General features: G+C 38.0%; 3 protein-coding genes across 5 annotated transcripts; 2 read left to right on the forward strand and 1 right to left on the reverse strand.

Annotated features, from left to right (window-relative positions):
• Positions 1 to 2,014: 2,014 nt before the first annotated feature.
• VPS50 (VPS50 subunit of EARP/GARPII complex) lies at positions 2,015 to 106,088 on the reverse strand. Of its 2 annotated transcripts, XM_067291685.1 has the most exons (29): positions 105,970 to 106,088; positions 102,908 to 102,976; positions 92,248 to 92,370; positions 91,569 to 91,640; positions 87,539 to 87,592; positions 81,072 to 81,142; positions 80,526 to 80,643; positions 80,412 to 80,447; positions 77,569 to 77,651; positions 71,635 to 71,677; positions 68,508 to 68,606; positions 65,765 to 65,905; positions 60,218 to 60,353; positions 52,776 to 52,873; positions 51,647 to 51,741; positions 50,796 to 50,894; positions 47,461 to 47,551; positions 45,741 to 45,917; positions 41,189 to 41,307; positions 39,673 to 39,779; positions 30,613 to 30,734; positions 29,589 to 29,645; positions 26,812 to 26,892; positions 12,233 to 12,381; positions 11,033 to 11,129; positions 10,727 to 10,885; positions 8,217 to 8,338; positions 4,737 to 4,926; positions 2,015 to 2,765 (listed from the first exon to the last, which is right to left on the reverse strand). In XM_067291685.1, exons 1-29 carry the CDS (start codon positions 106,000 to 106,002, stop codon positions 2,646 to 2,648), a joined length of 2,961 nt encoding a protein of 986 aa, XP_067147786.1. In that variant the 5' UTR covers positions 106,003 to 106,088; the 3' UTR covers positions 2,015 to 2,645. The 2 variants fall into 2 exon arrangements, with proteins under 2 accessions (XP_067147786.1, XP_067147787.1); XM_067291686.1 differs by lacking the exon at positions 29,589 to 29,645.
• Positions 106,089 to 108,891: 2,803 nt separating this feature from the next.
• On the forward strand, positions 108,892 to 132,173 carry HEPACAM2 (HEPACAM family member 2). Its single transcript, XM_013941528.2, is given in 10 exon segments — positions 108,892 to 108,922; positions 108,925 to 108,960; positions 114,421 to 114,771; positions 116,165 to 116,449; positions 123,316 to 123,612; positions 128,188 to 128,313; positions 128,398 to 128,422; positions 128,546 to 128,583; positions 129,991 to 130,064; positions 132,057 to 132,173. Coding segments are annotated over 10 exon segments (1,380 nt in total).
• A 17,387-nt stretch (positions 132,174 to 149,560) lies between these two features.
• On the forward strand, positions 149,561 to 160,022 carry SAMD9L (sterile alpha motif domain containing 9 like). 2 transcript variants are annotated; one of them, XM_067291687.1, is made up of 3 exons: positions 149,561 to 149,717; positions 150,786 to 150,859; positions 153,252 to 160,022. In XM_067291687.1, the coding sequence occupies exon 3, from the start codon at positions 153,253 to 153,255 to the stop codon at positions 158,038 to 158,040; it is 4,788 nt and encodes a 1,595-aa protein (XP_067147788.1). In that variant the 5' UTR covers positions 149,561 to 149,717; positions 150,786 to 150,859; position 153,252; the 3' UTR covers positions 158,041 to 160,022. The 2 variants fall into 2 exon arrangements, with proteins under 2 accessions (XP_067147788.1, XP_013796981.1); XM_013941527.2 differs by lacking the exon at positions 150,786 to 150,859.
• Positions 160,023 to 243,035: the final 83,013 nt, after the last annotated feature.

Consider the following 243,035-nt stretch of genomic DNA (forward strand, 5'->3'; position numbering starts at 1 on the left):
TTTTCAAATTCTTTATTAGGCTAAAGGACAGACGGAGAGATGAATTGTCCATCTCTGCAGTGCTGGTCAACCTCCTCAGAGACCGAAGGAGGTACCCTCCCTTATTAGAGTATTTCAGAATACTCCTCTAAAACATAAGGGATGTTTTAGGCCATATTCTCTTCATATTTTGCTAAAAGTAGTGTAGCGGAGACCTCTTACTCCACAGAGGAATGAGGAGGTAGAGAGATGGCCGAATCAATGGCTTGTGAAGAATTCTCATACCAGAGGATGGAAGCTATCAAATAGACCTTTAGACAATTCATAATTCTACATTCAGTCCAAACTTGGTTTTAGTAGTCAGTAAGAACCAAGTAATACGCAGGCCATTTAGCTACACGCTTGGCAGGCACCAGCAATTCTGGGCAGGGTAGGTTCTTTTGGACAAAAATAGTAACTGCCGAGGAATACAAGAAAGGAGTTCAAACAACTGTTGCACAGGTTCAGCACTGCATCTTACATGTTCTTTTATTTGGTGGATAGCTTAAAAATATAAAAAGTAAAATTACAAATATACTGTAAAAAAAATTCTCCTGGCTATGATTCATGCAAATGCTCATCTCCTTCTTTGACCCTACATTCCAATCGATGCTTATACTCCTACCTTTAGGTAAGCAATTGAATTACAGCAACCTAAATAGTTAAGGACAGATTAACCATGTACTCATTCACCAGAACTGCAGTAAAGACGTTTAAATTTGTTACTTAATCCATGAGAATGAAATTGAAACAGATTTTACAGTGATCGTCTCTGACACATTTCTATTTCTTCCAAGAGTTCTTGTTCAAGATCTGACTTTAGGGCAGATGCACTGACGTAAGTGTCCACACTTTCAAGATGAACTACATTTTTTTATTTTGAACCACCTTTTTAACTAGGGTAAAGTGATTCAGCTTCACCATACACATTAGAAGTATGCTAAACAAGTTTTAAATGGAACTCTGAATGACAATATGGTCAGTACAGAACGGACTCAAATTTTGTTTTATATCTTATTTCCTTTCAGATATGGATGAGCAAGAAAACTGAACACTACCCAGGCAATATTTAAAATGTAAATTTTGTCACTCTTCCAAAAATTGTACATAGGCTTTCACTGAACTCACACATTGACGCTCAGTCCTCTTTACTTCAGAAGAAGAAATTAAACTATAGAAAAGAGCAATAATCATGATTCCATGAGGCATTTTTCTGTCACTGGGTACTGCTGTTCTTCAGTAAGCACTGATGCTCTTGTATTCAAATAAAGGTTTACTGATAAGTACAAACCCAAAACTGAAGATTTTGTGTATATATACATGAAACTGAAAATTTCATGTTGTATATATTAACGCATTGTAGGTTATGTAAATTTTACCTATAGCTCATTGCTAGCATGTTCCCTTTTAAATGTTTAAGGACTGCAAAAATTCTATTATGTAACAGGAAAACTGAAACATTACATGACTGAAAAAAATAGAGAGAGACCAAACAGATCCTGAGAGAATTAAAAAAGTCTTAACAAATATTAAGGTCTTTGCTCTAGTTAGTTCAGACTGTTTGGGGAGTTTTTCTGTTTCTGCCATCACAGTATCTGAGCAGTCTCCGAGTATCTTTTGCAAACCAGCTCTGCAAAAAAAAGTAAAAAGGCACTTGAAAGGCAGATTCCTCAGCTGAAGTCAGACCTGAGAACTTCAGTGGAGTCAGTGATGCTCTGACAAAACAATCTTCAGGACAAATCCCCAGCCGAGCAATTTTGATTCACTGAGGATCACTCAGGAAGTCTACAGCAGAGCAGAAAATAGATTATCTTGGTACCAGTCCAAAATATCAGCCAAAAGTCTTCATTCGTATTCATTGGCATTATTGCTTGGGAATAAGGAAGACTGGCTGGGGGACAAAAAGAAAGTGATATGAAAGAACAGTACTCATTTTCATTGTAAATGACATTTTGCATTGTTGAATTAGGCAAATAAAGTCTCACAAATCAAATCATATTAGTGTACAGTATTTATTACCTTCTTATAATCTGAAGTCAATTATTTTGATTTGACTAAATTAATTCTGAAATAAACATACATTTTAAAATACATACGAAGATGAGAGGCTTTAACATTAGAGTATTTAGTTGAAGTGCACTCTTAATCCACATGCAAGATTCATCATTCAAAGATATTGTACATTTTCTTTTACTTTACATCGGTCCATAATAAAGCACAAATTCTAAGGATAAAAGCAGGGAAGAAAAAGAAGAATCACATTTTCAAATAGCCCTTTTATTAAAAAGAGCATCAACTATATATTAAGTCAATGTGTTTCTCTGATTTTCATTTACTTACAGTATACAGTTTTGCAAAATATACAGCTCACCAATGATACATGAAGAACAGCCCTTTACTAAGGGCAAGTAACAAAAGAAACAAGAAATACAACAGAAAAAAAAATTCTACAGGTAAAAAGTCATATTTTAGAACATTATGCCAATTTAGAGCATCTCCAGTGCTGGTAAGAAAGGTCATGCACAATGTCTTTTAAGAGAAAGTTGTCATTAGTCCATGAGAGATGTGTTTGCATGCTCACATTAACAGAAAAGGGTTCAAGTCACAAGGAAAGCAACTTTCTCCAGTTATCTTTTAGGTCTGTCTATGTCATCAATAGCAGCTAGCAGCTTCTGTCTTGCCTTTTTGTTGATGTGGGATCCCAGACAAACATTCACCAGATTGGTCAACTGCTTAGTGGAATATTCCTGGCCAAATAAAAGCAGATCGTATTATGGCAAACAGAATAAAAATACCAGACAAAAGTACAAATTTAAAAAACACAGGCATACACACTGTGGACTTCTCAACTGATAGAAGTAGTCAGTACACAGAGAGATTTAAAATGGTAGTTAAGCCAGGCCTGGATAGTTTTCATAGTTGAGTCAGGCAGGGACAAAACAGTATTTTGCTACATGGCAGGTTATAATGGAAAATGTTTACAACTTCAGTAGTGTTGGACTATGTTCACAGAAAGTAATTCTGAGAATACTGGCATATCTAAAACCATTTTTAATATATTTTCCATTCTTTGGGAGGTGTGGTGGGAAATATATATGCAAATGAGGTAAGTGTTCAACACAATCATTTTTCTAAACAAGCTGTGACAAAAGTTGATGATCTTGTTTTTCGACTTCTCATTTCCAATAAGCTTCTAAATACTTCTGTCTACAGGATCTTTAAACATTAATTTCACTACATGATAAAGGAGGAAAAAATGGTAAAAATGTTAACAGAAGAACTCTTAACACCTGTAAAAACACCACATTTGCCAGTACTACCTCTATACTTAACACTATCCAAAATGTTGCTTCCACCAGTAGGTTTAAACAAGAGCTTTCAATGTAGGTCACCAAACAACAGCTCAATCTCTTTCATGGCTCCAGGTATAACAAGAAAAATGGTATGAAGGAAGCATTTCTTCCATCCATTTCTAGCTATGTTTCAAGTAATCCCAAAATACAGATTTCAAAATGCTCCATTTTAACGGACTTGTCATTTTAACAATGTGCCAGCTCCAACAGCATGTGACTATTACTGACAAAGTCTTGTAATTACTGTAAGATTACAGTACGTGAAAGCATGCTAAATGCTTTCAAAATGCTTTACTGTCTTTTACAAGCTAAAGGGATATGGCCTGAACCCAGTAATGGTAAATAAATTTAAATTCTCCTTTTTTGTCAAAAGGATGACAACTTTTCTTAAGGAACCAGCTGTGAAGTCTATTCTTAATCCTGACAAACCTGCTAACTACAGATCCATTTTTAAACCTTTAGGTCTTTATTTTAAAAAGTGAGAAACCATTAGCTTGCTAAATGCTCAGAATTCCCTGATACCTGTCAGTTAGGTTACAGATCTGGGTGTATGGTAGAAACCACACTGGTAGTATCAGGTTGCAGACAAAGAAACAAAGGTAAAGCTCAAAGCACAAACAGGTGCCAACTGCACTGTCTGCAGCTATGTACAAACAAAAGGCCATGGACTTAAGGCAGACATATGAAAGAATGATAAATTTAGCTCTCATTTGAAGATCAGAAGCATTTGAATTGTAACAGATCAGTTCATTCACATAACCTTGGCTTGAGCTGGCTCAAATTGCATTTTTGTCTGCCATTTCCCTAATCCATACTGCTACTGCTGAAAGCTTGAAACAGTATTTTACTGGTAAGCAACGGGTTTCCATTCCTGCTTGTATTTATATATGCGTATTAACAAACAGGACAAGCAGTTTAAAGATGTACAGTAAAAAGTTCCCAGGTGTAAAGACTATAGGGAGAAACTTGTTTATTTATATTAAATTATGAGTTTACTGGGGGAAAACAAAGTGACATAGCACACTGCATCTCAATCTCACAGATGACACACAGCTCTAGTTCTCCACATTTTTTGATACAGGAAGTTGATTTGACTTGGCTTGCTCATCCTCGCCATTATCAGATTTTGAATCAGTACATACACATACTTAGCTTCAACTGATAATAAATACAACAAACATACAAATATACACAAATATATATATTCATATTGCACCCCCTACAGATTTTATTATAGCATATGAATATACACATATATATGAATATATTAATTCTTAACACATGTAAGCACTGATCATATAGCGTTATTAGCATGACGGTGAATCTCCCTGATAGAGAGTAAAAGAATGAAACTTCAGCTCTTACCCTATGTTCTTTGATCCAGCGTTCCATGTCATTTTCTGTTAGGTAGTATGCTTTAATGTAGGTCTCCACAAATTCTTTATCTGGAATAGGTCTAATGTCTGTTAGCTTTTCTAGTTTCATTAAGAATTGCTGAAAGTCCAATTGCATCAAGGCACGTCCTTCATTGCTGCATTTCTTAACATTGGCATAACTGAAAAGAGGAATGAATTGGAAAGTAACAACCAGAAGGACATGAAAATGAATCTCACTCTTCAAAGTTGTTTAACTTAGCCCTTCAAACATTCAGGAGGAACATAATTATTGTTTTAAATTAAAAGCGAAAAGAACTCCTCTTAGGGTGTCCACTGCAAAGTTATTAATTACATCAGTATAACACCTTTTAGCCCCACTCATAGAACACGACCCCCCTGTACCCAGTAGGGTACTTAAAAAAAAAAAAAAAAAAAAGCCACAAAAACCTACACTGAAGAACTTATAAACAGAAGTGGGTTAAAGGAAACAAAGCCAGTACTGATCAGTACATTAGGCAATGGCATTAGTGAACTGATCATCATAACAAACTGAAAGGTAAAATGGCAGCTTTAGGAATGGTCACCAAGAGCTTGCTGAAACAACAGTGGAAGCATAAGAGAAAGACACAAAGCTATCTGTTCAAAAACGCACAACCACCAGAGGATAAATGATGACAGCACTAGCTAATCACTGACAAAGGATAATATTTTAATACCAGCTGAGGGTAGACTGACAGACAGGTGGGTGATAGGTTTGAGTTCAGACAAGAGGAGACAGTAGCTGAGCTTAGAGTAGGGTGATAGGCAACAAATGAGGAAAACAATCTTTGCAGCTTTTGAAATGGGAAAGAGATTGCATTTGTCAAGATCAACAGGCAAAGACCCTGCAATAACTCAAACAGTACCAATCTCAGCTGTGTACAGAGAATAAAAAATCTTGGGTTTGGGCCACAGTGTCTTGATAGATTCAACCCAGTAACCCACTGGCTGCTGCCAGAAGTGATAATCCTGTCCCAGAATTTCCACTCTTACCATGCATCAAGTCAAGAACAGGATTAGTCTTCCATTTGTTTATGAAGTTGATCCTAATTATTGTACAGTCCCACAGTTATTAGGCCTGATGCAAAGGAGGCAGCAGGAACATGCAGCTGGGGACTGGTACACAGCAAGATCAGGTTCAGAATACTACAAAATTGCATCCTTACAATTGGTAAGCAGAAAGAATTTGTAGATACATGCAAAGAACCAGGTGATCTGAAACACTGATTACACTAAGAGAGAAAAGTAGGAGGCAGAAGAACTATATGTTGATATATTACTGCACTAAGAGAGGCTAAGCAGAGGTTTCAAAACTTTTAACCATATTGATCTGGATATGATAGCTAGAAATCCATTAAGACGCTGATCAGACAGAAAGGTTAGTTATGCAAGGTAGTCACAGTGAGATGGATGCTGATTTTGCATTTGTAGAAAGCAAAACTTGTAGAATACAGAAATAAGACAGGCAAAAAGAGAGGGGGACCAAGGAATGAGCCTTCTGAAGCTCTATAGAAGATTGGATGAGAATCCTCAATAGGACATACTGAAGAAGCACTTCAAGAAGCCAAATTGAAAATGGGAGAACACAGAACAAGGAGAAAAGAGAAGAAAAAAATTTAAGAAGGATACAGCTGACTGAAGATGAGTCTTCACTCAGTGAAGAGCTTAATGAGACCAATTTCAGTTGACTGACTGGAGGAGAAATTCCATATTGATAGCTTTTAATTCCATGGCTTCACGGAATTTGGAGATGGAAAGAAGATAGGTAGGTATTTCCTATCAAGTCAAGTGTTCAGAATCCCTTCCCTCCCTTCCCCCATGGTAAACACACTTCACCATGTGTGAGAACAACAAACTGCAAGAATGAGTAATTACAGGCAGACATTTGGGAGGAGATGATGAGTGCTCTTTATACTTTGAGAAAGCGTATAGGACAACATGTCAGCAAGCTAATCCCAGTCCGTTCTTATCAGTCAGTGAAATGCTTAGGTGAAGGTAAAACCACATGTTTCATGGTAAATGGTAAGTGTGAATCAAAACTTCAGGGCAAAAGAAGAGGAACCTCACAGCTAAAAAATTAAGTGGTTTGTGAACACTGAAGTCCCAAAAGATGAGAAGATGAGTAAGATTGTTAAATAAGGGAAAGAGAAAGAAGCCCAAAACAGACACATGGGCTGAGGTAGAGGAGGTTAGCTGCCACTGATTATGCTAGTCCCTCAGAAGAAAATGGCAGGGGAGAACTAGAAACAAAAAAAACAGATGCCTTACTATTCAAAAGAGGGGAAAAAAGTTGAAAGGGAGACAGAAAGCAGAAACAGATGTGGCCAATTTCTTTTGTTCTAATTCATTTGATTCAGGGCATGATGGAAAAACGGAAAAGATTTCAAAAAGGCAGGATATTTGTATAGGGCATCTGTCATACTAAGGAATTCAAAAGCTAGCAGGATGTCATGGTTGGGTCTGATCTCCCCAAAGATGAAACCGGTATCTCAAGAGACTGCAAGAGGAGGGCAGGAAGAGAAATAGGCCTGAAGTTAAAAATGATGGCTTGACAGAAGCAGTGGAAGCTGGGGGTCCCTAACAGACAGCTGACAGTTGGAGAAGAAGGATGTTGCTGGGGTCCTGGACTTGAACTGGCAGCAGAAGAATGGGACAGAAAGAAGTGAAATAAGAAGTAGGAAGTACATTGGGTAAAAGTAACTAGAAAAGAAATACGGAAAGATGAGTGGAGAGTGGAAGACAGCACATATTCTATGATGCAAAAGAAGGTGAGATGAGAGCCAGGACAGGTAGCAAAGGGACAAGAACAGAAGAATAAATGCGGTTTTAAAAGGCAAGCTTCAGGCTACAATGTTGACTCTGAAAAGACTGGAACATGGATGAAGGAGTGGTGAGCTAGATGTAGCAGTTCCTAAGGTGCTCAAGTCCCTGTTTTACCAAACCAACTAGAACACCTCTCTGCTCCTAACCAGATTGGAGAACTCCTGTTCCACAGCTACTCTAATGTAACTGTTAGATTTAGCCACTCCATCTTTCTTCCTGGCAAAGACAAAAGGCATGACTGTAGAGATGTCAACAATTACACTTCATCTTTCTTAGTTGCTCTGTTGGAAAATGATAATTTAAAGGCAGAAGTTTCTTTGAAAGAGAACTGTATTGTTTTGAATGCTTCAATAAAATACTGAGACAATGTCAGTCTTCAGCAGTATCTAGGTACAAGACTATTGACTTCAAGCTTCACACTGTACCATACTCAGCAAAATAAACTTCTGATGACTATGTTAAGCCTTGGTATCATTTGGACTCCCTGAAAGCTCAAGAGCTTACCAGTATATAGCACACTGCAAAATTAGAACCTTTAATTCCATGAAATTAACGTTGTCATTAGAGACATATTTACCCAAGATTGAGGCTTTCATGAACAACTTACCCTTCTACGAGAGTTCTGTTGGCCAAGCGTATACAGTGCTCCCACAGAATATTTGAGACTGGCAGTGGAATACGGACTCTCTTAGACACCTCATTCAACCTTCTGTTATATTCTTCAAATTCCTGATGAAATATAAAAGATTATTCCATTAGCATAAAAGGGATCATACTGTGTATGTCCCTAGGGAAAAAAAAGGGGGGCGGGGGGAACAAACCAGAAAATGCACATGAGAAAGAGCACCGAAAAATAAGAGCAAAGCAGAGGAGCTTAACAAGTACAGGCTACAGAAACAAGCTTAATGTGTAAGTAGAAAGCAAACCACTTTCTGGTACACCATTCATATTACCTCAGTAATTTTATTTTAAAATACCACTCTATTCTACAGTGATGTAACTCCCAATGAAATTGATGCCTCTGAAAATTAACCAAGTATTTAATCCTTCAAATATAGTTTTCATTACCTTGCTCCCTAAACTCATCTTTAACTTTTAGAAAGGCAATATATAGCCACTGAAGAAAATCTAGCAACAGTGTCTTTATTCCTCTACATTCCTGCTCCATCAGCTTTTAACGAGAAACTCAGAAATATTGTAGCCACTTTTTATTCTTCAACCTTTCACACTAGACAGTTCCCAGGTGCTTTAAAAGGAGCTAAGAGCACCCCCTGAAAATAAACCAAATTTAACAGTTTAGCAGCATACTGCAATGCTAGATAACAATTCAGTTTGAGGGAGGGCAACCTGAAAACATCAGTAGACTGGATGAATTTGAACCTTAGCCACGAGTGACAACCTAGTCGTAACTGAATGTAATTACCATTGCATCGCTACAATGATTTTGTGACTTACACAAAGTGAAATAGAAGCTCCTGCCAGCTTCCAGTGAATAATGCATCTATCATTAAAAAAAAGTATCAAATGAATTGAAAAACATAAAACAGACCTTGATAATGTGCTGCTCTACGTAACCAGCAAAAGCAGCTTGTACTGCAGCTGATTAAGACCATACTTGTTCAATAAAGTGCTTTCATTCCAAGGCTGTTAATACATTTATTTTTTCAAAAATTCAGTAAGTGAACAAGAAGAAAACCACTCAGAATGGAATGTCAGTAGCCAATTTAAACTGGTATCTGACCAAAATAATTGGTGCCTAACACACAAATTTTCTGAAAGAGGAATTTGGCAAGAGAAATCTGGGTACCAAAATGCCATGCTTTAACTGGCATACAACTCATTCTTATGAGGATGAAATTCTTGAACAATCTCCTTTCCCCAATTTACCCACTTCTATACATACTAGGACTAAGTGAGGAATTTTGTACGTGTGTGTATATGGCTAAAATCCATAGATTATTACATAAAATATTTTGCTTACATCTGACACACTTGGAGTCCCAGGGCACTCAGCAAATCACTAATTAAGTAATAATCAAAAATTTCTACATAGCAAATATTATTAGTTGTATTATACAGAGGCCAAAAATGGTTTTAAATTGCATTCACTCCTATTGTCCTGAAGCAAATTCATCAGCAGTTGCACATTCACAGAAGGGAAAAAGTTCCATCACAGAGACCAAATGTCATGAGTACAAACTGCTTTTTAAAGAAGGCTAATCACAAAGATGCAATGATATATCCTCTATCAGATTTTCCCTTCTTTCCGTTTACTTTCTCAAAGCAAACAGCAGCTATAAAGTACAAAAGCATAATCGAATCTGTTATGCAACACACAGATGCTTAACTTTGTGATGTATATTTCAAAGTTCTTTAGATTAGAATTTTCAGTTTCTCTGTAAGTAGTATAATTCTAACGCTGCCACAGTTTCCTTCTAAAGACGGTTATAAGCATCACTTGTCATATACGAAATTATATAAGAGAGATTCTCCCAAGAATTGGTTCCCTATGCAATAAGACACTGCAATTGTATAATCACTTCTCACTTGCATTCAGCAGAAGTTGGGTGCCTAACTATTTTAGCTTCCCTTTAAAATGCCAGCTTCTAAATATACCAACTTCTTGTGTTCTTCTCCCATCTCTAGGATCCTATGTAGAGCATGATCATTAACAGTGCTGATATGTCTGACAGCCCCTACGATACACCTCACAGGCATCCCATATAATTATGCAGAACAGCAAAAAGCCTTTGTTAAAAAACCTCAGACCACTTTATTTTCTTCAATGCTACTTCCATTTTCCTGGCATCTTCATGCCATTCAAGACTGAGACATGAAACTCAAACTCATGTGGTCACTTTCACCCAAGCAGTTAAAAAAAAAATCAGCATTGAAAACAAGCATGAAATTCTCAACAACATATATATCCTGAGGCTTACTGTATTCTCGTAGTAGCAAGAATAAAAGAAAATTCTGAACAGACCTCCTTCTAATAGCTTACTATTTGTTAGGATACTGTATTGCTCTAACCACTAAAACTGTTAAAGCAGCATGAAGTATTACAGCAATTTACTATTTATTTAAGATGTAGCGCACCATTTCCCGGGAAGTATTCACCTTTAAAAGAGCATCTACATATATATTGTGCTGTGACATGATTTCCTTCACATCCCATTTCACAGTAGCCATGAGAAGTAGCATCTGTTCATAATCAATGGCTTTAGCAGCAACAATCCAATAAACTGGTTTGCGTAGTTCACTGGCGGTTGATACAGTCTGAAACAGAATATAAATAAAATTCAATTCAGTAAATTTCTGGCTAATAAAAGCAATGCGTAACAATAGTATACAAACATTCACACCATACTGTACAAGTTTCAAATCTTCTGTTTAAAAATCAGCTGTGAATTGCACAATTCTGACCTGAGAATAGAACTGCTGAAGAAAAGGTTTCTTGGCAGCTGGCATCACTGCATCAAGATGAGGCTGAAGAAACTCAAACTGCTCAGCCAAAAATACCCTTTGAAAGCAAAGAAAATTCACTGAGCTAAATGCAACATTTGGAATGTCTCTGTATTTCTTTTCCTCTATGGTTAATGTTTTTGATAGCAATAATGATACATAACCCTGGAAAGTTTTATCTTGAAAAGAACTGTACCAGTTTTATGCCAGCATAATAACATGTATTCTTAATTCTGACAAATTTAAAATGTTTTCAAACAAAAAAATGCTTGAATAAAGAGACTATGGCTTGAATAAAAACAATTAACATTCCTGTGCAACTCAGGACACACTGGAGAAGTCTGATCCAAAGTCTAAGAAAGCCAGTGGGAAAGTGTTCCATAACTTCCATACTGCAGGATAGTCAACACTAACACTAAAAAAAAATCCATGTCAGGATTCCAAAATAACATTACTTAATTAGATATTTACTAGTCAATCTTTTAAAGTTAGGCTACCAGATCAATTTCTACCTTGGGGTACAGGATTTGTTAATAACAAAGTAATATATTTCTAATCAAGCTGAAACAAATGCCAAAGAAAATAAGCTCCTTAGAAATGTTTTTCCACACAAGACAATGCTGTTAAAGACTAGAAGATCTTTTTTAAAATGTATTTTCAATCTGGCTCTTATTGTTATTCTGATCAAATAAAAATCACTTTTTGTAAGAATTTTGCACTTCTTTCAGTATAATATCTTCTTCACAGGTAAACTTCCACACACTGCAAAGTACATCCCAAACCAATATGAACTAAGCAGTATTGAGTCTCAGCTGTCAGTATTTGAGTACTTACTAAAAGGTTTAAGTGAACCATGCAGATTAAATACTCCCATTAGCTTCTTTAGTCATCCCCCCCCCCCCCCCCCGAGAGATTTAGCCTTGTACTGCCACTAATTACTGGCCCAGCCACTGTAAAATTTTATTGCACTTGCAGGTGGTCAGACCAGATGGTCAGGTCCTACAACCTATCAATTAAAAACTACCTCCCACACTCATTTTTAAAATAACAGAGGTAGGAATTTTTGACTTCTCAAGAAGGTTTCAGTTTGTAACCACAATCTCTTAAACAATCCATAGCTTCAAGTGACCACAAAAATATGGCGTACAGTAAATAACCTACAAGGATTCTGTGGCTACCACTCTCTCCGCCAAACCATATAGCGAATTGCCAGATGTCAAAACTACAAGATGACTGAGATGCGGGCTTGGCACCTTCTCCTTTCTCTCTTCAGCAGCTGTAAGAGTTCCAGTGGGATCAGTGGAGACCTCCTAAAACAAAGAATTGAACAAATGAATTGAAAAAGCAATAATGGCTACAGCTGAGCAGTTCCAGATGACAGATAAGGTGAAGGAACATTTCCAATTCTAAGATGTGATTTAAACCAAACCTGTATTAATGGAGACCACAGCGGTTCCTATTTGAACACTCTGGTGTTCAAACAGGTGAAAAGTCAGTTCAACTAGAACAGTATCTATCTCAGAAAAAAGAGACACAGAATAAACTTCTACATCTTAATGCCCATACAGGCTTTAGCCCAACTGCTGACTGGCAGAGTAACTTCTCGCCTTTGGTGACAGTCTATTCAGTCAGACAGCAATCACATATAGCAAGACAAATCAAAGGAATATTACTCATGCATGGGCTTTACTGCTTCTGTGAGCTGTGGCTAACTTGGACTAAATATAGCTTATGTTTTTAAACAACCTTAAGTTGTTATTCTATCCTGCAGACACCTCAGCTGCAGAAAGTAAGAAAACATTAATTACTCATACTGTGTTTACTGCTTACACACACATATATACGCATGTATATATGTATACATTAAACATATTTATATATAGATATAATATATAAAATCTGTGGTCTGAACAAGGAGAAATTATTACATCTTCCAGATCAGTGCCTTAGAAAAAAACTAGACAAGAACATTGTTATTTAGACAGAAGCTACTAAGCTCATGAAAGATAAAATATATAATGCTATGTGAGCATATAGAGAGCTCCCACTGGCCATTCAACACAAATCCATCTGTACTAGTAAGTACGAAAAAGTCATCAGCCTCCAGGACAGAATGGAGAAAGGTCCCAGCACAGACTTTTTGTGCCAGGACAAGATTTTTTGCTGCAATGCAGCATGGAGCTCATCAGCACTTCCTGCCCACTGTGCTCCATGGCCTTCTTTCATACCATGCAAGCATTCAGTCTGCTTGCGAGGCAGACAACTATCTACTGTTGTACATAAAATCCAATTAAGTGACTGAGGACTCTAGGTCTGAGGTGTACCAACCTGCAAAAACTTAACACAGGCTATAAAATAAGACAAATGCTACAAAAATGAAACTGATATAAAACCTGAAACAAATAAAGAAGGTAGGCATGGTATGTCACTGATTTCTTAAATAAGAACCTTCCATTCCCTGGAACAGAAATTTTGTGGCCAGTCAGCTGCTAAAACAAGTCATCAGCCTGTTTGTATGGAATGGAAATAAATTTGGACAACAACATAGTGACAAAACAGTAGTAAAAATCATTTCTTCAAAAGCAAGATCAGGTGCACAGTATGCGTGTTGGAAAGCAAGGAAAGAACACGTAAACAGTATGACAACAATAACATTTAAACCATTGCATTTATGGTCGGACTCTAAAACCAAATTAGCAGAATTCTCAGATCCCTGTAAAACTGGACAAAGATGAAGCCAAAAACTTGATAATATATAGGGCAGCTTTGTTGGGTTTTGGGTTTTTTTCCCCCCTCAATTAGAGATGGAAATAAATTGAGAGGAAGTTGCAGAGATGTAGTTAGAGTAAAGCAGCAGGAGGAACAGGAAGAAAAACAAACTCAAACTGACCATAATGGTCACCAAATGTTTCCTCTAGGCATCACAACAGAGAAAGACTGTAAGGAGTAACATGAAAGATAACAGAATAATTGCAATGCACATTTTTTCCAGACACTTTTGCCTCAGAAAGGGAGTGTTAGGATTGAGATCACTTTAACCATCTTAGATTTTAATTGACAGCTGCCTCCTATGATGAGATTGCTCAAGGCAACAGGGACCTGGATTTGCTAACTCAGAAAGGCTGTTTCAGTTCTATGTCTCCAGAAGATGTCAAACAAATATGAACATAAGCTGCGGAAGATGGAACAAAGTGTGGACTGGGAAAGCAGAGCTCTGACTTCTGACTGGTAAGCATGAAGAAAGTACCTCCAGACTTCCAAATAATTCTGTAGTAAGTTACAGAAGCAGAAAGCAGATAAAGCGGGGAGCCACAAAGGACCCCCTCTCTGAAATTTTGAGATTAAAACAAAGCTTGCTGACTGAGCATCACCATGTGGGATAATGGTCTGATTAACTGTAATCCTCCCTGCCGGGGGGTAAACAGTGGATACAAGGGGTGATTTGCAGTCTGATGCCATGCTGGTGAGGGGTGAGACAATGCCCAGGGCGAGGCAGAGGTCTCACCACTTGACATTGCTCTACCCAAAATGACACCTGGGGCAAGGCGGGAGTCTTGCAGCCTGGTGTTGTTGATAGGGGCAAAAGAAAAAAAAAAGGCCAGCAGCCATTGACACCCTCTGCTGAGCTCGACAAGGACCAAACATCCCACAGTATTTGACTCAGCCCCACCTCACCAAGAGTATAAATTCAGTGCATAAACGATCCTCCATTTCGAGGACGAGAACACCAATCTACGGACGGGTCGACGGGCCTGGACCTCTCTCCTCCCCAAAACAGGGATGCCTTTTTGGTAAGGTTTGCGCCTCTGACAACGTCGGATGTTACCCCGGGAAAAATACCATTGTTGAAAGCGCTTAATTATCAGTTTGAGCTCAGAAAAAGTAGAACTGGTTACAGTAAGTGCATTTATCACCAGCAATCCTGAACCCGCTGATCTGTCGCTTTAATAAATTGTCTATTTTGATCAACTTTGCAAACCTGACTCAGTGAAAGTCCTTTTGAGGAGGGCTCTGGCAGGCAAACGTTGATTACCAAAGGGGAGGGCCTTTCTCATTTTGTTCAACTTTGTGAACCTGATCCAGTGAAAGCCCTTTTAGGAGGGCTCTGGCAGGCAAAGCTGATTACCCCTTTCCCTCCCTTCACACGACAGTAACACACCATCAACCCATAATTTGTAGAGTTAAAAGAACTAGCAGAAATAGATAAATGAGGAGAAGATAAAACTTCTAAAAGATGATCGTGGCTAGTGCTATCAGATATAGTTGCACTGAGCATGGGAATGATTATAAAGGCTTTCCATATCTCTATATGTTATTTGACAAATGAGTTTTCTTTGCTCTGAGCTGTGTTGACATTCAGTTGGATAACTTTGCAATTAACCTGGACAAACACTCAATTCAGTGAAGTTTGCATTCTGCAAAGTCTACAAGGAAGGCTAAACAATTACATCAAAAGGTCTGGACATTTGCCAAAACAGATGTAATCTTTGAGGCAGAAATTTCTTGCCCAGTCAGCTCTGGAGATACCTAGCACATTCACAAGTACAGTGAAAACAAGCAAAAATATCTAGTCATCTAGGCACAACAATCAATTCTTTAAAAATACTCACTGAGCCAAAGTCATCATTAACGTATGCAAAGTTCACTCCTTATCTGCCTCTTCTTTTTTCCCATTTCATGTCATTATCAAAAAAAAAAAAAAAAAAAAAAAACTAGAAGCCTTGAAATTTTTACAGAAGATAAAAAAAATCCCAACCCACCAACCAACTCTCTATTCTTAGGAGTAACAGTGAGCCACAGGGACGGGGAAAGAAAATCAATGGTAAAGATTTGAAGAACTACATTTCTCTGACAGATTGTCCAGTAGCATTACGAATTTCAATACACAACAACTACTATTCAGTATTTACATACAAAGTCATTTTGACAACACAGGTCTGTAAATTACATAACAAGTATCTCTGTTTCCTTCCAAGTCCAGATTACAAAACATGTAAAAGCAAATATATTAAGGACTTAATTTTATATTTATCTTGAGTCAATGTTATCTGACACTTCAGTATCAAAATACATTTTGAACAAATTTGCTCTATCTGGCTGTTTCCACGGATGTAAATATCTTGTGAACCTTTTAAATGCAGAAAGCATGCATGTGTTGTACCTGAAGACACAAGACACTTATCGGACAACTGGCTGTGACAGAGGTGCTTGGGTTCAACTAGAGAGTCAAACTCTGGTTCAAGTATACTGGCCAAACAGCATGACCTGACTTTTATTCTCCTTACCAGTTCTAACAAGCAGCATTCAAAAACATGTTAATAGTAAAAAGTAAAAATAGTAAAGACAGTGTGCCAATCCCCAAGGAAAAAAAAGCACAAGATCATACTGAAAAAGTGAAACACGATGCATGCATGTTTTACTCCAGTCTTCACTAACAAAGGTGATCAGATGACTGACAACTGACCACAATAAAGGAGCAAATATTCAGGCTGGAGTAGGAAAAAGGTTAGAAGCTATTAAAAAAAAAAAAAGTTTTCCAATGGACTGGACTTGTTAAAGTCCAGTAATTTAAGAAGATCTTCAAGACAATCTCAGGATGTCAGCAGCTACCTTTGAATACCTAAAGAGAACATGCAAAATCCTAGAAAACCACAAGTGGGCAAAACAGTGCCAAACTCTAGAGTAGAAGGAGGAGATAGTATACATCAGGAAGTTAAACAGCAGTCAGCCCAACTTCAATTTCAAGAAAGTAAAGTCAAATCATGCTAAGAACATATAGTAGTACCTAAGAGCAGATATGCAAGGAGCAATACCAAAGCAGAACAAACTCGCTTTGTTTCTCTCTGCACCAGTGTAGTAGAGGTCTTCCTCAGAGACCAGAATTGGGATACATCTCAATTGTATGGCCTGCACAACATCCTCATAAACAAACTAGGCCAAATACAGATTTGATAAAAACGCTATAAGGTATGTGTGGAACTGTTACAAGTTACAAGATACTTTTCTTCTTCCTGGCCATACAGGAAAAGACCACAGTGATGATGCAATTTCTAGTTTAAACAGTAGATTTCATCAAAAGCACTAAACTTATCTGAACTATAAACAGATCAGCTGTGCCAGGTACAACAGTACAGGTTAAACAACATTCCTTGCAGACACCTTACAGCAGGCTTTATCTCTTCAGTTTTCTCTAGTCTTACTCTAACGCCTGCATATTGTAATACAAAAAAAATTGAGCTTTCTAATGCTACATGACTGGCATACACAATCTGCAATTATTCATATAAATTGTTTTGCTATAGAAACCTGAAAATAGCAGAATACAGAAAACTATGAAAGCAAGCACACGACTGCTGTACCTGTTTATGGGTTGCTAACAATAGTACGAGCTACAGTAGGTGATTTAGGAGATGTATTTATCTTATGTAACATCTACCTTTGGATTAAATTTCATCTAGAATTGGTTTTTAGCACAGAAGAACATGTATTAGTAAACAGCAGTGTCAGTGTGATACTGTATGAAATAATTGTTGAAATAATTGCATGGTTTATTTTAATTCAAAGTCAGTCAAGCGGTGTCTTCTTAGCAGCTACCAGTATACCCATCAAAATAATAAATACAGACAACTTTCATATTGAAAAACCCTGCTTCATAACTGGAAACAAACACATGTATATATATACTTTTTTTTTTTTTTTTTTTAGGAAAACAGAGTCTCTTAACTCATGTGCATTGATTTCAAGAACGTGCCCTTCGGTAAAAAACAGCAATATATTAATATGAAAGTCACCATAGGGTCATAAGTTACTATACAGAAGGCAGTTGTTCAAGTAGGACTGTATCTAGGGCTGAAAGTAGATATATATGGATGCAGCTCTCAGATCTGTCTCTAGTATTTCCTGTACTAGAGTTTACATGCTTCAAACTAAGATCCATGTTGGTCTGTCCAGCTTTGTGCAAAGTGGCTCATTTAATCCATGCTAAAGCTGCTGTCATAAGGCTGCAGTATTGGGGCAAAGCAGTGTTACAGCTCCACAGTTTACAGGGGGGTTGGGAAAGAAGCATTTCAGGTTCTTCCCCAAATTTATTTAGTTCACTTCTTCAAGCCAAAGTTAATTTCAGAGCCTTCTGGAATCAATAATAAATCAAGTCGTCCTTCTGCCATGGTATCATTGCAATTTATTGAGGAAATGCTTGAGGATAAAGAAAAAAAATCTAATAGTAATAATAGTAGCACCTAAAAGAGTTACCTCAGTCTGAAATGTCAACGAACAGAGAGCAGAATGGACATATATAATGAAAATAGACTGAAATTAAACTGTAGTACTTACTCTCAAATTGTTATACCAGAAGACTCAAGTAATCTCCACAGAGCCCATTATAAATCTAAATTCTGAACATGGAACAACATCACCTGGCCTGCATGTCCTTTTGCTGTCCCAATCTAATAGTGAGTTATGAACACACACACACACAGAATCTACCACTTGAAATGGCCAACTTACATAAATGTTATTTTAGTGAGCATGCTCAGGGAAACTATTGATTTCAAGCTAGTGAATAAACTAGTACTGTTCGGCAGTATGCAGTCTCTGAATCTCTCATTACATAATGGTCTGAAGTACAAAGCGGGGATGATAATAAAATAACATTTTCCAAGCATAATGAAGGGAGTCAAGGCAAATATTTATTAGCTTGTATCCTTTGAAAACATATAGCAAATTATCAGCAAGGGTCTCATATCCAAGTGATGTGGCTTCACTGTATATTCACTGTATAGTATATACTAACAATTTGGTCATTTTACTTCAGCATTTAATTGCTTACTCCCAAGAAGAACTTCTGTAATGAATAGGGGGGAAAAAAAAAAAAAAATCTGTGCAAGGAACAGCCCTCTCTTTCAACCTCCACTCCCCAAAAAAGCATTTTTGAGGGAAGAAAGTTAGGTGGAACCTAGTGGCAAACCTATGTTAAACCTTTCATCTGAATGGGAAGAAGAGACTATGAGCTAATTACCTAAATTAGAAGTAGAAACTACCTAAGCTAATTATCTAAGTTACAAGTTTGATGTGCAACTTGCAAGAGATTTTGTTTTTAAGGGGTCTGATCTCATAATGAACTCAGAATTATGTATTTCAGTGTTATCCCACAAAAGTTTTAACAATAGATAAGCATCACCAAAATATCTCCTATCTGTTTATTCACAAATAAGAATCTTTCAAACCGGGCTTCACCTCATGTACTACTTATTGCACAAGACTTCAGCATTAGAATTACATTTTGATTTAATATGCATACAAAAGAGGAAAAATCATTCTGATTTTGCCCTGAGCAAATGGCAATAGCTCTAAATCCTACTGAGGAAATTCTGAACTTAAAGGAATAAATGGAGTTTCAAAATCAGACTATCCTGCAAATGCTCTGGTAATTGTCAGTCTACAGCCGCACTGGGTAGCTCTGAAGTACCAGCACCTTTAATAAGAACTTGATGTGCACTGATGGAGGAGAAAAAGCAGACTGACCCCAGATGTTTCCCTAAGACAGTTTAGCCTTATGGGATAACTCCATCAGCTCTGTTTATGAAACTGTAATTGATAGTTTCTGTAACATCATGACTGCAGAGAACAACAAGAAAATAAACACTGATCAAACCATAACCCCTTACTGCACTCAAAAGCAGTCTGAAAACAGCTGAACTAACTCCAAGTAACTGCTAAAGATAAAATAAAAGGATCCCTGATAATAACAAATGTACTAAAAATGTCTTTTTTTTTTTCCTTAAACTTACATACAAGCAATAGCTCTTGAAACGATGCTGAAAATGACAGGTAAAGCCAATTGTAAGAGCACACTGCATTCAAGGATAACATTACTTTTGAATATAATGTAAATGTGCTAAGGTTTTAAAATTGTACTTCTCAGAAATCCTATTACTTTTTAAATTAAAAATTTAGAATTTTCTTGCTGGCACAAAGCTTACAGAACAGGTAGTCTTGACTTGGCCCCTAAGGAACCTAAATCAAACACTAAACAGCAAATTTTTGCATAAAAAAAATTACCAATAACTAGCAAGTTTATCTACTACCTTGTCTAACCTAATGGCCTTGTCCAACCTAAAAGGCCTGTATCAGCAATCACTGTGTACTGTTAGATAAATGAGAAAATGAACGATTAAATACGTATTTTAAAATAAATACAAAGTGATCCTCTGCAAAAAGCATGCCCATTGCTACATCCAGAAGAATCCAAACCACCGTTTTACAAAAACGTAAGCCAATCTACTCTGGATGCATGTCTTTTACTGCAGCACTTTTCTTATCTAAAGATGGATTTTCAGTAAGGGCTGCTGCTAGTTCTCATTTGACCATCAGCAACTCTGAAAATTTCAGACACCTGTATTCTTCTAGTATTAGAAATCAGCTCAGGTTTTGGGTGCCCAGCAAAAAAAGCCTAAAATTAGATGGCTCAGTGACTGCCCGAAGGGAGACAAGCAACCACCAAGAACCAGAAAACATTCAAAGAAATAAGCTGCAAGAGTTCAGGAAATCAGTCCACTTGGGCAATACAGTCAAACAAAACATTTTGTATGAAAAGCTCTAAATGAATAACATGAGCAAGCAATACGGCTGCAGACATTCTATCACATTTTCAAAGTATATGTCACGTCAGAACTTTCCTTTGTATATACAGAGTTCTGGTCCCTTGACAAGCAATTCACACAACACCTTAAATATTGTCATTATGTATGCAAAGCTTTTCAAAGATAAAAATATAGGACACACCATGCCTTTCCTTGTTTTCTTTAGTTTTTTTTTTTTTTTTTTTTTTTTGAAGGAGCAGGAGACCAAGCAAAGATTGTAGAGTTGAAGAAATTATATTTAGCCAGGCAAAATCTGATAAAAAAAATAAAATAAAATCAGAGCTAACAGCTACCATTTCAATGAGGAGCTTAACTGGAGTTTTTTGTTGTTTGTTTGTTTTTAGTTGATTTCTCAGAATGGAAGTTTTAACTGTACAACTGAAGACTAGATACATAAATGCAGAAAATACCTGAAGAGAGATTTACCGTACTATCAAATCTTCTTAGCCTAGTCACTACCTGTGGACAACAGATCATATTTGACTGTGCAGTAAAAGATGCTGGTCTTCACTAGTGCTTTTTAGGAGCAACATTCTGTGCTAGGCACTACTAAGGAACAAATTCAACAACCTTGACTCTCAAGAGCTTACCATTGGTACGTCAACGAGACATAGCAGGGTGCATGTCCACACTAAGTAATGCAGTACTGTGCAGGCACCTTTCGACTAAATCTGTCTGTTTCTGGAACTGGACCGAGTGTAACTGAACCTTCCCATTCCATAGCATAGACATGTCTAGCTGGGTCGAAGGCAGGATGGGTTGGAAAGTCAGGCATTACGAAGAAAAATTACATTCCTTGTATTATTCCTTATTCTATTTGTACAGCTGAAAATCTCCTTCATTTTTCATCTCTGCATCATCAATTTCTAATCTACTGTTATTGCTAAAAGTATATACTTTATGGGAAAAGAGCCCAAAAGCAAAGACAGAATCTAAAATGCATTAAACAATACTACTTTATGCCAATGATATCTTCCATCTGCTCTTCTATATATTGCATTGCGATGTACATATACTTTCCTGCAGATAATTATTTTCTGCTGCTCTAAGATACAGTAACTCTGGCAAACTTCACTTTAAATCTCAGTTTTATACGAGCAAGCAGTAGTATGAGCATACAATGAAGTATTTCTGAGTATTTCATGTTTATTCGCCTCAAATATTTCACTTTGAAAGCAGAACAATCACTTAAGGCAGGTATTTGCATATACAGGATATTCATGAACAATATTTAGTTAATAGTACTACTGTGACTAAGTCACACTTTGTGAAGAGAAGTTGTTTAGAGATGAATAAAGCAGGGAATTAGAAGTTTCCCTTCCAAATCACCAATTATCTTTGACCATAGTCTGATTTATGTCATGTACCTACTCTGGGGTAACTTATTTATCTCAGTGGATTCATATGAACATCATTACTATTGCAAAAACACACTCCTGTTAGAAGTGACTAACACAAGAACTGAACGTGCATAGCTCTCTCTACACATCCCACTCAGGAGAACTGTCAGTGAGAAGACATAAGCAGCTCAGAAACAGACACTTGTTTCGATGTATTTGGACTAAATCAAAACAGTACCTTAGAGTGAGGTTGAAACAATAGGAGTTTTTCCTCCCCATTTCACTGTTCACTTTTGCTGTGTTTTCCTTTTAATACTTCCTGCTAGTATGAATGAAACAGTCTATACAGTCCTATTTCTGGACAATCCAAATTAGCAGCTCTATCGCTGTTGCATGGCAGAAATCTGTACTGAAGCTATCCAGTCCTAGCTGCTGAAAGCCTGGATTTAAAGTTCAGATATGCACATAAAGGTCAGTACAACACATGCAACATACAAATAAATTTGAAAGTCGCGTTTTCTTACCCCTCAGAAAATGAAACTACAGCCCAAGCTACTTTAAAACATATACTCAAAGTGCCTGTGTTTTCTATTCTTCTGAGCTTGCCTACAGATATTTCCCTAAAACAAAGACAACTAGGTTAGACACACAAAATTTGTTATTCAATCACTGTGAGATTCCAGCACACTTTCACATTATTTACTATAAGGCAAAGTTTTGCTAAAAATAAAAAGGGCCTTCATATTAACTAAACCTATTTCATTTAAATATCAAAAGAAATTTCATATTTCAAATCACACTTATACAAGTATCAATATTAGCAGTGCAAGGATTAACAAAAGCCTAAGCTGGACAGAAACTCGTTATAGGTATAACACAGTTTGGAATAGCTAGTGTATTTAAAGCAGTAGCACCCAAAGAACATGCTTGTTCAACCCTCTAAAGACCTAAGCAGCAACAACTCTCCAAGTGCTTGATACAAGCATCACATCACAGTCCACCAGATACAATCCCTTTATTATACAAATTAGGACGGAAATATATTTGAATGAATCTCTAAGCAAAAACCTCAAATATAAACCCATTACAGAATGGACTTTTGCAATCCCAAATCCCTTGGGCTATGCCTGTATAAATGAGTAGGGACTATATCTGCTCTACCTGTAGTCCAAGCCATCTAGATGCAAGCCAATGCGACCAAAAGTTCTGCAGCTGTATCACTACCACAGTGGCATTTTTTGCTCGAGTTCATATATCCAACTGAAAGAAGTGAGTTTATCAATGTGACAGTTTGTACAGGCTCAGTTCTGTCATCAGGGCTTATTAATTCAAGTGCAGTGCCACATTAACACAGCTGTATAGCTTCTGAACTGGAGCTGGCTTACAACTGGCTGGCTCCAAGCACAGACAGAAATCTGAAAACATCGCCGAAAATATCGATGCATTTTTTTTTTTTCCAAACTTTAAATGCAAACTCTTCTCATTTTCCAAGTCACACAACACTTTACATCCCCAAGAGAAAGACCACAGGAGAAACATAAGGCAGTGACCAGTTACTGCATTAAGAATTGCACAGATTGCTTCACACACACACGTGTGTGCGCATGCACACAGTTTTCTGCAGCTGCAACAGTGATGTGCTGAGATCTTTGTTTCAGCATACACACAAAGGCTTTTCAATTTACATCCAATTTCAAAACGCAGTATATAAACTCAAGCTTGTGAAGACTAATTCAATTTCAAACCTGTAAGTACTTTGGGGGAACTTTTCAGAAATAACTTTAGTTAAGAGGAAGTAAACTTCCTTTCTCCTTTGCTGTAAAGGAGGTTGCAGGTTGGATGCACCAGACTGGAGGAGGAATTTCAAGTGCAACTGGTTTGAAAAAATTCTGACAACTCAAAATATAGAAAGTGTAATTTTGATTACATTACATAACATCTCCAAATTAAAAACATGCTTCTGTATCAAATGAGGGGTGAGGGCACATTTATTTCCAAATTAGGTGAGGGTGTTTAGGTTTTCTGTTTTTTGAGTTGTTTTTTACTTTAATGTTTGTTTTATATCAGTGTAGGAGCAGCATATAGACACTGAATATTATACGTCACAATTGAGTTGTCACGTTATCGCCTTGTGGTGAAGTTAGCAGAACTGAACACATGTTCATGTCTCCGCTATTTCTTGTTCTCAGTCTAGAACATCAATCTAAACTACAGGTGGGCTGGCTGTAGTTTGCAGGGTAAAGCTGGCTTTGCTGTAAGGCATTACACTGTGATATAGAGCAGAAGCAATTCAGATACATTTGAGCACTGCTACAGGGGACAGTAACTTCCAGCAGAAGGCAGGGAGTATGTGATGTGTGTGGAGAGATGCAGGGAAGAGGACAGGAAGCGTGTTAAATTGCTACAGCCTTCCTGCTCTGTGACCATGAGTCAGAAACCCAACTCTGTTTCTCAGTGCTCAAAATGAAAACTGAGATAGTTTTCTCCAATTTCACTTTGCTTTTTCCTTCACAAAGGAGGCTTAAAATTTAGCTAGTATCATAAAGAGGCATCTGGTATAAACTAGATAGCATTAATTCAACCCCAAACAGGAATGACAAAGTTTACAGAACGCTATCCAGGCAATTTTATTTATTTATTTAGGGAGATGCAATCTAAACTCTCCAGCTATTTCTCTTTCACCTGACAATAAACATGTAATAAATAAGCCTTCATCCTCTTGGCATCTCAAGATACAAAATTCCAAGAGGAAGGCCAGGATCATAGGCACTCCAGCCTAAATTACCAAAGACTCTTGACGTAGACAGTAGAGGTCAGCCTTCACAGGTGCTGAGAAATTTGAGGAAATAGTTTGATCCACATGAAATTCTGCCAGGGCCTAAATCACACATTCAGAATAAAAATTCATTAGGACTATCCATGTGAAAATAAAGTAGTGAAAGAAGCTGCCATCAGGAACTGAAATACGGCAGAATGGATAGCCAGTTACCACGCACAAAAGGCAACGTCAAAACCAAAATTCCCAACATGCCATGAGACTGAAGCCACCAACGCAAACATGAAGAATATTGTCAGAAAGCAATTTACAATAAGCTAAGAGGAGAATTGAGAGGAGTCAAGAACAGTCCATACAATCATGAGATGCCCATTTTGAGACACAGTATTAATCTTAACCTTCACAAATTATTAAAAATTAGCAATCAAAAGAATTATCCAGGAGTCTTTCTTCCTGATAAATCAAAGAGAAAAAATATTGACCTCATAAGTTCATAAAATATTAACAGGCCTCATGTAATGCCTTTAAGCTAATAGAAGTTATCTAAGATTTCTTCCTCTTTTCAAGTCTTACTTGACTTACTTACATAACTATTAATTTCAAATGACACTATCTGTAATAGCACTGTTAAGCAACTGAGGAAGAAAAAGGAATCCTGCTATTTTCCCCAATTTACTCCTACAAACAATTTTAAAAAATTATTTCATCTGATAAAAAAATCAGAACATTGTAAAAAACTGTCAGGACTACAGAATAAGTTTTTAAAAATTCATTCGATAACTTGCCATTTTTCAATGATCTTAAGCTGATTCATTGCAAGATCTTCCTAGAACTTTTTTTTCCTGAATATACTGCCTCTGAGATGAATAGCAAGATGACTTTAGATTTTTTTTTTTTGTACCATAGAGGACCAGGATTAGTTATCTTATGCTCCCTCTACTGACTCTACAAGAAATGGCCCAAAAATCCTTTAAAAGGCTTCTCTACAGCAGCCACGTAGAGTTTAACTGTTCTGAATACTTCAAGGAGTTAAAAAGGCATAAAATACAATTCTGAGGAGCGCCAGCTCCTGGTGGAAGTCAGTAGAGTAATTGTCTCTCACTTTTGCCTTAGAAAATAAATCCTTCCTGCAGAACCCATGGTATTAATCATTTTAATCACTGAATGTATCACCATACAAGCCATTTATGATACTCCTAGGAAATTTCTTCATAATGTCTCCAAGTTTTATATTTAGGTTGAAAAAGAAAGAACTACTAAATTCAATTTTTGTACTTCTTAACAAGATTTCTTCATAAGCTTTCCTCCTCAGTTGAATCCATAAAAACCTACCTGAAGTTTTCTGTTTACCCTTTGTAACATGATTTGAGGGAACAGTAATCTATCAGTGTGACACAACCACTGTATTTCCTTCTCCCTTTTCGAAAATAACTCGTAAAGAGATCAATGAGATATAATTTGTAAAATATGGCAGGAAAAATTCCACTCAATTCAGAAACTACTTAACAAAGAGTTTAACATACTATTACTATAATCTTACAAAGCGGATAAGCTTCATGACAACTTACTGTTTTGCTACTCTTTCACCAGAATTTATAGCAAAAAAGTTCTCTATTGTAGTTTTCATAAAATGTCTCATTTAATAAGGATAATGTTGGAACATCTCCCTTCTTTTATTACATAAAACATTATACCTTATAAGATTAAATACAGTGTTTCATTGTTACATGTAGTAAAAGCTATTACTGGAGCATAATTAAATTGAGGGAGAAAGCGAGTCTTCTATTAGCATTACTGTATATTAGGAACCAGTGATTTCATAAAATAACAATGCCCAAAACACACAATGAAATTAAGTCTTTGTTCCTGCAGACACTGAGAATGAGGAGAGATAAAAATCAGTAAGCCATGATGATATAAAATTCCTATACTTCCAACATGGATGTTTATTCCTCTGAGCATTAGCAAAATCCAGGTACTTACCAGATCAATCAGGCTCTCCTGGATTCTGTTCAGTGTGGTGCGTAATCTGCTGCTACTGAGGCCCAGTCCTGTTGATTCAAACTGGAAGAAATATATCCTATTTAAGTTTGGAAAGGAAAAAACGTTGGTTCAAGCTGTACAGTGATATAGCAAAACTTCAGTTTGTAAACACTGGTTACAATTTACTTACAGTGAAGTTTCAGCACATAACTGCAACCATACAAAACGAAAAGAAAGTCAACAGAGGTCACTGCACTTAACATGGCACTAACGTAAAGAATGACCTGAGTGCATTTCATGAAGATGACAATTTACCATTCATACCAATAAGCAAGCAGTATCCTTTATGGTTATAATTCTGTATTTGGGTGCAGAATTCTTAATTTTCCCATTTTGAAGACCAGCCTAAAAGAGTGCAGTCTCCCACTGGGTCAAACAGCACCCAAGTCAAATGTTCTTGGCTTCTCTCTCTCTTAAGCTATACAATTATTTGTAAACTCTCATTAAATATCTAAATTGCACATGCAAAATTATATGTTTATCTTCATATAACAATCATTACCTAATAATTAAATATATAAAGATCTACCTAAGAAATGTGCCATCTTCATGTTCATGGCTCAGAAGTATTATGGGGCAGATGATCAGCTATGATAAATCAATATAGCTACAGTGATTTCCATGTAAATGCAATGACTTATACCAGCTGAGGGCCTGATCCAACATATTTAATTAACATAGCTACTTATTTTCTACTTCAAATTACAAAAAACAAAGAACAACCTAACAAAACAAAGGAAGTGGAAATGGGACAACTAAGAAACACACATTTATGTCCCAGACTCTTGAAGTATTGGAATACAGTTCTGGTATGTGATTCACACCAAAAAAGTAATTTGCTGAACAATATTTAGAGCGCTGTTGTCCACTGAATTAGACTTCCTTTCAAAATACTGAATTATGGAGGCGAGTGTTCAAGCTTCTTCTCCCCCTCACTCCTTTATAGAAGCAAAGTGGAATAATTTATGTTCCTATTTACTGTATCTAACTTCACTGACCTAAGGTTGACATCTGCCCTATTTTTCCTCCATATTCAATGAAAATTTATGTCTCAGCTAAATTCCCCTTGGAAGTGCCAGGCTTCCTCCACCGATTATGCAGAGGTCTAAAACCTGATCTAGAAGACATGAATCCCTACCACAGGGTCCATGGTTGACAAAGTGTTAGCACTTTTGGTTTTTTTCTGGTGAATTAAAATATTTTACAAAAATAATTTGTATTTTTATTCACATTTTTAACATAGAAATATCAGTTCTGAGCTGCCTTTTATTTTGCAGGAGAATGGGTGAAAAAGAAAATCACTTTTTTCTTCAAAAATCACACCCTTAACTTCCCAAATTATTTTTTTTCTCCTTATGGTAATGCATCAGTTTTTCAAGATCATAAGATCTGTGAATTCAAGATTGGCTATTCCCCTTGTTAAGGCATGAACAAGAAGAAAGAAAACCTTAAGAAAAAATATATATACAGCATTAAAAATATATTTGCAAATTTCAGCCCCTAAATTTCATTTTTAAAAGATTCACTTCTGTACCATCAAAACTACATAGCTTACATAATCTGCCAGTAATCCTTTCTCATCACAACTTTCAATTCCTAACTTATAATAGCTATCAATAACTTTCAATTACTTGATAGATTAAAAAAAGGCAATTTCACATTCGAAACATAGAAAAAAGAATGTAAAAGCAAATTTAATTTCCATAAAACATGACATCTCAAGAACTCCCGACTGATCACATGACCAGTCATAGCCTGAAGTCTGAATTGCGCATCCATGCATACAAGAAATAAAAGGTTGATTGCTCAGTAATTTTTTCCTTAAGGATTGAATCTCATGACTTCATGCAGAATACATCAATCAGTATTAAATTGTCTTGCTTCGTGGAAGTTTTTGTTGCTCCTATAGGCAAAATGATGGATATTTTAATTCCACAAATTGATGACCTAACAAGCCGTGCATAATGGGAAAAGCAAAATATCAAAGAATTGACAGAATAATTTCACTAAACAGTAATTCCACATGACTCCTTAACTAAAAAAAAAAAGTGTTTTCTGTAAGAGTATGGCCCATTAATTTTACAATTATTATGTCTTGTCAAAAAAAAAATTAACTCATATTTATTCTGCTAAGGAAAGACTATTCTGTGGCATGTTCATAAATGTCTTGCACTTTAGTAAGCAGTTAAGTGTATTATGTTTTCCTATTAAGTTGTTACATAATTTGAAATGAGGAGGAAAAAATAGCCTTAATTTGCATGCCAGAAATGAAAATGGTATTAAACAAGCAATTTTGGTGACAAGGATGTGTAGATGTTACCAGTGAAGAATGCCAAATACTAAATGCATAGGATAATCATCCTAAAATGTTCTGGAAAGAGAATGACTTGTCAACATGTAAGTTTTGAATCCTTGCTTTTCACTGAATTGGCATTGAACTATGTACAATTAATCACTTTCCTTGTGTGCGTTAACACAAGATGCATATTTTAAAAAAGAACACTCAGTGGTCTAAATCACATACCATCAACCATCTCTAATTTTAAAAAGTTTATAAACACTATGGGAGGTGAGGACATTAAAGCAACATTACAAGAGGGTTTATTACATTCATAGACCCTTTGTAAGCATTATGTTTCCCATGGAAAATCATCTGTCAAAACAAAAATTAGGTACACTACAAAAACATCACAATTTTACCCATCTGCTATGTTTACCTGCCTAGCACTGTGTTGTTCTCTGTTAGAAGTAGAAAGTGAGGAACTCTGTATGGGCTTTAACAAACACAAAACAGGAGGTTAAAAAAAAAAAAAAAAAAAGTAATACAAAGTGAATACCAGAACAGCTGATTAAGCCAAAGAAAATCAATTATCTTAAAAAATAAATAAAAATTACCACCTGGCTTCTAAACACAAACAAATTGCAAATATATTTGTCCTGCCAAAGAGAACAGCTCAAAACCATTTCGAACCATATGCTGAGAGTCTGAAAAACCATTCCAGTTTGCCAACAGATGATGATGAATTTGGAACACCATGACACTATTGCTTATGGAGTAATTTAGGGGCCAAGGGAGGATAAAGTTTTTCCATGAAGCTTCTCATAAGTACTTTAAGACATTTCTGTTGACAGTTCATCTATGTTATGTAGAGACATTGTCAACCAGCATTTATTTCAACTACAAGATCACTCTCCCTCCCCCCCCCCCCAAAAAAAAAAGAAAATGTTTCATTAATGTAGTTAGACAGAAGAATACTAGATCTGGAACAGTATTTCAAACCTCTTAAACCTGAGTTGCTACTTAACACACATGCCCCCTCTGCTCCTCCATCTTCTGCTACTTTCATCTAAGTTAAAGAAATACATATAGAAAATTTAAAGAACTCTTTAGGCACCAAGCCACCACCCTTTTTCTGCCCACTCTCTTGCTCCCCAGTTTTTGCCACTACTTTTGAGTAGTGCATGTTGTCTTCCCTCCTTTCAAGTACTGCTGGAAGAAAATTACAGAATGTATTCAAAACATAATAGGATTCACATCCCAGTGATAATGATGTTTCCAATACTTCTTCCCCTCATTGCTGATCTAATCAGCCTTTTCCTACTCTTGCGTTCAAATCCAGGCTGATGCCACAGTTTTTCCTGTGGGAGCATATATTCACTAGTATTTTAAGTAAAGGGATTCTCCATATTATCATTCTGTGCATACAGTGATAATCTGGAACGAATAATGTTTCTACCTACCATGTCATTTCGGCCAAAAAATGTATAGACTGCATACAGATAGTAATCAAAGAGCTGGGACATGAAGTGGATCACGTCAAATGCAATCGGTTTCAGAATATCCATCATCTGCATGTATTTCCCTTTAAAAAGATATATATATACACAGAAGATCAGTTTTCTCAGCAGAAGTGCTACAAAAACAGCAGTGAGCTTGACAAATTCAAAACAAGCTTTAGAGTTTAATATTTAGCCTTGAATATTGACTATAGAGACTTAGCAATATTTTAGAAAATAAGAGGTTTAAAAACAAAGCCAGATATGACAACCGAGACATCATAAATGACTTCTCCAAAATGTGGATGTTAATACATATCTAAGTGACTTAAATCATCCAAATCAAAAATACATGACTGTCTGGTTCCTTCAAAAGTTTCAGTTTCATTTAGCCCCCCCTTCAAAAAAAAAAAAAAAAAACTTTACTTTGATCTGAGTGAGTAAAGCTCATGCCTACATCAACAAGCTCTTTTCACCTTATACTTCTTAGAAGCCAGCCTTCTGCACCAGTTGCAAATGTTTTCTTTGCACCTGTGGATTTATTCTCAAGTATCTTTTTTTGCCACTAAAGATCACAAGTGATGAATTTATAGGCTGTATTACTGTTTAGGAAGAATCAGACACTGTGGCTGATGGGAGTCAAAGAAGCAGGCTGAAACGTAATAGTGAAAAGTTCCCTACTACAAATTCATGCTCTTAGGGATAAACAATAACTTTTGCTATAAATTGAGACCTTATCAGAGATGACTGCGGAGTAAAGAGATTGGGTGAAACTGGAGGATGTCAGTGTCATGGAGCCATGAAGAGGGCTGATGAGAATTAAGGATGTAGCAGACAAGTTATTTTAGTAGAGAAGAAGGTTCTATTGTACATAGTATTATTGATCAGGAAAATGGAAGAATTCTCAAAGGAGAATCAAAGAGCTTAGCTTATTTTGCCTAGCAAAAGTGAGATAGCAAACATCTCTATAAATTTACTTGAGGTTAACTGTTCTTCTCCCTAATATTTAAGTTAAAGGATGCTACCACAAGACAGAATGAGTACAAAATCATCAAGAACAAACCAAGACTGAAAGTTTGGAAGACAGATGTTCTATAGTAGTTTTACAAAAAAAAAGGCAGTCAGGGTAAGAAACCCAAATAGTTTTAAATGCACACCTGATGTTTCTAGAGGAACAGACTGACAGAACAGGAGACTTACTGACAAAAAAGTTTGTAATAACAGTCTAACCAGTTTTGAAGGGAACTGAATCACTCTTTATTACTTTTCACCATATTATTTTCTATTTTAGTATTTGTTACTAAATGCCCTAGAGTAGGAATTGGCACATCCAGGCAGAAGAATAATTCCTTCTCTTCCTTTCTGCTCTCTGTTGTTACCCATTTGACTGCTGGAGTGTTCTTCTCCCACATCTCTCTGAATCACGTCATCTATTATTCCTAGCTGAACCTCCTACTGGTAGTTAAAAAAAAAAAAAAAAAAAAACCCACACACCAAAAGCCACCACCTACCACCCCCTACACCACCACCCACCACCCTCAGGGCCTTCATTCATAAGCTAAGTTACACACTAAAAGTCAAACTGATCACAGGATTTGGACTCAGAAAGGATTTTTTTCCCTTACAAGTCTAATTTGCAGGGCCCTATTTATTTTCATTATTTTGTTTTCTAGCATACAGCATGGCTTCTTTCATGGGGTCACATGAGAAGTTAACTTAATGAAAACTCTCGTATTGCCGAGACCCAAGATTTCCTTCAGGCTTCCTGCTTTCTGTCCCTGTATTACATACTTATCTACTGCAAAACATAACAAGATTACTAAGTGGAGGAGCTCCTCTACACGCTGTTCTGACCTGTCTACCATGCAGCTGCTTGCAATTTCAGAGCCCTGAAGTCAACAACCTAAAAGGTCCCTTCCGGTCTTAATAGTTTCCTATGTTCAGCAGGAAGGAACGTGCTCTGCTGGCTAGCCGAAAACTGGCATACCATTTGCCCTATTAGAGTCTAAAAATCAGAAATAATATATAACAATCTTTGGATTATTATAGTAACAGATGGCAGTTTCTGGATCAAACTGCAAATGCAGTTCATCTAGTATGTCAGATATAACAGATCGTTTACCAAAACGTAACGTTCCAGATGCATTTCAAAGTGACAGGTTTGAAAAAAAATTGCATGAGGGTGCCAAAATCATTTCTTTTTCCTGTAGTCAGCAATTCTGTTTTTCAAAGATACTGTGTTCAGCAAATTAGTTCACTAATCGATACAGATGATGTTGTTTCATGCAAAGAAACTGAGTAACAGAGCAACAAAATTAGCCGTTGGTATCAGGTTATCTGAACTTTTTTAAACAATTACTTGTCCAGCTCAGTAAAGGTCACATTAATTTGACAAATACATGATAACAGCTATCACTATGGGAAGAATCAAGCAATAACTTGATATTACTACTTTCCAGGTGTCTATATAGCTTAGACCGCCTGCTTGAGTATTATGCATCTGTTTGCTAACAGTTTGCTAACATGCACAAGAATGCTTTTTTTTTTTAGCATATGTTTTGGGGGTTTTTTTTGGAGATTTGACACTGTTACAACATTTAATATTTGGCAATTTAGCCCAGTTACTAATTGCATGCTTATTAACTATCCTGTAGATCAAAACTTTAATTACATGTATATCAGCATTATGAACAAACTGAAAAGCAGATTCAAAAAGTTCTGCTTGTCTTCCAAAAGGGAAAAATTAATGAAGCAAATTCCAGCACAGTTCACTGTGGAAATTCAGAGATGTTTGGAAAAGGATGACACCCTACGAAACCAGCTGTCATCTTCATGTGTGCTGTCTCAATATTCTGTATTACTACATGCTGATTTTTTCCACTTGCTCTTTGTGCTAAACATGTTTTTCAAACTTGCATGCAACCCATACACATAAGGGCGATGTGTCGTATTCTGGACAGTTAGGTTTCCAAATATCTGTGCAGCTGGCATAAATACTCAAGGTAGTCTCTTGGGCAGAATCCTATGCTTTTCCGAAGGGCTACATACTGTACATCGCCCAAGTATTGTCCCCGTAAAATCTTTTGATGCCAAGAACATTTCTCTATTACTACATCACTCAGCATCCTGACACAAGTGTTCCAAGAACATTTCCTCCTAGCTTCTTCCTCTAGTAGCACACCAACTTTTAACTTCTATACTTTGTTCCTTAGTTGCACTAAAGTTCATATTTGGGGTGCAAAAGGGTGTATGAGAACATTTCCAAATAGGACTAATAGCCTAAACCCATGCTATGCTAGAAGTTTCCAGAAATATTTGAAAATACCATTCAGAGTTTCAGCAACTCAAAGTAGCTAAGTTTTCTAGAGGCTCTTCCTAACAGTTTTTTTTTTTTTCCCTAAAGTAGTCAGTATTCCCTGCACTTCTTTTGCTCTCAAAGACAGTAAGTAGAGTACTCTATCAGACTAATCTATATAAACTGATCACTAAAAACAGAAAGGTACCACTACCTCCTGAAAAATAGGTATTTGAATTTTAGCATATCTATGGTCATTAGTAAAATCATTTCATAAGGAGCCTCAGAATTCCACACATGCCACTTCCTATGATAAACACTCGGAGCTAAAATGCCATTTTGAAGGAGAAAGTGAAAAACCCATAGTAATGATATCATTTTGAGAGACTGCAGGATTTTTTAGAAGTCCCATCAAGTTCTATATTCTGTGACCTCTCACTTTCTTCAGCTACATGTTTTCTGCTGTGAGATCTTTCACAATCATTACTATTTTTCTAAAAGACAACGGGCTCTAAAGCAAGCAAAATGTAAGAGTTCCTTCCCAAATAACCTTTACAGCAAAAGGAAAAACTAAAGCAAAGGGAAAAAAAAAAGGCATTAAAATGTCTTTCTCAAGTCAGAATAGCATTAACTAAAATAAGAAGTCTCTCCACATATACAATGGCGTAGTCCTTACTTATTCTTGCTGACATACAAAACCTGGGTCAAAAATATTCCACAGAAATGTAACAGAAGTTCATTCTTCCTTTGTATTTTGAGTCAACATACTAGGGTCAGACAGAAAAATTTAACCATATAAATTAATCTAATGGTTACTTTCTACTGAAAGCAGACATACAGAAATACTTACCTGGTTTATAAACTTGAGGGAAAACCAAATAAACTGAACTGTTCACTCAAAATTGAAATTAAATGAATAGTTGTAGCAGCTTCCAATTCAGATATACACAGTAACTCATTTATATAGCTTACATATACTAAAATGCACTTTGTTTTATTAATCTAACCTCCATACAAAGTATACAGCACACAGAGAAATAGTTCAAAACAGGTTATCAGCACTCTCATTCACCCAATACTACTGTTTGCATAAGATCCCACCCTAAAAGGTGAGACAACATCTTCTTTTATTTGACTGGGCAATTTAAATCCTAAAGTTCATCTCACTCCAGACTTTTAAACCTCCTTTCATTTATGGTTTATTTTTAACTAAGTTCAGTGAGCTGATCCAGCTCAACCAAAAGTCATGTTGATGCAACATAGGGAAGGCAGGAATATCAGTGACAACAGGTAGTAGGGACGAAAACTGCTTCAGTATGGACATTACTGCCACCAAAACAATCTCTGTTAAATCACAGCCTTATTTTCAAGAAATAGAACTTTTAAGAGAGTACAGGCTTCCTGCTGCATAGGACATATCTATAAAATCCCCTGCAGTTTGGTACAGCCCTGCTAATTTTTTTGAGACTACACATGCTGGTACTGCACATGCAATTCACTTTGTCCAATTTTACCTAAAAACTAGACACTTAGCCCAAGCTGGTTGTCTAGATTTCCTGTGTGGAAGGAAACAGCTCCAGAGGACAAGTGTTAAAATATCTATGCTAAGATATGCATACAAAGATATCTCGGGCAGATAACAAACTCCATTCTCCTCTAGAGTTGCCTAGCTTTCTCCACTGATAATGAAGGGATCCTCGGCAATCAGTTTAGATTATCCTCCTTTAGATGAGTGAAATTAGGCAGTGCAAGTACCATGCTATTTTCCTAGCCAAAATCCTAAGACAGTTCGAGACAAACTGAACCCTTTGTGGCATTCGCAGAAGAGACTGCTGTTAAAAGACGTGGTGCGCATCCCACTGCATTCTTACTTGCAAGGTGAGAATCCAGGGCACTGGAGCAAACCTGGATCTCCTACAAACTAGTATCACACCTAGGCAAATCTGCCAAGCAGACAATATACTTCAAAAATTCATTCAGAAAGTTACATTAAGAACTAGAACTACCAAAGTCTTGCTGAAGCTAGATTTTGCAAAGGCAGTAAAATATGCAGTTTTCCAATTACATAAGACTAATGAGCAAAACAGAACCGGGGGCAGAGGTGCAGAAATTGCAGATAAACAAGATAGAGTTCAAAAGCAAGAAGAAATACTTTGCCCTGGTTTTCACTGAGGACTATGATACCAATATTGGAAAAAGGGATGAGAAGGGGAACAGAGTGGTAATGGAATTGAACTGGCCACATTCAGTGAAGCTGAATGCGAACTGGAAGAGACCTTAACACAGTCAAGCTAAAGGAGTGAAGGAATCAGGACATAATGAAAAATGACCATGAAATGGTCATGGAGGGTCAGGTAACCAGTGTAATAACCTGTATGTGTAATAACCAGTCAAGCCACGGGTTGTACCACTGTGACTGAAAGACAGCAAGCAAACACATATTTAAGAGGGAAAATAGTCATCCAGACAACTACTGATCCATTAGTCTAATTTGTAGAATGTAGACCATTAAATCAAAATTTGAAGATAATATGGAAGTGACAAAAAGAAATATGGAGGCAAAATTAGGATAAAACAAATCATGAATCCACCAAAGGTGACCTGTACTGGACTAAGACATATTCTTGTTAGAGAAGCTATTCAATTATCTAGACAAAGGCAATACAGTACATTTCATCTACCTAGGCTTTAGTCAAAGTATTCGTTTTATAATGTTGCACAGTAATAAGTGAAGCTGGAGATGTTTTGGAAATGAGCAAGGGATTAGAGAGGAGAGAATGGAGTGCGCTGAAAAGGGAAATATCTGGAAAAGCTACTATTGGAGATCCCAACAATTGGCCACCTCTAACACTTTCATGAATATCTCTGGCACAAAAATAAGTCTGTGATAATGGAAAAAATAAGGAGACACCATCAAAACAGAAAAGGACTGGTATTATGTACAGGAAGAACTGGAGGACCTTGATGACTGCTGCAATGAAAATTGGAGGAAATTCAGTACCACAAAATTTGAAGCCATGCATTTGGGGACCAATTAATAGAAAACACATTTTTCTGCTATAAACTAGAAGCTCATCACTTGAAATAAAATGGGAAAGTGAAGGACCAGCTGGCTGTACAAGCTCATTACAGAATGACTGAACTGCCTGTACAAAGAAGCTGCGAGAAATCCAAAGAGGTGCAAAAGGGAAGCAATTGTACTTGAGACCAGGAAGCTGTGACACAACTGTGACACAGTGCAGTGAGATCTCATCCAAAGTATCACACACGATTTTGATAAGCTTATAACAAGAGGAGAAAAAGAACTAACGAGAAAGTAGGGGACCTTAACCTTTGAAGGATAAATACAATGGATACTAAAAAGCTTGGCACATCTAGATAGGAAAACAAAGGCTGAGAAGAAATAGGATTACTTTATATAAAAACAGCAGGATAGTACACATCAAAGAACAAGGAGGTCTGTTAAACCTAAGAGATTATTTTGGTGTAAGAACAAGTGTGTAGAAAATCGGCACTTTTTTTTTCCCCCCCAAGAAATTAAGTTGATAAGGCTTCTGGAGTAGGATTCCTATTAGATAAAAGTGGTGGGAGCAAAACACAACTATTTTTAGGGTGGAGCTCTAAACAAGCATATTTACGGACAGTATTACGTGACATATCTCCTTATAGCAGAGGCTGCAGAAGGTCCCTTTCCAATTCCATGTTCCAACTACGGCCATCATCAATCATTACAGAAGTAATATAAAACACCTTCAACAGTAGAAAACTTGAAAATTAAATGCATTTTCAGGAGGGACAAAAAGTATATATATGAGTTTTGAAAATTAATCCATAATAAAACATAACAAAGATAAAGAATCTTCATGTAAAACTGAAAACCAGAACTACAGCTCCATCTATTCTCACATTGTGCTGGGGTGGGGGGCAGGAGTTGTGGGAAAGAGCAGTATATATGAAAGTAGAAGTGCCATCTGCAATCTCTAGGTTCAATTCTAAATTTTCTTAGAACAAAATATTATCCTAGGAGACTACAAACAATCTGCCCAACCTAACTCACAAATCAATACCAGAAAAGAGGCAACAGAATACTCAATTCATATTTCAGGTCTGCATGGCAGAATCTCCAAGAGGAAAAAAAAAATGACAAAGAGGTTTGAAAATTAATTTCTGCATAAGATAATTTATGTGCTAGCCCCTAAGACAGCAAAAGGAACCATCCAGGTGGCAGAGTATTCTCTTTTAAACCGGCTTATTCTGAAGTACCATAATCATTTCCAAGCACAAACACTGCAGACAGACTTCACTAACACAACATATACAGAATTCTTCTCTCTCTTCTCCTGCCCAACCTGATACATTTGGGTAATAACTTCTAATTCTCTATAAGTAAAATGCTAGTCAGCAGCAGGAAAAGACTATGTTAGAGCAAGAATTATCTGGATAATCAAACAGAAGTCATGATCACAAAAATCAACCCCATTATACTCAACAGTGGGGGGAAGAGTGTTTTCACAAAAGAATTTCAGTTAGAAGAGACCTCCAGAAGTCATCTAGTCCAACCTCCTGCTCAGAGCAGGTTTAATTAGATGAACAGGTTGCTCAGGGAATTGTCCAGCTGAGCCTTGTCCACAAGCTCCCTGGGCAACCTGTTTCCATATGTGACCACTGTTATGGTAAAAAAAAAATAAAAAATAAATAATAATAAAATAAATAAAATCCAGATTATCTCTAATCCGAATTTCCCATGCTCCAAATTGTGCTTGTTGCCTCTCACTGCGCACCTCTGAGGAGTCTTCCCTCTGCTCCCTCCTCAGAGCAATATCAGTACTTGTGAATTAACTAACCAACAGTTCTGGGAGTATGTATTTAGCCATGGAATAAACAGGAAGCCAGCAAACTTCCCAAAATTGCTGTTAAAAAGTGCCCCAACTCATTTGAGATGTTCTCTCAATGAGAAGGTAATTCACTCTATGGCCCGTACTAAGGCTGCCCACAAAAATATGCCAGACGCTTGCACCAACCAGAGATGAGGACCACAGACGGCACTGTATTACGAACTAGATTGGGACCACAAACTCATTTGACCAATGGTCAACAAAACAGCACATAACAGCACGCATTATCAAAAAGTTATTGCATGAATTATAACAGCAGCAATAATGAAACATAGGCTATGTTTGCTCTAGGCAAGTACTGGCTAAGAAGTAGGATGCATTTAAATGGCTGAAATTAGCAATCTAGAAGGGCACATCTCTTGGTCTACCATGAAATAATAAAAAAGTTATTCCCTGTGCATGCATTTGAGTAACAAAAGCAAAAAGAAAATCATTAAGTTCCTACTTTTGTAACTAGCTTGCTTTAAAATAAATTGTTTAATCCACCAGAATACATTAGCAACATAAAACACCAACCTATTCCCTTTCTATGTCCACCAATTTTATGCATTCGGTATTTTAGATAAATAAACCAACATTATAGAATAAAATCAGTATATACAAGCAGATGAATATTCAAAACAAAAATAATTCACAAGATTTATCCCAATCAGACTATCTAATAAAAAATATTTTGTTATAGTATTTTATTTAGTATGCTATTTTATTAATATTTTCAAAGAGTGGAGATAAGAGTTCAGCTAGAGGGTTTTTTAAAAAATATTTTGAAATTCAGTGAATATATAGGTTTGCATTAAAATAAAAACCACATATTCCTACAATTGTTCTACTTACCAACAAGTCTTACTACATTCAGCGTAGTATTTGTTAGGATAGGTGCATTCACTTTATTGAGATTATAATCTGATCTCTTTCTGCTCCTCAGGGTTTCTCGAGAAACACTTTAAACAAAACAAAATATACTAAATGTGACTGCCTGTTATATTCAATTATATACCAATGAAAATTAAGTAACTTAAGAAAAAAATACATCCTACTTTTCCCCTTTCACAAGATGGTACATCCTTCAGACATTAAATGTTCGAATCCTAACCCAGTTATGCTTTGGCATCAATAAAGAAATCAAAAAATAAAGAGAGAAGACTAGCTTAGTTTACTGAAAATAGTGCTAGAAAAAGGAATTTGAGCTTTAGTCCAAAGCCTGAAGTTCTGCAGGTCTCTGTCTGGCCTCAACAACCATTTTAATCACTCTGCCTCAGGTTCATTGTTTATGAAGTAAATAAAATGAAAACAGTGCAAGTCATCCAGTAAAAGCGGCAGATTAGTGAGCTAGAGCTGAAAAGTACTATCTGTAAATACAAACAACTGAGAAATATGAAGCTAGGAAGACATTAATATTTTCATCAGAAAAACACTCTACCATACCTCAAAATTGTATTCTCCCAAAAATTCAGAATATATAACAGTTTCACAGAAAATAGCTATGGACAGTGACTGCAGTTTGTCTGCTTAAGTAATTTATAGCAACAACTCCTCAGCTTCTTTGAAATGAGGTAGTTTGTGATATATCTTATAAAACCATGCTAACGATATTTTACCCTAAACAGTGATTTTACAAAAAATATATATATATATATGTATGTATGTATATATGCATATGTATGTATGTATAGTCCTCCTCTGAGTTAAGTGATGTTTTTCCAGTTCTCCTACAGTCCTCTACATATAAATAATGTTTGCCTACTTCAGAAAGTCTGAATGAATATTTAACTGGTACAGTACCCTAAAAAGAAATTTGTGGTCCAGATCCTTTCAAATGCCAGAGTTGGCTTTTTTCTTTTTTTTTTTTGAGAATGAAACAGAGAACTTAGAAATTCCAAATGACTGCCTTCAGTTTATAGCAGAATTTAAGTTTTTACCTGTAAAAGATTGTTTTCTACAAAAGCAGAAGCCCAAGCCCCAGTCATTCCTCTGCAAACACTTCCCTTTGAAACAACAGAAATTACACATATGCATGACAGAGACCTTCACTTAACATCTAATGCTTACTAATCAATTTTCCACTACCTCCTTCAGCGAGTCCTTATCATCCTTCAAAATCTTGCCTTCCAAAGTTTGTTTTTGTTTTTTTTTTTCCCCCTGCAATAATGATGAACAGTTTAAAGCTGCCTTCCATCCTGGATATCTAACTGCTGGGACTTCTTAACTATGCAGGTAGTATAACAATTATTCGATTATTATTCCATTATCATAGAATACAGATTAGACAGAAAATGAACTAATTAGAGAACAGATTAGAAGCATGTAAATAAGTAGTACAAAAGATGAAGTACTCACACAGCCTACTTACCTTTTCACAGGGGCATCTCCTGTCTGCTCATCCACATAATCTCTTTTCAACTCTTCAGGAACATCACTGTCACTATCATACTCCTGATATGCACTTTTTTCTTGTTCATCCGATTCATACTGTAAAAATTAATACACTGACTGTCATTACTTTCCTTATAATACTGTCACCCCTTTAAAGCAGAATTTTGGTCACTGCTTGGCTTTTACCCCCATCAGAATAGAAATAGCTTTACTGGTTGAAAAGTTGCTTACAGTGTTCATTAAAAATATATCAGGCAAATTATACAAAGCCATATGTAAGTGTATTTCTAAACAAACTTCTATTCTCAGATGGCATGTAAGAGTAAATATGTGCATCATCCTGCTTCTCCCAGCTATTGATACTTTTTTTTTTTGCCTTCTTGTCTCAGTATCAAATACTCTTCAAATATCTGAACTTTTATTATTTGTTTTACAACCTGAAATAAATAAATAAATAAAAACTCAAATTTGGTCCATATGGTGGCAATAAAACAAACAAAATGTGGCACCACACAATCCTTAATTTTTAATGCAAGGAAGGACTACATTATTGTTTTACAAAAATACTTCTTGACACTGTATTCATTTATTTTTAAAAACTTGCAGTTCTTTTTAAAATTGATCTTAGGACACTCCAAAAGACATCTCTGCCTGAGAGTCTTTCACTCATTTAACCTGTTAGAGATCAATGCTATTCTGCTTTTGTGTAGAGCACAAACACTACAAGAAAATAACTGGTCAAGTGCTACTACAAAAACATGAGTATTTCTCATAGCTACTATATAGTAACCACATACAGAAAAATTAGTGGGGGAAAAAAAAGCATGTATTTTCTTCAACTGTATGCTGTTCTATTTAAATCAACAGCAAGAGGAACACTGTATATGTCTGTACGTTCTATGTACATATATAAACCTTGCACTGTACATGAATCAAACAAAAGTGGTACAGCAAGCAAGGAATAGGTTTCTACAACCCATTTGATGTACCTTTCCTAGCTGTACAAAAAGAAATAATGCATTATATTATTCTAAGAAGTTAATGCTGTAACTAAGCTGTATCAGTGGAATAAATGAGTGGGGGCTAGTTTGATTTTCTTTCTTAAGAGTAATTAAATTTTAATTGCTTACATATAAAGCCTGATTGGTGGGGTTTTTTTGGGGGGTGGGGGGCAGGTTAAACACATGTTTGAGTTTGTTGTGTTGTGCTGGTTTTTGGTTTGGGGATTTTTTTTGTTGGTTGTGGGGGATTTTTTTGTTTGTTTTTAAAAGCACAGAGCATCCTTTACCTAGTTAAAAGCACATGATCCTGATATCTGAAATACTTATGTAATTACCAATGAAACAACTATTTCCTCTTACAGAAGAAGACCTCATGCATCATTTGCTTCATTTGTCACAGATTCCACAGAACTTACTTCCAGAATAAATCAGCTGCAAATACCCTGATGGAAACTATGCAAGTGCCTTCTTAGCATAATTAAACACACTGATCTGCACTCTAAGTATAATTCTTTAGCTTTACTTAACATCTGTCAATCTTAGAAGCAGTTAGCTACCCACTATCCAATGCATTAAACTCAAGTTATCACATGGAATAAGCCTCTTCATATGTAGGGTTGCTAGAAACATATGAAATAAAGGAAACATTCACCTCAATTTCCACAAGGAGGGAAGAAAAATCAGAAGTATTGTTCTCAATAATCAGTTATAAATCACATTATGCACATTGAATGTTATCTCTACAGTTTCATTTGAAAAGCATGTTAATTATATATACTGTTCTGAAGTTCTCCAAATAATACTTCATTTAAGGTTAATGAAACTGCTTATAACAGGAATGACTACAAATCTAACCTATGCTTAACACGACAAATACATATAAATCCTATCATTGGTATTTTATTCTTTCCACAGCAAACATTCTGTCCTTCTGGTGCCAAAGGAAAACCAGAATTCATTACAGTTCATCCCCAAGCACAAATTTAGTTTTTATCAATTTATGAAATATTAAGGTTTCAGTAATAGAGAACACTAAATTGGCATGCAGCTTTGAAAGAGGATAGTGTAGCCAGCCTTGAAAGTTGCTGAAAGTGTGCAATACTACTCAATGGGACACTGTTCAAAATTAAAGGCAGGGAAACCACAATACAGACTTTGCTACATGTGTAACACATGAGTCTACTGCTAATTCAGGTGATCATGACCTCCCTCTAGCCTATTTCACCAAAAACACTGCACACTACTGCTGAACTGCTAGGGTAGAAGCCCTTGGCTCTGCAAGGGAAGGCATACGACTTCCTGAGACTGAATTATCAGAGTTCAGTCTCTACCATGGTGTTTGCAGTAACTGCAGCACCTATGTACAAAGCACAAGAAACCCCTTTAATAATGAGTGAACAATTATTGTCTTAGCATCAGCTTTTGGCTAGAACTGAGTGTTGTACATCCTCAAAAAATAGACAGCAGTGAATGATAAGTGTGAGAACAGTAGCCTTTCAATGTTTTAATACAGAGATTTTTTTTAAATGGTTTATAAAAGACGAAGTTTGATGCCCTTTAAATTTTCCTTAAGTCAGGAGAAACAATAAATAGATTCTGAAGGGTAAAATGTTGCAATTGAAAAGAATGAAGCAGTTTTGCTTTGAGTGCAAAGTTTTCAGATTTCTCATACAAGCCTAAAGACAATAGAAAAAAAAAATCCCTTAATACAGCCATAGTCAAACGGTGAAGATAATTACAGCATTCCCAAGTATTCCACTTGGGAGTTAGTGGAAAAAATATGGAGATTGTATGCACACAGTGCACACATTCATTTGCTAGTGGTGAATTGCATGAAATCACACAAAACAGAGTTACAGCCCTTGGTCAAAATTTTGTTCAAACTTGTTCTTGAGATTTTATCCAGTCTAAGTAGCTACAATTAATATCATCCTTAGAAAACAATTTCACATCTTCCTAAATATTCTAAGTACAAACAGGAAAAAAAAAAAAGTCCCCCTGCAGTATTTGAGACCTATTTACAGTTTTACACTTTCTTCAGTGGCACTCATAGTGCAGGTCATGGTGGTTCCATACATTTGTTGTAGAGTTGAATCTTCACAAGAAATTGAACTTCAAAATATCTTCTTTCCCTTTAAAAAAGTTATTTTCTAGTTCTTTTTATTTTGAAAACCCTTTTAAAAAGCAAAGCTATTCACAAACCTATGCGAAAGTCAGAAATGAGCTCTTCAACAGGAGGAATTTTAACTTAGAAACTTCAAAAGAGCCATCGGTATCATCATTATTAAATATTTCACCAATGGTCATTTTAGCAATTATCTACCAAATGACTATCCAGATTCCAGAAAAGCTTTGTTTCAGAGTTGGTTTCTACAAAGCACTGGGGAATTCTGCTGTTTTTGGCATGTTTTGCAGTGCATTCATCTTTGCTTAACTTGCTCATTTGGAGTTATTCTACACAAGTCTGCTAATAGCGGTAACCATGCAACTCTTACCACTTTACTCACATAAGGCAGGACATATGTTCTTCAAAATTACATGACAGGGGAAGAACTACCACCATGGAACTGGTCCTCTAGCAGGCTCATTAAGCACAAACCGGCAGTATTTCATGCCAAGGAACTGCACCTCCTCTGCAAGTGATGCAGTAGGGAAGAGGCTACAGCCCTGCCCTCAAGGGTGCAAGATATAGATCAAACCGCTTTGCAACTGAAGCCCCCCAGGGAAAAGGAGAAAGACAGCTGAAAACGCTTAGTGCAACAAGCTGAATAAGTTCCACACAAGCCTTATCACAGAAAAGCCTGAGAAAACATTATTTTTTCAAAGGGGTAAACAGGAACAAAAAGTTTAGTAAAAACATGTTAGCACAGAGCTTAAGAGAATGGCACAAAGTTTTAACTTAAAACCTATTTGACTACGGCTACATTTTGAGCAGAATTATGAAAAACAGACCGAAAGTTAATGTTCAGTTTTACAGTGGTGGATCCCCCTGTAAAATGTCCTGAGCATTTAAATTATAAATAAAAACTGTTTTAACAAAGATCAGCTAATCCTTGAGAAATCATGTAAGTGTGAATAAATACAACAGGAGTAATTCATGAAGATTCTTTCCTAAGGAGCCAGAGCTCCAATCCTACCAAAATGACAAAATTACTTCCACAAAGCAAGCTAAATCATTGCATCTTGCTTTGTAAAAGAACTCCTGAAAAAACAAAACAAAAACAAACAAAAACCCCCACCAATTTAAGTGGAACACAGTTTGCTAGCCTTCAGGAACATTTGACTTCAGTGGAAAAAATATTGTTTCACTGCAAAACAAACTAAGTTTTTAACAGGAAACCTGGCTTTATGGCACTGTTTTTAAAAGCAAAGCAACCTAACCTAATTAAAGGAGTAAAGTGACTTGAGATCTTACATAGCATTGCAGTTAACTGATCCTCATATTAAGATATTTTGCCATCGCTGATGCACAAAATAAACCATTATTTAACGAGAGCTAGATTTGCTTCCTTCTGAAGCATTCCATACCCCGTTGGAAGCAAGCACATCTTCCGTCTCATCATCTTTGCTGTTGGCCTGAATTTCAAACGGGTTTCCTCCGCTACAGTACTGCTCAAATAAAGTTGCTGCTGTTGAAATTGCTGAAGCAGGCTGCTTACTAGGTGACACAGATGGGGAACGTGACTGCTCCATGAACTTAAACTCCTATTAATATAAATAAAGTACAATTTTAATCACCAACAGTTTCAATATCGTTATGGCTACAACTCTATAAATTCACAGCTTAAACTTCTGTACAACTACCCTGATATGAAATCTTTTCGCTAGCAAAGCTTGCTTCTTAAGCATACTTTTTGTACATGCGCCAGTTAACCTTGAATTTGGCAATTTTACACAAATCACCTTTCAATTTTTAGTAGTTACCAGCTACAATATGCAATACATCACCTGCATCCTGAAGGTATTCACTTCTGAAAACTTAGTGTTTTTTGTTTGCTTTTACAGAAATATAGCATAGTATTTTCATAAGGAATAAACCAAGACCTGAAAATCTATCAAAGAATGTAAGTTTCTTTACACAATTTACCTTGTAGTTTACTAAAGAAGAATTTTTTTAATACTTTATTTTTTTTAAAAGTTCTTTCAGAAATTTTATATTCTTCAAAATATATTACACATTAAGTTTCTGAGAATTAGGTGAGTGCACAAACTCTTTGAAAGTATGGGTACTAAGTAGGGCGCACAAGGTAGGGCATTTGTTTCTAAAAACCTGAACTTACATTACTCAATTGACAAAGCATTTTTTAGCTATTAAACTCTAGCTATTTATCCTCACAAATGGCAAAAATGTGAATTATCACTTACCTAAAGATCTGATGATCAAAATATATGGAGCTAAATGGACTGCAATTTTAGATTTCAGTTTGTTTAAATGAGTCATGTACTTTCTGCAATTTACTGCTGCTTAAGTCCCATTTCTCCATTAAAAGTGTTCTTTCTTTTCCTACTGGGTGACAGGTCCTCCTTCCCTCCTTACTATCACTGCCCCAATAGCTTTTTGCTTGCTTTTACAGTTAACTATACAGAAGCTGCAAAATTATCTTTTGCTTGACATTGCTCAGCTATATCCATTTTGGACTTCAGTGATGGCTCTAAGTATCCATGTTTCAGGAGGCAAAACAGCTGAAATTCACCCAGCATATGTTATACTTCACACCTATTACTTATCCCTTTCAGTGGAACTTTGTCACAGAAATCACGACTTCCAACACTTTTCGCAATTCAGCCCATATGACCTTCATTTCCAGAAACAGGTGCCAAAACTGGTACAAGCTAGTGAGCATTCATTTAGCTACTTTTAGGAGCTCATTTTTCAGCATCTTACTCTCAGATAAATAATATAAAATCTGAAAACTCACATTTTCTGCTATAATACCACTTAAATTTTTTCCTTGACATATCTGACATATTAACAGTGCATTAAAACAAGAAAGGTAATAAAGGCTAATATTATTCTTACAACTCTAGCATCTTATGTAAACTTCCATCTGCCTAAAACAAGGACGTCACTTTTTTAAAAGCATTTGAATCTTAGGTTCCCAATATCTGAAAATGAAATATAATACTTTTAAATCAACCATTTAAAACATTCATTTAATAGTTCATCCATCTTACTACTTCTCAAAACACCTGCACTCTTAGCTATTAAAACACTAATATATTTGTATGTGTTATGTGTAGAACGTACATGAAGCTGCAAAATACTAAAGCTTGATTTAACAGGGCAAAGTTCCCAGGTCTCGTTCTCCAAAAACATTCTTAATTCTTCAAGACGGGTTCTGAAATACAACAGATGAATACTCGTAATGAGCAGCAAGAGCAAATCAGAAAGTAGACTGACTTATTTAACTTATGTAGCAAAAAATGCCTTCAAGAACCACACAAGTCACACTTGAAAATGGATATTTAAACTCATTCTTTCAACTGGCAAACCATCCGAAAACTGTGGCTACTAATGCAGTGTTATTTTATGACACCTCTGGAAAAATTCTCAAAGAACACCAACCTCAAAATTGGAAACAATTTTTTTTTCCTCAAAATCTTCCATAAGTACAGAGGAATGTTTATGATTGTGCAGTACTGTGCAACAACAATGGCTCTTAATCCCCTAAACTATATTTTTCTTCATATCTTAACTTTACATTGATATTAATACAGAAAAAGTATTGGGAAATATAATCAAGCGATTGTTTCTCTGCATTGTCTCTGGTATGTTTTTAATCATCAGTAAGTACAAATACTTTTATTAACGAAAATCTTTTTGCCACATAAGCAGGAATTCATAGAAAAAGACAGCAAAGAGGGCTTACTGCTGTTATCTTTTCTTCTTAATATACATTATACTGTTTTGCTTAATGTGTAGCAGTTGATAAATTATTCACTGGGTTTCTAATCAGGCAGTGAAATATTCCAAAAATACCACTATTTCAAAAACAAAATGTAATCACCAAAACAATTAAAGATTTTTGCCTCAACAAGGTGCGCAATGTGTTGAATTATGACTACCCTTTGCTATATGTATTTAAATTTACCAACTAAATGCATATAAAGTCTGATTTTCAGAGGCACTGAATACTCATAGCCCATAGATCTTCTCCCAGTAAAGCCAACAGGAACAATAAATAAAGTAGCTCTGAAAAAAAATCAGAGCTACAGGTTAAATTCTTTGAGAGGAAGATTAAAGAGAAAAATTCACAGAAAAGCAAACAAATATTTAAATCTACATAGTACCATATTTCATATCATTTCAAAGCTGAAATTTAGCCACTGACATAACATATTTGAACAGACGCTTTTCATTTTCACCAGCATACAAGTCTAGAAAGGGGCACAAGTGGGAGGTCTGATATATTCATTCTCTGGCAAGCTTTACTGCTCAGACACACCTTTTCACAAAGGTACCAGCAAATGAAAGTGAATTATGTTCTAAAATCGGCTGGCCAATGTCTTCTGCCAAAAGCCCATTCTAATTTTTCAAAATAACCAACTTTTACCCAAAAGTACATTAGCGTTTGCTCTTGCATTACGCTGCTCTTCTATGCTTTTTGAACGATGGGACCAGTCCATTTGAATGCCTTCTCTACGCTGCCAGCTCTCTACATCACCACACCACCCAGGAAGCCACGTATGTCAAGCTACATAATCAAAGAACTGATCACTCCTGGACTCTAAGCATTTCAACTCTATGAAGCTTTCATGCAGTAATGAATTCTTAAAAGGGCTAGCTTTTTTTTCCAATTAAATACACAGAGGGAGTGAAAGCCACATTAGCTTGATCTGAAAAGGCAAAATGCTTACAGCTTTATATAAATCAACCGGATAGATATAGCTGAGACACAGCTGGTTTTGATATTTTTCTTTTTGGGGACGAAAAGATCAGCTAATCAATCTTCAGAATACCCACGCAGCATAAAACAGCTGAAATATTAAAAAGTTAACATATTTGAGTCCATATCAATAATATTTCCTTTTATTTTCACAAGAATGACAAGAAACACTACCTACGAAGAAACACAAATCATAAAATGATTGTTTTATACAGATTCCATTGATGTTCTTATTCTATTCAAAAGAAAAATCAGAAAATTATAGTTTCTGATTCCCTACACTGTTAAATAGGTTCTTTAAACATAAGCAGGATCTCATTGGTCAAAACAGTATTTACTTAACCAAGTATTAGATCATAAAACAGAGGAGTAAAATAGGATTAAGCAGATCAAAATAGCTTTTCCAAGTAGATGAAAGCTGCTAGAAAAGAAGCATGCAGCAGGCTAAGTGGGGAAGTTGAGAGAGCTTCATTCAGAGGTGTCATGAACTCTCAAACAGTTTTTGCCATAAGAATGCACAGCTGCAAGCTCAGCTTCCAGAGCAGTAGAGGTAATTCAGTTCAGATTTCTGAAATGCTTTTCAAGAAATAAAGGTAAACGGCATCTCATCTTAATTAACTCATCTCCTGACAAGACACAATATGCATCTGATTAAGCCTCAACCTTTTCAGGCAACTGAAATTGAGGTCTTCATCAAATTTCCGAAAAGAAATCCTAGATGTAAACTGACAGAAGAAAATACAAACCACATCCTTAGCGCCTGAATTTAGAAACTTTCTAATGTACTCCTGTCATAATTTTCATACTTTACAAATTTTAGATAGAAAGTTTCAGACAAAATGGGTTAGGATGTATTATTTTGCCTTGCCTTGGTATGACAGTTCCCATACAATGGAGGAAAACAGCTCGAGACTGGGGATGTAAAAGCTTCTCAGAGCAAGGAACAATGCTGTATTTCTTCCTATATCTTCCTAGTTATTTACACACAGAAAGAAGATAAATGCCAGACAACTAGAATGGAAGACTTGTCAACCATCCAAACCAAAACATTTGGGAAATGAAGACACTTAAAAAAAAATAATAAAAGTTTTGAAACTGTCAGCTGTGCCGTCACAACCATGTATCATATCTGAGGCCAGAGACCAGTCCAAAGTAAACTTGACTGAAACATAATCAGACACTGCCAATGAAAGGAATTATGAAAATGTGACTCAAAAGCATGGACACAGTTCTACATAACTTGATATGAGACACAAAACTGCATACTTAAAGTATTTCACAACCACACACAATCAGCTCTTTTTATGTAACGGCATAGAAAAAGAAATTTATAACAATTTTGCCAAAAAATACAGACTTCAGAGGCATTCATCTTCATTAGGAAAGAAATGTATTAGGAATTCCAGAAGACAGCTAAGCAGTCTGAAAAACTACTGAAATCCCACACAGAGGTTTTCATCTTTATCCAGCTTGCTTGCTCCAGAACTGTAGTCTTCCATAAATACACAAAAGCAAGGCTTCTCCACAGAAATAAAGAGTTCAGAGTCCTATTCTCATCATGAAACATATCCCACTATATGAACCTAATCTGCAAACCTCAGTGCAGGCATGTTATTCAGTGCCTCTGGAAACCACTTAAAACTAAAAGCAACAGAGAGTCATTAAACTCGTCCAACTTCACATACAGTAGTCTCACCTGTGGTACGTTTTGAAATAGTTAACGCTTTGTTTTCTGATAGATTCTTGCAAAACTTCAGACTTACTGCCACAAAATTCTTCTCCAACTTGCATCAGCCTATAATGATAAAACATAGTTTAGAATTTATCTATTCAAAATTACCTGAATAATATTGGAGAAAAACCTAACTCAGTAATACTGTTGTTCCGAGTAGAATCACAAACCTCACTTATTACCAGGAGAGTACACTCATCTGCATAAAAGCAGAAGACCAAAGTTAAGTTACAAAAACTTACACTCATTCCACAAAAGTCCATGTCTCATTTCCTCTCCAAATCCTATCATGATATCCCATACACGTAGGAACAAAGAGCCATAAGCAAAGCAAATGTCTGTTTGGGATCCTATTACACAAAGTAAGCCATACAGGTCACAGCTTGAATCCATCATTTTATTATCAAAATTATCAAAAAGGATATAATAATCTATGGGTTAGCGATACCATAATCTTTTGCTGCTATTGACTGAGGAATCCTTCAAAGCTTTTTGAAACATTAAAAATGTCAGATCTGCACTGATGAAATTTTAAAGCTGGCCAATACTGAAATCATATTAGAGCCTAACTCGACCAGCAAAGCAGTTTGTTCATATCTACTGATACAGTGTGAGGAACATTTCCTCTTTGTGTGGGAGTCTGTGCATGAGTGTCAACCTCTATTTTTGCTACCTGCTCCAAGGATGTATTTGAAAGGGAGAGGAAACAAAGTTGGCATCAGGGTGCAAACATCAGCCTTAGTTAACCATGCTGCCTTATCAGAGTCCAAGTTTGTCCACATGTAGTAACTGGCCTTATGACCACATCAGTATACCTGCTGATAATATCAAGTACAAATATGAAGTCATCATATTTGAAGTTAGACAGGTCTGTTCCCAGAAGATACGTTTTCACTTTCAGTTGAACATCCTACAAAACAAACATTTCAAAAATCAGCATTGAGTCCTTGTTAAAAGTCTATGCAAAAAAAGTTTTTGTATACTTAATATTCTCAAGACAGAAATTACGGCAAAAGGCTCAGATGCCTGGTTCATTAGTACTTTTTGGTTTGTCTGCACTGCTAACTTCTTTTTGAGATTTAGGGCAGAACTCTGCAGTGTGAATAATTTCCTGTTGACTTCCTTAACTAGTAATGTAATGCTTCTTTAACGCTCTAAAATGCGATGTCAGTCCTAGACTCTTTACGGCCACTGGAAAAAAACAGACCTTTTGAATACAGTTCTGCTATGTAAAAGGATTACAGCTTTATCATTTGAAATTTGGGGTCTTGCAACAAATCAAACTGATCTAGCAGTCGAACTATGACTATTACAAAACCAGGCAGGTTCACAAGACTTCAGGTTCTCCCTAGTTCTGGCTATACCAGAATGGCTACAGATCATTCTTTAGCTCTGAATTTCAATACTTCCATTTTCAGTTTTCTATTTATTCAGATCCTCCCCCCGCATTTTTCCCTTTCCACACCTCCCACAAGCCATCCCAAACTGAGCAGTTCAGAGATGTTATAGCACATATAGGAGGAGGGACCTATAAGCTCCTTATACTCATGTTCATTACAGTTTGCAAGGAGCGATAGGGAACTAAAGGGTCTGGAGCTCTCTCCATCTTTATCAGCAAAGCCCAATTCAGATATCAGGCAGATACAATCTCATTTCAAGAGGCCTTAACCAAGCAGGAAAACACAAGCAGCACGACTGTGCTGAGAGAAGCATACGGAAAGAAAGTAGATTGTTGAGAGCCATATTACTACGTTTTGTTATCTTGACTGGGTTTGTAAGCACAGTGACCAAATAGTAATTGAGTCATGGAAATGAGGTTTCCATGGTTTTCACTTACTGAGCTCAAAACAAACCACTTGAGAGATCTCCTTAAAAAGATCAGCATGAAAATAACTGTATTCTATATTGGGGGAAAATAAGTATGTAAGACAGTCAAAAACAAACCTGCCATATTCGTGAAAGCCCATGTTCCAATTTCTTTTTTACATAGCTGCGGTCAAAACTGTTCTCCTCAGTTGCAGTCACATTGCTTCCATCTGAAACTGAGTTGGAAGGTATTACAGATATTTCCAAAGGCCTTGAAATGTATTCTAGTTTTTTTTAGCCATAATGAAACTTCTGCCTTAGCCATTATCATAACATCCATTATGCAGTCTCCAGGAGAACTCCACTGCTCTGAACTTTTGAAAGGAATAAAGCACCTATAACATATAATAATGCAAACCAAGAAAACTGATTGCTAGTATGTAAGCAAGATATCCCATTCAATAAGATCAAAATAAGATGAGAGAGTAATTGATATTTATATCTCAAATAAAAAAGATAAAGTTAAATGCTAAAGTGAGCACCAGTTATCCTCTACAAGATTCTCCAAGATACTCTAGCTCTGTAGACAAGAACCATGAAATGAAAAACTGCAGAAGATATATATATATTTTTTAAGACTTTGTCCAACAGTAAATTCTGGCGGCAACTCTGAAGACAGACACTGGAACTTTTTTTCCCCCCACAAACTGTGCACATAATATAGCATGCTCCCAGTTTTTTCCCCCCTTCTCATACTATGCCTATGTATGAAATAATCTCATAACCATGTACGTCTTCACTTTCCAAAAAAGCATTAAAATGTACAATAAGCTTCGCTCTCCCCATTGAGGAAGTGTGTTATTTCTATTAAAAAAAAGGTAATATTTTATGTAATTTGTGACCATACAGTTGTGGTTATGCTTGCAGTCTGCAATGGCACTTAGTGTCCTGCAGTTTGCTTCAGTCTACAACGGACCACAGGAGAGCTCTGTCTTAGCAGACTATACACACAATCTTTCCCAATGATATGAAAACTCCACTGTTCCTGACGAGTGGAAAAATTATGTATTATGGTCTTTACCTACAGTTTAAATCTCATCAGTATCAAACACCCAAACCATTCAGTGATTTGATATGAAAGAGAAAACTTTTAATCCATTTAGAATATTATACTGGAATATTACTAAGAGTACAGCCCTTCTCCCACCCCATCATTCAAAAGGCTGAAAACATAGAAGAATTAAGATTGTTTGCAAAATCACAGCACCGCCATGCAGATCAGACCCGTCTCCATCTCTTCTGCAACCCTCCAGCTGGTTTTCAGTGCTTGAAGACTATTCGCTCCCTTATTCCTAGACAAACTGATCTCATCTCTTCTACCTCCATGCACTGGCTCCCAACTCAAAGCCTTTTCTTTGCCCAACTCCTGATCCCAGCATGTACTCTCAAAAAACCTCCTCACAGTCCCAGTCTATCACTCTGCATTCGAACCAGGCTGTCTCCTCCCTGTTGCATAGCCGACACACTCAGATGTAGTGGAAATTTACAGAGTTTTTCCCTTCAAAATTTCAGTGTCTTTCTCTCGCTGTTGAAAAATTATGGTTTGCACATGCTCAAAGATAAAGTAAATGAAAACAGATCCTTATGATATCAAGGGAAAGACAGTTTTGATGATAATCTGGATAGCAAGGCTCTGTCTATAACTTGATCCTATCTGGAGAGCAACAGGACATGTCTAACAGACTAAGACACGTCTAATCTCTTTGCCTTAGACTACGTTCTTGAGAGGTGGAATTTTTTTTAACCTATGGGATTTCACAACCAGGTAGACATGTCACTGCTATAATGTAGATAGGAAAGTAAGGGTGGGGGGAAAAAAAAATAAAACGTTTAACAGCTCCTCAGCTACTGGAAGTAGTGTCTTGGCCAGTCCTAACTTGTGGAATACATTATTTGCAAAAAGATATTATTCCTAGTATCAACAAGGAATTCAGAAGCAATCCAAGACTGAACAGCCTTGATAGGACTACATGCATCTTCCACCTAGGGAGACAGCACTGAAGTCGTGAAGCACACTCAACTGTTAAACTGTACCATACTGCCAGAATGCTCAGGTACAGCTTCAGCCAGCAGCTTCTCATTCATAAGTTGATCTTATCAGCACAGAGACAGGTCTTTAAGCAGTCATCCAAAATGAGTAAGGACAAGAATGTCCTCTGCATACTGAATCCCTGTCACAGTAGAGTTCCCTGCATGGTAACATGCTACCAGGACCACAGTGGGAGTTAATCCTGACCGAACTTCAGTTTTCCACTGCTATCCTTCATACAGTTTTGTACAGAAACCCTCCCGGCAAAGCAGCAATTTTTCGTGTTTAACTGTGCTGACTACTGAAGAAGAGCCCAGAACCATCAAGAACCCAGGCCTGCCCTCCATCTGCCAGGCCTAAAAGATCATTTATCAACAACTAAGTGCTCTTCCCCTTTCAAGCCTTGCCCTGAATCTAGATCTTGCAGTCTAGTCATAGATGAGTGTCATCTGAATAACTTGATAATGAGCCCAGTAAGGAATGGGAGGCCCAACACAAGACTTTAATCAACCTTCTCAGATGTGTGCAGAACAGACCCCTGCAGCATTGTCTGGACCCCTGCAATTAAAAGGGGGAAGGAAAGAGTCATTCACTGAACAAGGCTGTCTATTTTTGTTAAGACTGGTATCAGACACCGATAATTCTCTTACACCAAAAAAGTAGGAGCACAGTGCACGGTTTTATGTTTTGACCATACCTTCTTCAGATCATCCAGTGTCAAGTGAACACAGTTTCCCTCTGCAACAATTGTTCATCCTAATTAGCACTTATCAGTGACCTGCCTCATTCTACTGGTCCTAGGCTAATGTCTCTGCAAGCAGAAGAGTGTCCCCATCAAGTATGTTTTCTGCTTTGGACTTTTTCAAAGTAGGTTCCTCAGAACAAGAACTATTTGCAGTCTCATATAAATATATAAATAAAATATATTACAAAAATAAATTTAGAAAAAGGATAATATGTAAGCATATAATATATGAGAAATATAAAAATGAAACCTTCAGCACTTTTATAACTGCACTTAAAATAAGCACATGTAGGGAATATGGTTATTGAGAAGGATGCTGGCATTACTTAATTTTAAGTGGAGCTATTCAGTGTGTTTAGAAATGGTGTTAAATTATGATACTTAAATGCTTAAGGAATTTCATCTCTGAGCTAGTGATCATGATGGAGAACATCCAAATGCTACCAGGAAAAATCTTCAAGCCAGCCAAATTAAAATTAGTCTGTCCATGGGGCTAGACATCATGAATATAGAAACAGTGCAATACTACATATATAACCAGAAGGTTAAAAGCTCTGGTATTTTCAACTGAAAGATTCCTCCACACAGTTAACATTTAAAAAATACATTGGGGAATTTCGGCTTATATTAGGGATACATATTAAATTTCTTCCAAGCAGCTAAACTGAATACAACTCCTTCCTGCTTAAAGTCATTGGGATTACTTCTGCAGGTATACTCTGAGATTTTTTTTTTTTATCCTAGTTATTCAAAATGAGAAAATAAAAAGGTACTTGATGCAAAAACAAAACTCAAATATAATTCTACACTGTATCTATTGTTGCAAGGCACTGGAAAATTTTCCCTATGAAACAAAAGGCATAAAACACATATTAGCCACTGCATACATATATTATAATTTAATATCTGTACCTAAATATGCTCTTCTCCTGAAGGTAATAATCCTGACAAATGTATTTTTCCAAGACTGATTTATCATATAACATTAAACAAAATACAAACAGAGAGAATAACTCAGAGACACTAATCAGAATTATCCTTTCTCTGGCTATTCGACGAAACAGAAATAGCTATTTTAGTCACAACATACTCTTTAGGAGCTTCTGGGACCTCCTCTCCTGTATACTTCTGCAGACCTAAGCCAAGTCTAATATCTTGGACCTATTCTCAAGACTCAGACCAGTTGCCTCAACTGAAGTGTCATTTATTCCCTCACTACCATTTGCATGAGAATGGTTGGAGATACAGATTCTTATGGATACTACTGTTCAACAATAATCCCAGAAATATTTTCTCTAGTAACCTTCTCTTGCTTTGGTATTATTGACAATTTTGTTAAGAGGTCTTGTTTTCATTCTTTTAAACTGTGCTGCAGCTAATTCACACATAACAAATGTATGAATTTAAGATAACTTCCTTGAATATCAAGGATTGGACAAAGGTCCACAAGCATTTCAATTTTTTGCTTTGAGGAATTTGGAACAGATGGCAGAATATAAAAATATTCATGACTTCATGCAAATATAACAATCAGAAGCATCCAGGAGTTATTCTTCTAGATGTCTGTTTTGAATACAATAATTTTTCAGGTTTCCCAGTATTTCTTTAAAATTGGTAAAAACAGCCGTCAGTCATAACAAAAGTTTTTTGTTTAATCTTTGCTAGGCAGGAAAAAAAAAAGAAAGAAAAACTAAAAACACACACACTGTCATTAAATTCATTCTTTGAATCCCAAGCAGGACTTGCACAGACTACTGTACTATGCAATATTATAAATGGAATGTTTTGAAATGACTGGAATTAAAACTGCGTCTTACATCATTTTCTTTTTGCTTTTTAGGTAATCTATTACAGCTATTAATATTGTTACTAACTTTTATCATCAGGATTATACTTGTAAAGTCAGGAGTTTTAAATGCTATAGTAATCATGCTGTTGCATTCACTTTCAACTCTTCTGTTAAATCAGCCTCAGGAACACATGCCTATTGCACCAGTTTCACAGAAATGTTTATGAAACGTGAAAACCCAACTCAACTGGACATGGCCCTGTGCAACCCAATGCAACTTTGAAGTTTGCCCTGTTTTGAGTAGGGAGGACAAACTGACCTACAGAGGTCTCTTTCAGACTAAATTTTCTTTGATTCTGTACTACAAAAATAAAAATATGCTTTGACCATGACCAACTCTGCAAGGAAAAATTTCCAGTAAGCAAGTCTTATTTTCAGAGATGCAGATAAAGTTCATTTTAACATCTGTAACAGGCATTAGTGATCACAAATATATGATACATGATCTAGACGAAGTGCAATATCCTTTCCATAATCCATGCAGGACTTCTTTTGGATAAGCTACACTATTAAAATAGACAGAGCTATGTAATTAATGTCTTCTAAGTCCAGTTTCTCACCTCTACAGTTGGTTTTGTGCTCCAGGGTCAAGATTTGCCTGATCTACTTAAAATGCTTTGCAAGACTGCTGATATTAAATGGCACAATGAGAGAAAAATACTGTGATAGCTTTGTGTTTTCAAAACGGTAAGAGCCAGATACACATACAATGGTTAGAATCGTTCTTCTACTGCTCCTATCGCAATAGTTTTCAACAGCGACAGGGTTTCATTAAGGAAAGAATTTTAGCAAAGTCTTCTGAACTGCCTTGTTCCTTTGATGTGTCCTCCTTTCCTTAGTTATTTTCCTCTTCGGCTTTAGCATATTATCCAGAAGTTAAATCAATCAATACGGAATGATACTTCCACATACAGGTTTGATAGTCACTGCACCATAAGCATTGACTTTTTAAAAAATGTACACTTTATAGATATTTATATTCCCTCTGAACTAAATTATGTTTGCAAAATTCCCTTGTGTGCTTTATCATTGTTGAGGTTTCTTTTAATCATTTTTAAAGTGATACACTAGCTCAAATACGTTCTAGTTGTACAGTACATTACAGCAAAGCCACAAAATCTCCAGCAATTTAGAAGCTGAGTCACAGATCTAGTGAATTAGTAGTAAACATACCAAAACACTCCAGCATGCATTTAAAAAGGAAAGCACAGAACACATTTTAAATGACTCGTGATTGAATATACCACTTCATTTGGCTTAATGGTTCTTTTAAAGTGTTTTACAGTGAGAATGATATTTCTTTCTTGAAGTGTATGAAAAGTAATCACACTAATGGGAACCATTATTAAAATTACATATGGAACTGCACAAGTGGTCTAGTGCCATAACGTCTTTACATAATAAACTTTTTTGATACAAAGATGACAACAAAAATAAAACAAGAAAAGGAAATACAGTTACATTTAAAATAACTTCAGACAAAAGTAAATATTACTGAGATTGGGCAAGTGACTCAAAACTTATGAACCTGTCTTAACAGGGTGAATCTCAAAAAAAGAAATATTTCAACTCTGAATTTTAATTCTGTAATACTGAGAAAACTTTAATCTGAATTAACACTCTGAATAAACGCACATACAAAAATCTTGTTAAACATCCATGCAATACAGGAAGGACACTGAAGAAAACATTTTCATTATTTTTTCAGGCTTAAAGTAGGAAGACAACCTGAATTATTGTAAATTTCATATGTTTTAAGACTTTAAATTTGTGATAAGTCTGACTTCTGAAAGAAATGATGGGTTTCAACTATAATTTAGGAATTTTAGTGTTCCAAGATCTGTTCTTTACTCCTATTTCCAATTTTTTTTTCTTTTTCCTCATAGTCTAATACAAAGAATAAAAGTTTTACACAAATCAGGAAAGGACAAATTGTAGGAACATTCCTACACTCCATGTCTTTTGACAGAGAAGCACCCTTTTGTATCTACAGATAAATAAAAGTAAAGCACAATACTAATGATTAAATAAATAGGAGTTTTGTATAAATTTTAATACCATAAATTTCACTGTACTCCTCCTGCCAAATGCAAGTACCTTGGGTTAATGGGGAAATAAACAAAGTCTGTCTCCAGACATTTTGTTTTTATATAAAACATATCCCATAAAACGTACTTGAGAGGATTGAGACAGATTAATGTTTTGTGCCCAAGTCATAAAGAACAAACTAGAACAATATAAAACAAAAACAGAATTACATCTAAAGCAAAGTGGTCATGTTGTTTCACAGAAAAGATTTCTTAAGATAAAGATTTTGCTTTTTTCTGGAAGGGAAATTGTGGCTATGTCTTATTACAGGTTCAGCAGCACATAAGACAGACAACATTCAGGAGAACAGTTTTCCTCAAAATCATGACTATTATTTACGACAGAATCATACCCCACTGTTTCAGTCACCTCTCTTAATATGCAGTCCAGTATCCCAATCTACTATGCATAACATGCAGTGAAAGATTCAACATCACCCAAAAAATCTGGTATTTCACATGGGGTCTTATGTTAAGAGAAAAACTCCTAAGACTTCGTAGTAGCCTACCATAGCTGACTTCAAAGCATTTTAAACAATGAATACTGTTTAAAATAAAACTGCTTATACCTGAGGCAATGGCACATATACAATGGCACACAATATTCATTAAAAGAACATTATACTGAAGACAACAAACTTTCAGTGAGTATTTAAGTCATTACTGCACACTATAAACAATAATGCTGAAGGCACTCAAGAGTAAAGATCACAAAGCCATCTACATAATAAATTAATGACTTGAGCACAAAAAATATATATATATATATTTTCAAATACCAGAGGTTTTATTTCCAAAATAGTTTCTTACCAGAAGATACAGTTTCTGCCTCATCTTGGTCACGCGTCTCATGCCACTGCATCGTTTGGTAATAGCTGAGCATGACTTCCCAGAGTGCTTTGCAGAGATCAGCAAGGCAAGGAATGTAGCTGTCTGATGTAATATGCTACAGAAGAACAAAATATCACTGTGAAACTATTATCAATTGCATTCATTTTTTGCAGAGGCAAAATAAACCATACAAAAACTGCCATATCCATACAACTGAGGTGCTTGATATACAAGTTTTCTTTTAAAAAGCATTTGAGAGCTGCCCAATCCCTGATGTTAGCCAGCTAATCAAATACAGTCTACAAGGGCAAAGTCTGCCTCTTGGCATCTCATTTTGGATTGACTCACATAATTATCCCTATAATCTCCATGCTACAGCAAAGCAAAAACAGAAACAAAACTGTACATTCTAACAGTCAGCATCTCTCACCAGCAAAGAAGGGTGCAGCCACCCCCGGGACATACAGGTACTGCTTCAATTCAAAGATACAAATATTTGTACTTCAGCAGTACATAAAAGTCATCATTGCTTGATGCCCCATTTTACTGAGTGTCGGATAAAAGAAATAGTTTAAATAATAGTTTTAAATAGTTAAAAAAAAAATTTTAGATGACACCTTTCCTACCTCCCCGATCCATCCACTGCTCCAAAGAGCCAATTACAAATTAAGATATTCACTGGGCAAAGAGAATCAATGTTACCAAAAAGATAAATACGCAGTGGAAGTTTCTAATATGAGATTGTCAGGTAAAGGGATGCATTTGCGGAGGGGTCTGGCCGAGTAAAGAAAAATGCATGAAATACATTGCTCAGCTTGAGTGGGAACGATAACAGAGTCACCACTGTCCCACTTGCTGTCAAGAAGCACAGCCTCACAGCTTATAAACAAGGGCAGACAAAGTCCACTTGTGTCAATGTGGCTTCAGTTACATTATTCTTTAAATTATATCAGAGCAGTCTGGAAGTCAACACTTCAAATTAACACTGTTGCAGAAAACAGGTGTCTTCTGCAAGATTAAGAGAGTCAGCTTTTACCATGTAGACATCTCTGAAAGAAAAGCAAGAACCATTCAACAAATATTGCCAAATCGCTTTTTCCTTCCTTGATGTTTTCCTGACGTTTAAGATCTAATGGTTAATACCCAGGATGCCTGAGCAGCGGGGCTGGACTAGATGATCTCCAGAGGTCCCTTCCAACCTCAACCGTTCTGTGATTCGGTGAAGTCTGCCCACCAAAGAACAGTTCTATGAATTCAAAATAGTGGCACTGCTTGCTAACCCAAGTGTACATTTAAGAAGATATGAAAGCATTAGTTACAACACAATACTTCACAAAACAACAGCTTCCTTAACTGTGGTGCTGTGAACACAACCACTACAGTAACCAAACAAAGCAATCCGTACAGAGGGCAAAACCTTAATCAAAGCTATCACCACTCTGAATTGTTTGGTCATTCACTGATGTAACCGTGGCTTTCTAAACACTAAGTGTCCTTCCTTACCAAGGAAGTGCAACAAAACCTTGATAACTGACTGAATATTAAGTTTAATTGATAATAAACATTAAATTGGACAGATTTCCTAGTAAATGCAGATGCACCACAAGTCCCTCACATTTTTCAGCTTTTGGGTAAAAAAATTATAAATTGCACATCTGTATTTTCTATTTAGTCATACTCTCTAGTTTCCTAAGCCTAAATAATACTCCTGGCAGTAGGATATATTGCTTGAGCCATTCATATTCTCCTACACTCTGCTTATGATTAAGCACTCATGAAAACTGTTCTTTAGCATTAATAGATGTTACTAGCAAAAGTATCTGAAGGGCTCATATTAATCATTATGCCTTTTCCAATTCTTTTAAAAGAACTGTTATTCTGGTTCTCTCCCCTATGAAACCAGAGCTGCCTCAAGTATATAAATTAGGCATCCTGGATGTACCAAAAGAAAAACAAACAAAAAACACCCCCAAAACCCTCTGGGCTTAAACAAAAAAAACCCAAACAAACAAACCACACACACACACAAAACACCACCACCACACACCCACCAATTAAGAGTGCCACTTTTTCCTAAAATGAAAACACCGCCTTTTATTGGAGAGTTGATCTACATTAATGCATCTCAATAATGCAGTAAATCTCAGACACTATATACCTTTGCTAAATATACAAAATAGGGTAGTAAGTTAATCATTTAAGCAATAATTCATCCTGCCATTTCAACAGCTGTTTCAATAATTTCCTCTGCCAGCTGCTTAGGTAATGTTACTGTTACCGTTTTTCACCATAGAAGCACCTGGTTTTCAATTGTACAGAAAAACAAAAACAGTTTGGACCATCAACTATAGGAATATTGTAACAGCCCTTTCAAAACATGGGATGTTCCTTTACAGCAAGGAAACATTTCCTAGTTCTTTAAATATGTTAATACTACCCCCGAAATACAGAATTAGTATTCATGACCAAAAAGATACATAGTTTACTTTTCTAGGAGCTGGTAGATATAAGTTAAATTCATGTAAATAGATCTACCAGATACATCAGTGCTTTTAGTAGGTATAAAATATAAACTCAGGTTCTCCAGATCGTTATACTTCAAGATATATTGACTTCAAGGTGGTTAACAAGTGCACACAAGAAAGGATCACTTACTAGATCCCAAGATAATTCCATTTAGATTAAGGAAATAAATTTAAGGAAATCCAACTGTTTATGCTAGAATAAAGAAAAATCAAAGTTTAAAGATGAAACAGCAGAATTCTCCCCTGCTCCAGTATTATTCAAAAGTAGAAAGTATGTAGGAGTTAGGGCATGGTATATCTCTAGGAAAAGAGATGCTTAACAAGGAAACAATGACTCAAACGACATAGGTGTATAAATTACATAAATGGCTAGGAACTGCTGAAAAATTGTTCTTTAAAAAACATTAAAAAATCCAGGATCTTAATTTGAGGGAGATGGAGGGGAGAGGGAGGAAAAACCAAAAAAACCCAAAACAAAAACCAGCCCCCTCCCCCCAAAACACAATCACACACACATAAAACAGACATAAGCTAAATGAGTTCATTTGGAAAGATTTTTAGAAAAACGCAAGAGGAAGTCTAACCAAAAAGGAAGACTAATTTTATATGACTTCTGTTGTTTAATGAGACTAAGCACTCCATAGCCACTTAAATGTTAAGAGCATCCTGGTTTGACAGTGGGTTGATTGTAGAGGGTCCTAATTCAAAGTGGATACAGAGAAATAAGGCTGATATTTTAGTCTTAGACATTTTATTCTCTCACAATCAAATATAAGAAATGAAAGGCTAAGTTTTTTTCCTACAGAAAGTTAGAAATGGAACTGCTATGATATTCAGCTTATTCAGTGTTTTGATTTTCACAGATGCACTACAACTGCATTTAAGCCCAGTTGGGCTTGGTTACTGTACTAGTCCCACTTATCTTAAATGAGAAAAATACCATATGAGCTATTTCAGAGCAACAACAGCATTTCAGAAGCACCAGACTCAGGAATGTATAAATCAAGGGTGTGAAAAAGAAGAAAAAGTTGCTTCAGGAAATTAGATCTGAAAATCTAAGAATCCTGAGTCCATTAGGGGAACAGGAAGCCTGAACAAGCATCTTACAATCTTGCATCAAGTCTTTTGTTCTCCGTAAGATTGCAATTACTGCAGTACAGAGTAATCAGTCAAGATCTGTGCCAATTTCTGCACCCTGGTGCAGAAGTGAAGAGAAGAATGTAGTTTCCTAGAAGTCCTGGATAACTATAAGGTAGGAACAGAGACCAATGTTAGCTTAAGTTTTCCCTTTGCTGCCAGCCCCTAAATACATAATTGTTACCAACACACTAAAGAAATTTCACTAAGTTTAAAGGAAACTACTGCAGCATTCATCTCATGCATCTCATGAGGATTTTGCAGAAGTAAAAACAAGCAGCAAAAATAATGAGGTAGCAATGTTACTGTGTGTAAACACACAGTTAAAGCCACCCTCTTTCTGTGAATTACAAAATGTAATATTTCCAGTAACCTGAAAAATCCTTCAACACTGAAGAGTAGGCATCACACAATCCATACTTTACAAAATGCAAGAAGGAGCTCAGTAGCACTGTTCCCAAATCTAAATAAATGGGCTTAGCATCATAAATATTAGCAAACAATGATAAATACCAAAGGGTTTTTAGAAGTGTAAAGCAAAAAACTCGTAAGAACTGTGCATTAAAAACTGTAAGAAAAGAAAATAAAAAAATCCCCTGAAGATTTAAAGCAGACCATACGAAAGGACTGCAGAATGGTGAACAGACATCAGGGTTTGCTGCCTTTTTTCAACTAATACTTGTCTCAGTGAAGTGCAATACCTGGAATCTTACTAATTCTGTTCATTAACAATTATGTCAACTACTCCCAATAAATCAATTTTTCATAACACACTTTCTCTCATATGAAGACTCCTGGATTTCATAAGCCTTTGAAGTAAAAAGGGACAGCGCCCTTTAAAATAAAATGATTTTCAATGCAGAGGTGTCATTTACTAGCTGAAGCTATGCAATCCCAGGAGATTTAAGAAATGAAAGAACAGAAGCTGGATCAGAATATGAACTTCAATCTCCGTGTGATTGTACTTTGAATTAATAAGTTGTAACTGATGGAGACAAGAAGTGGAGTTGATAAAGTATGATAGTATTTGACAGCTTAGTCTGTGACTGAAATATACTTCATAAAGAACTTAAGACTGATTTAAAACTTGAAATATTCTTTCTATGTTATGACTGCCTAAAATATCTCATACTCTTCCCCTTCACCCCCTCAAAGTTTAAGAAAATCTCTCAGGGTGTAGCAGTAAGACCACAAGTGAAGGAAATTAAAGAATTAACAAAAAATACTAGTCAAAATAGAGTAATTTTTTCTAAGAACAAAACTTTAAAAAAAAAAAAAGCAAGCTAAATACACAGATGCAAGAAGCAACATTTAAAATCTACATTAAAGTCATGGTTATGCCCAGTCCATAATCGGCCCATCATCAAACTTTTGCATCTTAGTATGGTAACTGTCCCTTACTTTGATACCAAGAGTGCAATGAATCTAATACAAACTTAGAAGTAATGGGAAGTCTCTAAGTAAATATCATTACACGAAACCTTACTGAAAAGTTTTATAAAATATTACAGAAATTGGGAATCTGAGTCTAAATCTACAACAATAAAATTCAGGGCTTATACTGGTCCCAGTAACTTCCTTCAACATAGGAGTTGAAGTAATGGTCTCCTATTCACATCCTATGATTTACTTTATATTTATTTAGAAGGTGTGTGCACTAACAAAGTGCTAAGAATCAGCTTAATCAAAACTAACATTATGTTGTAAATAACCATTCTCTCAATTAGCCTACGAATTGTATTAAGAAACTATAGTAACCGCACTGCTATTTTAATAACTGAGTACTTAGTGGTATAAAGGATGCTTGCATCACAGTGGAAAAATTCAGATTCAAAAATATACACATATGCAAAAAATCACATACTGTACAGAGATCTTTGTACTGTAGCTTCTGAAACTTGGTATCTGTGTTTCCTGCACAAAGCTCCACATATCCAAGGACTACTTGAAACACAGTGTTGTGAATGGCTTGAGTGAAGTGCATATGTAGCTGGTCCATCGCTGTCTGAAAGAAAAGGAGGAAAATAAAATCAAATAGTCGGACTCAATTTGTCATATGCCACAGCCTTCTGGTTTAAGTTTTTTCCCCATACTGAAAATGGGAGAGAGTAAGTATGGCCTCCAATCTTCATTTCAAAAATATCTAACATAGGACTTTGCAACATTAAAATACAGCAATGTAAAAAGCTCAGGTATTACTAGAAAAATCAGTTTCCCCTGCCCTCCTTCCACTACAATTGACCAGTTTTCTGACTTTATCACTAGTAAAAAGTCATTCGTTCATCCTCCCAATCACTAAGGAATGCATCAAAAAGCAATCAATTGAGATCAATGCTATTTCCCCCCCCCCCCCCCAGGAAACACTTCCAATTAGAAGAAAAATATTCCCTTTTGACTTAATAAAGCTAAAACCACAATTAAGTCTTTAATACATTCATCTGGCATACTGATTTTTTCCTTGAAGGACATAATGATTAAGTGTTACAGAAAGGCATGTATATCACACCAATAAATTTCTCCTTACTAAGCCCATATTCACAATAAAAACTAAATATAACGTTTGTTTAGCAAAACTTATTTAACTTACTTTCTTTCAGAAAAACAAAGAATATTGTTACATGTACTAAAAAGCAATATTATAATCATATAAGCTTTTCCACAATCAAGCCTGAGTTTCAGGTCAGGCTGTTTCCTGAATTTACCCTTTTTAAGAAATTGTACATAACATTAGTCCATTTCAGATACCCTGAATCCTCTATTTCAAAATTTGCTAATAATCAGTATATAAGGTACAAAAGAATTGATGAAAAATGTTTGATATTCTGGAATGTAAGTTATCAGGTCCTGCAGATTTGAAAATGTTCAGTTTCACTACTTGCTATTTGATATTCTTCTCAGCTACTGACAAGAAAACTTCATTTCTGCCATAAGAAATGAACAAGCAATTCTGCTTCTATCCAAGTCAAAACAGAATTGCAAATAATCATTCTTTTACCCACTAGTCCGAACTTGAATTAGTCAAACAAAGAAAACAGAATGACAAATGAAAAGAAGAGATTGATGTGTGAAGAGATTCTTGTGAATTTGTTTAATGAGAAGGGGTCAAAATGGGAGAGACTTCAATAATGATGCAATTAAATTTTTTTGCAGAACAAGTTCAAAATGCATCCTTTAGTAACAAGGAGAGAAAAGTCAAAAGCAAGTCACACTACCACAAAGAGAGAGCGCAGCTAAAACTATGCAGTAAAAAAATAATACTGATCTTATGTTTTGTTTGGAAACTCAGTTTCTCTCCAACAACAATCTGCCTTTCTCAACATATACATTAGAGTTCAGAGCAGTGCATGCATTACATCTGCTTTAAAGTGCATGCATTACATCTCTCATTCAATAAATAAAGAGATTGCATACAAAGCACTAGTAAAGGAAAAGTCTAATTAATCTTCTTCTTGATGTTAGGTTGCAATCTTCAGGCATTCCAATAATTCTACACATTTTCAAAGCAGGGAAAGAGAAATCAATTTATCTTCTATTGCAAAGCTACACTTATCACAGTCAAGTCACAGAAAATGAGCGCAACTTTGCTAAAAAGGTTCTAATTAGGAAGAAACAGACAAACAAAAAACAAAAATTAAAAACCAAAACCAAAAAAAATGCATCCTAGCATCAGCCACACTTCTGAATATTGACAAACAACATTAAAAAAACAGAATAAAGAACAAGTGTAGTTCTTTTCCTGTCTTCATCAGAGGAAAAGCACCTGGATATGATCTTCAGCACCTAAAACATTCTGGAGGAATCTGCTCTCTAAGCCAGAACATCATGGCTACACTGGCACCACCATGCTTAGCCTCTCCTTGTGAGAAATGGTCACTGGCAAGAACTGCCTCCAGGACTTCCTCCTCTTCCAGCCCCCTTTGTCTTCACAGCATCTAGGTGGTAGCTCCCCCACCTAGTATCTGCTTCAGAATGCAAAGGCTTCCCATGTCCCCAGAGAAACCACTCGAAGCCTCGAGACAGGCATCAACGAAAGAGAACTGCATCCCATAGGAGAGTTCAGACCTACTGCTATTTACATAAAAGGCTATAAGCTCACAGAGGTGCAACTTCTAGGACATGCCTACACTATATCCCTGACGTGCTGTGTTACATCTTATTGCCAAAAAAACCCACAAACAAAAAAAACAACACTCCTTTCATCTTCAAAACTCTTGATTCCTGTCGTATTAAAGTACAATATAAAATGTGACTGCATACTTCACAAGTTGCAGGCTGTACACAACTCAGTAATGAGGACCTAGCTAAAAGAGAAAGAAAAAGCATTCACATGCCCAAATACACTACATGTAACATTATAAACACAGCCCAAATACAGATTTGTTACAGATAAACCATGTCTAACAAGCTATATGTTGTAGTATTAAACGGTTTACCTTTAGCAATTATTGTTAAAATAACTGAGAATTATAAAAGTCTTTGTAAATACACTCAGCAAGATTCATCAGCATTAGGAAAACAAATTTCCATCACAGTACTTAAAGCTTCGCATTGTTACAGCATGACTTGTGTTCTGTAAAAGTCATGTAATGTCATGTATGAGTACTAACCTGTGTTTTTCCAAGCAATCTATAAGCCTGCTGAACTTTGGTATAATGACTGATATCAAAGTTCTTGCATATTTTAGAGAGTGCTACATCCAATTGTTCCTATATAAACAAAGACAAAAGTACGTCAAACATTTAATAAAAACAAGCCAAATAATAAGTTAAACACTAGCAACTTAGTAAAGGATATTTAAGCAATGCTGACAATAATGCTTGTAAAGTAGCCAAGACTGTACACTATAGTACTATTTTTAGGTGCTCAAATGTTGCTTGTTTCAGACTGAAGTACTGCAGGCTGCAATTCTATTTTTCTGTCAGCCAAATGGCTCCTCTATTCCAAAGAACAAGGATAGTAAAAAGTCTACTGCTTTGCTGAAGTCAAATCCAAAGCAGCATTTACTTTGAGAAGGTCAAGCACCACGATATGAGAGAGCCTGGACTTGTAACAGGGTGGGAAAAGTTCATTCCTACTCCTAAGGAAAACCCCCACTGGACCAAGTTACAAAGCTCTGGGGGGAAAAAATGAAAATGCTCCACAGGTGTTCCAGCTTAAGCTATTCATTCATAGACTTCTGAAGCCTCACACTGCTGTCTACAAAATGGGAATAACATTACCTGGCTTACAAGTTCATCGTGAAAAAAAATAAATCACTTATGGAGTACTGTACCAGCACAATGATCAGAGTCATAGGAGGAAAAAAAAAAGCACACACATAAGATTACTAGTTTTGTCATCAGAGCAGTGTCTGAACAAAAATACCTAACAGTTTTGCAATAAATGAAGACCATCCACTGTGCACTGAATGAAAAAATAAAATAGGACCAGGTACTTAATAACTAGCTAATAAGGCTTCTGAGAATTTGCCTGTACAACTTCATAACATAATTTTCACTTTGTCCCTGTAAAATATTCAGAGATAAACAGACTAACTCTAGTTATTTTCAGCCAACAATACAAGAAAAGAAACCATGAATCAATAATATATGTAGCTAGCAGATATTTTCTCTCCCTGCTAGTCACTAAAGCCACTTCAATTATTATTAACTAAGGATCTTGCAATGCAATCTTGCTCCTGCAAGCATAATCCACACACAAGAAGCTTGTTTAGGCACTATCTACTTTTAATTTATTCTGCTGAAAATTTGTCATGAAGTACTTGATTAGCCACAAAACATCTATGGATTTTAACCCTAAAGATTTGGTTCTCCAAGTAGTCAGTATTTTCTTTAAGCACAAAAAAAGGAGACTAGAGTACAATCAGAAACTATGCATTTATTTTTCTAAGCAAAATGGTAAAAGGACAAGCAACCTGAAGAGTCAGAACTTCTTTAAAGGATTACCATATACTGATTTCAAAAAATATTTTTTCTTCCCTTATTTCACGCAGAACAGCTGTACAAAGACAGAAACAAGGATATCACACTGACCACAGAGTTCTTAATCAGAGTATACTAATCTTTTCAGTTAGATTTTTCTATGGTCTTTTCCACTATAACCACCTTGAAAATTATTTGTAACACAGTGTAAGAGTAATGTCAATTTAAAAAAAGTAAAGTACCTGGAGAGAAGAAAAAAAAAATTGATCTAAGCAGAGTCATTCAACTATTGAGAAGAGTAATTAAAATACTAATTAGTGGAATATGAGTCTATATGAATTAGAGTATATATTTGCACAGGAACACTCTATGAATGTCAAGATGACCTGACATTAACTTCTCCTGTATGTATGGACATAATCAATTCCAGCAGAAAAATCATACTTTCGGGGAAGGAAAAAAATCATTCTATAAATTCTCAAGTAATAAACAACTCAAATACAATTATTGAGCTAGCTCTGACTCACTTACATCTTTAGTTCCTCTCAGTAACATCTTTGCAGAGCAAATTCTGCCTATACAAAATCTAGTAAAATGTGCCATGTTGGTTGGTGCATGTCTCCTTTTAAGCAACATCAATGTTTGCTCCTAAGGAATAAATGGCAAGTAAATGAAAGTAATGGGAATGAAATACGAGTAATAAAATAATCTTGGAAAAGATGAGTTTAATGCCTGGCATGGGTGAGATGAGGAAATGAAAGCAGTCATATCATTAACTCTTTTGAACCAGCCATATACTGAATAGAGGCACTTATCAGTGGTACAATAAAAGAAGAAAGAAAAGCTTTGCAAGAAAGCGAAAGGTCAAAAGAAGAAATGAAGGAAATTTAACAAAATTCTAATTGTACAGGGAATTAAATGATGAGGTGCAATAATACCTACACTAATCTGACTTTCCAAAGAGCACCCGATTAGAGGAGTAGAGATTTGCTGGAATAGTTGATCCAGTTTCCTGCTTTATGTTACATTATACACATATACGCATTACATGCACTACATATACATTATACACTCTTACTAGATTTCTTAGAAAAGCCTTCCAAGTTCAAAATCATTTAGTAATGGAATTAAAAGAATTTCTTCTTGAGAAGGCTGTTCCCAGATGCTATTGTTCAAGAAAAAATTTTTTTTTAAACCACCTATTTCCAGCCAGAAACTTACCATTTTATATTCATTTGTTTTGTGATGATACTATCTACCGACTTAAACTAATCCTATGCCTTTATGGTATTTTCCTAGCTATTCAAGTCTCACTTGCTATGCCTTAGCACTGGCCCTACCCAGCAGTTTGCTGACTTCTAAAATTTCCAATGAAACTCATCTCCTGCGTAGCTTATCCAAATCTATTGGCAGTAGGTTTGCTATTCACGGTTACTTTTCACAGCTATTCAGAAGCGGTATACAGAATTCACAGCAGTTCATGGACTGAAACCACCATACACCTTCATTATGCAAATAGCATTTGAAATACTGGAGCAAAGATACACTATGAGCCTATTGTATTTGATTGCTTTACCATTAAGCATTGGCACCATATGTGAACTGGCCTCACAAGTTTGATACCATATTATAAAGCATTTAAGTAGATTTCAGCACAAAATGTTGTGTGAATGGCAATGATTACAATATCCCAAAGACAATATTTGAAAGAAATATGTATCTACTGTACCTGCTAATAACAGTGCATTAAAAAGTTTTAATACTAAAGGCTAAAATACTAACATATGCTAAACATCAAATTATTAATTCTTACCTCTATTTGTTCCAAAGTGTCAAGCAGTTTTGAATTCAACTCACTATTAATTAAAAAAAAGAGAGTGTTCAAAAAATCAAACTGCCAATCATATTAAAACTTCACATCAAGTTTCTTGTTTATAAAAAGCACATTTTCCTCCTACCAAGTCATAACATAGTAATTTATCATATATCACTAACCTGCCATTATTGTCTCAGACTAGTACCACCGCACTACTGTTACTACCGAAGGGCACTTATCTGCATTTGCAGTACTCTTCACACTTGAAATTAAAATATCTGTGTTACAGCAGCACATTATTCCAGGTTTATATTGCAACAGTGTGAAAAAGCCCCAGGCAGCACCCCATCCTGCTACGATTTACCCAACTGTTCAAAGACATTCACAACCCCCAAGAAACTTGTGCTCTAAATGTTTTGATTCTGCACTCTGGTCTAAAGGAAAGCATACCCCAAAAGGTCAGGGCTGTCAGGTCTTTGTAAACTATGGTACAGTAATTTTTATCCATTGCTCCGGAACCTTTATAGAAGTTACAGGAAAAATGATTATTCAATTTGCAAAGAAAAACAAGTCAGAACTTAAACTTACACAACTCTCAGAAAATCTTTTTAAGACCATCAGTTCACTTGTCTGAGATGTATTTGGTACAGAAAGACTAACAAGAATAGCTACCATCGGAGAAGCTATTTTGGACAAAGAAGCGCACAACTGTTCCCTTCCAACAATCAGCTTTTAAATTTTGGAACACCAGCTGGAAAAGGCACAAAATACTGTTTGGAAGGGTAGAAATAACACAGAAACAGGATATTCTCTTCAACATGGAAAGGATAAAGGTTTGATGGGATAATCACATCACCTAATTTTAGACAACTTCTGTGCTCTGAACCTTCTCCTAAGGGGCCTACAGTAACAAGGGATTCTAGCTTCCTAACTTAGCTCTCTCCATTTAAGTGATACACCCATCATCCTTCCTTTTTTGTTGTTCTCTTAGATATCCTGGACAGAAAACCATTCAAAGAAAGGTTTAAATAGAAAAAAAACTTTAAAAGAGCAGCTGCTATTAAACCCTAAATCTAGTACCCAAGAATTCTTTGTTGTTTATCCATATGCAACAGACTTTCAAACAGATTATCTCCCATAACAACTTCACATCACTACAACTCCAACTAGATTTCAGGAGTACTTCTGGTTAATCTAGTTCTTTTATCTGGCAGGAAGAGGCTAGAACAAGTGTAAGAATACTGCTCCACACACAGAAACACCCCTTCTTTCCACTTTTAGAATTAGGCAGAGCATGGACTATCACCGCCAGTGTATAAAAATCTAGCCAATTTATATACTGACATTAACTAGTCTAAAATACAGAAGCTATTGACATTAGGGAAAAAACATGTAATTCATAGATAAACTACGCATAGACTGAACAAGTTAAGCAACTGTGCTAGCAGAAATCCTATGAAAATTTATGGAGCCCCAAACAGCAGCAGGTATCATAAGAATACAAGACTAACTGTATAATTGTATAATTGTTTTCAAATAAATGTCATGAACGTGCTGCTGCTAATCTAGCATTTCTTTACCTTTTCTAATTCTTATAGTGCTTTTCTAATTAAATTAAAAATACACGTGGATTTTTCACCTCCGCTGCTCACACACATGAAGAACTTGCTCAACTACTGCAATGGAGGGCTGAAAAAACTTTCTGGGCTCCTGAAACCAAGTCTTCATTACTGCAGGTGATCCCATTTGACTGATTTAATTTGTACACTAGCATAGGTCCTCATGAAAACTAGTTCCTTATTTCCACTACTCTTAGAGGCAAGCTGAGGCTTGCAATTATTACAGTAGTATGTCACACTTTCCCTTGGTGCAGTACACCCATTTAAGTCCTTTTTTTTAAATTTTGAAGTGTAATTTCAATGTGTGCTGAACATGTTACATGTCATTATTACGGTTTTCCATTTGGAAGATCTTAAACATACTTATACAATCAATTGGTGTCTTCTTCAGTAAGAAGATTCCAGCAAGGCTTAGTTTTACTCCTAGATATCTTATGAAAGAAGCAAACCTGGATAAAACAGGGAAGATATCATTTCTGTTTACAGTGTCTCAGAAAAACAAAAAATCACCCTGATTCAGACTGAGCACTGAAACAATCCAACCTGACTCAATGTTTAATTGCATGCAAGTGATATGCTAAGCACCTCATTGCAAGTTATTTTCATCCCCTGAAGAAAATAAGTCATTAATCAATGCAGCATTAAGATCTATGAATAAAAAGATCCTTTTATTAGTAAATTTATTTATTGTAGAGTCTTCTTTCAGGCCTCAATAATTTAGCATTTTATTTTTCTTCTTTTTCCCAATCTATCAAAAATAGATGTGAACTTCGGGATAGGAAGGAAGATTCAACTACAAACTGACTTAGGACAAAGCACAAGAAGATTAAGTAAATTTAAAAAAGGGGGGAGGGGGAGAGAGAGAGAAAGAAACTAATTTTTCAATAGCTTATGTGCCACTTTGCCAGTGTCAGACACTACAACTGATTTACTTAAGAACATATTTCACTTTCATTGTTAGTATAATACATGCCCAGTACAAATGTTTGCTTGATGATAAACAGAATAAACCAGAATTACAACATAACAGAGTCCCAAAGATATGAACCCCCACAGCTAAGATAGAGACCACAAAAATCATATTGAACTCAACAGAGGAACCTGAAAAAAATATTGCTTCCTCTCACTCCTAGCTCTTTGAAGCTATAAAAGAAATGGCTTGCTGGCAAGACAGATCACCTGGGAACACGGGAGATCTGGGCAGACTAGGGCCCTGAGCCTGCATTGCCCAATTCCTAGCAAATGTCCCTCTCCCCAAGATCTTAGCTGTTCTGGAACAGCGCATGTTTCTTCTCTTTTGGGAGAGGAGGAGAAATTCAAATATCTTGTTCCACATGAAACACAAAACCAAAGTAAAACTGCCACAAGTTTCTTGGCCATACCTATTACACCAACCGTGACAGTGCTGTCATCCCATTCAAGCAGGGGCTCAGGCACCAGTTTTAAACACACATCCCTAGTTTATTTATTCAAGTAAGCAATGATATATGCAAGTGTTTGCAAGATCAGGGCCTAAGTGTATGTAGACCAAACTGGGAGATGGAGGTGGGATCACAATTTCCTAAGAAATATTGCTTTGATCAAGTACATGTAGAAATGTAGTGTCCAGCTCAAACGGAATGCATTTTCTAAGCCGCAATTATTCAACTACTGCTCGGACATAATGGCCACATGATTATTATGAAAGTCCATTTACCATAATTGAGCCTTTAATTCAAGGCATTCATTTCATTCATAAAAAACATATTAGAAGTAATTTTTTTGCATCCCCATCCATACAAATCTAAATTAGCACATTTTTAGAAGGTACATCCACTGCAATACAACAGAAGGAACATTTAGACCCAAATGCAATAGACAAAGTGGTCCTATTATCTGACATTACATTTTCCTAAGGGTTTTTCAAGGGAGTCTACTCCCATCAGAACTAATCAACAAGTAGAACAGAAAAGACTTTTTTTTCCTAAACCAAAATGGACCACATAATGCTAGCAAGAAATGCAGCACCAGTACTGAGCTGCCCTAGGAGAAAGATAGTGGAAAACAAAGGTAAATAGGAGAAGTCCAGTCTATTATTTTAAAGGAGGATGAGCAGCCACTCTTAAAACTAAAAAGGTCTTAGCAGGGAAGCTGAAGTACTTGTCTCTTCAAATTATGTTTATACAGAACTAATGAAATCTACACACTTGATAGAAAGATTTAAATCCCATGCTGCTGTTTAGTAACAGCTACTCACAACCCACAACTCCTACCACCATCTAATAAGAAAAATCTGAAGAACAACTCTCTGAAGGAATACGCTGATTCTCGTCACGTGGACAGTGGACAATCCAAGTGATATTATGAAAATTTCATGATAAGATACAGAGGTGATGGCTCCTAATAACACAGAACCACATGGAAATTGCATTTTTAAAATGTCAGCACTTGTACAACTTCTTGAATAACTGTTTTTACTATGAAACCAAACACAAATGCAAAAGGCATTTATTCTTTTAGCCCAATACCCTACTAGCAAGACATTATGCCATACAATACATCATCTCACAGACTTCTGGAAGTAAAACAGTACACAGGGACTGAAATGTATGTAATGAGGCTCGTATTTACAGCTGAAATGTCTTTTTGCTCTCTCAGTGCAAACAAAAATAAGCTCAGTAACCTATCCCAAAGTAAAGAAGCAGCATAAGGAGACCTGGAGCTATCACTAGAACAAACATTGAACAATAACTTATTCTTTACGACTTCAACCATGAAAGTTGGAGCTCTCAGAGCAAATCAGTTTAGTCAACATACTTCTGTTTCTGTAAGATGATTAAACCTCTACATGGCTATGAAAGCCAAAGGACACTTTTACCAGGTATAGTGTGTGCACCGATTTTTCTATCATCCTTTCTTTCAAGAAACTGTTTTCTTTGGATACAAGTATATCCTTTTGCGTGCAACAATAAAGTAAATCCTCACAGCTATTTTCTGTGAATCCTGTCGGTATGCTATGTGATTTAAAATAGTACAACTTTAAAATACTTTAAAATAATACAAATAGTACAATAGTGCTTTAAAATAGTACTAACTTTCATATCATTTATATAAAACAAAGTTTAAGTCAAAGAAACTATCTAATTAACCTAAATCTCAAGAGAGTAAGTTTTTCCAAACAAGCATTGTAAAACAGTCTAAGAATTCAAGCTGCCTTTTCAAGGTGAATTAATGTTACTAATTTCTCCAAAAGAAAAAATGCAAGAGATTTGCAGAATAAATTAGATTTATGTTTGCATCCACAGAACAACTGAAACAATAAACGCCAAGGAGAGCTTACGAATGAATGAAGACACTACTGATGAGACCCAGGTATGGAAGACCATAAGGCTCATCTCTCTACAGAAGGTAGAGTCAGAGCAGAAAATTGTTCAGGAGTCATCCTGCTTCTCCACAATTGAATTGTGAAGGACAGAGACACCACCAAGCCATTTTTCCTCTTTTGAATGAATAAAAAATAGTTTTCATTCACCACTGTACAGGAAAGGGATTCAAATTTTTAATAGAGTGGGAGCTGTTTCAAGTAATTTAGGCAAATGTTCACTGTATATTCAATCTACATCCACACACAAGTTTTATAGAATTAAAAAGAAAACAAGAAGCAATTTTTAAATCTGATACTTCAAAGTAGGTAAAACTCATTTTCAAGTTCAATGTTCTAATTTTATACAGTCCTTTTGCTGCACCTTCAGATCCTGAGACAACCATACCTCAAAAGCAAAACTGAAATCAAAGGTTATGTGTAATTACTTTGAAGTTGCAACAAACCATACATCGCCATAGATTTTAGCCCTTCGAAGTCAGAGAACATTTTGACAGGAGTTCAAATGATGCCAAAATTCACACATTTATTATTTTTAGTTAGAATTTTAAATTAAACAAGAAAATCTAATGATCATCATAATCTATGAAACATCAAAATTCCCTTCATTTTACTCCTTTATTGTTGTATCTATTACGACTTTGAACTTAATGTTTATCCCAACCTCTTTTTTCTTTGTAAAAAGCAAGTCTTTCTAGGCTAGAAGCTGCAGATATGTGAATTAGTTCCAGTTCTGAAAGCAAATTCTCCATTGCAGCATGAAACTCTGCATAAGCTGATTTCCTTGCCAAGAAGCAGGGTAAATCACCCTCCCCAAACCACCTAGCTACGGTTAGATTAATTCCAGAATGTAAACTTCTGCTTCAGAAACTGAGAATTAATCATCACTGGTTTATAACATTTGCAAATAAATACCATCCAGAAGCTGAAACCAGCACAATGTCACCTTACCTTATACAACTGTAGTGTTTGAAAGTGCTGGCTGCTTTCTGACATTCCAGGCACAGCTGAATTGCTCCTGGATAGTCCTCTTCCTTAGGATAAAATACAGTGGAAGGCTAATGTAGCTTTTGAAGCAAAAACTGAAACATTCATTTTTGTTAAGCGTGTATAAATACTAAAAACAAAATAATTCTCCTCTTATACCTAGGCAGTATGAAGTTAAAAGGACGCTACTGAGGTTTTATTGCAGAACTTAACTCTGTGCTCAAGCAATTTAAAATTAGAAACAGGCAGCACATTAACAACCCTACATGTATTATGTTATCTTACACAACTGGCTCCATTTTGTTTAATTATGCATTTGTACAAAACATATCAGAAAGCTCTTACTACAAAAGAACTAATATTTTCTCAGTTAACTCTCAAACCTTTTTTAATACAATACGACCTATTCACGAGTAAGCAAAGAGGCAAGTTCAGGCACAAGCAGTCTGTAGGCATACTTTGCAAAACCAAAAAAAAAGAAAAGGGAGAAACTCCTCTATTAAACACATTCTATTTAGTTTGACACATTCTAAAGCTAATTAGAAATGAATTTAAGGCAACTGGCTCACAGAAGACCCCAGGAAAAAAGGAACATACCTAAAAAGAATGGAAAAATTGTGCCAATTTATAAGGAGAATATCCTATATTGCAGACAAATACATCAGGAAGTATATGAAGATGCCAGGACAAAACAAAACAAAACCAAAATGAACAAAAAAACAAAACAGCCCCCCTCATCCAAATATAAAACCACAGCATCTTTCCAACAGAACACAGGCAATCTCTTGGGTATAATTACTATTTTAGTCTTCTGTTTGGCCAGAAAGGCTCTGGGAAGAAGGAAAACTCTCTTTAACAGCTAAGAGCACCCCCCCCTTTTTTTTTTCCTCCTAATTACATCCATTATATTATGTGCTTCAGAGAGCTCAAATGCAAAGCTGTTACGGGAATTTCAAAGTCATTGACTGAAGAGCAAAAATGCAAAGGCAATTTATTTTCAGCTACTATCATAAGGGAGTTTCTGAAATGAAGTTGTTAACAGAAACATTCTAATGCAGATCAAGTTTAGCTAGAAAAAACATTAGCCATTAGATGAAAACAGAACAGTAAATTGGTCTAAAATGATTGGTGCATTTACAACTCTTTGCATTTCTCGCCATTGGAGACCTGGCACTTCATCCATTAAGTCTAGTAAAATGGTAAAGTAGCAAGCTTCACAGGCCAGCTCACCACAACGCAGACACGTTCGCTTTCCTTTGCAAGTCAGCTCTATTTAGATTATATCCTCTGAGCATATGGTCTCTTAGTTGAGACAAATAAGAACTTAACCCACTCACTTTACACCAACTTACTCATCACATATGAATGTGACCTTTAGGATCATACTCACATATCTCCATCTTGCATCAGAAAGCCCACTTGCATAACACACATTACTAATATATTCCAGATGCAGCTGATCCCTGTAAGTTATTATAGCTTCCTGTCTGGTCTTTTTTAATTAGGAACTCTATCTAAACGTTCTTCTCTGAATGGCTACTAGTAGCCTTCATGCATATTCCAAGCTACTACCTTCCTCTTGGCGTAAAGACAATAAATTGGCCAACATTGGGATACCTTATTTGGGAGCAAACATTTAGCTTAGCTCTAAAACTCCACTTCACTGGAAAGCATAGTTCTAGCCCTTAATGTTTGTCAGTGGTTTTTAAATTATAGTAACCTGACCTTAGGGTATGCGAGGATGTAACGCCCACACCTCTGTCTAAAGACAACTCCTACGAGTAGACAGTGAAGAGCTGATTTCCTGTGCAATACAATAAAGCACAGAAATGGCAAGCTCATCACTCCACAGGGCTTCCTAAGCAAAAGACAACATTTATGCTGCCTTGGCTGAATTAGTACGTTCTTTGTTGGTAAAGAGTAACTAAGTGTACTGAGATAAGATATATTACCCAAGATAGAATTAGATTCAAAGAATATTAAGAGTTAAAACTTGCAAAACTCAGTCCTCAAAATGAATAACTAGTGATTACCATAATGATGTTCTATCCAATAACAACTGTAAATATTTGCAAATTAGTAAGTCAGAATTGTTACACTACATGATTAAAATCTAACTGCCAATAAATTCATAAAATTGACTTTTGCACAATCTAATCACCTTAAGACAAGGTCTTATTTTTGTTCTATGCACTCTACTACATTCTTGGGCAGTATGTATACTGCAGAAGTAGAATTTTCAGTGGCATGGCCTGAATGCTACGATGTCTCCTGCAACTGAATATTAAAAAGTCAATCCTCCGAATAAGAAAAGAAGCTCCTACACTTAAAAATAAAATACTAAGTAGGGAGCCTGTATATAAATTTGTACAGTGATATACTAGGAGTATTTTATCCAAATCAAACATATCAACAGTCAGCTAAATCTCAACCTCCTTTTTCTTCCAAATATCAAGTCAACATCAGAAAAGGAGTATGTGGGTGTGGGGGCAGGGGGAAGAGGAGGAAAGGAGACTTCACAACACTCTTATTGAACTAATGCCAGCCTCAGTACTCAGATCTAAAGGGAGGCTTGAGTCTTTGACAGAAAATACTATTTTTCCTATACGGCAGTATTTAGCTTGACACGAAGTATTTCTCACATTTAAAACCTGAACAGCAGAAAAAAAAAGTTTTTTTCTCCTCACACATACACACACAACATAACCTGTTTGAAACAGGAAGGCAGGCAGGGACAGAATTAAAAGCACTGACAAAAGTAGACTTAGAGTAACTTCGAAATATGGCATGAACTGGCAGGAACTTACCTCCAACATTTCACTCAAACGCACATCAGTTCTTTGCTAAAAAATAAAAAGAAAACAGTGATAACTACATAGAAATTAAGTATTTTACCATTAAACCAAAACAATTGTACATACCAGTGTTTTTATTGTTCTCAGAGATTTCAGTAGTCCAACAAGTAACTGTCGTTTCCTTTGATTTGCAAGAAGCCCCAAACTAGCCTGTGTAAAGCCTTCCTTTGCAATATTTAAATGCCTGTAGAAGTTAACAATGAACACGACACTTTCAGCAATATGTAAAATAAAGCTTATTTCAATAAATTCTATCAGGTACCTCAAAATTACATGCTAGAAAAAAATGCTGTCGGCATTGCTAGGGAAATCCAGAAACTGAAATGATATCAGCAGACAATTAAGAAGGTACGTTTCCCTTTCTGCAGAATCTATCTGGGGATCAATGGCCTATCCCAAGAGGTTTCTGTTTAAACAGAACTTTCAATTCAGCTCTTCACTGAGAACTGCAAGAAAAGCAGCAACTGATTTTAATATCTTTAGCTACTATTATTAATTCCTTTCAGCACATAATCAAGAAATAGTATCAGCAAACAAATTTCCTGGGTTTATGGACACCTTCTTAAATCCCTTCATCCCCTTTCAATTTCTGCCATTAATCAAGCAAGATACCTTCTTCCATCTGTGCAAATGACAGCCGCTAACTGAAGGCCAGTCTGCAATGATGTGACACGTTCAAGTTCCTACAGAGAGGCAACAGGTTAAAAATACAAGTTAAAGTTTACAATATATTAGCAAAGACCAGTGATTAGCAGGATTTATCACAAGATGTTTTAGTGACTTTGTCTGGTTACTTTATATATAATTTGTTTTGTCATTTTATAGATACTAAACACTAGAATGTAACATTAAAATAAACTATCTTTTGAAATATAATTCTCTTTTGAAGAAAGAGACTTGAAATCTATTTCAGTGGGACCCTCAATATCTATTTCCTCTACATTGATACACAGCACATTTGGCATAAGAATCTCTATACCATTAATAGAATGGACCATAATGGAACGATCAAAGCTTCAGGGACAGAAGCACGAGGCTTAATTTGCATTAATATGCCAGAGAATAGTGTTTAAAAAAAAAAAAAAAAATTCACACAGCAATTTCTTGTTTAGAAGCACTTGTGTTCTAGCAATTTAATAGATGTCACTTCATAATGAACCTTAATTGTATCCTGTTGAATTTCAGCTGAAAACTCTTCAGCGCAGGCGATATGAATTTAGCTTGATTTTGACTTTGTGAAGAACCTAGTATAATTTGAATGACTTAAAATAATCAAGCTTTTAATATACATACTAGGATTTCTTTTGTTAGGAACAGCATTGCAGAAAAGTGAGCACTCACCTCATGTTAAAGAAAAAAAAAAAACTTTAATACAGCTAGTCATTCTAAAATATATCAAGCACCTTCCACAGGGACAGGGGAAACTCACTTTAAAAACTAAACTGAATATTTAAAGATATGAAAAACTAAAACCAGTTTAAAGTTTAATTCAGCTTAATATCATCTCCTGGTCAAAGTTTCCAAAGATATAAGCAATTCTGATAAATCACTGAGCTGGACCTTTCAAAAAAATAGTTCTTCCTTGATGTTACTAACTTTGCTTTTGGAAAAAACAGAGCTTAGGTACTTATTTGCATAATACCTTAAGAAACCAAATTCAAACATTACTGTCCTCAGCATGTACAATATACTTTTCACTAAAAACATACTTTGAATAGCTGTGACATTTGCAAAAGACTATTGTTTCCTCTTTCACAAGGAAACATTCCACTTAAGGCATCATTCCATTTAAATCTCACCTCTCGCGCAGATTCTGCAACACTTGTCCCTTAAACATAACCAGATGGAGAGGCACCAGGAGACAGGGCAGCCTCAGGGTCCCTAGAGAAGGAACCTTCAGTCCAGCATTTACGGCTGAATAGCTTTTTTTCTTTTCTGACAGCCAGCCTATTTTCCACTCATTGGCTGTTCCCTTTCTCCCTTCAAAGGAGAGGAGAAAGCTATAAACCAAACTGCCTTGCGTTTGTGACCTACCTTTCATAGGCCATATAGGTGCCCGCTAGATCAGCACTTCATATTAAAAGTGGGGTGCAAACCATGACTTCCACACACATTTCTTTGCACAGTGCTAACAACATGTCCAGGAGACAGAGAATCAAGTGCATCTTTTCTTCTTCTAATAACCTGTTACTGTAATTTGATATTGAATTTGAGTTGCCATGATGAATTACCCACAGCACATCGTTAAATTCATATGAGTTTGTGGGAAGGCCAGTCCTAAGTTGCCTGCCAGAAGTCTCTGCTACTTAAGTCCACTGAAAAGAAGAGCTCTGTATAAGCCTGTGTCCATACATAACACACTTAGTTGTATACAGGATTATTGACTTCATCAGGCAAATATACATCTGAGATCTTTCTCTTAAAGATTCTCATTGGCATGATGGATTTTTAACTGTCCCTTTGGAAACTCCAGAAAGAGCTTTTTAGTATAAACCACACATAGAAACGTGCCTCACTAAGATACTGCTCAGATAAGAAATTAATGCGTCTTGAACACTCTACCATAGCCCATTTGTTAAGCTTGGCATTTTAAAATTACACTGCAAAAATGCGAGAAGCATGTTCTCCACAAAACTATTATGGATTGAGAGGGGACTTTCAAAGTGAAGCTGCTAGGTTCAGAAAAAGCAGCGCTTGTCCAATAAACGCTACTAATCCTGAACATGCACAACACCAAACTACATCAATGAGATCTGATGTCATACAAATACCCTAGTACTTCCACCCTGCTCTGCACTCTCTTATAAAGACTGGAGCACCACAGCACTATCCCAGCTGCCTCCTGCAATAGGCTCCCACCCAATCCCTTTACCTAAAACTGAAATACTACTCTCCCAGCTTTTTCCCCCCTCCAGCTGTCACAGGAGATGAGGCAAACAATGCTCACCCCTCCATTCTTCCCTTGACACCAGCTTCCTTCTACCCAGCAAAATGACACAGCACAGATGCTGCACATGGAAGATCAGTTAGGCAGGACATGCGGGCCATGGGAGGCAAGCGAGCAGAAGAGGAAGTTATGCCATCAAGACTAAAGAGGAAAAGAGCTCCAGCTCCATGACATCCAGAGGTTAACACCCAGGAGGCACCAGCCCCAGCCTGCAGCAAGAACATATCAGCTGAGAAGCAGGAGGCAACAGAAGGAAGGATGTAACAGGAAGAAAGTTAACAAAGGAGGAAAAAGACCTCCATCACCAAAGACAACCATCATTGCCCTCCCAAGCCCTCTCCAGCTTCTAGACCAAAATGAGAAATGCAACAAATCAGTGCTGTCAGAATACTTTCTTCAGTATCATTGCAGTGAAGGATTCAGAAAGCGTGATCCATCACAACTGGGGAGATGCAGAACCAGCTTCAAATGTTTCCTTGGAAAGGCTGACAATTCTCATGGCTCTTGGTCTTGAATCATTCGCCTAACACTGCACAATGCTATGACCTACAGAGAAGGCCCATGGTAGTCACTCTCCTCACACTATGTCCAAATGTACAGGTCCCCCAAATCTCAAGACGAGACCAAAGGGAATAGCTGAAGTGTGAGCAGCCACAGCACAAGACACAAATGTTGTAAGCAGAGGGAATAATTAATTCTAAAAAGCAGCAAAGCAAATTTTTTTTCTATCCTCTTCAGCAAGGGTCCTAGCATTGTCATTAATTGCTGAAGTCATTTCACATATCACTGCAATGGCAGACTTATTAGGTTCTGCCAGTATTAGAGACAGTAAAAAGAACTAGTCCAGCATTTTGCCTTTGAGATCAAACTCAAGTACTGCTGGACTATCACAGGGAGCACATTAAAAAGGCACCATTATGTGAGGTGCTGCAGACACCCCAAACTATCCATCACAGGATAATTCTCAGACTACTTTGATGACAATCTAGAGTTCTTCCTCTGCAGAATTCTTACTGTCATTTCCTGCGAAGATTAGATAAAACCGGGCTGAGATGACCAAATGTACAGGGGCATTATCAAAAATAGATGGGTAGAAAAAAAACACCTTCTTCTCTTTAGAGAATCATTATGATAGCTGTTCGCCCTATTATATTTAGGGAGTGAAGAGAGAGAAGCCATACTCATGTTTTATTGCAAGTTTCTAAAGCAGTTACACTTTGTTTTGCTCTCAGACTTCCTGGACACACTGAGGCTCCATATCCAGCTCAGTCATCTCTTTGACGCTTCCCTCCCACAACTGCCTGAAATTAGTGGCAGATTTCTGGTTAAGTGTTAAGGAAGATCATTACCGTTTTCTTTTATGGAAAAAGATCAGAAACCACTCAACACAGGTACTAGAGATGCTCCTGTTCAAGTCCATTACAAGTACCAGTCAAGCCTGTGAATTCATGTTTTCAGAAAGCTTTCTTAAAAATGGTTATATAGGCATACCTCCTTTTATTGCGCTTCACAGATACTGCGTTTTTTTACAAATTGAAGGTTTGTGGCAACCCTACGTTGAGCAAGTCTATCGGCGCCATTTTTCCCAACAGCATGTGCTCACTTTGTGTCTCTGTGTCACATTTTGGCAATTCTCGCAATATTTCAAAATTTCATTTGAAAGTTTCATTTCAAACTTTCAAACAGTTAGTCAAGTTGTGAATGCAAAGAAAAAGTTCTTGAAGGAAATTCAAAGTGCTATTCCAGTGAACACACAAATAAGAAAGCCAAACAGCCTTATCGCTGATATGTAGAAAGTTTTAGCGGTCTGGATAGAAGATCAAACCAGCCACAACATTCCCTTAAGCCAAAGCCTCATCCAGATCAAGGCCCTAACTCTCTTCAATTCCATGAAGGCTGAGAGAGGTGAGGAAGCTGCAGAAGAAAAGTTTGACGCCACCAGAGGTTGGCTCATGAGACTTAAGGAAAGAAGCTGTCTCCATAACATAAAAGTGCAAGGTGAGGCAGCAAGTGCTGATGCAGAAGCTGCAACAAGTTATCCAGAAGATCTAGCTAAGATACTTGAGGAAGGCGGCTACACTATACAACAGATTTTCAACGTAGATGAAACAGCCTTCTATTGGAAGAAGATGCCACCTAGGACTTTCATAGCTAGAGAGGAGAAGTCAATGCCTGGCTTCAAAGGACAGGCTGACTCTCTTGTTAGGGGCTAATGCAGCCGGTGACTTTAAGTTGAAGCCAACACTCACCTACCATTCAGAAAAGCCTAGGGCCCTTAAGGATTATGCTAAATCTACTCTGCCTGTGCTCTATAAATGGAACAAAGAAGCCTGGATAACAGCACATTTGGTTACAACATGGTTTACTGAATATTTTAAGCCCGCTGTTGAGACCTACTGCTCAGAAAAAAAGGTTCCTTTCAAAATATTACTGCTCATTGACAATGCATCTGGTGACCCAAGAGTTCTGATGGAGATGTACAATGAGATTAATGTTGTTTGCATGCCTGCTGACACAACATCCATTCTGCAGCCCATGGATCAAGGAGTAATTTCGACTTTCAAGTCTTATTATTTAAGAAATACATTTTGTAAGGCTGTGGCTGGGATATGCAGTGATTCCTCTGATGGATCTGGGCAAAGTAAATTGAAAACCTTCTGGAAAGGATTCACCACTCTAGATGACATTAAGAACATTCATGATTCATGGGAGGAGGTCAAAATATCAACGTTAACAGGAGTTTGGAAGAAGCTGATTCCAACCCTCATGGATGACTTTGAGGGGTTCAAGACTTCAGTGGAGGAAGTAACTGCAGATGTGGTTGAAATAGCAAGAGAACTAGAATTAGAAGCGGAACCTGAAGATGCAACTGAATCGCTGCAATCTCATGATAAAACTTGAACGGATGAGGAGTTGCTTCTTATGGATGAGCAAAGAAAGTGGTTTCGTGAGATGAAATCTACTCCTGGTGAAGATGCTATAAACATTGTTGAAATGACAACAAAGGACTTAGAATATTACATAAACTTAGTTGATAAAGCAGCAGCAGGGTTTGAGAGGACTGACTCCAATTTTGAAAGAAGTTCTATTGTGGGTAAAATGCTATCAAACAGCATCACATGCTAAAGAGAAATCCTTCATGAAAGGAAGGGTCAGTCAATGCAGCAAACTTCATTGCTGTCTTGTTTTAAGAACTTGCCACAGCCACCCCAACCTTCAGCAACCACAACCCTGATCAGTCAGCAGCCATCAACATCGAGGCAAGACCCTCCATCAGCAAAAAGATTACGACTCGCTGAAGGCTCAGATGACAGTTAGCATTTTTTAGCAATAAAGTATTTTTTAATTATGTACATTTTTTTTAGACCTAATGCTATTGCACACTTAATAGACTACAGTATAATGTAAACATAACTTTTATATGCACTGGGAAACCAAAAAGATTCATGTGACTTGCTTCATTGCGATATTTGCTTTATTGCAGTGGTCTGGAACCAAACCCGCAATGTCTCCAAGGTATGTCTGTACTGAAAAGCCTTTATCATCTTAAAGAACCTCCAGCTCAAAATGCGCTTGGTTCTTTTCATTTTTGCAGATAGAGGCTTAGCATACACACACAACTGGTTACAGCCCGGCTGCTAGCATCTCCACTAATCAGTTACTAGATTTAATGCTGTCCATCCCCATCCAAACAAGACCAGCATTAGTACAGCACAAAATGGACTCCAGTCAGAATTTAGAACTTTCTGCGCCAAGCTCTAAAAGCCAGTAATTCCTCGTACCATGTATGCATTGCACCTGATGTAAAGCAGCCCTTCGAAATCTATTCTCTTTGCTAGTTCAACAGAACTTGAGTTAAAGTTGTTCACACAATGTGAAATCAAGTCAGATCATTCTAGACACTTGAGCTGTGTTTAATTTAGGCAGGAATGTATCTAGAACCACTGATGTTGACAGCCAGTCTGAATTTTAAATAAAACAATCACTAAATACCTATAGATTAAGAACTACAGCATCTTATTAGTTACCAGAAGAACCAAAACATAAGAAAACCCCCTATAACACATTAGCTAGAGTTATTTTAATTCATGGAAGACATTTACTGTTAAAAAGTGACTATTGGTTGTCTTACCTTAACATATGCAGGCTGCTTTTCAAGAATCAAGTCTGCAACTTTCTTAGATACCTTCAAAAGGAGAATATTAAATGTAATACACAGCAATCTCAAAGTAGGCAGTCCCTATACTGAAGTTCTAAATGAAGTTTGTGATTCCATATCATTTATTTCTGTAATCTTCACATTTATTAATAAATATGCCACAAAAAAGTAAAAATCCTAAAAATGGCATTCAGCTTTCCTTGGCAGCAAGAAAGAAATACATGTTTACAGTTCCATCCGGGAATTAGTGGGCATTTTTAAACTAATCCCTTACCTCACTGCTTCTAGAATATGCTGGAAACAAAAATAGAAATAATATGGAACTCTAGAACTGCTTACATTCTGCTTAGTCTACGGCTAGAGTACAAATTTAAGTTAACCACCTACCCTGGAGATCTAAATTAGCTGTGAGGACACTTACCTTTCAAACAGATACTGTATTAATTAAAATCCACGTCCAAACAAATATTCTCTGCGCACATTATACCCTTTCTTTACCACACAGAGAATCCGTATTTTAGAATTTTATCCACTGTTCTGAACTACCAGTAAATGGAATGCTACTGAGAACTGCTGTCTGTACTGAATTTAAAAATGGGTATTTTTACTTTGGTCAGTGTCTTGTGCGTAAATGCACAAAATAAAAAAATCCAACAGTAACAGCTATGTAAAGTCAAGGTTGAAAACAGTTTTCTTCCAGCAGGGACTACAAGCATTTAAGAAAGAGTTCCAAACATGACAAAGAAACTATTTGTATTGCTCTATATTCTTGTCTCAAGGACCAATATTCCTGGGAATGAAAATCAAATAAAACTGGCAGTGGCACTCAGCCAGCTCACACTGCAATAGTGGAAAAGAGAGATGAGGAGGTTTTTATATTCAGCAGGTTTGCATCCTGCTTAGTCAACTCCAGCATGAAGTTGGCATCTTCAGTCAGCATTCCTATAGCAAACTTACAGTGGCTTGATCAGGTTAGCTCCTAGCCTTGCTCCCACCTGTAAACAACTGGTCTTCAAAGTACTAATATCATCAACTGGCAATCTGGACAAGGGGCACATATCTAGCTATGCTTTCCTTCTTCCACATTTAAAAAAAAAGAAAAAAAAAAAGCCGGAATCACCAAATAATTTTAAACTTTCTTAGTTGTTCTATAGATAAAGTAGCTTTCTTCTGCAGGACAGCAAAAGAACCAGCCACTGTGCAGAGAAAAAAGAGGCAAGAAAGGACATTATTAGCCCAAAAGCTACACAGGCCTGTATCATCTTGGGGTTTTGAAGAAATTTTCTTCTGTGCACAGTCTATATCTTGTGAAAATTATCATCTTCCCTACCAACATCTCCTCCCACATAGCCTCATACATGCAAGTATATCCTTCTCCTAAAGTTTTTACAAATCATGTGTCCCCCTAGTTCAAATCTAACAGTTTGATTCTTCACTGTAAAAGGGATTCATCAAGCAGTACACAGGAATAAAAGGAGCGGCATTTTGTTCTCAGTTTTTGTACACTGCTTTATTTTGCAGATTCTCAAATGCCCATAAAAAACATCTTCAACTCTATCAAGCATCTGCCACAGACAATTTTTGTTGTTTTGCCAGTCTTACTGATAGCGCCTTTCTGCGCTTCCAAGCTATTGTCTCTCTCTCTTTTGGATAAGCCATCTTATCCCAGATTACTTCCTTTCACTTGCAAATTGTACCACCCCTTTTGGCAGACTCCATACAATTGTATGGATTTATTTTTTAATTCTTAACATTCATTAACAATTGTAGTTCTGGATTCCAATGAAACTGGCTTCAATTTTCAATCTGTGGAAGATGCAATGTTGCATGAGGGGATCTTGAAAACAAGTTCCTCTTCCTTAATCAGATCAGAAAAAATGATTTTGTTTCATCTCCTGATGAAAAAAATGCAGCTATGGATATCAGCCTATTAATTAAAATGGAGCCAAACGGATGTACAACTAAAAAAAAACCCGATTCAAATTATCTGTATCAAGATGATTACTCAGATTAAAATCAGGATGATACACACAGCAAAGAAGTCTTGAGTGGGTCTGAACGCATTCAGTCAAATGGAAATTTGCAATGGGAAAAACTACAAGTAAATACTGAGTCTATAGTGACCCCTAGGACAAAGACATGACCAAGATCAATTGTATAAAAGCATATGGTAAAAGGCAGCGAGAAGTGAAAGATCAATCAGAGCTCTTTTACAAATAACTTAGTCATTTGAGTACTGTATATTACAGAAATTTTAAAGCTGGAATTATCTCTAAATCACTACTGTAAATTCATGTCAGCTACAAATACATGCACTGAAACTGCACACCTAATGAAAAAGGCAGTATTTATTCTTTTTCAAAAGCATAGATTTCAAAAGTACTGTGTGATCTGCAGATGGACTTCTTGAGTCCTCCATCTACTAATCTATTCACAATCAGGGTCAAGACATTTTTAGGGATAAATTAACAATGTACCAAATTGTGCAATATGGTCTTGCATGAAGAACACGAATGTTCTCCAGACAGATAGTAATCTAAATGATTTATCACAAGATAAAGAGACAACAATTGAGAGTGAGAGACTGATGCATGTTTTCTCCTCCTTTCTGCCCTGGAAATACTACACAAGGAGTTAATACACAGTATATAAAAAATGTTAGTAATTCAGCACATTCCCAAGGAGGAAAATAAACCCAAATGGCAATCCCTTCCTACAGCAGAATCATATTTACACTAGGTTAAGGAAAGCACAGAAGAGGCCCAACCAGAGAAAGGATGCGGGAAGGGGGGGGGGGGGGAAGGAATTGCACACATGTTTCTTGTCAGAATTTTTGGCTTTGAGGAAAGAAAAAACAATTTAAAGAAAAACAAGCCTGGGCCATATTTCCCAGAGACCTAACCATCACTGCTCTCCCCTATTACTCATTAGCTGCATGCACCTTCCAGTTCACATGATTCAGTAGTAGCCACACATTGAAACCACTCCACTAGCTGCAGTTGTTTCCAGCTGTGTACGTAGAACAGCCAAGACAACAGGTACAAGAACTATTCAGCATGGCTCTACGAAGTAGTTTGAGCCTTGAGTGCATTTCCCAGCAAAACTAGGTCACCACCAGATGTCCTCTTAAGACTTTTCTCTGAAAAAAAAATTAGCTCTTTCAATCTTCTCTTTTTTCTTTCCTTCTACCTTTTGAAGAAGAATATCCATTTGCTCAGCTTTTCACTGATACTTTAAAAAACTTCACAGGCATAGGTTTATTCCAGGAAAAGCTGTCTTAGAAGGAACTTGTTCTCCATGTAAAAGGTTCAGTATTTTCCTTCTGTACATTTCCCTCATTTAAAGACATGAACTATGCTTATTACTTGCAGCTGTTCTCCAAATGCTACTATATTAATTTCCCATACCATATTATTCACATTTAAAAGTGCAATGAATCAGTAATTAATGTATGAAAAGAAAAAAAGCCTGAAATGTAATGATTACCTTTCAGAAACTGCAACTGATTATCCCCCATACATTATAGTTATTCACTGTTATGTTTCATTAATTTTACTATTATATACCATTATTCAATAGAAACTCTTGAAGAGAGTTAACAAATTGGCAAATGAAAAATAACACAAAATATTAACTCAAAAGAGGTTTAAAAATATTATGTTTTATGTTGCCAAAAATCCTTCAAAACAAGAGATGCTACAGCACTGTTCAGTACTGTGATGAACATTTACTACTTGTCTTCCAATATATTGGAAAAGCTGAACACAGAAAGTCAGTTTTTTAAAGAAATGGTCAGCACGTGATTCTTCAAAACATACTTATCACCACAACTTATTTAATGATTTTCTATTAAAAAAGCACATAATTTAAAATTAACGTGACGATTGTTCAACATCTCATGTGTTTTAAGAAATGAAATGAACTTTTTCAGTTGCGCTTCTTAATACACTTATTGTCAATATAACAAATTACCCGAGGGGACAGAGGAAACAATTTTACTTACAGCAGCTTGCTGTTGCTTTAATTTGTCTCTGTACTCTTCCAGTTCTTGAAGACTAAGTACTGGAGGAAGCTTCTGCATGTAAACAATAAATTAAATTCCATGAGAAATAAGTATACATAAAATATACATGCATCATTAACCAACCAATCTATTTCATTAAAGAAACATTCTTTTTGGCTCTGCAATCTAATTTGCATTCAAATGATGGATACTGAATAAATCAGTGTTAAGTTAACAAGATAATATAATTATCTCAAAGTCCCCTTATTTTAAGCAATATATACATGCACACACACACACCTCTAGTCATTAAATTATTATGTCTCAATCTATTAATTCTGGCTGCTAAAAAAAAAAAAAATACTCAAAATACAGAACAGTGTTTTTCCCCAACTATTCTGGCCTTTTCACAGTGGATAGTTCATATAACAAAGTGTATGTTAGCACAACTGGCCTGATGTTCTACCATGTTTAAAGACTCCATAACGTACAAAAGAAAACCCACACAATCGCAAGAAGGTCCTAGGGAAAAAAAAAGAAAAAAGAAAAAGAAAAAAAGCAGCTTTGTATCAAGGCAGAATATAGGAAACAAAATGAAAAAAGGATCATTAAATGAAGCTGACTTTTGGCTCTCATTTGTGGTTAAATTACTGCCTATTCTTTTAAGAAGACAACTTACCTCTAATTCGTATTTCACAATATCAAAGGAATCATTGGAAAAATATACTTCTTCAATGCTGTTAATTATTTCCTGCTGAACTTGAGGATCAGTTGGTTCTTCCCGTAACTCTCGGAGCTCCTCCTTCACAAAACAAAAAAGGATTCCCACAATGTCATATCACATCCTAGCAGGAACAACGCTTTACCAAATCAAGCGGTTTTTAAAAGCCATTTATAATTTCAGTACAAGAAGTAATGGAAGAAAAAGATCTGTCAGCTGCAGCTTGTTCTTCCTGTTACAAATAGGAAGATATTCAAAACTTTCAAAGGAACAAAGTGCAGACTTCACCATCACAGATTATCTAAATACTTCTTAAGCAATATATTTCATCTGTAACACACAACACAAATGCAGAGTCCATAGTTTTTCTCCTGAAGTTCACAATGCTGTACTAATTCTTGTAATGAACTAGAAATGGTTTGGCAAGCTGTTTCTACAATGTCACCAGAGAGTATGCGAGGAAGGGACAGGGGAATGCTGCACCAGAAGAAGTTAAAACACTCCGGTTTCACAACAAAGTTACTAAGCACAATCACGCATGTATAAATAACATCATTTTTGTTTAAAACGCATTAAACATAGGATATACATGATGAGGGGTAAGGTACATTACAGCAAGCTATTTGTCATATTTTAATTGGTTTAGAGTGATCCATTATACTTAATTTATTTGGAAAAACTCAAACATCACTCTCAGCAAATTAGTTTTCTTCATTTAAATATCCAAGAAAAAAAATCCTACAAAAATACAATGATAGTTTCTTAAAAGCCAGAGTCTGTTAATTTTTTGTACAGAAAAATGTTGTTTGTGATTTCAGAACAAGTTATAATACTCAGAATATAATCAGTATGCTAAAGACATAAATTGGTCATTAACTCTATAGGGAATGGGTAAAGTCTAAAATGATAAATGAGCGATGAGCAAACGATAAGTGAGCTCCATAAACGAGCAAGGCCCAGAAGCTGCAACATCCTTTGCTACACAGCATAGGCCCAGACTCCATGGACATTACAGATAATGGATATTTAAAAAAAAAAAAAAAGAAAGAAAGAAAAAAAAAACACCACACACACAGACTGACACATTTCTAACATTTCTGAGATGTCCTGTCAACAGCTAAACTTTGTCATGCAAAACACTATTCCACAGGCCAAATAGTGTGATCCCTTTACAGTATAATGCAAATTCTGCCAAATTAGTGTCTATCAGAAAACGCAAGGAATACACTGGACACCCCAAAAATGGCCAAAACAAGCCATCAGCTTCAGCCTATAAGTGATATTTATGAAAGCAATATCACTAAAAAAAGACATCCAGGTACACACAGCATATAGCTTAATGCACCTTATCCAAAAATCCCTTTCAAATGATTATCAGAACGAATAAAAGGTATCTTTACAAAAATATACCTTCTTGAGATTCTCTTCACAGAGAAGGGTCACTGCTGTGGAAGCAAATAACTGCTCAGTCCTTCATGAATAGGCATCATTCACCCACTATTTCTAAACAAAGGCTCAAGCTTAACAAGCACAATGACAAAACTTGCCTTAGAAACCTTTAAGTTGCATTTTCAACTTGCAGCTCCCATGCTAAAACAAAACAGGTGACTCAGGGAAAAAAAGTGTGTTGAAGTTCCACCTTAAACAGCATAAAAGCCATTATTTGATTCAAGATATAGGAGAAATATCTTTCCATCTGCTGCTTTTGAGAAAAAGCAACTCCAGCCCAAGCTTTTTCATATATAACCAACACAATAAATGTAATATTAAGTCAGATCAAACGTGTTTATCATCGCTGGTATAAATCTACTTAAATGTCATCAAAAAGGATTAATTTGGCACATTATTTCCAATGTATTTTAATGAGACAACCCTCCTGTCCCCAAAATCTTAAGAAACTGGGCTAATTCTTCAGCCATTAACTGTGGCCTATCTCACTGAAACAAGAGCCAGAGACTGACTCGTTACTTGCAAGACGAGATAAAGCAGTAAGTTAACAAATCCAGAGAAGATTTGGCTTCATTGATCCACCAAGCCCTCTGTATTTTTAGGAAAGAAAGATTCGTTTGCAGAAGAAAAAAACAACAAATAAACCTTGAATTTTTAAATCAGAAGAACCACCTCTGTAAACCCAGGCTAGACAGCATCACTACAAATGCATAACCTTTCAACTCACCCCTCGTAATTCACATCGATAAAAGCCATGCCATTAAACACTAGAATTTTTATGAAGGGAAACAGAACGGGTCTACCTTCTTTGCACAAAATTAACTGATTTCAGATTTTTCTTGAACCAGTTGGGAGGTCTAAACAGAGATGGAGATACGACTTCTAGAAAATTAAAGATGTGTACAAACCTCCCATGGAAGGTTTCTCTCAATAACCCAGCACTTTCCACTTGTCACAGCAGACCAAGAACCTCCCTTGCACTTCCTATATTGGACTCTTCAACCAACATTGGCCCTCCCTCCTTTCCCAGAGGCTGCTCCAATAAAAAGGAAGGCAAAACTTTTATCAGAGGCCTTAAGTGAAAAATGCCAGGTTAGTCTTTCACAAAAAGACAAGAAAAACTCTGATCAAATTCCTCAGCATTGGAACGTAACCCTGATAAACTGAACCAGCAAACTCCAGTGTCCCACAACGATTCCAGGACTTCTGACAAAACAGAGGTGTTACAGAGGGGCATGACATCAGCATTTTCATCACCAAGGGTCCAGGGTTTATTTCACTAGCTAAAAGCATCAGACTTTAGATTAATTTACTAAACATTCACTAACATCCTTACTTCATATATCAATTGAAACAAGATAAATGCATCCATGTTACGAGCAAGAGCGAGATGCCACGAAGCACAGCAGTGTTTTTCTATACAGCCCAGGCAGCAGGAGAAGTGAACAGTCTTTTAAAACATCCGAAGGAGCCACTGCCACAGACAGACGGGGATCTGGCGCCGCTAAAGCACCTCGCACTGGATGGAGGAAGGAGGAAAAAAGAAGAAGCGAAGCGCACTTGCTTGCTCTGACGCAGAGCGGACGGGATTTCAAGCTGGAAGAGGCTCAGCGCCGCGCAGCGCGAAGCCGCGAGCGGTGCGAGCTCAAGCGAAGCCGCGGGCGCTGCGGGCGGCCGCCGCGCTTGGGCGCCACCTGGCGGCGGCGGCCGCCGGAGAGAGGCCCCAGCCGGCCGGGAGGCAGCCAGCGGCGCCGGCGTGACGCGGGCAAAAGTCGCCGCGCTCCTGGCTGGATCGTCTCCTTCCTCACTCCCACCCCACCGAGCGCCTCGGGTTTCCAAAGGCGGCCAGTCCGGGAACGGTCTTGGTCCGGCCACGATGCTGGCAGCCGCCAGCCGGCGGGCACGCACCTGCCGCGGGGCCCGCACCCCAGCAAGGCCCGCACGGGCGCACCGGCCACCCGCCAGCTACGCAGGGCTCCGGGGGAGGCTGGCGGAAAGGAGCACAGCGACAGCAGAGAGGGAAGTGGGGAAGTGCGTGACACACTGTGCAGTTAACAGCGTGCCGAGCACGGGACAACCAGGTCATTAGTCTGTATCCAATTAATAAACAAAGTAAATGAATAAAGATGTTTAGAGCAAGAAGATGCTTTTCTTCAAGCTCCTAAGAAATGAGTTTTGAGCACAGCCCAGCTCCTAGCGAGCACATCCTTGTAGCACCACAAGCCACAACCCCGTTAAGCATCGCTTCGCTCGGATACAGGCAAAGACTAGTTCAGTTGCTCATTACAGATAGTGGATGATGCCAAGGAGAAGAGTTTGCAGTAAACTGGTGTGGAAGAGCCTGTTCCATCACACTTGCACTGAAGAGACGCACAGCTCCATGCAGCCACACTGCTCCTCTGGGCGCCTCATTTACAGCCAGGTACAAAATTCAAATCATGACACTTGGCCAGTCCTTTTCACATCACAGGTCAGCTTTATCAATAAGCACATGAAAAAGAGGCCAGGTTATGAGAATGAAAAAATTCTTGAAAAATAGCCCCTTTGGAGTCTGTTTTTGTTTTGTTTTGTTTTTTTAAATCTACCACTTTGAAGCTTCCATTACATGAGGGTACGTGTATTGGCAGATGAAGCACACGCTCAGATTCAACAGCATATTGCTCTCAGAACAATTTTGTTTACAAAGGAATGAATCTATAGTATAACCATATGCATTTGTATCCTTTATCTTTTTTATATATAAATATTTTTTTTTTTTATCCTTCTGGGCTCCCTAACAACTGGCAGCTGTACACAAAGCCTCCCTCTGTAAATTAGCTTAATATTTGACAGTACATTGAGTTTTATCTGCAAGAACCTAAATTAAAACTTATCCAAGACACGCAATAGGGTCAGCTTAATCTGTTCACTGAAGTACTGCAAATGGAATAATCTAATTTATCATCTGGATGTTTGGCTCTAAGTTCATGGGTGGTTGTTCATTAAAACAAACAAAAAAATGAAAGCTAGTATGAAATCTTTAGAACCATTTGAATTTTTAGGGTATTAATACCTGTCATAGGGACAAAATGATATGTCAATGTCATAGGTCAATGGTGATTGACATCCCCTGAACATATACTAAGAAAGCTAGCATAGGTACGCATTATTACGTGGCTCTACATCCAGAAAAACAAATTGGGGGGTGTTTTATTAATATTAGCATTTGCATGAAACCTAATCAATGAGCTTTTTACCTTTGTAAAAAAACATAGTTCTCTGCACAAACATAAAGGTGACAATGACAGTTAGAAAAATTGCTAAGAAACTCTTGTATCCGGCCTCAAAGACATCGATCATCTCAGTGATTCTTCCAAAAATACTACCTAGGATAATATTTATTAAATCCATCAGGCTTTATCATGTTCATTCCTTCCAGAAAAGCAGCCCATAGAGAACAATTCTCCAGGATAAATTCAAGCTGCCACATAAATTACATTATTTTCCACCTGACTTCACGCCACAGTAAGTTACAGCTTCCAGTTCATCACACTCCACTAGTTTCAAATAACTAATATGCTCAAGGCCAGTCTATTCACTCACTACTGAAGGAAGTGAGTGTCCTTGGCTAAAGTTTATTTACTGAAATTTAACTTCCTCATCCCTTTAATTAGAGATATAGAAAAATTCAGAATGTACATATGGAGACCACAGTTTCAGGGGGCCTCAGGAATGGCCAGATTTAGCACTATGAAGTTAGTGCTCACACACCTTGCAGAGGCAGAGAGAGGAGCTCTATTAAGACCAGTAAAATATTTTTCTACCTCAAAACTTTTCTAACTATTGCTACTTAAAAAACACTTAACAGTAACTTTTATGTAAATTCAACAATTCCAAGAGGTATTCAGAATAGAAGTACCTGTAGAAAATTGGGATGGAGTGAATCATACAATGATAATCATGCAGAGAATTTCAACGCTGCTAAAACAAATCAATTAGATACATAAGAGAAAAGAAAGCATAATTAGCACATCTGTAAGGTGGAACACACTGTTCTAATTCAATTCATCTGCCCAGGTCAAAATACATGTTCAACAGTAAGAACTCTTCAAGGAAAAGTGGACCAACACAATCATCTAAGATGTCAGTTCATGGGCTAGACATTTTTTGCAAGTTTTGTTCAGCAAGACACTTCTACATAACACTTGCATCACTTCTGGTGCCAAATGTGCAATTTTTCTTGTGAGCAGCTTGTATCATACTTTCACGGAAAACCAATTTACCCTGTCAAATTTAGCAACACACACTTTCCTCCAGGGCAAAATTAGTGCCACCCAAAGAAGCAGGTCTCTGTCACATAATGCCACCTAAACATATTTGTGAAGGTCAGTTGGGGGGGGGGGGAAGCTAAGTTTGACAGCTTTGCATCTTTGAAGGAGCCATTGCTAAGTAAAGCAGTGTTTGCATCCACACACTTCTTACATCTTTTTGCCTTCCTGTTATATGCAACTATAAGCTTACAGGTACAGCAACCTACAGCAGTTGCTTGAACGGCATTTCAGAAGAGTCATTTCATTGCAGACTCTTTCAAAAGGCAGTTCAGGAAGTTTTGGATGACCTGCCCAGCTATTTTCACAAGCATCTCACTCCCACTCTCCTTTCTGTTCTACATCACCTACAACACCAAAAACAAAATTGCTAATGAAGCAATACTTACACAGAGTTGAAACAAACATCTTCTGCATTCCAGTCACAATCAGCCAAAAGACATTTAAAAGACATTTAAAAAGCTCATGATCAAGACGGCCTTCAGTTCCTAATTAGAAGTGGAAGGTCAGTGTTAGCCTACGCACCTCTGCATAGAGAGAGCCAGTGGCAAATTCTGCTGAAGGCAAACATGCTCAGTCCTCATTTGGACACAACTTCCCTATCTTTGTCATCAGCAGAAAGAACACAGACAAACATGGTGTCAATTCATAACCCTCCCTCCTGCACTCTGCTAACATTTGCGTTCTAAGAAAAGCTCATCTTAAACTCCAAGAGGAGGAATCCTGCTTGACAGTTCCACTCAGCAGGTGTATTGTAATATCCTACTATAATCAAACAAATAATATGTGAAATTAATTTATATATATATACATGCTATGTCTCATGACATCATTTATATACATATGTATATTTACTTATACATATATGTGTAAATTTATATATGCACATATAAAATAAAAACTCACTCAAGACAATTTTTTTTTTCTTTTTGCTGCTGATCCATAGCTACAGAATGAAGGGCCACAGGAAGGTTTGTGACAGTCCCTTATCTTTCACATAAAATGCCCAGAACATTCCTTTGATCTTTTCTTCTCCAATGCGATTACAGAGTACCTATTAAAAAACCTTCACTCTACCAAAATAAACACTACACTATGAAAGCAATTCCCCTCATGAAAAGAGAATAACAAAGGCTGATCCATGCAACAGGTATTAATCACACCACCTAATGCACTCCTGAAAAAGCATTCAACTACTGTTGTGGAAACAGAAACCCACAAAATGAGAAATTTACACTTTTATATAGTTTGAAATGCATACTGTCCACAGGAAAAGCATTAAAAAAAAATCAGCATTGTTTACCACCATAAGCCACAAAGAGTCAACTAGTATTTGCATACTGAGGATGAGCTGGTTAACATCAAGACGGAGAGAACCTCATTCAAAGTCATCTCATTATTAACCCCACGACATTGCTTTCAAGAATACAAATTGTCCATCTTACCCTTATGTGACAGTATCTACTAAGCAAAACCTACTGGTTTGGGAAAGAACAAAGCTGACAATAGCAGAGTGTCTTAAAAATCAATACTGTGGTATAATTCTTAATATCCACCATTTTCAACAAACAAAGAACACGCCAAGAATTAGGACTCCCCAGGACTACGAAGGCACAGATGAAGCAAGGTATCTCAGTCAAAAAGATACAAAAACACCCCTGCAGATAACATCCCTGCAGGTAACTCTCTCTTCTAGAAAGTTTGCCTTTAACTTCAGATTTGCCTTCTCTATAGACTGCATCACAGACCTAAACTATTATACACTTATATCTCTGTGTGACTTGAGTTGGCAGCATGATTCGGCATTACAACATGAAGTAGAACAAGTTAGCAGGTGAATTATTTGTCTTCATGTGATTGAGGCAGATTGGAATTTTTCAAGGTAGTTGCAGAACCTGTTAGTGCGCTGGCTAATACAAGTGCGTACATTCAGAGGTATTCAGTAACATATCCAGGTAACAAATCATCTACTTGTTAAAAGCAAACAAACAGAACAGAACTGAACTCACACAGAGAGGGAGCACAGCCATCACTTCCACATGCTTTCCAGCAAGCAACTGGTCAGCAGACCAACAACTTTCAGACATCAAGGCCCAACAGAATTTTGCTCTTATTTTCCTCAGGGGATGCAACTTCAATATATTCCTTCCCCTGCTCTCCAGCTTCTCTATCTGACCTTCTAACTAGTTTGTCATTCCCCATTTCAAAAATATATTTTTGTCCCTAGAGTTAGCATTATCTATCAATGGCCTGTGCTCTTTCCAATATTTTATGCAGACACTGCAGTCTTTCATTCTGTATATCTTTCTACAGCATTAATTCAGCTTTCGAAACTTTAGGTAACACTTGTCCTAAATCAATTTGGAGATACCACTTCAAATGTGGAAGTGTGATGAAAAAAGCACAGCAACATAACCATTCCGTAGTCAGAGTATTATTTGACTGGCAAGCTTGAGACTTTTATTGTTCAAGATACAAACAAAAACTGCTATTAAAGTGTGCCAGCAGGGTACAACAGCTTCATGCATTTGCTTTGGAAGAGTTGCCTGCGATATTGTGAAGCTAAGCTTTTACTCATTCCCTTTAAAAATGTACAGCTTTTCTTAATTCTCTTTACCTTTGTATTCAAAAGACAATTCTCTTTACCAATCTTGTCCGTTATTACAAAATAATTATTGAGAGACTTTAGCTTATATCCAGCAAAGCTGCTTGATGCTGTAATTATAACATAATTCTGATTTGCGACATCAGTATGTTGCTATGGCATTGAATAGTTTCAGTTCAAAACAAATATCTAAATCTAAGGGCTCAAGGACTTTCAACTTCTGTATAATACTGAAACCTAATCTCTGTGACAGTTACTCATACCACAAACACAACCAACAACTCCCCCCTCAAAAAAGAAATCCCTGTTTTCAAGACGGGATGTCAGAATTTATGCTCACAGTGACAGAAGACATTACAGCATCTCATCTGGTCTGCTGTAATTTGAAAAGTAAAATCCTAAAATAAAGGGTTTAGCAGGCTTAAAGAGGCATTCCTTCCTTTAATGGAAAAGGGCTGGAAGTAAAGTTACTGTGCTAAATGGCTTGGGGCCATAGCCAGGAGTTACACTGTTCATAACACAGATAAAGAAAATCTTGAGTAAAGTTAATATTTTCACTTAGTCAGGTAATTGGGAAACTTTATAAGAGTTTCACTGAATATATTTTTTTGAGCAGGAAAAAGTTAAAAGTAAGCAGCTCAGAAAAGTATTCTGAATATACTAGTTAGTTTAAAATTTACTCACCTAAAACATTTAGGAAGGAAAAAAAACACCTTAGAAGACAGAAAAATACAAAAATTTAAGATAAAAGCTTTGATGGAAGAGAAGGCAGTTTTCAAGTTTCATACTGTGGTATGAAAGAGAATAATAATCTAATTTTAGAGTGATGCAAGAGAATTTCCCCTTTTTTGTGGATTTTGCAATATAGTTGGTAATTTTATCAACTTAAAAAAATAAAATCAGGTGACAAGTTTTTAACGTTGATGCAATTTTTTCAAGCACAGAATTTCTAACAACTTTAATGAGATTCTGTTTGCAGAACAGTTGCAGATTATGTTCTTGCATTACAAAGGTTTGACAGCATACAACTGCCACAAGCTTGTTATTGCTGTCTGCCATAAGTGGATGACAAAAAATGCAAATTAAAATATGCTTGTTTTCCCATTGTAAATTGATGCAAGGTATAGGCTTACTAGACACATAACATCAAACTATTACAGTTTGAAAATCCAAGCAAGATACCCTACGTCTACTTTTACCTGGATATTCAACTTGGCAAAAAAAAAATATATATACACAGCCTGAAATTGGATGGTCAGTGGGTGACAGGAATATGCACTTCTGAAATCTAAGCCATTAGGATGAGACAGTTCTTTCAACATCACTGCAATTTAATACATTCACTCTTTGAAATTATATATTAGCCACTGTTTAACAGAACATTATGCCAATTCAGATACTGTTATTTGATTTTTTTAAAACACATGGTAACAATGATTTTCTGGTCTACCTCAGCACAAGCATCTTATTACACAGTACTTTTATACAAGGCAGCACAGGATTCTTTTTTGCAACTATTACAAAATAAGGCATCCAAATTCAATTTAAGCCAGTAGCTTAAATAACTGATTGGTTAAAGGTAAAGCCCAAATTACTGAATAATAAACATCATCCATAGGATGTCTTGTGAATCATCCAGTCAAATCAACAGGATAGAAGGGGCAGTCAAAAATTGTGACAAGCTTCTCCCTCCCCTCCCACCAAAGATAATTCAGCCTGATTTGAGAGGCAAAGTGGGATGGCATCGTGTAAGCAGTGAGACAAAAAATATATATATTATTATAAAGTTATAATATTTGAAAGTCAACACAAAGTTAATTATATATGCTGCAGATGAAAACTGTGAACCTAGGAAATATACGTATGGCACCAAATCCATGAAGAGACTGAATACCAAGACTAATATTACCAATATTACACAAGCTACCTGTATAGCATTACTTTCCAGTGTGACAGAAAGTAGAAAGCTATTTCATTTTTTTCTATTACAGCAGAAATCCTAAATAGAATTAAGATCAGGATCCCAGCAAGAACTCAAAAGTTCCAAGGAAGAAATTTTAACACATTTTCATTTTGACTCAGTGGACTATTTTTCTGTAAAATGATTAGAATTGTGAGGCAAATACTTTGGAAGATTTTTCAGCAAGAAATAAAACTGCCAAGAAGAACAGCAGCAAATCGGTGTTCAAAAAAAGCCCACTGTCATCTAAATATAAAATGAAAAACTAAAAGGGGGAAAAAAGACCATTTATCATACCTTACTAGGAATGCGAAAGCTTTCAATAGGACCAAGGTCATGAACACTCTCCTGAGGACTCCTTAGACCCTTTAAAAGAATTTGAATAGTCAGTTAGGATTCATTAGTTTATTTATCTTGTTATCAAACTGCACAAGTCTTAGCTCATGTTGAAGGAAATACACCTACAAGCCCTTTAATAAATTACACTGACATAAGGCTGGAAGGCTAAAGCCTTATTCTATAAACACTTAAATGAGACTATTCATGTACAAATTAATCAAACAGCTAAGCATTTACAACTTTATGCTGCAATATGCACCTTCTCAGTAAAGTTCACTTAAAAAAAAAACAAAAAAAAAACTTGTACTTAATACTTACATCCTCCTGTCAGCTCCCAGATCTATTATTTTATGCTTATGGGTTTTGGACACATTTCAGTTTTTAATGTACTCTACTCCACTGACTTGATGGGTTAGTGGAATCATATAAAGCTTCATTCAAGTTAAGTGCCACCTACTCTATAGCATAATTATATTATACCTGTATGATGGAAGAGTTCTCTTTTGTATAAATTGTTAGGACTGGTTTTCCTTATCCATAACAAAATTGCAAAAGATGTATAATCCACATCACCTGCTTCATGTAATAATTACTCTTTAAAATACATAAAGTCACATAAATAGAATATGTTCTAGTAACACTGAAGTTTTCTACAGGAAACATCAATTAACTAGAGCATGTGTTTACTGACTGTTCAACACAATTTTATAAAGTAGTACCACAAAACATGCTTCTTAACATGTTTCCTGCTAGCTTTCTAGAAAAAAATAAGTAAGTTTTTACTACAATCAGAAACAAGAAGGAAGAGGTGAACTTAAACATTCAGGATTCAAATACTGTTCTGACTCCAGCTTTCCTTGAGACTTCAGGCAAATCACATGAGCCCTGACTTTTAGGCAGACTTACCTCCTATCTTCCCCAGCTGATACCAATGATACTGTTTCTAAGCCCTTTCAAAAGTTTCAGAAAATCAGGTCTCAGGTACCTATACTTTCTTTGAAATGAAGGGAGCTATGCAATTATTAGTTAACCTTCAAACAAACACCAGCTTATTAAAAATCAGCTTACAATGAGAGAAGTTTCATTTTAAATTGAAGGAGGTAAAACAATGTTTTTTTATCTGTTAAATGTGATAAAGTGCTTTATAAGTTCATCACTTCTGCGGTAACTACTACAACTTCAAAATTGTTTTACCTTCCTACTATGCAAAAAGCTCTTCTTTTTGGTTTTGGATTCTCAGATTTTCTTGCACATCATTTAAAAACAATCTCCCTTTTCAGTTACCACCAAAGACAACTGACCTCTATGAATCAGAAATTCAAGCTATCAAACAACCCAAAACAACTGCTGCACTTCTCATATTTCACATATATTCCCCTCAAAAATGTGCAATATTTATGGATTATTTTCAAAACCATTAAAAAGGTCCACTCATTGAATGCTAAGTGGAACTTAAGTCTTCCCAAAGGCTGAAAAATGACATAAGTTATTATAATTTTCAGACCACAAATTTCAGTTATTCCTCCACCAAACCTTCTCATACAAGGCAGGCTTCCCAAATATCCTTTACAAAATATTAACATATCCACATAAACACACATATTTAAAAGTATATTTTAAATAAATATTATGTTTTTATATTCAAAAAATATTTTTTGTTTGATGTAAACTCATTTCCCAGAATCTAAACTGCTGGGGCACAGAAAGGGAGAATTGGATTCGTAGCCATTAGGGTAGGAGATAATGATTCGTGTTCCCATTGCTAATTCATTGAGCAAGAGTTGCTTCTGCAGTTAACGCTCAAATTATTCCACAAATGCCCCCAATTCCTTTTAAGCAGGCTGAGAACTGATCATTTACCACTGTACTGACCATACTTTTGTGCATGTATTTCATTCCACTGGTATTAAGAACTACAGGCACAGCAAAGGATCGAGATATAAAGGAAAACTCTAAAAGGTGGCAGGATAAAAAATTCAGAGGAGAAGCGTCTAAACTCAGTGAAGCCTGGAGCTAGAAATGAGCAAACCACATTCAAAGGGATGATATAGGAAATCCTTTCAGCAGGAAACAGACTTCAAAGCGATCAGCTGCCTCTTAACCAAGGAGTGAACTGATAAGGAGTCCTCAAGCACAGGCTTATAACACCCTAACAGAAACCTCATTATCTGTTCCAGTATAATAGTGAGGGGAGCAGGAGAAAATCAGGTTTCCAAGCTGATCTCCGTTTTTAAACCCTGACTCCGGTATACGCATTACACCTCCGAAGACGTAGTTTAGAAACAAATGAAGTTCAGTTACCGACTCTCCCACCATTTTCTATACCTACCTAGAATATTTGATGTGGCTGGAGGGTGGGGTGATTTTTAAGCAGTTTTTTCAAGGTTTCGAATTTAGACACATGGGTAAACATGCTTCATTTTAGACATACTTGGCATGTCTGAATGACTCATATGCTCTTCTAGAACATCCTTTCAAGCAGTCAGCACTTCAGAAATACAGACCCAAGCATAAATTACACCCACTAAGTCTTCTAGCACACAGTCCACTTGTGAGCATATAAATATTCCCCCAGCACCTTCAAAACCTGGTCTGCCTTTTGACCATAAACATTTACTGACAGATAAAGCCAAGTAACCGTACCACGGTCTGCTCCAAAATTATATGCAGGGAAGGAAACTGATACAGAAGACTTGCATGATATTTAATGCAATAAATATATATAATATGTGTATTCTGTGGCTGCATAAATTACGTGTTCACACCTGTGGATGGTTCCAACTGTTAATTAAAAACAGGCAAATAGAGGAAGAAAGGGATGCGTGGACACCAGAGGGGTGCTATTACACACCAAAACTCCGCTCCGGCGGCCGGCGGAGCGCAGCCCCACCGCCGCCGCCGCTGGGCGGGGCCGGGTCGGGCCGAGCCGGGAGTCCCTCCCGCCGCCGCAGCCCCCCACAAGGCGCCCGGGACCGCCGGCACCGCTCCCAGCCGGGCGCCTCCCGACCCCAGCCGCTCACCTGCCGGGTCATGAGCGACTTGATCTTCTGCATGATGCCGCCGCTCAGGGCCGGCCGCCACGCCGCGGGCGCTCAGCAGCTCCGCGCGGCCGCAGCCTCCCTCTCCCTCTGGCACGGGGAAGCCATGTTGCACGGCACGTGACACGGCCCGCCCGCTGCACCCTGGGACGGGTAGTCCTCGGGCAGGGGCAGCAGCCTTCGCGCAGCGGGCGAGCGCGACGCCGAGAACTACAATCCCCGTCACTGCCTCCGGCCGCCCCGCCGAGGGGGCCGGCAGGGCGCGGTAGGAGAGGGCAGAGCGCGCTGCGCGGGAAGGCGGCCTGGAGGCGCAGCCGCCCCCTGCTGGCGCGCCGGGCGGGGAGGAGTGACAGCGCCCGCGGTGACTCCTTCCGCGGCCGCGCAGGGACCGGGCCTACCCCGCGGGGCGGCGGCGCCACCTCACCGCTCCCGGCCGGCAGAGAGCGGCCCGCCCGGGGCAGGAACCGGCGTCTCCGAGCTGTGTGGATGGGGCCGGCGCCGCGGCGCGAGGGGGCGAGGCCGCGGAGGCGGTTGCGGCCGTTGGTCCCTCCGCGCTCCGCGCGGAGGCGGGAAGGGCGGGCGGGCAGCTCTCTCTCTTTGCTTTGCTAGAGATGACATTCAAGCGAAAGGCTACCAGTGTATCCAGCGCAGCATAACTCCAGAGAAGATTGTCTTCCCCTTTGGGAATGCTAGGGTCTGCACACAGATCAGCCCAGCACATATTTTTTAATACCATTATTTAGCTGCACAGCTGCCCAAGTACCTGTTGCAGAACATGTTTGATGAAAATGGGTGTATTTCTGTCTGTATTAGAAGGCAGAATGATGAAGTGAACTTCAAAACCAGTGGTTCTCTTTTATTATTCTTTAACAAGAACTTATTTGTTCTGGCAACCATTGAAAATAACATTCCTAGTTATTTCTGCACAAAACCTCTAATGAGTTGAGCACATAAAGTTATTATTAACAAAATAACTAAAATTAGCTGAAATATCAAATTATTCAGAACATTATTACCACAAATAAAGTTGCTTTAATGCAACTTTAATGCAGTTGCTTCTGTTAAGAAGAAATTTGTGAGGTTTGATTTGCATTGTCTAAATGCTATTTAACAATCAGCACAAACTGGAATTCTATAGATAAAATAATTGTACATTTTTATTTAAATTTTATTTGTGTGAGTTATTCAGTGTAAAAAATAGCAACCTAACATATTAATTACATCAGGAGCATATCCAATTGCTGGAAATACGGAGACACATTTATTTAAAAATATAACTATGCTACTCTGTTCTACTTTTCCAAATTTTCTTTGCCCACATAGTACTTTTAAAACACGCAAATTGACTTTATCCAAGTGTGAAAGTTCCCATTCATTTCAGTCAGACATTAGTTGGAACCTATGACCAATGTTTTATTACATTTTGAAACCACGTAGATAATCATTTCTAACTCAGGTTTTATAAAAAGTTAAAATATGACATGCCTAGCCTACAGTTAAGTGGATTAAACAAAGAGTATGATCAACAGCATTCAGGAGGAGCAGGAGAGTAGACCCTTGAAGCCCTTGGGACTATGTAAAATGTCCTCTTCCTCTGCTGGCTCACGTGGGCAATGACATTATTTCTCCTGGGATCACTGTTACATATGCTTTTGTTAATATGAAATAATCCTCATGTTTCTTACATTTGTTTATATAAAGTTGCTAAAAATTCTGGAAGGTTCTGGAAATTTTCAGCTCCTTTTAACTTCAGTAAAAATTGAGTGTTCACTCCTTCCAGTGGTTGCTTAGCACCTTGCAGGACCCCTGCTCTTAACACCAGCACAGGCACACAGTGAGAGGGAGACGGTTCCTTGCAACCAATCCCTCCTACACAAGGCAGGATACAGTATAGCCTAATATTTGTTAATCTATAATACAGCCTAAGTGCTGTATAGTGAAAACTTAAAGTGTGTTTTTCTATGGATAAACCATCTCTGTCGATGCAAATATTTGCTGTCGCAAACTATTATTGCACCCACAACTCTGGAAGGGTTGCCTGGTTTACTGCTGATTAGATTTGTACAGTGAATGACAGCCTTGGACAAAATCCAAAGCATACATTAATTTTAATATTAATTTAAACTGATGTAAGTTACTGCAGAATAAACAATAATAAGCAGCTAACTCAACAGCTTTAGTAAGTTGTCCACTTTATCCAGAGGATTCTTTGTTAGAAGATTCCTGATATACCCTTCACGTTACATGCATGCTGTTCAGAGAAAGGGAACAAAATCATCTCTGAGTAAGCTTGTTAAGGAAAAACCTTGAAAAAGTTACAGGAAAAAAGCACTAGAAAGAAGGAAAATTTATCCTTTTCCTACCTACTATGGTTTTTTTTTTTTTTTTTTGGTTTTAGGCAAGGCTCTGTAATAGCTGCTTAATATTTTTTATAACAGAAAATGAGAGCCTGTCACTGGAAAAGACATCTGAAAAAAAGTCGTACGAATACTGAGATCTAATTTAAAATAAGTAGAATCATCTAACAGCACAGTGGTTTTTTATGTCACTATGTAACTATGTGACATTAATACCTATATAGCTTGTACATTGTGAACATTCACTTATTTTTATTAATTCAGACTGCTTCATATTCTGCACCTCATTTATTATATTCTACGTCATATTTGCTGTGACTGTACTGGGGAAGGGTTATGATAAAGTCACAGGCAATGAAGATGGGTACTAATCTAACAGGTGCTCCACTCCCTTTGTTCTTTGTATACACATATTCAAATCACACAAGGCAGGGGACAGGATAGGGCCTGTTAACTCATTGCTGATTTTCCTAGCAAATAAACCAGCAGCTGCTGGTCCAAGCTCTGACTTAACGCTGAGAAAGAGGTGGTATTTGTATGGGACAGGATGCTTTCATGGAGCCCTTTAGCAACTTATTTTGTGACTTACAGTGCAAAATCTATTTTCTACTTGTAGGTAAGAAACAGTATGAATTATATTTGATTGTCATTTTGGAAATGTGACTTACTTTTATACTGCTAAACTTAAAGACATTTCTATTATATTGTCAGATGTTTTATTTTAAGAAGGTAGTCTAAAAGGTTTTAATCAGAAAGTGCCACCATTTTGTGAGTGGAACTAGAAACTTTTATAAATGTCAAAACTTAGCACTGTACATATCTGTAAATAAAACATTGATGTTGACTGTACATATATAGCACCATGTTTTACTAATATATACATGGTGCATTCTTTTTAACAAGTAAGGCTTGACAGATTCAGAACCAAAGTTTATTATAGATGTCACTCATCTCTCTAAAAATGCATCATGTTGTAGTGGTGCTGACTTATTTTTCAGTTCTTATTATGATGCCTTATACTTAATATGTAAAATTTATATTCAATATTTAAATGTATTTGGTATTAAAACTAATTTAACCTTTTGCTCAACTGAAAATGTCTTCCACTCTTAATAGTACTTTTGTTCAGTATTTGGGTGCAGTTTTCATAAGTATACATGTTATCCTCGCATTTGATGAAAAAATAGATGTTTTTGCATTTTTATAGCAATTTCCTGTGATTAAATGTTAGATAAAGTTATATTTCTACAAACTCCTGTAATTTACTTTTGCTGTACTTAATTGTTTTGTAAATATCAGCAGAAGGAACATATAATTTTACAAATTTACTACATCCTCTACTAGTTCATGTGTAAGGATAATTTTTCTTTTATCCTTTCTGTGAACTTCATATACAGTAACCTATATTCCTTGATTTTGAGTTAAATACTTTGTAAAGACTTTTGGTTTCAAAACAACTACAGTCTTATATGAAGATTATCGGATTTCTTCTTTAAAAATGAAAACTCTATTTGATAAAAATACAGTGAATATTCACTTCTTTATTTGCATTACATCTTCACTGGACCTTTTTGATTAAAATCCTACGATCAATATTGGTGTGTTCACCAGGAAGTCTCATCTTGTACTCTCACTCAGAAATACAAGTTTTTTAGCATGGGAAATGTGTTTTTGTCATGGTAGGAATCAGACTCATTGCAGGCATGATGCAAAGCCCACTGAAGACATTGGTTTCAGTGGCTAGAATTAGGTCAAATAACCAAGCTCAACAAAACCTTCTGTTGGGTAAAAATTCCAAATCATAAAGATTATGCATCAGTTCCTCCTCTATAAATGGAGGTGGAAGAATAGCAGATTTCCTGCTCCATGATATCTCTTTTTTTTTTATAAATGAACATATTTGCAAAAATTGTAAAAAGTGTTGCCACTGATTTAATGGCAATTTACACCAAGTGCAGTGTTCTTGGAAAGAGCTAAATGAACGCTCATGTGCAAAGCAGTTGAGAATCCAAACTCACTCTGGTAAGGAGACGTGTGTGTTAAATTCAGAGAATGATAAAACCTCACTAAGCAGGTTTCGGTTTATGCAGTAAACTCAAAAGTTATGTCATAGTTCTTATTTAAACTAAAGCTGCAGCCCTTGTTTTATGTCAACGGTTCTGTTGTGCTTGCTAATACTGGTGATAGCAAAACACAGATCACTGAGTTCCAAATGGAGGTCATTTTGGCACAACCCACTTTGCTTATAGTCATTGTATAAAAACTAGTTTTAGGAATTCCATCCTGATGGAAAAAATGTGTATTATTAGAATGCTATAGAGATAGGTTTAAAGAATAAGGGATATGTGCCTACTGGAACATTACTGTTTTCACTGAGTTTAGCCCCATTGACTTGATTTCACTATTACATTAATTCAAGGATTAGGCATAAGATTCTTCGGTTTTAATTTAATTAAAAGTCAAAATGTATGAAATTAGTCTGATGTTCCAGACTGCAGAAGATTTGATCTCTATTAAAGCCAGAAGTCACCTGGTGTTTCTGCTATAAAACACGAGCCTTTTACAGAACAGCATTATCTGATAACGACTTCTCCAAACTTCAGTCTCTGCTTCCCCTCACCCTTCCCAGCCGTGGGGGAGTTCCCATGTGCTGACTGCACTTCATGAAATCGCCTTAGCAGGCTCTGCGTGAACAGTAAAGCCCCCAGTCGCTCCCAAGCCACTCCCTAACGGGCTACAGCCCACTGGCTGGAAAAGGGGAAAGCAGCCCTTCTTTTCTGGTCTTTCCTAACACAATTTCCTTAACTGCAATTCAAAATGTTTTCTTAAGCTGTTAAATGGAGCCACTTTTCTCCACGAATCACCAGGAACCAAGTTAAAGTTTATTTACTGTTTCTATTCCTACATTTTTTAACTGGAAAGAAGTGAAATTTCCCAGCCATAATTCTCTTTATCTTATTCTATACGAAAAGGTTAGAGATTCAAGTATGGTGATAGGTCTTATACTGGTGGTCCCCATTATCCCTGTGCTTACTAGACCTGCTTGTTTTTTGCCAATTTTCTGTGCACACAAATCTGTGAGAAATATTATGTTATACATATTTTTTGATTACTACGGCAGCTATCACTAGCTTCTTGTGCACAGTACAATCAGTTATTGGCAGCTACATAAACCCCAAAATCGAGCAATTTCATGCATAAAGAGTGAGAAAGGATGTGGCCAGATCTTTCAGTTGATCACCTAAAGATTTCCCAGTATTTGTGACTTACAGGCATTTGACTTGATTTAAAGAGATTTAAAAGTTCAAATGTATTAGGTGGGCTAGATGAAATATATTTTCAACATCAAATATTTTGTGAAGGATTTTACTGAGGAATTGTGCTCTTTTTCTATTTTTTTCAAATAGGCAACAACAGTTTAAATCTGATTTGTAATATAAGGTTTGCAAGGGGAGAATTCACTTCTGGCAAATGTTACAAAACCCAACAAAACTGATCTCCTGTTAACCAGAGTTTAGCAGGTCCCTAAGAGCCATGCACTGTTAGAAAATAGTGTAAGAACAAGAGGCCACAAGTACTTTTAAAAAAGGGTAGGAGGAAGGCTTTAATCTGATGTGCTTCAGATGCTTCATTTTTTTGATCTAGAGAAAGTGAATATGTCAATATATCTCTCCTGTACATCCTCCACTTAAGTCTCTCCATCTCTTTTCTGACACTCTTTCTCCCCTGTGCTATTTTTCTCCCACCTGAGCTGGTCCCACACCTTTCTTTCCCCACCAGTGTCCATGCAGTCTGAAATCATCTGCCCTCTTCTTCTTTATTCCTGGAGAAAGTGGGTTTGCCAGTCTTTTGGTCAGGGGATTTCACTGGCTTTATATGCATCACTCCTAGAGTGTTCTACCAAGTAGCTGCCCCAAGCTGTTTCCCTTTGGTTTCCATGCTGGGAACTATCTTTTGTAGTTGATATAATATTGCTCAGCTTCATGAAATGCGTTCAGTTAGGAGGCAAGAATTAGGAGCCAGCCACAAAGTGACTTTTTTATAGGCTTGTAGCTGACTTTGTACTAACTATAAATCTTACTAGCTGCTGAACTGACAGAATATGACCAGAGATTTCTTAGCAAATATGTGTTCTCCCTGAAATAGAGTTAGTATCCCAGAGATTTTTTTTTGTGCAGAACCTTCAAACATTGTTAGCCACCCAGGACTGGGCCTCTCCCACACCCCACCATAACTTTTTGATATATTCTCTACTGTGCTTCTTTTCATGCCCACCAAGAGTATCTCTGACATTAATTGCTGGCATTACAGATTTCCATGCTGCATCTGTTATTCCCAAACCCTTCATATGACCCTACCCTAATCCACAGTTGCATAGCACTCTTTATTTGCCATTAGCTCTATTAGCTCAAGTGCTAAACAGCTGTGCACTGAAATCTGAAGATTCTAACCCAAAAGATATGACATACAGATGCCATATTATGCTACCAAATTGATTTTTTATATCCTTTACTGTTAAACAACCTAAGAAATTAGACACACATGAACCTTTAACAAACATCTTTTTGTCATAGAGACAAATACTATGAAGCTAGGAAATGCAAGAAACAAAATCATTATGAATTATATTAATCTTTAATAGCACAGTTACATACCATTTTTCTCACATAGTTGCCCCCGCTCCCCTTTTCTCCAAGAGTGTATATGTACTTTAGCAGGAGAGTTACTTTATTGCAGATATTGGGAAGTGTGTGAAGAATAAGACATTCAGTAGCAGGAGGAGAATGGATGGTACATGATGAAAGCAGCTGAATGTTGCCGTGTCAGATACATGCTTCCTCTCAGTCTCCAGTGAATTCCTGTGCAGTGCTGGACAGATTACTCAAATCAAGCTTTTTACATTTAGTTACTAGTAAGAGGTTGCCTGTTTCTGGAGTTTTGACTTAGCACTTGCAGTGTGCTTTGCAGAAATGCTGAGTGCTCAAAGCAATAACTGAAGTCACTAGGAGTTGTTTCTTGAACATAGTAAATGCTATTTATAATTGTATGTGTTTTGAAAAATCCAGGCCTATAATATCTCAAACTGGTAATCCAAAATCAGTGGATACCTTTGCTGTTAATTTTCTTTATGCTTCAATTCCTTGTCTGCAAAGTCTTATCAATTATACTGATGTTGTGAAATCAATTCATTAATGTCAGTGCTTCACACCATTGCTATACTTAAGAGTGCTGTAGAAAAGTTCACATAGAAATTGATCACTGAGTCTTAAGAGCAAAATTTTAATAACGTGCTATAAATATAAGGTTGACACAATGAAAACTGATTATAAAATAAAACATGGGAAAGCTGACAAGGAACTGAATCAGTGGCCATTTTGCACTCTAAAGGAGGCAGGATTCTTGGAGAATAGGATTAATTATAAAATACAAAATTTTGCCTTTGTGCATATCAACAGCAAACTTTAATTCTGCTGTTTCCTACAACTGGAATAATTGACCTTTGTGATCTAGTAATGTTTCTGGAATACAGTCTTAAGTGTACAGTGCATGCAACAATAGTAACTACATATCATTTTATTTGAACAAATTCATGAAACTGCTACTTGTTAGACTCTTCAGTCAGCTTCTCAGTGCAGATGGCAAAATAATAGTAAGAAATAGCTAAACCTACAAAACAAAAATAAAATTGTGTCTGCAGTCCAAGACAGACAGACAATGTAAGCTCTAGAAACTGGGACAAATTTAAAGGGAAAATATTTAAAACTATAAGGTAAATGCATCTTTTCTCATTTTTGTCAAACTTTTAACAACAGAAAGTCCTCTGCCCAGGGACCACAAATATCCTTTCCAACTTTGGCTTTCCAAAAATTTTAAAGCTGGAGCTATATAGCTAGATCAAACTCCACTGAAGTCAATGAGAGTTTTCCCCTTTCTTCCCTGAGATCTGAGTCATAGCCATTTAAAAAAGCATAAGCTTTAATTCTTTTTTTCTATGAGAATTTCTCATTTGAATTTTCCACTGTTCCCATTTGTGGTTTGGCTTTGTTTATTTTTTTGTTGTTTCTTTTTTATGCAGGTGTTTGTTCTGCCTTAAAGTTGACGGTACCATCTCATACTATCCATGGTATTGAGGGGCAACCACTCCATCTTACTGTTAACTATAATTTCAACACTACAGCTTCTGAAGTCCAGATTATTTGGCTGTTTGAGAGGCCTCAAACTAATTCAAAATACTTGCTTGGCTCTGTAAATCAGACAGTAGTTCCAGACTTGGAATATCAGCACAAATTTACCCTCATACCTCCGAATGCATCGTTGATGATCAATCCATTACATATCAGTGATGAGGGCAATTATATTGTTAAAGTCAATGTCCGTGGAAATAGGACAATAGCTGCCAGTCAAAAGATTCAAGTAGCTGTTGATGGTAAGTTAGTAAAATATAGTATCTTCATTTTGCAAATAAAATTGCAATAGTTCTGAAGTACCAGTTCTTAGAATCCAGCTACAGTAGTATATAGTTTAATCCAACTGTGCATGAGTAAATACTAACAATTAAGTTATGTTATTTTCTACAGCTGCTGTGGGAATGGTACAATATTTCATCTTTAAACAAAATTAGTACATTGACTAATGTTTGTCATAAGTAAAAAACTGAAGGAGTATAGAAATCAATAATTAATATGAAATTAGACAGACTGATAACAAATAATGTTTCAAAAAGCTGTACTGTGATATCAGTCATGAGGATGCATTAATGTTCGAATAGTCTTTTTTCCTGAACAGCTGTTCCCTGAGGAAATTCTGTAGCCATTTGCCAACTCAGGATTTTTTTATGACTGCAGGTTAGAGGATCGTGGCAAGGTGTCTCTAAGTAAGGGAAGAACACGAGGGAATTTGAGGAGTCAAAATTTGACCCCACCTGTAGGTTCTTGTAGATCACTGTCTTCAGTCTTTTTATTGAAAGATTTGATTGCACTTCACACTCCCTATGCTAGACAACCAGAGTCAGATAAAAAAGAGCTGATTGGCCCTTCATTCTCTCTTTTATTAGTTTAGATCTTTACTTGGGCCTACAATGTCTCTTACCTTCTGTAGTTATCAAAGGGGAGTCACTGACTGTTGCTGGTGACCTTGTGTCTGTTAAAAAAAAATGCCAGATCTGAATTCTTAAAATACTGAAGTCCCTTCTTTGTACTCTGCTCTTTCCAGTGGGGATAAGAAAGGAAAATAGAAAAGAATCATCTAAAAGAATGATAAGACACTATTATAATTTATGGATTATATGGATGGAGTGCTGTAACTGTTGGGCGAGAAATAACTAAATGAATGACTTGTTAGCATGATAAAATTGTAGCTGCCACTAAACTCCCATTCCTTTGCCAGCGTGCAGTCATTGTCATGACCTGATGAACAATGTATTTCAGTCAGTCTTGAGCAAGTCAGGGGCAATAACACTGAGGGAGTCAGATACTGTGGGCACTGTCCTGCCTTGCACTCTTTCATTCTTGTGGCTGCAGGTAATGTCTTTTGCTCATGAGACAGAAGGTGGAGGCAACGGTATACCTGATTCCAGCCTTTGTTATATTACCAGTAAAAGAAACTCTAGTTTTAGTTAAGTACCTGGAACAATTCTTGCAGTCACCAGCTGAGAATTTGGCCCTCTTTTTTCAACCTTTAACCATATTTCACAAACAAAAATTGAAATATGAGTACCTTCCAGAGAAGACGATGACTGCTATTTGTATCATCTTGGCAGTGAAGACTATAATATACTGGCTAGTCACTTTTATAACTCTTCATATCTGTTTACTTTACAGTTCCTGTCACAAAGCCAGTTGTACATACTGAACCATCTTCAGGGGTAGTGGAGTATGTAGGGAATATGACATTAAAATGTACTGTGGGAAAAGGTACAAGGGTAGTCTACCAGTGGATGAAAAATGGCAAGCGTCTCCATGCTGGCCCTAATTACACCTTCTCATCAAACAATGCTACACTTCTCATTCTTCCTGTTGTAAAAGAAGACATTGGGAATTACAGCTGCTTGGTATCCAACCCTGTCAGTGCAATGGAAAGTGAGATAATTGCACCAACCATATATTGTAAGTATCTTAAATATTTCTAACTACCTTTGTATAAATGCTTTGGCTGGAGAGAGTGCCTCTAACTATGGCAAACAGGCAGTTGAGTCAACATTATATGTGGGTTTGTATTCAAAATAATTTTGTTTGTAACAGCTATAACTTCTTATGATAGTGTAATAAAAATTACTCAGTGTTATGTAGTTGTTAAGAAGGTGGATTTTTGAAGGATTGTTACTGGTGGTATTCCTCACAATCATTTTGAGTCAAGACCTGTTTAATACTTTCATTGATGATATCAGCATAAAGACTGGGAGTATGTCAATGAGGTTCACCCATGACGTAAAACCAGGAGGACTGAATGAATTTAAAAAACAGTAATAGAACTGTTATGAAATTCACTAGTGAAAAATACAAGGTTATGCAGCTGGAGAATAAAAGCGTGAATTTCTTCTGATAAGATGGAGATTTGTCTGGAAATAACTGAGGCAGAGAACTTGAGGGATTAAGCTGATCACAAGATGTTTGTGAAGTGGCAGTGGGATTCAGCCATGAAAACGGCGCATGTAATTGTAGGGTGTGTTGGCAAAGTATTTCCAATAAATAAGGGGAATACTAATGCCACATAAAAGATGAGACCTCGTGTATAATACTGTATACAGTTGCAATGATCCATATTTAAGAACAATGAACTCAAAACAAAAAGAAATGGAACAGAATGGAACCAAGACCCTATCTTACAAGAAGAGACCAAAAGAACTCAGTTTGGTTTAGCAAAATAAAAGCTGAAAGGAGAAGCATTTGCTTTCCACATCAAGTGGGAAACATGAGGGAGTCACATAAAGAATGTTGACAGAAGAATAAACCCTCAACTAGCCATGAATGCATTTTGACCAGAAACTAGATGTTTTCTAACTATTGTAGTAATGAGGTTCTGCAAAAGCTCTGCAAATTGCTTTTACAATGGACTTGACAAATTCATGAATGGGATTCTATGATATGATTGTTTACTGTAGTGGAAGATTGAATTTAGTGGTACAAAAAGTCCATTGCTGTGTTCCTAAGGTTTCCCTTACCTCCATTTTAAGGTTAGATGCTGATCCCTACAAAATTCAGAGATGCTCATGGTTTTAGTTCAGAACTATTCATTATTTTACTGTTGTTGTTGTTCACTGTCTATTTGCATGGGTCCCTAAAGAGATAGCACTGTGGAAACTGTAATGGTTTAATAATATAAGAGAAACAAATTTTATAGTTTAGGTAAAATCCAAGAAAGAGTGCCCAACCTCTACATTGCTTGGAATTGGCTGTTTCTGTTTCACACATGATGAGAGATTTGTGTGCCCCAAAACCCTTTTCCTTCAGCTATATTAGTCTAATGAAAGAAATAACTCTCTCTGCAAAAGTACCTTGTTCTTCAACACACTTAAAAAGAAGATTCTCAGTTCAGATTTAATTTTCTCTGTATGACAAGGTAACTCTTTGGACAACCTACTTACAGACATTTAAGGGTGAGGATAAGAAGAATCAGACTGGAGATTCCTGTTATGCAGATCTAACAACCCAATTTCATGCTCCTGCCAGTACTCACATGCTCACATAGGCATGTGAGTAATCCCAGCAGTCAAAAGGTGTCATTCAAGTGTCTGTGCCTATAAATAGCATCAGGATGAAGATTAGACCAGTAGCATCACACAAAAAAAGTTGTAATAGGCCATGATGAGCAGACTATGATAGCCTGAAGTAGTGCTAGTATCATTGCCTACAGGACAATGGTGTGACATATTCTGAGTTTTTTGTTGGTGTTCTTTTAAGATGTTTGCTTAAATGAGTTCTAAGCAAACTGATAAGTTTTTATTTAGCTAAAAAGACCATTGTTGATTTTTAAGGTCTTGAAAGCAAATAAAAAGCACCTGAGAAACTCTAACTATGAATGTAGATTGAGCTCATGGATGGAATGAGTTAGAGGAGACAAAAGATTGGCTTAATCTCAGACAAAACATCAACAATTATACTTTAAATCTTAGAAAGGGCACTCTCACTTTGTTCCTTATCCCTCCTGTAATGTCAACTCTCAGTGCCTCCATGATTCGCAAGTAACACATGCTATGTATGTGACCTTGCCAGGCTATAATCCTCATGTCCTTAGGGTTCAAAGTGTCCTTTTCAGTGGAGGAGAGCTGAAAGTGGGCAGGTCAGGACTTACTTTGCCATCATATCAGCCTTGTTCAGATATAACCATTTTACCTACTGGCATAGCATGGATGGCACAGTGCAAGGAATGGAATGGGATGTGCTGGTGCTTGTTCCTGCTTTTGCCCAGCTCTGTAATATGGCAGCTGATAGACAGCTCATGCCTTACACTTGGTATGAGGTAGCTACAGCTCTCACTAAGTCATATTTTCCTTCTCCTTTTTCTCTGATTACCCATTCTGCTATTTATTTATTTTTAATTATAACTTGGAAGAATCTAATGGGGGGTGTCCGGCATCTAGAGGCGGGGTCTATACATTGCCCCAGGAAAGGAGAAAAAAGTTCTGTCCAAATTATGAAAACTAAGAAGGACTTTGTTAGAAGAAAGCTGATCCCTTAGATGCAACTTATACAAATGACAGCAGTGCAAACATGAAAATGAAGGAACTGCAGAAAAGAGTCTAAATAGATGTCAACTGAGCTTCCATTCACATTAGACAGAGGACTCATGATAAAATGCTCTACAAGGAAATAACCAGTAGTGATGGAGTAACTTGCCTTTAATAATAGAAAAAAAATTAATTCTTTCCTCCAAGGAGCACATTTTAAAATGTCTGCTGTTGTACAATCACAATCTCAACTCACCTAAGTGCTTAAGGTGCTATGAATGAGAGCTGAGTATGTATGAATGTGCTGCCTGTACTGCTTTTTCTCCCTTTAATGAAATATGAATGGGCCTTGTATGCCTCTCTCTTCAAAAAATAGCTACAAAAAATATTGGGACACTATATCTAGCACAACGTGACAGTCTCTTACAATGCAATAAAATGAGATCAGGCTAGAAAAATATCTTTCATTGTTGGAACCATTCTGACTTTTCTGTTAATTTGTGGCACAGTCTGTTCAGCATTCAGATTTCTGATTTGTTGCATACACAGTTGGCTCCAGAGAGCTTTTTGCACTGATGGGTGTCTCAGACGCTTGCTTTCACAAGCTGTGTGCCCTTTAGTCTCAGTTCTTGTACTGCTTCCTCTCTTCTCCCTCACTGAACTACATGTATTTTCCTATGGATTTGAAAAATCATTCCAAGTTCTGAAATGAAAACCTATTTTCAACATATTGTTTTGCAGAACTTTAAAATTCCAAAGTTATTTCAATATTCAAATTTCTGGAACTTTTCTCTGAGTGATTTTGATATACTAAAATATTTTGAGATTCAGTTTTTCTCCACATATGGAAATATTGTTAAAAGTATTTACATTTCCAGAATGTGTTTTTTATTTCATCAGAACTGAGGGTTTGCTTTGTGCATAATTTAAAATATGAAGAAAATATTAAGAGAAAACAATGCAAAACTGAAAGACTGCAATACTTGTAGTACTGCCCATGTTCAAATCAGTAATGGCAGCGAGGCTCTTGCTTCCTGAGCCATATGAAGTCCCATAATTCAGGTCCACCTCTGCCAGCAGAGGCAGTTTGTCTTCAATCAACCAGTTGTCAATAACAATCCAGAACAGGCCCCGGGATCTCTATGTACCATATGCCATTGCTGCTGGGGAGTTACTGTAAGTGGTAAAAAAGGTCACTCACAGTAAATACCTGCCATCTGCTTGGAAACTATAACAGTCTCATGGTGATAGGAGCAATTGGAAATATTCCCCCAGAGCAGTAAATTGTTACTCAGAACAGGTGATTTATTACTTTACAAGTCATTTAGTTAACTGGCTTTACTGAGACAAGAGACTTGTTTCTGTTGAGAATGATACTGCAAAGGAGAAGTAGAACAGCATGATCCATGAAGGCAGTTATTCAGCTTTTTCACTGAGAATCAAAAGTGTTTTGTTCTTCATTTCTCCTTAATATTATTCCACTTCTCCATTTACTATAATGATAGTGTACCAAAGAACATTATTATTCCAGTAGCTTGATCCAGAAATAAATTATTTCAAGACTGGAAGAAGCTGCTGTCATAGAGGCTGTAACAGAAACTGCTGTATTGCAGTGATGGAGTTGAATTTAATAGATTAAGTGGGATTTCCTTCCTTTGGACTTCCAAAAATCAGAATACATTTAGTCCTAGAGAGGAAACTGTCAATCATCTGCTTTTCAGAACCATCCTCAGATCGGGAATGACAATATCCTTTAATGAAACGAGGGATGCCCCTCAGCTCCCTAATGTTCAGGTATTACAGTGATGTACAGATGTCTAGGAGGAAGCAAAAGTCTGATCCAAGCACAGCAGGAGGGTTTCTTGATGCTTGTCCTAATTTCATCAAGGAATGCTACTTTTCAGACCTTGCCAAGATTTCACTATTTCTTTTTTTGCTTTTTCAAACATACTTCCCCAGCCAGTGTGTGGCACAATGTTTTTATAATGGTTTCTTTTGATTTGCGGCTTTCATACAGAAGTGTAATTATGCTGTTAGTGTTGTTTATTTATGCTGCACTGTCATGATATTAATATAAAAGCAGAAGTCAATTCTGATTCTTTTGCAGTGAGGGAGCATGGGAGACCAGTCAGATATTCCTACAGTTAATTTCTGTTCACAGATACCAATGCTTATATTATCAGTGAAAATAAAAGCTAACAGCAGAAAGAGCAGTTGGATAGGAGGAACCCAAAAAGTACAAAAGTGTGTTCCTTCCTATAAATGATGCATGAGTGGTTTTGCTTTCATTTATGAAAAAGCCACTGTTCGGTATGGCCCCCTCCCTTCCCATCCAAAATGAGCAAAATCTCTCTCTATTACCTGTAAGCCCCAGTGAGAGGCTGGTGTATGGAAAGGCCTCCCCGTGCAGAGAAAAGTTCAGTCGGAGTGAAATCAGCCAGGTGCAAGGTTTGGTAGCCATAGCTTTGCAGTTTCCCAAAGGATTTATTACTGTATGCTGAACCGACCCTTGGCTACAGTAGAGCTAATGACTCAGGAACTACAGAGCCTGTGAACAAGGGGGAGCCCTGCATCTCAGCACCTAGATTTAAAAAATGCCTTGATTCTTTCCAGTGCCTCCTGCAATATAGTTTGGAGCAGTTCTGATTCATGAAGTAGTGAATCTGTTTTGCATTTTCCAGCTAAATATTAGGCATGATGTTAGGCCTTCCTTAAAATGAGACTGGAAGAAGCTTACCACTAAGAAATAAGTAGAGAAAATAGAAAGTCTGAAAAGTTTAGACTGTGAAATATAAGCATTTATTTAAAAAGGAACTAAAATGAACTTGTGGTCTGATAGCCTACATTCTCTTTTCTAAACCTTCATAAATAGAGAAGAAAAAAACACACACAGAAAATAGCCTGTGTGGTGTTTGCCTCTGTGTTGTTGAAAAATAAATCAATCTCAAAAATAAGACAAACACGAAATAAATACAATGTGTGTGTTTTAGAGGCTAACGTCAGCCTGAATTTCCTGATAAGAAATGGAGTCTGAAACATGCCAGTATTTCAGTTAATACAGCAGGAAATTTCACATTCAAAACCAGCTATATTATTTTAATGCTTCCAGCCAATCATAGGAAGGTGGAGTATTACTTGATAACACCATCTAAAATACACATACTATTGCATTAATAGTCTTTTTGCTATATCATTCTGTGCGAGTCCCTTGGCAGCAGCTTTACCACAAAGATGACTCCTGTTCACTCTGCATATTTTCTTCTGGCTTCTTGCGGCATCTGTTAATATTAGGTTTGTGCATTTTTAATTATGCATGTAAGCCCTTAGGGGATTAGCAACATTAAAGTGATCAGTTCTTTGGACTGAAAAAGATAATTTAATAGAGTACATTTCAATTATTATAGTCTCTACATAATTTTCTATACTCAAATCCTTGTAAAAGTAGATTTTAAAATGTAAAGATGTAAAAAACAGGATCCTAAATGATCTATTAAAAACAGTATAGGAAATATTATCATACTTAAATATATTATTTCCATTCCCATTTTCCTATGAAGATACCTTGCTCAAATTTCCTAGTGACAAACACATGGCTATTGGACAATATATGCCTCTTCTAATTATATTATCTGCAGAAACCTAGCTTTCTTTAGGTACAAAGGCTTACTCTTGAAAGAAACTGAAATGTTGAAATAATAGAAGCCTACTAAATGGGGGAAAGGTTAAATTTTATTTTAATAGTCATTTATGGAAAACAATTTCTGAAGTTATCTGTGGTCATTTATGGAAAACAGTATCTGAAGTTATCTATGGCATGCCCCACTCTGTCTTACACCTGTAGTGTAATTCCACAAGTAATTATTATACTGCAAAGTGTTACAGTAGATGTTTATATATTTCAAGGTTAATTTACTCACTTTTAAATGTTCAGAGAAATGAATTATGCCAATAAGTTTGGCATTTAAATATAAAGGGTCAAATATGCCCGTGGAAAATAATTGCTCCTTTACTTCATGACTCTTCCAATGCTATTCAGTTTTCTTTATTTTTATCATACTAAACAATACATAGACCTGTGCTGTTTCCCTAAACAGCAATTAGATCACTATTAAGTGGGTGTAGTCTGAGATAAACTTAGTACAGATCACGTTATTGTACTAAAAACCTTTTAACTGAAATAATTGAATCTAATGACAGCCATTTTAAAGGCTAGCCTAATTTAAAAATTCTAAGTTAAACTACATACTTTAAATATTTACTTTGTTTTTAATTTCTCCACTATGATTTTTTTTTTCTTCAATGCAGATGGACCTTACGGACTTAGAGTTAAATCAGATAAAGGTCTGAAGGTAGGGGCAGTGTTTACAGTTGACATAGGAGAAGCTATACTGTTTGATTGCTCAGCAGATTCAAATCCACCAAATACTTATTCATGGATTCAGAGGGCTGACAATACCACTCATGTAATCAAATATGGACCCCATCTGGAAGTTATATCTGAGAAAGTGGCCCAGAAGACAATAGATTACATTTGCCGTGCTTTCAACAATGTGACGGGAAAACGAGACGAAACTCACTTCACAGTGATTGTCACTTCCGTAGGTAAGAACATTAATTCATTGCTAAGCAAATGCAGCATTTGAGCATAGTGTCAACCTCAGAAGCAGGAAGTAATTCTTAGAGAATATATATATATATATATACATATATATAAGAATTGATTCCTGAAAACAACGAAGTTAAAAGGATTTGGGCCATTCAGGGGGGTCGGGGTTTTACCCTGTGTGTGTCATGGCTTGGGATGGCTTACCCTTGTGTGTCATGGCTAAGATGTTAGAGTTTTGGGGGAGTTTGGCACTAAAACACGTTTGGCCGTTTGGAGCTTTATCCCTTGAGTAGAAATATTTTCTCAATAGGCAAACCTCATCAGGACCAATTAACATAGCAGATTATATATTTCTTAGTCTATTTTGTTACTCTGTGCCTTTAAAAATGATACAGATAAATGGAGAAAATGATGCAGAAATCTGTTGAATGCCAGGTTAGGCCTTTTCTACCATGAACAGATTTTGTCCAAAGCTCACTGTCTCATTCTTGGGAACTGTGAGTCCTAGGGCTGCTAGGTGATCAATACATGGGATAGCTTCAAGCACACATCACTGACCAAAGTAACCAGGCAGAGACTAACAGCAATGAGGGTCCTTTAATACTTTTCTAGTGTGATTAGCAATGATAAGAATCTTAGTTTAGTGGATGATAATAATACAAGCTGTATTTGCAGTGCTGCTGAATGGTTTTATTACGATCTGCTTGTAAACTATCTTTCTTTCATTTTTTAGAATCTATGAGTTTACTGCTAAGTCCTGCTGAATCCATGTCTCCTTTATTTCCCATATAAGTTCAGTTCCTGCATCAGATTGTGCCTGTGTTAAATAGCAACAAAGCAATTTTTTTGGAAAATCTCCAAGAAAAGCACACAGTAAAGAATAAGATGTTGAGGAAGTCTAGTGTCTCTTATTGTTAAGGATCAATAGAAGTATTTTCAGATAGGGAATGCATGCTCAACAAGATCTAATCCATTGCCTTTTAGAAAATTAAACCGAGCAGTCTTGCGTACTCGGAACAAAGAGCTCAGCCATTTGTTAGTGAGATAAACAAAGAAAGCAGATGGCCATTGTTCAGGCCGACTTACGTAACCATCATAGATCCACGGCCTTAAATACACTGGAAGGAAGAAAGGTTACAATTTTACAGTGAGAATACTGCACTTTAAAACTAAACACGGCAGTCAGTGGAGAAAGAAAACACAAACAGAGCTGCGACATGCCATTAGAAATGAAAATGACATTTCTCCTGATAGTTAACATAAGTTATGATTTGAATGTGGATATTAATTTATTGCTTTGATGGTATTGATGAATGTGAGATTTCCTTTCAAAGCCCTAAAGAAAGCAAAATCCATGGTTTGTATGTTCAATTGCACTTAAAAATATACATTTCCTAATTCAAAATATTTCACCTAAATAAAGCTTTTTAAAAACATTTTATTCTGTGTATTTTAAGCAAAAAAATCCGTAAGTCCTGCTACAAAACTGCTGTTCATGGGTATCTCAGCAAAAAATCTGAGCAAAGGAAAGAAATACTATCAATATATTTGGACCCGAATACACATGAACATAATTTATTAGCTTCTGATGGGATCTGAGCAACAACCAGACTTTCAGTGATATGAAAATCTTTAGAAAAAAATACAATAGTTCTATTATCTCTTCCTACTATACAGTTCTTACAGCTAGGAGGATTTCTCTCCCATCTAGCACAAACTGCTTGAAAGAAGTATGAATATCAGTGTGTTTCAGACAAGGAATAAACCCAGAGGGAAGGAGACCTGCAAACAGCCATACATACAATAGGGCCGTGGTAGTTTTAGGGGTTACAAATACTGTTGTCTTAACCTCTGCTCCTGTGACCAGCCACTGGAGTGTGCTGTCTGCAGCCCTCAATTAGCTAGTAATGCCATGTTAACAGAAAGGGTCCTGCAGTCTGTCTGTACATTGAACAACCTTAAAGGTGGAATGGATCGCGCTATGAACATCATAAAGCATTGGATCTGGGCTATTCCAACTGTAATCTGCACTGGTTTCTTTCCCCCCCCCCAAAAAAAAGCATTCTCTGCTTTCAACTGATGGTTCTCAGCCTAAAAATTATTTGCTTGATCACTGTGATTATAATTATTCTATTGGCAAAGCCAGGATAAAAACACTGTACTTCACAAGCTTAGGCATACGGTTATAATATTAGAGACTATAATCAATCACATTTGCTGCTGTGTTATAGCCTGTATACCACTGTCTTTGTGATATTTGCACTTGATGAGGTATTTCATTTTATTTGTTAAGCAAGGGCAGACAATCTGAGAGACAAATAGCATTTGTACCGGTGATCAACAAACTACCTTTTCATGCATGGAGTGGAAAATGTATACAACACAGGGACCGCTAGTTAGATGCAAGGGACTAGCTCCAACCATTCAGAAGACCTAACAACCCATAGGGAGAGGAAGAACTACTTCGTTTACATGTAGTTTGCTATGAACAGGGACCTATGCTGAAAGCCAAACACTGAAACAGCGAGGAGGATATTCATTTATAATCCCTGTGAGGAGCTGCAGTGCATCTGATACGAATGCAGAATGCATGTGTGCATGCACTGTATATTGTTGAGGTGGCCCTAATACATACCCCAAGCGTTAGTCCTACTGTTATATAATCCACATTAAGCTTACATATTTCTAAATTTGGAAAAATTGTACGACATGACTCACTGCCTATGAGCCATGCTCAGGCAGAACCCTAGCCCCTTAGCTCTAGAAATCAGAAAGCCTGTTGCCTTGTGTCCCCAGTAGGTCAAAGGGAGCTCCAGAGTGAGAAGGAAGGATCTGCTAACTGAGGATCTGAACTGAAGATCAGCTGAATATCAAGGAGGAAAACATAGAACACCAGAGAGACATACAATAGTGTGCAACATTTCCAAGGCCATACTGAAACCATGCTGATCTTTTCTGGGTTACCCTATCTCAACAACTCCTTCCCAGCTAGATGCAAGCTGAAAACAAAATCACTGCCCAATTTTCTATTGAGAAATTAATGGCAGAGTAAATCAGACAAAAAGCCATCTTACACTGACACATACAAGACCAAAGTTCTACTGAAAACAAAGTTAGGTTTAGAAGTTTAGAAGTGGTTGTGGTTTTGGTAATATGGCTGAAATGAGAAGGCCCTGTTCTTCTGTTCACTGAATCTTCTGATGTTCAGATCTTGAGAAACATTTTGTAAAATAGAAAAATTGCAGCTGCTAAACAAAACACTATATTTCATCTACATCAAGAATCAATGGATGTAGTTCCCCCAGCATCTAGGCATCAGTAACTGAAATAAAGAAACCACCACTGTACTTACTGAACTTGGGCCACAGGCATACAAGTTTTTATCCTTAAACTAACTCACCAGTTACCATTTAGATAACAGAAGCATATGTTCAGGCCACTAATTTGAAACAATTTTAAACAGCTTTTTTCATATACCATGTTATGACCAAAACAATTTGACTTTTTGTATAATCTTATATAATAGATTGTTATTTACATCACCAATCACAAACCTGCTACAGACATCCCAAATGATAAAGTCAATGCCAAAGGCTGTGCTGGAGGTTTGTCTGGATAACACTGGTATTCACCTGAGACTGAATACCTCCTGACTGCCTTTAGAAGCATTCATTTAAAGGACTGCATTGGACGTGCTGCCCCATTTAGGCCCGTAAGGCTTATGCAGAAAAGGAGCTATCAGGAGTGAGTCTCACACTGCTATAAGGTGGCCATTATTGACAATCATTAAGGGAAACCATAACATGAGAGAAACCATGACTTCTCTGCTCCTAGAGGACTTCAGTAAGAGGCAGGATGTCATTTACAACATTTTGGGTAGCCAGTTCTAGCAGCTATCAAATTCTAACCTTGGCTTGCAAATATAGTGCTTTGAAAGCCAATTATATTTTTGTTTTAATTAAAGCGGGGGGGGGGGAGGTTAGAACTTAGTTGTAACATTAGAAGAGGAAAAATTTGTTTCACCTCATGAGTTGCTTGACATGTCTCTTGATCTCAAGAAGATTGGCACAATGGAACTCCATATACTCTAATGATAACCTACACAGGAAAGGATTTGTAGTTAATCCACAGTAATGGGATCAAGGAGACCTGAACTCTAATCCCAACTCTACTGAGTAACTATAGGCTTCATCACCTACTTTCTTGGTAAAATAAAGTTTCTATGCCTAAGACTAGAATATTCATCTACTTTTTCTGATGCTGTAAGGTTAAGTTCAGTAACTCTTGGGTTATGTGTACTGACCTTCATTTAGCTTCAGGTACCAATCTCTTTTGGACTCATTTCTGAAATATATATCGTTATTTTTCCAATTTAAGTCATTACCAATTCAAAATAACCAAAATTTTATATCTATTTTTTATAAATATATAGTATATATAGTGTGTATATATGTATGTATACATACAGTTTTACTAGCTTCAAATGAATTTCAAGATGCATTTTTTTGTGTCATAATAGCACATTATACAGAGCAGGAGACTAAATGCAGTGCTCATCTTCTTTGACACAGGACTGGAGAAGCTGGCCCAGAAAGGAAAATCTTTGTCATCCCTTGCAGTAATAACTGGAATTTCATTACTTTTGATCCTAGTTATGGCCTTTCTATTCTTATGGAAAAGATATCAGCCCTATAAAGGTATGTAAAGGTTAAGCACCCTCCAGTTATCCTTTTGGAACATTAGAACAAAAAGAATGATTTTTCTTTATCTCTTCTTTTCAGTGATACAACAGAAGCTGCAGAGCAGGTATGAAAATAAATTATTTGTAGGTCTTGAAGTCCTTTCCACCAAGAGAATTGCATTTTTTCAAATTAATTTTCTTTCCTTAGCCAGTGACATCAATCTGAAAATCATGTTTATGTTTTCTAGGCCAGAGACTGATTACAGAAAGGCACAGACATTTGCAGGTAATGTGAATGAAAGAAATGTGAGCATAAGGTCAAATTCCATTTCTGCAAAAATGAGCATCTCTGGATACAAAAAGAAAGAAGGAAAGGAAGGGAGGTGTGTTTTGAACTCAGGCTGTAAACCCCTGTGTTAGCTGACTTAAGATAAAACCAAAATGATGACAGGTCAGCATGGGTGTAGCTCATGTCTGGAGTTTGCAGCAGTATGTACATAGCCTGTTGGCTTGAATTCAAGCTGTTAATGCAAGTTAAAACCCTATTTGCCTGTATTCCCGCTGTTCTGACCAAGATTAAATAAATTATTATTATTATGGTATAACAGTGAGAGACAATATACCATGGGAGGATCACACTTCCAAATGTTCATGGCACCATGCAATGCTAAAATTATGAAATGATAATATGATATCGCACTATATATACTTTAGGCTCTACCTCATTCTGTGCTACCCCTCTCTGAGTCATCTGGTCCCAGTGTATTTTTGTCACTGCTTCCTTTCCCTTCATAACCCTTCCCACATAATCCTGGGAAGGAGAGGCTGGAGACAGGTCATCCTGCCCATCCTGCGCAGGAGTGGCACTTTTCTTCCCATCCCTTTCCTGACAAAGCATAAGAACACACCATAGCTGCTACATGTGAGAAGATAGGGAAGTTTATGGAGCTGAGGAAGGTAAGAAAAATTTACTGTAGCATGGAGGGTCCTTCACACCAGCAAGTGTTACAAGATGAGAGAATCCCAGTGCTGTCTTTAATGCTGCAGGCTGTACCATGGAGAGAAGTCCCAAGAGACTACCAAGAATCTCAGATCTCCTGGACAGTGACAAGTTAATGAGGGTAGAGAAAGAGACCCCTACCCAAACCACAGATTGTTCCGAAGTCCCAAGTACAAGTTGTTGACTGGTTTAATACTGTGACACCTGTAACATGATCCCTTTTTCATATCAGCATTATAAAAGAGTCAGGTGATATCGCCCCACACTAATGTGTAGACCTACCTTGAGCTTATGGACTAGGTCCCTTGTCTATGAGGAATGAAAGTAGTTCAGTCTCATGGTCATGGAACAGGCCTTGGTTAGCTGCATGTTTAGTTCTCCAGCAAAGAGAGTCCAATGGCTCTACCAAAACTGTTAATGAAGTTAGTGAGAGGCCTTGCTGCTCTTAGTCTGAGGTGTTGAATACAGCCAAGCACTGTGCAAACTGGCTGTGCAGCTGCCCTGCGTTGTTCCAAGGCAGAGACAGTTTAGGATCTTGGCAATGGAATGGTTTAAAACAGATCAGAAAAACAATATTCAGACGTTTTAAAAATTAGGCCAAATGAGTTTGCCCATCCATATTTAAGCTGTCTTTTCCAGATTCATATTACACATTGATACATTCTTTTAATGTTTTGTTTGTTTTAACTTTAGGACATGAAAGTGCTTTGGATGACTTTGGAATATATGAATTTGTTGCTATTCCTGATCTTGCTGGTAGTTCTAGGGTATGTGATTTTACACCATAAGCTGATACTTAGTTTCTTTTTTATTCCTTAAAGAGTAATTAATATCTGTACTAGAATCCTTTTGTCAGTTTGCTCTTGTTGCTCTTTACAGATATTTATATGGCACCATATTCATCACTAGTGTTTACCCAATACTTACTCTTCCTTAATTATGTTACTAATTTGGTACTTGTGTCAACATGGTGCAGCAGGGAACTACCCAAGCTCTAAAGGGAGCAATCTCAGTTCAGTCCCCCTGTATTAAAAGAACATTGCTAGTGTTGGTTAGATAGCTAACACTGAACCACTCATGTCAGACAAGCAAATTAATTACTGGGATGCTATTTTCCCCCTTGGCCCTAATATTTTTGCTTACTCAACATGCTCTCCATCTTTGACAGTGCAGAAAAGTCTCAAGGGGGTATTTAAATTTTTGTCTGTAAAAATATGCCAGCTAAATCTCAGTTATATTTGACAGTTAGTTTCCTGTATTGTGGGAGAAGAAATAGGTATAAGCATTCTGCTAGCAGAAAAAAATCCTGCTACATACACCACTTCCTCTGCATTGTGGCTCTGCTGCCATTACCCTGTAAGCACTTGGTGATTCTTCTGGTGTGATATAAAATGACAAAGGAAAAATGAGAACTATGCCCACTGAATTTAGGGACAACTGACTGAAACTGAAAGGAAGAAGAACTAAGTGTTTTCAGGGAAAATTTCTGGGAATACAATGTTGTACATCTGGAGAGCATTAGTGTAGTCAGGGAAGGGATGGCTCTTAAACAGGATCACACAGGGTCACATCAATAGTCATACCTATTTTGTTATTATTATCTGTCAGAATACATGATATTTATTAGCCAAAAACAGTCATAGATTAATATAATTAATATAATTCTCTCTGGAGGGGTTAGGTGATTGAAACAGATGTATATAGGGCTAGAGTGTTATAATAAAGGTTAATGGAGAGGATGGAATTTTACAGCACCAGATACAGAAGGCTTTCAGAAAACAGATGAGCCAAACTGTCTCTGTGAATGTTCATGACCATAGGAGGTTTAAATACAGAGTTCAGGCTCTAAATCATCATGGCCTTAAGTACACTGTGACATCCCTAGGGCTGAGAATATCACAAAGTCACATCCTTATTTAAATATCTTGCACAATCAGGACCTTAGTGAGTAGAGGAGAAGTACAGATTGTTGACCAGAACAACAGAATGGATGTAAAATCAATGAAATCCATTCTAATTTCCAGTGACATTTCAAGAAACAGGAGAAATTTCACTGGTTTATGTTCAGTCACTCAGATTTATGGCATTGCAGATAAAGTCAGTAGTTGACCCACTGATTCATTTTAGCAGAAAAAGGAAAAAAATATGAGAGGAGATAATGAAGAACTGGAGGTTGGGTACAGGCAGAAAGAATGAGAAAATTCCATATGGATGGGGAGTCTGTATGTTGTGTTGACATAAAAACAAAGTTGTGTATATAACTTATTCACCAATATCATTATTACCACATTTATGGAAGTTCCTTGCAGTTCTTCATGTCCTGCATGTTCTTCTGATGGTTCTCTAGCTTTGACATGCTGGAGGGGGGGTTATGCTGAAATCTTCCCCTGAATATTTTCTCCTTTTTCACTATCTGTTCTCCTGCTTCTCTCACACTTTATTAAATATTCCTTCCTTGTCTTGTGGTATGTTAATATAAATTACTTGCTATATTAAATGCAAGAGCTTCATCCTAAATCTTTTAGGATCCTAATTGAATTTAAGTCTATTGCTCACCTTACTGTAAATGTGATAAAAACTTCTTCCCCAAAATGAAATGTAAACCAATAGAGATGAACTGTTAAATCCACATACAAAAAATGTTGATGGAGAAAAGAGAATCTGTGGTTAAAAAAATGAGAAGTTACACTATCAGTTTTGTTTCTGTAGAATCTTTTCCTGTTTATAATTACAGCAGAAATACTGTTTGCTACTTTTAGGTTTCGAGTCAATCTGTTCCTGGCTCTGACTTCATCCCAGGCCAGGATATGCTTAGTACAGTTTATGAAGTTATTCAGCATATTCCTGAGCAGCAGCAACAAGACCACCAACAGTAAGTTAAAGCCTGTGTAAACTCATATGGTAACTCAAAGACAAATCCTTCTGGGTATGACAGAACAAGTTACATTTTGTTAGCTGATGTCTGATTCAGGGGAGAAGGGCAAGAGAAAAGATGTAAGCCCCATCTGATCCCCTGTGGTTTCCTATACAATCCCTCACTTTTCATCAAGACTCCAATCTGCTGTTTCATCGTGCCAGTTTTGCCTGACTGAAAAAAAAAAAAGCTAAGATCTTCAAACATAGGATTTCAAATGAAAATCCCCAAATTCTTTAACAGAGTGACTACAGTTTCATAAGCAATGATACCTCAGCACTTCCCACCGAGTAGATTAAATATTCAATCCAAACCTGTTAGCCATGTGCCAAGTAAAGTTAGGGGTTGTTTTCTTTTTTTTTTGCAGTGTTGAAACTGGTCAGCTGATCAATAACCAGTGGTTGTATTCAGTGATCAGTGAACCATTAGCAGACAATGCTTAGTTATCTTAGTAACCAATGTATTAAGCTGGATCTTAACTACTGATTTGGAGTTAAAGGGTCTTTGTTTCATTAGTTAGAACTCTGCAATACCCTGGATTGGAACTCCATGAAAACACTTTTGCTGAGTTAAATACCAGACAGACAGCAATGTTTTGCTTATACAGTTAGTGTTTGGTAGTCAGTCATGTTTGTATTCAAATCACCTACTTCCTAGCACCTCTTGGCAAAACAAAGTGAATACCTTGTAAACTTATTGTAGTTGCTGTATAGCTGCCATAAATCTGTTCTGAATATCAATAGTCTTTCTTACAAATTAAGAACAGCACATAAGACTTCATTTGGTAATAAACCTATTATATCACATTTTTCATGTTTTTATTACGTGTGCTGTTTCTTTTATGGTTGAAAAGGAAAATATGCACTTGTACAAATATACTAATCAATTGGCTGAGTAATCACAATGTTTATGTGACTGAATTAGCATGCAGTACCTATTACTACTAAAAATTTTGTGTATATTGCATCTTCAACTGTGTGTCCAAATTATGTATGCAAATGTGCAAGCACGCTTGTAAAAGCAAACTGAATAGTGGAAAATAATAATGAATTCCTAATGACATTTTTGTTCTGCTTGGAGTTACTGGCTTTGTACCTAAACATGAATTTTTAAACCAGATGTAAAAAATAACATTCATAAGGTGCATTTTCTTATTATTCGTCTTCTTATATGTCTCCCATTTCAACTTTCCCACTGACACATGACCCTACTAAGAAAAGAGTAAGTTCAAAGTAAAGGTAGCATGAACTTTGTGGAAGTTCAGATTTCAGCTCAAACTTCACAAACATATTTTTTCTGTAGTTGTAAAGATTGGTTTGCATAACCACATTTTGATACTCTGTTCATATAACAAGATTTAAACAAAGAAATGTAGAAACAACATTTTCACTGACAAAACTAGGATGAGTTCTCCTAAACACTGTAATGGGTAAACTAGTCAGATCAGAAATACTGCTTTCATGATTTTTCCAATTCCTGACCTGCAGCAAAGGAACATCTGTAGTGAATAAACAAGGACAATTAAATCAGTATTTGTACTTGCAGCTGGACACTTCCGCATTCAGTATAAGGAAAGAGCAAAATATCACAAAACAGGGAACGTAGCTGAGAAAGTACTTCCAGACTCCTGTAGTGCAAAGTAATGATCGTTTATAAATGAATGCCACGGGCATGGTATGGAGCTATGTGTAGAGTCAGTGATGTTCCTGGGACAAATGACACAGAAATTGCCAGCACTCTGCTTAAGATACGAATTTCTCTTTGTGACAAACAAACAAACAGATGTTGTAGCAGCCAAACAGGTTTGTTGGTAAAGTGATCATTTTGCTCATATTCCTAGTGGTTCTGACTGGAACTGCTGTGGTTTCATAAATCTATTACAACTAATATACAAGCAAAAATATGTCAAATAATTGTTGCATAGTTTAATGCCCAGATTTAGAGGCTGAGAACTTTTCAAATCCTCTCTTTGAATTTAACTTCTACAGTATTAGCTGATGTTCTGTTCCTTGCTATTAGAAATCCCCATGACAGTACTGGCAAATTCTCTGATTAGCTGGTGCCTAACACTCTGGCTATGAAATATGCATATATCAGTTTCAAAGTTCACCCTGGGAATAATTCACCTACGGAAATAACTTTTCCTTATGCTCTTATCAGCATTTTCATACACACACACACACACACACATACATATGTATCTCTGATACCCTAAATGATTACAAAAAGTTTAGGGTGTGCCCCAGCTCTGAAAAGCAAAGGGTTTGAATACTGCTGGAAAGTAATTAAACTCTAACTCTCTTGCATTTGGACTGAAAGTATCATAATCTAATTACAGACAATAAATGAGGTGAGATGATAGCTGGGTTTGCACATTTACATTCTCCTGGTGATATTACTCACTATTTATGGCATTTTTTTGCAGATTCACCTCCCCTGCTCCTCCAAGAATCAAAGGGAAAACGTGAAACCAGTTTTTGAGGAAATTGTTCTGTTCCATCTCTGAGCTAGACAGTCATAGGATGTTACATTACTATATGATATTCAACTACTTTATTATTATTATCTTTTAAGCAAAATTTTCAAGACCCTTGCACATTTTTTAAACTAAATAAAAATTTTGTGACATACTGTCACAGATTTCTTTCACATATAAAGGAAATTGGAAAATGGCAGCAAAAGCTAACGAGGAAGAAGTTTAAACAGTCTTTATAGCCACTGACAGTTCATAACTCTTCTGAGAGCAGAAATTGTTTATAACTTCAAGATCATTTTTGCTTCAAATGAAGATAAATTTATAGTATCTCCCTCTCCTTTCATACATACTCTTTCTCTCAGATCAAGCATTACCATTTCACAAATTTCTGTTCTGCCAAATGCTGAAGTGCAGTGAGGATTCATGCCTTCCCAGGCATTTCAGCACTGGCTTTGTACCATGTACTACCCTGACTCAGGCTAGCATTGCTAGTACGCATTACCAGGTGCTCAAGTACAGTATTGCTGATAATGTATCAATAGCTTGAAATATTTGTAGTGGGGAAAAAAAAACAGAAATGTGGTGTGCTATATTAGCCAGGATGGCATAATTTAATTATGGCTCAGACCTCTCTTGCCACTATTCATATATTTTCAAAACAAGAGATCTTATGTTTAATAAAAATTCATACAAATATCAGTGTATTGTAAATATACTCCCAGAGCTTTCATTCATGCTAAAAAACTGTTTTACTTTTCTTTTTAGAACTTCTTTTTTATTCATATATTTGCTTTTAATGCAGCATTGCAGACAACAGTTATCAATTCTGTTCTTTCCTAGATGTATATGAAGACACAGAAACAGGAAATCACAGCATCTGAAAATCCAAAATTTGATTTCTTTTTCTCTATTATATATTGAAAGGAAATGCCAACAACTCTACAAATGGCAAAGGCTTATTCCAGCATTTTTGAAATAGCAACTTATCTTCAGTCTGATGGTCCCTTTCCTTCAGTTGTTCCCAATTGCCTGTCCTTTTTTTTTGCTTCTGTTTAATTAATATTTTCATGAAAAATGTATCTTTTTCATTCCTTATATCTTTCCCCTATTCCTGGGTATAAAAAACACCTTAAAAATGACAGTATAACACCTGTATTTTTATTATAATGATGGGTGAGAGAAATATGAAGAAATCAGGCCCAAGATGCCTCCCATGCTTGTGTTTTTAAAAAAATGCGCATGAGATTTTTACACGAGATGCTCTCCATGTTGGCAAGAAAAGTAATAAATGCAATATGTTAGATGGCAAAACACATTTGAGGTTTAAAGTAAAATCAATATTTTAACTTTTTTAAAGTAACATTACTTCTACTTTTACCAATTCATAAACTAATCTGTCAGGCAGTTACAGTTTAAAAATGTACATATGTATATTATTCAAAACATTTTTATTAAATTCTGTTTCCTTTCCATTTGAACTGCTTTTCTGTTTGTTGCCCATAAGCCTGTTTTTCATTGACTAAAAGAACAAATAATATATGGATAATTTCTGCAAGCTACAGAATGTTTAGGTTATCTATACAGTTAAGATCATAATTCTCCAATGTAAATGAAACCAATCTTACTCTCTTTAAACAGATGGTACCCTACAAGTGCCTTCACAAATACAGTAATCCTCTTCCAGGATGTGCTGTTGGCGAGTACCTGAATCCTGCAGAAAAATGCAGTATTATTTCCGCAGAGTCAGCTATTAGATGGTTTCAGTTAGCTTCAACCAGGAAAAAAGAGAATTTCGAGCTGAGTTAGAGCACTCTAAAGAAAAAAGGCTACTTTAGTAAAAGCTAATTGTGTGGGAGATCATTAGGCTGAGATACATGTGTCGCTAGTGGGACTGAGCAGCAAGCGATGCGAAAGCACACAGTATGTCTGCTCTTTATGACAGCCAGTATGGATTGTTTAAAGCATTCTAAATTATGAAGAAATAATTTCCACTTATTTAAAGTACCTCCCTGATCTGTGTTTACTAAACATTCTTCCCATTCTTCGAAGAAGAGGAAAAATAACACTCCTTTCTGTAAATATTCTGATCTCTTGATCTTGAAAGGAAGGGAAAAGGACAGCTTCACCTTGCCATTTAAAGCAGTGATAGCTGGTGCTTCCCAGACTCAAGAGAAGCACTGAGGGCATCTCAGAGATAATGTGGTCTCCAGATTCGTTGCCTCAGAAATAACCCTCTGACATGAAGGTGTCAGGCAGAGGGTGAAAAGTAGAAACATTTGTACGGAGCTCTTTGAAGTCCTGAGGTTGTCTGAAGGGTCAGGAAGCCAAGCAGGCCACCCCCACAAATGCCTCCACCTTTCATTCAAAGCTGACTTCATCTGTGTGTTTCAAATTGGGACAGACCTTTGCAATGTGCAGACTCTTTGAATTTCCCCCTCTCTTTTCTCTTCCTTTTCTTGCTGGAGTGGATGGAATATTTTAATTGCCTTAAAATCATCATAGAGATTTCTGAAGTGCTCGTCACCATTACATCTTGCCACCCACCTTTTGAAATCACTGCAGGACCACAGGGCAAAAAATGCAAATGATTTTAAAGAAATAGCCAAACTGTTTCATCAGTTCTGGAGCCTCTGTATTTAAACTGCCAGTAGTGTAAATTGTTCAAGCTACTTTCCTGACAAACAAAAATAAACCAGTTCAATATCAGTTCCATTCTTCATTCTTGTAAGCTGACTTCAAGCACATTTGGCCCATATCTAAGTGTGTTGCAAGGCTCCCAAAACACTTGATTTCAGAATATATACTCTTATGTTCTTTCATTATAGATCTGCACACTACTTTAAATTAAGCCATCTGTCAATAATGTGGGATGTCTATAGCAAACTGAAGTAAAAGTCCACCCTAACAGTCTCTTAAATTTCTGTATAAATACCTGTACAATTTTTTAATAAAATGATTTCAAATACGCAGCTTATAATTTCTAATAGTTCTGTGGGTTTGTGTATGGATATGCATTTTGACTGGAAAGGGCATATATCATTAGTTTTATAAATAAGGAACAAAAATCTGCCTGGTGCTATGGTCAGCTAAAAGCCCTTTGCCTGGCCTTGTCCCGCACAACTCGCAGCCCAGCAGCAGAGCACACTCAGTCTCGCTCTGCCCCAGGGCTCCACCACTGCCCCCTCATTTCCTCTCTGCGCCTTGCTACAACCTCCGGGAAAAAATGTGAATGATTCTGTATGCAGGTCATTGCAGCCACGTTCCTACTTCCCATTTACAAGCAAAATTTACTGACCAAAAAAAAAGCAACAAAATGGAAGGGAAAAACATTTTGCTATAGAAAGAAGAAAAGCTCAGTGTTTGGCTTAAAGCATTCTTCTAACTATGACAGTGGAACTAGCTCTGCAAATAAAAGAATGCTTTTTCCTGAGATTACAGAGCAAACACAGGCAAATTGCCTTCTGCTTGTATTATATTGTTCTCATTTATTTTTGTTTCACTTGTCTTGTGTATTACTGGCTCTTAAACAAAAACACACTACTAGTTCAAATTCCTATTTGAGCTGTGTTTATTCTTTACCATTCCATCACAATTTACACAGTGCAACTAGCTACTTTTGGTGCAGAAATCAAATAGATATAAAAATAATACTGTGCTGAAAACTGGTTCTCAAACACCACAGAATTTTAATGGATAAAAAAGAAAATTTTTCCACACTGCATTTTGGACCTTTTCTCACAGGTGCTATCACATTCAAAACAGATTGCTAAGCTTTTATTTATTGCTGTAAGATCTATCTCAAAGCCTACCAAAGCCAATGGAGAGCTTGTCCATTAAACTACATGAGGTACGTGTGAAGCTGTTCAAATGTGAGATGAGGATTATGGGGAAAACAAAGAGAAAAAGTCCTGTCACATGTTTTTCTCATTTATTCTGGTGGAGGGTTTTGCCATTTCATTTGTCCATTGATGACGCTCTCTTTGATGAAGGGAGATTTTGGACCGGAGATCAAAGGTAGGGAAAATAAACCATAACTGAAAGCAGTATAGGAGAGCAGCTCTGTGCATTTGGACCTCATTGCAAGTGTTGTATAGTGCTTTGTGTATTATTACTAAGGTACTGTAGAGCTTACAGAGGATGCAGAAAAACATTACAGAGTGTTACTTCGGGCTTTCACCACTACTCCCGTTAGACACTCTGCTCTTACACCCCATTATGGTTTCAAAACATTAACCCCTCTTTCAGAGCAACAGACTAATATTCCTAATATCACTGCCTGAGGAACAAAGTTCTCAGCAAAAAAGACAAACTAGCAGTTACATCGCGATGAGTTCATGTTAATGTAAAGAAGGTGAATATTCCATTAACTGCAGGGAGATCCTGCCACCCTGACAAAACAGCGGACAGCTGCACACAAAGGCAAAATACAAGCACCGCACTGTCCATGTAGTTCCATGCTTTACCTGCTGAAAGGTTAACTGCTGGCTGAACTTTGAAAAGGAAAGAGCTCATTGCTTTATAATCTCAGGTACAAATATACAGATCGATTTTAAGTAGCTAAATTGTTTTTTCTTTCTCCAATAAAGTGCAATCACACTTTTTCTATGGGCTTTCTTCAGTGTTAGTATAATTGCATTTGAAATCAGTCCCCACACCACTAGAGAAATGGACTTTGCTATAGATGCACGTGTATCATATAGCTCTCCTGGAGCTAGACGGCAATGGTCTCCCACAGCAGATGGTAGGAGGTACTGGGTAACTACACACGGTACAGAGAGAAACAGAAAGGGAAGGTAGCCAATACCAGCAAACACTTAAACTTTTTCTGACAGAAATGGGAACTGAGCATGTCTCAGATTGCTTCTACATTTGAAGTAATCTGGCATGCAACTGGGGGCTGATTCCTCTCTTCTGTATCCTGTCAGAAGCTTTCTGATTTATCACAGCTAGTTCCTAGGTAACTAAATGGCTGTGTTGAGAATATCTTTGCAGTACCCTAAAGACTTTTTTTTTTAATGCCAGTGTATTAGAATGCCCTTGAACAGTAAGTCACGTTGTCTTTTTCAATACATATTCTCTATTCACATATGAAAAACTGCAAATGTTCATATGCATCTCAGTAACATCAGACAAAGTGCAGGATCCAATCTTTATCACAATTTAACAGTCCATGTCAATCTCTACAGAAATGTTTGCACAAGAAGTAGTTCTTCGCAAGGCTCCGGCGTGTATGAAGTGAGCCTAACTCCTACAGAGGAGAAACCCTGCTTCCTTGCTGCCTTTCTATGGAGGCTGCTTTCTAGACAGCAACAAAAGTGCAGTGAAAGATTTCAAAAACTACAGATGGATATAACAGGGTCACACTGTAAGCAATAAAACTGCTGCAGTTTTGGGCTGGAAAGCAACAGTTTTGCTGTGCCAGTTATAAGACCCTTAGAAAAGAAGCAAAGGGTCATTTCGTCATTAGGATCTGTAGTAAAGAAACAACAGACAACGAGTCTAGAAGACAAATAAAGGATTAAACACCTAGGGAGTCCATTCAAGTAAAAATTTACAGCAGGGTTCAGTTCACCATGCAACACAAACACAAGAGTGTTGATGGAAATCCTGCTCCACCTAAAAAGATAATATGCATACATCTCTTCCAACTGTGTGCTGCATTCCAGGGCAAAGTACAAAGCTTCAGGTCACAGTGGATCTGATAACTCAAATGCAATTTAACCTAGAAATACAGGACAGACCTTCTGAACTATAGCACCTCAGTACAACAGCATACCCCAACTGAAACACGTTCTTATTCAGAAAAGTACTTTTTAGTGCCAACACTGAGAGTGTTTTTATCATGGTACATTTGTTATGTTTCTTGCAGTTCTAAAAATTATCCTCTATATCATTTTCCCTATTTTTAAGTCAAGAGCATAACCACACCTGAGAGAAGACCAAAACTGTGTTGCAATCGTTCCTGTGTCTTCCTTAGAGTTACACTCTCCTCTTTAATTTCACCTGGCTGATTTTGACATTTATCAGACCATATTCAATTCTAAACCTGTTTTTCAAACATTTGCCAAGTCCTTTAAGCCTGTCATGCCTTTAAGCCTGACCCATCCACAAGCTGTATATAAAAGTATAGAACTTTTACAAATATATGCAGTTATTGCAGATCATTATTCTAAACAGAAGGCCGGGACAGTTTTCTGCAGGATTCCATTTGAAATTCGTTTCAAGTGTGTTAGAAAGATACAAACAAATAGGGAAAGCCTGTGAGAAGCAACATAAATTAGAAAAAAGGTTTAGAAAGCTTGACTGAACAGGGAAGGCTAAGAAAATGCATTTGTTTTATCTTGGGGGGGAAAGAGACCAACAGATAATAAAATCAGTCTTCTAGTATGTAGAACAAGTTCTCCTAATAAAAGAGTGATCACTTTTTCTGCACCTCCAAAAAAAAGTAGGACAAAGAAAGACCTGCCAAGTATATAGCAAAGAAGATTTATGTTAGATAATAGGAAATAGTCTACCTAGGGATATATACACTATGCCTCACTGGCGTTTTTCAGAAAGAGAGTAGAAAAAGGTCTAGCTGTAACAGAGTAAATAGACTGGATCCTGCCTCTAGGAGTTCTGCATGATCGATCTATTGAGACACCTGCCGGGCTGGCTTTCTCCAAGTCTCTGACTCCGTAAGTGCCTCAGACATTGGTGTTCAGTGTTGGCCACGCAACTTGGGGATAGCCAACACGTGTTGGAGTCTAGCCCCTCAGGGATCCTTGCTGCCTGGCGGTCCTGCTACCAATATCCAAGCTAGCTAATCCAGCTAGGTTTGCACAAGCTACAGCCATAGCAACGTGCCTCTTCACAAAGTGCTACTGAGCATGAGCATCCAGATGGTCATCGCTCCCCATCCTCCTGCTGGCATAGCAAAGGTGCACAAAGTGGCGATTGTCAACCCTGCCTATTTAGGAAACCAGAAAAAAAAAGATCTGTCTTTGCCCCAAGTCCATAAATCAAGGATATAATATACTTAGGTACTTCTCCATGAGAAATAAGGATTGTGTTATATCATTGTTATATATAATAAAAGGCAAAAATGAGCAGGGAAATTGTGAGGGTGGGAGAGAAGCTGTGTATTCCCCAGAGAGGTAGCTAACAGGTAATAGCAGCATTTCAGGTCCTAAGCCTGAATGCCCAAGCCTTTTAAGCAGGCAGTTCCCTTCCTTACAATAGATAATGGCAAAGAACAAGGGAAGTTAGAAGCCATCAGACCCACTTAGTAACTACCTATTTGAGCCATCCCATACCTCGACTGACATTGCAGAACAGAAAAGGATTTGTGTAGCAGTTTCAGTTCTGGTCTGTGTAGAGTTTGGTAATCTGCAAATGCCCAGGTCCATACAAGTATGTAATCTTACAGCACCTTAAACCACTCCCAGTAGTAGAGTCTGCCAGCCACTAGCAGGGAGCTCAAGCAACCTTGCAGAAAGCTGACCGGACCTGAGCTGTCCATGGACTAAGCTAACACATAAAAGAGGTATTGAGCATCCTGGACCAGCTCACCACACATTCATGCAGTGCAGGAGAAGAGGCCAGAACTTGGGGAAGGATGATACTGCTGCAAACTCAACTTCAGTCAACCCAAGCTGCTGGGGAATGTCATTTTAAGAGCCATCTGTTAAATGCTCCTGCAGGAAAGGAATAGTTGCAAAGTCAGCCCATACAAATACAGCTCAGGGAAATCCAATACAAAACAATCAGGAAGCAGCCACTGATCTGAGAAAATGAAACTAACACCCACAGAGAAGATATCGGACTGAAATAATAAAAGGAGCACAGCTGCTTTTAACACGAGCACTAAGACTATGTAAATACAGGTTTACGGCAGCAGAGCTATCCCTGAGACTTTTATCTCATCAGTGCTCAACTCGGGAAAAGCATGTTTCTTTGCAATAAAATAATAGTAAGTTAGGCACAATCAGTATGCTATAGCAGTTAGAGGATCATCAAGAACTGATAAATTAATTCTATTGATTTTTATGTTATAACTGGTATGTGCAAAAAGAATGAAGACAGAATTAATCAGCAAATACTTGGGGAGACTAATGCAGGAAGCAAAATGACGAAGAAAAGACAGCAACCTTAGTAGATTCTTGATCATGTTTGACCCAACTTTGAAAAATACTATTTCCTATTAGTGCACTATTTGAAATATATTTTTGAAAGTGTGTTGCTCTATAGCACATTGAGATGTAACACAGTGGTCTGTAAACCCTACTTTGGTCATTGTAGGATTCCACTTTATGAAACTGATATGAACCCTACAATTCACACCACATTTTGGCAATTTTTGTATTAATAATGTGCCTTATAACAAGACCTCAATTGGAACAGTCAAATGAAGTGAGGCGGAAGTCTGTTCAGAGAGCTACGAATCTGCCACTCAAAGGATCTGCAGTGTTATTAAACTATTGCAACAATCACATAGTTTATCAGATAAAGCACAATATAGGTACCATTATTTAACAAGTTTTCAACCAGGTTTCTTGACTTACTCCACAAATACATATATTTTAATGAGTTCTATGCCAGGAAAGTAGAATGGAAAAAGTACTGTGGCAAGACACCTGAGACAAGACACAAGAGAAATACTACAGACTAAATAACTAGAATGCCACCTCACCGGTGTTTGTATGTTGATAAAGATGGCACAAGGTCACTCAGTCTTCAAGAATGAAAAAGAAAATTCAGATTCCATACAGCAAATTCTGGTCAGCCACTGTCTGGCCACTGCAAAGTAAAATTTTTTGAGACAAAAATATATTAGGAGGAATTAGGAGGAATATTTAGGAGGAATTACAGAGATAACAGAAATATAGTGAGGTAATAATCATGGAATGTAGCTGATAAAAGATAGAGTAAAGGTAAAAATAGCAAAGCAATATTATATATTAATGATGTGACAAATCATAAAGAAATCAGAGGAAATAGCAGAGACCAAAATCACTCTGGAAACTGTTAGAACTGGGAACTTGACAACTGTTGGGAGTCCGTTTGATCTACAGGTCACATTGGACATGGACAGCAATCTCTGTAATTTTAATAGGTAAAGAAAATGCAGAAGGAATGGTATCATCATGGGAATTGTTAACATACATTAATGAACAAATCCTGTGAAGTATGGTGGGAGACAGGATTTCAATGGTGAATTTCCACACCAGTCACTGAGCAACAAGACACTATTTTTGACTCAGTTTTGCTGAATAATGAGACTACAGGGAAAGACCTCATGTAGAAAAAGAATTTTGATTTTAATAAATAATGAAGTCATTCTAGAAGAGTTGATTATATGCTGGAGTAGCAAATCAACAGACCTGGGATGATCAGAAATTTGAATATAAATACAGTCTCATTGTCATGCTGAAATGTCTGCAAATTAGATCTGAAGTAAGAAAAAACTTGTAGGAAAATGGTGCTGTTGATAGCCAAATAGGCAAGACACACCAGATCGTAAGAGCAGACATGGTTAATTGGCATCGCTTACAGAAAACACACTTAGTGAGAACACTGGAAGAACAACCCAGTGAAAACTCAGAGTAGAGAAGCTAAAGATGAGCCTGACTCACAAGACTAGTAGGATTGAAGCTGCTTAGCGGTAATGTTATATGAGAAAACACAGCTAGCAGGATGTACTAACAATAAATCTAGTTAATAGGAAGGAAAAAGGAATAGGAAGGAAATAGTGTTTGCACAGCTCCAAATCAGCAACCTAGGACATGGGGCAGGTAACCTGGAAACTAGGTATGCCTCCATAACCAGCAGCAGAGCTGTGACAGTATAAATTAGGATAAAGCTGGGGAAATTCAACAGTTGCTATGGGGCAACAGCTCAACTTGCCCATTGCTTGGATTCTTCTAGATGAGAAGGGATCAACTGCCTCAGCAAGTACACACAGCTAAAGGGAGTAAACTTCAATGGTCTCTAGGGAGGCAGGCTATGTCTGTATAACTAAAGGTACCTGTCCCAGAAAGCAGTCACTGTCCCCAAGTAAAATGGTGCAAAATGGCTCACATCCACATTGCTCAAGGCTAGCAACCTCTAAAGCAGATTGCCAGCTACTAATGGCACTTGGTGTCTTCTGGGCTTCTGGTGCTGAGTCAAAGATGGTATTATTATTTTTTATAATTTTTCATAGCAGAGTGCTTAAAATAATGTGGGAGCTGCATCAAAGCCCAACAAGGCGATGTTTTTATTGCATCACATCAAGTACTAGTTTGCATCCCTTAAGGCTGGTATGAGACTATATGGGAGTGGTCAATGTTTAGCCATATCACTCCATCTGCTGAGGATACCTTCCTGAAAAGTGCAACGGTTAGGAATTCAACACAGTGACACAGTTTTTCCCATAAGAATTTATGCAGTAGAGGAAGAGTGCAATGCCAGAACTTAAGAAATATGTGTAGCTTAAATACATAGGGACAGTATATATGAATGGAAGATGGAAAGGCAATAGTATTATCATCAGCATTGTCCCCTGGAGGAGATGCTGGCTTCTCCACAGCTGGCTTTGTGGTGGCTGGAGGTGCTGTTTGCTTTCTAAAACAACTCACTGGCCTAAGGCTTTGATCAGTAGATCTTTTTAGAACAAAAGATCACATCTTGCAGTACCCTGGTGACCTCATCTAGTTGTTCTCAGAGCAGCCATCATCCTGAAGGATTTGCAGCCTCTTCATTCATGAGATCAAACACACAACATAAATCTGTTAGTGCGAGCACTCTTTCTGCCACCCTTCTGAACAATTACAGTCTAAGGATTGCCATTGTCTTCCTTAGATGCCACTTGTTTATCATGGCCAATCAAGTCAGTCAAGGGCAACGGATGAAAAAACAGGGTAGTGACAATGGTCAGTGGAAGAGGGTATTACAAGACTGGTGATAGCACTGTGAAACACTGGAAGCAGAAGCAACCAATACCAGGGTATTTCTGCACAAAGCTTGTTCAGATAGTGTTGGAGGATTATGCAGGGTACCATACAAGCACACTGCCTAAAGGAAAATATCTCTGGAGTAAACTATTGAAGAAATATACCCAAGCTACATTTCAAATGGAACTGTTTGTATGCTTCAGAGAAAGAGCCCAGGAATAGACTAATATACATGCAGTGTGGAAAAGCAAGCAATGAAAACCAAAAAGCAGGTCAGTAAACCTGGTTATTCAAAAGTGCCTGTCCTGTAGAACATTACAGAATCACAGAATCACAGAATCACTGAGGTTGGAAGGGACCTCTGGAGATCATCTAGTCCAGTCCCCCTGCTCAAGCAGGGTCACCTAGAGCACGTTGCACAGGATTGCATCCAGGCGGGCTTTGAATATCTCCAGAGAAGGAGACTCCACAACCTCTCTGGGCAACCTGTGCCAGTGCTCTGTCACCCTCACAGTGAAGAAGTTTTTCCTCATGTTCAGACTGACCTTCCTGTGTTTCAGTTTGTGCCCGTTGCCTTGCGTCCTGTCACTGGGCACCACTGAAAAGAGTCTGGCTCCATCCTCTTGACACCCTCCCTTCAGATACTTGTACACGTTGATAAGATCTCCTCTCAGCCTTTTCTTCTCCAGGCTAAACAGGCCCAGCTCTCTCAGCCTTTCCTCATAAGAGAGATGCTCCAGTCCCCTAATCATCTTTGTAGCCCTTCGCTGGACTTGCTCCAGTAGTGCCACATCCCTCTTGTACTGGGGAGCCCAGAACTGGACGCAGTACTCCAGATGGGGCCTCACCAGGGCTGAGCAGAGGGGGAGAATCACCTCCCTCAACCTGCTGGCAACACTCTTCCTGATGCAGCCCAGGGTACCATTGGCCTTCTTGGCCACAAGGGCACATTGCTGCCTCATGCTTAACTTGGTGTCCACCAGCACTCCCAGGTCCTTCTTGGCAGAGCTGCTTTCCAGCAGGTCAACCCCCAACCTGTACTGGTGACTGGGGTTATTCCTCCCCAGGTGCAGGACCCTGCACTTGCCTTTCTTGAACTTCATGAGGTTCCTCTCTGCCCACCTCTCCAGCCTGTCCAGGTCTCTCTGAATGGCAGCACAGCCCTCTGGTGTATCAGCCACTCCTCACAGTTTTGTATCGTCAGCAAACTTGCTGAGGGTGCGCTCTGTCCCTTCATCCAGGTCACTGATGAAGAAGTTGAACAAGACTGGACCCAGTACTGACCCCTGGGGGACACTGCTAGCTACAGGCCTCCAACTAGACTCTGCACTGCTGATCACAACCCTCTGAGCTCTGCCATTCAGCCAGTTCTCAATCCACCTCACTGTCCACTCATCTAGCCCACACTTCCTGAGCTTGCCTATGAGGATGTTATGGGAGACAGTGTCAAAAGCCTTGCTGAAGTCAAGGGAGACAACATCCACTGCTCTCCCCTCATCCACCCAGCCAGTCATTCCATCAGAGAAGGCTATCAGATTGGTTAGGCATGATTTCCCCTTGGTGAAGCCATGCTGACTACTCCTGATCACCTTCTTGTCCTCCACATGCTTGGAGATGGCCTCCAGGATGAGCTGCTCCATCACCTTTCCAGGGATGCAGGTGAGGCTGACTGGCTTGTAGTTCCCTGGGTGCTCCTTCTTGCCCTTTTTGAAGACTGGGGTGACACTGGCTTTCTTCCAGTCCTCAGGCACCTCTCCTGTTCTCCATGACCTTTCAAAGATGATGGAGAGTGGCTTAGCAATGACATCCGCCAGCTCCCTCAGCACTCGTGGGTGCATCCCATCAAGGCCCATGGATTTGTGGGTGTCAAGTTTGCTTAAATGATCTCTAACCCACTCCTCCTCCACCGAGGGAAAGTCTTCCTTTCTCCAGACTTCCTCTCTTGCCTCCAGGGTCTGGGGTTCCCGAGGGCTGGCCTGAGCAGTAAAAACTGAAGCAAAGAAGGCAGTCAGTAACTCTGCCTTCTCTGCATCCTTCGTCACCAGGACACCCACCCCATTCAGCAAAGGCCCCACATTTTCCCTAGTCTTCCTCTTGCTACTGATATATTTGAAGAAGGCCTTCTTGCTGTCCTTGACATCTCTCACCAGATTTAATTCCAAACGGGCCTTAGCCTTCCTCGTCATATCCCTGCACACTCTGACAATGTTTCTATATTCCTCCCAAGTGGCCTGTCCCCCTTTCCACTTTCTGTAGACTTCCTTCTTCTGGTTGAGTTTTGCCAGGAGCTCCTTGCTCATCCATGCAGGTCTCCTACCTCCTTTGCTTGACTTCCTACTCATAGGGATGCACCGCTCTTGAGCCTGGAGGAGGTGATGTTTGAATATTAACCAGCTCTCTTGAACACCCCTTCCTTCTAGGGCCCTAACCCATGGGATTCCTCCAAGTAGGTCCCTGAAGAGGCCAAAGTTTGCTCTCCTGAAGTCTAGGGTTGCGATCCTGCTTAGTGCCCTGCTGCCTCCTCGCAGGATCCTGAACTCCACCATCTCATGGTCACTGCAGCCAAGGCTGCCCCCGACCTTCACATCTTCCACCACTCCTTCTTTGTTTGTTAGTACGAGGTCCAGCAGCACACCTCTCCTTGTTGGCTCCTCTACCACCTGTGTCAAGAAGTTGTCACCAAGGCTCTGCAGGAACCTCCAGGACTGTTTGTGCCTAGCTGTGTTGTCTTTCCAGCAGATATCAGGGTGGTTGAAGTCCCCCATGAGAACCAGGGCCTGGGATCGTGAAGCTACTTCCAGCTGTCTGTAGAAGGCCTCATCGACTTCCTCTTCCTGATCAGGTGGCCTGTAGTAAACACCCACCACAGTGTCACCCATGCTAGCCTGCCCTTTAATCCTTACCCATAAGCTCTCGACTCGCTCTTCTTCCACCCCTAGGCACAGCTCAATACATTCCAGTTGCTCTCTCACCTAAAGAGCAACTCCTCCACCTCGCTTTCCTGGCCTGTCTTTCCTAAAAAGCACATAGCCATCCATGACAGCACTCCAGTCATGCGAGCTATCCCACCATGTCTCTGTAATGGCAATGAGATCATGGCCCTGCGACCGCACACAGATCTCTAGTTCCTCCTGTTTGTTCCCCATGCTGCGTGCATTGGTGTACAGGCATTTCAGAGAGGTGATCGAGCATGCAGGTTTCCCAGGAGGGGTAAAAGAGGATCCTCCATAGCCACATCCCATGCGCACTTCCCTGGCTGCATTCACCTGCTGGAGGCATCCCGACTTGAGCAGTCTTTTGCCAACTACCCTGGCACTAGAACTCTCCCCTTCCCCCGTCTTTCCTAGTTTAAAGCCCTCCTTACCAGGTTGGCCAACCTGTTGGCAAAGACCCAAATGTGACATTCATATTTCCCAGAAGTGTCTACTATATTATTTCCCTTTTTTCCTCTCACTACAGGAAAGTTCTGCTGGTTTAAGCTCACATGGCTAATTGATTGCATTTTGTTAGATCTAAGTATCGCTCAGAAGGTGTTGTGTAGTTTCCCAGGTTTCTCAATAGTGGCTCAAGGTAGTTTTGTGTTTTAATAAAAGTGTTTTAATAAAGGTGCTCTAGAATATAATTCTTTAATGAAATTCCTAGAAAATGATGATGGTTCCACCCAATGTTTAGTTTGTAAAAGAGGAAGCCAAGGGGGAGGAGGGAAGTAGAGCCCTCCCAAACACCCCACATCTATTTCCTCCTCTCCTCTGTGCACTCGGTTTCTGACATGCCCAGTCTAACTTCAGCGTCTTAGACACAGCGATGGAAGGGCAGACTAGGAGCATAGGAGGAAAAGGTAGGGAATAACAGCTATTCTCTAGCAGGGGCTGTTATTTCTCTTCCCTAGACATGGGTGTTTACCATTGGGGAAACCTGATCATATGACTAGAGATGCACAATCCCTCCCACTATTTCTGCTGGTCAGACTTCTGTTAGAAGTTTATAAACTAATTATAGTTTCTTTCACGGTTTAGAAGAGGAATTCAGCCAAATTTTAGCTGCTGTGTTTCCTGCTTGAACAAAACACATTTATTGAAAAACTACAGGGAAAAAACTGCAGAACAGAGCAGTTGTGGTAAGTACATTTATCTTTACTTAGGGGCTGGAATATTTTATGAAGAACTGATGACTTAGTCTGATACCATTTCTTTTTTCTGAGACATTAATTTTATATATGAGATGATCTCTAACCTACTAGAACAAACTCTTCTCGTAATTTATGTCTTCTGAATCTTCTGTTAAACTTTTGCACATGAAATATGGCTGTTACAAGATTGCAGTGAAATAATGCCAAGGAACATGCCCTCATTAGAAATTATTCTGCAGAAATAAAGTGGCAGAGTTACTCCACGTTGGAAAAGATCATCTTTAAAATATTTCAGATGGCCAGAATCATTATCTAGCCAGTAAGATGCAACTTAGAAACACTGCATCAAGACTAGGAAATGAAAGTATCCCATTCTGGAGCTTTTTCTCATTGCAGGGTTTCCAAACAGTTAAACATGCAGCAACTGTTCTAAAGTACATAAAAATATTTGGTTTTATGTAAGAATAAATTGTGCCTGTATTACAGAGGATAACTTTGGTGGGTATGAATATCATACTTTTACATTGCTGGGCTGACCACAGTCTTGGAATCGAAGAAATGCTTTGGTTTCGGTTTCTTTTCTCAGCCTCTTGGTATCCTGGGCGGAGTTACCGGTGAATATGATAGCAATTTAAGTTTTGAAATAAAACCAAACAGTGAGTCTGTCCCTCCCCCCTCTCCCCAGTATTATTACGATAAGTGCTCACCATGCTATTAATGACCAATTCTAGAGCATGTCATTTTCAGTATGGCATCTGAAAGAACGAGGACCTGGTTTTCCTGTGAGCAAAGGGGAGGGTCCCTGAAGAGGTAGCAGTGGCTCAACTGCAAGCTTCTCTGGACTGCAAAACCTCTTTCATCTCTGCTCTCATGGTTCATTAGTTAAATCAGGAGGCCGCTTGGCCAAAGCTAGAAGGACAGATGTTTTCCAGCACTAGTTATGAAGAATCTTTACCATTACTTCTCACTAAATACTGGGTTTAGAAAATCAAATGATAGATTGAGGAAAGCATGTTGCTAGGGTAGCTTAGATAACCAAGGCTTCTTTTCTTTCAGGAAACAAAATTTCTTCACTGAAAAATCTAAGAAGTCATTTTGTCTCCGGAAGACTCAGTTCCAAATAAGAAAAGGTACATGGAGTAGATTATCACCATTAATGCAGCAACTGTAGCTGGGTGCAATTCCATAACAAAGTAATAATTTCAGATAAATGAATATAATTCTCCCAAAGGAAGCAGAAGGATAAAGTAAAATTAGATACTTCTAAAGGAAATTTATTATTTTATTGTGCCTCTTTTTTCAAAGTTTTTGCTAAAACCAAGTGGATTGCAAGATGCTCTTCTCCCTGTCTCAGAGATTAAACAGAGTTCTAATTCTGTCTGCTATGTGTTGGACAAGCTTCATTGCAGAGCACATCAAAAACTTCAAGCAATCAGGAAAGATGCTATTTCATAAATTCCTGTCTTTGTGCTTTTCCCCCCATACTGAAGAGTAGGTATGTTAGCTGGGCACCTGTCTAATGTTTACCCGCTGTAGTGAAAAAACTGAGGTGATTCGCAGTAGAACAAACCTTCTGCAGATTAGATGGTTCCTCCAAGGTGCATTTACCTATCCAGGTGTTTGGGGATACAGTGCTGCTGCTTTCTTTAACTTGGTGACACAGTACAAGATCTACTTTTCTGCTACTTGATCCCCCAAGCTCCTTAAATATTAGACCCATCATTGCTTCAAAGATTGCGTACAAAAAAGGCAAGAGCATGGTTCATTATTTGGTGGATTCAGCTATTAATGGGTCATGCCAACACATATCAGCTCCATGTCTTAAAGTTCAATTTTAGAAAAAGCTGTTTCGACTGTCAATGCTTATTCAGTTGCTTTTGCTCCTGCACCATCATTGCTAATCATGCCACCATCTTTTACTTCTGCTATGATAAGGGCTTACAGCTGACAGCAGCACAGTGGCACAGGTGGCAGCAACAGCAGCAATGTCAAGTGCAGCAGCAGCAGCAGGAAAGGAAGCAGGAGTGGGTGTGGTGAGGGGCTATGGAGCCTGAGACAGGACAAGGCTGCTGGTGGAGCAGATCCCATATCAGAGGAGCACTTTCATAATTTCTGATAGGGTTGGATACCAAGGATTGGATATTACAATCTCATCATGGGTTATCCTAGGATCTGTACCCAGTGTAACTTCTGTTAAGCTTTAAGAGGGGAAAAACAGAGCAGCTTATTACCAGAATGATAGGATACTTAGAGTCCGGAGGTGGGATTTTCAAAAGAGACTGCAATCATCAGGTAGCTAAATCGCACTGTCTTTCAGGTTTTATCCACCTCAATTTTGAAAGTGACATTTCCAGGCAAAATAGCAGCTGACAACCCCAGCTTGCAGTTATATCAAGGAACATACTGCTGAGGGAGAATGTCAGAGTTTGTTTGACTTCTGAAGTCCATACCCATCACACTGTTTCCTAAATGAAACCTCTCTCTGTGAATCCAGTAGTCAAGAGTGTGTCTGCATTTTGTAAACTGATGGATGTGAGCTTTGTTAGTTCTCCCACAATGCAATTACATAATGCAGAGCACTCACTAAGGTAGCTTGTTAGTAGACAGGACGCTCTAGTTTGGGCTTGGCTCTACTCTTTCACATTCCACAGTTTCTGTTTGACTCCAAAAACCAGGCAGAGTTCACTTGCATGGTCTGCAAAATACCATGAAAGCAAGCCTTGCAGCACCCTGCAATTGCTGTGCATCTAGTAACCATGTGGGACAATTAACAAGTATTAGTTCTGCTTATGAGTTTATGCTGCTGTAAATCAGAGTTATGCCACTGAGGTGAAGTAGTTATATCATTGTAAAGCTAACTTAAGTGGGAAAAAACATCTCTACAAATGTTGCTTCACTACTTGATTTTGTTTAATTTGAGAAACCTTAATGTATGCGAAAGTTACTGAAATGGTAGTATGGAAAAGATTTTCCTTTCATTTGTAAAATAGCAACAACAAAGTAAGCACAGCAGTATGTTTCCTCTCCAATGTCTCTTCACAGTATTATTCAGATTCAGATTCTGTATTTGACCACATCTAAGGGTAAAAAAAAGTTGGATTTCTGTGTGCATTTGATTTTGCTTCTCCACCAGACTGCAAAATTAATGAGAGCCCACTGTGATGGTGTTTTGTGTCCGACAGACCATATGACCACAAATAGGTGTCCAAATGACTGCAAATAGGTATCAGTCACAATTTTTGTGTAGTGTCAGTTGCAGAACTGGTTTAAAAACAGGATTAAAATAAAATTGTGCTTTAAGAAAATTAAAATCTGTATCTTAAAAGTAGCTAATGCCTTATATATGATTTAACTTCACATTCTGCCTGTGTTCCCTAGCTCAACTGAACTAGTATATTCCATGTGGCAGATTACACTAATGAAGAAATTAATGGTAGATAACAGCAAGGAAAAATGTGTTATTCAATTAATAGGCTACTATAAAACATGTTTTTAGTAATGTTGTGGTTTTTTTCTTTAAAGAATGGAAAATACTAACACTGAAGAAAATGAGAAATCAAAGTTATATCAAAATGTTGACAACTGGACAAAAGAGCAAGTCAGACAATGGGCAATCGAAGAAGTTAAGATTGACAAGGAGTATGCAGAAATTCTGTTTAACCAAGACGTGACTGGTTCTACTTTGAGACTGTTAACTAAAAAAGATCTTGTAGATATGGACATAACTCATGGGCCTGCTCTTCAAATTATTCACGTCCTGAGACAGAATAACATACTACCTGAAAGCTCAAACCAAGCTGTGGGACAAGAAGACGCCAAACATGGTCTTGATGGCAAAGGAGAAGACAAAGAAATTGCAAAGAAAGAGTGCAATAAGAAATACAGGTCATTTAATCCCAGTACATCACAGAATTCTAACATTGAGCCCCTAGAAGACAAAGCAGCAAAAAAGTCAGATGGCAAAGAGGATGTATCAGAGAAATCACTGTCAAGCAACCAGCACCCAACCAAAAAGACTTGTATGCCACATCCTTTTGATAATTTCCGTGATGGTTCTCGATATACACACCATAATATTCTTAATATCCCTGAAACAGGACCGCTCAATCTCATCGATCCAGCACATGAATTCAAATTACTCACCAACACAGAAGAGGCACAAGAAGAAAATATTATGATGAAATTTAGCAATGAAGTCTTTAGATTTGCTGCAGCCTGCATGAACTCTCGCACAAATGGTACTATCCATTTTGGAGTTCGTGATAATCCACATGGGGAAATTGAAGGAATAAAAGTTACCAACAAAGAAGCATATATTCATCATTTTAATAAATACATTGGAAAGTACTTTCCTGAGAAGTATGCGGAGATTGCAAAAGCTTGCATTAGAGAACCTAGATTTGTGGAAATATTATTACAAAATGGAACTCTATCAGATACATTTGTCATTGAAATAGATATAGTTCCAAAACACTCCCTCTGTGATACAAAATATTTCTCAACCTACACATATGAATACAAAAGTAAGGGCTGGAACAAGGCTCTCTTCATCCGGGATGGAGCTAGTTCCAAAAATATCATCCAAAATTCAAAAGAATTAGAATTGTTTAAATCTACCTTGACATCTTTAGCAAAGTCTCGTAAAAAAGCAGAGGAAGAATATATCTTAAGGCAAAAAAAGACAGGGAATGAAGGACTAAAACTAGTTAGTCTGCTCACTGGTAACAGGGACTTGCTGGATGACTCTTATTATGACTACTACATTTTAGTAACAAACAAGTGCCATTCAAATCAAATAGTGCACTTAGACTTTTTGCAGGAAATAAAATGGTTCACTGTGCTTGACTTTGATTTTGAATCAGAAATGAATGGTGTACTCAAAACTTACCAAAAAAATCGAAATGCCAGACTTCACTTCCCAGAACATTATCAAAACAAGGAGGGTTCCATTTCTGAACAAGCTGAAAAGCTAAATCTGCATCAGGAGACCAACTGGATTTTCTGCAATGGCAGATCAGGCTTTGAAGGCAATAAACACCCACCGTTAGATCCTCGTTCATGGCAACGAGATAGGGCTGCTGATGTTAGAAAATTGATTTCATTTCTTTCACACAAAGATGTAAAGCAGAGTGGGAAGTTTTTAACAGTGTTTCTTTTGCTCTCCACAGTGGAAGATTCAATGGATCCCCTTACTGAGACATTTATTACATTTTACCAAGAATCAAAGGGACTAGAAGACATGCTCTGCATTTGCACTGGCCCAGGTACATATCAGCGATGGAAAGATCTTCTGCATGCTAGAGGCATTAGTGAGGAAGAGCTTTCAGCCAAATGTGTTTCTAATTTAACCCTAGAAATGGTAAATGGTACCATCACAAAATTAAAATCAGTGACACGATCTTCTGAAAGACTTCTACCCTCTGCTGGTTGTTCTACTGTTCTTCTAAAGAAAGAAGAAGACTCCATGGCAGCATTAGAAATCCTTTGTGTAAATGAATGCAAAGACACAGAGATAGAGAAGGATGCAGAGCAATTTAAAAAATTCCTGAAAGAACGGGAAGAAGATTTTTATCGAGGTGGTAAAGTGTCATGGTGGAATTTTTACTTCTCTTCTGAAAATCATACATCAGATTTTATCAGAAGGGACGGTTATGAAAAGCTCGAACAGCTAGTTATGTCTTCATCTAACAGTACTAATCAATCATCTGTAAAAATTATCAACCTTTACCACCACCCAGGCTGTGGCGGGACAACATTAGCTATGCACATCCTCTGGGATCTCCGGAAGCAATTCAGATGTGCTGTTCTGAAAAACAAATCAAATGATTTTGAAACACAACTGACAACTTTAATCACCTATGGAGCAAACAACTCTACAGGCTATATACCAGTGTTACTTCTTGTGGATGATTTTGAAGAGCAAGAAAACATCTATATTCTGCAGAGAGACATTCAGAAAGCTATAACAGAAAAACACATTGATTGTGCAAATCCTTTAGTGATCATTCTAAATTGTATGAGATCTCAGAATCCTGATGAAAATGCAACTATCAATTCCTTGAACAGTATTTCTCTAAAACATCTGCTTTCTCAAAAAGAGCAAAGGGCTTTTGATCAGAAACTAAAAGATATTGAAAAGCAGCATTCAAATCCTGACAGTTTCTATTCATTTATGATTATGAAGAAAAACTTTGATCCACAGTACATTGAAACAGTGGTAAAAAATACCCTGAATAACTTGGATACTACCACTAAACCAGCACAACTTATTTACTATTTAGCACTGTTAAACTCTTATGTAAGTAAATCTACAGTTTCAATATCACTATGTGAAGAATTCTTAGGAATTAATTCTCGAGAGACTGGCTGCGATAAAGATAAACTGATAGAAAAGATGGGAATTTGTTCCAATATTGTAATATATGCTCAGGTACAGGAATGCACGAGATACAGAGGTCTGCGTATCATTCACCCCTTGATAGCATGTCGCTGTCTAACAGAATTGAAACTAACCTATGACTTGTCTAAAAGTGAAATTACTTTGCGGTTATTGAAAGAGGATTTATTTTATGAGACTTCGTTAAAGAAAGACAAACTTATTCGTGATATACAAACCATGCTGATTACTAGACAGCGTAAGGAGCATGGTGATGAGTCAGATACATTGTTTTCCCCGTTAATTGAAGCCATTCATAAGGAAGAAAAGTGTGCTAAAGTGGAATATGTGTTGAAACAAGGATCCACTAGATTTAAGCAAAACAGTCTCATTTGCCAAGCCTTAGCAAGATACTTCTACATTAAAGAAAAGAAGTTTGACTCTGCATTGGACTGGGCCAAAGAAGCCAAAGAAAGAGCACCACACAATTCATACATATCAGATACATTAGGTCAAGTCTATAAAAGTAAGCTAAGATACTGGGTAGAGCACAAAATAAAGAGTGCAGACATGACAGCTGAGGACCTGAAATGTATGCTGGAACTTGCTCAGAATGCCTCACAGGCTTTCAGAGAATCTCAGCAGCAAGCTGAAAATGCAGACACTGAAGAAAATTTGCAGCATCTAAAGCTTAAAAGAAAGTTTCACACATACAATACTGCTGGTTATCAGGGAGAAATAGAAACTTGTCTTTATGTTATTGATGTCCTTCAGCATGTTCCTTTTTTCAGCAAAGAAGACCCATGGTGTAGAAAAAATTTGGCAATGCATCTATCAGGAAATAGTGTTTTGAAGACAGATACCCCTGCCACAGAGAGTGAAATGTTTGAGGCCCTTACACTTCATTCTAGCTTTTTAAATAATTTGCAATCACGTTTGAAAAGGGCATTTGACTTTTTTGAAGACTACTTTGTCTTTTTCAAAACACAGACCAATGAAAAAGAAATTGTAGAAGCAAAAATATATGAGAAGGTTCAAGAATGTTTTACCAAATACACAAGAGTATTTTGCAATTCCAATTTTGAGCAACTGAAAAATGAACAGGTCTCAAAGTGGCCCTTGTCTCGGCGTAGGAAAGCTTACCGGGACAGTCTGGAGGCTTCTAAAGCAGACTCATTTTCTGGACTTTTGGAATACCTCCACAGAAATCGCAGAAATGCTGACAGAGAACTAGAAGACATAGTAGCTGCATATGAATTTTTGTGTGAGGGGAGTTCAGAAGCAACTCTGAAAGAAAAACAGAATCTGATTTTGGCAAATGTTGTCCTCAAGTGCATTAAATCTAAATCCACTAAGTTGTATGTTTTTCAGGAGCTGAGAAGTCAGCTTCTAAATATTCTACAGAAAGTGGAACTGACTTCACAGTGTGTAGAGCCTTTCTTCCTAGCCTCCTTGTTGTTCTGGCCTGAAAATAGAAAACAACTAAATGAAGATTCCAGGAAAATGGCAAGCTATGTTAGGCATTTAAATGACTCTTTCAAAGAGCGCTATGGAACCCTGTGTCGTTCCAAGCTACCTCTGGCTCATTTCTATCTTGGGAAAGGCAGTGGCCTGAACAGATTTGTTCACAAAGGAAAAATAGATCAGCTCTTTAGTTCACTTCCAGAACAAGAATTGAATTCCCTCTGGCAGAGTGGCAATATCTGGAAGGAAAAGGCTGTTCAAAATCTTTTGCTTCCTCTGGATGGAAGAGCTGATGGTAAGGTTATCTATGTAGACTATGGCAGTAATGAAACCATTAGGATACCAGTGCAGCCGGTTCCCTCATGCCTGTTGAAAAACGGCCCAAACATAGAAAGAGTGTCTTTTTACCTTGGGTTTTCCATCGCTGGTCTCCTGGCATACAACACTGAAAGTCTGTCATTAAAACAATAGGTATTCCAGGGTTGCTGCCACAAGGCTTCTTTAGACACAGCTACCCTTAACATTTTTTTGTCAACAATTGCAAGTGACAACTTCTGGCTATACATTATATTTCATTCCTCGTTCTGTTAGTCTTTCAGTCCCATGCAGAATTGTCTTGCTACTATCATAACCACTGTTTGGACAATCAATCAGACTGAAATATTGGTGCAGATAGTTCTATAAACTTGTCAGCACTGCTCAAAGTTCTTCTTTGGTTGATGTAAACATGAGAAACCATTCAGAAAAGAAAAGCGAATTCTAAAGAATACTTTGAAAATGTAATGACAAAGTGAAATACCATCTCTTTTAAGAACCCTGCTATCTTGCTAGCTTTTTTGTCACTATTCCTAAGGAAGAATATGTCACTATCCTCGTGCTTCTGTGTAAGTGATATATGAGAAAGGAACGTATATTAGAAAACATGTTATCATTTAACATGGCCTGATGCTTCACTGTACCTGGTGTCATCTTGGCACAAGAGGAATGAAAAGGCCATTCAGCTGCAAAGCAGCATTTTGTCCTCTGTTGTCATTGTACATACTTGAATCCATCTGTAATTCATCTGTATATGGACCCAAATTAATAACCAAGCTATGCATCTTGTGGGAGGACAGAAGCACTGGTCTTTTCCCTTCTCAGGGCATTTCCAAAGGTATGAGTACCAAAGATACAGCTACTTTCTGCTCTACAGTAAAAACACACATACCAGTTGGCATTTGAAGCCAATATTAGACAGATTTTTTTCTTTTTTGGTGGGTCTGCTACTGCTTTATATAAAATTGATTGGGTCTTTCTTTTCATTATAAATTCCATGAGTTACTTCCAGCAATAGATTTCTTATCAAGTTTGATCCTTGCGAATGAATGCAATTAAAATGTTTTAAATGGTCATTGATTGCATGCATTAACTTCCTCATGTGTATAGAATTGCCTGCTGTGTTAAGACACAATTATGATCCAAAAAAGTAAAATATATTGGTGTGAAACACCAGAAACAACAAGTCAGTACCATCTGGGAGGTCAGAATAACCGGATGACTTCAATGCAATAAACTGCCTGAGGAAGGTCTGCAGGTTGGATCTTTGATCAGCCCACCAGCCCCCTTAGCTCTTACACTCAGGCAAGGCAGTAGGCAAAATAAGTGGCACATCAGCAGAAGATTAGTACAACAAAATTGACAACAAGAAAAAAAAACCCTGCAGACCACAGTTTACATCTACAGTCATGTGCACGGAAGAAAATCCTTCATGCAAATGACTGAGATACACATTGAGTCATGAAAATTCTTTTATCAGTTGAAGTCTGTGCACAGATAGATAACTCCCTCTGTATGAATAACTTCTTTCGTTATTTTAGATCCCATTGCTCCAAATGTTACCTGACAGTATGCTCTGGGATAGAATTATGCAACATATTTATTCTGCTATAGTGAAGCTCTTCTTTTAGTTGCAAATAGGGAAAAGGAGGTTTATTATATAATCCAGACTGGTCTTTAACTCTAGCCAAAATATATTTCTCTTGGTGACTCCCTGTAACAGTGAGTGTCTCTCACTGACTCCACACTTCATGTTATCCTCTATTCAATTTGTTTCTAATAGGATACTTTTATTACATATGGCATACTACATGAACTTTTCCTAGCAATTGATTATTTGTTATACTTAGTTCTTAGGGTATCACTGTACAATTTAACAATCACTAAACTATTCATCTTTTCAAATAAAGTTTTACAGCAAGAAATTTGCCATGTCTTCATGGCAAATTAAGACTTTGGTCTTCATTTCAGTCAGTCACATCTCTTCAGTCACATCTACAAATTACAAGAGTTTTTTTGTGCTCAAACTCAGACTAGCTGTATAGTATGGACATTTAGTAATAAACTTCGGGATTTTGCTGAGTATATTACATGCTAGACACTTCACTACATGCCTGTGTGAAATTACAGAAATATAGATTTTATTATTTTTATATATAAGAATGTTTGTTATAAAATTGTACTTTTATCAGCAGTAGCTCATTAATAAATACAAATATTTGATAACATCTTTAATTGTGCAAAGTATGAACTGTATTTGATGATACAGATCATCAACAGCTGGCAGAATTGTTTTTAACTAGTATTTCCTATTACTTTCCTTTACTTTGTAAGACCATTTTCTTCTTGCTTCATAACTCCTCTGTTAATCTTTGCATTTTGAAAACTAAACTCTCCCATGCCAAATATCTGCCTCAGAATTATTTTGTGTTAATTAAAGCCAAAGGACTCGGTAACTTCCAAGAGTGAGGTCTGGAAAAAAAAGTCATATTGCCCAAGTTAAACAATTCTACCAACTTTTTCCAGCCTGCTCAGGCATTCTTTTGAGTAGGGTTTTACTCTGGTAGGAGAGAAAAGGTAGAGCTGAGAGGAAATATGTCTGCATGAGTCTACTTTCACCAAGTTGCAAGGCCTGAAAAGACTGCCATTTATATATGGGCATATACAAACTTATATTTTAACAGCAGAGTTTATACACACAAGGCAGACCCAAGTTGCAGGTCCGGGCTGCAAATGCCCAGGTCTAAACTGAGAGCTCACCCCAGTGCTTTCAGTGCTAAGCCTGGAAACCTGGAGGAAAGAGCTTGATTCAAATGTACAGGAGCCAAAGCCAGGTCTGCAAGAAGGTGGAAGGAAGGTGGGGAAGACCAAGAAGCTCAGTCTGACTTTTGTGGATCATGGTAATGGTATCTCAGCAGCTCCCTCTGGTGAGCAGCCAGGATCCCCGCTGCACCCAAGGAGCATTTGTGGACTCTGAACTCCTATAGAGGGGCAGGAGATCTGAAATCTACTTCCAGAGGAGTGCAAGGCATCCACAATCTAGGGGCTGGAAGTTGAGGGCATTGAGGCTCCTTCTCTCTCTAAATTCAGAGACAGAAGTACAGAACATGAGAGGACTTCACAACTAGTGACAGAGAGGAGAATTTCTATTAAGGAGAGCTTGAGGGAAACAGACTGGAGCATGGCTGCTGGGATTCAGGATTGGAACAGTGACAGGGACTACTACGTAGGTAAGGGGGAACAAGAACTGAGAAATATGTAGCGGAGGAAGACAGATCTGGTGAGCCATGATGCTCAAGGAGAGAGATGGAACAAAAAAGCACACAAAGAATAGGGAAGTGGGAAGGGGGAAAGATGAAGGGGGAAGCAGATGGGGTGGGACAAGACAGGATGGGAACGGATGGGACAGGACCAGCTTTTAAGATTATAGAGACAGAGTTTGAAACTGGAACAAGGGTAACACACAGACAAGCAAGCCTATGTGGGGGGCAGCTCCAGTGGCAGTAGCCTTTGCAGTGGGTGTAAAGGTTCAGAGCCTAGTAATGGATAATGTGGGCTCTGCAAGGGCTGCCTTACGCTGAAAGAAGACTTCATGAAAAGGCCCTTCCCATTTGTAAGAGCCTATGCTGCCTGTTGTTCCTTTTTTACAGTAGGTGAGAAGGGAGGAAGCAGTGAGAGGTGGAACTGAACCCAATGGCACACAGAAATCCTCTTCTGTGTGGAAAACCTGGTTTAGAAAAGGGGGAAAAGAGTTAAGCAGCACACTGAACAAGGACAGCCGCTGGCAGGCAGACAGCCACCACACCCGCTGAGAGAGCCAGAAGAAGAGGAGGGCACAGTGCGCAAAGTCCCTCAGCTATTTGTCTGCAGGGGGCGATTTCATACAGGAACATTTTCTGGGTTCGAGATTCTCAATATGTGCTTCCAGAGCAATGACTGTGGGACCTGTGAGGAAAGACAGAACAAATAGAGGTTCCCTAGAAAAGAGAGGCAGAGGAGGGCATGCTAATTGTCTTCCAGTAGGCTGCTGCAAAGAAGGTGATAAAAAGGAAGGTAGTAAAATGTTCTCAAGGCCCAAGGTGGACTTGGAGCAAGGGTCTGAACTTTCCATTAGAAAGATTCAAGCTATACAGCAGGAAAAAGCCTGTATCACTAAAAGTGGTGAAGTCCTGAGATAGACTGGGACATCAAGGGAATCTGCCTCTTGAAAAACGGACTAAATTAAGAGAAAAATCAATAAGTGATCCACTCTAGAATGGACTAGACAATCTCTAAAGTTCTCTTCCAGACTTATTTTTCCATGATTGTTAGATAAAAAAGACCTGACAGGATCAAAATCCCCTGCCTAGGACTGCCCCCCCTTAAAAGATTCATGTACCTACTCAGCATCCCGGAAATCTTCTGTGGCTCTGAAGGCCTCAGAGCAAAGGCCTGCATTCCCCCAGCCCTCCCCATTGCAAAGAACTAGGGGCAAAAGCTGACCTTAAGGAGACATCGCAAAAAGTCCTGTTTCCTCATATATCCCTGAGGAGCCAAACTGATGTGGAGAGATGGGTTTTGGGGCATGGAGCTATCAGCTACAGACTGTAGAATTAGTGAAGTTCTTGCACAACTTGTTTATTTGATTACAACTGAGACTATGCATGAAATGTGGTTTTATCATTTAAAAACACCTTTTGGTTAAAACTGACCTTTCCCACCTGTCAGATATTTTAATGGCTCACAGTGTTGATAAACACCAAAAGAAACCCCCCCCCCCAAAAAAAATCATAAACTAATCCTGCCAAAATCATGACATTTTCCTCTCAAATGAGACTCAAAAAAAACCCCAACATTTTTTATTCTGCCTTTTGGCGTGTAACAACTGTCTATTCTTTTGCCAATATGTGCGTGATAGTTTCAGATAAAAAAGCCAGTCTTAAATGCAACAAAAATGTGTGCTTCACTCTGCCCATATGAATGGAGAATCCTAAGAAAGAAATGGAGATTCCTAAGACACTCCTAAGAGAGGGGAACTGCCAACTGCATATTTCTTATTACTGTATTAACTCTTTCACCTTGCACTTTCCCACCTGATTTCTTTATTTTCTTCCTATGCCAAGGCTATAAAATGCAGCTGGGAAATAAGCATCCAAAAATCACAAAGCAGTTTCTTTAGGTATCCGATTTTCCAATTATTTTTCAATAAAGATTTGTGTGAACTCCAAAGATCTTTACATGTAAGAAGACTTTTATAACATTGAAAAGTATACTAAGAGCTGGAGAAAACCTTAATACAACCACGTTTCTTTAATTTATTGCTTTACCTATCTGTACCTATACTTTTGTTTCTACATACACCAGTCTCAGACATCCAAAACATTTCAAAAATAGTTTTTCATTGGTCCCATTTCACTTGCATCTACTATCTGAATATTATTATTATTCAATAATCATAATAGATTAAATATTTAAATAGCTAAGTTTTAAGTTTAATCCAGATAGCCAAAAATAAATATTTTCTATATGAAATATCTTCTGCTGTTGCTACCACCAGGACTTACTTTCTTCTTGGGAACCAAGCAATAATCTCTCTTGCTCTTCTCTCTGGACCTTTTTTGTCTGGACTCTTCTCTTCTGTCTAGCTCCCAAGCAGAAGTGAAGGCCCAGGCAGGGAAGGCAGCAGAGACTCTTTATGGTGTTCAAGTAACTGCCCACATTCCTGTTGTATAGCAAAGTGAAAAGGGAGAGTCCAGATCTAACATAATCTGAGCTATCCTTTTCTCCATAGTGGAAACAATAGCAGCATACAGCATTTCCTTCGCAATAGATTTAAGACTGCTCAAAACAAATCCATCAGGTATAAAATGCACAGTTTTTTGAAATGTTTGCACTAAACTTCCTTTGCAGGATATCCAGTATGATTTGCAGTGTGTATATGTGGTATATATACAGATACCATATACATATACAGTATACATACTGTGGTATACAGACCACAGCTGCCCTTCCTCGTTTGGATTTTGTTTGGAGCTCCAGACTCTCTTTTTAATTTTTCTCAGAGTGCAGACAGTTTTGAATTAGCTTTTCTCATGCTTATCCTGGAACTGCATGTGTTGGGAAACCTGGTGCAAAGATACTGAGCCATCTGTGACTGGGAAGCAGTTTAGCCATATTTACATAATGTTGCGCCTAATTTTTTCCAAGGGAACTTACCAGCCATTGACCAGCCCCACACAAATGTATCTGCCCTCACCATAACTACAGATGCAACACAATGGAGTGATCTTACCCTGCATCCATGTATATGAGATGTGATACTGCTCCTGCACCATGGACAGGCACAGAAGAATCATGCTTATTTGGGGATTATGCCATAGAGGAAACAGTTTGGTCTGGCAAGCACACAACTGTAGCCGGGCCCCTGGTCCATGCTCAGCAAGCACTACCTTCACTTCCTCCCCTTTAATCTCTTCTTGGCCTTTTTTCTGTGGCATCTCCAACTATGAAATGACCAGGTGCTTCCTTCCCACTCATTCTTCCAAAAGGTTGGATTGGTGCCAACCTCCTGCCTGGATGCCACCTGCAGCTGACCCAGTCTTGAGAAGAAGGGGAGCTGGTGAGCTGAGTGTTTCAAATCACCCAGTGCCAGGTGACAGCCCCGGAGTCCCGTGGCAGTAATGAACATGCTCAGCTGGTCACAGATCTTCCTTGGATCCTGGACCCAGGACAAAAACCACTTTAGCATCATGCCATCCTAACTGTATTCCCAGGAAAATCATCCACAGTGGAGATTGGTTAGATTCTAGGTATTGGAGGAGATTTCACACACCTCTTACAGGCAGAGATGAAGACTATTTTGTGGTATTTTCTTCTTTGCAGTTCTGCCAAGTCCTGCTAATGCCATAGTCCCATCCCTAGATAGTCAGAACGATTAGCTAGCCTTACTGTCACACTCATCTCCTTTACCTATGTAAAGAATGTGTCTATGAAAATGGAGGAAGCTCTACATCCCTACAGTAGCTATAAGAAACTCAGTGGCACCTGACAAATCTATTGGATCACCACATAACATGGTAATAAAGTATTTTGCCAAGAGCATGTCTTTCCTCTTCAGAGGCCATGGTGATTATACACTGTGACATTCTTGCTGTCCGTACATCTTTAACTACAACTATCTGCTTTGAGATGGTTCAGCCCCAGATTTGAGCGTATCTCTGTAAGAGTATATGATATGAGCCAAAAATATGATTCATTTTTACTGATCTTCCCTTGTAATGAACATCTGCTCCATTGGCGGGGGGGGGGGGGGAATCTTTTTATAAATTTGAATTGGGCAAATGAGTGTACCAAACTTGTTATCTGGGAATGCCTGAGTTGAAATCTTAAGTTTATCATTTATTCTCCCCTTGACATGAAGTAAGTAATTTTATTCATTTCCATCTGTAAAATGGAACATATTCATATGCACTTATAGCAGAGATGTGAGAAGAATTCAGTATTTGCATGCTAAAATTTAAAACACTGCTGAAAAATTTGTCATACAGTTCATATATTCCATTAAAAAAACAAACCATCCCCCTGTATCACTGAAGCAACTGCAATGCATGCTGCGAGCAATTCAGAAAGCTAACTCAAAAAGACTTCTCTTTTCCACTGCTGTTCTTTTCCACTGCTTGCAATTCGTAGTGTTACGTTTACTCAGATATCCACACTAAATTCACACTCTTAATCTGAAGTGATTACTGTACTACAGGTATACTGCAGACCAGTAACGTTCCAGGTACGTTTGCCACACTCTCTTCTCCAACCTGTTTGGGGGACACCACTACTTAGCAGGAATCATTTTCAGTCCTACTCCCATCTCTAATTGATTAAAAGCGCAGTATCTCTATTACTCATACGTTACACTTTCATATCAAACAGAAACCATTTGGCTTAGAACTTTCCCTTTAGAAATATGCTTCTATTTATTTATGGGTGGTTGTTGCTTTCTCACATAAGTGTGTATGAGACTTACAAGACTTAAGGTTGAAATAAACTCAAGTATCCCTGGCAAGTGAAAATAAGGGAGGAGAAATTGTATCTCAAATGAGAGCTGGGCTTGTTTACAGAGCTGATGAGGCCGAGACGTAGCTTTCCATGGCAGGAGCAACCGGGGTGATTCATACAAAAATAAGGATAGTGAAGCTCTGCAGAGGACTATGTGCCAGGCAAACGAGGAGCGATGCACACAGAAAAGGCCGGGGGTGAGGAAGGGCCAGGCCGCAGCGCCCGCTTTGAGCTGGATGCCGACCCAGTGCCACAAGCTGTACGGTGCTCAGCGTGAGATGACCCTGGCAGCTGGTAGTGCGTGCAGCCACCCGTGTTGCCGCAAAAGGGCCACGTGTATTTAGTTCTTAAAGCCCAGCCCACGGTCCGCCATAAAAGAGAGAGCGGGAAGGGAAGGCACGGCCCGTGCCGGCTCGCTCACAAAATGGCAGCAGGGCGGGAGCCGCCGCGCCCGCCCGCGCCTCAGGGCTCCCCGCGGCGGCGCGGCGCGGGCGGCCGGCGGCAGGCGGCGCTGTTGCCCCGCGCACGGTCCCGCTTCGTGCCGTCTGCGGGCGGCGGCGGCCGGGCGAGGTCAGCGGCGCGTCCCTGAGCTGTGCGGGACGCGGGGGCGGCCCGGGGCTGCACAGCGCCGCCGAAGGGAGGCGTTTCTGCCCTGCTGCCTCTCTGCATGTGAAGGCCTTCCCTCCCGCGCCGAGGCGTGAGAGGCACACGGAAAGTGCCGCCCCACACGCGACTAGGGAACCATCTGGGGAGAAAATCCTTTAGCCGGGGTGAAACCGTCCTGAGCTGCACAAGAAGGACGAGAGCAAAACCCAGCCTCTAAGGGGACAGGGCCTGCTGCTTCCTGACACCCACCACTGCAGTGTCCCTGACTACACTAACGCACCCGTGAGGAGCAGGCGGGCGACCCGCCATTGCGGTGTCCCTGACTTCACTAGCACTCCCATAAGGAGCAGGCTGGCGACCCGCCGTTGCGGTGTCCCTGACTTCACTAGCACTTCCATAAGGAGCAGGCGGGCGACCCGCCATTGCGGTGTCCCTAACTTCACTAGCACACCTGTGAGGAGCAGGTTGGCGGCAGCCCAGGCTGAAATTCAAAGCAAACCTGCCTGGGGGGCTGAATGCAACTTGCAGGCAGCCGGCACTGTCTGTCATTGTCACCCTTCTGTATGGACGCCGAGCAGAAGGATGGAAGAGTGTTACGACTGCAGTCAGCAACCTGGGTTTTTTCAACAGGAGCGAACACTGCTCCACGGACAGAATACCCAAGCCAGGGTGCTTCACGCAGGGCCCCATCCAGAAGGCAGAGTAGCAGGAGTTAGCGTGTCCTGAGCAAAAAGGCCTACGGCCACTGTGCGTCCTCTCTGCGGGGGGAGGCCGGGGAGCCCAGGAGGGGCCTGCGCCTGGCTCAGCTGCAGAGATGCAGCTTGCCCAGGGCAGCGCCACGCAGGGTTCCTTGCTTTGGGCCGATCTGAGCCAGAAGCACAGCCTGCCCTGCAGCGAGGGGATAGTTGGCTGTGGCAAATCCTTATTGCTTTAATTTGAGGATTCCTTGCTGCAGAAAGCTTTTTTCTAGTTTCCCTTTGCCTATTTGAACCACAAACCTTCAGTTTATGTAACCTGTCACAAGACTACTTCTAACTTCCTCTTCATAAGGCATTTGCTTGTTCTTTGCTATTGCTTAAAAGCTCAAAATGAAAAATGTGTGCTTTCCTACTCTGCGACTGTACTCGCTGAGAGGAGCTTGGGGCGCTACCCATTCTTGCAGGGTCCCATGTTTTGGAAGCTATGTCTCAACAGAGACAGAGCCAAACTGTAGCACCAACTGCAGTGCAGCTGTAACTGCAGTGGGAGAGGGCTGGCTTAGCAGCACATGGGGGACTGTGGGTCAGCAAGGTGCAATGGCAAGGAGTGCAGTGAGACCTGTGAATTAATGAGAATAATAATAGTGTTGAGGAGTGAGAAAGAAGGGAAGAAAGAAGGCCTGTCCTCTAGCTAGCTCCCTGCCTTCTTCAAAGATAACTCCTGTATTTAAGTCTTGTAATGTAAGGAAATGAGAAAAGAGAACAAACTGACTGTATAAATTCAAAAGGTCAAGATGGATTCAGTTTATGAGTGTAATGGGAGGTGTGAGCTCCAGTACAATGGCTGATGCAATAGCTAAGAAATGAAACAGAGTTACAAAGATCATCTCAGACATACTCAATACTGAGTGCAATGTTGTGTGAATTACCACCTCATGATAGGCTGATCAGTGAACTACACAGCAGAGGTATATAAAAAACCCACGGCTGAGATCCACAGTAAAATTTCTATAGGCATCAGCAATGAAGATTTCATCCTTTGTGTTTGAATATTGTCTCACTTCAAAACATGTGACAAGGAAATTTCTTGAGAAATTTCATACATGAAGTTTCCCAAATAGAAATTGAAATTTCAAGGTAATGATGGTCAGTGTGACCACATGGATCATTTAGAAGTTACATGTTGGTATATCAGCTTGCTCTCTGAACAGGCCAATTAGAAGGCAAGGATAAAGCAGGAATAATAGTCTTGTTAAAAGGAGGAATAAAATGAAGTTTTAAAGTCCAGCCTAGTTGAGCTGTTTGTATCAAGTGTCGCAAGTAGAGTTTCCACAAAAGAACAAGCTAAAACAACTAATGTATGTGGTGAAATTTGTTCAAGCTGCAGTCATCCTGAAAAAGCAAGTATCACAGAAGGAAGAAACATAAAATGAGCATAATAGCAAAGAGAAATCAACTTTCTTGCGAATGAGCTGAAATGTCAAGAACTTGGGTCCTACAGTGTGCCGATGAAGCACACTGAGGTGTGAACTCTCCAGACCCATCCATCTCTATTATCACTGCCTGGAGATGGTCCTCTGTCATCTCTGCATCTGCGTCAGTAACTTGGTCTGTCCCACGGACATCATACTGCTAAGAAGCCCCAGTACAACACAATCTATTCCAGTAACACAGAAACAGAAAAGAAAAGATCTCATTATCATTTGAGTTCACAGGCTTTTCTGTGGTACACACAATATTTCTGATATTGACATCAACATGATAATTTGGTGAGTAAATGCTCTTTTATGATAAGGGGATTAAAATCAGACAATCTATATGCAACAGCCATGTTCAGAGGCAAAATAATTATCGAGTTAAACTGGATTTAAGGTAGTTGCTTCTCATTTTGCAGCCTTTAACTGGGATAAGAAAGCATTCCTGCTAACTAGGATGATTATTACATCTTGCTTGCTGAAGAGTTCACCACCAATTTATAGTGTGAAAGCGATAGGCATTTAAAAGTCAAGATCTCAGAAGCAAATTATGAGAGCAGATTTTTGGCAGATTTCTGGTGTGATTTGAGGTTTCTTGTTTTGTTTTTATTTAAGTTTATATATTGCACAAACTTAGGATTTTTTTCTTTCAATTTTCCATGTTGTCTTTCACAATTAGTGTTTTCCATGTGCTTGTAAAGTTATATCTGCTTAATTCAGAGGCTTTGATAGTTTTTCTAGGTTTTTTTAGCACTATAGAGTTAAGATAATTAAGGGCCAGAGCGCTGGATTCCGTTCTGGCCTGGAAATCCTCAACAGAACTGGTGCTGCAGTTTCAATAACAAAATCACGATTGTGAATGATGACTGAGCCAGAGGAAACCATTGATTAACATTCAGGTTCCTAGCTGAATATGCAAAGTGAGAAGATTTGATGGGAAGTCTGTGAGAGGCGCTGAGACAGGATCTGAGCCTAACATTTTCAGAAAGCGCTCCTTTAGAGAAGCACTTCACTCCGCATTGCTTTGGAACTTGGGGAAAGAGAGCCTGCACAATCCTGCTGGAGTAACATGCTCAAGCCCTGTTCAAAGGAAATGAGGGCTGCGTTTAAAACACTCATCCCTTTGGCTAATTAACGTGTGATCTGATTGGTAAATTAGTCTGTATGAAACACTATGCTAGCACAGCTCAACTATTTTCAGTACCTAAGGGGGGTTATTTTTTAAAGGTAGCTCAAATATTTCTCTGTAGACTTCAGCACTGTCATAGTCTCATGAGACATGCGAGGATTCAGCACAGAGTTTGACCCCATGTACTCTTAACACATTACTAAATATAATCACCTGCTGTGACGTAGTCCCAAATGAAGACTGCTGGATATACAGTCTGCTACAGTTTGTAACTATGGGACAAGCAGCCATTTGGATGTACTAAACACCCTAAGCCATGTGTTAAATTCTGTTTTATTCTAGGGGTTTAATACAACATTTCTATTTTACACGATTCTCTGACCTGCTCACATATTAACAGAGTACCATGCCTGTCTTTGGAGCTGAAACTTGCTCAGCCTTGTTGCATATTTTTCATTTTACCTCTATCTTTGTTTTATATAACTCTCTCTACACTGTCTCTTGGAAAGAAATACTCCAGACTTGTGTCCCCCAACAGAGCTGTGGTCTCTAAGGAAACTTGTGAGTTAATTAAGGAATAGTATAATGGGTATCATTTTGTTTTGTTAACCCATGCCCTAAGGAGCATCGTTTCACTTATATAAGTATTTTACCCCTTCCTCCCGCTAGAAAATATCAGCATATTTCTGTTAGCTCTCATGTGGTTATGTTCAAAACAATACTTCCTAGATAAAATTTTGTCCTTTGAAATAGCAAGCAAATTGGCACATGAATGTAATTTCTGTAGTAACTTGGCACTGTCTTCTCTGGTTACTGGTTCTTGGCCTCCTCCTCAAAATGTTCTAGTATTGAAGCCAACACCCATGGCCACACACTGGGTGTGCTTGGCAGCTGCAGGGCCCAGATGCCAACCACTGGAATGTATTTTATGTACCAGTGTCTCTGCCTGTGGCTTGACTCCCTGGCCAGCCTTTAGCAGCTAAAGTCTCTTCTCTGGACTCATCTGGCCCCAGCGCTTGCTGCTGTTGCAGCTGTGGAACTGAAGCAAAATCAGTTTATGGACGAGCTGTCTCACCATTCCAGGAACTGTTTGCCTGCACCAGCTCCTAGCAAGATACATACACTGAGTCCTTTTAGCATGTGAAGGAGAGATTTCCCAATTGCCTATATAAATTTCTGTGGAGAACAGATTGCAGGAATTGAGAGGGGACTGAAATGGCAGAGTGTCCTGCATAGCCCAAGAGATACCACTAAAAGATACTTCTTGGTGTCAGCCGTGGCAGCCACAGTCCGCTGAGCCCCTCAGAGAGGCAAACCTGCTTGTGAGAGACTCCAGTTTCTCTACCAATTTTCTATTTCAAATTCTTTTTAGCTAAGGCCCCTGACAAGTACAATATCGGCTGAGCACCAGATATGTCACTTACAAGGACTTGCCTCACTCTCTTCAGCAGTTAGCTTGGTGATCTAGGCATGGATGTATCTCTACTATTCCACAAGACAAACAGAAAAAAAAAAGAAAAAGGAAATCCGCCGGACAAGCAAACTGTCCCGTTGTCTAACTATATTTAACAAGTAAGAGAGAAAATAAGAGTTTATTTCCAGGGATGGACAGTTAGTTCAGCTTGCATATGTACTGTTCATTACCATATGTTATTTACTGGGTAGCTTTTTAGTATATTTATTAACGTTTTATATTTTGTAGAGCTTCCAATCTTAACTCTTTTATTGTAGCATTCCACTGTGGTTTCTACACTCCAGTACCCTCTAGACTTTTACATTTGACTGGAAAGCTGGCACCTCACTAAAGACATACCAAGCAGAACACTGGAGGTGTGTTTTGCTACACACCCATGATATAGTAATTGACATAGCTGCAGTTACATGCCCCTAAATCTGCTAGTGAAACATATCTAGATTCTGTTGAGAAGCTGCAGTAAGAAAATGTGGATGTTGTATCAGATAGTGAAACACTCACCAAGTTGAGATTGAATTGCAGCTGTTGATTAAATTCCTTTTAAGTGTCCACAGCAATACAAGGCTTGATTTTCAATCCCTTGTACTTTCTCTGGTGCCTGTAAGCGTAAATTCATTGAAGGATAATCTCTCACTTCCCAGGCTGTGTTTAAGAATGGCTGCTGTAACCTGATACCTAACACGTTAGTTAGCCATCTCATCTTCTGAAGTATATTTAAGAGCAATTGCGCTGACAGTTAAGGAGAACATGTCCAGTGCATACAATTTTGGACACTGTGTACCCACAAAGGAATGAAAAAATGTGCAAGATAACAACTACATGCTCATCTGGAAGGCACCCTTTAGGAAAAAAGTATGAATTTATGCTATATTCTTTAAGTAATACTGAGCAGGGCTCTTGTGTGTCCTGAGATGCAGAAGGCTGTGAGATTGCCCAGCCAGTGGGTTGTCTTGATCACAGCTCCATTCACTTTTATTTGACATTGTTGGCTTTCATTCTGGATCAGAGTAGGCTCAAAATGGGAAATATAAAAAATGCTTGAGAAATAAAATTAACTTTCTCTGTCTATGCCTTCCTATGTATGGAAATTTACATTCATTATCTCATTGTTTTATATTGTTTGAGCACTCCTACTCTTTGTGCAGATTTTGCAGTCAAGTTTTTCAGCAAGGCATTTTTGGAATAATAAAATATAAAATTCTATAATGTGAGAATATTTGGTTAGGATCCTCTGAAATCTTATTTGAAGTGAGAGTTCCTTTCCTAATGCTTAACATGGAAAGAAATGAAAGGTCTTAAGAATCAGTACAAGGGCTGGTAAAAGAGTTCAGCAAAATGACACCCTTCACAGATATTCATAATATTATTTAAGGTTATCAAGGCTAAAGAGGCTGGTGAAAAACTTCAAGGGAAGAAAGCAAAATGCAGAGACACAGTGACATAAAAATTCAATATAGATAAGCCAAGGAAATCAAACTACTCATGCCTATTGAAGTGTTATAAATTAACTGTGAAAACCTATGTATTATTATAAACCCAGAAAAAAATCTGCTCCATTTTAACACTCATCAGAAAGCAAGCCAGAAATTGTCATTCTAAGAAAGGATAGAGAATAATACTGTAAATATTATTGTGCCCCATAGAAATCATTAATATCTCTCTAACCTGAATGTTAAGGTCACACAAGCTCAAAAATGTTATAGCAAATCTAACTTTCTTGATATTCTCTAACTGATTCTGATGATTCTGATGATGGTGTAGAAAAAGGCATTTAGAGATCTGTATATCTCTTCTTATATCCCAAAGAGTAGATCCAGTGAAATTAATAATAAAAAATGATTATTTTTGAAAGATATTTTCTATGGAATGAATGGATAAAGCACACAGAATTTCCACTGAGACAAAAGCAGTGCAGTGTTTTTTATAAAATAGCTGAGACATTTGTTTGCATCATACAGATGTTTTCTGTGAGGTTAAGCGTGACAAAATCTATAAGACATATCCACCTTTAGTTCAATATCTACCTTTAGTTCATAAGACCCACATAAGCTAGCCATGGGATACATTCATCTGAAAGGCCTGTTATGACACAGCTGTCAGTGATGGGTGTTCCCCCTCAACAGAATTTAGTTTGCGCTATCGTCAAGTATATGACTGGCCATCAGTCTGAACCTGTATAGCAAGTTTTACATTCCATGTTTTCTTTTCATTCATTTAAACACCTGAAAAGGAAAAATGTACGTCTGTATGAATATAAACTTCTTTTCATGGGGTAAAAGTGAGCTCAATAAAAAGGTACTCTTTGAGACATTAAGTCTGCTTGTAGGCCATACCCAGTGATTACCCAGCCCTTTCCTTTGATGGGAAGCAAGGATAAAATAAATAAAAAGCACAATAAAGCACTTAACAATTCTAGGGAACTTTGTTGAATGCCCTCCCAGAGACATAAGACCCAAGCTTTTCATGATATAAGCTTGTTGTGGTTTGACATATTCCTTCTCACCTAGGGATTTCAAACATTCTTTGAGACAGATTTCAGCTTGACTTGCATAGCACTGTCCTTCACCTGTTTGCTGAGACACCTGTTTTCTTGTTTGCATTAATCCCTGAGAAAAATGAGAAGTTACTTTACTGCTTGTAAATGTTGGGTCTCCAATTTCCAAGAATGTCATTTGAATTGGTTGCATTCGGGTACCGAATGCATTTGTTTTTCTTATATACTTGATCAGTAGTTACCAGACTTTCTATCAGAACTTTACAATGGAACTCTACCTCTGTGCAGACATTAAACACAGTCTTTTTTCCAGCATCAATCTTCCTAACCATCAGGAGGCAATCCTCCTAATCTTTAGAGGCAACCGATAATGAATCCACTACTTTAAGCAAAACATGGGAAATGAAGTCAAGAAGTAAAGACATTAGTGAAAAAGAGTAGGTTTAAATCACAGGCATGTTCTCTTGGCCTCTGATATTAAGAGAGCTCATCTCATAAGCAGGCCTAGCCAATTTTTAAAAGAGAAATCTCTGAGGAAATGATTTTCATGTTCAATGAGTGGTACCCTGACTGCATACCATAAGTGAATTGGAAATTAGTTTCTTCACTGATAAGAGCCACTGCAGTGTTCACTGTGTTATTTTCTGACTATCACATAAAGTGGAGGTCTAAATTTCTGTAGCAATTTTAACAATAGAGTGATTCATCCAGTTTAAACTGGCTAATCTCCAATTTAGGTAATGCCTTAACGCTTTCTTGCTTACGGTTTCCTTTCATTTCAGTAACATGTAGTAGTCCTTCCATTCACACATTTGAAAGAATGAAACAAAATTCCACCAGTGAGGCATAGCGGAAGGGAGAATCTGGGGTCTCCTTGCACTAGTTTTACCTTGTGTAGTTCTTCAGTGGATGTAATCTTGGATTCATGCCAGTTATCCTAATTTGAACTAGTAAGACTAGAAGACAGAGACAGCACATTTCAAATGTATATAGCTGCTTTTCAAGTGTGAAGAAGCCGTCCTCTTTACCTACTATATACAGCTAAAATCAAAGTAGGTGCACATCTTTTTTTCATACAAATTATGGGAGCATACTCTACTGGACAAATTTGAACATGGTATGTTCATCCTGGTTTATTCCGAATGGATATGAAGGATTCCAGGTCACCTTCTATTAAAGATTTGTGCACAATCCCAGCCAAATTTTCCTTCCCTACTATACAGCGTTGCTTTCCATTAGCTGTTGTATATACATACAATATAGATGTTTATGTTTATAGATACCATATATATGGTGTACCTACATATACAGTTTTACCATATGTGGATAGATATTGTATGTACGTACAGTATTATCTTCAGAGATATGTGTACAATATCTTGATGCTGCTGGTGAGCAAAAGCAAAACATGCTCTATAATTTGTGTAATGAAGGGATGATATTACATGGCTAGCATGAAATCTGCTGGACTTCTGGCAAAGTTAGTTGCACCAGGACAGCTTGCATCCATCTCCTCTCTCTCAGAGGCAGTGACAACAGTGAGAGTAAATTTTCTAACAAATCTCAATAGACAAAGATTTTGTTCCTGTTCTTCATTCCTTGTCCCCCCTCCTTTTACTCCCTGTTACCTAGACAAATTTTTGCTTTTCTCTTTACGTCATCACTTCGTCAAATCCACGCCTGAACCTTCATTGCTTCTGTCTTCTCTAACGCTCTCACTCCAGAACTTGCTGCTGAGCGTGTGCACGTGTTGCTGTATGTGCATGTGTGTGCACATGTGCAACCATCAGAAATGTTCCTTTATATTTGTTATGCTGTTGAGCCTTTGAGATGACTATTTAAAAGGGGCCTCTTCTAAGTGCAGTCCTTTCAAAGCCCAACACGAGTATTACAGCTCACAGAAACATGCAGTGTGCCCATATTTTTTCTTATTTGGGAAAGAATATTGCATAGCAATCAATGTTTGCGTTTACTGGTTCACATCTCAGGAAGCAGTTCAAAACAAAATGCAAAGGAAGCTAATCTGTCACTAGAGAGAAGAGTATGGGGAAGTTAAATAGTTAATTCTTAGTAGGCACAAATCACATTTCCATCAAGTGCAAGCAGTCAGCTGTTATTGTAGGTCACTAAGATACAATGAATTATTTTCTGCAGTTCGTGGAAAACATTAGGCAGCTGTAATAAAGTCAATGGTATTTCCTTCCTTACTGAAACATTACTTCAGCAAATCCCCCTGTTTTGTTAAAATGCCATTTCATGGTTGATAAAATTTCATTTCATTTTATATATTTTATTTCTTTTATTGACCTCTGCAGACAGAGAAAACATTGAGGGAAAAATATCAGAAGTGGCTTTTCATGTTTAGATGGATGGCAATTGATCTAAACTAAAAAGGCTATAAACTGAAGGGAGGAGGGAGCAGTTTAGTGGCAATTATATAATATAGATGTTCAGTCCAGGAAACATACCACAACATAAATGTCTTTTTAAGACATTTATTTTTAAAACTCAGCTTAAACAAAAGCTAGAGTATTTCATACTGTAGTCCATCACATTTATTTTTCTTTATGTGTCTATCTGTAGTTATCTGTAGTAACATACTCAATGCCGTTTTCAAAGTCTATCTTGCTCTATAGACATCTATTTAAATCCTGCATAAAATAATAAATCTAATAAATCCTGTTAGGTCAGACAGTAATATACCTTTTACTATTGGTTTCTTTTAAGATCTGATGAGAATGCAGAATTTTAGGGTTCCTGGGAATTCTGGGTGAGTTGATTAAGGGATGGTAAGTTTTCTTTTGGGGCACTAATCAGTGGTAAATCTTTCAGAGCACTGCAAAATAGTAAACAATAGACTTTGATTGTACATATGCAAAAACTGGTCAGCCAGCTGGTCATTCATTATTAGAGTAACGCTTTTACTTTCTACAGAGAAACAGCAGCCTCAGTGTTGCAAAAATATGCATAGTCCTATGGTTTGGCTCACAAACAGTAGCAGCTGAACCTCAAGTTAGGTACCCACACTTTAGTAAGCCAATGAACATTACAGTAGAGGAATGAAAAAAATGTAAGAATTAGTAGGGGTTAGAGGGGCATGGATGGGAGATTACAGCATTTTCACTAGCCAGACAAGCATGTAGCTTGGATAGAACCTGCAAAGACTTTTGTAAATGTTGCATTAATAATTGGGAGGCTCACTGGTTTTAACAAACACTGTTACCACTGTGTTAATCAGATGGACTTTCCTTCCCTGCTCCCTTTCAAATGTTTTAACCCCTTTAAATATGTATTCAACTAAATATAAGTTTGGAAATGACGTATCACAGAACAATTTTTTCTTCAAATTTCAGGAACATGATCCTTGACCTAGGGAACTAGTGATGCAATGTTTGCAAAGATTTTTAAAATTAACATTGCTGGAGTTGATAGATGCTGGCCCCTGCCATAAGAGGAAGTACTGATAACTCTCTGTAAACATGTCATATTGGTGCCCAGGAAATAAACTGTCCAGTCTGTAAACTGTTCTCTTTCTGACCTGTTTGCACCATCCCAACAGAAGTCGTGATGACTTTCAGGAGAGGGCTGCCATGACAGAGAGGAGCTCATTTTTAAATAGTCAGTTCAGTTGGTGTTACACATACCTCTATTTTATGAGTGACGGTTATGCTCTGTTGTCCCCAAACCAGTGGAACAAGGCAACTAGTGGAAACTACAGAAACTGTGAGAAGCTCACCTCCTTGTACTGTCGCCTCCAGACTTCCTGGGTTGCTGCTAGCCTGAAGCTCTGGGCAACTGGCAGATAAGGAGCCCAGCTCCTTGTGCAATTAGCAAGATTTAAGTGCCTAATCAGCTTCAGAATTTTTGAAACTCCTACTATAAGTCTACTTACTATCTACGATAGTATTTTTGAATATCAGCCCTCAGCTTCTTACCTCATCCAGTGCACAACCTTCCATATCACATCACACCTTTTGTCCATCTCTTTTGTTCATTTTATCTATTTAGATTGTCAGCTCTTTGAGGAAGAGCTTCTCCCTCTTAATGTATTTACAGAGTGTCCAGCATCCACCCTGGCTAGTGACCTCTATTATATTCATGATTAGCTCTCCGTTTGGCAGCCTTAGCATCTGGAATGCTAGGTACAGCTCTCATCGTCCACACGCAGGAAAAACTCTAAATGGAATAGCTGCAGAAGAGGCCTAACATGATCTTAAGGGGAACAGAGTTAAGCAAAGAGGTTGACTTACTCAGACTAGCAAAACAGTTGTTGAGACTTGCTCCACATGAGTGCTGAAATGCTAGTTCTTATTAACAGAGTTCTGCTCAAGTTTCTAGGAAGCTGTAGTGGGGAGTGTCTCTCTATATGCTGAAGCTAGTTTCTGTGTGCAGTTCCTAACCTACTTAATACTTCACAGGGCCCTGAATGTATAAGTGATAAGGTTAACACAACTAAACATACTGCTGCAATTCATTTCTGCTCTTTTTATCTTACTATATTTTCTTACTACTTTACCGAGCATTATGGATATGAATACAACTTCGTGCAATTTCTGAGCAAGATCTGATCCTTAGAAGATTCATCTACTAGTAAAGCAACCAACTCAGTTAAACTGCCCCATTTTAAGGATGGGGAACTAACAGGAGCAGACTCAGCCCAACGGGAGGTCTGCATGGGCATGCACCGACTCTCCGGTGTCACAAGGCAAGCCTGAAAAAGGAGCTCTCTAGGTGCACTCGACAAAGCTGTGCCTCGGTGATATTTTGTTTGATGTTCTTAACAGCTCACAAGACTGCCTGTCTCTAACTGAACACTTCCAGAATACACGCAGGGCTTTACTAGCCATAACTATTTAGTTAAGACAGACCAACTTTGGAGTTACCAACATTTTATTATTACTTGTCTTTTGCCTGCATTCTACAATGCTTGTATAATCCTTTTTTTAATATTCTGTAAGGCCCCTGTCCCATATTAAAACCCTATTCATCATAACTTTAGCACCAAGCAGACCCACACAAAGCTATGGAATTTAACTCTAAAATCTGTAGAAAAAACAGCAACTAGTATTAACTAACATGTAATAACCTCTGAATCACATGTTAAAAGTCACTAGTTTGCAACTTGTCTTAGCTACCTTTATTTGCCGAAAAGCATGCCTCCATTCTTATACTGAGAGCATTTCTCCATGAGAGCCTTATCTGTCCTACAGTTAAACTGAGCAGCTCATTGTTTCATCAAGGTGAAGATCACAAGGGATCTTTAGATCATGCAGTCTAATCAGTATATCACAGATAATCACATTTCACTCATTCACTGCTGTACTTTATCTTGGCTTTAGCTAAAGCATGTGTTCTAAGAAAATATCTGATTGTTTTTAGGGCAATAACAGATCTCCCCATTGCCCCTTGGTGGTTTACTCCATGGTTAGTTACCACCAATTTATGTTTTTATCATCCTGTTTCTTCATTGTCCTAAGCAAGTCATTTTTCAGTCTTCTTTCTGATAAGGTAAACAAATATTGATTCTCCTTGTGCATGATTCTTAGGCAGCCTGGAATAGTATTTTTTGCATGCTCTCCAGTTTCTCAATATTTGTTTAAAGTAGCTGACACCACAAATGGGATTCATTTAACCTAAGCAGAAGCACCTATGATATGCTACAGACAGCCACCTCTGAGGTACTTTAGGATCCCTTTTATGATGAAAAGAGTGTCAACCTTAAATTGACTTGACTAGAGGATTAACACATGCAGAAGTCTACACTGAGTGTGTGTGGTTAAGTGAAATGAATTCTACCATAGGACTGTACGTAGTGTCATGGTCTTGGCAACACCAACACAATTCACAGAGCTACCATCATCCCTCTGGTCCTGCTCACTACTCCAAATAAACATATATCCAGGAATGTATGTATGACACTAGGTTTTCATGTTAAGCTTTATCTCCAGCATGACCTCTAACTTCTTCTTCAGTGTTGCTGCTTTAATAGGCATTGTAGTTTTGCAGTCCTTATTTAGTTAAGGATATGAACAAGATAAGATATACAGGAAGAAGTAATACCTTTTTTATTAGGCCAGCTAAACTAACTTTCTCCATATAAAACTTGCTTTGCTGTAATAGTTCCTCAGTTAGGAGGTGGTGTCTTAATTTCTTATTCTTCCATGTATATCCTCTATTTAGCTGTACTGAAATATGTCTTGCTCAGATGGGTTCAGTTTATTACTTAATCTGGTTCGTCTGCATCATTCTAGCAACCGTTGCTTTGCCTGCTAGCTTTAGCACCAGTGGTTTCGTATTTACTCCCAGATTGTTTGTAAAAATGTTGAATAGCATGAAGCATAATACCAACAGAAAGAGTCCACAGGGAAAATGGTTCAGCTTTAACAATTACTTTTTAAAGCTCTTGTTAAACAAGTTCATAAACTGTTTTAATGTGTGCTGCACTGGGCAGTGGCAATGCTGAGCAGAAGGCCAGGCAAGATTTAAACAACCTATGAATGATGCTGCTTCACCTGTGTAGTTATCTTTATCAAGCAAACTTGGAATTGTGTTAAAAATGGCAACAGTTTGGTTTAAAATCCCTGACAAACATAAAGCTATGCAGATCAACACAAATTCCATTCCCATCCATTCATTCTTATGAGTTGAATTCCATGAAAGATTTCCTATTTTTCTGTCTGGGAGTGATGTCCAGAGTACTATAATTACTGAGGTTACTCTATACATCCTTTTGAGTATTGGTTCAATGTTAGCACATTTCTAGTCATACAGAATTTCCTCAGTATTCCAAGATTTATTAAAAAATAACTTTGGCATTCCAGATGTTTCTTCAACCAACTCTTTAAGGGACTTTTGGGTGCTAGTTATCTAGCTTGCTGATTTTAAAATGTTTATTTCTGGTAGATGTTGTTTAACATCCTCCATAGTTACTAATGGACTGGAAACTACTCCATCATCAATGCATGAGAAATGTGCAATCCTGCTTCTTTCCAAATACAGGGCAGAAGCATCTGTTGAATATTTCTGCATTTTCCACAATGTACATCAATACATTTATTTGCCCTTTAGAACTGAATCATAGCATTAAACTACACACAGAGGTTTCTGCCTTTTCAATAACTCCTTATTGTCAGTTTTTATTTAATGGGACATTTCTTAATATATATATAAGTGGTGTTACTGATCCTGCTAAATTGAGAGGTGTGGAAGACATGCATTCTTCTAATAGCTAGCTCCAGTGGTTTTCACAGCAAACATCTTTGGTAGCTATCTTTATGACTGGGCTTGGTTTTTGCTGTAAGTAAATGGTACATTAGCAAGTACTCTGGAAAGTTAATTTACACCACATTTAAAAATAGCCTGTAATGAATACCATGTTTAGAATCATGAATATGAAACAAGCCTTTGTATAGATCCCATGGCTACCTTATTTTATATACTTCCTCAGGGGAAAAAAACACACACACATGCATTGCATTGTGCTCCCACGCAAAATGCTCCATCACTGCTTACTCATATTAGTCAGCCTGAAGTGGTTTCTTCTTCTGTCCTTGTGCCTGCCAGGGGATCTAAATCACTACAGTGCTATTTTACTAATGTGCAAGCAGCTGTAGCTCTAAGTGAAAAAAAAAAACACCTTTAAATTATTTTTTTTATAAAACTCAGCCACACAAGATCACAATGCACAATCATATTGAGTAATTTCTCAGGAGTTCACCCACAAAAATCAGCCAGCAGGAGGGAGGCTTCAGTAGTTCACCTCACCCTTGGTGGGGGAAGATGGATTTTAAATTCTCCAATTTCAGCTACTTAGGTGCCTGGCTGGTCTCCCAAGGTCTCCTAGCAATTAATGAAGAGATGTGAGCTCCACCAGAGGAGAAGTCAGAGCATATACTTCAGTTAGGCTCCTGCTGTGAATCACCTTCTAAATCCCTTGCTCTCATCTATTGCTTACACAGGAAAAACAGATCTGTGGTGAGCAGAAATCTGAGCACTGGCTTTGTCAAGGTCATTGCCTGCCTGTAGGTGAGTCACTCACAACTCAAAACACACTCAGTCACATCAGTGTGGATCTACTACTTGTGTAGCTGGAAATGGCGTGTCCTCTGGAAAGCTCCACAAAGAGGTAGAATAACAAATATCAGGGTTGGTTTTTGTGGTCAATACTCCCTCAGGCAATCTGTTATCACCAGTATAAGGTCATTTGTCTAACAGGTCATTGTGGTGATTGCTTGAACAAAAAGAAGAAAATAGCACATCCCTGGTTAGGGACAGCCCGTGTAAACAAGGTGGTTTTTCAGAACCCAGCTGCGTGTGGGTGCACACACACACACACCTGCAGCTCGCGCTAAGTGCCAGAAGGCCTGTAAACCGGCATAAATGCATTCAGAGGATGTAAACAGAAGGTGACTGTCATCCAAATGCAAGAATAAGGACCTAAAATCCTCTGAAGAACTGGAAAGCCTTTATTATTTCAGAAATTGCTTGTCCTAGAACAGAGTGTTGACTATACAACAAAAGGCTGAAATAACTTTTTCCCAAGCAAACAAGGTAAAATTTATGCCTGGTCAAGCAGCAGAATTTTTTAATATTCCTAAAACTGAAAAGTTCAGACAAACTTTTGAGAGGTGTGTAGTAACCCAGATATGTAAATATTAGTCAAGCTGCATTAGAAGCACCAGTTTATACCTGAAAATAATCTAACTCAGATTTTCATATTCCTTCACAGTTCCATGATCTGTGCAAATCCTTTCACCCGCCCCCAACCTCATTTTTTTAAAGTTTCTTTCTGGACATGCAGTATAGAGGTAAAACAGGCTCTGATGCATGCAGGTAGAACAAACATTTCAGTATAATAAACCATACTGATCTCATTAGTCCTAAAAGGGCTCAGGTTAAAAAGGGAACTGTTCACAAAGAGGAGGCTGACATAAGAAAAAATATATATCACATTAACATTTTTGTGTCACAAAACTAAAAATTAATCATGCCTCTTGGCTGCCAGGCTGAGTGCTTAATCTTGAATGTAGGCCCAGCAGATGGTTTAACTTTTGGATACTCTCCACTTGACAAAAAATCAGATTCAGCCTGTTGCTAGATGAGATCCTCCACAAATACAGGCAGTTCTTTTCTTTTCAGCATTTGTGCTAGAATCTCATAGGCCCACTCACACAGCATGTGCACAGCGTCTGCTTAATTTATGGCTCTAGGAAATACTGGATCATTTGATACAATTTTACAATTGATGTTTGTAGAAATCGAGGCCATTCTTTTCACATGAAGGCAAATTCAAATGAGTTTAGTTTTAAGGTGGTCTTGTAATTCATTCGTAATTGAGTCTTGCAGGCTTTGGCATGTTTCACAGTTAATGTGCAAAGGGGCAGGATGAGTCCTGTGTACCACCATGGGGGAAATACCAATTTGAGGGTGAGGGAATGCTCGCAATGGAGGATTATCCTTGGTAAGGTGACGGATGAGGTGACTGACTGAAGCCAGATAGTTTAAGTGGTTTATCGGTTTTTGTGTGCTGGTGTGTAAAATTCCCTCTTATCCCGTAAATAACCTGCAGGCCCCATCATACACATCTTCCAAGCAGATTTTATCCAGAAACTTTATTCCACTGACTTCTTAGACATTTTTGCCTCTTACAGGATGGGCTTGTTATCAAAGGAAATACTACATGCAGAATGCTTATCAAATTGTGTTCCCAAATTTTTTGCCTTTCAGTTCATATTCCTTTGAGAAGTACTATATCCCAGACAGTGCTGATTAGCTTCATGTCAAAACCATGCTTCAGGTGGTTCCTTTTCTTCCTGTGACAGTGAAATTGCCCTGAAAAGAGTGTGCCTGAAAAGAATGCCCATTTTTGCAGTAAGGTTTTGACTAATGGTGTCTGGGTTACACAAAGCGTACCTCCAGCCAGATAGAATGGGCTGTAGCATAGCGTAGAGGGAATGGCGTTCCTCAGGAATGGGTGAAGAATCACTTTGGTTCATATAAGCAGACTGGCTTTTGCAAGTGTCACTCTAGTTCTTGGATCCTACACTGCTGAAGTCATTGGAAACGTTATCATTGATTGCACAAGACACAGCATCAAGCCATTACCTTGCAGACCCACTATAGAAGTACTGTCCTAAAACGGATGAAGTCATTTACAGTTGTACGGAGTAAGTGACCAGTGCCAGGTGTGCGCCATGAACTTTACACACACTTTCAAGTAGATAGGAGATGCCAGATAGTATGAAATCAGTCTCAAGGTTATGGTTTTTTGCAGATTTTTTTACTTTGACTGAATCAGTTTTAGTGTACTTGAAGTAACTTAATTTTTCTCATGCTTAGCTAGGCTCCTGCCTCCCCAGTATTTTTCCAGGCTCTAGGGATTTGTAAGTTACCCTAACCTCCCCAAAGAAGAAAACATTTGAAACTTGAAACAAACATCTGCAGAACATATCTCCATCGGCAACTGCATGGCCACTTCCCTGTGCTCTGAACTGCCTGGGGGCAAGCCAGCTCGGATCCAGAAGCTGTGTAACCATATTTCTCTAGTTTTGAATCAGAGCTTGTGTAACGGGATCTCAGCAGCACCACAATAATTGTCTCAGGATGAGAGCTGCTACCTGTCTGGTTGACCTAGAACAACTGCCCAGTTATCTGCTGCTACTTGCGTAGCTAATGAATTCACTACACCATGTAAAAAAAAAAAAAAGGCTAGACATAACGCACACAAATATCATACTCAGATTGTAAGTTTTCTGGGTCAGGGTCCATCATTTTGTGCTGTGTATGTATAACAGCACACGTGGTCCTAGTCCAGCCATGGGCTCCTGAGTGTTGCCTTGATACATGGAAATGAATCTTTTAAGCTCTTTTAAGATCTAACTTTCTGAGATGCTGTGCATCCTCAGTTAGTGCTGACTTCAGGAAAAGCTGACCCAAGCACCTTGCAGGATCTGGCCTTGGGCATAGACAATTGCCGGAAGCAGCCCGAACCGCATCTGTGGTCAGTGTGGTGCACAGGGATTTCTCCAGCTGAGCTTGGCTCTGTTTGTGCTCCCTGTGCAGTGGAAGGAAACTTTATGACCAGTTACACATATTGATCATTATTCAATGTTGGCGTATATTGAAACTGTCCATTTTTCTAAATTGGAAATTTAAACTCTCTTTGTAGCCAAAAGTTCCTTATAGGGCAACGCCAGCATGCCAGTAGGACATTATCTTCACTGATCAGCCGTGAGGCCCACATCTTCTTTTTTCTCTTTATGGCTCACTTGAGGACTATATTTGTCATAACCAAACAAGAAGAGCGAATTTTGTTCCATTCTGGTTCTTATGCCCCCAAACATAGCTGTGTTTCCAGGTGTCTTTCAGACATACAAGAAGCATTTCAGCTAGCTTTTGTCGTGTGTGAGCAAGTGAAGGTCAAAAACAGAGGAGGCTTATTTAAAATAATACTAAGTGCATAAGGATGCACTTCTCTCCATTAAGCTTTTCATCCTGAAAATTATTTAATTAGTATGTTTTATTTAAGATTTTAGTTTCCTTGGGAGTGTGCAATAATGTGGTGGATTAACGCTCAAAGAAGGATGATAAGCATCTAATTTATATACTGTATCAGTTCACTTTCAGATACACTTTGTAAGTGATATGTACTTTGTGCATGTTATGGATGCTGTGCTTTTGCTTCTAGTGAACTTAATACTATCAGTGGAAGAAAATTCTATTTTCTGCCTTTCTCTCACTAGCTAAACTGCCTTTATGAAGCCCTTTTTGCTGTTGTAGAACTGGAATAGGAGAATGTTCTTTTCTTCTTAAGTCACCGGATTTGCACTTGGGATACAAGTACTGTAGGTGTTGCATGTACACAGTGACAACATGACTAAGCTTTAAATAGATTTTGGCGTTAAAGTGAGACTTCAGAGATTCAATTAAAAGCAAATTTAAATTAAACAAATGCTATGTTACATTCTATTCTGTTCCTTCTTAAGAGAAAGGAATAGATTAGTGTGTCCCCTCTCTATTTTCTGACTCAATTTTTCTGAAGATTTTTCTCTTTTTCCTCTTGATATTACATCTTCAATTCTTTCTATTCTTCCCATAATTATTTTATTTTCTCCTTCTTTGTTTTCTCAATTTATCCTTCCTTTTTTCTGTTATTAGTTTTATTTCAAATTGAGGATCAAAAAAGTTTGCCAGAAAAAAACCTTACTTTTGCACAGGTCAAAGCAGCAGTACTACCCTAAATAGGCCTGATTTTCAGTTCAGTTACATATTTTATAGAAATCTCAACACTACCAGCTTGCACTCTGATATGATTGGTATGATCTGGTATGATGAAAGGATATGCAGTGAAAAAGTTGCAGTAGTTTTCTCTACACATGTATCTGGGGATCCAAAGTAGCATGGCCAAGAGTGGTAAGGAAACAACATCTGGAAAACATTGGCGTAAATGTGTAGTGTAAGCTACTGTGCTGCTCTGCACAGATACACAGACCTGTCAAAGTACTTCCACTGATGCATAAAGTAACTCAACCAGCAAACTAGCTCTAAATTGTAGACTAGCTAAACTTCACACTACTTCTTTCAGTAGGTGCTTGAGTTCTTGGAATCCTGTCTCTGCAACAGCCCAGAGCAAGGCTTGCTCAAAGTGAAGTGAAAATCACACATCTATTCTAGCTCCCATGTAGCTGTAGCAACATATTTCCTTTTTCGCCTCTGCCTCTGCCTTATGACTTCTGCACAAATCTCACTATCACTATTGCCATGACTATTCATGAGCCATATGCTGCATGTGGCATGTGCATGGACACATCACACAGATGTATCTTACATTCTGAAACAGTATCTGATGTGATGACTTTCATTCTATTCAATTGTATGATGGTGAGATCCACCATCAATTACAATATACTCCAGCATTTCTCTTTTAAAGCGTGGCTATCCTGTATGCCTGCTTTTCTTTCCATGTATCTTCGGGCAGTTCTATCTGGACAGTCATGGTCAAGGCAAAAGGTTTCCATGTAAAATTGACACACCTCAAGAGACAAATTCTGATTTTGTGATGTTTTGCATCTGTATATGGTTCACTAGTGATATAATAATACATAGATAGAAAGCACAGAGGTTGCATTATGATATGACTTTCCGTTAGAGGCATAATACCAGCACTTCCACAAGAGTAGAATTGCACCATTTTATTTTGTACACGAACAGTCTGATACCAAGCTTAAAACAAGGAATCGGTAGAATGGAAGCAGTAAAAAGGGGTCAAATATATTGGGGGCAAACTATAATCAGATTACACAAGGGTAAAGAAAAAGTAATGTCTCTGAGACTGAAATAAGGAATTTAGCTGGCAAAGATCTCTTTATAAGTATTTATCCTACTCTGTTAGCCTTGTACCTAGCTCACCAGCTCAGACCTCCTCATGAGGTCACAGAACATCTTCTGCTTTCTTTGTCAGCAGAAATGTACTGTTTCTATTTAATAACTTCTCCCCTCACTATTCATCAACAACTGCGTATGTTAGCACAGCAGAATGAGAGCAAAGAAACAGGGACACTTGTGAGTGGGGATGTCAGTCACAGCTATACCACAAAATAAAACAGGCCTGGGAGTGTTCTCTGGCTCTGAGGCCTAGTTAAGCCACAAGGTCATGTGTTCATGTACCTGCTTTCTCCTTCATACAGCACAGGGTGGATACATCCAAGCTGTCTCTTGTGGATAGTCTTTATCACAGTCATTCACAGTGCATATCAAATGCTGTTCCCAAGTAATGCTTGGGAAAGTGCTGGCTGGCACAAATCAAAACCATGCCAGGCTGAGAATTAAATAGTATGAACAAGTGGGGATCCTGACCTTGCTTTGTTTGTTAGCGTAGACAGAGCCAAAAGCATGAAGAACAGGCTATAGGGAAACAAAACCAAGGAGAAGTAGTTCTGAAGACAAAACTATTGAGGGCTATGAAGTACTGAAACAGGTTGCCCAGAGAAGTTGTGAAATCTCCATTCTTAGAGATATTCAAAACTTACCTAGAAAAAACCCCAAGCAACCTAGTCTAACTTTGATGTTAGCTCTGCTTTCAGCAGAAGTTGAACCAGATGGCCCCCAAGGGTGTTTTCCAATTCAAATTATCCCGTGGTTCAATGTTTCTATTAACAGTCCTAGCACAGAATAAGAGCCCTTGTTTACCAACAAGTAAAGTGTTTGAGTGCCTTTCTTTAGAGACATGAGGGACTGGTTAGGGATGATGAAGTCCAGATTAGGTTGAGAGTTTGCAGGAAGTCTGTCAGGATAGAAGAGAGCACCTAGCTGAGAAGTGGACAAACAAATACAAAACGAACAACCCGAACAGACAGACAAGGGCAAGAAAGCATAGAACAGGAGAGAGAACAGGAGGAGAGAACAGGACAGAAAATATGAGGAAGGGGAACTAACATGCATATTCTTTTCCTCTCTACTATTCCAGACCAATATTTTAAGAAGATACTAGAAAGCTCGACCAGATGCTACTTAGGACAACAAAGTGTTCTCAGCTCTCTCCAAGGGAAGGTCCTTTACTGTAAGGAATTCACTAGTCCGTCAGCCCAGGAGGGAAGATAGGGAAGCAGACACACAATGAATGGTGGATATCTTGGATATCACAGCATGTTATTGAAAGAACAGCCTCTTTTGTGGCTTGCCATTATTAATTAAAACCTGTCAGGCATGGGTACACTGCAGATCTAAAACTGCACTTCAGTGTAAACATTTTAATTACTACTTCCAACATTTGGTTTTCATTAAAGACAGCAAAGTCTTTTATAACTGTTTTTATAGGGCAAATACTGGTAACCTGGCTCTCCCCATAAAGACTTTTTTCAGCTTTGCTAACTTTTTTTCCTTTTAAAGCTTCAGGAAGAGACTTTTTTGCCTTATCATTTCTAAAGCTCTGAACCAGGGCCAGGATTGGGGAAGACAGAAGAATTTAGGTTGGAAGGGACATCTGGATTTCATCTAGTACATCTAGATGCCCTCCACCCCTTAAGCACTTTGATCAGGTTGCTCATGCCTTGTCCAGTCGAGTTTTGAATATCTCAAAGGGTGGAGATTCCACAGCATCTCTGGGTGCCTGTTCCAGTATTTGGCTGCTCCTACCTGAGCTAATGCTATGATGGTGGATAGAGAAAGATGTTTTCAAGATGCTGAAGGATCACAGTCTCAGGCAAAATGTTTCTGTTTGACTATGGAAATCATCAGTGGTATTAAGACTGGATGTGATCTACATAGACATTTTGCTTATTACTCTGAGTTACTGTACAAGAGCGTGTGTGAGCATGTGAGTGAGTGTGTGTGTATTTGCTTTTACTTCTCTGTCTTTCTCCAAAGTGAAAGAGGAAGGGCAGGAAATGTACTGAGACCAGCCTCTGGCCTCACAGTGAATTAACCAAGGATCTGAGCTTGCAGTTCACTTTTGCCAGGTCTACACTAGACACTACTTTTGTCTATGAAATGAATGGGGTAGGGTGGGATGATCTTTTTAATAAGATTTTTATTTCAACAAAATCCCTAGTACTAAAAAGTACTTTTGTCAGCATAACTGATTTCACCTAGAAAGCTATTGCAAGCAGGTCAACCAAAATATTGCACCACCATAGAAAGAATTTGCTGTTATACTCCTATCAGCAACTGTATCAGTGAAATTTTTTCTAATATAAACTTGATGTAGACTACTCCTGCTGTAGGAAAGGTGGGCTATCAGAGCCATTGTTGCTTCTTTCCATTGCATTTGAAGTATAGCAGCAAACCCACGTCCTGAGCTGAGTGTTCTGGTGTCATACTCCATCTTTTCATGTTGGAAGCTGTTTGAAAATCCTCAGGAGAAAAACAGTAAAAGTGCAAAATATCCTGATTGGTAGTGAGGTTAAATATTTTTGCTTTTTCTTATTTAAAATACGTGTAATACACCAGAGACATCTTGCCTGTTATCTGCCATTCTCTGCATGGGCACCAGCCAGAACAGAACAAATTATTTTTATTGCTTTCCTAATAACAGGTTGAAATATTGAGCAGGCTTTCTGCAAAAGAGCAAGATTAGAGCAGCAGTTGCTAATGAATGTGAACAAATGCAGCATAAACAACAATGCTAAATAATATTTATTTATTTATAATTTCTACAGCTGGACACTCGAGAATACCTTGAAAAGCGTTAGGGCTTGCAGGGAACTAAGGGTGAAGAGGAACAGTATTAAACTGAGAAGCTTGTTGAGAACAAAGTTAACCCAAACTGATACCATTTTAGGGATGCATGACTGAAAACAGCAAGCATGCCCCTTCTTGCTTAAATAGTCTCACTGTTTTGTGCAGCTAATATAAGTAGTTCATGCATTTTCAGTCTCTTCAGAAATAGTTCTGAAGTACGACTCAGAGGAGTAACATTAAGCTAACAGATCTGTCTGGGGAGAAATTCGTATCCTCATTACTCATATGAGTTGGGACAAGGAAATGTCTTTAACTGCTCTTTTCACTTCTGATGTTACTGTTTGGTTTTGAATACAATATGTTTGTTAGTTGGGGGAAGTCCAACAAACTGAAGACAAGTTTAAAAGTACCATGCAAGAGCCAAATAGGGCTGAAAAAATTTCATACCTAATAATTGGAAATGAGGCAAGTATAACAAACAAAGAACCTGGACCTGATTTTACACCACCGAGGGTCAGAAGCAAATCCACTAATATCAAAAAAATGACAAATGCAAAGCCTGTGTATGTCAGAGCATAATCAGACCTAGGAGGATATCACTTAGGCTTGAAAGACTTGATTGGGAGCTATATAAATTGCAATTAGTAAAAAATAGTGACCATTGTAAATAGATTTTGGAATAATATGAAAAAGTAAAGGAAATCTGGTGGAATTTATGTAATGTGAAGAAAATCCATAGCTAGGGACTGATTCAGTACAGCTGGGGATTATGCAAATTCTAAATCCAATGAAGTGCAACAGAAACCACTGTGTTAAATTAGAGAAAATAAACAGAAATGGTAGGGAAACTTGTAAACCATTAGAGAATTTGGAAGAAAAGAAATTGAGAATTACTTCCTTAATTGGAAAAAAGGTAAAGTAACGGAAAAAGTAAAGAAACTAAAGAGATGTAAAGGAAGACAAGTCACCAGAGTAGAAGAGAAAATGGCAGATCAGAAAAATACATTTAAATACAAAGAAAATCATTAAAACAAAAAAAGAATATCACTCTTAAATGAGTGATTTATGATGGGATAAATATGATGTCCCAACTCAACATTTATAGGAAGCAGATCAATATCTGTTGAGAAGAGACAGTTTTAGGTATGTTAGGGGGGGAAAAAAGTATGCAAAACAAAATGCTGTAGGCACTTAAGATGGATAATTCATTGAGGGCAAATAACATATACCTTCAAGTTTTAAATGACGTGATCAAGGTAGACTTCTCATAGCAATGACTGAAGTTTCATAACCTGGCTGGTAAAACAAAATATATCCTCACTCTGACAGGCCTTAAATAACTTACTTACACAAATTAAAAAATACCAAATACTTCTCGGCTGTTGAGGAGAAAGACATATTTTCTGGTCCTCCTTCGATGTGAGAACTGGGTATTTTTCCATGAGTACTTGTCATCTGTATTCTGAATGGACAGTGGAGTTTGATAACATACACCGTACTCAGATATCACCCTGGGCTTAATAAAATAAGCTTCCACTCTGCTGGCTACTGAAGACTCTTTTCCCTTGCCATTTTCTTGGATTTTGGAAGTCTTTCCATTAGATGTCTCTGTAATGCTGAGGAGAGCTTCCATACAGGGGTGGTCAGTGGTGATTACCCTTTCACCAATTTGGAAGGTAATTTTATTTTTAGCCTTTGATAGTCATCCTGCCTACAGCCTTCTGCTGAAGAAAGATTTGGGGCTGGTAGCTTAGGTGCTTTTTCCCTTGTACCACACAACATCCCTAGGTCACAGTTCCAGCTATCCCAGATGTATGCCAAGATCAATCAGAGTAGAAAAACAAGTCTTGCATTTAAAGACTGAGGATCCCACCATCACAGCATTGCCCAGCAGCAAGGAAATGGACTATCTAGAGTTAAGGTGTGTGCTGAAAAGTGCTCAATTACAAAGCACGCATCTCATCTGCAGCCTGGCACTAAAGCCCTCGTCATACAGATTATCCGTTTCCCCCACCTCCCTTCTGCCCCATACTAAGGCATGCTGCGTGGATTCTCACTTTTTGTCATAAGGATTACTTTCACCTTTAAACAGAAACTGATATCTATGTTGTTCCAGTGTGGCTTGGCCAACTCGCCAACAACTGACTCAGATGTGGTGTTCAGAAATCACTCAGAGCCAGGGAATTTGCCAAAGCAATGTTTGCATTCCTCCTGGTCCACACCAAGGAACAAAAGCCTCCAGCCAACACAGCAGTGGGTCCCCACTGACTCTTACAGAAGCCAGTTAAGAATTCAGATCCTCACACAAGGCATCATCAGAGCTGTGAACATAAAATGCTACAACTTAACTGTTTAACGAGCTTAAATGCTACAACTGAAGTTCTGCAGAGGTGAGTTACCACAACTTGTACTATCAGTCCCTGTGGCTGAGGTGAAAGATTCTGATTTGGGGGTTGCACACCCATTTAAACAACAAGAAATAAAGGGCTTTTGCAAATGTGGGTAATTGCATACACTACTGAGGTCTTAGTTATGTGTGGGAAGTGTCAGATTCTCAGATGATTTAATGAAAAGACTTGTAACTGTACAGAGATCACTGATTCCTTTTCCCAGAGAACAGTTTATACCATTTGATTTAAATATACACTATTCAGAGTATCTTATGGCTAATACTGAGAGCAAACAGTGATTCCCTTAGCAGACAAACTGTGTTCTTTCACCATGGCAATTTAAAAGCTTCCACATAAAAATTTATCAACCTTCCAGTCTGAATCTCTGAAACAACTGCTGCAAGCAACTTGTTGGCTTTGCCCTTCAAGTCCTCAGTATGTGGACTGTTTTGCCTCTTCTTATGTCACCCTGTCACTCTGATGCATCAAAGATGCCAGCCTTTGTTTTCCATTTATCTTACTCTCTCAAGTCTGTTTTCCATGCTTTCTTCCCTGGTGTTTCCTATACGTAATTTTCAGAATCTTTGTTCCCCCGCAGGGTCACAGGACCTGTATCTTTCTGCACTGTGACTCTGCAAGACCTGTTTGTAGACATATTTTATGTGCAGTAAACCAAATGATTGAAAATAGCAAGCCTGAGGGACAATTTAGGAGTCTCTTTCCTTTCAGTTTTAGGAAAACATTCTCAAAATGTATGTTGTCGTGATGTGGTTAGTTGCTATATGGCAATTTTACTTGTACTTTTTTTTCTCTCTTTCAATCTACCCAGGCAATTGTTACAATAGGGCACCTTCTTTGATAGGTGTATTGTACCCAGAAACTGCTCTCCAAACAAATGATAACTAACTATGGTAAATAAAGAAAGATTCTACTGTGATATAATAACCCCAGAAAAATGCAAGCTCAGTCATTTATATGGAAGTCATAGATAGAAGAGTAATTCAAAGCTTTCAGTTCCAGATGTGGTTTTGCTGACTTCCTCTATTGCAATTTGTTCTGGAAGAGCCCTGAGCACCACACAGGATCAGAACTTTATTTTAAAAGCAGTATGTCAAATATATATTTGGCCAAATTTTGTGACTGGAGTTAGGCCAGGGGAAATTTGGCTCTGTATCTGTAGTCCTAGCCTGCCTGGAACAAAAGTTAGACACCATAACAATTTCTGTTAAAGGTCTTGGATTTGTCTTAGACGTGTTTAAAAACATCAAGAGGCAGTTGTTTCTCTGAAATAACAAATAATTGAAGTCACCATTAACTTTTCTTCCTTCCAAATATAGGCACAGTGTAAGGCTTCATGGGTTTTATGCCAGTTAATTCTGTTGACTTCTATAAATGACATGACTTTTAAAATCACTGCATTAATTATTGCAGTGAAGTTACACTAAACATTCTATTATATTAAAATCTCTTAGAAATACATGTAACTATACTATTTGTTGTCAATAGCAGCAGGTTCAATTATTTTTTCATATGATCGTATTCGAAACTGTGCACATTTGCTGTCTTTGTCCATACCCCCTAGAGAGTTTCCATTTGTTGCCCTAGAATCAATATTTTGTCTATGAGATGTGGTGCTAGATTTTCATGCTTGACTTTTTTAAATAAAAATTGATTACACTACTGAAAAAAGAAATAAAAAAGAAGACCTGCTCTGGTTTAAATTGCATTTATGAAAGAAGCTGAGAGATATGGCTGCAGCAAGCTCTCTCTAACAATGTTGTTTTTTCTGTTCTAACAATATCATTCAGCATTACCAGTTTTATTTGCAAAAGCAAAGAAAAGCCATCTGACAAAACTATCTCTAAAAATCTCTTTCCGTAGTTGAGTTGAGTTTAAGGAGTCATCCTTTAACCCACTCTAGTGAAAGCCATTTTACTAAGTTCTATGGACATCATTTTTCCAATCATAGTCAAATAAATGAAAACATTTTGTTCTGATGTGACTATTGATTTGAAAGTGAATATGTACCTTTGGTGGTTGCTGTGAGGCAGTACACATTACAATTGTGTTGGGATTATTTTTTCATTGTTTGCAGTCATTCACAAGAAATTAATTTTTAACGCACTTTTCAGTGCATTTTTAAACAGATTTTTTGTTATAAAACTGTCGGAGTTGTATTGGAATTATTTTATGTAGGATTAGATGATTTCAAATACAGAGTGAACTACATGAGTTTTCTCCATGTTAGCCAGTTTCTTAAAAATAGAGCATTTTAATTTGTTTTTTGAACCAAACATTCAGCTAACATGTCTGTTTAACATAAGATCTTCTAGAACAGCATTTAGCAGCAGAGACTCAGCAGATGTGCAATATCATGTTTAGGGACCATTCATTCAGTTTATCAGCACTTTGAGTTTTATTCTCCTATACAGGTTTCTCAGTCTACATTTACTGCAGGGGAGTCTGCACCTTTTCTGGGCCATTTTTAAGGACCAATATTCGATGTTAAAGTAAACTAAACTTGAAGTACACAGTCAAACAGTGAGCTGAACCTCAGAAGCCATGATATAACCTGGTGCTATGTTTTTGGTTTCTAGTGTCAGCACCACCACAGAGGATGAAGAACAAGTGTGTGACCAAAATCTGATCACACATATCAGTATTTTAAATAACCATTTACAAATCAACACTGAGAAATTAAGCAGGTCCATCCTAGTTCTGTGGAAGATATTGAGGATCTTTTATGTCCACAGTCACCATTGACAATAGCCACTACTATGTACTGTTACAAAAGCACTGTGTGCCTTTGGATTTTTAGGTGCTGTGCAGTTGGATGGAAACCCTAATTATTTACAAAACAAACAAACATCATTCAGTTTTGCATAACTTTGTACTACTTCTCTCATACAGTTACTTCACAGAAAATCACACTGATCCTCTACAAATCACCACTGCAAGTTGTCATCCATGATGTGGAGCAGACACAAGATGGGATGATACGTGTTATCCTCATATTCGTAGACAGGAGAGAGACATTCAGGTTCTGGAGGTCAGTTTCAGGTGCAGGAGGGAAGCGTGGACACACACCAATATCCCTGTTTGCTCAAACTCTGCCTGGTTCTGCCTGCTACTACTTGTTCCTGTGATAAGTTTGTCTCTCCTTGCTCTGTTCTTCATCCTGTCTTCTTTTCCCATCATTCCTGGTATGAGTCCAGGCTGTCAGTCCCATACTTGCTGAGCTGGTCCCAGTTTTCCATTATGCTTCCAACATTCCTTGCTCCCAGTCTCAGTGTTAGTTTTCCATCACAGATTACTCCTAAAAATCATATGACTCATTTTTTCTCCCTGCGCACTTCATCCAGGGTGTTCTCTGTACTGTATGGGCAGTATGTTAGGAGGCTCCTTGCCTTGACACCTACTTATAGGAGGGAAAGCTTGCCTTTGGGTAAGAACGTCTTCAGCCATGGTCTAATCTGCATCCAGGTAAAAGATTCTTATGATCATTATCGTAAACATGATTGTAAGCATGATCAGACGAGACAGATTATTTCAAGAGTTAACTAGGAAAACCATGGATTTTTCAAAGTCCTGTAGTTTGGTCACATTTTATAAGTTTTTCCTAGGCTGATAATACATGTCACTGACACATTCCTGGTGCAAAACATGGGGCTTAGGCCTGTTCAAAAAGACCTGTAAAAATTTATAATAGAAAAATAATGTATTTTTCTTTTATCTATTTCTTGGAAACATTTGAAATGTTTTTGCTGCAACATGAAGACAAACTAGACTGAGGCAGAGAGCATGGGTAATATAATTCCAGAAATTAGATTTTAATAATATTGTAGACCTCTAGTAACAGGCTTATAAAGTGTCACAAAACTTCAACTGTACGTGATGTTATTAGTTTTATCTACAATGCTAAGAAATCTTGCTATAGTTCTGTTCCCATTAAATACTGGCTAGATCACATGTTCCTGCTGTAGTGCCAGTAAAAATTAAAATATTACCTCAGAAATCTAACTTTTCAACTGTAATTGGTTGGTCATATTGATAATTACTTTTCATCTTTGACAGTTTCTAACTCATCCTTATTTCAATAAAGCCAAGTTATAAATCAAGTAAGCTCCTAATAAAGGCTTTGAGGTACATCATATGGCATCTAGCCATATATAACACTTTTACTGATATACCTAAAGCCAGGTGTAGCACATACCATTCAGGTCTGTAGCATATTTATGGTCATTAATCATTTGTTAGTCTGTGTAGTCCCTTTATGAATGTTCGCTTTTATGCAATATGTGAACAAATTGAAGACTGGATCGTGAGAAAGTTTACATTGCCAGTCTGTCATGGATTATGTTTAAAGCATTGGATGTGACATGCAGTTTTGAAGATCTTTTTAGTAGAATTTTGCAGTTTTTACCATCTCTTCCTGCTATTTTTTATCTTTCTCCTTTTTGTTGTTCATTTCACTTCCTTTCCTTTTCATTCCTTTCTTCATATCCCCTTCCCTCTCAGTACTAAATGATGCTAGACAGAGGGACAGCGAAGGAGTATGGAAAGAGGTATGTCAATAGCCAGCTGAGTTTTTGTTTAGGTTTTTAATTCTTGGGCCATTCTCTACAAGTTGCCCTTTCAGAATCTTAGAGATACTCTCCCAGACAGTGGCTGTTATTCAAGTGGTTTTCAACGTAAACTAGAGGAGAACTAATTCTTTTACTTAAATTAAATATGGGATTTAGTTGTGTTCCCTGGTGATGACAGTCATTCTGGAGACAAGCAGCCAGATGTAATTGAGCCAGCACCATCGCTGCCTGCTTTGCATTTGCTGCAGCCTCTCTATTCCCTTCATAGACCTGTGACCATCCACGTCACTTTCTGTAATCTGCGGAAAATTGGATCAAGTAAAGCAAAGTAGGCCAGAAATGGCAGGCTGACTGCTATTTGCTGTCTTGCACAGCAGAAATATGTTAGAGAAAGCTCTCACCTGCTGGAAACCACCAGAACACTTACAGAATGGGACCCTGTTGCCCTATCAAATACAAAGTCAGATTATTGCCTTAAATCTATACATTCGGAATAACTCAATGGGTCGTACTCAGGATTTGCATCAGGATGACCAAGGTCAGAATCAGGACTTTGCTGACATCTTTGTAGTAATTATTTTCCTACAGTCTCAGTCAACTTCTGGTGGAAAGACCACTTCCTCTCCAAAAACAGTTCCTTCTGCTCAGCTGCAGAGAGAGACCTGCCAACTGAAGTTCACAGGTTTTATTCATATGTGACACAGGGGAATTCTGAGCCCAGTTATGTGATTGGGCCAGTGACTTAAAATTAGAAGTAAAAAAGTAATAGGGCATGAGTCAATTACCACTGAGATAGGGACTGGAGAGAAAAAACACTAAGTGATAACATTTAAATAGAACTCCAGACCCACAAAATGGAGAGACAGCGCCTTTCTCCTTTCCCACAGAGTCCGCCATGTAGTTTTCAAACTCTGGCCTCTGAAACTTCTGGATCAGATTCTCATGATTTGTTTCTAATATCAGGGAAAGAGAAAGAATAGGAGTTCATAAATAAAATTGCATTTATATGCAAGTGCATATCTATTATTTTTGTCTAGATTTTGAACCAAAAAGCCCAAACAAACATGTATTTCTACCATATGCAGTCCTGGTCACTGGATTCCTCTTAAATCTTGGAGTGGAAAATTAAGTGGTTATTGTTGGATTCTCTGCAGTACAATGTGTCCAAAACTGCACTGAGATGATGTCAGAAAATGCTACATTTTTTCCCAATTATGAAATGAATTATGGGGAGCTAGCTAACCACAGCCAGAATTGTTAAAACAGCTATTTTGGCTGATACACTGTTGTCCAGCCAGAAAACACAGGTGCTTTGTTTTTAAGTATTTTTTTCAAACGCTGCATTTCAAGGTTACATTGACCATCTCTTTCTCACCCTTTTAAGAATTTAAAGAGTAAAAGTCCCATATGTTGAGAAATCTCTGAAGAATTCAATCTTCTGCTATTTTCTCCTGTAAGAGATAAAAGGAAAAGCTACAATGCTCAAACAATCAGTGATATCTGTGGTGGCCAGGATAAATGTCTATCTGCCTGTTTAGAAAAAGAGCAATGTTATTTAATAATTTTTAATTATTCAGCTCTTTTTGGTGGGAGATTTGCTGTGTATTTCATCCAGTTCTACTCAACAAACTCCTTAAATGGATGACATTAGTTTGTCTACGCACTCTCAGCCACATTCATGCCAGTGTAATTCCAGAGAATAAGAGAGCTGACGTTAACAGAGTTATAGCAGAGAAAAAATTTCCCTAATCATTTGACTCTCTCTGAACTCAATGTTATTCAGATAGTTTCATGTCAGCAAACTCACCCAAATTCCTAAAAAAGGTTGTGCCTACTTACGCAATCAATTTGGACCTTCAGAATTCCGTGTTTTTTTTGTTTAACTTTTTTAAAAATCCTATTTTCACTTTTTATTAGCTTTAAATCATCCTTAAACAAGACAGCTGGTTTAGGTTGATCCACTTCAGAAATTTGCTTATCTCATCCAGCTATGTCATCTTGAATCATATATTAGTAGAATATTTAGGGAATGAAATTCTTTTGTTTTCAACAGGGAGGCCAGTATCTCCTTGCATCTCCCTGAGTTAGGAGCACTGGGCCAAGTCCTCTGCTGGTGTAAATCACTACCGATCAGAGTATATTCTATGTCTCTGATCCATAGTCCTATGTCCATAGTCCTAGATCGATAGTCCTCCTTTCTTATCTTCATCAATCACACCACATATCAGAAGAAAAACCCAGGCAGGGGTTTTGTTATCGTTGCTGGGCATGAGGTGACTGCTGTGGATGTAGGCTACGGTCTGGGATACTGTTCTCCAGCCTCACAGGGAATGAGAGGTTATGCCTGTAGATACCATAAAGGAAAGACAAAACCTCCAATTTCAGTGCACTTTTGCCCTTTCTTTATTCTCTATTTAGAACAACCTGTGAAGAACTCTCACGATAAAAGCTATGACCCCCAAGTGCTCCTCCATAGAAAAGCCTACACATATTCCTGAATAATACATAAGATTAAATTTTCTCTGAACCTGGGGAGAAGACTATGCCCTGGTCAATTAAGAGATACTGGGCTGAGATGAGGATGTTTTTTGGTTGTTGTTTTCTGCAGCCTTGCTTAAAAACAAGTTTAATTAACTGTTTGGTTAGTTTCTACTTTTTTTTTTTTTTTAATCTTTCAGTAACTCCAAACTGGCTGCATATTTTCCTAAAACTCTACAATTAATAAAAATAACATAAATAACTTCAGGTCATCATTTCTCCATCTGCCCAAACCTTTCTGATTCCCAGTTTACTCCATGTAAACAGTAACTCCCTTTGTAGTTGCCTCAACCCTTCCACTCCATTACAGTGAGAAGTGAGTCCAGCACCAGTCATGTAGTCAACAAAAATTGGCGAGGGGGAGGCACTTATCCGAATTGCACACTAAAAGTGAAATCCTGATCTTGATAAAGTCTCCAAGAGCTCCAAGAGCCATGCAAAGTGCCTGTAGTCTGAGTTATAAATCTGGAAACTTGCACAAGCAGTGAAAACATTTGATTTCAATTTGTATATTCCTACAGGATATTTTTTATGTTTGCCCCAACCACATGAAAAAGAGTGTGTATTTCTTTTAAGATAGGGACCTAGTTATCTTGAATCGTATTTCCTTGTATTTTCCCTGTTCAGAACAGACTATGTCTTGTTCTGTCAAAAAATGACTAATAATACAATCAGTTATGGAATGAACTAAAATTGGAGATACTTCAGATCTCCTCCTGAGTATACGATGGCTGAAATAGATAGTCATTGGCAGTGTTCCTCAAGGGGGCATTCTAATGCATTGTTATTTCTACTGTTCATATAGAGTAAGAGAAGATCATCAAGATATTAGTTCAAACACTCAAAACTCATATTTAAATTCAGAATAATTTATTTTTCTTCCAACAGAGAAAATTAGTGGAAAAAATATTGAATAAACTGAAAAATGTAACTCCTTGAATAAAATACATCCAAACCTATACAATTCATAAAACCAAAGCCCAAATTCTTTTAGCAGAATTTGACTTTTTCAGATTTTGTCAAAAAGAAAAACTGGGCAAATTACTGGAACATAGATATACCCCTAATATGATTGAGTTGATAACAAATAAGAAAACAAATTAATATTTAGCAAATTAGTATTTGCTGCCATTCAGAAAGACCTGGACCGGCTGGAGATCTGGGCGGAGAGGAACCTCATGAAGTTCAACAAAGGCAAGTGCAGGGTCCTGCACCTAGGGAGGAATAACCCCATGCACCAGTACAGGTTGGGGGTGATGACCTGCTGGAAAGCAGCTCTGCCAAGAAGGACCTGGGAGTGCTGGTGGACACCAAGTTAAGCATGAGGCAGCAATGTGCCCCTGTGGCCAAGAAGGCCAATGGTATCCTGGGGTGCATCAGGAAGAGTGTTGCCAGCAGGTCGAGGGAGGTGATTCTCCCCCTCTACTCAGCCCTGGTGAGGCCACATCTGGAGTACTGCGTCCAGTTCTGGGCTCCCCAGTACAAGAGGGATGTGGCACTACTGGAGCAAGTCCAGCGAAGGGCTACAAAGATGATTAGGGGACTGGAGCATCTCTCTTATGAGGAAAGGCTGAGAGAGCTGGGCCTGTTTAGCCTGGAGAAGAGAAGGCTGAGAGGAGATCTTATCAACGTGTACAAGTATCTGAAGGGAGGGTGTCGAGAGGATGGAACCAGACTCTTTTCAGTGGTGCCCAGTGACAGGACGCGAGGCAACGGGCACAAACTGAAACACAGACACTTCCATCTGAACATGAGGAAAAACTTCTTCACTGTGAGGGTGACAGAGCACTGGAATAGGTTGCCCAGAGAGGTTGTGGAGTCTCCTTCTCTGGAGATATTCAAAGCCTGCCTGGAGGCAATCCTGTGCAACGTGCTCTAGGTGACCCTGCTTGGGCAGGGGGGTCAGACTTAAATGATATCCAGAGGTCTCTTCCAACCCTAAACATTCTGTGATTCTGTGATTTAAGATATTATCTGTGAAGCTGTGCAGAAGAATATTGCTAAGGTGCAGAAGCTTACGGTATATGTAGTTTAATTTAGTAGACTATCCATGTTTAAAAGGAGATAAAAAATAAATTTTGAATGAGAACATAGGAAATAAATAAGGGATGAAATTAAGTCCAGGAAAATCAGGAAAACTTCAGACTAGATGGGATCCCAGAAGATTTTTATTAGCTGTAGAAATTTGTGCTAATGGCTGTTCTTAGACAAATATGCACATCAGCGTTGGATGATGTATCTTTACAAGCTGAAATAAGAATAGTTCTTCTTAAAGTAATTCTAAATACTGGAGAAATATCAGATATTTGCTTAAGCAAATATCCAGTGCCATTAATAAATGAAACCTCCAACATACTGGCAGATAATCTGACAAACAGTTTTGAAATGGTCCTCTTGAGCTTTATTCATCTTAACCAAGCAGAATTAATTAATAATACATTGTTCTGTAATAATGTGAAACAGATGTAAATTAATTTGCTCTAGGCAAAAGTAAAGCAGAACCAATAACTGTTGTCTCTTTAGATCCTGAAGAGGCATTTGAATTAGTCAGCTGAAAGTTTATCTTCTACATTTTACAGTGGATACAGCATCTTATGGTGACTAGTTTCTCACAAGAGGTTCTTTCATAGGATTGGACTTCTATATAACAAGCATATTCATGTGTATCTGCATATGAGTTAACACTGACCTTTTACTCTGTATAAAGGAACATGCCAAAAATACCGCTTCCTCATTATCTTATTTTGTATAGTCGTCTTTTACTTAAGCATAAAATTCTTGACTACAGGAAGATACCAATATACTTACAGCTTTAGTATAAAAAAGTGAACATTAATATAAAGCGTGAACATTGGCTAACAACACTTAAAAAGCACAAGTGGTTCCAGCAGCATTGGCTAGATAAAAATGAATTTGGCTGTATTAGACATTTTAACAGTCTCTAGTGCTTTAAGAGATGGATTTCAGCTGAGCTTGAAGTAGTTTAAGGTATTATTTTCTCAAAAATGATAAAAATTTACTAAACTAAGTTGTCTTTAAGAGACTGCAATAAAAACAACAGGAACTGATGAGGCAAAAGTTATCATGAACAATGGAGGTAAATTCCTGTTACCGAGGTGAACTCTTCCTTTCCATCCTGTGGGACTGACTCCATTTTGCCCTAGATATGTGTGTGACTAATTTATATTATCTCAGGTGAGCTTAAATCAGATCTTTTTTGCTCTTTTCGGACCTCTCTACAAATTCTGGGCAGTTACACAAGGAATGTTACGTTGGAGAAAAATTGGCCAGAAGCATTGGATGTGGCAGGCCCACTGTGTATAGAATGATTATAAAATGATCCCATGCTAATTTTGTAGTAGTTTTGTGCTGGTAAAAGGTTAGAAGATGAAAGTGGACGAGCAGTGCCTTTCATATGTGTTACTTTACATTTACTTTAAGGGTTCCTAGGAAATACTTCACAGAAGCTAGCAATACCCTCAGAAATGCTTCTGGCAACTGAGAAAGAGGCCTCAAATTAACCTTGGATGAACAGATATTATTTGCCACTAAAATTGCCTAATCATTTGGGCGAAAAATGAGCCAGATAGCAGTTGGATCTCCTGCGCTACAAATTCCTGGCCATTGGCAGTCAGGCTCAGAGAGGACTCTCTGCTTTGAGGAATACAAGGCCCAGAACAGAACAAAGCTCAGAATTAAGCAGCTGCATATAATGGACATAGCAGAGCATCTTGGTTCGTCAGCAGCTTTGATACAATACACCTGACAAGAAGCCTGAAACTGCCACTAAATAGAAAAAAAGACCAAAACCCAACTTGTCTTTCACAAAAGTCTTAGAGATTTAGGAACTTAGGCAGTTATTTCCTGATAACCCTTTGTTATGATTTCGAAAGAAATACCTATTAAATCGTTCACAACAGTAGACTTGCTTGCAGCAAACACAATCAATATTACAGAGGTCTAAGATCACTACATTCTTCTGAGAAAGCAGAACTCCTGAAATATAGAACTACACTGCATCAGACAAGCTACAAATCAGGCTCCGTTCATAATTTGTGTTGCTAGAATACCTCAATGAATGCAGTTAAACAGAGTAAAGAGAAACAGTTTCATGTGTAAAGATAGGAAATGCATACCAAGGAACCTTTTCATTCCAACTGGCCTGCTCACATAAACCCTTTACATACAATTATGAACGTTTTTTTTAATCACAGTCTTTGCTAATTTTAAATATCACTGTTCTTGTGCGCACTCTTTCAGTCCCATCCCTGCTGGAACATACCTGGCATGATATGATGTTAGCATCTTATGGTTAATGCAGGGGTGAGGAACTTTATTTTTTTGAGACCTTTTGGAGACACTTGCCAAACCACGCATCATCAATATAATCTGTAGTGTTACCAGTAATAAGGAATAAAAGAATCACATGGTTGGGAGCTATATAAAAATGAGCTGGAGACAAGACTACAGATTCCTCACCCCTGCTTTAGTCCATTGGGCACACAATTACCTGGCTGGTGAATTGTGGTGGGTACTGATTTCCATGAACACAGTTTGGAGCCTGCTCTGTTGCTGGTAGTACATATAGCAGAGTTTCTGGGGCTCATTATGGATGATCCTAAATGGAGGAAGTAGTATAAAATGGTCAAAGAGTCTTTTGTCTTTTTGGGTGCTGTCAGTAGACAGTGTGAATAAGACTACAGGTGGCTTGCAGGACAGCAATTCACTCCGTCCACTAGCAAAACAGTTTTCCAGATGTGAAATATTAGTGTGTGACTTTGAATCTCAGGAGTTGGAACAATTGCTCTGTTGCCCGGTGCTTTTGTTTTATTTTGGCAATTTCACTCTAGATACATGTGCCAGAATTTAAAAAGTTGGTATACAACTAGCAATTAGGAAGATTGAAGTTGTATTACTTTCTTGACCTTATCATAAGATACATTGTTTAACATCAACTCTTCAAAAACAGAGACAACAAACATATCTTTTCATAACTAAGAGAGAACAAATAATACCAGTCATCTCTGGCTAGCCACCTCTTCATTTCAAAAGAAAGACCGTGTTCAAACTGCAGTGGCTTAAGATATCCTTGGCTTAGTTCTGTGTGGAAAATGTGTCTCGTCCTAAAAACATAATAACTGCATTCAGCAGAGTTTGCAGGACAAGTGTTGAAAAAGAAATCTAGCTTTTAATGAGTGCAGAGAAAACTGAGATGCATTTTCATTGAAGGTATGGAAATATTTGTTGGCTGTGTGTGGTTTTGACAACTCTGCAGAAGTGGCTACTGCTTCAAAATTAACACTGGTAAATTTGCTGGTGAGCCCCATATAGAAACCACAACGTGATGTAACACTGCATGACATGACTAGGAGCTAAATGCCTTGGACTAATTGCTCAATGCACATGAAAAGAGGTGCAAAACTAGAAGAACACCTATGGAGGTGTGAGTTGATACATTTGATGCTTTTGCTTTATCTTTCTTTTGCAAATGTGAAGTTACTTAGGCCAAAACATTTTCAGGAAGAATAACCTAGAACTGCTAAGACAGAAGGGAGGTTCATAAACAGGATTTTTATGCTAAAGCATCAGACAGAATTGACCTAGTAACAAGACCCAAAGTCATCAAAGCCCCATAAACAAACTCATTTACAACTGTCAAGCAGGCGGGCAAGTAGAGCAGGCTACTGAAATGAAAAGTGTGACGATAAAAAGCTGAAATAAAAATGAAGTCTCTATACAGTGTATTTCTATCTAGTTTACCTCAGCTTTGCAGTTCTGATAAAATACAACAAAGCAATTTATCTCCCTGCCTACGCTAAGCAAGTTGTTATGAAGACTGACAGAATTAAAAAGAGACATTAAAAGAAATAAAGTCTGAGGGAAAGAGACAAGTTGATTTCTGTCTCATGGGATGCTTTCGCTTTCCCGTGAATCTGTCACCACTGATTTTGTGGTTTAGGAAGCTGATCAGAGCAAATTGTTACTTCCCTCCTACTCGAGTGCTGAAGTGTCCTTTGGCTGGAAAGGGAAGGCTGGCCCCTCTCTAGGCCTTGCCCTAACAGAGATTTTGCACACAGCTACATCATGCACACAAACTCAAGAACTCAGAAGCACTCTAGGATCCTCCACTGCACATAACCATAGTTCTGTTTTTGCTTTGGGGCAGTCTGTTGAAAGCGGAAAAAATTTCCCATTTTTTGAATATCCTAGAGCACATAATTTAGGCTGGTAGTCTTTTTATTTAATACTAACCAAACTCAGAATTCATCCAAACTAGTTATCAGGCATGAGTCTCACATGCTGGAGACATCGTACTGGAGTGGAAGGAATTTCCTTCTGGAGGTGATCACTCTTCTCCAAGGAGTCAAAGGCAGCCTCAATGGCTGCCTTGAAACAAGCACCTCACTTTAGATAGCCAAAAATCAGGTGAAATAAAACCTACCCTTGATGCTTGAGACACAGACCAGTGAAACCAATAGAAAGATTCATGAAAACCAGTGAAGTCAGCAGGACTGCTTAAATTTAAGCATCTGGCATAAGTTTTCATGGCTAATTTTAAAAGCAAGACTGTTCAGCACCTTGCAGAACCATTACTGGTTTTACAGGTAAATCATACATAAAATGTAAGTACACGAATATTTATGTGCTGAAGAAAGATCAGGTCATAAAGACTTACGAGAAGTGGTGCTGGAGCCCAGCTGTCAGGAACTCTTGCTGAGCAAACCATCTGTCTATAATCACACATCTATCAGTTTTTTGTCTGTAATTATACATGCCTGTCAATGCCCCTCTCATCCTGAACGCACACTTCAAAGCATTCAGGTTTTCTCCTGAAAACTTTCGTCTTCCCTCTCCTTCCTCCTTTTTCCTTCCCCTCCCACCCCAATATATAACTCTGTCTATGTACCTTGATTAGTTCTGCTCTTTTTCTTATTTGGGATGATTCCACTGACATCATACAAATGGGGGATTTGTATTCATTCTAAGCAATGGAGAGCATTTTGAAGATGCCAAGACAGCATTTATTGGTTAAATGATATTTCCATGAATCAAACTGGACTTGCCTTCTGCTTACAAAAAAACTTTTATGAACGGAGTTGTCTGTAGACTGAATGTCAAATTTTAAGTGATTCTCTAGGATTCTGTTATATTTTAGAGTAAATAGCCTCTATATAGTAAATTATATATATTTAAATATATATAGTAGATGAATATTTAGTGTATATACATACACTTATAATATAGTAAATACAGTAAATATAGTAAATAGCCTCTCAGATTCATTTAAACAGAGTTGTGAAGGTACCAAATTAGTGCAACATAGTGATAATCCAGGATGTCTACAGTTGGTAGTAATTCATGTAATATATACCATTCCACTGCAGACAGGGGGTTATCCCTTGTATAATTACTATTAAGGAAAAGCATGGAAAGCAATCAAAATTCTACACAGACTGATTTATTGTTACTTAAAATATGCACCGTTTGGAGACAGGACCTTCCAGAGCCTTTTTCTTTTCCACCTGGTAATTGCCACCCTGCTCAGTCAGAGCAGGATGCATTTCTCATCATTAATACAATTGCCAGGACCACAAAAGAGAGCTGAGCTTGCAGCATCTAACATGTTTTCTCAGTCTTTGGCCCAATTTGCAACTCCCTTTCAGGTATCCTACGAGATTCCTGCTGAGCTGTCCAACAGCTTCTGGCTCTTTAAAAGAAACTGAAATAAACTTTATTTCCTAACAATTTGTATTGGATTCATGTTGAGAAATCCCAGTTCTGTGCCTGCCACTTGGATTGGTTGTAACTTCCAAGAAACATGAAACACTTCTTTCTTTCCTCTGATCTAGATCCACACCCTTCACTAGCTACAGCCCTGTTTTTTAATGAGCTCCATAAGCCCACAAATGAAAAGGTTACAAACCTTATTCTGTCTTCTTCAAGAAATATACTCACCATGGATTCCTCCTTTTTGTGAGGGTAGTATATCAATGTTCCTAAGAGATATATGCGAAGTACCCCAAGAACTAAGAGATAAGATAAAGATTTTGAAGAAAAAATCTTCTGAAAGAGTTAAATAATTTCTAGTTCATGGGTGGGAGAGCATCTAGCAGTGAAGCATAAGAAGGCAAATGAAAACTAGGATGGCAGAATATTTTGTTTACAGTGAAATGCTGGAGGAAGTACAGGTCAGAGTTTTAAAGTGCAGTAATATGCTGAAAAATGATTCTGTCAAAAGGTTATATAGGGTTCATTCACTCTTGGAACTGTACAGTCCTCCTTGGGAGAACTGAGATAGGAATTTGTGCTGTGTACAATTAGAAAAGATTCCTGCCCTTCTACTCATTAATTCTAGGGAGAGAAGATATTATTTCACTCTTTCCTCAGAATTTCTCTTTAGCTATTTGAACAGGGAGGTGCACATGCTTGTTCCAAGTGACTTTTACATTCACCCCACTGATATGTGAAAGATAAGCTTTTCAGAGCTAGGCACTGAAAAGTCAGTCTGTGAATTAAAAATCTTTCAGCCTCCTGCAGGAGGGACACAACACCTTCTGCAGCTGAATAGCACTTTTGTTGTTTCATGATGAAGCTACAAAATCTGTCCCTGATTTTGGTGCAAAAAAGAAGGAAAGGTTGGTGAGAACAGTCTGTATGAGCAACAGCACAGCTGCATCAAGAGCTTCTGGTTCCTGGAGCACACCTTCATCGTCCCAGGATCTCCCCCTCTTATAGACTCTGAGAATTACACAGTAATGTTGCAGGAAATGATTCTCATCTTTAAAAAGAATTTATACATTGGGGCTTTTTTCCAAGAAGACAATGGATCATACCAAGGTCCTATGTATTAAACCTCTCAGAAAGTGGGATTGTCTGATGGGTGTCATTACTGATTTAGATAAATAAGTCATGCTATTGTGCATGTGGCCATGAAATACCTAAAGACAAACTTCAGCATGCTGTCACTCCCCACAGAACAGGGGATTTTAATAACCCTATTTATGAATTGTGTGTATTGACTATCTGACACTTCATCTGTTTGTCAAAGTACCAAACTGATCACCTGGACCCCAGAGTACTGATTTTGCTTTGGGTTATGAAACCTCTTTAATCAGAAGGATAATAAATAGAAGATGCTCTTGTTTGAGTGCATCTGCCTCTGTGGAGAGCATTTGCTACATTTAATTTTAGCCACCTAAAAACTAAGTCTCATCTAAGCTCATCACACTTTCTCCACAGTGAGTGGAGGGAAAGAAGCAACCTAAGATAGGTGTGTAAAGTAGGTTGGATGAACCACCTTCCAGAATTAGCCAGTTTTTTACATTGACTGTAGAAGGGGTCTAGATGACTGGCTCAGGCTAGACACAGGTCTGAGAGGGCTGAAGTTAAGTATGATGAATTTCATCACTGCCTTTGTGAGAGTATAATTTCATTATTAATGTTAGGTGAGAGGAGGCTCACCTCATGTTTTTCAGTTTTATCTTATGATGATTAGCCATTTTGCCCCCACTCCTCCTTCCCAGAAGAAAAACAAACAGACAAAACCCTCAAAAGTGCCTGAGTAGCAGTATGAATAAAGAGGTATTCAGAACATAAATGGCTGTGCACAAATACTCCTTGCAGTATTCACTGGGCTCTGCTGATGTCTATGTATACATAAACTAGTCAGTAGACTTTTCCGTATTATGCTGTTAATGTCCCTCAAGCCTGAAAGGTTGGGCTATCTCTGAGAAGTAAAAGTGTAGCTAAATTTCCATGCCTGTCCAGTGCTTGGACTGTTTTTTGAGACAGACAAGATTGCCAGTGAATGTGTGGTAGTTGTGGTTTCTGTGATGTGGACACCTGTCCACTGGGTCCTGGACTGACACTCACCTTTCATTTTGCCATTGAATACTTATTAGGTGGTAATAACTTTCAGTCAGCATTGCACTGTTCTACATCCAAACCTGTGATCCGGACTGGAAAGTCTTCACAGTCTATCGCTGATCCCCAGGGTGATGACATCTCCCAGTCCGTGGTCACTTATAAAAAAAAAAAAGTTGTTCTGGGCACTGAATGCATTTTAAGAAAAAGAAACTGAAAAACTGTGTGTGTATATTTGCAAAGTGTGTGTTTCAGTTTAACTGCATTCATATTGCTTTGCCATTAAATCAAATTCCTAGTCTTTCTCTAGCCAGCCATCTGTTTTTCTGCTGCAAATGAACGCAAAAAGGCAAACCACGTAAAAATGAGACTCTGACATCTTTAATCTGCATTTGCAAATTAACCAGAAGGAATGTGCTTTGTCACTTCCAAAATATACTGTAGTTCAATTTAAGTTAGTGGACAAACTATTGTTTGCCAAAAGAGTGAAGGAAGATAACCTAAGCCCAAAAGCATTATATTTTTATTAATTAGACACTTTCTTAAAACAGATAGTTTTTGAGAACCTTGATGGTCACAAGAGATGTACTTTGCATGTCACTTTATTCCTTGACCTCTACATCCATGGAAAAATTCAAAGGCTTCAAATGAGTAGGTTCAAATGCTCCTTACTCAAACAGTTGGGTGGAGAAAAATTAGCCGCTCTAGTATGCTCTATGAGCTGTTCTCTTGTTGGAGCAGTTGATTTAATATCTGCAGCTGCTGCTAACAAACACAGAAACAGTCTCCTTTATAACTTGATTTTACTGTATGTCAAACCTCAGCTGCAAATATTTTTTTTAAAGAATGCATGTGCAATCTGATATGCCTGAATGGCAGTATTTTATTGCCACTTTATCGGCCAGAGTTCCTTTGAAGGGATGTTCATAACCAAGAAAATTTGCCAGATCAAAATGGTCATATTTGTTCACTGTTTAATCAGGTACTAAAACAATGCATGTAATTGTATTACCAATGATATATTATTCACAAAACATTTTGTTGCTATGCAGTTCTTGCTTTATTCATGGTTCTTTTCTATCTTAAATTAGCAATAACCCACACCACACAGTCAAACCTTACTTGCATGGATCAACAAATTGAAAATCATAAATTGCCTGTTTTCTTTAACAGATGCAGTAAATCTACTAGACATAGACATTTTCTTTGCTTTTATGTATTTCTCGTTGTAAAAAGTGGGAAGGAACAAGGATCTGCTTTCCAATTTATTTCTCCTTTTCAAGTTCACATGTAACTTTTCTTAATATTCATAAATAGAGGCCTGTCCAGAACTTAAGGAAATATTAAAATTTTACTTGGAAACATCCACTTTTTTTTAATCACCAGATTATCTATAAATATACTGTGTTTCAAGCTAAATTTTCCATGTTAATTTAAACTTTGCTGTAATGGGATGCTACAATGTTTTATTGTTACAAACACCCAGAAGTGACTGTTCATCTCACATCTGGAACTTTGAGTTGGGATTGATGAAAAGTCACAAGGTGCTTTGGGTTTTCTGACTGGCTGAGCTTAACAGACTGCTTATGTATGTAAGTTTGCAGAGTCTGCAGAATGTATTTTGACTGACCACTATACAAATGGGTTTCCTTTTCCTTCTTTTTTGAGCTCAGTAGAAACAAAACAAAACCAAAAAAAAAAAAACTCAAGTTTTAGAACATTTTTCCATTTATAATTGTTGCAGTAGATTTTCCAGGAAGCTTAGCTGTGGGCTTTTCTTGTCTGCCATTCTGGGAGCCGTTGTCTGTGGATCTCTTTTAGCAGGCAACAGAGAGTCTCCTTTGCAAAGGGAGACTCAAGACTCTTACCTTTTTACTCTAACCCTGAGTACTTCTTTCTCAGGTGGAAATGGTAGCCACCTTCCTAGCAGCATTCCCAAGAAAATGGTGTAGGATAGCTGTTGCCTATGAGAGATTGGAGAAGACCAACAGACCAATCATCCTTTCACAGAAGAAAAGACCAACTGGGGGAAGTGGAGGAGCTTCTGAGGACAACCTCTCACAGGGCCTCTTCAGGGAAGAAATATGAGGTATGGAAAGCCACAGTTCTTGCAGTGGATAGGAGTGAGATAATCCTCTGGGATTTAGTAGTCAGTATTTAATTCAGACATATTCAAACTAATCCTGAATTTTTTGTTTTCCTTGTTACTGAATTGCTATACAGTTTTGCTAACCCTTAGACTTTTTCAGTGTAGGCCTCTCAGAGTCATTGTATTATGCTTCAGGTAGGTCATCACAGGCTTTTGCAGATGGTTCCAGACAGCAGTGGACATTGTGTTTTCACTTCCCCCTATGACTGGACCATCATACTCCATGTTTTCTATTGTAAGCATGGCAAAGGTGACATTGTGTGTTGTCCCTCAAATATCAGACTATTGGGATATTTGAAAGAAAAATCCAACCAATCCAACCTTCGGTGCAGTCAGAAACCACCCGAAACATAGTTCAGGCAGCCTCGCCTCCAGCAACCTTGTTCTCCACATTTTCAAATAACATTCCCCAGCCCCTCAGTGAAGGGAGAAGGGGCCCATCACAATATAAACAAAATGTGCATTATTCATTACTCTGTCATTGGAAAGTGCCAAAAATAACCTAGAGATTTACAGAGAAGGAGAAAATTAGGTCCTTGTCCAGAGCAGCCAGCAGTCTGGAGAAGGTGTTTACAAATACTGGAGATTACATGTAAGCAAGATACAGGAACATGGAATCACCGGAAGAGGGAGAGTTAAATAGCATAGCTCATTAATTCTGCAGTCTTTAGCTGCACTTCATTACACTTAACAGCTGTTAATTTTGTCTCCTTGGTTCTTAGTAAGTCTGTCTTGAGGATATACAGGCTGGCTGTGGTGGTGACCTCTGCTCCAGTTAGGTTTTGGGGAAGGTTTAGATATGGAGAACTACTGGTACCTCAGGTATTCATAGAAGGCAGCCAGAAGACAGAAGTCACAGACAGGAATTAAAGAATAGCTTTCAGATAGAGATCTGAAAAAAAATTCTAACAATGAACTTAGGGAAGTGCTGGTATAGATTGTTCTGGAAAGTGTGGAATCCCTGTTGTTGACGGAAAGAACAGGTTAGACAACATCTGGCAGAGTGTCACAAGTCTATCTAATCCCACTTTGAGGAATGATTCTTTTTGTCATTTGTTAATAAATACTTTCACAATGATAAAGAAGCCTGGATGTGGGACTCTCTTCAGTCTGGATCCATCTCAGTCCTGGCTGTGTAAGGTAAGAAGCTAGAGAAGGTTTTGTCACATTTAATGCAAAAATATTACTTATTGTAGAACAGGCAAGAGTTGATTGTAAGAGATCAAATATAAATAAGTGATTATTTTGGAGAGTCAGAAACACACATGATCCAAGAGGTTGCCCACTCTTAAGTACAAATTTTTACAGTGTCCAAATGCTTGTTCATACCCACTTTTGAATCTGCTATGACTTGCCTTCGTATTACTTTGGAAGGGGCATGAGTTAGAAAGTAGGCAAAATATTTTCCTGAGCTGTCTCTGTATTGTTTTGTTTCTGCCCGGGTCATCACTGCCTTCATTCACTCCCATGCCTAGAGAATGGCATTCCCATCCTGAGTATCTTGAACTCTGTTGGAGTGTTGGGAAAATGGGAAAAAATAATTCTTTTTCCTGATTCAGATTGCATTCTGTATGTTCAATTTTGCATGTTTATGAGTGTCCCAGATCTGCTTGTGATGCTCATCACTGAATTTTGAAGCCTGTATAAAGACAGCAAAGTAGACAGTCAATAGTTACTATGGTTTGTGTCTTTCTAACTGATTAATTCAGTGAAACATGACATGATCACACTACACTAGACCTGTGTCAGCAAAGTGACATTTGTGAAAAAAGCAGGATAGCCCCAGCTTTACTCTGTTTTGGGGGGTTTGTTTTGGAGGCAGGGGGCTGGGGGAATTTGTTCACTTTCATTAATTTTCTGGTCTTCTTTCCCCAAAATAGGAAGAAAATAAGGTTCATCACTGTCACCAAAGTGATGAGTTTAATGAGAAATGATGATTGCCTGCATATAGCAAATTTGTTTTTAGCTGTCCTTACCTTCTTCTGTAGGCAGGTGCAGGGCATACCTTTTCTCAAAACTAGCTTTGACCGGGGATAAAAGCAAAGAGGTCCCAGCAGTCTGCTAGGCTTTTCTTCCCCATTTGTCTTTCCTTCCACAGCTCACACAAGGAAGATGCCAAAGGTGACAGCTACTCCAGTTGCTACTGGATTTTGCAGTTAAATATTTCTAACACAGGTGATCCTCTCTCTCTCACTTCCGAAGTGGAAAATGTCAATTTTGTTCCAAAATTTCAGGGTTCAAAACCTCCTGAAACAAAAAGGTAATGATGTGGGAGAAGAATAATGATGCCTAATTCTTGTTCTTTTTTTGTTTGTTTTTTACAATGCAAGGGAATTATTTTTTTTTAAGCACTGGTTTTATTATGATCTGTGGTGTGATGGCCTTTGTGTATGGTAGCCATTCATCACAACAAAGCACAAGGGCTGAGCATTTGTTTCCTGAGAGAAAATATAACTAAAGTGTAGGTTTTACTGATAAGAAAAATATCGAGTCATCAGGAGTTATTTTGAATCTTTTTTCCATCCTCTTCAGGTGTATTTTCAGCTTTTTAAAGAGAAAGACAGTTTGGCATGAGAACACTAAAAGCAAGCATTTAGGAAAAGAGAGACAAGGGGGCAAAGGAATGTGAGTGCAAGAGAAAAATAGATGTATGAGAGTATTTAAAATAACATAAAACACACAATAACAAAGTGGGTCTTAGCCAGATAGTACTCTGAAGCCTCATGAACTTTTATCTTCAATAGAATCAATGAGAAAAGAAAAGTGGGTGGATTTTTGTTCTATATCTTCAGTGGTTGAATCACACTCAAAATACAGAACTGGCTGGATATAGAAAAATGATTATAAATGTTAAAAATGTGCACTGAGTATAAAATTAGAATGAGTATGAACTCCTTTCAAAATCTTTCAAGGTGAAAGAATCCCATGGTGTAATGCATTCAACCTGCTCACTATTAGAAAGCAAAATATCTCCCCAGGAGCTTGGACATTTCTAAAATAAAAGTTCTCTGACTGCTAGAGGCAACAAGAGCTTCAACAGTCTCCACTTATCAGACTGATAGAAAAAACTTCAGCCTAGGCCCTTCATTTCCTGCATAGGAAATGCAACAGCACTTGCAGGTTAGGATATTCAGGGCTGGTCTGTATCACTTCCACTTCTGTATCGCTGGCTTTTAGCCAGCAGGGGAAGGGCAGTGCACAACGAGGAACAAGAACACTGATAATAACCCCTCTCTTCTTGACATCAGACAGGAGGATGGAAATTTATTTAAGACATTAAGACCCATATTCAAACCATCTAACTTTAAACACACAACTGAAACACCTGGATTACAAGCTTAATTACTCTTGTTGCCCTGGTTGTTACCTGTGGAGGCAGTTCAGTTCATCTAAGGTCTAAATTGCCTTCTGGAGATGTCTAGGTCTTTATGTTGTCTACACAGGGAGTTTAGTATGATCTCCTTTTACTTTAAGTCTAAAGTGAGGTCAGAATAGTCCAGTCCACAGCCTGCAGAAATTCACTTTTCCCCATGGATAATCCAGAAGTTGCAGGTCATTTGCTGTGTTATTGTATGTCAAGAGCTATGGAAACAAGGTCTGTTCCTCCTCTCTCATTTTAAAACTTGGTTTTAAAATGTGACCCATTAAAAATAATTGACTCTTATTCATAGTGCTGGCTTTGTTAAGTAAAAAGAACTTTAAAACATTTGACAGTCATTTGTCCTGCGTATGCCAAGAGCAGCAGACCAATTGTGCAGTACGGCAGTTAACGTACTCAGTACAGTTAGGGTATGAAAGCCTGCAATGATTCCTGAACAATTCCTGCTTACCTTGCTGGTGTGTAAACTAAAGCCATGTCTCATTTCATTCAGAGTTTTTCTTTAACAGAGACATATTCCATATTTGAGCAAAGAACATTTGTCCAATCATTTCTATGGTTCTTTCTTTGAAGGTAACTTCCTGAAGATAGAGCCACTTACAAGGAAGCATTCACAGGGTCTCTGACAGTCACTACAAATCAAAGAAACTGACAGAAAATTGATGTGGTCAGAAGATGAAAGAGCTGTTTCTTCATTTCCCTGGGTCTCCAGGTCCTTTGTTGCTCCTGAAACCCTGAATCCTTGTATTCATGCTTACGTCACAGAATTGCAATTGTGAGATTGAAGCATTACTCTTTTCAAAGACCATCTTATTTAAGCAAAAAGGAATACTGGGTAACATTTTCAAAAGCATGTCAATCACTTTGCAGCCTAAAGGGACAGTTGCCAAAGGCACAAAAGACGTATGAGTTACAATTCCCACTAACTTTCAGTGGTAGTCAGGTACCTAACTAATATTTGTGCCTTCAAAAATCTTTCACTGGTCCCGTTTTTATAGTCCAAAGGGCAAAAGCAAAAGTCCATTGAGACATTATCTTTGCACATTCATCTACACAGTGTTCCCTGTTCACGGACACAAGTATTTTCAAGTTAAACTTCTTAAGAGACTATAGGTGAAACTGTAGTTTGACTACATAGAATCTAAAAGTCCCAGTCAGGAACCTATGATTTCAGAATTTTAATCCGTAATTTATGATATTACTTAGATTAACTTTGATTTTGGAGTTCAACAGGTTTTAAAATGTATACAAATAAATCTGAATTCTACATCTTAGCTAGTCATAAGAAGCTTTTATTTTTTAACATTTAATTTTAGGGAGAGATTGTAGAGTTCATCTAGGCTTCAAGTTTGGTCAGATTTTAAAGTATGTTGAGACTGTAGAATACAGCTTAGTGAAAAGATAAATTTACAGAGTTTAAATCCTTTTCTATTAAGTTTTAGTAGATTTTAAAGCCTAGCAGTTGAAGATCATAGTTGAAAAGAAATCCACAGACTTCAAATACAGGTCTTAACTAATTCCAAACCTTATAGTACCTAGAGAGCAACTCAGCCAGTTTCTGCTGAGGTGCTGGACATTGTGGCAGTGGATTAATCTCACCATCAATGCAACAAGGGAAAGCAGAAAACTGAGTTTCAGTGCATGGCAGTGAAAATAGTGAAGGAAAGAAAGAGTTGATTTATGAGGGAAATTTTTTGAATAAATAGAGCAGGAAGGATGAACCTGATGTAAATCAAAATGGAATTGGCTGCTGACACTGAAGATAAAAAAGGTCAAATGGAAATTTTTTAAGTTAAGATTGAAGGAAAGCTGGCAGGTGAGGAAGAGTTTGGGGTGCTGCATCCTCTAGATCTGAAGTTATAAAACTCTGCGTCCTTGAATAAAAGGTAGAACAGAAGTTGATAAAACTCAAGAAGGAAATAGTGGAGAACAAGTTCAACAAGTAAAGTCCTGTTTAAGCAGAGGGCATAAAAATAGACAAGCGGGACGACAAGAAATATATACGAGCTTCAACATAAATGTTACAAGTCTAAAAATAAATAAGTGAACTGGAATTCTTGATGATAAATGAGGATATTAAAATAGCAGGTAGTAGGCAGAAATTGGTGAATCTGGTGAGACAGTGTAATATGAAAGGTGTAACGTAACGGCTACCCCATAAGCCACCCAGCTGGAATAGTGACAATGACTGTGACATGCCAAGGGAGACCAGGCACCATCTGTCAAAAAGCACAGCAGTAACAGGAGACTTCATTTATGCCCGTGTAGACTGTGTAAATATCATGAAAGGTTACCATGCAGAGACTGAATTTTTTGTTGCCTTCTTTGACCAACTAGTTAACAATTCGAGAAAAGGCAACTCTTGAGCAGTGCAAAGGGCAACAAGGAAGGACACACAGGATAGGAGGGATAGCAATATTTTTTAATTCAGAATCCTTGTTACAACAAAAGAGTCAAAATAAGTGATCTTCTTCAATAGTGTTTCATTTCATTAAAATAAGAGTGCCTGTTAAAATGAAATTAAAACTGAAATCTAAAAGGCTAAAATGTTTGCAGGTGACATGGAAATTGTTTACTGGCATCATATTAGAAACTCGAAATGAATGAATAATATCAATCCAAAGAAATGTTTAAATAGTCACACAAAACAGCCCCTCAAAAAAAAAAACAAAATTACCCCCATCATAGTTAAACAGTAGAGAAGAATATTAGAGATTTAAAGAAAGTAATTAGTCCTTTAAAAAGTAGAAATTTCAGGTAAGAAAAATCTTACGGTATATAAGCTTCAGCAAGTTAACCGTAAAGCCATAATAAGCAGGCCAAATAATATTATGAGGAGTAACTTGATGAAGGTATAAAAACTACTAATAAATCCTTTTTCAAACACAGCAGAAGCAGGAAGCCTGTCACAGTCTGCCAAATAGGTGATCACAATGTAAAAGGAGCACTTGAGAAAGATAAAGCCATAGGAAATTGCTGAATGAGTTACTGTATCAATATTCATCACAAAGAGCCTTAGGGAGAATCCACACAGTCTTTCTTTAGAAGAGAAGAGTTTGAGACATTGCATCAAACTGATGTGTCAGCAGAAGAGGTTTCAAACAAATCTATCCAATAAACAGGAACAAATCACCAGAACCAGATGTTCTAAAGGAGCTCCAATTTGAAGTTTCTGAACTATGAGATGTACTATGTAACTGTGTAATCACTTAAATTTTACCAATACCAAAGGAACTAAAGCTGACCGATATAGTTTGATTTTTTTAGGTGATTTTAGGAAATATTTGAGCAAATTTTACTTCTATACCAGGCAAATTGGATAAAGCTATAAAAACACTGAATTAATAGATACATAGAAAATATGATATTAGAGAAGGCGTTAACACACCTTTTGCAGGAAAAATCATGCCTCCCCAATCTATCAAAGATTTTCACAGGTGTTTGTTTTAAGGAAGCACTGATGGTGATACTGTACTTTGATGGATTTCCAAAAAGTCTTTGGCAAATGCTCCTCTTCAGAAATTCTTAGACATACCATTAGGGGAAGGTCATTCCAAGGATAAAGAAGTGGGGGACAAATGTATGAGCAAATAGTCTTCACTACCTGCAAGGTTCCACAGGTCTCTAGGACTTGCCCAGCAAAGAGGAAAAAGAAGGATCTCGTGATATCACTTAATAAAATGACTGGGCAATAAAAATGGCACTGTAAAGAGAGGTCTTGGACCCATTTTGGATAGCTCACTGAAGACCTTTTTTCCATGCCTAACATTGATCAAAAAAAAAAAAAAAAAAAAAAGAATGTTGGGAAAGAAAGCAAGAATAAAGCGGAAAACAACATTATGCTACTTGTTTGGTGCCAAAATCTTGAGTATTATTTCCAGTACTGGGAAGCCTTTTCTAAAAATACGTGAAAGAACCAGAAAAGGTACAGGGATACAATAGTGATGACCAGGTACAGAAAGATTTCTGTACATGGAGAAACTGAACAGATCAGGGTTTTTAGACCTAGAAAAGAGCCACTTTATGGAGGATAGAATAGAAATTCATAAGGTGGTGAAAAGGGAGAATGACTTAAAAATAATTACACATTCTTGTAAACCTATCTCAGGAATGAGGAATCACCAAATAAAATTCTCAGACAGGAGGTTTAAAAAAAAGAGAAATGTAAAGCACACAGTTAACATTACAGAATTGATTGCCCCAGGGCATTTTAAGTACCAAATGTCTAAATGGTTTCAAAAAGCTTTTACAGAAAGTCTTTGATGAAGAGACATCATATGGCTCAGGAAGTCCCCAAAACACAGATTTCCAAAAGGAAAACTGCCATGGACAGTATCTTCCCATATTCATCTATTCTCCTATTTTCCACAGTCGTTCACCTTTGGCCATAAAGTTTACAAGTCCATTGACTAACTCCTTATGTTTTTATTTAGGGATCTCCACACACTAGAGCCGCGGTATATGCTCTGCATTACCTTACGTCCTTCTAGTTCCCGCTGGTGGAACCAGTCATTCTACTCAACCTGCAGATTGGCAAGTGCGCTCCTATAGCAGCTTGAGTGGAAGATGAAAGAAAGGTCTCTGAAGTTCCTGGCTGCATTTTCAAAAAGGAAATTAAATGCTTCCATCATGAACTTAACTTTTAAGTTTTTTGGAGCAGTGACCACTTTTTGTTATGTTTCTTTAGAAACTGTCAGGTAGGGAGCCCCGTCCTGAGAAACAAGAAAGCACCAACATATTTCTTCAATGTTCAGAAGAGACATGCCTCTGTTCCTCCTGCTCCCAAATAACTGCACAGTTACGAGTACAGCTCTCCAGGCCTGTGACTGGCACTGCTGTCTTCCTGCGTCCTGGCCGCACCGCTTAGTGACTCTAGCAGTGCTGCCCTAGATGCAGCGATGTGTAGAGACAAAGCTAAAATCAGACACTTGAACATTAGGTTCTGTGAATCTAATATGAGTTTTTCTTCTTTTAACCAATCTAATTTCCCTCCCAGGAAGTATATTTTTATGTTTTACTTTTGGCCTTCTTTGGCTGGCTGACCTCCCCCTAATTAAGCCAAACCTTTGGAGGGCTAGCATCTTATGGCCTCCTAGGACGTGCACGGCCAAAAAGTCATGTGTCTTTTCTGCTTGATCTGACCTTAAAATGAGAAAAAGAGGATTAAAAACAAGCAAATGACTCTCCTATGAGAGAAGAGAGAAAATCCAGCTGCTGGCAGGCAAACAGCAGCAGCAGAGGGGGAGCACGCTCCCCCTTGCTTTCATCCTGGGCCCCTGAGTGAACGCCCAGGGTGGTCCCCAGGGAGCTTGCATGGACACTACAGTCCACCGGGCACGAGCTCACTGTCACTCCCATAGGGATGACTGCAGACACAGAGCAACTGGTTTGGGATGTTACATAAATAACTATTATGTTACATAATTGTCATTTTTATGGCTATCTGTGTCAAGAAATACTGAAGAGAAACAGTTTAAATAATTGAAGTAAGCCATGTAGCACTGAGGACAGTTGAAATTACAAGAGACCAGGTCTCATATTGGCACTTCTGCCAACGTGCGTTAGAGATATGATATTTTTTGCTACCTCCGTACCGCAAAAAATCCAGTTATAGACACAGTTATGGTGGCTTAAATGTGTCTGTTCTGATAGACTTGTTTAAGTTGAGGAAGTGGTATAAGCTCTACCAGCCAAAGTGCTATTTTTACTGGAAGGTTTTGACAGCATCATGGTATGGGCATAGCCATAATGGCAAGATTGTTTGACTGTGGACCCAGCCTGAACTTTTTATGAACTGTCAGATAAGTCTTTGGTATTGTACTGCTAATCCGTTTTTGAGAAAAGATAGATGCAAAAAACCCTCAGTTCATTTAATGTAGGTGCACCTGCTTCTGCAAGTGATGATTTTTTCTATTATTTTATCTCTACACTTACCTTTATTGCAACAATGAAATGTTTTCTAGAGAACAAAGTAAATTCTTGAATTGATTATGTATTTACAGAGTATAAAACCACTGAGAAATTTACCAGTGATTACCCCAAGTACACACTTAAATAATATTCTAAATACAACAGACAAAGATACAATATAGCTTTTACTTGAAATAAGAGATCCAATATTTTAGACTGTTTCAAAACTTTATTTCTTCTCCAGCAACAACGTGCTTTTGTGCCAACTTCTAAATAGCCATAAATTTCTTTTTTATAAACCATAATGAATACTTGGCCAAGATGCTGTAACTATTGGCTTCTACCTTTGAGCAGAAATGGAAAAAAGTGTACACTGAGTAAAATGGAAAAAAAGATCACAGCAAACCCAATGTTGCATTTTGCCTTTAATGTGAAGGGAGCCTTGTTTTCATGGTGTTGCAGTTTTCAGTGTTTTTAATCTTAAAGTGGCTGATCAATTTAAGGTAAGTGGCAGGCATTTGGCCTAGTTCCCAGGCTCTGCTTTCCTCAGAGAAAAGAAAGGATTCAGTCAGACACACAGACAACGGGCATCATCGGTGGCTCTCACATTCCAGGCATTTTAGCACAGATTAAGTTGGAATGGTTTTACTGTTTACTGAAATCTCCTAGGTGTTGCATTTTATCCCCCTCTGGCTGTGGTTATCCAGGTTGAGCTTCTCAGGTCAGGACCTCCGTAAGAAAAATGGCTTGTGGAGCCTTGAAGGGAAATACGCAGCACAGGTCAAGACTCCTTATTAAAATGCAATTTCAGCAGCTTATTGCAAAACCTAAGTCCCTGGACAACAGGTAATTTAGTAGTGAACGTTTTGCTAAAGCTTGCAGCAAGGCAAGAGCTGTTTTACATGCATTCCAGAGGAAAAAGCGAAGATAATCTTCTTAACAAGGACAAAACCTCAGCACTTTGTGTGTCTGGAAATAACCAGCAGATAATTAAGTGTTATTTTTAGCCCTTTTTTCCTTTTAGGTACAATAAACTATAGAATACAATATCTAATAAATAATTCAAATTTGACTTTACTATATAATTGTGAAAATTTAATAGGTCCTTTAAAGAGATTGTGTCTTCAAACAAATAACTTTTTATAAATGTAAGTTGTATGATCTAACATAGACACCAATTTTGTAGACAAGGGCCAGATTTTCAGAGAAATTCAGGGTGAAAAATTAGCTCAGGCTTTCTGGAATTGCACATGCACACAGGGCACTGCGCAGGAGAGTCACACTGGTCACTTGCACAGGAGTTATCAGATGTCTGAGTGTTGGCAGAATTGGGACCAGAGCGTGAGGATATGACTGTTGTTGGCTATTTTCTTACTGATAGCTTTAGAGTTGCAAAGGCTTCCTCATTATAACCCCTTCTTTTTAGTTAGTCATGAGTTTAAAAATAAATTTGATCACTGGGTTGAACTGTCCTGTGCTTTCTGTCCAAAAGTGAACTGGTGGTTTTGGAAATTTAATTAAAATTAGTTTGACTGTTTTCATCAAAGCATGAAAAAAATGGGCAGTATTGCACTTCTTTTTTTATAAGTTAAGACATTTTTCAGGTATTTACTCTAGATAATTTATAAACAGTTTCCCTTGAAAATATCAGTCTTTCCACAGCTTGGTTTTTAATGACCCCTAATAACACCTTTGACAATATTCTGTTCCTTGAATGATATATTGAAGAATAATGTTCCAGATGCATACATGAGCATGCATACGTATGTCAGTGATTTGACCGGACTGAAAGGACCCTCTCCAGTGGCTCTGGAGTCCCAGCCCCACAGAAACGCTTTGGGAGGTAACAACACATTGCATCCAGGTGCCAGTGCCTTTCTTGGAAAGCCTCATAGGTACAGTGCATAGTCAAAGACATGTCCTGCTGCCTTTTTTCCTCAATGCAGTCTTTAAAAACAATCTGTAAATTAAATGGGGAAAGCTGCATGCTTCATCAAGCAAATTAAATTACAAGGGGTTATAGTTGCAATCTTTAGCTGAGAGATAACAAAGTGGTGGTGCAGGGAAGGCTTGTGAATGCTCAGGTGGTGTCAGAGAGTAGGGAATTGCTACGGATAAGGTGAGGTTGTGCACACTGGACGCAGGGAAGAAGGAGTTAACAGCAGCCCCTAGGAGGGGCAGGAAGCCAACCAGCTGTATGCAATTGCAGCTGCTGCTATAAAAAGGCTTTGCCTTAGAGGATAGGGAGTCACACTAGAAGGGAAGGAAATTCTTCTTGTGAACTTGGTTCAGTTTTGAAGGGAAGGAAGTTGGTTCCTGGTGGTTGGGTCTAGGGTCTCTGGAAATTAGAACCTGCAAGTATCTGGCTGATAAATCTGGGGAAAAAGAATTCATCCCTGGCCAGTGGTTGTTGATTGTTGCTGGAGTTGTCTAAGACAGTCCATGTTTTAATTTTTTTTTTTTTTGAAAGCTGTTTCTGTAAAGCTGTATGTTCATGTTTAGCAGAAGATGATCAACTGCTGTGGGGGGGGGGAACCCACATACAACAAAATTGCATTTCACTGGGCTTTTCTGTCTGCCACTGTGCAGATGCCTGACACTGGCTCTTCTGCAAGGAGGGATTGTTTTTTAATTGGCCTGTTCCCCTCAAGTCTGTGAAGAAGAGCTTGGTCTAGGTAATTTTGACTGAACCACTGTTAAGGTAGGAAAGATGTTGACTGGTAAGCCTGTAGCAAGAACTCTCCCAGAACAAGGCTACCCTTGACAGAAGAGTTCAGCTATGAAGGGAAGGAAGCATCTTCCTGAATCCTTGAAGGCTTAACCCTTAAGGGGAAGAGAGCAGAGGAAAAGGGCTGTTTTGTATAGCCCAGTAAATACTCTTGCACATGCAGTGTAAAGAGGCATTTAAAAAAACAGGTTTTTCACTTGATAGTGATTTATTCCTCCTGTTACTGTTCTCTTCTTCCTCCCTGCATTTTTTTATAAAACATCTCATGAGAGAGAACCTCATCTGAGTGTCTCCTAATAGTACATATATATTTTATTGGGGTAAGGAAATAAAAAAACCTATTAGCATGTTATCAGAAGCAATAAGTAAGATTCCGTTGTCTCTGTTACTTAGGTGAAGGTGTACATGCAGGTCAAGCAAAAAGGACAGTAATAGGTAAACAAAAATCATTTCTAACCCTGAAGCCACACTTCAGTTGCTGGAAGACCGTGGGTATAGTACATGGCATGCAAACCCCTTAGCCATTCTTGGACACTGGCTTTCCTCTGCTGGCTGTACAGAATGGCTGGCTGGCTCTTGCTTTCCTTTGGCTAGTCTGTGGAAAACAGAGAGGGTTTTATTAACCAAGATTGCGCTGCTCGGGAATGGCTTGTAGCTTGCCAAACTAATCACAGCGAAGTGTCGCAAGATTAGATTTGTCCTGGCTGACTAATCGAGACTCCTGTGAGACAGAAGGCAAAAAGAAGTAGAAAAGGAATAGGATAAATAAGATCCAAGTGGGAACTGGGGACTGTTGTGGTGCAGGGTGCAAAAGAGCTGGTGAGTCTCTTTCCCATTTACACTTGAGCCTCCCTGATACTAGTAGAAGAGGGTGTAAGGGAGTTCAGCGCAAATGAGGCACTGATGTTTGCCTCCTTGGTGGCTTGGGGTGGGAATGGTGGTGTCAGACATGGCTTTCCCAGGGGGGCTAAAGAGGTCTGAGCTCCTTTCTGTCCCCCAGCTACTATTGATCAGTAGGTTATATCTCAAGTGTCATGTGAAATGGCCGTGAGTGAACTGGCTCATATCAGGACTGTCCTGGCTTTGGCCTCTCCTCTGCTAGCATGTCTTCAGGGCTCAGAGAAGAGACAGTATGATGGTAAACCCAGCTCTAGCATCAGGGTGTGCAGGGGAAGTCCAGCTGTGCATCAGTGCCCTCTGGAGCCAGGCTGCTCTTACCTCCGAGGACTATCACTGTAGCTAACTACTTGCACGTGACTGGTGTCACTGCAACAGTCACCTCATGCTGCTTCTTTTCTGTTGGCTCATTTCCAACTGTGCCAAAAAAAGTCCCAGTTTTACAGGCGCCGTGAACTGCACATGGCATTGTGGCCTTTATTTAAGGAGATAGAAGTCAGCAGTTGACTGGCAGGTTTGGTTCCTTCCTTCTTCCAGCCCAGGTCTTCAAACAGGACCCATTCAAAACAGGCTGTTGAAAGAGGCTCACTCCTCTGTTGGTTTGCTCAGGGTTTGTCTACCTAGAGCTCTGCTATGCCTGAATGACTCTCTGCGATGACTATTGCGGAGTACAGGCACATAACTAAGATGTTGTAATTTAGCAAGACATTGCTAATCAGTGGAACTGCTACACATCCTATATGAATATTCTTCACCTACCCCACCTATAAAGTAAAATATGACTTAATGTTTTTTCTTAATTTTGTGTTCAATCATGGAGCTGAATTCTGGGAGTACAAAGGATTGTTCTAGTAAAACTTAATCCTTCACAAATGGTAAGAGTATGAGGAAAATAATTTTGCTCTTAATTCACATTTTACTTTTATCGAAGTTAACATCCACATGTGGACACCCTTCAGAATCTGTGCCTACAGCAAGATATATTATGGTATAATTGTACTTAATTACTGAGGCAGAAAGGGAGGCCTAAACTCTTCTTGAAATGATTTATTTGTGCTTTTTTGTATTTACTCAAGCAGATAATATTGAGGCATCAGGCTGTCTTTTGTATACTGCATCTGAAGTTATAGCCTTGGTGAATGATATCAACAAAACAAACATTAGATCAGACAGATGCTTCAATGGTTTGGCTGACAGAATAGCATAAGAATAGCAGCCAAAAGACTCATTTAATCCCCAGTTAGGTCACAGAATCACAGAATCACAGAATCACTGAGGTTGGAAGGGACCTCTGGAGATCATCTAGTCCAACCCCCCTGCTCCACCAGGGTCACCTAGAGCACATTGCACAGGATTGCATCCAGGCGGCTTTTGAATATCTCCAGAGAAGGAGACTCCACCACCTCTCGGGGCAACCTGTTCCAGTGCTCTGTCACCCTCACAGTGAAAAAGTTTTTCCTCATGTTAAGATGGAAGTGTCTGTGTTTCAGTTTGTGCCCATTGCCTCGCGTCCTGTCGCTCGGCACCACTGAAAAGAGTCTGGCCCCATCCTCTCGACACCCTCCCTTCAGATACTTATACACATTGATAAGATCTCCTCTCAGCCTTCTCTTCTCCAAGCTAAACAGGCCAAGCTCTCTCAGCCTTTCCTCATAAGAGAGATGCTCCAGTCCCCTAATCATCTTTGTGGCCCTTCGCTGCACTTGCTCCAGTAGTGCCACATCCCTCTTGTACTGGGGAGCCCAGAACTGGACGCAGTACTCCAGATGTGGCCTCACCAGGGCTGAGTAGAGGGGGAGAATCACTTCCCTCGACCTGCTGGCAACACTCTTTCTGATGCACCCCAGGATACCATTGGCCTTCTTGGCCACAAGGGCACATTGCTGCCTCATACTTAACTTGGTGTCCACCAGCACTCCCAGGTCCTTCTCCGCAGAGCTGCTTTCCAGCAGGTCATCCCCCAACCTGTACTGCTGCATGGGGTTATTCCTCCCCAGGTGCAGGACCCTGCACTTCCCTTTGTTGAATTTCATGAGGTTCCTCTCTGCCCACCTCTCCAGCCTGTCCAAGTCTCTCTGAATGGCAGCACAGCCCTCTGGCGTATCGGCCACTCCTCCCAGTTTTGTATCATCAGCAAAAAAAAGGTCATTTATTATTATTTATTTATTACCAGAACATCATAATTAAAGAGGAGACTCATCATTCAGATTATACAGTTCAGTCAGTCATTTAAAGAAAAGCAAAAAATGAGATTGTTGATTGCTAATAACTGAGCTCATCTCCCAGGTTGTTGGCATGGCAGGCAGTGTTCTTTTGACTTCAGCCAAAATTTTCAACAGGGAAATCCTGTGAAAGTTCTCTTTCTTCTGAGAACTTGGTAGGAACAATGCTCTGTGGACACCTGCATCTCAATCAATGAGGCAGAAGGTCACTAATATGTTTACCAAGGCACTGTGCTATTCAAATTAGTGCTTGGCAACCCTCACTAAGGCAGACGGGAGTATAATACACAGTGTTTGAAATCTACACCCCGGTACTTGTTTAATAACCTAAAAAAAATATTTCAGCAATTGCATTCTCTCTCACAAAATCTCTGTGATTGGTCACAAATAATTATATCCATATTTAAGCCTACATTTTGGAACATTGGTACCTCTTATGGGCAGTTTTCCATTAAGTTTGTTTTAAGGCTATAAAGCTTGACATTTCTCATTCTCCAGGCCACAATGTACACTTTCATAGGAATCTATAAAATGTATGAATAAGGTTGCTCTTAGAAACATATGTTGCTTTTCTGAGTATATAATGGGCAATTTAAAAAAAAAAAAAAAAAAGCTAACCTAGTAGAAAGAGCTTTGGATGAATAGCAGCAAGTTCTTCAAAGGCTCAGTTCCCTATAAAATAAATGAAGTAGGCCAGGATATTTCTTGATTGACTTCCCCACCAAAAAGCTGAAAGAGTAACTGTGGAATTCAGATACTAGCTCTGCTTTACTGTAATCATACCACACCTTGCATCAGCTTTTCCAGACAAAATGTAGAAGCCAAATTTTAAGACTCATGCATTTAGTTGATTCATTCAATAAAAAATTTGAACCAAAAAAAAAAAAAAACAAGCAAAGGAGAAAGAATGACAATGAATTTCACTAGAGTATTCGTAAAATCTTCTGTAGACCCTGCCTTTGTTTGCAGGTCCTGTCCTCTTTTTTTTTCTCTCCCTTTTTATTTTTAAGTGTTTTTACAGAACTTCTACATGTGTTTTACAGGTCATTTTTTAGTTTTCAGGCATCTAGGTTAATACAAAATCTGATAGAGGAGTACTGTCACATGCAATTATTAAGGTATTTGATATGATGAGCCCAACTTTTTAATAAATAGTTTTATTTAATGGGTCAAATTCGCCCTTGATATAGTTCTGTTGACAATAGCTTGGAATCTCCCAAGGGATTAAGTTAGAGTGCCATAAAATGATCTTGCTAAATTCTGTTACAGAACAGAATTTTAATTATATTTCTCTGCTGTACGCCACAAACAAAATGTTATCTTCATGTTCACAGTTCTTGAAAGAAGGCAGCTAGCTTCTCATTTTTCCCTCACATTTATCTGCAACAAATTACTGATGCAGCTGGTGGCATTTGTGTGTCATTGAGTCAATGGTAGATGACTGAACCTGGAAATTAGATACTTGCATTTTTTTTCATTTTGGCCCTCTAATTACAGCAAAACTTAGAGGCCATTTAAAATCTTTTTAATTTTTTATGAATTAGTTATTTTTAAAAGATGAAAAAGGGGTTCTTCATAGCTTGTCCTATCATAACATTTTGCATATTTGTGCAATATAGCCGGACAGTGAACAAAATGAATCATAAATGAAAAATTCAAAACTGTCATGTGCTTTTTTCCTATAAGTTACATTTTACTGAATTTAGGAAAATGGATCATCTGTTGTGCAGTGTTATGATTTATCTAGTTGGTGGATCTTGGTCAGAGAGTCCCGAATAGAAATGGCAAAAAAAAGCAAAGAAATCATGGGTAGCATAGATGAACAAAATCTTCAGTTCGTGAATGCAAATAGAAAGCTTTAGGACAGTCTGTGAGCTTAAAGATTCCATAACACTTTTCACAAGAGCATGGGTTAATCTTAATGCTTCTTATTATTGCATTCTACCTGTTGTCACATCAATTAAACATGTCATTCTTTTCTACGTCCTGTGCTGAAACGTTTATGTAGTGTTGCTGGTATCATTGTAATTGCTGCCTACCAGTGGCTGCCTTTCCCTGGTGGAGGGAGCAACAGCTGTCTGCAGCAAGTTTCTAAAGCTTTCAAGAGACCTAAAGAATGAAATACTACATGCACATCAAATGCAAAACCTAATAATGGGCTGTAATACATATATTTATTGTTTCAGTCATGCCTTGGCACTCTGATAGGAGAAAATATGTTCTATGCATGAAATAAGGCATCTTTAAAACAAAGGCATACATTTTTTACATAGGGGTAGTTAACCACTGGAACACACTAATTGAATCTCCATCACTTGATGTTCCTGAATAAAGAATAGATGTTCTAGTGAAAATCACACCATAGTGAAGCACAAGCTATTATGTTCAGAACAGCCTGAGTGACATTTAATAGCTTGTGATAGAGGTAATGAAAGTAAAAAGATATGGCTTGTGCTCTGTCAGAGGTCAAACTAAATCACTGTGCCCCCTTTGGTCCTTAAAATCTGTCATGAAAAAGTGTTAAAGCCCAGCTTCGCACAAATGGGAACAGAGAGTAGTCAGAATATAGGGCAATGGTCCCATCCTGAACTTGGCTAAGAAGTCAGGATGCTATAACCCTATTTCTACAATATGTCATAGAATTAATGGTCAAGGTATCTATTTATCTCTTCTTCAAAAGATACAGTGCTTCTGCCTTAGTTACTGGAACGTTGGCTCAGTATTAATCAAGAAGTTAGAGAAGCTCCCACTGAAATGTCTGTTCTTCCTTCAGCACCATAGCTTGTGGTCTTACACTCCAGTATTATCCTAGCTTAGCTGCAGACCTAGAGTATGTCAACAGGTATGAAGTAACAAAACTGAGAAGTCAGGTCAAATATTTTATATCAATGTCAGAGCAGAAAATTCTAGAGATAATGTGACTGCAAAATCACATACACTGATAATCTGAGTACATTTCATCCTGGAAGATATTCTGAAGCAACCTAAAAAATTGAGGTGATATAACTCACCAAGGTGGGTAAAGATGGGAATTCTTAAGGAATAAAATTGTGAAAAAGCTGGGATCTTGACAATAAACAATATACAATATAAACAATATACAATTAAGAGTAGGAGTTGGTTCTAGAATCTTAAAAGTTCCTATATTACTTTTATTGTATTAGTATGCCTGTTAAAAAAAGATCTAAGAAGGATTTTGGAATAACATGGCTACTCAGGCGCATCACAGTCCTTGGGAAACTGCAAAGTTCAAGTAAACATAATATAACCTGACAGGATTTGGGTAGGTTATAAATTTGAAGATAAAGACAACCTGGGAAATGTAATTTACATGGATTTCAAAAAGTTTTGATAAGAAATTAATAAGGAAGTCAAATAACCATAGATCATTGCACAAAGGGCTTGTATGGATTAAAAATTTGTTAAATGATAAAGCAATAATGAACAGGTGCTCTTCAGAGCGTAAAGAAGCAATAGTAAAATATGCCAGGTGCAGCCATGGGAAATGGTGTTACTTGATGCGCTTAGAATTCGTGACATAAAAGAAGTAGTAAACTTCAGGTCTGAAAAGGTGGTATATTCAAAGATAAACACTGACTGGAAGAGTAGGAGATGTAATCTATTTGGCTTTCAAGAGAGTTTGATAAGAAGTGAATAAAGAAATAAAATAAACTTGGTTTTCCAAGTCAGAGTTTTTGTTAAAATGAATTAAAAATGGAAAAATAGTATTGGGAATGGAAATTCCAGCTGCAATTTCTCATTGAATTCTTGTACCATGGCTGAAAGAGATTGAATACCAGAGATTAAATCTATTTTGGAATTTGCATATGATTAATCATATTTACAAACATCTCATATCCGCTAATAAACTCTGATTCTTTGCAAAGAAAGATATAGAGCCACAATAAAATCTATTTCTTGTCAGCAGCTTAACAATGCAGTCATTTGAGTATATAGGGGTATTAAAAGCCACACTGTTTTACCTATTGGTTGTAACAAAACTTGTCCATTGTCCAAAGCACAGCGCAAACAACTAACAAAGATGCACTCAATTCTGGTGAAGTGCCCTTTGGGTATGAGCCTACTTTTACGATCCTATAGTACAGAGTGAAAAGGTCTATAACAGAGCTTAAAAGGTCTCAGGTATACTCCAAGCTTGTAAAGAAGAACATGATTTTCAACCTAAAAAAAAAAAAAAAAGTGAAAGGCAACTGACTGAAATATTCAGAATTATCTGGGTTTTCATAGAAACTGGCCAGCCCATCTGCTATCCCCAGCTGTACAACGGTAGACCAAAAAGTGAAAAATGTGAAGGCAGTGCATTTCTGACAGAGAAAAGGAAATATTTCTTTCAGCAGTGTGTAGTCAGCCTGGAATCCAACACTGCAGGAGGTAATTGGAAAGTTGCTGCAGCTGGATTTTAAGAAAGGGTTGTTCATTGGTTGTTTGTTCATTAACATTTGTAGCTATACAAGCCAACCCCATGATAAGAGAGCTCCAGCTTCCTGCTTCAGGGCATAGGAAATCAGGACTAAATCTCCCTGCATACATAGCTTTCAACAGTGGCAAGCAATACCTAGCTGGGAAGATTCTTAAACTGCTAAGCTTCCTGGTCCCCTGCAAATCTGATACTTTCCTACCTGCTCTTGGGACCAGACTGCCTGTATGAATTGTTGCAGCCTCAGCTCTCAGGGTTCTCCCAGACTGGTCTTGGTGTGAATCCAGCCTGAACCATGGACATGCCTTAAAGTTCAGTTCTCAGAGGATCATTGTAGAGAAGGGGATATCTCTGCAGATGGATATTACAGAGTACATAGATGGGAGAGGATGATCCAATAGTCATCAAACAATGCAATGTCTGCTTCATTTTCCAGCAGCTGCTCTAACATTCAAAGGCTCCTGGAATTATTATAATATAAATAGTATATCTGTAGTTATAGTATAGTCCAGAATCACTGCTCTAATACTCAAATGTTCCTGAAATTTTTTTTCTCTCTTTCTATTGTCTAATTTGAGCTGTTCTTCCAGATGCAACTATTATTGTCTTTCCCATGGCAAAATACATCATCTCTTTCCAGGTTCTAACATTTCCACCTGTGCCCATGATGCACAAATCCATTCCTGTTTTCATCAGTTATCATCTCCCCACTTCCAATGCTTTTTTTTCTATTCACATCCTCTTTATTCTCTATACGAGCTCCCTTCAGTTTATTTTCTTTTTAGTCTTAAACACCATCGCCAAAGGACTTTTTCTGCTTTCTCCATTCAGCATTCTCCCTGGGCATGAATCTAGTTTTATTTTCCTCTGACATTCAAAATCAGAAATAAATTCATACCTGGAGTGGGAAATTGCACCTAAAACCTAGTCACCTGGAGCTGAATTAAGTTTGGCAGTTCCTACATTCCAGCCCTGTGCTTCCATCATCTCATAACAACTCAGAAAAAGTTATGCCACTCAGTTTATTTTCTGGATAGGAGAATGTCCAGGTATGTTTTCGCCTTTTGATCAATTCCACATCTTTAGGCTTACATTCACCTATTCATTTTCTATTATGAAAATAATAACATTTGTTTTGAAACTGTGCCTATCAGGAGTAATTCAAGAAGCATTTCTGGGGATCAATGTTAACTTGTTATAGTCTCCTGGCTCCTCCTCATTTCCAGCCTTTAAATCATATTAAGACAGATAAAAGACACTTTTTTTTATTTTTTAATGTAAACATTACTGAATGTTGAACACAGGACAACACATCCATGTGCTAACCTCTCACTTTAGAAATGCCCATACGAAGACCACCTACACCCCTGCACCAAAAAATCAGTTTGTGGCTCTGAAAAACAGCTGAGAAGAACTGAGGGAAAGTGGATCACACTGACTGAGCAGCCCCAGCCATTTCCAGATCTCGGAGGGGTCCAAGGCTAGAGGAGTCACAGAACATTGATATCTGTTCAGAGCATTCTTCTGTGATAAACGAACTGTTTTGCAATTGTCCTGCATAATAATTTACTTCTTTGTGCCTTGTACATTTGAAGCTTTTCATGGCAGGATCTCTGCTCTGCAGCACTATGTAAACTTACGGTGCTGCACAAATGATTATGCCTCCTAATAGTAACTGGAGATGGAAAATTAACCAAGATTTAATAGGGTCCAAGCTGGCAGAGCAGAGTAATTCAGGCCCAGGAAAAAGTTGTCTCAAGGGTCTATATTCATTAAATTCCTTAGTGCTTGCATGAAACTACAAGTTGGAGGAAGTGATTTTGTGGCAGAGTTGGATGTAAACAATGTCAGCATTGTTAATAGTTTATGCGTTCCATATGATTCCACGAGTCTGCAAGTCCATAATATCGCAGTTTTGCCAATTGTTCATTGTGAAGAGTACTAAATTGCACACACATTCATTATGCATATAGGTGAAGATATAACGAGGAATAGCTGAACCAAGCCAAAAAAAACTTTTCTTACCCAGTTTTTTATTTATTGAATGAATTTACTATGATGCTAAGTTTGCAGCAAATTCTATGCATTGCCTGGGGGCACATTGTGAAATTAGGGTGAATAGTTCAGATACAACCTTACAGATCAAACTCGGCTGTTGAACACGGTTGTGCTGGATCATCCTGGAGATGTCTGTAGCAGCAGCAGTGTACTATGGGCTGCATCACAACTTTAAGAGAGAGAAGAAAGTAATCACAATATTCTCAATTTAAACAACAAAGGGTGATAAATGCAGCACTGACTTGTGTTACCAAGGTGCTTGTTAACTGGCAGGAGCTCTGTCCCTTAGGACAAACCACAGCGGGCTTTATCTGTAGGAGAAGCCCCATTCTCTAGGTATGCCAGTACACGTTTCTCAGATCTGTTGAGAGCCAGCAGCAAAGCCTCCGAGATGGGGTTGGCCATCTGAAGGAATGGGATTCCTTTTCCAGGTTCTGCAGTCCTATTTTAACATGCAACCAGTCATAAAAGTACAATTATTCACCTCAGTGAGAACAGAACCAGAATGGATGGTCTCTTGGATCCCAGCGTAAATGACGGCAGGAGGAGAAGGATCTATTTAGTATCTCCCACCTTGAGTATTTGTTGTGTGTATTGGTAGCAAGGCTAAGAGGTTGACCAAGCCAAACAAAGCCAAAACCAAGCTGTGCCATGTAAAAGGCAGAAAAGGTTCCATTTTTGACATCGTAAAATTTGGCTAGTTTTGAACAGATTTATGGAGTCCCCACAGAAAGCATTTTATTGACTCCAAGACTGTACCACTGCCAAATTTCAAAGTCTACTTGAAAACCATGAAGATACAGAAGCTTTTCAAACAAAGGTAATGATATTTTTATGTGGTAGAAAGCATTAGTCATCCTATAAATAAGGGGAACTCATAGTGCCCCTGTGATACAGTTCAGCTGTTTATAAAACAACATAGCAGAAATAATTAGAGAATAAAGTTAGACTTCCTCTTCATAGACATTATATATCTTTTTTTCAGAGCTGTTGCAATCCAGAAATAATCATTACAACAATATTATATGTTATGGTAGACATTCGGATATGCCTATGTGCTGCAGTGGAAAATATAGATTGAAGAGGGCAGGGTAAAAGGATAGGTACTGGTACTGTGTAAAGCTCAGGGATGAAACTCATTTCAGTCAAGAACACTTTCCTCTTATATAGTTAATAGCAAGCAAATCAGGCAATGCAAAGAGAATTCGCAGTGAAAAGGATCCTTTTCAGTCTATATTTCATGGTTCTCTTTAACGAGGGGTCCCCTCTCTTCTTTTATTTTTAAATCCATGTCTTTTACAGCAGTCATTGTGCTCCCTGTCCCCCCCCACTGAAACAACAGGATGGGTTGCAGTTTATCCCAGTAGGAGACCAGCAGCCTGGAAGCCAAGTGGTGGGATATCTTTGTAACTGTTTGGCAAGTTCAATCAGGACAAAAGTTCTGCAGCAGGTTAGAAAGGTGGATTCAATTTCTGCAGGGCCAAAACTAATCAACAAACGATGGCCGAATGAATCCCTAGGTCTAAGGTATTTACCCTTCTTCAGCATGATAAAAACAAGGATGCATCTGGCACCTGATGCCTGGCAGTTCTGCCTCAAAAGAATAGTGAGCTGATTTGCTGAGGTACCCACTGCTCTTGCTGACTCCTGTGGGAGATAAAATCACCCAGCACACGTGAAAATCTGGCCAGTGATTTACTGACAATGTTCCCACAGTATAAGATGCCCTTTAAAACACTTTCTAAGGCACTTTTTTGTTTCTGTTAAGATTTACCAAATCTAGGAGGAATTTTTGGTGGGAAAAGACTGCAGGCTGTACATGCAGTGATCTTTTGGCTGCTGTGTGAGCTGAAATGAACAGAAAAACAGAAAGCTGGATTATTACCGAAGTCTCTGATTCACTTTCAGTACACATATCAAATACTTTTTTGAAAAAAAAGAGGGTGCCACACCCAAAACTTCATTTTTTTCCTCAAGTAACTGCCTGTTTTCTGGCTTTTACGGCCAGAAACAAAATATATTTGTATGTCCTGAGTCAAATATGCACCTGCCGCAGCTCCTGTGCCATTCCCGTGTTGAAATTATGAGATTTTAGTTGTAAGTATATTTGTCAATGAAAATAAATATATTTATGAAGTCAAAGACCAGATTGTGTGTTTTAGGCCTCCAGGTAGATAGTTATGATCCACCGAAGCCACTGAGGAAAAAGACATATTTAAGCTACAGAAACATTTCAGTCCCAGCACCACTGCCATTGACAAATACGTCACAGAAGCTGTGGAGAGATATTGGGTTATCCATTTACTGGACCTGGACCAAAATCCTACATGACAATTAAAATTTCACTTTGTCTAACATGCAGAAGATGGCACATTTACTAATAGCTAGTAGAATACTTTTGTGCTTTTAAAACTGCTTTTGCCACCACACCTTAAAAATGCTAAACTTCCCCTGTGATACTGATTCAGTTTTTCCCTTGGGCAAGAAAGGAGGTCCTAGTTCCCCAGAATTTCCTCTTTGTTTCTTTGTGCATCAAAGTCATCCCTGACTTCAATAGGAATGAATATGATTCCAGGAACAGTCCGCATTAGAAAACTACTAGTCCAGAGTCAGAAGAGGGAGCCCAGAGAGCAAAACATTGCTATTACTTGTTTGCCACCAAATTCAAGCCTTTTTTTTTTTTTTCCTTTAAATAGTTGTTCCACAATGGATCTGCATAAGGGCATAGAAATGGGAATAATAAGAATTGCCCTGCTGGAGTTTCACTGTTATGCAAAATATCATCAAAGAGTAGGATGCATTGACCTTCGATCATTAGACTTTGGAGAAGACACACAGACACCATAATGCAAAGCTCAGACTTCTATTGTGCAGCTCGGTCACTCCACTCATCCTAGTCCCACTTCTTTTCTAGATGTTGGCAGGGAGTAAAAAGCATTTCTACTTGTAATCTTCATTTTCTCCAGCCTCACCTCCAAATCTTCAGTGTCGTTATATAAATTTTTTCTCTTTTTCATTGTCCTTCCTCCTTCTTTGGCCACTTAAAGGAACTGGGTAAGGTCCTCCCTGATGCGATCTGTTTGCTCAGCTGCCCCTGTCCTGCTTTATAGGGGTCACGGGGAGCACAGCAGCAAGTACAGTTCTCCTGCAGTTGACCATAAAGTTGAAGAATCCCCTCAGCTCCTCTGGGTACCATCAGAGCCATGTCACCTGCCCTGAAGCTGTATCTGCGGCTCCAGAGCCACACTTTCAGTATCATTTTGTGTGGTGGGAGCCAATGTTTCCTCATGAGAAATAAGTATCTTTAGACTAGATGTGCAGTTCACCAAAATCAGTTTTCCTCATGGCTTAGGGCCATTAGAACATCAGTATCAATCAAGAATGACGAAGAAGCAGAGAGAAAGAAGAAACTGATGAAATCCATCCTGAATGTTTGGTTCACAGAAGTGAGACTTACTTTTGTGAATCCCGGCAGGGACCAAGAATAAAGTCTTTCTTTCGGTTAGGCATGCACAAGTGTCTACAGATAGAATATAATAAAAAACAAGTTCAGTTTTTAGACATAATTTAAATTTAATAGAAACTGAGAGGTAATGCTTTTTTCCCAACTATTTTGGTTTATGATTTTTGCTATCTTTAAAAATGTGTTCAGCCTTCTTTTGCTTTTTGTTTGTTTGTTTTTAGCATCATGCTACTATGTTTTTTCATTTCCTTAGATATCAGATCTCAGAATGCCACAAGAAAGATTCTCTGACAATATTTCTGGCCCAACTCTAATTTTTTCAGCACTGCAGGGTGATTTCTAGCTTAAAGGAGCTCAAAAGAAGGAGTCTGGCTCACTTGTGTAGCCAGAGTCACCTGGAAAATAGCTGCTTGCCCAAGCTGATCACAGAATATGACACTAACTTCAACAGTAATTCAGATGCTCACGGAGACTGCATCACCATCCGGTTTAATACAAAATATTTGCATTTCCTAAACTATGTGTTTCAAATTATTGCAAAGCCTTACAATATCATCAGATTTTGCAAGTTTCTCTCTCATCACCAACCACTACCCAGTTTGCTTCACTGAAAAGAGCCTGACTGAAGGAATCACTTTCATAGAAGTCCGGTTTCTGCTTCCCTGACAAAAGGCTTAAACTATGGAGCCCCCTATATCTGAATGCTCTACTGAGTTAGATAAAGCCTGTTCCAACCAAAAATATCAACAGAAAAATAAATAATGCAGAACCTAAGTGACATACACTATTATAATCCATACTTACTATAAAAATAGGTACAAATATAAAGAAGTTTCATTCTTATATTAAATGGAGCCAACTTTTGAGCTGTATTCTTTCCAACTATTAGTGCAGTCAGTGGGTCTGCCTAAGATGTAGTATAGAGTTTTGCCCATAGAGTGCTAGTATTCAGCTACCATTTTTGGCACATTTTGAGGCAAAGCATTTTTTCCTGTTTTCTAACTTTAATCTCCCACCACTGGATAAAACGAACAAACTTGAAAAGAATGAAGAGTCCTGGGATCCATTTCAAAAGGTAGTTAGTGAAACTGGGAGCTAAAAGCAAGCCTTTGATAAGAAACAAACTACACTGGTTTAAAAGAATGTTTAATATGATAGTATATTTTCTGTTAATTCATCATCTCTACTTCCTTGAGTCTAAAGCATTCCTTTACCTTTTATAATTCACATTCTCTCTTCTGAGGTTCATGAAAGAAGATACCTTGTTTCATCATTTCTCTTTAATTAAAAAAAAAACAACAACAAACAAACAGCCTGGAATTCTGAGAGTTGCCTGAAAGTGTGAGGGAACTACACATTATGGAAGCATTTGGGCACTGGATCCCAGAGGCTACTCTGAATAACCTAGTTTTAGGCTTTAAAAAAAGCTATTTGAGAGAATGCTTGATTATTAGAGATGATCAGAAATAATTTTTTTAAGCTGTGTATTGTCACCTATTAAAGATTTTCAAACTGAAGCCAGTAGTAACATCCCGTTTGCACGGGGATAATAATGAGTCTCTTCAATTCTTTAATCTTCTTTAAAAATTTGCAGCAGTCAAACTTACCCCTAAAGGTCCTAAGCACAGGCTTACGGCCAGTACCTCAGGTATCAGGATTTTAGGGTCCAACATCTGATGACAAGGTTCCAAAGCTGAACTGCTCAGCTTGGTCTCCTGATTTAAATCCAGTGCACCCACCCAAAAATGGACTAGCTGATTTTCCTTCCCCACTTGGACATTACAGAGCAGACTTGGTGTTTCTTCAGTGGGCTCAGTTCCCTTCAGGAAGGGCACATTCTGCCACACGCCGAAGGGGGGATTCATCTCTCCAACATTTGGTGATCTGAAAGATAGGTGTTAAGTCTAGAAAGAAAGAGAGATTCGTAGCATGAGTCATCTTGTCTTAAGATAGATAATTAAGAACAGTGTGTTGAATCATCCTCTGGAAGTGCCTAGTCTCTATTAACTGTAGAGGGAAAATAGCTAATTTGTTTAGAATAGCTGCCTAACTTTTAGAAGGCTAGAACTGGGGGAAATGAACTGCACTGCAATATCCGACTATCATATATATCAAATATATCATATATATGTCAAAGCAGACAACTATCAGACAATAATCTACAACTATAGGAAAAATATTTTGAAGGTGCCTCTGCCTGATGAAAATAATATTTGTTAGACTGGCAGAGAAGGACCAGCATTTACAAACCTCCTGAGTGTGGAGGTGGTACCTGTGGGGAGTCAAGACACATCCATCGCTAACTTGTGTATCTGTGGTGCTAAATATATCTTACACATATGTTCTTATTCCTTTAAGTATCAAAATACTCCTTTATTTCATAATAACATTTATTTGTATTGCATTTTTAATCCAGGCATCTTAAAGCACAAATGGGGAAACTGAAGTCTGAGAAAGATAAGTCCCTATTTTTTTCCTCTATTTCAATTAGTTCTGTGCACTTCCAAAACCTATTTCAGTTAATTAGTACTGCTACATATGAGGCAACAGGAAAGGTCTAGCAGATTTAAACCACCTTTGACTTCAGTGGACTTCAACAGTGCTATTTATCCCCGAAGTCTAGCAATCCAGTTTTTTCTCATATGTTTCCCCATGGATCCAACTTTGACAGTTACGGCCTTTCAACTATGATACAGGTCTCCAGTTTGGAAGCAGATAAGGATTTACTCATCTTTTATGTTCCAAATGCTTGAGGTGGTATGGATATACTGCAGGAGCAGTTTATAGGCTTCTTTGGCTGCCGAGGAAAATGCTGAATTCACAGTAACCTTGATCACTACCTTTACAATTCTAATCTTACAGATTCACTGCAATGGGTAAACTTAGCAGCAGCTAATATAAACTCTGCCTTGTTAAGGAACAATGTACATTTTTTCTTTCTGCTAAATAGGTTGAACAATTAAGATAAAAAAATCAGTTTCCAAATATCCCAAGCCCAGTGCCTGGGAAGGCAAAAGTACTTCACATCAGTAATTTTTATTGTCCTTTTAGTACCATGATGGATATTCAGAAAAAAACACTTTATAGTTTCATTTTAGGTTAGCGCATTGGTTACGACCCTGCAGCGAAATGCAGTTGTACGCTTAATCTGTTGTGGGTGGCACTGACAGCTTACTTTGCTGAGCCAAACTTCTTGTTGTGTAGCTGATAAGCCATAACCACAGTTACTGGTTTCATTCCTATGTTTTTTCTATGCTGAATCATTAGGTTAAAAAGTTGATATAATGCTACTGAACAATAACTCTGTTGCAGCACTACTAAATTTCAGTGTCTGTTTTATATGTTTTTTGGATGATGAGCACCAGAAATTCCCTTGATGAATAATAAGTGAAATTAGTCAGGAATTTTTATCCTCAGATCTCTTTCTTTTGGTGCATGAATAAGTCCTCAAGTAATTATGGAGATATAAAACATGACTTCAGAAGCAGGAGCCTCAAGTTAGACATCTAAATAATAGACTCGATTTTTAAAATCTTTAGAGTCCTGAAAAGCTTCTGAGTTCCCAGCAGCTCCCCTGGAAGCTCATGCAAGCTGCTGGATGGACTTTTGAAAACCAGGCTCCCATTTGCATGCTTTTCTCCCTAGAACTTTAAATAGCTTTTTTTAGAGGAGCTGTCACATCCCATACAAAAAGCTGTCGCTTTTGATGCATCCCAATGTCTGTGGATTTCCAGCTTCTGTGCCCTCCTCTCTAGTTATGGTTTTTCCCACTTAAAAATAAAAAATAAACATTTTAAACATCATAACCACTAAATGCAAATAGCCCTATTAACTAAAAAAAGCCTAGCCTAACTGTTGATTCAGTCTAAAAAAGTGCTGAGCCTCTTCTGGAAGTGCAAGAGCCTTAACTTTCTTTGCCTTTAGTGCATGGGAATTCGGCCCCTCCTCACAGTGTGACTCTCCCCAGAGCACAGTTCTGTGGCAGGCTGAACCCAAACTCTTCAAGAATGATTCCTTTTACTCTAGTGCATCAATGGTAGGTCCTCTATAAAGTGAAAGTGTCTTTGATCTGGGTCAAGGTGGCAAAATTCAATTTTTCCTGCATTGTCTCTGCCATGGGCTAGTCTTTTTGTCTCCATTTTCCTATCCATAAATTTTATAATGCATCTTTACAGAGTTTAGCAGTTTCACAGGGCTTAGCAGTGTCTTTATAGAGTACACTGAGGTTAGGTATGATATGTCATTGCCTAACCCTCCAAATTCCCTGCATCTTTACCTAAACCCCCAAATCCGATTGCTTTCAGACATTTTCCAGTTTTCCTTAATTCAGAGCTCTGTCTCAAATGTTTATTAACGATATGGGGAGACCTCTGATTTTCTGCTGCTTCCTCAACTGCAGTATGGCCAAGAGGTTGTTGCTAAGGAGATGCATGCTTTGGCGATGCAGTGCATGGTAAGGAAAACACAGTAAGAAAAATGTCCACCATCTGACCCCAACCTTTTACACTGTATTTAGAACAGCAAAGAAAAGAAGGATTCAGATTTTCATACGGAAGCTAACGCTAGTGAAAGGAACCCTGACAGCAGCAATATTTTCTGTGGTGCTGCATGACTTTTTTTCCTTTCGGCATGGTTTAAAGAGAAAAGGCAGTTCTATGCAGCATGTTTGTATTTTAGCCACTGCATGCTCACGCAATAAAAAAGTGAGAATTGCAATAAGATTCTTATCTTGCAATAAAAGCCTTTGGATAATTAGTCTCTGATAACCACTGTTTTATGTATGGGGAAGTAGGCTATCTATACAATAAATGTAAGAACACCTTTAGATTTTAACTGCAGCAATCTGGTTTTCTCTGAATGGCAGGTGTTACAGCAAAGCTGTTACTCGTAACCGTTAAGAGCTTTCAAGGACTGTGGAAACAATATGTAAACGTATACTTGGAAGGAAACCAGTCTAACTTCTGCCTTCAGATAAACTCATGAGAAGCCTATTGTTCTTAGTAGATTTTTAAAATTACTATCTTAATAACTTCTGTACTGCATTATTATTGGATATTTCTGGAAATATCTTGTATTCAAACTGTATCCCCAAATGCAGAAACCCGAATTACTGGATTAAGTGTATCTATGCTTAGGCAGTACATGAGTGGGAGTTTTCAGGACTGTGATTATAAATCTGGACATCTAAATTCCTTGTAAGTCACATTTTGATGCATTAGTCTTTCCTGGAATCTCGCCATATATAGGAATAAACCGAAACATTCAGTCATAGTCAGTATGGAGAGGTTCACTTCTGAACTCCGCCAAAGGAGATCTTTCCAGTTGTGACATAGAAACAGAGCAGTGAAATTTAATCAGTAAAGCAGAGAGACTTAGAAGGACTTCAGTAAGAGGGGCTCTTGCACCAACAGTGGAAAGTTTGCTGGATGAAACACTCTTGTCTACATCTATTTTTTTTTATTGCCTTCTGTTCTTGCTTCTGGTTTGTTCGTTTGTTTTTTCCTGAGTATTTACAAAATAGCTGCAGTAAGTTTTGACATGGCAAAACTTTTAGACAATGAGGAAGAAAAAAAAAAGTAGTTTCCATGTTACAGAGGTGTTCCCTGCCTCGGGAGCACGCCTAGCCCTCTCCGCAGGGAAGCCCTCCCTCCCGAGGCGGCGGGGGCACGGTGGGCCCGCTCGGGCAGGGGCCAGCCCCACGCGGAGCACGCGCTCCGTGCTGCGGGAGCGGGGCAGGGGGGAGAGGCGAGGCGGGGGAGAGGGAGCTGTGCACGCCCTGGTCTTGCCCCGACATGGAGCGCTCCAGCACTCCCCGCTCTCTCCGCTTGCCTGCAGCCTGCGTACTCAGTGCAGTTCTCTTCCTAGCTTTGTCGTTTATTAAACCTGACTTCCACATATTTAAGTTGTCACGAAATACCCAGTCATACAATTCAACCCTCAGGCAATTATTTTGGCTCTTAGCGTCGTCTCTTTTGAATACTTGGCGAGGTTTTGTCAGTGATGTTAGATCTTGTTCGGAGCAAGATGTTTCGGCTGCGTGTGTGCACGCATGTGCGCCTATGTACACCCACACTTGCAAGGTGATGCAATTTCCCATTAAAGTTTGGGATATTCTTAGCTAGGAGAAGGTAAATAATGACTTTACTTCACTGCCACAAGTAATGACAGCGCTTTGCGCTGGTGTAGGGCCTGTCGTGGTCTTCCACCCCTGCAACAGGACAGGTGGGGTTACCGGAGCAGTGGCCGCGCTGGGGCACGCTGTGCTTCGGACTCACTCAGCTTGAGGTGCTCGTCACAGGTGGAGGCACGGCCGGGCCTTTTGGCTGAGGCTTTTAATCCCTTGTTCTAGGCATCAGGCAGCTTCCTTTACTTGGGAAAAGTAATGGTAGAACAGGGAGCCGATACTACTATGCTTAAACTCTTCTCCTAGGCATACATGATTAACC

This window comes from Apteryx mantelli, chromosome 2 (genome assembly GCF_036417845.1).
Source record: "Apteryx mantelli isolate bAptMan1 chromosome 2, bAptMan1.hap1, whole genome shotgun sequence".
In the NCBI taxonomy this organism is placed as follows: domain Eukaryota; kingdom Metazoa; phylum Chordata; class Aves; order Apterygiformes; family Apterygidae; genus Apteryx; species Apteryx mantelli.

Bases quoted from the DNA above. Each gene is read 5' to 3' on its own strand.
- SAMD9L (XM_067291687.1), top strand. From the start codon at position 153,253: ATGGAAAATACTAACACTGAAGAAAATGAGAAATCAAAGTTATATCAA.
- VPS50 (XM_067291685.1), bottom strand. From the start codon at position 106,002: ATGCAGAAGATCAAGTCGCTCATGACCCGGCAG. The intron at 60,354-65,764 runs GTATGTGATTTT...GTTCTTCTGTAG, and splicing joins AGTACAAAGATCTCTGTACA to CATATTACATCAGACAGCTA. The intron at 41,308-45,740 runs GTATGGAATGCT...TAATTTTTACAG, and splicing joins ATGTGCTTGCTTCCAACGGG to TATGAATCGGATGAACAAGA.